Below are 288358 nucleotides of genomic sequence, written 5' to 3' on the forward strand. Positions count from 1 at the left end.
GCTGATGGTCCTGATTTCAGGGGTTCTGCTCAAACCACTTGTTCCCAGAGATGGGTGCAGTGGGTCGTATTCCCCCGGCCCGCAGCATGACGAGGATATTGAGCTCCGGCAACGCAACAGCTCAAAGAGGGAGGCAGAGGGGAAAAAACAACTCTCAGCAGAAGGCCACATATCTGCCGAGTGTTTAGAGAGAAATTCTCCTACGTCACACTCAGCAAAGAACAGTGCTTCAGATGTCTTTGCTTCACAGTGGAGGTGTCTCAGAGCAGGGTGACGATGGCATTGCCAGTGGCTGTGAAGGTGAGCTTGGCCACGAACCTTAATGCATCAGGCTCCTTCCTGGCTGGAGCAGGCAATATTTGCAACATCTCCATCTCCCAGTTTGCAGACAAGGGCCTCGAGCTTTTGTGCAACATTGCACGGCAAAGAAAGCACAGAGTTTCCTGCCAGACCATCAATGTTCTCAGCCGGCAGAGGATACCCTCTCTGTCTTTTCCCTGCACTACTGGAAGGAAGAAAGCAGTTGGCCTGTGTTGAGTTCCCAATAGCAAACTACAGCAACGCTTCTGCATTAATATTTCAGAGAATGAGAGGTTAAACCCCACTGTGGAAATTTTAAGATTGATTTTTTTTAAAAATCTGGACATTTTAGAAGAGTTGGTATTACTGGAAGTGATGGATTGTCAAAAAAATTGATTACCTAAGCTTTTAGGGAAGGAAACATATCATTCCTTACCCAGCCTGATCTATATGTGACTTCATCCAGGGATGGATAATAAATGCTGGCCATGTTGCCAATACCCACAAGAATAAACACAATTCTCAATTACCTATCTTTTTCTTTGTATGTTAACATTGTGTCAAAAGTGAAAAGCTTACACCTTACTAATGTTGCGTTGTGACCAACTCCTGGTACATCTGAACTACCACTGCTGCATGAAAGCAGCACATCCTAGTGATCGATCTAAATGTGTTATTGTGATTTCATCAGTGAGATCATTGTACTTTATTCTTCCATTCCCCAAAACAGGACTTTGTAGACCTCACCAGAAGGAAGCGACTGTAAGATTATAGAGGCAAATGTTGATGCTTTAAATGTTGCTGCCCAGAAAGCTTGACTTTTAGTCCTGAATTTCAAAATAGTGAAACATCCTCCCTTACCAAAGCTTTGCCTTAAGGTGCTTTCGAATTTCATCTGACTGTTCATTTTCCCTTCCATTGAACCAGTTGCTATTTTGTTTTGTGAACCTAAACTGAATTATACAAATGCCACCCTGCTCCCAGTCTATTTCAAACCTAAGTAGTGAGGGTCATGACTCAAATTCAGTTAAAACCCGCACTCCAATCCAATTGGTTAGCAAAAGCAGACTGAAATTTGCAAAAGTATTCCTTACCCTGCCAAACGTAATGTAAATACCTTATCGCAAGCCCAGAGGTTGAATACAAAAAACCTCTGTGGATTTTGAGCTCAATGGTTATGTCACATGTGCTCATGTGATCTTCCTTGATTTCAGAAGACAGTTGAGTAAAGGTTTCATTAGACTGTAGCATCAACTATAAGCTACTAAACAGGCTTGTTAAATAGTAAATGGATAAGTGACCAGAAACAATGGAGCACTGGAGATTTGAAATAATCATTAGCTCACTATAAGATAGAAAATTGCATTGTACACATCTACTGTGCTAAACTACAATATAAATGGGTTTGGAGACGATGGGCAGAATCTTACTGGTCCCATCAAGATGGTTTAGACAGGGAGGAAGGTAGGATGCAAACTCTTTCCACTTTTCACGTCATCTTGGTTGATTTGCCAATCAACTTAAATCTGAGACCTCTGGTTAGCATTCCTTCAGCCACTGGAAACAGTTCCTCTTTATTTGCTCCATCTAAACCCTTCATAATTTTAAATACCTCTATCAAATCTCCTCTTAAATGTCTCTGCTTTAAGGAGAACCCCAACTTCTCCAGTATATCCATGCGATTCTAATTCCTGGGTCACTGCAGAGTCTGCATATTGTCTGTGCGGGTTTCCTTTCACAGTTCGAAAGACGTGCTGGTTAGGTGCATTAGCCATGCTAAATTCTCTCTATACCCGAACAGGTGGCGGCGGAGTGTGCTGACTAGGGGATTTTCACAGTAACAATTGCAGTGTTAATGTAAGTCTACTTGTGACTAATAAATAAACTTTAAACTTTCATTCCTGGAGCCAATCTATTGAATCTCCTCTGTAACCTTGCCAAAATATTTCCATCTTTCCTGAAGTACAGTGCCCAGAACTGAACACTAAACTCCAGCTGGGGACAAAGTGGGGTTTAGTATAGCCTCCTGGCTTTGTACTCTATGCCTCTATTTATAAAACCCAGGATCCCATATGCTTTATTAATTGCTTTGTTAATCTGCGTTGCCACCTTCAAAGATTTGTGCATAAACACACATAAACACAGGTCTCTCTCTCTCTCTCTCTTGTGGTCCCTCTTAAATTGTACCATTTAGGATGTGTTGTCTCTCAGAGAATGCATCACCTCACTTTTCTGTGTTGGAATTTATCTGACATGTGTCATACCAGTCCAACTATGTACATCCTCTTGAAGTATTTTGCTATCTTTCTCCATGTTTACCACACTTTCAACTTTTGTGGCATCTGCACATCTTGAAATGGTGTCTGAAGAACGAAGAAAATTACAGCACAGGAACAGGCCCTTCGATGTGTGGTGCCACCAAATCCAAGTCAGTATGTGAAACAGCAGTGGTTCTGGTACTGAACCTTGGGAGCTTCACTGTATATCTCCCTACAGTCTAAAAAACATCAGTCATTGACCTCAACTTTCTGTTTACTATCCCATAGCCAATGTTGTACCTGGATTACTAGTCCTCGACATTGCCACAACACCACTGCTTCCACCAAATTGGAGGAGATTCCAGAGATAGGATTAATCCTATGTTCAGATTATAGCCCACAGACTCAAAACAGCAAAATCAAATGCAAGTCAGCAAGAGTAACTTCTCCCAGAAAATATTAATAACTCACAGCTAAATCGACAATCCCTCATTTGTTAATCCCAGGAAGTCTTAAATCTGTTTATTGCTCGGTCATCATTGGGATTTGTTTAATTTATCGGAAACCATAGTCATTTCCATACGAGAAGGCCTCTAGTCTGAAAAGCATCAGTCATTCACCACAACTCTGTTTTCTATCCCATAATGTGGAGATGCTGGCGTTGGACTGGGGTAAACACAGTAAGGAGTCTAACAACACCAGGTTAAAGTCCAACAGGTTTATTTGGTAGCAAACGCCACTAGCTTTCAGAGCGCTGCTCCTTCGTCAGGTGAGTGGGAGATCTAGCAAACGGCATATAAAGAGACACACTCAATTTACAGAATAATGATATAGCCAATGTTGTACCGATGCTGCTGCTACCTCTTTTATTCCATGGACTTCTAGTTTGCTAACAAGCTTAATATATGTCCTTTATCAAACATCTTTTCAAAGTCCACATACACAACATCAATGGCAATCAAACACAATTTGTCCTAAATCTGTGCTGGCTCTTGGTCTATATCAGTCCATGCCTGTTCAGGATGTGGCTATTTTTTCCTGTTGTTTCTAAAAGTGTCCCCATCATTGATTTATTTTGCTTGGAAAAACAAGGCGCTGAATGTATTATGTCCAGTCTTCCTTGGAGGAGTCAAATGGATGCATTCACCCAAAAGAGAGGACTTCCTTTTCAGACTTTGACTAAAACAGGATCACTCACAGGTGTCGGGCCAAAAACAGTGGCAGAATAATTTAATAAATAAAAGCAGATTACTGCAGATGCTGGAATCTGAAACCAAAAGAGAAAATGCTGGAAAATCTCAGCAGGTCTGGCAGCATCTGTAAGGAGAGAAAAGAGCTGATGTTTCGAGTCCAGATGACTCTTTGTCAAAGCTGAGACTGCTCACGTAAATGGGCAGAATAATGTATCCTTATCACCAGGTGTAAGGATGCACTTTAACAGAGTTCATTAGTGAACACAAAAATTCTCTTGGCTGTAGCACATATTTAAGTTAATTGCCCCTCTATTTAGTAAGTAGTAAGCAGTAGTAAGGTCCTCCCACCACAGTTAACCCTTCTGTACAGAAATCACCCTTACAATTTCTGATAAATGAAACAAGTCCCCATGATGACTCAGCAATAAACAGATTTAAGAATTGCTGGGGTTTCTATATGAGGAATTGTTGGTTTGCTATTTGGGCTCTAACTGTGAGTTATTGTTTCTAGGAGCAGTTGCTGTAGCTGGATTACATACGATTTTACTGTTTTGAGGCTATGACCTGAACATACAATTAATCCTATCTCTGTAACCTCCTCCAACTTGGTGGGAACGGTGGTGTTGTGGCAATGTCACTGGCTACTACTCTGGGGCCTTGGGTTCAAATCCCATCATGGCGACTGGTAGAATTTAAAATTCAATTCATAAATCTGGAACATAGAGTTAGTCTCAGTAATGGTGACCAGAGGGCAACCCTTCCAAACCTCCTCTACCATCTAGAAGGACAATGGCAGCAAATGCACAGGAATGTCACCACCTGCAACTTGCTCAACGTTCTGACTTGGAAATGAATTGCCGTTCCTTCACTGTGGCTGGGTGAAAATCCTGGAACTCCCTAACAGCACTGTGGTTGTACCTACACCACATAGATTGCAGCGGTTTAAGAAGGCAGCTCACCACTACCTTTTCAAGGTCAGTTAGGGATGGGTTATAAAAATGCTGGCCTAGCCAGTGAGCCTGCATCCTGTTAAATAATTTTTTAAAAAACTCATAATCAATTGTTTTAAAAACCTACCTCCTTCACTAATGTCCTTCCGGGAAGGAAATCTGACATTCTTACCTGGCCTGGCCATAAGGACAATTCGGGATAGGCAACAATGCTGGCCTTGCCAATGTTGTCTACACCACATGAAAAAATAAAGCTTCAAGATATATTTAGTACATTTGATAATTATTTGATTTGATTTGATTTATTGTTGTCACATATTGGGATACAATGAAAAGTATTGTTTCGAGCACGCTATACAGACAAAACATACAGTTCATAAAGTCCATAGGGGAGAAGGAAAGGAGAGGGTGCAGAATGTAGTGTTACAGTCATGGCTAGGGTATAGAGAAAGATCAACTTAATGTAAGGCCCATTTAATACTCTGAAGAAGCTGTTCTTCAGTCAGTTGGTGCATGATCTCACACTTTGTATCTTTTTCTTGACAGAAGAAGGTGGGAGAGTATGTCTGGGGTGCGTGGGGTCCTTGATTATGATGGCTGCTTTTCTGAGATAACGGGAAGTGTAGATAGAGTCAATGGATGGGAGGCTGGTTTGTGTGATATGGCATTAGGCTTATTGCACAAAGGTTCTGCTTCTGACCATAACTAATGTGTAACTATAAAGTAACCCTGGTACTACTCCTCCTCTCGTCATCTGTCTTCAAGATTGACACAAAGAATAGTTTTAAAATGTAGCACCCCGAGCTTCAAGAGAATGGACAATGAGATTTTTTAAATTCTATTTTCGAAACTGCCCAGTGAAGCAGTTGAGACTACCCCATTGAATGTTTTTAAGGCAAGAATAGACAATTTTTTGAACAGTAAAGGAACGAAGAGTTATGGTGAGCGGGCGGGTAAGTGGAGCTGAATCCACGAAAGATCAGCCATGATCTTATCGAATGGTGGAGCAGGCTCAAGGGGCCAGATGGCCTATTCTTCTCCTAGATCTTATGAAACAACTTGTATTTTGCCTTTACTATAGTAAAGCATCCCGAGTTACCTCGCAGATGTGTTATCAGACAGAATTCGTCACATAAGGAGATGAGGACAGATGGCCAAAGGTTTGACTGGAGGGAGGTTTTAAGGAGCATCAGTGGAAGACAGGGAGGTAGAGTGATGGAAAGGAATTTCAGAGTTCAGGATCTAGAGAACTGAAGGCACAGCCACCAGTGGTGGGTTGGAAGAAGTTGAGGATGCACAACATGTCAGAATTGGTGGGACACAGAGAACCTGGAGGAGGGTACGGGTTGAGGAGCTTACAGAGGCGAGCGGTGAAGCCCTGGAAGGATTTGTACACAGTGATGGGAGTTTTCTACCATTTATTCAAAATATCACAAATATTTTTTGGCCAAATTAAGGAAGCTTTTTCAAAACGTAATTATTTCAGCTTCTTAAAGAAGGAATTTGTATGTGTAAAAACAGAATGAAATTATAATTTGCCATTTTTGTTGGAACTGTATTGTCACCAACTGATCATTGATTTTGCTATCGGAATGATGAATGACAGTGGTCTAGAAATCATGCTATCATTGTTTTATTCTCTCCTTTTATAGTTAGGGGTCCTCACGTTGGCCATTATTCCCCATCTTCAAAACAAACATCCAGACAACTTGGCTGCTATCAATGCTGCTCCGTAACTGAATGCAAAGAGGTGCCCAAGAGAGTCTCGGCTGCCAACTTTCCCTCTGTTCCAGTGAGAAAGTGCCTGTTTTTGTTCCATGTTTTCACTGAAAGCCCTATTGGGACCAAAAACCAGCATAGGGAATTGCAGGCAGGAAGACATGTTTCAACAATTCATGTTGCAACGGTTTGGTGTATGAACTTTGTGCCATTTGTTCTGTGGATCTTTGCCTGTCACTGGTATTGATCCTGCCAGCAACAAATATGCAAATGTTGTTTAACACAGATCAGTTTCAGCTTACAGCACAGAAAGTTATCAACTAGCCCATCTTTGCTGCCTGAAATAATCCGAAGTTAAGCCCACTACCCTCCTCTCTACCGATAGCTTCGTGACTTTCAGAATTTTGAATATTTAATCAATTTTTACAGTATTGTTACAGCACAGCAGGGGGCCAGTCAGCCCATTGTGTCTATATTGGCTCTCCAAAGGAACTATTTACCTATTGCCACTCCCTGCCTTCTCCCTGTGGCCCTGCACATTCTTTTCAGATAATAATCCAATTTCCATTTAAATGCCTCGATTGAGCCTGGCTCCACCACACGCACAGGCAGATCTTAACCACTCGCTGCATGAAAATGTTTTACCTCATGTCTCCATTGCTTCTTTTTGCTCTTATTCTCGATCCTTCCACAATGGGAACAACCTTCTCCTGTCCACTCTTATGATTTTGAATACCTCCATCAAAACTCTTCTCAACCTTCTCTTCTCCAAGACAAATCAGTCCTGGCCTCTCCAATATATCTACATAACTGAAGTTCCTCAACCCTGGATGCATTTTCATAGATCTTTTCTGCGGTCTCTCTAATGCTTGCCTAGATTATGGTACCAAGAGGACTTTAACCTGGTGTTGTTAAAACTCTTACCAAGAGGAGAGGCAGTGGTGTAGTGGTATTGTCACTGGACTAGTAATCCAGAGATCCAGGGTAATGCTCTGGGACCTGGGTTTGAATCCCACCACGGCAGATAGAGAAATGTGAATTCAATAAAAATCTGGAATTAAAGTCTAATGATGACCATGGAACCATTGTTGATTGTCAGAAAAACCATCTGGTTCACTAATGTCCTTTAGGGAAGGAAATATGCCGTCCTTATCTGGTCTGGCCTACATGTGACTCCAGACCCACAGCAATGTGGTTGACTCTTAAAAAGCCCTCTGAAATGGCGGGACAAACTGCTCAGTTCAAAGGCAATTATGCATGGGCATTAAATGCTGGGCAAGTGGTGACCATGCCCCATGCATAAATTACAAAAAAGAATGAACACAATACTCCAGTAAGGTTGAATGATGTTTAACGTAACCTTGTTGCTTTTGTAATCTGTGGCCATATTAATAAAGCCCAGGATGCCGTATGTTTTATTAGCTATGCTCTCAACCAGTCCTACCATTTTCAATGATTTATCCACATATCCACCCAGGTCCCTCTGTCATTGTACACCCTTTAGAATTTTACTCTTTATTTTATATTGTTTCTCTGCATTTTTTCCATCAATATGACTCACTTCACACTTTTTTGCATTAAATGTCATTTGCCACTTGTCCACCTCATCCACCAGCCTGTCTGTGTCCTTTTGAAGTTCTAAACTATCCTTCTCACAGTTAACAATGCTTCCAAGTTTTCTATCATCTACAAATGTTGAAACGATGCCCTGTACATCAAAGTCTAGGTCACTAATATATATCTGGAAGCACAAGGATACTAACATTGACCCTTGGGGAACTCTACTACAAACCTTCCTCTAGCCTGAAAAATATCCATTAAGTACTACTCTCTGCTGTCACTCAGCCAATTTAATATCCTTGTTCCTACTTTTATTTTGTGAGTTATAACTTTCTCACAAGTTTGTTGTGTGCCATAGTGATTAGCACTGCTGCCTCACAGTAGCAGGGCCCTGGCTTCGATTCCCGCCTTAGGCGACTGACTCTGTGGAGTTTTCACATTCTCCCCGTGTCGGCGTGGGTTTCCTCCAGTGCTCCGGTTTCCTCCCACAGTCCAAGGTTGTGTAGGTTATGTAGATTTGACATGGTAAATTTGCAGAGTTACGGGGATAGGGCAGAGGGCTGAGCCTAGGTAGAGTGCTCTTTCAGAGGGTTGGTGCAGACCCGATGGGCCGAATGGCCACCTTCTGCACTCCACTGATTCCATGGATTCTGAATTTATCAAATGCCTTTGGAAGTCCATGTACAATACATACAGCATCACCCTCATCAAACCTCTCTGTTACCTCTTCAAAAAATTCCAGCAAGTTAGTTAAACATGATTCCCCCTTAACAAATCCATGCTGGCTTTCCTTAATTAACCTGCATTCACCCAAGTGACCATTAATTTCATTGTAAATTATAATTTCTAGAAGCTTCTCCACCACTAAGGTTGGCCTGTAATTGCTGGGCTTACCTTTACACTGTTTTTGAAAAAGGATATAACATTTGCAATTCTGCAATCATTTATTCCACCCATAAGTCTAAGGAAGACTTAAAAATTATGGCCAGTGCCTCCACAATTGCCACTCTCACTTCCCTCAGTATCCTTAGATGCATCTCATCCGGTCCTGGTGCCTTATCGACTTTAAGTACAGACAGCCTATCCAATATCACCTCATCGATTTTAAACAGTGCAAGTGTCTCAAGTACCCCCTTTTTCACCAAGACCTGAGCAGTATCTTCTTCCTTGGTAAAGACAGATGCAAAATGTTCATCTGATACCTCAGCTATGCCTCTGCCTCAGGTGTAAAATCCAATTTTGGTCCCTAATCAGCCCCAGTCCTCCTTTTGCCACCTTTTTACTATTTTATTTGCTTACAGAAAGAAGCCTTTTGGATTCCCTTTTATGTTAGCTGCCAGTCCCTTTTCATTCTCTCTCTTTGCTTCTCCTTTTTGCTTTTTTACTTCCCCTCTGAATATTCTATATTCATCCTGGTTCTTGGGTGTATTATTCACCTAACATCTGTCATAAACCCATTCGTAGGAGCAGGATGAATGGCTTCCTTATGCTCCTATCTTCTATGTTTCCCTGCTTCTATGTACTCATGTCCTTGCAGAATAATGTATCTGCATTTGAATTGCTAGGTGTCTATTCATCTGCACATTTCAGTGTCTGTCCAGTGCATACACATTTCCATTCACTGTAACTTCTTCCCCCAACATGCAGTACTTCACTTGTATCCAAATCGCGATTCACTTAATCTGCCTCCCTGGTCTTGAACATGTTTAGGACGATTTTTAATGAAGTCGACGGGCGGTCTTGCCTATGGCAGGACAGCCGGCAAGAACCCAGTGCCATCTCTTTTAAGAAACGTCCGCTGAATGAAGTGCCACTCAGGTACGTAACTGGGCAGTGGCAGGCCCTCCCCGGGATCAAGGACCCCAAGGACTGAAGGAGTCCCGGTGCTGCTGGGAAGGAGGGGGGCAGGCTCTGCTGCTGATTAAACACCTACCCAAGGCCAAGGATCATTGCTGGATCTCAGGCCAGAGGTGAGTAATTATTATTTTTGAGGTCTGATATTGAGATTAATAAGAGACCACGAGGTAAGTGGTAGTAAATTAACTGGAACAGTTTATTAACACGTCCTTATCCAAGCGCAGTCAGCATAAGCTATAAGTCAGCAGTCAGCACAAGCTCCACCAAGGGTGGAACTTGAATCCTGGGTCACTTCACCCGTTCTCTTAAAGAGGCATACTCCCACATACATAACTGTGATGATGGGGCGGTGGGGGTTTAGTGACAGTCACAGGGTCAGTGGGTGGGGGGTCGCAGGGAACGGGTGAAGGGGGGTTGGCAGGGAGGTGGTTCCGGTTCCCAGTGTGTACCCCCTCTCTTTGCCATTGCTGGGTCCCTTGATCAGGCACTCAATGGAGAACACAATGGAGAAGGCCATCCACAAATTTAATTGGTGTGGAGGCAGGAAGGCAGCTGGGTCCACATTCATTACTCCCCTGCCCAATTTAATACCATCCCTTCCACCAAACTCACCATGGTGGGGGGCAGTAAATTCTACTCTTAAAGACCTGCTCAGTTTGTAAATTTCCTTTATTTCTTTGATTCTGAGTTATCTAATTGAAGAACAAATATTATAGAAAACCCATTATTTTAATTAAGGGTGTTCCATGTATTGCAGTTAGTGTGTGTGCAATGATATTGATATTGGTCAATGCCAAATGATTGCCTTGCGTACTGATTAAGCACATGTTCAGCTATTCTGCATTAACAGATCACATTGGTTCCTTCTCCATTTTTTATGGACTCACCTACAAAGAACTTCATGGCAAAACTTGTTAAATTATATATTTATAGGCTGCACAATGGCACAGCGGTTAGCACTGCTGCCTCAAAGCACCAGGGACCTGGGTTCAATTCCAGGTGACTGTGTGGAGTTTGCACATTCTCCCCGTGTCTGCGTGGGTTTCCTCCGGTTCTCCGGTTTCCTCTCACATGCCAAAGATTTGATTTGATTTATTATTGTCACATGTATTGGTATATAGTGAAAAGTATTGTTTCTTGCATGTTATACAAACAAAGCATACCATTCATAGAGAAGAAAAGGAGAGAGTGCTGAATGTAGTGTTACAGTCATAGCAATGCTGTGGAGAAAGATCAACTTAGTGCGAGGTAGGTCCATTCAAAAGTCTGACAGCAGCAGGGAAGAAGCTGTTCTTGAGTTTGTTGGTACGTGACCTCAGACTTTTGTATCTTTTTCACGATGAACGAAGGTGGAAGAGAGAAGGTTCGGGGTGCATGGGGTCCTTAACTATGCTGGCTGCTTTGCCGAGGTGGGGGGAAGTGTAGGCAGAGTCAATGGATGGGAGCCTGGTGTGCGGGTTAGATTGATTGACCATGCTAAATTGCCCCTTAGTGTCAGGGAGTTTAACAAGGTAAGTACATGGGGTTACGGGAATAGGGTCTGGGTGGGATTGTTGTCAGTGCAGGTTCGATGGGCCAAATAGCCTCCTCCTGCATGTAGGGATACTACGATTCTATTCTATGACACCAAGTTTCAGTAGCTCTGATACAACACTTCATGTGGAGCTCTGACCAGGAGCTGCATTTTCATAACCCCTGAAGTTGGGATGGAGGAGCAGCATTCCCAATAATATCTTCAAGATGCCGTTCCCTGCACAGGGTTAATCACCAAGGTGGGGAGAGGGTGGGTCTGGAATCCTTCCAATTGGAATTAATTAAAGATGTTGTAAAGCTTGTGGTGGTGCTGGGGGCTGGAGGGGGAAGGGAGGTTAAAAACAAAAGTGTGATCTTATGGGTTGCCTCCAATGGGCACAGGGGATGCCCAATGGAGGTCCCGCTACCCCCGGCCCCACCTCTACACAAGCCTGCCCAGCTAAAGCAGCTTGGTTACCCACCCTGCATGAGAATTCCAGTGCTATTGGCGACTTAAGGGACTCAATAACTTGAATCCTCCACCACCCCCCATGAGATTTCATACAGGTCGGGATAGATGGGTAGACAGCAGGAAGGCCATGCGCTGAGACTACCCTTACTGACCTTAAAATCCACTGGCAAGCAAACATTAGATGCAGCTCCAGTAATCGAGAGGGCATGGGAGAGGAAAGAGGGGCAGGAAGGCCAAATCATCTATGTAAATCGTAAACCATTGTGGTCCCAACAATGATCCGTGAGGCACATCACTAGTCACTGATCGCCAACCAGAAAAACACCCACTTACTTCCACTCTATGCTTTCTGTTAGTTAACCAATCCTCTATCCATGCTAATACATTACCCGTAACACCTTTATCTTATGTAGCAGTCTTTGGTGCGGCACCTTGCCAAATGCCTTCTGGAAATCCAGATACACCACATCCACAGGTTCCCCATTGTCCACTGCACATGTAATGTTCCCAAAGAAATGGACAAGACTTGGCCATCATAAACAACAACAATGGGCCTCGTCCGGGATTTGAACCCGGGACCTCTCGCAAAACCAAACTATGCATGACATGCCACTGAAAACAGGGATACCTGGAGATGATTAAGAGCCCAAGGTAGGGCAATCTGTAACTGTCCAGGCAAGTGATCACAAAGATCCTTATTCTTAATGAAGATTGAGAAAACCACAAGCCACGCAGCAATGGTGCCCTGGCAATCCGTGGCAAAGCCAATGAGGCCTGAACCTCCTCGCTTCCAAGGATCATCTGTGGACATTCATGCCATCTCAGAAACGCCAGCACTGCGCTGTATCTGGCTGGCCACTGATGCCCCCTGTGCCACAGCTGGACAACACATTCATTTAATGTGTTGTCCAGCGGCTCATTGGTCTAGGGGTATGATTCTCGCTTTGGGTGCGAGAGGTCCCGGGTTCAAATCCCGGACGAGGCCCATTGTTGTTGTTTATGGTGGCCAAGTCTTGTTCATTTCTTTGAGAACATTACATGTGCAGTGGACAATGGGGAACCTGAATGTGGTGTATCTGGATTTCCAGAAGGCATTTGGCAAGGTACCGCACCAAAGATTGCTACATAAGATAAAGGTGTTATGGGTAATGTATTAGCATGGATAGAGGATTGGTTAACTAACAGAAAGCATAGAGTGGGGGTAAATGGGTGTTTTTCTGGTTGGCGATCAGTGACTAGTGATGTGCCTCAGGGATCATTGTTGGGACCGCAATGGTTTACGATTTACATAGATGATTTGGAGTTGGGGACCAAGTGTAGTGTGTCAAAATTCGCAGATGACACTAAGATAGGTGGCAGAGCAAAGTGTGCAGAGGACGCTGAAAGTCTGCAAAGGGATATAGATAGTCTAAGTGAGTGGGCGAGGGCCTGGCAGATGGAGTACAATGTTGGTAAATGTGAGTTCATCCATTTTGGGAGGAATAACAGCAAAATGGACTATTATTTAAATGGTAAAAAATTGCTGCATGCTGCTGTGCAGAGGGACCTGGGTGTCCTTGTGCAGGAATCTCAAGGAGTTGGTTTGCAGGTGCAGCAGGTAATTAAGAAGGCAAATGGAATTTTGTCCTTCATTGCTAGAGTGATGGAGTTTAAAAACAGTGAGGTTATGTTGCAGCTGTATAAGGTGCTGGTGAGGCCACACCTGGAGTACTGTGTACAGTTTTGGTCCCGTTACTTGAGAAAGGATATACTGGCACTGGAGGGGGTGCGGAGGAGATTCACTAGGTTGATTCCGGAGTTGAGAGGGTTGGCTTATGATGAGAGACTGAGTAGACTGAGACTATACTCATTGGAATTCAGAAGAATGAGGGGAGATCTTATAGAAACATATAAGATTATGAAGGGAATAGATAAGATAGAAGCAGGGAAGTTGTTTCCACTGGCGGGTGAAACTAGAACTAGGGGGCATAGCCTCAAAATAAGGGGAAGCAGATTTAGGACTGAGTTGAGGAGGAACTTCTTCACACAAAGGGTTGTGAATCTGTGGAATTCCCTGCCCAGTGAAGCAGTTGAGGCTACCTCATTGAATGTTTTTAAGGCAAGGATAGATACATTTTTGAACAGTAAAGGAATTAAGGATTATGGTGAGTGGGCGGGTAAGTGGAGCTGAGTCCACAAAAAGATCAGCCATGATCTTATTGAATGGTGGAGCAGGCTTGAGGGGCCAGATGGCCTACTCCTGCTCCTAGTTCTTATGTTCTTTATGTTCTGTATGTTCTTATGTTCTTAATAACAGACTGACCGCACAGGGGCAGTGGGCATTAGGTTTCGCCTCAAGTGCAATTAGGGATGGACAATGAATGTCAGCCTAGTCAGCAACGCTCAGCTCCCATGAATGAATAACAAAAAAATGTGGACATAGATGTTGGCCCTAACACCATCCTTATTACAGTCCAATCGTATTGTTGTGCTCTTCCTCTTAGCATTGATCCTTTTATATGAAAGTGCTTGAAAATCTTTGCCAATCTGATATCACTCTTTCCGCTCAAATATCAGCACCATAAAGCATCTGGAGCATGGTTCCACCATTGTTTAGCTCAACTGACATTTCCTTAAAATCGAGCTGTTTCTGAGCCAGCGCATCCCACAATATTTAGAATATTACCTTGGAAGAAACATAGAAAATAGGTGCTGAAGTAGGCCATTCGGCCCTCCGAGCCTGCACCACCATTCAATATGATCATGGCTGATCATGCACTTTCGGTATCCCACTCCTGCTTTCGCTCCATACCCCTTGATCCCTTTAGCCGCAAGGGCCACGTCCAGCTCCCTCTTGAACATATCTAACGAACTGGACCCAACAGCTTTCTGAGGTAGCGAATTCCACAGGTTCACAACTCTCTGAGTGAAGAAGTTCTTCCTCATCTCAGTCCTGAATGGCTTACCCCTTATTCTTAGACTGTGACCCCCTAGTTCTAGGCTTCCCCAACATCAGGAATATTCTTCCCGCATCTACCCTGTCCAGTCCCATCAGGATTATATATGTTTCTATGAGATCCCCTCTCAATCTTCTAAATTCCAGTGAGTCCAAGCCCAGTCGATCCAGTCTCTCTCCATATGTCAGTCCTGCCATAGTCCAGGTGAGGTTGTAACCAGGGTTCAGCGATCTAGAACAGTAGGCTACGCAAAACAAATGGACCAAGAAATATTCTGAATTAGGAAACAGTGAAGCTTCTTTGTAAAACTTTAAGGCATGCATTATATTTTAATTATTGAGGAATACTGTTGTGGGAAGTCAGCCAAGGTGGTTGTAGAGGAGACTTAATCATGGCTTTTTTCAATTTCTTTGTTCCCACGCCATTTAGCCTATGGCTGTCAGCTGCTAATACATATTCAAAATATTAGAATGAAAGTTGCTAGGTACAGATCAAAATAACCATGCGAACTGGAAATAGCAGCTATTTTGCTTGGTTGAAATAAGGAGAAAAGAAAAATTGTTGCCAACATCACATTTTGGGAATTATCTCCAGATTTTAGTTTTCCATGCAGTGAACTTTTAGCACTGCAGTTTTAGAAGCAGCAAAATATTTTGGACTGCTTTCAGCTGCAAACTCAATAACTTACGGGCTGAAGGTATGGGGTTATGAATTGACTGCTCCCTCTGAAAATGGGCGCAGGGAATACAATCCATGATTAACCACCCCCTCGCCCGCCTGCCCGCCCGTCTGCCCCTTTCATTTGGAAAGCAGACAGCACACCAACTGCCTGCTAATCACAATGATCGCTGCCTGCTGCCAGAGCTTTTCATTGGCTGCACACATCAGCATGAGGCCCAATGTCCTCGGACTACTTAAAGCTAGCGGCATCTCTTAAAGGGGAGGTGCACTGTGACTGAAATAGTTGCTGGGAGTCATTTTACAACTAAATCTGATTTGATTTGATTTATTATTGTCACATGTATCAGTATACAGTGAAAAGTATTTCTTGCGTGCTGTACAGACAAAACACACCGTACATAGAGAAGGAAAGGAGAGGGTGCAGAATGTAATGTTACAGTCAAATCTAAGGTGTAGAGAGCATTGTTAGAGAATTTATAAGAGTTAGAGTAGAGTTTTAAAAGCATAGAACGAGAGTAAAAGATAGAATTAGAGGGTATGCTGGAGACAGCTCACAAGAAGTCATCACGCTCCGGTGCCATCTTGATCAACAGACCCACATCTTATGACTTGCGCACACTACCAGCTGGTCAACCAGGACAGTTACATCACAAACAGTACACATCATTCACTCACACACTTACCTCTCTTTTCCAGGACAAGGGAACATACAACCAGAGGCAGTAAAAGCTAACCAGAGGGCGAGGTAGACTTGCATGCTCTAAACTCCATGGGGAATGGTGTGGGCCATTGTAGGAAGGTCTATTGCTGGGGCTGTGGCCATTGGAAGTGCTGAATCCAGTAAAGAGAACAGTGTCCTCATATTCTCCTTCTCACATCCCACCTCTCCCCTATCCCTGACTCTCTTCTGATTTAGAACCTGCAGATTGTATAAATATGCATTTCATGCTTTCTCCACTCTCCGCATCATAACCTAACCCTTGCCCATTTTACATATCAGGCACACAAAGCGTCAATCTAACCAGGCATTTGTGGAAGTGTGGGAAGACTGTGAAGGTGAAGAAACAGTGTCATTCCACTTTACACTGTCAGCCGCCACCTCAGACACTGATTCTGAGCATAATTTATAGGATAGCAGACAGGTTGGATCTGCACGTGGTGAGACATTGCCAATAAGTGCCTTGCAGGCAGGCTGGCAGGTAAGGATAGAGCAGCTAAGTGCCAGCTTGTTGGAGGGTGAGATCAGACACTAGTTCTGCTACAGAGGACTCAGACGAGGATTTGGATGGCCTGATGGACAAAGGCTGATGGATGAACATACTCACATGACTGGAGTATTGGGAAGTCTGTTACAATTTGCGTTCAATGTCATATAGCACAGAGGATCTGGTAGCAACTTGGCACAGAGTTTGTGTGGAGTATGGAGACCACTTTTACCAGAATGGAACTAGCAGGCAACCCCATCAACACACTTCTGGAACCAACCATGTTGCCGCCTCCGATGTCTCACCAACAGAAGCCACTCAATGTCTGAGTGCTGCAGTGAAAGTTCAGACTTGTGGTCATTGTGGCTATGGATATCAGCGAGGATTAGGAATTTCAGGATCTCCAACAAGGATTGCTGAGCCGCCACTCCGCATGGAGCACAAACCTGTTGCCCTCTCTCGGGATGACAGAATTCCTGCTCGCACCCCTGCCACTCTGGAACCTTAAAGAGCCTCCTGGCCCAAAAACAGGTGCTATTGAGCCCAACTTCATGCCGAAGATCTTTGCCTAAAGCATATGTAAGATGCACGATTGAAAAGGGTACTTCGGTACTTAAGCGTAACGGTAATCACCAGACTCACAGGTGGCACGGTGGCACAGTGGTTAGCACTGTTGCTGCACAGTGCCAGGGACCCAGGTTTGATTGCCGGCTTGGATCGTGGTCTGGTGTGGAGTTTGCACATTCTCCCTGTGTTGGCGTGGATTTCCTCCGGGTGCTCTGATTTCCTCCCACAGTCTGAAAGGTGTGCTGGTTAGGTGCTAAATTCTCCCTCAGTGTACCCTAACAGGTGCCGGAGTGTGGCAACTAGGGGATTTTCACAGTAACTTCTTGCAGTATTAATGTGTGCCTACTTGTAACATGAATAAATAAACTTTAAAACTCCCAGCGATTTATAACCAAATGAAATGAAGTGTGGAGTCACCATTTTCACAGATCAGATAGAATATTTCATCATCTTTTCTATTTATTTCAAGTGTGACTCATCTGCTTCATAGCACAGCAATTCCAAAACTCAACCAATATCTGTCCAGAAGCAAAATACTGTGGGCGCTAGAAATCTGAAATAAAAACAGAGGCCGGAAATTTACCAGCACGCCCGCCTCAGAATTAGGGCGGGTGAGGCTCACAGAATGGCATTCTCTGTTGGCAGGATCTTACCCGCCTCGGGTGGACGAGGCGATAAAATTCCGGCAAGAATCTTTGTCCATATTCCTCTGCGAAATGGAGGTAATTAAAATATGCTTCTATAAGAAAGGACTGATAAGTGCTGTTGTCTTTGAATACAAAACACCTAACATGGCGCTAGCTCACCAAAATGAACAACAAATAGAGTTTCCTGAAGCTTTGATGCCTGCAGTGAGCTGCACAGCTATAGGGATCTATTAAAGACTGTTGTACCTGTTAATTCTCAGATACTTTCAACCAGTTTACTTACTCCAAGGTTTTACCCCGGTGCCCTTATTTGCAAGGTGGACAAAGGACAAACACAAGTAAACGTTCAACAAGTTTATTAAATAACACTATTAACCCTTAAATTACCCACATAAAACAAGAGGATACCCCAGATTCAAGTATACTACCCGTAAAGATGGCTTGGTTAAACTGCAGGCCCGATTCTCTGAGTCCCTCTGGTCTGTCGTCACGAAGGTGAGTCTCAATGGCCACTTCTTCCTTCCTTCCTTCTCTGGTCAGTCTTCTGAATGGTCACGGCTGTCTCCCCTGTCGAGTCTTCGCTCCAGTGCCTCTGAGTGTGTCCCTTTATCCCCAGCCTGCTTGCCTTTCCAGAAACTTCTCTGGCTTCTGGCCAATGAGGTCCCAGGAGGGGGTTCCAATACCCAGTGGGTTTCTTGATGTCTGCCTGACAGGACACCAGGGTCCGCCCCCCAGGTGTCCATCTCCATGTTGTTGAACTTGTTATCAGGTAAGGTTTCTACAGGATCTCTTGGTGACAGAAAGTCTGGCCTGATCTGGGCTTCTAACAATAGACCGATGCATTTCAATGAGGTGCCATGATCTCCTGCTAAGTCTCAAGTAGAGTGTAACGACCTTTGATGGGTGGTTGATGGGTCAGGCCCAGACACATTTGTGTATTGTACAATTGGCCTGCCTGAGGTGTGACTGTGTTTGATTTCAAAATGCTCAATTCTTTAATTTAGGATATCCAATTTTATCAACCTTAAAACTAGGCCCTGTTTATATCACCACAAGACAAACTGGGACAGGCATGAAAGTGAGGGCCGATTGAGATAGACTTAATTTTATCCTAAATTTCACAGACACAGGATTGCCCTTCCATTATCTGCACAGAATACTCCATTAGGAAGAACCGTACACGGTTTACCAGCTAATGAGAAAGAGCTAACTCATGCATGATGTTACTACTTGTGAGGTATTGGGTTTACCTCAACAAACAATCACCAAACAGACTGTGTACTTTGCTCGTTTCTCATGATATCCAGGATTCAGTCTTTTTCATCACTTCTGGATGTTTCTTTGTCACATCTAAGCTGAGTGAAGTATACATGTTTTTCTAGTCAGCAAAAGGATTTACCTTCAAGTCCTGCATTTGATCTTTCTCCATGAATATCTAGCTCCCTGTCACTTCAATCGGTTGGACATTCTACTGATGAGATTTCTGTTTAAACGGGTTATTGGCTCAGTCACCACTTAATTACCTGTACAAGTTTAGACTTGGTGTTTGCATTATAGGCACAAATCTCAATTAGAATTGCTATTACAGCACTGACTGTAATGTAATGGCTGCATTCTCATGGTACAGTGGTTAGCACTGCTACCTCACAGCACCAGGGACTCAGGTTCAATTCATGGCTTTAGTCACTGTCTGTGTGGAGTCTGCACATACTCCCCGTGTCTGCGTGGGTTTCCCCCGGGGTGCCCCGGTTTCCTCCCACGGTCCGAAAGACGTGCTGGTTAGGTGCTTTGGCTATGCTAAATTCTCCCCCAGTGTACCCGAACAGGTGCCGGAGTGTGGCGACTAGGGGATTTTCACAGTAACTTCATTACGGTGTTAATATAAGCCTACTTGTGACACTAATAAATAAACTTATAACTTAAACAACTTTCTAGAGAATAGCAAAATTTCTAACCTCTGTTCGTTCTTGGTAATAGTTTTTAATTGATGGTCTGTTCACTGATTCTCCAAATAAAGCAAATAATCTTCCTCTATTCAATCTATAAAAACGCAGAGTGGAATTAGTTCTGGTATCTCTAATAGCTATAATTTCCCAGCCCTGCATCATTCTCATAATTCTGCACTGTATGTTCTCAATAGCTTTAGTTCCCTTCTACAGTTCTGATCAGTGTTTTGTACAAATTCATCTGTTATGAACCTCAAAATGCTGTTTTGGCCTTTTTGTGGCTTTATTTATCTACAATCACTTTCCACCAATTGTCTATTTGAACCGGAGTCCATTTTCTGTTCATAGAACATAGAACATAGAAAAAGTACAGCACAAACAGGCCCTTCGGCCCACAAGTTGCGCCGGTCATGTCCCTACCTACCTCGGCTTTCTATAGGCTTACCTATAACCCTCAATCCTATTAAGTCCCATGTACTCATCCAGAAGTCTCTTAAAAGACCCTATCGAGTTTGCCTCCACCACCACTGACGGCAGCCGATTCCACTCACCCACCACCCTCTGAGTGCAAAAATTACCCCTGGCATCTCCTCTGTACCTACTCCCCAGACCTTAAACCTGTGTCCTCTCGTAGCAGCCATTTCAGCCCTGGGAAAAAGCCTCCGAGAATCCACCCAATCTATACCTCTCAACATCTTGTACACCTCTATCAGGTCACCTCTCATCCTTCGTGTCTCCAAGGAGAAAAGACCGAGCTCCCTCAACCTATCCTCATAAGGCATGCCAACCAATCCAGGCAACATCCTTGTAAATCTTCTCTGCACCCTTTCAATAATTTCCACATCCCTCTTGTAATGAGGCAACCAGAACTGAACACAGTACTCTAAGTGGGGTCTGACGAGGGTCTTATAAAGCTGCATCGTTATCTCCTGACTCCTAAACTCAATCCCTCGATTGATGAAGGCCAGAACACCATACGCCTTCTTAACCACCTCCTCTACCTGCGAGGCCGATTTAAGAGTCCTATAGACCTGGACCCCAAGGTAGTAGATGCATTGTTTTTGATCTTCCAGAATCTTTTCGATTCTAGAACAGTTCACAAGGACTGGAAGGTAGGAAACATAATCCTGGATGGAGGGAAAGAGCAAACATGAGTCTAGCGTTAGGGGCAGGCACAATGTGCAAATCTATCATGAGGGAGCTGGTAACTGGCCACTTTGAAAATCCAAAGATCAAGCTGAGTGAACAGAGGATGGTGGAAGAGAAATTGTGTTTGACAGAACTGGTTCAGTTTTCTTAGGATGTAAACTGTAAAAGCATACAGTATTTTTCCATTGACTCTGTGGCCTCCTTTCCTGTTCTTGCTCCATATGGTGCATTCTTGGAAATTGGAGTTGGTTTCCTCTTATTTTCTCTGAGCCGGTAAGGCCATTAAAACTTTTCTTAGACTAAAGGTTGATGTGTAGAACAGTTGAGGTCATGCTCAGTGTGCTGGCCACCTTGCTCAGGCTGGTTTGGTATTTGCCAGTTGCGTCAGAAAATCTCGAGTCTGCTGCTGAGTTGATCAACACTTTTTCCACTCTGCACCAAGCCTAATTCTGAAGTTACCTTCCCTTTAAGCTGCAGTTGCTCTTTAAATCCTGCAGCATGATGCTCGTTCCTGCCACTGAAACATGAACGACCCCAATCAGAGCCACTTCTGACACTTGAAGCTTTCGGGAGATGCTGTATGTAGGCTAACCCCAGAAATGCCAATGGTGTTAGGGCACATGAACTCTGTGGAAGTCATTCAAGCTCTGTCCTGTTTATAATTGCGACTCATTAGAAAATCCAGGCTAATGTGGAGACTTTTATCGATTCATCAATGTTTACAGCACAGAAGGAGTCCATTTGGCCCATCATGTCCATACTGGTTAGAAAACTTCTGACTACACTAATCCCATTTTATAGTGCTTGGCCCATCGCCCTGGAGGTTATGGCAGCATAAGTGAATATCTAAATACTTCTTAAATGTTATGACAGTTTCTGACTCAACCACTCTTTCAGACAGTGAGTTCGAGATTCACTCTCTGGGTGAAAACATACATAGAAACACAGAAACTAGAAGCAAGAATAGGTCATTCAGTCTTTCCAGCCTGCTCTGTCATTCATTATGATCATGGCTGATCATCAAATTCAATATCCTGATCCCACCTTCCCCTCATATCCCTTAATCCCTTTAGTCCCAAGAGCTATATCTAATTTCTTCTTGAAATCACACAAACTTTTGGCCTCAACTATTTTCTGTGGAAGTGAATTCCACAGATTTACCTCTCTCTGGGTAAAGAAATTTCTCCTCACCTCAGGGTTCACCCCTTATCCTCAAACTATGACACCTAAAATGTTTCCTCTCAACTCCCTTCTTAGCTTTTGACTTCGTACCTTAAATCCCTCTGGTTATTGACGCTTCTACTAATGGAAACCGTGTCTGCCTATCCACCCTATCTATGCCCCTCATAATCTTATACACCTCTATAGTTCCGTCTCAACCTTTGCTGCTCCAAGGAAAATAGCCCCAGTCTATCCAATCTCTCCTCCTAGCTCAGACGCTCCAGCCCAGGCAGTGTCCTGGTAAATCTCCTCTGCACCATCTCCAGTGTCATCAGATCCTTCCTGCCATACCGTCATTGTCACAACCAGTTCATCTAAATAGTTCTGTTTAGAATGTAGTTTGTTTGGTGAAAATGGATGGGAAAGGATTGCTATAATGTTATTAGAAAAACAGCTGGCTACTTCAGTAATTTATCACTTTTCTAGATTTAAATCAAACTGCCCTCAATAGACGGTGACAGCTATCCACGCATGGGGTGATGGTGTCCACTTTCCCTCCACCATTCCTTGGCATCCGGGTGGAATATAGCTTGCTGGTTCAGAATTGATGGTAGGCACAGGAACTAACTGCCTGTCCATTAGCTAGTGTAATTACATAAAACAAAAGTCATTGTCAACATCTGCCACTTCTAGTATGTATGCATTGATTTACAGCTCTTGGAAGGGAACTGAGTGTACGTTAGTTAGTCATTCTCTGTTGTAATGGTATACAGTACTGGTATCAAAACTTCACTTATTCCATAACCTCTTCCAGATCTACCGGCTTCCCTTGTATCCCGACCAGCATGCTGGTTTAATATTTTAAACCTGTTAATGTCCAGGCATTATACAAACTGTACAAGTTATGATACACCCTACTCCTGCTCTGCCATTCAATCAGATCATGGCTGATCTCTTCCTGGTCTCAAATCCACCTCCCCACTTGTTCCCCACATCCCTTTAACTTTTTTTTTTGTATCAGAAATATATTTATCGCCTTCTTGAAACCACTTAATGATTCAGACTCCACCACGCTATGGGGCAGCGAGTTCCCAAGTGTTATATCTAACTTCTTATTGAAAACATACATAATTTTGGCTTCAACTACTTTGTGGTAATGAATCCTCCTCCATGGCTCATATCATTTCCCTTCAGACATTTTTTCTTTACATTAAGGAAAATTATAAGGCTTAACTTTTGTCTGAACTTGTGAATCAGGTTGTGCTATATCTTCACACAAATCAATTGAATTTTTTTAAGGCAATACCCTCCTCTTTAAAATGTTAGGGCCCTGGACCAGAATTATATTATGAAGCCAGACTAAACTCCCAAGAGTTTTTCTATTTTGGCATAAATATGGGGATAGGATGTTTCGCTCCAGGAGTGAATCCGCTGACAAATTAGGGATCTGTTAAAGCAAAACAAACTTTATTTAATAACACAGCTTAACTATAACTCGAACATAGGAACTAGTATCAGGAGGAGGCCATTCAGTCAAAGAACAAAGAACAATACAGCACAGGAACAGGCCCTTCGGCCCTCCAAGCCCGCGCCGCTCCCCAGTCCAGGATTGAATCCTGAATCCAGGATCCCCGCCCAATTTTCCAGCCTATCTACATCCTAATATCCTATCCACCAAGCTGTCCCTCACAGCTACGATGCTTTGTTCATCACAACCTATTAACTCACCCCCACCCCCCCATTCCAGACGGGGCATAGAGTATAAAAGTTGGGGTCTGATGTTGCAGATGTATAGAACGTTGGTTCGGCCGCATTTGGAATACTGCGTCCAGTTCTGGTCGCCACACTACCAGAAGGACGTGGAGGCTTTGGAGAGAGTACAGAGGAGGTTTACCAGGATGTTGCCTGGTATGGAGGGGCTTGGTTATGAGGAGAGATTGGGGAAACTGGGGTTGTTCTCCTTGGAAAGACGGAGGATGAGGGGAGACTTAATAGAGGTGTATAAAATTATGAAAGGCATAGATAGGGTGAACGGTGGGAAGCTTTTCCCCGGGTCGGTGGTGACGTTCACGAGGGGTCATAGGTTCAAGGTGAAGGGGGGGGGGGGAGGTTTAACACAGATATCAGAAGGACATATTTTACACAGAGGGTCGTGGGGGCCTGGAATGTGTTGCCGGGCAAGGTGGTGGAGGCGGACACACTGGGAACGTTTAAGACTTATCTAGACAGCTATATGAACGGAGTGGGAATGGAGGGATACAAAAGAGTGGTCTAGTTTGGACCAGGGAGCGGCGCGGGCTAATTGTTCTTTGTTTCTCGTTTCAAGGCTTCATTCTATGATCATCTTGCTGGTGCCAGTACAGAGCGAGACTGCGGATAGTTGGGAACCTGTCTCGGGGGCAGGGAATTCATATGGTGTTCGTGGAAGTGGAAATGAATAGGGTTGGGAAGCATTTTCCGATCAGGGCCAGTGTGATCTCCTAGACTCGTTTCGATCGCCTCAGGGGGTCGGAGAGGAATTTCCCAGATTTTTTTTTCCCCATATTGGCCCTGGGGTTTTCACTCTGGGTTTTCGCCTCTCCCTGGAGATCACATGGTCTGGAATGGGGGGGTAGGGGTGAGTTAATAGGTTGTGATGAACAAAGCATCATAGCTGTGAGGGACAGCTCGGGGATAGGATATTAGTATGTAGATAGGCTGGAAAATTGGGCAGGGATCCTGGATTCAGGATTCAATCCTGGACCGGGGAGCGGCGTGGGCTTGGAGGGCCGAAGGGCCTGTTCCTGTGCTGTATTGTTCTTTGTCCAAATCACACTGAAGGATCTCTGCATCCTCCTCACAGCTCATCTGCAAATGTGGAGATATTACATTTAGTTTCCTCATCTAAGTCATATAATGTATAGCTGGAGTCCCAGCACTGATCCCTGCAGTACCCCACTAGTCACTGCCTGCCATTTAGAAAAATACTTATTTATTCCTACTCATTGTTTCCTGTCTGCCAACTAGTTTTCTATCCATTTCAATACATTACCCCCAGTCCCATGTGCTATAATTTTACATGCTAATCTCCTATGCGGTACTTTGTTGAAAGCCTTCTGAAAGTCCAAATAAACCACATCAACTGGCTCCCCCTCATCAATTCTGCTAATTACATCCTCAAAGAATTCCAGTAGATTTGTCAAGCATGATTTCCCTTTCATAAATCCATGCTGACTCTATCCGAAACAGACTCTGTTCGAAACGCTGTAACAAATGAAGCAGCTACTACCCGTTGAACAACATTTAAACATGAAAAGAAACAACTCTAAATTTCTAACTTATCACTGTTTCAGTTTCATGCAGAAGGGCCCTAAAGAAGCCTGTCTCTTCATACTGTTGGTGATCTGCTTGGAAAGAAACGCAGGCAGCAGGAGATTTTGATGATAGGCAGCATATGTCATTCCGAGCAGACAACAAATGGGCGATGACAGAATCTGTAAACAAAAACATTCCAGATGTGCCTTTCAAAGGGTGGAGGATGCAGGTGAGGTTATGAGGGAGGTCCATTTGAAGGCAGAAATATAAACAGGTTTGTGGATACTTGGACACATGTTGTGCTGTACCGACACCAGGGTGCACAGTGCGAGTGAGAAGTGAAAAAATAACACACATAGTTGAGCAGCATATTTTTGTAAGCTGTGGTGAACGTGGGTACTTACTTTTAACATGATAAGTTTTATAAGGTGACTATATTTCTTCCAGCACTGAAATGCTGTCAAGGGACTGGAACAGGGGGAGGGTGGCAAAGCTGCAGAGATGGCAACTTTCCACCACTGTGTTGCAGACACTTGGCTTAACAGTCTCCAGCCCTGCACATCAAACAGGCTTGTTTCTTCTGTTTCATTTCCTTACTGGTAAATCTGCTACCATCTGAGCCAAAAGCAACCTTACAGACTTACTTCTCGACTCCTTTTCCATAATTGCTGCCTGGTCCTTTAAGTTACTGCAGAATCTTGAGCCCTAGAGGATTCCATTTGGGAATAGTGTATCAAAATTGAGTTAACTTGACCAACATGTGGCAAGGTGGCACAGTGGTTAGCACTGCTGCCTCACAGCATCAGGGACACTGGTTCGATTCCCAGCTTGGGTCACTGTTTATGCGGAGTCTGCTTGTTCTCCCCATGTCTGCGTGGGTTTCCTTCGGCTGCTCCAGTTTCCTCCCACAGTCTGAAAGACGTGCTAGTTAGGTGCATTGGCCATGCTAAATTCTTCCTCAGTGTACCCGAACAGGCACCGGACTATGGCGACTCGGGGACTTTCATAGTAACTTCATTGCAGTGTAATGCAAGTCTACTTGTGACACTAATAAATAAACTTTAACAACACCCATTAGGGTCAACAAACGTCCAGGTCCAGTGGGCAGAATCTTCACCTAGCATATCAAGTAGGTCAATGGCTACTAAAAACAGAAAATATTTGGCCCAACAAGCAAGAGAGAAAGAGTTAACACTTCAGGGCAATGATCTTTTCTCAGAACTGGAAAGAGTTAGAGATGTAGCACCTTTTAAGCAAGTACAGTGGCAGGGAAAGGAGGGAGGGGATACAAGAACTAAAGGGAAAGTCTGCGATAGGATGAAACTCGGAAGAGATTAAATGATCAAAGTGATGATAGCGCAAGGTCACGGGTCAAGAAACACAAAGATGAGCTGGGGGGGTAGGTGTAAATAACAACAGCAGAATCATTACCAACACATCACCCAAAAGAAATGGGAGCGGTGGTTAGGATCTGAAATTATTGAACTCAATGTAAAGTGCGTAATCATGGAATCCCTACAGTGCAGGAGGAGGCCGTTCGGCCCATCACATCTGCTCTGACTCTGACAGACCATCTTACCCAGGCTCATCTCCCTGCCCTATCCCCGTCACCCCGCACATTTACCTCGCTAATAGCCCTAACCCACACATCTTTGGACACACTAAGGGGCAATTTAGCACGGCCAATCCACTTAACCTGCACATCTTTGGACTGTGGGAGGAAACCGGAGCACCCGGAGGAAACCCACGCAGACAAAGGGAAAACTTGCAAACTCCACACAGACACAGTGAGCCAAGCCAGGAATCGAACCCAGGTTCCTGGTGCTGTGAGGCAGCAGTGCTAACCACTGTGCCACCGTGCCGTCCCTTTCACACAGGATTCTGCCATCTGTGTAGAGTAAAATAAAATCAAGTAATTTCAAACTGTCGGTAATGATTGATTAGAGTAATAAATAAAACCATGGCTGGACACAGTTACTGGGCCTGGTGGCAACATGCGCATTATGAATCAATGGCAATGGGCAGCACAGTGGCTAGCACTGCTGCCTCACAGTGCCAGGGACCTGGGTTTGATTCCTGGTTTGGACCACTGTTGGTGTGCAGTCTGCATGTTTCCTCCGGATGCTCCGGTTTCCTCCCACAGTCCGAAAGACATGCTGGTTAGGTGCTTTGGCTATGCTAAATTCTCCCTCAGCGTTGTGGATGTAGTTTATATGGACTTCAGTAAGGCATTTGACAAGGTCCCACATGGCAGACTGGTACAAAAACTAAAACATGGGATTTGGGGTGGGCTGGCTGGATGGATAGAGAACCGCCTTGGTCATAGAAGACAGAGAGTAGCAGCAGAAGGGTGTTTTTCAGAATGGAGATCTGTAGCTAGTGGTGTTCCACAGGAATCAGTGCTGGGACCTCTGTTGTTTGTAGTTTATAATAAATGATCTGAGGAAAATGTGGGTGGCCTGATTAGTAGGTAAGCCACAGCAATGCAATTGAGACTCAACTGCTCTCCAAGGGCAACTAAATAAATACTGGCCAACCAGTGATGCCCATGTCCCACGAATGAATTAAAAAAAAGGTATTCTGGCTTTCATTTTACACAGAGGAAAGCGAAGCAACAGTTATTGGTCCACGTACTACAAATTCACTTTTTATACCCGCGGAATTAAATGTTGAAACAAGTCTAATAGTGTGAAGACTATTACGTCATTTTTAATTGTGTAAAAGACAGCAAGTGTTGCATGCAGCTTACACCAGTATGTACACAATGAAGACGCGTCAGGCATAAAGAATCGCAGGACAGGAAACAGACTTCAACTCAGTACAAAAGAGCATTTAAATGGAAGTGAAGTTAGTAGTTCAAATGATAAACCTCATATTTAATTAAAATTCCTGACCATGTAAACTCCTGGCTTGCACAGAACCAGATTAAAACAAAACACTTTTGCTTTGGAACAACAGTCAAAATTGATCGGAGATAGTGGAATAGACATTCTTTTCAAAGAGCTTGAAGCAACAAGAGAGTTCATGTTTGAGCTGTGTGGGTTAAATGAAGGATTCACACCCATACTAGTCTGTAAATAAATAAACAGAACTCAAATATATATAACAGCATTTGGTTTAGGATTATTGCTATTATCGCTAATATTTTGATGATAATCTCCAGAGTTGTGTTCTGGATGAGAGGGCCAAGACATTTGCACATTTTCGACTTCAGAAAGGTATTCGGAGATATTTATTTATTAAACAGCAAAATGTTTCTTAATTAAGCTGAACACCATAATGCAAATCACAGAATCCTTGACCTCCACCAGGCTGGTTGTTATTCAACCTCAGGATTATAAAAAGTGCTGGAAAGAGCTCTTGCATTAGTTCTTCAACTTGCCAACGAGCATCAAACATCTTCCTTTTAGGTTACACAGCTGCTTTTCAGAAGCTTTCATCATCACTCATATCCCAGATCTGAAAATAGAAAAGGAATTTTTACCTCGAGTGTTAATGGAAAAACATAACCATTGAGCCTTTGCATTGAGATCCAAAGCCTGGGACAATTGAATGAGGCCCCTCCAGCACATCCCTCCATTAACACATAGTACCCCTGTCCCAGCATCTACCTTGAATAATATCTACCAGGAATTTGTATTTTACTAGCTTGTCCTGCAGCCAAAGTTTACCTCGAACTATCTCTTCAGATTTACCTTCTCCAGTCCAATTACTACCCTGCATACGTAATTTCTCTTCACGAGTGAAGACTCAGCATTTTTTCTCTAATCTTTTCCCACACCTCAGTCCTTTGATGTGAGCATCAGCTTTTCAACCTCTTCTGCGTCACTTCAAGGCTTTGAATGCCTCTCTTGTGGCCAGTGACCAGAACTAAAAACGATTCGGGGTGCAAATTGATCAGAGCATTATTTAACTTCAGCAATAACTGCCTCTGACCTTAACTACAACTTTAGCAATGTAGCCCACTATTCCATTTCTTTTTGACTGCAAACCAGTAATGACCAGTCACTTGTGTCGCAGTTCTTCCAATGCGCAACAATTTACATTTCTCTGCACTGAATTTCATAGAATCCCTACAAGCACAGAAGGAGGCCGTTCAGCCCATCCAGCCTGCACCGACAACAATCCCACCCAGGCCCCATCTCTGTACCCCATGTATTTACCCTGTTAATCCCCCCAACACTACGGGGCAAGTTCGCACGGCCAATCCACCTAACCCACATGTCTTTGGACTGTGGGAGGAAACTGGATCACCGGAGGAAACCCACACAGGCACAAGGAGAATGTGCAAACTCCACACAGACAGGCTGGAATCGAACCCGGGTCCCTGGTACTGTGAGAAAACAGAGCTAACGACGGTGCCACTTACAAGTTTGTCCAGGCCCTTCTGTCATTCTTTGGCTTTCATGAACCTTCACCCTCTGTTTAGTCCTATTTGCGAATGTAACTACCCCAAGTTCTCTAGCACTTAATACCAAATGAGACACCATTTTCTCTTGTTTGGTAAATGGATTGAGAGAGAGAATTTTACAGCACTTATTATTGGCACAAAAATCAACATTAGTTTTGCAAAAATATCAATCGAACACAAACAACAGGACACAAAGGTATTAATTCCTTGGTCTGAAAGACTGGAATCAGATTCAATTGACATCTGTGAGATCAGTCAAATAACATTCAAAACAAGAAATAAATTAGCTTGCAAATAATTCATAAGAACATAAGAAATAGGAGGAGTAGGCCATCTAGCCCCTCGAGCCTGCCCCGCCATTCAATAAGATCATGGCTGATCTGAAGTGGATCAGTTCCACTTACCCGCCTGATCTCTATAACCCCTAATTCCCTTACCGATCAGGAATCCATCTATCCGTGATTTAAACATATTCAACGAGGTAGCCTCCACCACTTCAGTGGGCAGAGAATTCCAGAGATTCACTACCCTCTGAGACAAGAAGTTCCTCCTCAACTCTGTTCTAAACTGACCCCCCTTTATTTTGAGGCTGTGCCCTCTAGTTCCCTTTCTAAGTGGAAAGAATCTCTCACCTCTACCCTATCCAGCCTCTTCATTATCTTATAGGTCTCTATAAGATCCCCCCTCAGCCTTCCAAATTCCAACGAGTACAAACCCAATCTGCTCAGTCTCTCCTCATAATCAACACCCCTCATCTCTGGTATCAACCTGGTGAACCTTCTCTGCACTCCCTCCAAGGCCAATATATCCTTCCGCAAATAAGGGGACCAATACTGCGCACAGTATTCCAGCTGCGGCCTCACCAATGCCCTGTACAGATGTAGCAAGACAATTCAAGACGAACAAATCATTCACAGTCTGCTTTCCTGTCAAAAGTCAAAAAGAGTAATCTACAGCCGTTTTCAAATAGAGGAATATACAACGAGCATCATTCCACCTCAAACAGGGAAGAAAAATTCAAATAAGGGATTAATGAAAGGTGTTTTTTGCCTCTTGAAAAGGAGGGAAATGGCGATGGGGACAGGTTGTTCGAATGTGATGCATCCTCACGGTAAGCGGTTGTCATCGCATAACATTATGTGAATGTTCACTGGACCGTTACAGCATGGAGGAAGGCCATTCGGCCCATTCTACCTGCACCCGCTCTCCAAATGAACAATTAATTTGGTGCCATTGTCCTGCCTTCTCCCCATAACCCTGCACATTCTTCCATTCAGGTAACAATATAATTCCCTGTTAAATGCTTTGATTGAACCTGCCTCTCAGGCCTTAATCACTCACTACATGAAAGTTTTTCTCATGTTGTTTCTGCTTCTTTTGCTAAGAGTCCCCTTGAGGTGATGACATAGTGATATTGTTGCTGGACTAGTAATCCAGAGATCCAATACTCTGACCCGGGTTCGAAAAATCTGGAATTGAAAGCCTAATGATGATCATGAAACGTTTGCTGAACCCACCTGGTTCACTAATGCTCTTTAGGGACGGAAATCTGCCACCCTTTGTGGTCTGGCCTGCATGTGACTGCAGAGCCAAAGCAATGTGGTTGACTTTTAAATGCTCTGAAACGGCCTAGCAAGTCGCTTAATTCAACAGCAATAAATGCCAGTGACAGTCACATCCCCTGAATGAAAAGAAATACATTAAATTTGTGCCCTCCTATTCTCGATCCTTTCAGGAGTGGTAACAGTTCCTTCCCATCTACTCTGTCTAGACCTCTCATGAGGGTTTAAAGACTTCCGTCAAGTCTCCCCTCAGCCTTTTTCTTTCCAAGAAAACATTGCCAATTTTTCCAATCTATCTTCATAACTGAAGTACTTCATCCCTGGAACCATTCTCGTGAATCTTTTCTGTACTTCCTCCAAAGTCTTCTCATCCTTCCTAAAGCACGGCACCTAAAACCTGGCGCAATATTCTGGCTGAGACCAAACTAGTATCTTGTACAAGTTCAACATGACCTCCTTGCTCTTGCAATCTATGCTCCTTTTGATAAAGCCTTTGATACTGTGTGCTTTATTAAACGCACTCAACTTGTCCTGTCACCTTCAGTGTCTTATGTATATACACCCCATGTTCCTCTTCTCCTCCATCCACTTTAGAGTTGTGCCCTACATTTTATATTAGCCCTGCGCATTCTTCCTACCAAAATGAATCACTTCATAGAATCCCTACAGTACCGACCACATCCCACCCAGACCCCATTCCCACAACCCCACACACTTAAGCTGTTAATCCTCCTAACACTAGGGTCAATTTAGCATCGCCAATCAACCTAACCCGCACATCTTTGGACTGTGGGAGGAAACCGGAGCACCCGGAGGAAACCCATGCAGACACTGGGAAAAAGTGCAAAGTCCACACAGACTGTGACCCGAGGCTGGAATTGAACCCAGGTCCCCGGCGCTGTGAGGCAGCAGTGCTAACCACTGTGCCACCCACTCATCTGCATTAAATTTCATCTAGCACCTATCTGCCTATTCCACCTCTGAAGGAAATATATGAATAAATAGGTAGAATTCACATACACTTAGGAAATTATACTTTAGAATTGAGAAAGTGGACACATATTTAAGTATTGCCAGTTTTACCCAGAAGCCTTTAAGTTTATACATGGCCTGCACTTGCTGACAGCTTTGGTTTTAACAGGTGTTAAATAGACCTCATCTGTGCCATGCACACTTTCTAGTTCTCTTCATACTAAGCAAAGATAAACAAAAGCTTTAAAACCATTTTCAAAGGAACTCTAAAAGCGTTTATGGTGGTATTATCTGTCCTTATTTACACATGAGTCATTCTTAGGTCTTACCACAGCAAATTAGACAAACAGATTTAAAAAAATCTATTCTATAAAATCCCTTCAACAGAAACAATTGGAATCGGAAAGATATTAAGGGCATATTATAGAACATGGTGACCACATACAGACTCTCAGCCATTTTAGCAACTAAATAATAGCGAATAATGAGGATGCATCTAAGGGGAAAGAGTTAATTAAAGGGGTAAAGAATGATGTAATCTAGATTAGAAAGATACAACTGATCCAGTTTCCTTTCAGAACAGCAGAGACAGTGTCGAAGGGTACTGGGAGAACCCCTTCAATGTTGTTGAGGAGTTGGATATCGCAAAGCGGACAGCTTTTCAGATCAATTGCCCCAACAACTGATTCACTCGGGATTTAGTTGAAGTGTTACTTTGAATATTGACAGCCATTCTTCAATTGATATTAGCTCTGACATTGTATTCTTAAAGTTTTATTGGATTCGGTATTAGAACTATTTTTTAAAAATCACTTTATAGTCATTACTGTTGCAATGTACTTATCCTTTTTAAAGTGTATCGCATGGTAAATAGCTCTGTAATCAACTTGTAAACAAGTTGGTGAAAGTATAATGTCTCCTGTAATCTTCAGCACGCAGTATAAAAACTCACCACTCTGGTATTTTCTGCAAGTGGGAATATACAATTTTTGAAGACAGGCCCAAAGACCCTTATAATACCTAGGCAGCTATAACTTACCCAACAAATTATTTCATCGACTATCTGGAAAAAGGTAAGATCTCTTAACAGTCGCTTTGCTTGGGGGAGATGTGGTTTACTTTCTCAGACCCAAAATAAGTGATTATGCGAGGTAACTGTCTTGAACTCAGGTGAAGGTGTTTGTTGAGAGAATGCTCCCACTATAAGATAGTCTATATTTGGGGCTCAAGTTATAATCCACTCCACATCAACCTATGCCCTTTTGATGTTCCATGTTATTCTCCTGAGTTTACAATTATTCTACCTTTCATATAATTTGCAAATTTTACCCTGTGCACCAAGGTCTATGTCATTAATATATCCCAGGAAAAGCAAGGGTCCCAACACACTGGCCCCTGGGGAACTCCACTACAAAATCTTTCTCAGGCCGAGAAACATCCATTAACCACCACTCTGCTTCCTGTCACTCAGCCAATTTCCTATACATGTTGCTCCTGTTCCTTTTATTCCATGAACCATAACTTTGTTCATAATTCTGTTGGGCAGCACCGTACCAAATTCTTTTTGGAAGTCCGTGTACACCACATCAACATCATTGCCCTCATCAACCCTCTCAAATTACTCTTCCAAAAACTCCAGCAAGTTAGTTAAAATACAATTTTCCCTTAAGGAATCCATGCTGACTTTCCTTAACTAATTTACAATTGTCTATGTGACTATAAATTTTGCAGGGTGTGTGTACCTACACCACATGGACTGCAGCAGCTCACCACCATCTTCTGAGGGCAATTAAAGATGGGCAAAAAAAAACGATGACTTGGCTAGTGACACTCATACATCTTGAAGACCTTTGACTGTGGGGCCAAATTCCCCTCCAAGTCGATTTTCAAGTTTGCTAATGACGCCACTGTAGTGGGTTGGATCTCAAACAATGAGAAGACAGAGTTCAGGAATGAGATAGAGAATCTGGTGAACTGGTGTGACAACAACAATCTCTCCCTCAATGTCAACAAAACGAAGAAGATTGTCATCGACTTCAGGAGGCGTGGTGGAAAACATGCCCCTGTCTACATCAATGGGGACGGAGTAGAAATGGTCGAGAGCTTCAAGTTTTTAGGTGTCCAGATCCCCAACAGCCTATCCTGGTCCCTCCATGCCAACACTATACTTAAGAAAGCCACCACCGCCTCTCAGAAGACTAAGGAAATTTGGCATGTCAGCTACGACTCTCACCAACTTTCACAGATGCACCATATAAAACAATTATTTCTGGTTGTATCACAGCTTGGTATGGCTCCTGCTCTGTCCAAGACTGCAAGAAACTACAAAGGATCGTGAATGAAGCCCAGTACATCACACAAACTAGCCTTCCATCCATTGACTCTGTCTACACTTCCCGCTGCCTCGGAAAAGCAGCCAGCATAATGAAGGACCCCACACACCCTGGACATACCCTCTTCCACCTTCTTCCGTCGGGAAAAAGATACAAAAGTTTGAGGTCACGTACCAACCGACTCAAGAACAGCTTCTTCGCTGCTGCCATCAGACTTTTGAATGGACCTACCTCGCACTAAGTTGATCTTTCTCTACACCTTAGCTATGACTGTAACACCACATTCTGCACTCTCTCCTTTCCTTCTCAAGAACGGTATGCCTTGTTTGTATTGCGTGCAAGAAACAATACTTTTCACTGTGTACTAATACATGTGACAATAATAAATCTATGACTGAAATCATGTCCCGAGAAAGTATTTTTAAAAAATCATATGGGAGATGGTGATGATGTGATAATGTGGCTGGATGTAATCCAGAGGCCCAGGCTAATGCTGCGGGAACACAGGTCCAATTCCCACCATGACACCTGGTGGACTTTGCATTCAATTAATAAATCTGGAATATAAAGCTACTCTCAGTAAGGTGACCACAAAACTATCGATTGTTGTAAAAATCCATCTAGTTCACTAATGCTTTTTAGGGTTGGAAATCTGCCGTCCTTACCTGGTCTGGCCTACATGTGACTCCAGAGCCACAGCAATGTGATTGACTCTTATCTGCTCTCTGAAATGGCATCGCAAGCCACTCAGTTCAAAGGCAATTAAGGGTGGGCAACAAATGGTGGCCTTGCCAACGACACCCAGGATAAGTTCATAGGAGAGTTGGTCTGTTTATGAGAACTGTCTTTTTTGCTTAGAAACAGGATGTGTGGAGAAAGCCTGAATCATTAAACTCAGAGGTGACGTAGGTGTTCACGTTAGTTTGCACTGGTGGGATTAACAAAAACAGCAGTAGTTTGTGCCTTTCAAATAAAATCAATCCAACCTTTTTTGGGGGTTCAGTGTTGGTAGCGGAGGATGGAGATTTTGGATTTTAAAATCACAAGCAGACTTAATTAAATGTAGCTTGTGTACTGTGTATGGTTGCAGGCTGCGCACTGATACAACGGCTGTCAGTAACAGATTACTGGAAATATTCTGAGTTCTTACTGAAACAAAAGTGAACAGCAAGATAACAAAGAACCTTTAAAATCTGAAGTTACTGAGAATCTACTCAACAACATTTCTCCAGTTTTCCAGTCTTCAGCTTTTTGTTTAAGTTTTATTTATTAATGTCAGAAGTAGGCGTACATTAACACTGCAATGAAGTTACTGTGAAAATCCCCTAGTCGCCACATTAGCACCTAACCAGCACGACTTTCGGACTGTGGGAGGAAACCAGAGCACATGGAGGAAACCCATGCAGACACTGGGAGAACGCGCAGACTCCGCACAGTCACCCAAGCCGGGAATTGAACCAGCGTCCCTGGCACTGAGGCAGTGGTATTAACCACTGTGCCATCCTATTATTTGTTATTTATTAATATGATACTTAGGAAATGAACTGTGACAATTTCTAATAAAACAGTGGCCTTATATTTGGCACTGAGCAAACAGCAGATATCACCAAAGGCGTGGAACATTCTGTGGTTGTTCCAGACAAACCTTTCAAGCAACATCAACAATCTGTGGTTATTTTATATTTTTAAAAACCTGCAAATGTTATGGAGATGAGCCTGACAGCAAGCTCTTTAGAAGGTAAACGGTTGTTGGATGAAGGCTAGACTAAGGCTCAACAGATGCAGGTGGCATCAAAGCAGCTTAGACTTAAGGAAGAGAATTAACTCTTTTGTTCGAGAACGCACCTGGGGACACACACTTTGTTTTGCTGCAGGTAATGACAGGCGGGAGTTCAATGAGATTTGTAAATGCAGGAACATTGCTACCGATAATGAAGACATGACGCGTACACACAACTCAGAATAGCAGCACACAGCTGCCACTAGCTTTGAAGATACTAAGACTTTGTTTGGATATGTTGTTATTTCAGGTTAAATATCGAGTGATCGCAAGAGAGAAAAAAAACACCGGCAGTCCAAAGATGTATAGGTTAGGTGGAATGGCCATGCTAAATCGTCTCTTAGTATCCAAAGATGTGCAGGTTAGGCGATTTAGCCATAGTACAATGTGCGAGGTTACAGGGATAGATTACAGGGGAGAGTCTGGTTGGGATGTTCTTTCAGATTCGATGGGCTGAATGGCCTCTTTGCGCAGGGTAGTGATTCTTTGGTTTCTGAACCAAAATGTAACTTATTTTGACCTGTACAAAACCATGTTATTGACCTTTCCATTGGATTTCATAAAACAATGGTTGTCATTTTATGACATGCGGTTGCACAAAAACAATGGAGTTTTTGGTTGCAGGATCGAACCTCTTTCAATATATCTCAAATAAAGGCAAGGGCTTTGATGGTAGTCCGAGAACAACAGGAGTTGCTTGCACAATATTGCACTGTTAGGTGCAATAAAGTGGCCACTGAACGAAGGGCAGAGGGACTAAGAGGGGTGATCCAAAATAGAGACAGAGGGAGTGATGGTCACCAAGGTGATTTTTGCATCAACTAATTCACTGATGTTACTGATGTCCTTTAGGGAAGGAAATCTGCCATCCTTACCTGGTCTGGCCTACATGTGATTCCAGAGCCACAGCAATGTGGTGAACTCTCAACTGCCCTTCAAGGGAACCAGGATGGGCAATAAATGCTGGCCAACCAGCGACACCCATGTCTCACGAATGAATTTTTAAAAATAACAAGGATATGGGGTAGAAAATGAACTCGGTTGAAATACAGTGCTGAGGTTGTGGACAGTCTACATCGCTCAGACTATTGCTGGAAAAGTAGAGGCGGCAGAGGGACTTCACTGGAGCATTCTGGGAGAAGTCGGCGCAGCAACATCGACTGACAAGTGGGAAGCAGAAGATCTGGTGTCAATGAGCGGTTTTCTAAATGGGGAAAGGCTTTGGATATCTGAAGCACAAAGGGACTTGGGAATTCTGGTTCAAGACTCTCTTAGGCAAATTCAATATTAGCATTCATTTCTAGAGGGCTAGAATACAAAAGCAGGGATGTACTGCTGAGGCTGCATAAGGCTCTGATCAGACACTACTTGGAATATTGTGAGCCGTTTTGGGCCCCATGCCTGATGGGGATGTGCTGGCCCCATACCTGGAGGGGGTCACTGGGTGCCACAGTGGCACAGTGGATAGCACTGCTGCCTCACACCAGGGTCCCGGGTTCGATTCCCAGCTTGGGTCACTGTCTGTGTGGAACATAGAACATAGAACAGTACAGCACAGAACAGGCCCTTCGGCCCACGATGTTGTGCCGAGCTTGGTCTGAAACCCAGATCAAGCTATTTCCTCCCTATCATCCCAAAGTACTCCATGTGCCTATCCAATAGCTTCTTAAATGTTCCTAAAGTTTCTGACTCCACTATCCCTGCAGGCAGTCCATTCCACACCCGAACCACTCTGAGTAAAAAACCCACCTCGGACATCCTTCCTATATCTCCCACCATGAACCCTATAGTTATGCCCCCTAGTTACCGCTCCATTCACCCGAGGGAATAGTCTTTGAACGTTCACTCTATCTATCCCCCTCACCATCTTATAAACCTCTATTAAGTCTCCTCTCAACCTCCTCCGCTCCAAAAAGAAAAGCCCAAGTTCCCTCAACCTTTCCTCATAAGACCTACCCTCCAAACCAGGCAGCATCCTGGTAAATCTCCTTTGCACTCTTTTCAGTGTCTCCACATCCTTCTTGTAGTGAGGTGACCAGAACTGCACACAATATTCCAAATGTGGTCTCACCAAGGTCCTGTACAGTTGCAGCATAACCCCACGGCTCTTAAACTCAAACCCCCTGTTAATGAACGCCAACACACTATAGGCCTTCTTCACGGCTCTATCCATTTGAGTGGCAACCTTCAGAGATCTATGGATATGAACCCCAAGATCTCTCTGTTCCTCCACTTTCTTCAGAACCCTACCGTTGACCCTGTAATCCACATTTAAATTTGTCCTACCAAAATGAATCACCTCACATTTGTCAGGGTTAAACTCCATTTGCCATTTTTCAGCCCAGCTCTGCATCCTATCTATATCTCTTTGCAGCCTACAACAGCCCTCCACCTCATCCACTACTCCACCAATCTTGGTGTCATCAGCAAATTTACTGATCCACCCTTCAGCCCCCTCCTCCAAGTCATTTATAAAAATTACAAATAGCATAGGACCAAGCACTGATCCCTGTGGCACTCCGCTGGTAACCGGTTTCCAGTCCGAAAATTTTCCATCCACCACAACCCACTGTCTTCTGTTAGATAGCCAGTTACCTATCCAATCAGCCAAACTTCCCTCTATCCCACACATCCTTACTTTCTTCATAAGCCGACCGTGGGGGATTTTATCAAACGCCTTACTAAAATCCATGTATATGACATCAACTGCACTACCTTCATCTACACACTTAGTTGCCTCCTCAAAAAATTCTATCAAATTTGTGAGGCAAGACTTGCCCTTCACAAATCTGTGCTGACTATCCGGATTAAGCTGCATCTTTCTAAATGGTCGTAAATCCTATCCCTAAGGACCTTTTCCATCAACTTACCGACCACCGAAGTAAGACTAACTGGCTTATAATTACCAGGGTCATTTCTATTCCCTTTCTTAAACAGAGGAACCACATTCGCCACTCTCCAGTCCTCTGGCACCACCCCCGTGGACAGTGAGGACGCAAAGATCAAAGCCGGAGTTTGCACATTCTCCCCGTGTCTGCGTGGGTTTCCTCCGGGTGCTCCGGTTACCTCCCACATCTGAAAGACGTGCTGGTTAGGTGCATTGATCCAAACAGGCGCCAGAGTGTGGCGACTAGGGGAATTTCACAGTAACTTCATTGCAGTGTTAATGTAAGCCTTACTTGTGACTAATAAATAAACTTTACTTTTAGGAGGTTCACAAGAATGATCCCAGGAATGACGGGTTTGTCACATGAGGAGCGGGTGAGGAGTCTTGGTCTATACTCGATGGAGTTTAAAAGGATTGGGGGGATCTAATTGAAATTTACAGAATACTGGGAGGCCTAGATGTCCTAATCCAAAGATGTGCGGATTAGGTTGATTGGCTATGCTAAAATTGCCCCTCAGTGTCCTGAGATGTGTAGGTTAGAGGGATTAGTGGGTAAATATGTAGGGATGTGGGGGTAGGGCTTGGGGGGGATTGTGGTCAGTGCAGACTTGATGGGCCAAATAGCCTCTTTCTGCACTGTAGGGTTTCTATGATTCTTGATAGAGTGGACGTGGAGAGGATGTTTCCAGTAGTGGGAGAGACTAAACTTGAGTGTCTTTAAGACAGAGATAGACAGGTTCTTGATCAATAAGGGGATTAAGGGTTACGGGAGAAGGCAGGAGAATGGGAATGAGAATCATATCAGCCACGATTGAATGGTGGAGCAGACCCGTTGGGCCGAATGGCCTAATTCTGCTCCTATATCTTATGGTCTTATGGAAAGGTGGATGGAGTTGGTGGTGAGGGTTGAAGGCAATGGCTTCTGTCTTCTCAGTATTCAGTTCAAGGAAATTATTATTCATAAAAGTGGATGTTAGACAAACAGTCCAACAGCACAGAAGGCAATGAAAAGGGTGGACAGGTAAATTTAGGAGTCATCAGCATGTGTGTGAAAGCTGACCCCATGATAATATTGCCAAAGATTCTGGATGTAATAAAGGAAGAGGAGTGAGGTCAAGAGTGGATTCTTTGGAGGAAATTATTTTGGAGTTAAGTATTTGAGTGTGAGAAGAGATGTTAGTATTCAAAATTCACTGGCTATACCTGAGTAAATAAGAAAGCAAACAAGGATTGTCGCATGGAGCTGAACCTGGATCAGTGGCATTGGGAAGGATGGTGCCATTGATGTGTTGAACGCTACAGAACAGTCAAAGAGGAAAAGGAGGAATGTGCAGCAAGATCACAGTTACAGAGAATGCCATTAATGACTTTGGCTAGGATTATTTTAGTGCCATGTGAGAAGCAGAAGTTTGATTGGTGTTATTTAACAGGAAAATACGAGAGAGATGGATATGGGTCTGGAAAGCAACACATCCAAGGATCATGGAGGAAAGGGCGGTTGGAGATGGTGCGGTCGTTAGTGGAAACAGTGGGGCCAAGGGTAGGTTGATTTGAGGATGGTGGTCTGAAAGATAGAGAGGCAGTTCCAGGGAGAAGTCATTTACAATACTAACTAAAATCCAGGCCAGTATTGGAAACTGGGTGGCTGGAAGGTTATTGGACATTAGGCAAAGCAGCAAGAGATAGGTGTCATGATGAGACGTTTGAGGGGACAGAGAGGGTATGGAGGGAAAATTTGGAATGAGACAAGGGTTCAGTGTTAGGATAGGGTGTGGCTCGATTTAATGGGCAAGGTTGAACAGCAAATAAGATGATGAATGGACGGTCTCTCTGTTGGAGACAAAAGTCAAAATGTAAAGTGGTTCAAAACAGATTGGTGTGTGCTCGGTAAGAGAGGCACTGACAATCAGTATTAGGACTCAATGGATATCGGAGGGTTACCATTTGATCGGAACAAATTGCCAGTGAAAATGCTGAGAGCTAAGTATGCTCATTGTGGATAAACTTTAGAATAGGCCAGAAATTGGCTGAAGGGTCGGAATCACGGAGTTAAATCAGAGTTGGCAGAAATAATGGGGTGGCTATTGAGTGGGAAACCTCGGGGGTCAGTGCAACTATTGTGTCTAACTCGCATAAATGACATGGATTGAAAAATTCAGAAACTCAAGGCAAAGTGGTCAACTTTGTAAATGATAGCAAATTGAGAGATTAAGTGGAACAAAAGAGGAAGTTCAGAAATTACAGAATGAGATGGGAAATTAAATAAGTGCATAGAACAATGGCAGATGGAATTTTAATAAAATTGCAAAGTACTGCACGTACAAAGAAATCGTAGACAAGACACAAAACGCCATGAAGGATAAAGTGAAAAGAAACTCTCAATGTTGATCATCGATCCAATCAATGCAGAGCAGCAATCAACAAAACTAATGAAGGTTGATGGTTAAAACTGATAAATATATCAGAGGAGATAACAAAAGAAGTTGTGGTGTTCTGGTCAAATCGTACCTCAAATACTGCATCCAGTTTTGATTGCCAAGAATCAAGAGAGGTATTCAAGCTCTTGGAGTCAGTGCAAAGAGGAACCAAGAGACTGATCTCTAATATCAGGTAGATTGGATTAAGAGCAAAAACTCAAGAAATTTGGCAAGTTTCAGCCCAGTAAGGAGGCACCTGAGCAAATGTTCCTCGGGGCATATCAAAATAAACCCAAGATATTACTTTTAATTAATTTGCAGGTAGGACAAAAGGACACCCATTCAATTTAGTAAAGGTATTTTTATGACTGATGTCTGAGAATTCTTCACCGGTGTCTAATCATAGATTTCCAGGTAAAATAATGAAGATTGAAGCCTTGGAATTATGGGGTAATTAAGAGCTAAATTAAGCTGGCCTGAATGGTCTTCCTCATCTGTGATCATCCTGTAAACTGGTGAAAAACAGGACGCATTATATGTACCCCTTATATAGGCTGCACAACCTCATGATTGACCACTCCAGACCATATGCTTCTCAACATATTTATAATTCCACGTACTTCCCAACTGAAGGACAACAAAAACAAAGACAACATGACGTGTAGGAAGATCAACAGTTAGCACGATTGGAGTGCTTGCCAATGAAATCTGATTTTAAGTTTATTAAGTTTAAGATTATTTATTAGTATCACAAGTAGGCTTACTGCAATGAAGTTACTGTGAAAATCCCCGAGTTGTCACACTCCGGTGCCTGTTCGAGTACACTGAGGGAGAACTTAGCATGGCCAATCCACCTTACCAGCATGTATTTCGGACTGTGGGAGGAAACCGGAACACCTGGAGTAAACCCACGCAGACACGGGGAGAACGTGCAGATTCCACACAGATAGTGACCCAAGCCAGGAATCGAACCCAGGCCCAGGTCCCTGGCGTTGTGAGGCAGCAGTGCTAACCACTGTGCCATCATGCCGTCCAATGGTTGTGTAGGATAGAGAATAGCAATAGATTAGAGCAGCCATTTGAAACAGCATTTCATGAAAATAAATTGATATTGAATTTCTGCACCAATCCAAGATCTGGGTTGCAGAGGCTATTCAAATCATTTTGAAACCTGTTTTTTTTCATCCACATTCAAAATACCCAATACAATCAATGCATCGCCATTTCATTCCCATCTACTTAAATAAGTTACAGCCCGATTCTTCACATTTCCCTATCATATTTGGGACTGAGGTCAGATGCATGATGGCTGCAACACTAATCTGGAGCATCTTGCCCACTCAGCCTCTTCAGATAGAAATGACTCATAGAATAGGAGACATGGAATCCCTACAGTGCAGGAGGCAGCCATTTGGCCCAGCTAGTCTGCACTGAATCTCTGGCAGAGTATCCCATACCATCTCCGTAACTCCACGTATTTACCCCGTTAATTCCCCCAACCTATACACCACCGGACAATTTAGCAAGGCCAATCAACCTAAGCTGCACATCTTTGGACTGTGGGATGAAACTGGAGCACCCGGAGGAAACCCACACGGGGAGAACGTGCAGACTCCGCACAGTCACCCAAGGCCGGAATTGAACCCAGTAGAAATGGCAGAGGTGCTCAATGAGTATTTTGTCTCGGTTTTCACAGAGGAGAAAGACCTGGGTGGATGTACTGCGGGCGTGCGGTGGACTGAAAGGATTGAGTATGTGGACTTTAAGAGGTTGTGCTGGAATCTTTGAATGGCATCAAGATAGATAAGTCGCCGGGTCTGGATGGGATGTACCCCAGGTTACTGTGGGAGGCGAGGGAAGAGATTGCAGAGCCTCTGGCGATGATCTTTACGTCATCGATGGAGACGGGAGAGGTGCCGGGGGATTGGAGGATTGCGGATGTGGTTCCTATTTTCAAGAAGGGGAATAGGGATAGCCCAGGTAATTATCGACCGGTGAGTCTAAACTCAGTGGTTGGTAAACTGATGGAGAAGATCCTGAGGGTCAGGATATATGAGCATTTGGAGAGGTTTAGTATGCTCAAGAATACTCAGCATGGCTTTGGCAAGGGCAGATTGTGCCTTACGAGCCTGGTGGAGTTCTTCGAAAATGTGACTAAACACATTGACGAAGGGAAGGCGGTAGATGTGGTTTATATGGATTTTAGCAAGGCGTTCAATAAGGTCCCCCATGCAAGGCTTCTGAAAAAAGTGAGAGGGCATGGGATCCAAGGGGCTGCTGCCCGGTGGATCCAGAACTGGCTTGCCCAAAGGAGGCAGAGAGTGTGTATAGATGGGTCTTTTTCTAAATGGAGGTCGGTCACCAGTGGTGTGCCCCAGGGATCTGTTCTGGGACCCTTGCTGTTTGTCATTTTCATAAATGACCTGGACGAGGAAGCAGAGGGATGGGTTGGTAAGTTTGCCGACGACACGAAGGTTGGTGGGGTTGTGGATAGTCTGGAGGGATGTCAGAAGTTACAGAGGGACATAGATAGGGTGCAAGACTGGGCGGAGAAGTGGCAGATGGGACTTCAACCCAGATAAATGCGTCGTGGTCCATTTTGGTAGGTCAAATGGGATGAAGGAGTACAATATAAAGGGAAAGACTCTTAGTATTGTAGAGGATCAGAAGGACCTTGGGGTCCGGGTCCATAGGACTCTAAAATTGGCCCCGCAGGTGGAGGAGGTGGTTAAGAAGGCATATGGTGTGCTGGCCTTTATCAATCGAGGGATTGAGTTTAGGAGTCCGGGGTAATGATGCAGCTATATAAAGACCCTCGTCAGACCCCACTTGGAGTACTGTGCTCAGTTCTGGTCACCTCACTATAGGAAGGATGTGGAGAAGATTGAAAGGGTGCAGAGGAGATTTACAAGGATGTTGCCTGGATTGAGTGGCATGCCTTATGAGGATAGGCTGAGGGAGCTCGGTCTTTTCTCCTTGGAGAGACGAAAGATGAGAGGAGACCTAATAGAGGTGTATAACATGTTGAGAGGCATAGATCGGGTGGACTCTCAGAGGCTTTTTCCCAGGGTGGAAATGTCTGCTACGAGAGGACACAGGTTTAAGGTGCTGGGGGGTAGGTACAGGGGAGATGTTAGGGGTAGGTTTTTCACACAGAGGGTGGTGGGCGAGTGGAATCGGCTGCCGTCAGTGGTGGTGGAGGCGAACTCAATCGGGTCTTTTAAGAGACTCCTGGATGAGTACATGGAGCTTAATAGGATGGAGGGTTATAGGTAGGTCTAGAAGGTAGGGATGTGTTCGGCACAACTTGTGGGCCGAAGAGCCTGTTTGTGCTGTAGTTTTTCTATGTTCTATGTCTCTGGTGCTACGAGGTAGCAGTATTAACCATTGTGCCACCCCTCAATCAACACCAAGCTCAGAGACCCATTCCAGATGCAGAAATCGCCCTGTAGAGAACAGGGAGCATGGAATCCCCGTCAACCCATAAAGTACAGGGTCAACCAACTCACCCTTTATTTTGTTTTAAAAGGCTTTTTTTTTCTCTCATCCACCATTCCTCTTTTCTGTTCAAGTAAAATTAATAACATATTTTATGGCTGGAATGAGCTTCCCTGCCTTTCTCCCCCCCTGCTAATGCAGTTTGGCACAGCGAAGGACTTTATAGCAAGGATAAAAATGTAAATATTCAGTACAATTGTGCAAATAATTGTAGGTGATAAAATTACAACACCCCTACATTAGAGAGGGATCAATCTCACTATTTGGAAGATGGTAAAGATGCTTCTATTATTATTGGCTGCATGTTTCTATTTCTTTGTCCTATAATTAGAGAATCCTGAGGCAAATGTGTTCTATGAGCAGAATTCTCTGTACAACAAGGTCTAAAAGTTGGGATTACTGAAGGCTGTTTGGACTTGTCTCAGTAGAATGACAGTGTTTATAAATCTGAGTTGGATGATCTTCAATGCAGCCATTATGTAGACCTTCTGAAAATAAATAATGTAATGTGGCTCTGATTATAGAGCACTTTTATGTTTTGGAATGATATGATATTTAAGTGCGAGGGAAGGTATGTGTTACTGCATCTCAGTTGCACTACAGTATTTAAGTCTAACAATAGGAATTGACCCTTTGATGCTAAGAATGCGGATCGTGGGAGTGAAGTTGATCTGGGAAGGTAGCACAAAATGGCCAACCAGGTCCTCACTTCAGCAGAAACGTAACAAAAACAGAAAATAATGGAGAAACTCAGCAGGTCTGACAGCATCTGTGGAGAGAGAATTGCGCCAACGTTTCGATTCTGGAAGACTGAAAACATCGGCTCTATTCTCTCTCCACAGACGCTGTCAGACCTGCTGGGTTTCTCCAATATTTTCGGTTTTTGTTTCAGATTCCAACATCCGCAGTATTTTGTCTTTATCAGCAGAAACGTTGCATGCAGTCCGAAATGTATTCACTATTCACCGATTCACTATTATCTCCACCAGTAAGGCTTAAATTCCCCAGTTAAGGTCTCAACAACTGTCTCAAAACCTTCAGCTGCCCATAGACTTAGTTTTGCTATTTTTACATTAGGTTTGCCCTCTGATGAGGGCACTAACTACGCTCAGCTACATGTCCCATAGTCCTGGTTCAAGTGGCCATTGTGTCCGTGTGTCTAGGTCACGAGATTGCAACAGTGACTGGCAATCCTGGCTAAACTCCCCCTATCTGTTCAAGGGCAATAAAATTGGCAGCAGCTCCTGAAACTTCTGTCAGCTGAAGTCAATTCAACAAACACTGTGTTAAATGGGGCCTCAAATCTGGGTTCCTGGTACATATGGTTTAGCAATAAAATAGGTGGTACCTTTGTTCACTAAGCCATAAAGAAACATTTTCTTTCATTCCTATTTGTGTGTTTAACATTTAACATATGTTCAACCTGCTTCACAGCTAAGAATCTTGGTACCTGTGGTCTCCATAGCGGTGATGATTAGTCTCTCTGTATGCAAATGTTCTCCAAAAATCAAACGGTGAATTGGCACCGAGAAGAAAGGTAGGTATCAAGGAAGATACAAGGTGACGAGTTCTATAAACTGGCGTCTCTAAAATACTGGCAGCCATTATAGCAGAAATACACAATAAATGGGAATATACTAAAAAGGGTAGATGAAGTGAAAGATCTTGGTGTACAAGTACACAGGTCCCTAAAGGCAGCAGTTCAAGTAGACAAGGTTAGAGTCAGAGGTTTACAGCATGGAAACAGGCCCTTCTGCCCAACTTGTCCATGCTGCCCTTTTTTAAAAACTCCTAAACTAATCCCAATTGCCCACATTTGGCCCATATCCCTCTATACCCACCTTACCCACGTAACTATCTAAATGCTTTTTAAAAGGCAAAATTGTACCCGCCTCTACTACTACCTCTGGTAGCTTGTTCCAGACACTCACCACTCTGAAAAAATTGCCCCTCTGGACACTTTTGTATCTCTCCCCTCTCACCTTAAACCTATACCCTCTAGTTTTAGACTCCCCTACCTTTGGGGGGACGAAGTAGAAATGGTTGAGAGCTTCAAGTTTTTAGGTGTCCAGATCACTAACAACCTGTCCTGGTCCCCCCAAGCCAACACTATAGTCAAGAAAGCCCACCAACGCCTCTACTTTCTCAGAAGACTAAGTAGATCTGGCATGTCAGCTACAATTCTCACCAACTTTTACAGATGCACCATAGAAAGCATTCTTTCTGGTAGTATCACAGCTTGGTATGGCTCCTGCTCTGTCCAAGATCACAAGGAACTACAAGGATGGTGAATGCAGCCCAGTCCATTACTCAAACCAGTCTCCCATCCATTGACTCTGTCTACACTTCCTGCTGCCTCAGTTGTAAATAAGGTTGTAAAGAAGGCATATGGAATGCTCTCCTTTATTGGCAGAAGTATAGAATATAAAAGAAAGAGTATAATGTTGGAATTGTATAAAACACTGGCGAGGCCACAACTGGAGTAGTGTGTGCAGTTCTGGTCACCTTATTCCAGGAAGCACATAATTGCTCTGGAGAGAGAGTGCAGAGGAGGTTTCCAAGAATGCTGCCAGAGCTAGAAAAGTGTAGCTATGAGGAGAGGTTGGGATTATTTTTCTTGGAACAAAGGTGGCTGAGGGATCTCTCAATAGAGGTGCACAAACTTATGAGGGGAAGAGATAGGGTGGACAAGATTAAAAAACAAGTTCAACATGGCAGAGAATTCTAGAACCTGGGGACATAGATTCTAGATAAGTGGCAGCAGGTGTGGAGGGGACAGGAGGAAGAGCATTTTTTATGTAGAGGATAGTGGGTGTCTGGAATTCGCTGCCTCCACCACCAACTCAGATAGAGACCCCAAACTCTTTTAAAAAGTACTTGGATCTGACCTTAAGTGCTGTAAACTACAGGGCTATGGGTCAGGTGTAGGAAGGTGGGATTAGAAGGGGCACCTGGGTATCCTCGGGCTGACATGGACAAGATGGGCTGTGTGGCCTCTTTTTGTGCTGTAGCCTATTGTTCTATGGATTCAAACTTCAAATTTCTCCACAGTTTCATTGCTCCTTTTCACTTTTCCCCTCACTTCCACAATTTCTTCCTGTGTTCTGTCTTTGTACCTATTCTCCACTCCCCTACAACATATCCAATTATTCATGTCTCACACCCTCCATTCCATTATAGGCTGCTCCTGTAAGCACTATGGAACTTGTCCCTCTGGAACTGCCTAGTTCAATCTCACCTCCTTACACTTCAATAGGTTCTGAATAATCTTACCTGTCGACCATACTTCCCTGGTTGTTGACCCTCTTTCCCTTCCTTCCTCTGGCTTGGCATTCCTATATTAGCCAACACCATATAATATTCTCCCAGTTGTCTCTTTGTACACAGAGTGCTATATAAACACGAGTGTTTATTTGTGGGTTGTTAATTATCTACAACCACTGCTACCCAATTGAACATGGGGAGAAATATACTTTGACAGGAACTACTTGTATTAAACTTCAATGTCAAAGAGAACCAGAACTTTTGTGTCTGAGCCGAGTGCCTGAAAAGGAGAGAAACCCGTTTTGTTCTGAAGTCTCAAAGGTAGGCATTTGAGAAACGTATTTGTCTGCTATAGAGTGACACTCTTCCTGCAGGGGCCAGTTCTACTTACCCAAGATGAGGAAATTCAGGCATATGTTGGTACAGCCAAAGTTTTGGGACTCCCAGTGTGCAGAGGAAGGGTGTTGAGGTTTAACTGGATGAAGTCATGCAGCTTAACGATACAGAATATCGGTAAGTTTCCTGTTGCTTGTCCAACTACGATCACCCATCCTCCGAGTCTTTGATTTGCAGGGATATAGAATCATAGAATCCTACAGTGCAGAAGGAGGCCATTTGGCCCATCAAGTCTGCACCGACCACAATCCCACCCAGACCCTATCCCCATAACCACATGCCTTTACCCTAGCTAGTCCCCCTGACACTAAGGGGCAATTTAGCACAGCCAATCCACCTAACCCGCACATCTTTGGACTGTGGGAGGAAACCTGAGCACCCGGAGGAAACCCACACAGACATGGGGAGAACGTGCAAACTCCACACAGACAGTGACCCAAGCTGGGAATCGAACCCGGGTCCCTGGCGCTGAGAGGCAGCAGTGCTAACCACTGTGCCACCCCATTATCTAGAGCAGCATAGGTAGCTGACCAGCTCTCATTAGCAGCTTCGTCTCACCCACTGAGTACTAAATCCAGACCAATATTATCACACTGGTCTTCAATCAATTCATTCTGTGGCATGCAATCCAGAACAAAGAGTGTCTTGTTGTTATACTGGGGTTTGAAAGAAATTAGAAGCAAGGACCATTTCTTTGAGTATGCAATTGGTTATACATCATTCAGTCAATGCCAGAACCACTCTTGTTACTTTGCTAAACAAGCATATTGGGTGAAAGCACATCACCTTCTCCAGGATTGGTTCAATGTCCACTTACATGTTCTTTAAATAGGGTTACAGGTCACTGGTGCGAACACTTGTAAACTTTTCAGTCTACAGCCCCAGGCCAACCGAAGCCAAGCATGACTACCAAGCCACACAATCTAATTTTTATGAGCATGTTATGTTACCAACGGCTCTATTTCAATTCTTGCTGAGGGGAATTCAATTGTTTTTCCACTCATGTTCTTCGGTACCATTCAGATCAACTATATGTTCTGTTATCTTAAATGAAATGAACACACTCATTAAAATTGGGATAAATACTTCCACTAGCAACAGGAAGAGAAGACAGTGGCTCCCCTTTCAAAATAAAGCGTTCTAAACTAAACCCCAACATGGATGACAACACATTAAGAAGTGTCTACTGTATCTTGGCAATCCTGTTCCGGGAATTCATAGATTAGAGGTCACTGCAACATTTGATCATTTCGGAATCAATTCTTTTCTGTTGAGTCTCACCCAATGCAGATCAGTCCAGTCCTAATAGTTTAAGGAATGGTGAAAGTTCAGTTAATGTATCACAATCCTCCATGAATAGAGTAAGCAAACCTTCCCACAACTATTAAACCTGCGAGGGGTTGAAAAACGGAATGTAGTTAATTTTTACCCACCCTGCAAGTACTTCATGCAGCATTAACTGATCATGATGACTGGAGCCAAAACATTTCTTCTTGGAAAACAATTACATTGCTCAAGATGATGCAGGCAACCACATTCTTAAAATTAATTATATGCCATTCTCTCTTAGTTGGAGCACAATATCATTTGACTGGTTTATAATAAGACAGCACACAACATAATGAAGAAGTTTCCACCATTCCAAAGACCACAGCAACATGACATGCGAGATACTTTAAACACAGAGTTTAGGCCTGCTTTACAACCATCCATTTCTTCTGCAGCAAAGCTTCTGTTTTACAAATTTTTCCTTCCTCTTCTGAGCAAACTGGTTCTTGGTGCATTATCATTTCAGATTAAGCTCCGGTGGCTAGCTGAGACGACCATGCTTCACCCGACACCAGGGTGGCATGGTGGTTAGCACTGCTGCCTCACGGCACCAGGGACCTGGGTTCAATTCCAGCCTTGGGCATCTGTCCGTGTGGAGTTTGCACGTTCTCCCTGTGTCTGCGTTGGTTTCCTCCGGGTGCTCCCATTTCCTCCCACACTCCAAAGATGTGCAGGTTAGGTTGATTGTCCATGCTAAATTTCCCCTCAGTGTTCCAGTTTGTGTAGCGGATTAGTGGGGTAAATATGTGGGATTATGATGATAGAGCCTGGGTTAGATGCTCTGTTTGACTCAACGGGCTGAATGGTCTTCTGCACAGGGATTCTATGAGCCTGGATATTAGAAGTCTAAAATGGCCCTCAGTTGAATATCTGCACGTGTTCACTTTCCCTGCAGTTGGTTAGTGACCAGATGCAGAAAACCTGGTTATTTTCCTCGCCGCTAGCCCCAGGACACTAAAGTCAATTGTTATGCCCTGCACTATTGCTCCAGCTCAGAGCAACCGTCTCAGGCACAGGACCGTAGATGTAATATTCTAAAACTTGAGGTCAGTAGATCAATTAAAAATAAGTTATTTCAAGAGGATGGCAATGGAAGCTGACGCATCTCTCTACGTAGGTTGCTTTGGGTTGACATGTAAAGAGCAAACCTCATCAGCCCACTTTTAAATTGCATCCAGTAGTGCTGTTTCCTTTGAAATACAGTGATAATTGCCCTGGTATAATGTGCATCCCCCCTCACCCCACTCCATGGGGCACAGCAGGTACCAACATCGTAATTCACAAAAACGCATATTGACTAAAATAAGAGCTGCCATAGGCCCAGCTTCAAAAAGGTTTAGGCCATAGCAACTTTTGACTCTTACGTTTGCCCTTTGTGGTCATTATCATCTGCTGGATGGTTTCCCAAAAGGCACAAACCTTCATTAAACACTGTATGGGAACTGACTGCAAGGATTTCAATAAAATGAGTCTCTATGGGCCCAAGCCAAGAGGAAATAAATTCTTCACCTGTCTCTGCAAACTGAAAGATTGCATTGTTCCCACTGGTAAACAGATGTAATAAACTTTAACAACAATTAAGCAGAATGGCTCTGCAAATATTGCAACTTGAGAGCTCTGTGAAAGTGTTTTGAATATACAGCCGGTCTGCCAGCGTGTAGTATAGCGAGCCAAATAGTTTCGCCATGGAATGTTAAAAAGAACAATCAAATATCTGTAACAGTATTTTGCTATGATAGCAAGAGAAAGGAAATACAAATGAGATGCACATGGCAACACGGGCTTTAGAAATTGCCTCAATGCTGCACTGGTGATGGGCCGGCATGGTGGCACACTGGTTAGCACTGCTGCCTCACAGGGCCAGGGACCCGGGTTGAATTCCTAGCTTGGGTCACTGTCTGCACATGTCAGAATCTGCACATTCTCCCAGTGCCTGCGTGCGTTTCCTCCAGTTTCCTCCCACAGTCCGAAAGAATTGCGGGTCGGTGCTTTGGCCATGCTAAATTCTCTCAGTGTACCCGAACTGGCGCCGGAGTGTGGCGACTCAGGAATTTTCACAGTAACTTCATTGCAGTGTGAATGTAAGCCTACTTGTGACACTAATAAATAAACTAAAACTTTACTTGACTTTTATGTGGGTAGTACAATCTTTACTTCACCTCACACTAATCAACTTGGCACGAATGTCTTTGTGTAAGAAAACCTGTTGATGGTATGAAAACTGCTAATTGGTTGCAACACCTAAAAGGTAAATATTGTGTATAAAAATGTTTGTATAATTGAATGTTTTGAATAGTTCTTACTTATCCCACTCCTATTAAAGAAATTCCTGGATATCAAGCATTAACAAAGCCATAGTTTGGTCCATGGCGTGTTTCAAACATAAATGTATGCCAGTCACCCATGACATTCAATGGCATTACCATCGCTGAATTCCCCACCATCCTGGAGGTTACCATTGACCAAAAACTGAACTGAACTAGCCATATTAATGCTGTGGCTACCAGAACACGTCAAAGGCTAGGAAACCTACGGTAGGTAATTCATCCCCTGACTCCCCAAAGTCTGTCCACCAGGGATGTGGATAGAATACGTTCCACTTGTTTGGATGAGTGTAGCTCCAACAACACTCAAGAACTTCAACACCATCCAGGAGCAGCTCACTTGATTGCCATTCCTTCCACAAACATTCAATTTCTCCGCCACCGACAAACAGCAGCAGCAGTGCGTACCACTGCTGATAGTGGTTCGTACCGTAGGAACTCAACAAGGTTCCTTCAGCAGCACTTTTCAAACCCACAACCACTGCCATCTAGAAGGACAAGGGGATCAGATGCCTGCGAATACCATCACCTGGCGGTTGCCCTCTAAATCCTGACTTGGAAATATATCACCATTTCTTCACTGTCAGTTGGTCACAATCCTGGAATTCCTGCCCTAACAGTACTGTAGGTGTACCTACACCTCAAGGACTGCAGCGTTTCAAGAAGGCAGCTCACCAGCACCTTCTCAAGGGCAACTAGGTACAGGCAATAAATGCCGGCCTAGCCAGCGACACCCACATCCCGCAAGTGAATTAAAAGAACACAATTCTTCTGACAATCTCATTGGTTTGCAGGGAAGTCTGACATTCTGTCCTACCTGGGAGGTTATTGGGGCTAGATCAAAGCTCATTGGGAGTAAGCGGAGTATGGAGTTGAGACCTCAATCAGATCAACCACGATCTTGTTGAATGGCGGAGCAGGCGAGAGGGGCCGAATGGCCTACTCCTGCTCTTAATTCACATGTATATTTGTATGTATGGCCTGGCTACAGCACTTCATTGCACCCCCACCAGATTAAGGAGCGGTTGGTTTGAAAATGCCATTCTATAACACATAATACTTGTGGTAAGCCACTGTAGTGAGTCAGATGGGTTGCATTTTTATTTGTTAAAAAGATTTTTTTATTAAATTAATGCAATGAGGAGTATTCCAATTTCACTACTTAGACCAGACATTTTGAATTTGTGCCATTTAGGACACCATAAAATGATAAAAAGCTGCATTTATGTAGCACCTTTTACAATCTCAAGACACCACAACACTTTCAAATGAGCTAAGTTAGAAATATAATCTCTTGTGAAAATTTGGAATCAATTTGCACCTAGCAAGCTCCCACAGAAATTATTTCAAGACAATCACAGGAACCATCAGATTCTCCCACTGCCAATTCCATCAGTAATCTCAGGATCAATCCCGAGCGGATTAATGCATATCGCATTATCTATTGTGTGGCAATACCAGCGTTGGACTGGGGTGGGCACAGTAAGGAGTCACACAACACCAGGTTAAAGTCCAACAGGTTTATTTGGCATCACAGGCTTTCGGAGCGCTGCTCCTTCATCAGGCGAGTCGTCCTGGTATCACTGATCATCACCACCTGAAGAAGGAGCAGCACTCCAAAAGCTTGTGATACCAAATAAACCTGTTGGACTTTAGTCTGGTGTTGTGAGACTTCTCACTGCATTATCTATCATGATACCTATCATGCATACAACTCAATTTAAAGGAGAAAAAAAAGTGACAGAATGAGCTAACACATGTCGGCAATATCCTCACAGGTAGACCCATTGGGGCGGCACGGTGGCTAGCACTGCTGTCTCACAGTGCCAGGGACCCGGGTTCAATTCCGGCCTCGGGTAACTGTGTGTGGAGTTTGTGCGTTCTCCGTGTCTGCGTGGGTTTCCTCCGGGTGCTCCGGTTTCCTCCCACAGTCCAAAGATGTGCGGGTTAGGTTGATTGGCCATGCTAAATTGCCCCTTCGTGTCAGGGGGACTAGCTAGGGTAAATACATGGGGTTATGGGGATAGGGCCTGATAGTGACATTCAAGTGAAAATCTCTTCCCCAAAGAGACATTTCAGAAAGGCGGTTGTCATCTATGTTCACGAGAAGGCTGGAAGGATGAAGCTGGTTACAAGAAATAAATCGAAGGAGTGTGGAATTTGATACCAGGAGCAATGCACAAAGGAAAATGTTTGCTCAAATCCCACCTCATCAACAAGGTAGTCAGCGATGTAGGATCAATGTTCCCGGGATCGCTGAGATGTTGTTCAGCCCTCAGATACGGCTGCCAAGAAACTTCTCAAGGATAGTATCTGAAAGATGTGGAACGTTCGCATAGAATCCTTAGTGCAGGAGACCATTCGACCCATTGAGTCTGCACCGACCACAATCCCACCCAGACCCCATTCCCATCACCCTCTTGATCCACTAACACTAGGGTCAATTTAGCATGGCCAATCCACCCAACCTGCACATCTTTGGGAGTGAGAGAGGAAACCCCCGCATACATGAGGAGAATGTGCAAACTCCATACAGTGACCCGAGGCCGGAATTGAACCTGGGTCCCTGGTGCTGTGCGGCAGCAGTGTGCTAACCACTGCGCCGCCCCACGATGGAAGGCGTAAAAAATACGCTAAAGGCGGAGACACACGAGCGCTCTCACTTGCAACATCGTGTCAATGGATCAGAGACGCATCAAACGGAATTCAATCCCAATACTACCAAAAAATAATTGTTAAAATGTGTAATGCTGAATGTGCTCGACAATACAACGACAATTACTTGTAGAATGAAGCAGCAGCAGACAGGAAAGATCCAGATACATAATGTAATACAATGAGACGATTGGGACGAATTATTCAGTCATCCAGAAGGTGATCGGAGTTGATTTCAAAGGATTTCTGATATGAAGTGTTGCAGTTAAGTGTTGCAGGAAAAAGGGTGGTGGGGTATCACTGTTAATAAGAGATGAAACAAGGTCAGTTGTGATGATATAGAGTCCATTTGGGTGGAAGCAAAAAACAGCAAGGGAAAGTAGTAATTTGTAAGAGTAGTGTATAGACACCCAAACAGTCACCACATTGTAGGAAAGGGTATAAATCAGCAAATAATAGGAACATGTAAAAATTATAGAGCAATAATAATGGGCGACTTTAATCTTCATGTTGATTGGGTTAATCAAGTTGGAAAGCGTAGCTACTACAACAAATTCATAGAGTGCGTTAGGGATAGTTTCCTACAGCAATATGTTATGCAGCCAACCAGGGAACAGGCCTCTTAGATCTGATAACCAGGCAGGTTTAATAAATGACCTCAGAATGAAAGATCCCCTGGGAAGTAGTGATTATTACAGGATAGAAATTAATATTGAGTTTGAGTGCAAGAAACTTGGTTCAGAAACAACGGTCTTTGAATTAAATAAAGGGAATTACAATGAAAAGAGGATAAAGTTAGCTAAAGTGGGCTGGGCAGACAAATTAGCAGCAAATACAGGACGCAAGCAGTGGCAGCGTATAAGGAGGTAATTCATGACTCTGAGCAAAAATATATCCCAGTAAGGAGGAAAGATTCTGAGAGAGAGATAAACCAACCGTGGCTAATGAAGGGGGTTAAGGAGAGTATTAAGTTGAATGAAAAAGCATATAAGGAAGCAAAAGTTATGATATCCCCAAAGACTGGGATAACTTTAGCATCCAGCAACGGAGGAGTAAAAAGATAATAAAGAGAGAAAAACCCACCAGGGCAAACTAGCAAAGAATATAAGAACTGACAGTGAGAGCTTCATTAAATATATAAAAAGGAAGAGAGAGGTCAAAATGAACATAGGGCCCTTAGAAAATAAATCTGGGGAGATAGTTATGGGAACAAGGAAATGGCAGAGGAGTTAAACAGATATCTTGCATCAGTCTTTATGGTGAAAGATACTTCGAACATCCCATTAATAGTGAATAATATGGGGAGGAATTAAGCACCATCACTAAAGAAGTAGTATTAGACAAACTAATAGGGTTCAAGGCAGTTCAAGCCCCCTGGTCCTGATGACTTGCATCCTAGGATACTCAAAGAAGTAGCTACAGAGATAGTGGATGCATTGGCGGTAATTTTCCAAAAGTCCTTGGATTCTGGAGAAGTATCGGAGAATTGGAAAACTGCCAATGTGACACCCCTATTCAAAAAGCAGATGACTATAAGCTGATTAGCCTAATACTTATTGTTGGAAAAATGATGGAATCAATTATTAAGAAAGTAACAGCAGCACATCTGGAAAATCATAATCTAAACAAGCAGACTGTGTGGAGTTTGCATGTTCTCCCAGTGTCTGCGTGGGTTTCCTCCTGGCGCTCCGGTTTCCTCCCACAGTCCAAAGATGTACAGGTTAGGTGGATTAACCATGATCAGTGCGTCAGGATATGAGGATAGGGCAGGGGAATGGGCATAGGTAAAGTGCTCTTTTGGAGGGTTGGGGTAGATAGATTGGTTGAATGGTCTCCTTCTGCACTGTAGGGATTTTATGATATGCAAGTTTAAAACTCAGTGTCATTGTCTCAGAACAAAGGGTTAGCTACTTGGGTCTGAGATGAGGAGGAATTTCTTCAATTAAAGGGTTGTGAAACTTTGTAATTTTCTGCCCATCGAGCCGTGGATGCAGAGTCATTGAGTGCATCAAAGCGGCAATCAACAGATTTTAGATACAAAGGAAATCAAGACATTTGGGATAGAGAATGGTGCAGCTCAAGTAGAAGAACTTCCATTGTATTCTTCAGTTGTACTGCAGGCTCGAAGGGCTGAATGCACTACTCCTGTTGCTAATGCTTAGCTTTCTACGTTCACACACTGACAAACCAGAAAGGTTAGAGCACTGGTTGAATAAAGACGTTTCTTTATGGATTGGGGAAAGTTAATGAAATGAGGTGCAAAGTAATATGCTCAGGAAAGTTCAAGACAATTCCATTTCCAAGCTTCATTTACCCACTGATCTCCATCACCGAGCAAAATACTTAGCGAGGCAATATTCCAATTGCAATTCTCTTCCCGCAGCTCAAGGTCCATTAAGGCAGGCTTGTGTCTGCTTCCATAGCTAGTAATTCCTAGAACAGGTCACTAATGTGCCACCAGAGGGTTATAGCCCGAGGGGTGGCACTCCACATAGAGTGCGGCTAAGAGTCTCTCCCACTCTTACCGCTAACCACTGGTGTGTTTGGAAGGATTTGCAGGCTGACATACTCAATTAGTAATGAACACATCGAAAGTTTTAAAGTTTATTTATTGGTGTCACAAGCAGGCTTACATTAACACTGCATTGAAGTTATTGTGAAAATCCCTTAGTTGCCACTAGGGTACGCTGAGGGAGAATTTAACATGACCATTGCACCTAACCAGCATGTCGTGTGGACTGTGGGAGGAAACCAACGCTGGCACAGGGAGAACGTGCAGACTCCACACAGGCAATGACCCAAGCCGGGAATTGAACCTGGGTCCCTGGCGCTCAGAGGAAGCAGTGCTAACCACTCTGTCACCGTGCCGCATCTTCCTTGACCATCAAGTCCTGGGGTGGGACTCGAACCTGGGAGGCTCTGGCTCAGAGGCAGGGATGCTACCCCACTGCGATCTGGGCAATATATTGTTGCAATACATTTTTATTTTAACGCTGAATTGAGTACTAAAGTTGGAGAATATGCCCTCCAGGTGACAATCTGATTTCGGATTGCTCTGGGGGTTCTGGAGATATTGAGAGATTGAACAGGAAACTGCAATGGAGATCCAAGGGCGTGGTCTTATTGAATAGAGCCGTACCACCTAGTTTCTTATATCCTACCTGGAGACAGTGCCTTGTGACAACAATTAAATTGCTGAATTCGAAGAAATGACTTACACTCATGCAAAGCATCAATAACTAAAGATACCAGTGCCAAGAACTTGCATCAATCTAATCTTTTGCCCAGTGTAAAGTATATTTTTAGAGCAACATGGACAAATATGGCACTAACACTATAAAAAAATCATTTATGAGAAATTAAGCTTTATTTTAGTTGGCATTGTACTACTTCATTTAAATAAACAGTTTCTGATTAATAGCCAGAACTGGTTTCTTAGCAAGGCTGCTAGTTAATTATTAAATGAGGCATCATTTTTAAAAGTTCCTGCTTACTGTTCTCTAGCCACCAACACCACACAATCAATGAAAGTCCGCATTCCCTGTGATCTCACCTAGTTTGGTTTCATTCTGCTGCACACGTGCATCATTTTTAAAAATACAGTGCAGACTCATAGAATCATGGAATCTTACCGTGCAGAAGGTGGTCATTCGGCCCATCGAGTCTGCACCAATCACAATCCCGCTCAGGCCCTATCCCCATAACCCCATGCATTTACCCTAACGAGTCCCCCCCCCCTGACACCAAGGGGCAATTTAGCATGGCCAATCCACCTAACTCACACATACCCGGGAGGAAACCGGAGCACCCGGAGGAAATCCACGCAGACACGGGGAGAACGTGCAAACGCCACACAGGCAGTGACCCAAGCCAAGACTCGAACCCAGGTCGCTTGGCGCTGAGAGGCCCCAATTGTGCCGCCCCAAAAGATAAAAGGTTAAATAAAATTTTCAAATTAGCTCATGTTGCGTCACCGTTGTGAACTAATACATCAAAAAAAATTAGCTTGGAAGTAAAGAAACATTATCCTCCATGTTGCTGTGAGGAGATGTTCCACCTAAAATCTTACATTTTCCACCTCTGTGGCGATGGACCTGCTGTACATTTCAAATTTTTGCTTCAGGATTTTCCTCTCTACTTCCCACTTCTCTCAACAGTTTAGTTAGGGAATAACGGAGGAGCATATTAATCACTGACAAGCCAGAACAATACTGCTCACCTATAATCTAGAACAGAATATAAAACATTAATTCAAAAGAAAGATAGGCCTGCAAACAATTGCACTTTTCTTAACCAAGATCCTTTTCTAAGAATCCACAAGCTGCCCTATCGTCTCTAGTTAAATCAATTTGTGAAAAGCATTGCACTACATCAACAGTCATAGAGATATACAGCACGGCAACAGGCCCTTCGGCCCAACACGTCCCTGCCGACCAGGTTACCTAAACTGAATTAGTCCCATTTGCCCGAGTTTGGCCCGTATCCCTCTAAACCTTTACAACATTTAAAAGATATTTGGACAGTTGCATAAATGGGAATTATACACGCCTCTGCCACCTCCTCTGGCAGCTCATTCCATATATTCATCACCCTCTGTTGCTCCTCAGGTTCCTTTTAAATCTTTCCCCTCTCACCTTAAACCTATGCCCTCTAGTTTTGGACTCCCCTACTCTGGGGAAAAAACCTTGTCTATTCAACTTATCTATGCCCCTCATTATTTCATAAACCTCTATGAGGTCACCCTTCATCCTCCTACGCTCCAGGGATCCTTTGCAGGATCTCCTTATAATTCAAACCTTCAAGTCCTGGTAACCTCCTTGTAAATCTTTTTTGCACCCTTTCCAGTTTAAAAACATCCTTTCTATAGCAGGGTGACCAGAATTATGCTGCAAATATGGCCTTACCAATGTCTTGTACAGTTGTAACATAATGTCCCAAGTCCTAGACTCAAATGCTTTGACCGATGAAGGCAAGTGTGCCAAACACGTTCTTCACCACCCTGTCTGTGAGGCCACTTTCATGGAACTTTGTACCTGTACCCCTAGATCTCTCTGTTCGACAACACTCCCCAGGGCCCTACTATTAACTGAGTAAGCCCTGCCCCAGTTTGTCTGACTCAATCTCCAGTGATATTATTTACACAATGACCTGCATGTATAGAGGGCCTTTAAGGTTCCATGGAATTTCACAAATAGGTGCAAGGAAAATGGACACATTGTTATCACAGGAGAGACTCAAAGAGATGGATTTTGATGAAAGCAAAATACTGTGGATGCTAGTGATCTGAAATGATTTTCACAGTAACTTCATTGCAATGTTAATGTACACCTAATAAATAAACTTAAAAACAGAAAGTGCTGGAAAAACTCAGCAGGTCCAGCAGCATCTGCGGAGAGACAGAGTTAATGTTTTGGGTCCAACATGACTTCTTTGGAGATGGTTTTTGAGAAACATTTTTTAAAATGAGAAAAAGAGAGAAAGCCGGAGAAATAGACTTGGGAGGTGGATAGTTATGGACGCCAAGGTTTAGGAAAGGAATTTCACATCAGAGATCCCAGCACTGCCACAAATCATGCGCGCAGGGTAGAGCATGCACACGAGTGAGAATGAATGGAATCAAGTATGAGGAGTAAAGATGGATACAAGTAAAGAAAATGATTTTACACTGACTGTAAACAAGGAATAAATTGTAGATTGGCAATGGTGAGAAGAACCCAAAGCAGGGCAGAATATACACAGCAGCGATTTGTACATGTTAGACTTAAATCACAAAGATAGGATGCTACCAAAGACCGTATTGGTGTACTGGTGCCTGGAGCAAAGAATGGCACATACAAAAGTGGATGGGGTAGGAGCAGAGATGGGAAGTATTGTTTGTACTCATTAACATGGGAATAAGAGTGGTCAGCTTTAAGAAACACTGAAGATGTAGGGGACGTCAGGTGATGGATGGGAAGGGAAGAAGCCACTGCTGAAGATGCTCAGGCATGGGTTGGTAAGTTTGCTGACGACACCAAGGTAGGTGGTGTTGTGGATAGTTTGGAGGGATGTCAGAAGTTGCAGCGAGACATAGATAGAATGCAAGACTGGGCGGAGAAGTGGCAGATGGACTTCAACCCGGATAAGTGTGTAGTGATCCATTTTGGCAGATCCAATGGGATGGAGCAGCAGTATAAAATGAAGGGTACCATTCTTAGCAGTGTAGAGGATCAGAAGGACCTTGGGGTCCGGGTCCATAGGACTCTTAAATCGGCCTCGCAGGTGGAGGATGCGGTCAAGAAGGCGTATGGCGTACTAGCCTTCATTAATCGAGGGATTGAGTTTAGGAGTCGGGAGATAATGCTGCAGCTTTATAGGACCCTGGTTAGACCCCACTTGGAGTACTGCGCGCAGTTCTGGTCACCTCATTACAGGAAAGATGTTGAAGCCATTGAAAGGGTGCAGAGGAGATTTACAAGGATGTTGCCTGGATTGGGGGGCATGCCTTATGAGGATAGGTTGAGGGAGCTTGGTCTCTTCTCCCTGGAGAGACGAAGGATGAGAGGTGACCTGATAGAGGTTTACAAGATGTTGAGGGGTCTGGATAGGGTGGACTCTCAGAGGCTATTTCCAAGGGCTGAAATGGTTGCTACGAGAGGACACAGGTTTAAGGTGCTGGGGGGTAGGTACAGGGGGGATGTCAGGGGTAAGTTTTTCACTCAGAGGGTGGTGGGTGAGTGGAATCGGCTGACGTCGGTGGTGGTGGAGGCAAACTCGTTGGGGTCTTTTAAGAGACTTCTGGATGAGTACATGGGATTTAATGGGATTGAGGGCTATAGATAGGCCTAGAGGTGGGGATGTGATCGGCGCAACTTGTGGGCCGAAGGGCCTGTTTGTGCTGTGGCTTTCTATGTTCTAATATCAAGTCTGGTTAAATCTAGAAATGCATGGGTTTTTTTATTCTTTAATGGGATGTTGGCATCGTTGGCAAGGCCAACATGTTTTGCCCAACCCTAATTAGCCTGGAGTTTAGGGTATTAGTTTAGGTTAAGTGTCATTGTTTTTGTAAAGCCAGCTGCAGAAAACGCAGTTTCTGAACATGTCACCAGTCTGACATTTCCTTTCAACAGCAGTTATCTTCACGGACTGAATGATAGATCAGCTTCGTGCCAACTCACACACAGTTTGTGTGGTGGATTTGTGCCTGCCAGGAACTGGCTTGAGGCTGCCCAGAATCATCTCACAAAGGACGCCTATGTAGTCTTCAAAGGCTGAGGGACTTTCACCATCATCATTTTGCGGTGGATTTGAGCCCAGGTCCAGAGGTGCAAAGATACTGCCCAACCCACTGATAATTAAATAAAAACAAGCTTGTGTGGTTACTCACTACTTTGCAGTCCACATTCACCAAGTTCACCAACGTGGGCAGTTATATGCCTCCTAGAATGCTGCTAACTTCATTGGCAACCTGTGATGTGGTGCCTGTGTTATTTCAAATTTCTGAGTTTGGTTACATTAGAAAGTTGGGACAATATTTGCACAGTTTCTTTTAATGATAGGTGGCTCATTAGAACATGGAGATGAGTTATTATAAATGTACAGCTTGTTCTCGATTGATTGAGTCAATTGTTTAACATCTCACTGACAGCACTCAGAATGCACTGGGTGCCATTTTCAGTATAGCCTGCAGGCAGAACCACCATTAGTTAGCATTAAACAATGAGGCAATCACATACTCCTTGGAAAATATTCAAATGGGGTAGGGTGAGAGAGGAATCCTGGGGTATAGATACACGGATCATTAAACAGAGCGACACATATTAATAAGGTCACAAGAAAAAAAAAGCAAGAAAGGACTCAGATTAACTTCTACAGGGATAGAATCGAAAAGCAGAGAAGTTATGCTAAACTGGTTTAGAACCTTGCTAAAGACCATGTTTGGAGTCCTAGGCCGAAATTTTACCGCTCTCGCAGAACGGCATTCTCTGTTGGTCTTGGGCGGGATCTTACGAGCCTCGGGCAGGCGAGGCGGTAAAATTCCGCCACTAGTCTCCACGTTATAAAAAGGACATAGAGGCACAGAGAGATAATGCAAACTAAATTGATGAAACAATACCGTAACTGAGAGGCCATAGCTATCATTAAAGATTGATAAAATGGAGGCTTATTATTCTGGAAAAAAGAGAAGGCTGCGGAGTGACTGAAATCGAGATTATGAATGTGTTAGTCAGAGCTGATGTCGAAAAGGTGTTTCCACTTGCGGGGGAGGGGTTAAAATCAGAACGATGGGTATAATTATCAGATAGTCACTAATAAGTCCAATAGGAAAATCAGAAAATAAAAACCTTCTAACCCAGAGAGCGGTTAGAACTCATTACCCTCAAAGCATAGTTGAGGTGAATACCATAAAGTTTAAAGTTTATTGATTAGTGTCACAAGTAGGCTTACATTGACACTGCTATGAAGTTACTGTGAAAATCTCCTAGTCGCCACACTCCAGCGCCTGTTCGGTACACTGAGGGAGAATTTAGCATGCCCAATGCGCCTAACCAGAATGTCTTTCGGACTGTGGGAGGAAACCGGAGCGCCCAGAGGAAACTCATGCAGGCACAGGGAGAACGTGCAGACTCCGCACAGAGAGTGACCCAAGCCAGGAATCAAACCATGGATGCATTTAAAGGGAAGCTAGATTAGTAGAAAAGAGGGGAAAAGAATTAGAGGATATGTAGATGTTGGATAGATGAAGGAAGGTGGGAGGAGGTTAACATTGATCTGCTGGACCAAACGGCCTGTAAATATTTGGTAATAATTTGTGCATGAAAACATTTTAAAAATAAAAATTTTAGCAAGATGCTACAACCAACTTCATTTGTGAAGCTGACTGGCAGAACCTATTGACCAATATGGATTATAGAATCATTTTCAAGATGAGACAGAACATCATAAGTCAATAACTTATTATGCATAGGGAATACTGTAATCCACTGTTCCCCTACTTGGAGCCTCTATTTGCACAGTGTAATGAAAGAGCTACTAAGTCGCAAACAGATTTGTGTGTTTATTTGTGCTAAGACAGTTCCTGTTTGGAACTGGCAAAATTTTGACTCTTCAAGATTTTACATCCATTCAATGCATCCTCCTGTGTGGTATATATCAGCACCAGGAGAAGTTTGTAAAACTTGCAGTTTAGCATACAGTAATCAAATGCTTTTTGAGCCAACATTAGCTGCTGCTCCACATGATTAAGCGGTTGCTTAATCACGAGTGGGGCAGAGTTAAAATCACCCATCAAAAAAATTATCCATTTTGGAAAGTCAACCATTTTCAACTCCAATACTTAACACAGCGAAGGCAAGTTGTGCATACTTAAGGACAGTAAGAGGTCTCACAACACCAGGTTAAAGTCCAACACGTTTATTTGGTATCACGAGCTTTCGGAGTGCTGCACCCTCATCCTTCCCACTTACCTGATGAAGGAGCAGCACTCCGAAAGCTCGTGATTCCAAATAAACCTGTTAGACTTTAACCTGGTGTTGTGAGACTTCTTACTGTGCCCACCCCAGTCCAACGCCGGCACCTCCACATCAAACTTAAAAGAGGAATGGGCAGCCTCGGTCCACACTGATGTTATTTGGCATCACGGGTCACAGAAAAAAAACTATTACTGCACAAATTTATAAAGGAGGGAGGAACAGTTTACAACAAAGGTGGCAGAACACGGGGATGACTTATAAGAACATAAGAACATAAGAAATAGGAGCAGGAGTAGGCCATCTAGCCCCTCGAGCCTGCCCCGCCATTCAATAAGATCATGGCTGATCTGACGTGGATCAGTACCACTTACCCGCCTGATCCCCATAACCCTTAATTCCCTTACCGATCAGGAATCCATCCATCCGCGCTTTAAACATATTCAGCGAGGTAGCCTCCACCACCTCAGTGGGCAGAGAATTCCAGAGATTCACCACCCTCTGGGAGAAGAAGTTCCTCCTCAACTCTGTCTTAAACCGACCCCCCTTTATTTTGAGGCTGTGTCCTCTAGTTTTAACTTCCTTACTAAGTGGAAAGAATCTCTCCGCCTCCACCCTATCCAGCCCCCGCATTATCTTATAAGTCTCCATAAGATCCCCCCTCATCCTTCTAAACTCCAACGAGTACAAACCCAATCTCCTCAGCCTCTCCTCATAATCCAAACCCCTCATCTCCGGTATCAACCTGGTGAACCTTCTCTGCACTCCCTCCAATGCCAATATATCCTTCCTCATATAAGGGGACCAATACTGCACACAGTATTCCAGCTGCGGCCTCACCAATGCCCTGTACAGGTGCATCAAGACATCCCTGCTTTTATATTCTATCCCCTTCGCAATATAGGCCAACATCCCATTTGCCTTCTTGATCACCTGTTGTACCTGCAGACTGGGCTTTTGCATCTCATGCACAAGGACCCCCAGGTCCCTTTGCACGGTAGCATGTTTTAATTTGTTTCCATTGAGATAGTAATCCCATTTGTTATTATTTCCTCCAAAGTGTATAACCTCGCATTTCTCAACGTTATACTCCATTTGCCATATCCTCGCCCACTCACTCAGCCTGTCCAAATCTCTCTGCAGATCTTCTCCGTCCTCCACACGATTCACTTTTCCACTTATCTTTGTGTCGTCTGCAAACTTCGTTACCCTACACTCCGTCCCCTCCTCCAGATCATCTATATAAATGGTAAATAGTTGCGGCCCGAGTACCGATCCCTGCGGCACGCCACTAGTTACCTTCCTCCAACCGGAAAAACACCCATTTATTCTGACTCTTTGCTTCCTGTCGGATAGCCAGTCCCCAATCCACTTTAACACACTACCCCCAACTCCATGTGCCCTAATCTTCTTCAGTAGCCTTTTATGGGGCACCTTATCAAACGCCTTTTGGAAATCCAAAAACACCGCATCCACCGGTTCTCCTCCATCAACCGCCCTAGTCACATCTTCATAAAAATCCAACATGTTCGTCAAGCACGACTTTCCCCTCATGAATCCATGCTGCGTCTGATTGATCGAACCATTTCTATCCAGACGCCCTGCTATCTCCTCTTTTATAATGGATTCCAGCATTTTCCCTACTACAGACGTTAAGCTGACCGGCCTATAGTTACCCGCCTTTTGTCTCCTTCCTTTTTTAAACAGCGGCGTAACATTAGCCGTTTTCCAATCAACCGACTTCTTTCTGCCCCATGCACGAGCAAGTCTTTCATCAAACAGGCTATTACTAAACATGCCACGTTCAATTCATCCATTTCATTGGACATCAGATTGAAATCTTTACCTTGGTTCACAATCCATTAATCCGCAGTAATAAAATCAGATTTTACTGCCTCTGATGCTAATTGCAAAAAGCTACTTATCGCACTTTGGGTTAAATGTATATTTTCCGATGCATGGACAGCGAAGAACTGCCTGGATTACAAACTTGCCCTTGTTTTTTTTTAAGCAAGATCCAATCAATTCAAGTTTCTCCATTTTAATAGCTAGCTTTTCATTGCTGACAAAACTATTGATAAGTTTTAGTCCCATCACTTAAAACGAACCTTAAAAAAGAACCGCTCAAAAACCCTTCTTGGAAATATTACAAAAATAAACAAATGAAAACAAGTTACTTATTGAGTCAAAAGAATTGAAAGATTTGTAAATGCCTTCCATTTCTGAAACGAAAACCTCAAAATCACCGCAGAGACCAGGAGCGTCAGCGACAGAACTGATGTTTGGCCAGTTACCGCTGCTGTGTGTCTCTCGATTGGAGGTGGTGCCCCCTGAATAAAAACGCTGACTTACACTGCCAGTTTTAAATTGCTGTTTGGTCAGGCACACAGACCTTGGTACGTGCTTTTGGGCATGCATGCACAGTGCCCTGCTCACCAGCATACAAATACTATCTCGGTCTTATTTTCTCGACGAAACACTGGCAGAATTGAGAATTTGCTGAAGGCTACAAACTTAAAGATGAAGCTCTCAGGGCAGTTTAACAAGCCAGGTTGGATCTCCGGAATGTTTGATTTGGCAGACACGGTGATAAGTGCCGAGCTCCCCCTTTTTCAGGTGGTTTTATGTCTCTTGCCAGAATTTGATGCACTGAGTTCAGCTCCTTCAGTATTTTCATCAAGTAATTAGTCAATTTAAAATTCAATTTTCCAACCATATTTACGAACCAAGTTCATAAAGAAATGGAACACAACGAAAATAATAGATACAGTAAAAGCGGAACAAATACATTAAAAGGCAACTAAATATAAGGAGCAAAGTTTCCATCTTTTCTTCAAAAGGAGAACAACTTGCACAACAATGTATATCAGATTGAAATCTTTACTTTTATAGAATCCCTACAGTGCAGGAGGAGGCCATTCTGCCCACTGTGTCTGCACCGATTCTCCAACAGAGCATCCCATCAGTACCTATTCCCGCAATCCCACATATTTACCCCACTCACCCCCCCCCCCCTAATATATACATCCCAGGACACTAGGGGATAATTTAGCATGGCCAATCAACCTAACCGGCACATCTTTGGACTGTGGGAGGAAAATGGAGCACCCGGAGGAAATCCGGGGAGAACGTGCAAACCCCACGCAGGCAAACACCACGCAGACAGCCACCCAAGGCCGGAATTGAACCTGGGTCCCTGGCGCTGTGGGGCAGCAGTGCTAACCACTGTGTCACTGGCCCTCATGGGGCAATCTACAGTAATAGAATCAGATTTTGCTGCCTCTGATGCTAATTGCAGGAAGCTACTTATCACACTTTGGGTTAATGTATATTTCCCTATGCAAGAGAGTTAAGAACTGTCTGGGTTACAAACTCGCTGTTGATTTAGCAAGATTCAACTATTTCATCAAATTCAAGTTTCTCCATTTTAATAGTATCAGTTTTATTGCTGACAAAAATTTTGGAAAGTTTCAGTCCGTCACTTAAACAAGCATTAAAAAACCCTTCTTGGAAACATTACTGTGAAACAAAAATACACAAATTCAAATAAGTTCCTTATTAAATCAAATTGCTGAAGCAGGCTCAGTCTTATTCCAGTAGATTGACAATTAGGATTAGCTAATTGCTCTCCCCCTGGTACACTCGAGCAGAGCATGCAATTATTAATCCTCGCTTAGCAATGCTTTTCCCTCAAGTCTGAACACAAGAGATGGTTTCTTTGGAAGGAAATTGGAACCTGGTCCATGGACAACTCTGTCTCACACTGCATGGCATGAGGGTCAAGAAAGTCCGTAGCTGATGAGCTTAATATGCTGGAACTAAAGCCATTACACCAGCTGTTCTCCATGTGAGAACTATTAATGCATGTGATGCCACAGGTTCAAACAGGAGACATACATCTTATGAAATTTGAGATCCAGATCCTACATTGAATCAATGGGAGTGTGGAGAATTGAGGGATGTGGAAACATGAGATTTTCACGCTCCTTTTACAAAGCACAATATGAAAGGATGTTCCTTCAACAAACGAACCAAATACAGGAGCGAGAAATGCAATAACGCTCGGCTCAATGTCTTTAAAAAACAACTAGGTTTAACTTGCTTGGTTTTACTGTCTGGGGTCTGTCAGAGAACCCCTATTTCTCTGGGGTTAAGCAAATCCCACCACTGAAGGGACCGAATTGTTAAACAGAAATCCTTTCAGCTGGTCATGTATATCTTGCTGAGCAAAAGGTTCACTAGTTCAGGATTCTGGGTGGCACATTGGTCCTTTTACCCCAGGGTGGATTTGAACCCATGGCCCAATGTTGATCAGATAGAAAACTCCCTCTCCCCCTTTATATAAAAGTTATGCAAGTAGAGAGAGTTTAGGATAGTGTGACTTTAGTTCTCAGTAGGTATGGACAAAGCACATAGATACCAATAATTTGGCACAAATTAGCATTAAATCAACTGGTTGTAGGATGACTGGTGTGGGAAATAAAAGTGGCAAAATAGTGACAGGTTAGAAAGTGTTTTATTATTTTGTTGTGCATTAACTGGGAGACTAATTTTTTCATTCAGAGTGGTGAGTGTCTGGAACGAGCTGCTAGAGGTAGTAGTAGAGGCGGGTACAATTTTGTCTTTTAAAAAGCATTTAGACAGTTACATGGGTAAGATGGATATAGAGGGATATGGGCCAAATGTAGGCAATTGGGACTAGCTTAATGGTAAAAACTGGGCAGCATGGACAAGTTGGGCTAAAGGGCCTGTTTCTGTGCAGTAAACCTCTATGACTATGACTCTAATGCTGACAGTAGAGATAGTATCGTAGAATCCCTACAGTGCAGAAAGAGGCCATTTGGCCCATCAAACCTGCATTGACAACAATTCCATCCAGACCCTTTCCCCGTAGCCCCATGCATTTACCCCACTAATCCCACTGACACTAAAGGGCAATTTAGCATGGCCAATCCACCTAACCCACGCACCTTTGGAGTGTGGGAGGAAACCCACACAGGCACGGGGGAAAGTGTAAACTCCACACAGACAGTCACCCCTCAGGCTGGAATTGAACCCGGATCCCTGGCGTTGTGAGGCAGCAGTGCTAACCACTGTGCCATCATGCCGCCTCAAAAATGGGAAATGTTCCATTATCGAATTCTCGCCTTCTTTCTCCCCACACTGAGTATTAGAATCCCCCTGCAAGCATTAAAGCCCAAAGCATTCATATCAGAGACACATTGGAGAAGTGCGGGGGGTGGGGGAGGGTGGTGCGGGGCGGGGGAGGGTGGTGCGGGGCCTTTCCACATTAAGCCTCCGTTGGTACAAATTCTCGTTCTCTCAAAACCATTCTACCCCCTATCATAGGTATCTATCGCCCTCGCAAAATCTCTTTAAATCGCAGAGCTGAAAGAGATGAGTGCAGGTCATCACCACGCTTGCTCATGTGGTTCAAAAACCCCAAAGTCAGACACAAATGCTGTGGTTGGGTTAAAAAAAGCCACTGACAAACATGCTGCTGAAGCGTCTAGGTTCCTGATCTTCTGTCAGCAACCATCACCCCCACCCTCTGCGTGAGCAGTGCTGAAAGTTAAAATCTAACACTTGATACCCGCCATTTGCATGTACTTTCCAGAAAAGATCACTTGACGTTGATCATGAGTAAGAAGCCTGGCTTGTTTTTCCCCTTCAAAGGTCAAGCATTGCTGAGGCCAATTGTAGGATTACTTTTGTCAGCTGACAGAGCACAGACCAAAAACTGGACGCAAGACTCTGTATGGCTAACAGTCTTTAAACGTGAGCGAATGAGAGAGATGGAATCTCCTCTCGCGAATATGTTGGCTCCTTGCTGAAACACAAGTAAATTCACAGAAAGCCACTCTCTGGTTGTTCACCCAAGTAACCCATTTGGTCAGCCCTGGGTGCTGGCAATTTATTCCAGCAAAGAGGGCATCACATTTGATTCTATGATTCTATGCTAAGTTGACCCTAGTGTCAGGGTAAATGTGTAGGGTTACGGGAATAAGATTTGGGTGGGATTGTGGTCGGTATAGACTCGATGGGCTGAATGGTCTCCTGTACTGTAGGAATTCTATGATCACAAGTCTGATTGTATCTATGCCCAAGCTCCAAAGTCACCCATTTCTAGAAACAGCTGGATGGCGGTCAGAAGTAGGAATCCCTGGCTATTTTTCCTCCACAACTGGGAATACTGACAGTAATTCTACTGGCTCCCCCACTGCCTCAACTAAAGTCAATTAACACACCACAGCTTAAACATCCAACTGGTGAGCTTATGATCTCTATAATGGATCACTCATTGTCTAGAGCAATGTCCTTTAGGGAAGGAGACTTGCCATCCTTACCTGGTCTGGCCTACATGTGACTCCAGACCACAGTAATGTGGTTGACTCTTAGAGTCAGAGGATTACAGCATGGAAACTGGCCCTGCGGCCCAACTTGTCCATGCCGCCCAGTTTTTAACCACTGAGCTAGTCCCAGTTGCCTGCGTTTGGCCCATCTTACCCATGTAACTGTCTAAATGCTTTTTGAAAGTCAGAATTGTACCAGCCTCTGCTACTACCTCTGGCAGCTTGTTCCAGACACTCACTACCCTGTGTGTGAAAAAATTGTTCCTCTGAACCCTTTTGTCTCTCTCTCTCCTCTCACCTTAAACCTATGGCCACTCTTAAATGCCCTCAGGGCTGGGCAATAAATGCTGGCTCAGCCAGTGATGCCCACATCTCATGAATGAATAAATTTAAAAACATGTTGGCTATTGAGAGTTTCTAACCTCCAAAATCTAGTGATAGTATTTCAAGTGAGGTATTCTTTGGAAAACGGTTTAAAACATAGAAACATAGAAACCCTACAGTGCAGAAGGAGGCCATTCGGCCCATCGAGTCTGCACCGACCACAATCCCACCCAGGCCCTCCCCCCACATATTTTACCCGCTAATTCCTCTAACCTACGCATCCCAGGACTCTAAGGGACAATTTTTAACCTGGCCAATCAACCTAACCCGCACATCTTTGGACTGTGGGAGGAAACCGGAGCACCCGGAGGAAACCCACGCAGACACGAGGAGAATGTGCAAACTCCACACAGACAGTGACCCGAGCATCGAACCCGGGACCCTGGAGCTGTGAAGCAGCAGTGCTAACCACTGTGCTACCGTGCCGCCCCAACTCAAATTTACTCAAATTCAAGTGCATTTTCCCTCCCAAGAAGATGATATGCTTACTAACTGGGAGCATTTGGAAAAGATAATGTAATCTTACCATTTATATGCACTTTCGTCATTACACGGAACCATCTACAAATCAAGCTGGTGTTTAAGAAGTATTGATAATGATCTCAGACAGAGGATTTTAAAGGAAACCATTCTCTTTCAAAAAGGGTGTGTTAAATAGTCAGAACACATCTAATTGTACAACTAACAATGTAGCAGTGTGCTTTTTAATTGGATTTTCCTCAGTACATTTGTACATCACAGCAGCGTTAGTAAATAATTCCAGCAAATTAAACTTTCAAGACTGGAGATTGATAGAGTTTAGTTGGTTAAGAGTGTCAAGGGATGTTGAACAAATGCAAGTAAATGAAGCTCGAGGTACAGATTACCTAGCCGAACGGTGGAACAGCTTCGAGGTGCTGAATTGACAACTTCCTTTGCGATGTTCCTGGGCTCATTGAAGAAACAACTACATAACGCGACAGGGGAAATGCATGTCGCTTGCTTGCATGGATGAGCTTGGATGAGCCAAATGACCTTCCCCATCACTATCCACCTTGTGACTGCGTAGATCAGTGAAATAATAGAATCAAGATTGCAAATACCTCCCCCTTTGGGAAAAGTTTACAGTTGCCGTATTCTTTAATCACCGGTAGTGTGTAAATTGTGCTGCATGCAATTTGCTGGCTTACTGGTGCTCACCACTTATTGCTGCCACATACAACAAATAATTCACATGTAAACAGATCCAAATCAAACACAAGCTTGGAACATTTGCACTCACATCTGTCCCCATTCAATTTGTGCACTGAGGGATATTAGATTACCAGCCCAGTTTCATGTACACAACTGTGGCTTCCCTCAAGATGCAGCTAACGATTCAGTTTGACCCGTTTACATCTGCTTGCTTCACATCAAATGGATCCATAGATAAAACTTAAATAGACGGAAATTATAAGATGAACCAAACCTTTTTTTTAAAATCAAACTGTTTGCTTGCTGAAACGTAGGCATCCTTATCCTATATCTAGAATGTCCCAGTTTACAGGTCGGTGTCATAGAATCCCTATAGCGCAGAAGGAGGCCCCTCGGCCCATCGAGTCTGCACCGACTCTCTGACAGGCCGTCTTACCCTCTCCCCGCCCTATCCCTGTAACCCCCCACGTATTTACCATGGCTAATCTATCTCAGTTTCATACCTTGGGATGCTAAAGGACAATTTAGTACGGGCCAATCCATCTAATTTGCACATCTTTGTACTGTGGGAGGAAATTGGAGCACCCGGAGGAAACCCACGCAGATACAAGGAGAATGTGCAAATTCCACGCAGATAGTTACCCGAGACCAGAATCAAACCTGGGTCCCTGGCGCTGTGAGGCAGCAGTGCTAACCACTGTGCTGCCCGTGTGGAACACTGCCAAACAAATTTCATTTTCACACAATCATCAATAAACCCCTGCCCTCAGTTCCGGAGGTACAGATTTAAGATAATTAAAGGGGCTCCCAGGACTTTTAACCATGTTGGGTCTATTACTAGCTTTCTTTAAAAGATTGGCGCTATGGACAGGACAAAGAATGCTGCACTTGCTGAAAAGTCAAGGTCTCAAAAAGTTCCACAAAATTTAGCAATCCAAATCAAGATCAGATACAAGTAAGGCAGCTTCAGGAATGCAATCCTGTAAAAAGCTAATGAAGCCAATGGCAGGTTCCTGTGGTCATTTATAGTCATGATGTGGAGATGCTGGCGTTGGACTGGGGTAAACACAGTAAGAGTTTTAACAACACCAGGTTAAAGTCCAACAGGTTTATTTGGTAGCAAACGCCATTTATACATCATTTATAGTGCCATAGATGTTTATAGTCCTGAAGGCAATGACTTGGCCCAATGTGTCTGTGGTGATTCTATGGCAAAGCAATGGAAAGTCAATCCCACTACCCTGCTCAATCTCTATGGTCCTGTAACATCATCTAAATATTTATCCATCCGCTTCAGATAAGATCAACACGATAGCTCAGGTACTTTGAATCTGGCTGTTAATTGTTGGTTTACCTGCACAATCATAGAATCCTTACAATGCAGAAGGAGGAGGCCATTCAGCCCATCAGGGCTTCACCGACTCTGCAACAGAGCATCTCACCCAGGCCCTATCCCCGTAACCTCACATATTACCCCATGAATCCCGGGACACCAAGGGGCAATTCAACATGGCCAATCAACCTAATCTGCACATCTTTGGACTGTGGGAGGAAACCCACGCAGACATCAGGAGAACGTACAAACTCCACACAGTCACCCAAGGTGGGAATTGAACCCGGGTCCCTGGCTCTGAGAGGCAGCAGTGCTAACTACTGTGCCACCGTGCCGCCCTTAGAAGGATTCAACAAGAATGACTGAACATTAAAAAAAACGACATAAGAACTGGGAGCAGGAATAGACCACAGGGCCCACTGAGCCTGCTCCACCATTCAATACGACCAGGGCCAATCTTGAGCTTCAACTCCATTTTTCCCTTAATTCCCTGACACACCAAATGTCTGTCTATCCCAGCCTTAAATATATTCAACAATGGAGCATCCAGAACATTCTGGGATAGAAAATTCCAAAGATTCACAACTCCTCGAGGGGAGAAATTTCTCCTCATCTCAGCTCTACACAATTTGCCCTTTCTCTCGAGACTGTGCCCCTGTTTCAGATTTCTTGAATAAGGAAAACAATCTCTCAGTATCCATCCTATCTAGCCCCTTCAGAATTTTGTCGGTTGCAGTGAGATTGCTTCTCATTCTCCTAAACTCCAGAGAATATAAGGCTAATTTATCAGCATCTTATTATAGGATAACTCCCTTACTCCAGAGACTAACTTAGTGAACCTTTGCTGTTACCGTCTCCAATGTCCTTTTTTAAATGTGGAGACCAAAACTGCACCCAGTGTGCCGGATGCAATCTCACCAACACAGTGCTCAATTGTAGCAAGGTTCTTAATTCTTGTACTCTAATCCCCTTGTACTCAAGGCCAACACGCTATTTGCCTTCCTAATTGCTTGCTGCACCTGCATGCTAACTTCCTGCGTGCCTTGAGAGATCACACCCCAGCCACTTTGAACATCAACACTTACAACGCTCACACTTTAAAAATATTCTGCTTTTTAATCTTACAACCAATGTGAATAAATTCACACTTCCCTATATTATACTCCATCAGCCATCTTGTTGCCCATTCACCTAACCTGGTGATATCTCTTTGCAGCCTCTGTGTACTCCCCACAGCTTACCTTTCCACCGAGTTTGATGTCATCAGCAAACTTCGATACATAACTCTGACTCTTTGTCAAAGTCATTAATATGGAGTGTTAATAGCGGAGGCCCCAGCACTCCACTATTCACAGCATGCCAATCTGAAAAAGCTCCATTTATGCCCACGCTGTTTACCAATCCCCTATTCATGCGTGTTAACCTTTCGTGCGGCATCTTATCAAATGTCTTTTGGAAATCCAGGTAAACTACATCTACTCAATTAAATCATTGATAAATGAAAGAAATGAATCATCGGACCCTGTTTTACCATTTTGATTCTAACTGCTGGGTGGACTTGAAACTGGGAGTGTTTCAGATCCAACTTTTAAACCTGTTCTCAGGTTATACGCACTCTGCCTGCAAAAATATCAGCGATTCTGAATCGCGCTGCAGAAGCCTGTGGGCGGGGCTTAACGCGCCCAACACCCTGCAGCTCCGATTGGTGCCTCCAACTGCACATGCGCAGAAAAAAAATGATAGAATGCGGCTCCCCTGCCACATCCCTCCCGGGCCGGATAATGCCTCCCCTGGCCCCCACAGACATTGCCCCACCCCCCAATATTACTGACCCCCTTATCCCCCCCACCCAAACTGATCGTGGCCCCCCCTCCCCCCCCCCCCCAATTGATCTCAGGCAGAGTGGCAGCAGATCCTACCCACCCCCCCACCAATCTCAGGCAGAGTGGCAGCAGACCCCCCTTTCCCTCCACTGATCACAGGCAACGGACCCACTTACCCTCCCCCTCCCCACTGATCTCAAGCAGAGAACAGTCAGATACTAGGACTTACCTCCTCACTAACTGAAGCGCCCGAATTGGACTTCTATGGAGCATGTCTGTTTCGCGGCGATTCTGGATGGGCAAACATGGTGGTAAAGAGGGAAGTGTCGGTAAGTTGGGCGTACAGCCCATGAAGTCAATTTAAATGCATGCATTTTGGGCGCAGTCCCGGTCGCGGTCATTTTTGGGCCTTGGTAAAGGGGGAACCGGCGCGGAGGCAGGCGCGGATCACCTGACTTTACTAAGTTTTCGCACCTGAAAACAGGCACAACGCGATGGTAAAATCGGGCCCTTAGACTTCGATAATTGCAAACCAGTGAGAACTACCAACACAAAAGATACTAAGGTCTGAGGTCACGTACCAATTGACTCAAGAACAACTTTTTCCCTGCCATCAGACTTTTGAACGGACCTACCTTATATTAAGTTGATCTTTCGCTACACCCAAGCTATGACTATACCACTACATTCTGCACCCTCTTTCTTTCTCCCCTATATACCCTATGAACGGTATGGTTTCTCTGTATAGCACACAAGAAACAATACTTTTCACGGTAAACCAATACATGTGACAACAATAAATCAAATCAAAAAAGGATTTATGTAGAATGTTGATGAATAAGAAGTTGTTACCACAGGTCAAAAGCAACCTGCTTTCTGGACACCAATTTAACTTTATAGCTAAATTCAGTCAACTCATTGCACGGGTTAAAAAATGAGAAATGCTCAATTGTCTAGACACCAGGGTAGTTATTCTTAGTTTCCTGGAAGGCCTTGTGTATGTTTGCAAAGCAATTGAATTAGAAATGTATTTAGTCAGAAGGATGCACCACCCAAACCCACAAGGTAAGTAGAGGCATATGATAACACCACCCTCCAGGTTCCCCTCCAAATCATGAATTTTTCAAGGAAGTGACGAAAATGATTGATGAGGGTAGGACAGTGGATGTTGTCTACATGGACTTCAGTAAGGCCTTTGACAAGGTCCTTCATGGCAGACTGCTGCAGAAGATGAAGTCGCATGGGATCAGAGGTGAGCTGGCAAGGTGGATGCAGAACTGGCTCGGTCATAGAATGATGTGGAGATGCCGGCGTTGGACTGGGGTAAACACAGTAAGAAGTTTAACAACACGAGGTTAAAGTCCAACAGGTTTATTTGCTACCAAATGCTTTTGCTACCAAATAAACCTGTTGGACTTTAACCTGGTGTTGTTAAACTTCTTACTCGGTCATAGAAGACAGAGTAGCAATGGAAGGGTGCGTTTCTGAATGGAGGGCTGTGACAAATGGCGTTCCTCAGGGATCAGTGCTGGGATCTTTGCTGTTGATTTGGAGGAAAGTGTAACTGGTTTGATCAGTAAATTTGCAGACGACACAAAGGTTGGTGGATTTGCGGGTAGTGACGAGGACCATCAGAGGATACAGCAGGATATAGATCGGTTGCAGACTTGGGCGGAGAGATGGCAGATGGAGTTTAATCTAGACAAATGAGGGGTAATGCATTTTGGAAGATCTAATACAGATAGGAATGTACAGTAAATGGTAGAACCCTTAAGAGTATTGATAGGCAGAGGGATTTGGGTGAACAGGTTCACAGGTCACTGAAAGTGTCAACACAGGTGGGGAAGGTAGTCAAGAAGGCATACGGCATGCTTGTCTTCATCGGCCGGGGTATTGAGTTCAAAAATTGGCAAGCCATGTTGCAGCTTTATAGAACCTTAGTTAGGCTGCACTTGGAATATAGCGTTCAATTCTGGTCGCCACACTACCAGAAGGATGTGGAGGCTTTGGCGAGGGTACAGAAAAGATTTACCAGGATGTTGCCTGGCATGGAGGGCATTAGCTATGAGGAGAGCTTGGAGAAACTTGGTTTGTTCTCACTGGAAGGGCAGAGGTTGAGGGGCGACCTGATAGACGTCTACAAGATTATGAGGGGCATGGAGAGAGTGGATAGAAGCTTTTTCCCAGGGTGGAAGAGTCAATTACTAGGGGGCATAGATTTAAGATGCGAGGGGCAAGGTTTAAAGGAGATGTACAAGGCAAGTTTCTTTTTAACACAGAGGATGGTGGGTGCCTGGAAATCACTGCCGGGGGAGACAGTGGGAGCAGATACGATAGGTGACTTTTGAGGGGCGTCTTGACAAATACATGAACAGGATGGGAATAGAGGGATATGGTCCCCAGAAGGATAGGGGGCTTTAGTTCAGTCGGGCAGCATGGATGGTGCAGACCTGGAGGGCCGAAGGGCCTGTTCCTGTGCTGTAATTTTCTTTGTTCTGTTCTTTGTACACACACAGAATCTACAGCACAGAGACAGGCCCTGCAGCCCAAACTGGTCCATGCCGACCAAAATGCCCATCTAAACAAACCCCATTTGCCTGAATTTGGTCCATATCCCTCTTAAACCTTTCCTATCTATGTATCTGTCCAAATGTCTTTTACATGTTGTCAATGACCCTGCCTCAACCACTTCCTCTGGCAGCTCATTCCACATATGTATCATCCTCTGTGTAAAGTTGCTCCTCAGGTTCCCATTAATTCTTTCCCCTCTTAACTTAAACCTATGCCCTCTAGTTCTCGATTTCCCAAAAAAACTGGAGTGCATTTACTCTATCCATACCTCGCATGATCTTATACACCTCTATAAGATCACCTCTCAGTCTCCTACGCTCCAAAGAAAAAAGTCCTAGCCTGTCCAATCTCTCCCTATAACTCAGTCCCTTGAGTCCTGGCAACATCCTTGTAAATCTCTTCTGCACTCTCTCCAGTTTAATAACATCTTTCCTATAGCAAGGCAACCAAAACTGAACATAATACTCCAGGTGCGGCCTCACCAACGTTCTGTATAACTGCAACAAAACTTCCCAACTTCTATACTCAATGCCCTAACCGATGAAGGCCAGCATGTCAAAAGCCTTCTTCACTGTCCTATCTACCTGCGATTCCACCTTTAGAAAACCGTGCACCTGAAATCTAAGGTCCCTCTGTTCCACGATGCTCCCGAAGGTCCTACCATTCACTGTGAAAGTCCTACCTGAATTTGACTTTCCAAAATGCAACACCTCACACTTCTGTATTGAACTCTATTTGGCATTTCTTGACCCACTACCCCAGCTGATCAAGATCCCGCTGCAATTTTTGATAGCCTTACTCATTGTCCACAATACTGTCTATTTTAGTGTCATCTGCAAACTTACTGATCATGCCTTGTACATTCTCATCCCAAATAGTTGATATTGATAACAAACAGCAGTGGGCCCAGCACTGACCCCTGAGGCACATCACTAGTAACAGGCCTCCAGTCCAACAAGCATCCTTCCCCCTTTACCCTCTGCTTCCTACCATCAAGCCAATTGTATATCTAATTTGCCAGCTCTCCCTGGATTCCATGTGATCTAACTTCCCAGAGCAGCCTATCATGTGGGAGACAATTGTACATCATGCGGACTTGGAACTAAATCACTTTTCTTTCAACGTCACTGGCTCAATATCTTGAAACCCACTCCTTGACAGCAGTGAGAGAGTTCCTTCACCATACAGACTGCGGTGCTGAAAAATATCCCCGTGTAAGAAACTTTACGGGGAGAATTTTATGCTGGTGGAGGTGGGACTGTAAAATGCAGCGAGTCATTCAAAAGTCCACCGACTCCAGCGGGACTGGAAAATCCTGCCGGCGGGAAAGAGCCGCAAAATTTTGCCGTGTATATGGAGTTATTCATCTCCTTTGTAAACTCCGTTTTTTTTAAAGCTGGTTATCAGACAATCTTAGACAGTTATATGAGTAAGATGGCTATCGAGGGATATGGGCCAAATGCAGGCAATTGGGACTAGCTTAGTTGTTAAAAACAAAAAGGGCGGCATGGGCAAGTTAGGCTAAAGGGCTGTAAACCTCTATGACTCTAACCAGAATCGAGAAGCGCACTCAACATGCCAGTTTGGTGATCAAATTCTGAATCCGAATGGGTCCATTTGGAACTGGAGTGGGTTCGGTAGATTCCAAACAAACATCAGGTGCAGCAACATTAATTTAGAAATCATAGAAACCCTACAGTGCAGAAGGAGGGCATTCAGCCCATCGAGTCTGCACCGACCACAATCCCACCCAGGCCATATCCCCACATATTTACCCACTAATCCCTCTAACCTACACATCTCAGGACTCTAAGGGGCAATTTTTAACCTGGCCAATCAACCTAACCTGCACATCTTTGGACTGTGGGAGGAAACCAGAGCACCCGGAGGAAACCCATGCAGACACGAGGAGAATGTGCAAACTCCACACAGACAGTGACCCGAGCCAGGAATTGAACCCGGGACCCTGGAGCTGTGAAGCAGCAGTGCTAACCACTGTGCTACCGTGCCGCCCTACTGTGCTACCGTGCCGTTTTAAAAAGGGTGTATAAAGCGGAACCATTTATACACACATACCGATTATAAAAAGTGTGTGTGCGCGCAGTTAAACACGAAAACTTTCAATGCCACCCCTGTGATTTGAGGTGTGTCTTAAAGTATGCTGCAACTTGTAACTAACAATCGCTCAGGTGAGCATTCGCTCAATGCTTTTTTTCATGGTGACTGGATCAAACTCTACAATATTCTCTTACTGTGCTCCGGGTGATAAAAATCAAAGCAATTGGGAGACCTTTATATCTTTAACGAGGGGGAATCCTCCAGTACGAACAGGACACGGCTTGCGGGGTTGTGGCTAAACACTTGAAAAGATCAGCAGCTTTTATATTTTGCAAGCTCGAACAACATCCTCGTTTTCCATCGGCATTTTAATAACAGCGACATTGGCACAGTAATTAAAGACTGGAGAAGTTAAGGTCGGGTTACTTGCATTATGCATCTTTTGTATGATAATAAATAAACCTTTTGTTAATCTTCTGAAGTACTTTCAACAGGATCCAGCATGCAATCATACGAGGCCGAATTGTATTTTCCTCCCCCAATTTCACTGCAGCACTCATGAAGTTGGGCGGGAGGAGGGGGACGGGATACAAATCCACTGGGTCAGGTACTCACTAGTATCCTGCACAAGTGGCAATGCCCACATGATCGTATAACGCTTCTACTTTCTCAGAAGACTATGGAAATTTGGCATGACAGCTACGACTCTCACCAACCTTTACAGATGCACCATAGAAAGCATTCTTTCTGGTTGTATCACAGCTTGGTATGGCTCCTGCTCTGCCCAAGACCGCAAAGAACTACAAAAGGTCGTGAACGTAGCCCAATCCATCACACAAACCAGCTTCCCATCCATTGACTCTGTCTACACTTCCCGCTGCCTCGGAAAAGCAGCCAGCATAATTAAGGATCCCATGCACCCCGGACATTCTCTCTTCCACCGGGAAGAAGATACAAAAGTCTGAGGTCACCTACCAACCGACTCAAGAACAGCTTCTTCCCTGCTGCTGTCAGACTTTTGAATGGACCTACCTTGCATTAAGTTGATCTTTCTCTACACCCTAGCTATGACTGTAACACTACATTCTGTACTCTCTCCTTTCCTTCTCTATGAACAGTATGCTTTGAATGAATAGCGCGTAAGAAACAATACTTTTCACTGTATGTTAATACATGTGACAATAATAAATCAAATCAAATCAAAACATGCAGCAATGGGGAAACTATTGGAGAGAAGTTTGAAGGAGGGAATTACCCTCCACTTGCAGAGGCAAGGTTTGATCAAGGATAGTCAGCATGGCTTTGTCAGAGGCAGGTTGTGCCTATGAGAATGTCGAGGGGGTGGAGGGGGGGAATGATAAGTAAGTTCGTAGATGACACGAAGATTGGCAGGGCAGTTAATCGTGAGGAAGAAGCTCTTAGGTTGCAGGAAGGTATAGACGGGTTGGTCAGATGGGCAGATCAGTGGCAGGTGGAATCTAACCTTGAAAAGTGCGAGGGTGATGCACTTTAGGAAGAGTAACAAGACAAGGGAGTACTCGACAAATGGCAGGACACTAGGAAGCGCAGAGAGAAAGAGGGATCTTGGGGTGCTTGTCCACAGATCCCCGAAGGCAGCAGGACAGATTAATAGGGTAGTTAAGATGGCATACGGGACACTTGCCTTTATCAGTCGTGACATAGATTATAAGATCAGAGATTATGTTGGAGCTGTACAAAACTTTGGTTAGGCCACAACTGGTGTACCGTGTGCAGTTTTGGTGGGCAGCAGGGTGGCACAGTGGTTAGCACTGCTGCCTCACAGCGCCAGGGACCCGGGTTCGATTACCGGCTTGGGTCACTGTCTGTGCAGAGTCTGCATGTTCTCCCCGTGTCTGCGTGGGTTTCCTCCGGGTGCTCCGGTTTCCTCCCACAGTCCAAAGATGTGCAGGTTAGGTGAAATGGCCTTGCCAAATTCTCCCTCAGTGCACTCGAACAGGCACTTTTTTTTGGACAAGGGGGTTTTCCGCAGTAACTTCGTTTGCAGTGTTGATGTAAGACTATTTGTGACTAATAAAATAAAAACTTAAAGTTAAAGTGATTGCACTGGAGAGGGTGCAGAGGAGATTCACCAGGATGTTGACTGGAATGGAGTTTTTGAGACATGGAGAGGCTGGATAGGCTTGGGTTGTTTTTCTTAAGAGCAGTGAAGTCTGGGAGGGGGGGATGTGGAGATGGTGTCCTGATTGAGAGGTATAGGATTATGAGGGGTATGGACAGGGTGAATAGGAAGCACCTTAGTTAATGGGTTAATAACAAGGGGGCATAAATTTAAAGGTGAAGAGCAGGAGGTTTAGAGTTTCTCTAAAGAGAAAGTTTTTTCACTTAGAGGGTGATGTGAGTGTAGAATGCATTGCCTGGGAGGGTAGTTGAGGCAGGAAATCTTGAAAGTGCACATAAGCGAGCACTTGAAATGTCACAACATTCAAGGTTATGACCCAAGTGCTGGAAAGTGGGATGAGTGTAGATTTACTGTAGTTTGGTTAGTGCAGACTCAATGTACCGAAGGGCTTCTTCTGTACTGTATGACTGAGACAATTGAGCAATTCTGGAAACCAATCTCAATTACAATTGATTTCACTGCAAAGAAATGAATAGATTTCAGAATCCCCATGAAAGGGCAGGTGCACACATCTCCCAAAGCACTTTCTTAAATGTACTGCAAAATGTCAGCTCTGATTTGGATTTCATTAGATGGCTTAAATAACCAGACGTGAGACATTTCTTCGAAAGATGAAGAAAAATAATGTCCTGAATATATCAGGAAATTAATGAATCAAAATCTGTGGGGAAATAATCAGGCCGACAACATTGTGTTGAGTATAGGTCGTTATGTCTGGGAAAGAACAGTACAGCACAGGAAACAGGCCCTTCGGCCCTCCAAGCCTGTGCTGCTCCTTGGTCCAACTAGACCAATCGTTTGTATCCCTCCATTCCCAGGCTGCTCATGTGACTATCCAGGTAAGTCTTAAACAATGTCAGCGTGTCTGCCTCCACCACCCTACTTGGCAGCGCATTCCAGGCCCCCACCACCCTCTGTGTAAAAAACATCCCTCTAATATCTGAGTTATACTTCGCCCCTCTCACCATGAGCCCGTGACCCCTCGTGATCGTCACTTCTGATCTGGGAAAAAGCTTCCCACCGTTCACCCTATCTATCCCCTTCATAATCTTGTACACCTCTATTAGATCTCCCCTCATTCTCCATCTTTCCAGGGAGAACAACCCCAGTTTACCCAATCTCTCCTCATAGCTAAGACCCTCCATACCAGGCAACATCTTGGTAAACCTTCTCTGCACTCTCTCTAACGCCTCCACGTCCTTCTGGCAGTGCGGCGACCAGAACTGGACGCAGTACTCCAAATGTGGCCTAACCAGCGTTCTATACAGCTGCATCATCAGACTCCAGCTTTTATACTCTATACCCCATCCTATAAAGGCAAGCATACCATATGCCTTCTTCACCACCTTCTCCTGGGTCAAAACTGGGTCAAACCCTCACTCATACCCATTTCTTTCATTTTAATCCAGATGTCGGTGAGGTCAAAACAAGTGCCGTGGAGGAGGGCAGAATGGGCTACCTCAACTTCCTGCGCCATTGTGCGTGAAGTTGCTGGGCAACTCACCAAAGCAATGGGAGGGAGTGTTGACAGATTTACCATCATCACCGAGAGAGATTGAACAGTTTAGGCCTATAATCTCTGGAATTTAGAAGAATGAGGCGAGATCAATTTGAGGTATACAAGTTGATAAAAGGTATGGATAAAGTAGACGTGGAGCAGATGCTTCTTCTTGTGGGGCATTCTAAGATGAGAGGTCATAGTCTTGGGATAAGGGGTAGCAAATTTAAAACAGAGTTGAGGAGAAACTACTACTCTTAAAGGGTTGTGAATCTGTGGAATTCGCTGCCCCAAAGTGCGATGGATGCTGGGGCAGTGAGTAAATTTGAGGTGTTAGACAGATTTTTAGTTGGTAATGCGGATGGGGAGAAGGCAGGAAAATGGGGATGGCGGAGTGGACTTGATGGGCAGAATGGCCTAATTTCTGCTCCTATATCTCATCACCGGTGAGGCAAAATCCAGTCCAGTATGCTTAACTCAAAGAGTTGCACAATGTACAAAAAGTCTGTCCACATGCAATGTGTCTTGGTTCATCAAAGAGTGCATTTACACTCCAGCCGTCATTTTAGTACACAGTAATTTCATATCGTCACTGCAGCTTCATTGTAAAATGAGCGTAGCCCGACTCTGGTGTCAGAACCAAACTTGACAATGGAGCAAGGCGGAGTTAAACTGCCTGTGGGAGGCGATCTCGCTGCACATCACTCGGTTTCTAGCTTGGTTCATTACACCCAAATTACACCCCAAGTTTAACATTTTGGCTTTGAACTGATGCCAAATTTGAATACACTGTAAAATAAGAGAAGCCATACCTAATGTGCACATTACCTATTTAAATATGGGAAGTAACCTGGAAGCCTAAACAATTATGGCACTCAAGTCACTGTGCCCTTATTAATGAGATTGAAATCTTCCACCCGACTTCCATATCAGAGAAAGTGTAAAGTCTATTACAACAATTACATTTTACATAGTTTGATTTATTTGAATGGCCCAACCCTCCTCACTGCATACTGCATGAAATGCTGCTATGAAAAAAATGTATTAATTAGTATCACAAATAGGCTTATATTAACACTGCAATGAAGTTACTGTGAAGATCCCCTGATCATCACACTCCAGCACCTGTTTGGGTACAGTGAGGGAGAATTTAGCATGGCCAATTCACCTAACCAGCACATCTTTGGATTGCGGAAGGAAACCAGAGCACCCGGAGGAATCCCACGCAGACACGGGGAGAATGTGCAGACTCCGCACAGACAGTGACCCAATCCAGGAATCAAACTCAGGTCCCTGGGCACTGAGGCAGCAGTGCTAACCACTGTGCCATCGTGCTACCCTAATGAGCATCTGATATTAAACTAGAAAAGCAGCAGACTCAATAATCATGCAATATTCTTGCTGAAGTGAAGTTCGCAGTTGCGGGAGTTAGACAGGTCTCGGTCAGTGCGACATTGTGCAATAGTGAGGCAAATAAAAACCAATGGACCTCCTGCCCTCATTGGAATTCTGTCACTTTATCACCAAGCCACACTGCTGATGGTTAGAGAGATGTCTGCAAACCCCCAGAGCATCTTTGACCCTCTGCGGTTCTACGCAGTTGGTGATGGCTATAAACCTTACGTTTACTCGGGTTGTCATTCCTTGCCATGATACTTTGATAAACCAACATTCTTTTCATTTCTTGATGAATAAGTAGGAATTCTGATGTTGAGCAACAACTATGAAGAAAATATTTCTTCTGTTGACCAAAAACAAATTAGGTTTTCAAACTGAATGGGATACTGCTTTAAAAAGTTCATCTTCCCACATATTTGAATGTTTATAGTGAATTAGTAAACGAAGCGAGGTTGAAATCTTCTACCATGGGGCGGCACAGTGGTTAGCACTGCTGCTTCACAGCGCCGGGGACCCGGGTTCAATTCCGGCCTCAGGTGACTGTGTGGAGTCTGCATGTTCTCCCTGTGTCTGCGTGGGTTTCCTCCAGATGCTCCGGTTTCCTCCCACATTCCAAAGTTGTGCGGGTTTGGTTGATTGGCCATGCTAAATTGCCCCATAGTGTCAGGGGGACTAGCAGGGTAAATACATGGGGTTGCGGCGATAGGGCTTGCTATTGTCAGTGTCGATGGGCCGAATGGCCTTCTTCTGCACTGAAGGATTCTATGACTATGAAAATGGCGCAATTGAACATTTCTCAGTGGTTCTGTAAAATTGGCAAAGTTCGTACTATTTTAACATTTTAGACAAAAAACACAGAGACTGCAAACTCATGGAATTTTAAGCTCTGTTATTATCAATTACTTTCTTCAGAAAAACATTTTGGTTCCAAAAGAAATGTTGCTCAAGACTATAAAGATCCAGATTTGAATAATTGTTGAACGATGCAAAAAAGATGGAAACCAGAAACTCTGCTGATAAAGCAATAAAGCGGGCAGCTCGGTGGCACAGTGGTTAGCACTGCTGCCGCACAGCTCCAGGGTCCCGGGTTTAAATCCCGGCTTGGGTCACTGTCTGTATGCAGTTTGCACACTCTCCGTGTCTGCGTGGGTTTCCTCCGAGTGCTCCGGTTTCCTCCCACGGTCCGAAAGACGTGCTGGTTAGATGCATTGGCTATGCTAAATTCTCCCTCAGTGTACCCGAGTAGGCGCCGGAGTGTGGTGACTAGGGGAATTTCACAGTAACTTCATTGCAGTGTTAATGTAAGCCTATTTCTGACACTAATAAATAAACTTTAAAACTAAAAACTAAAAAACTATTAAGGTTTCTGAGGTACTTTTTGAATTTGTTTCTCTTTATCAAAGTTCAGATTACTTAAGTTTGAAGTTTACAGAGCAGAGCTTTCTATCCATTAGTCCACCAAAAATGCACATGATACCCAGCGATTAGCAATATCTAGCTGACAGCAACTGATAATTTGAGGGTAGACAGACAGAGCAACAGTTCTGCTGAAGGTTTTGGATGAAGCCACGGAGGTGGACCACAAGAGGTCATTGGGTCACATTGCAGTACGGACAGATCACCTACTGAAATATAAACAGAAAACGCTGGATAAACTCAGCAGGTCTGGCAGCATCTGTGGAGAGAGAAACAGAGTTAATGTTTCTCCCCACGTCTGCATTGGTTTCCTCCTGGTGCTCCTGTTTCCTCCCACACTCCAAAGATGTGCAGGCGGTGGCAGACTGGCCATGGTATATTTAGTGTCCCCAAGATGTGTAGGTTAGATGGATCAGCCATGGTAAATGTGTCGGGTTACGGGCAAAGGGCAGGGAGGGGGCCTGAGTGACATGCTCTGTCAGAGAGTCGGTGCAGACTCGATGGGCTGAATGGCCCCCTTCTGCATCGTAGGGATTCTATGATTCAAAGAGTTTGCAAAGGGATGCAAGTAGATTAAATTAATGGGCAAAAAGTTGGCTGATGGAGCATAATGTGGGAAAGTGTGTGGTTGTCCACTTTGATAGGAAGAGAAGAAAAGCAGATCACTTAAATAGAAAGACACTGCAGAAGGGTGCAGTACAGAAGGATCTGGGTGTCCTTGTACATGAATCACAAAAAGGTAGCATGCAAGTAATTAGGGAGGCAAGTGGAATATTGGCATTTAATGCAAGGGAGATGTGGAGTATAAAAGTAGGGAAATCTTGCTCCAATTGTACATTAGACTGGTGAGACTGCATCTAAAGGATTGTGCACAGTTTTGGTCTTCTTACATAAGGAGGGAAAGACTTGCATTGGAAGCAGTTCAGAGAAGGTTTGATTGGTTGATTCCTGGGATGAAAGGGTTGTCTTATGAGGAAGGATTGAGCAGGTTGACCCTATACTCATTGGCATTTAAAAGAATGAGAGGTGATCTTAATAAAGCACATCAGATTCTGAAGGGTTAGACATTGTAGATGATGAGAGGATGTTTCCTCTCATGAGATCCAGAACTGTTTAAAAATAAGGGGTCTCACGTTTAAGACGGAGATGAGGAGGAATTTCTACCCTCAGAGGATCCTTAGTCTTTGGAGTTCTCTTTCACAAAGAGTGGAGGCTGTGTCATTGGATATATTCAAGGCTTCAGTGGGCAGATTTTTGATCAACAAGGGAGTCAAGGGTTATGGGGAGCAGGTAGGCAAGTGGAACCACAATCAGATCAGCCATGGTCTTACTGAACGGCGGAGTAGGCTCATTAGGCCGAATGACCTACTCCTGCTCCTATTTCCTATGATCTGATGAATAGGTGTGGGGCTGGGGGCAGAGACCGCCACATAATACAGCAATGTAAGGAGCCTCTCTTGTCCTTCATCAGTTAAATTAATTCTACTGCTTTGTAGTGCCAGTACTGCAAGGAAGAGCTTATAAATAGGATTGTTTAGTTAAGTGTTCTGTTTTTTTTTAAGAAAGCTAATGAGCAGGCACTGACCAAGAATAATACAATTTTTGTAACTCCTAATGATTCGGCTTACAATGAAGTCGCCTCAGAAAAAATAAAGCATTTGATAAATAGCACCAACTACACGATATCATAGAGCAGCACTTTATTAAAAAAAAAACAAGAGTTGTGAGAAACTGGGGCCAAATGTGAAAAATGTGTTGCAGTCGACTCTTGGAGAATAAAATATCTGTAACAATACTTTTTGTTTCACTTGTAGGAAAAAGTGGAAATGGAATGTTTGAATTGCAGAGAATTACTTGAAAAGCATATCTATGAATATCTGAATAAATCGTATCATAATGTAGTAACGAATACAATTGTCAAACCATGCATGCCATAGTTTAATATATATCAACTGTGGTTACAGGAGTCATCATTTCCACGCGGGCAACTTAAGTGATTTCCTGGAATATTTGGATAAGCAAATGCATAATTTTAAATAAAGACAAAATGCTGGAAAAAAAAAACTCAGCAGGGTCTGCCAGCATCTGTGGAGAGAGAAACAGACTTAACATCGAGTTTACATGACTCTTCTTCAAAGAGAGGGAGAAATGTGATGGATTATCTGCTGAATAAGAGGGGGGCGGGGGGAAGGGGTGGAATAGGTGCAAAGTAGAAGGTCAGTGATAGGTGGGAGCCAGGGGAGATTTCGACTGAGATGTGCAGGGCACAAGACAGAGGAACAGTTCATGGCAGTGTGAAGGAGAGTGGCATTAAGGTAAGATAGCAGAATGTATTCATGAGAGGACAAAGCTCAGTGCTCAGTGAATAATTTGGTTGGTTGACATCAAAAATGCTAGCATTACGTTCAAATTTAGCTCAAGTCCTTTTTGGGATCTGTGCACAATTTAAGTTTTAATACAGAACATCTGAGCCATCTGCTTTTGTTTTTCCAATGGTGACTCAACTATGAGTAAACATTTACGCTAAATAACAGCCCAATAACTGGCTCTGCAATCAGCTGATAATATTGCTGGATAATCAAGCAAAATACATCAAAACAAAATCAATTTGGACGCAAGAATCTGTGCAACATTGGGGATCAAATTCTACTATCACGGGTTTCAGCGCAAAAGTAAATTACGGAAAAGAACGAAACAGCATTTCACCACTTTGCGTTTGCATTACTTTTTAGTTGGCTAAAACAAACATCGACCCACTGAACTGTCAATAGGGAAGCAATCTGTCTGGGAGAATGATTTCCCTAACACACCACATGCCACAAAAAGGACGATCCTGTTTGGAACCAACAATATCGGATTTTGTGACACAGTGTAAATAAATGTTTCCTCTGTCAAAATACTGGATGGATTATTTTTCATGGCTATTTTTCTGGTTGCCTCAAATTATGTCCCAGATTTTGTTTTGCTATTCATAGAATCCCTACAGTGCAGAAGGAGATTATTTGGCCCATTGAGCCTGCACCGCCAACAATCCCACCCAGGCCCTATCCCATAACCCCACATATTTACCCTGCTAATCCCCCTGACACCAGAGCACCCGGAGAAAACCCAAGCAGACACGGGGAGAACATGCAAACTACACAGTCAGCAGAGGCTGGAACTGAACCCAGGTCCCTGGCACTGTGAGGCAGCAGTGCTAACCATTGTGCCACCGTGCCGTCATTCGTGGGACCATGGGCATTGCTGGCTGATCAGCATTTATTGCCTATCCCTAGTTGCCCGAGGGCAGTTGAGAGTCAACCACATTGCTGTGGCGCTGGATTACATGTAGGCCAGACCGGGTAAGGACAGCAGATTTCCTTCCCTAAAGGGCATTTGTGAGCCAGATGGGTTTTTCCCGACAATCGACAATGGTTTCATGGTCATCAGTAGATTCTTAATTCCAGATTTTTTTGTTGAATTCAAATTCCACCATCTGCTGTGGCGGGATTCGAGCCAAAGCACGCGAAGCAAACCCACACAGACACGGAGAACGTACAAACTCCACAATGACCGTCACTCCGAGGCCTGAATTGAACCTGGGTCCCTGGTGCAGCAGTGCTAACCACTGTGCCACCCCAATATAATTGGTGCACTAAACTGCAATCATGGAAATCAATCTAATGAAAGTCAACTTCCACCCGTTTCACTGTAAAAGCTCTTGAAAACAAATGAGGTGTAACTGGGTTTTTAAACAGCTTACTAACTTCATAATCACTGCTGAACACCATCAAAGGCCCAGAGGAGCTATTTTTATATTGTGGAATATCAAATTTCTCAATTAATGATAAAACGTTGCATATCTTTTTGTTAATGTCTGTTTACCTTCATTTGAACTTCTATGTTTATTCAAACATCATTTACTTCATCTAAAATTTCAAATTAAAAGTGAACCGTACTAACTGCTTTTAACTTCTGGGTTTGCTATCCACGAATACTTCACTATCATAGAATCCCTGCAGTGCAGGAAGAGGCCATTCGGCCCATCGAGCCTGCGCCGACAACAATCACATCCAGGCCCTATCCCCGTAACCCCACGTATTTACCCTGCTAATCCCCCTGACACCAAGGGGTAATTTAGCATGGCCAATCCACCTAACCCGCATCTCCTTGGAGTGGGGGAGGAAACCGGAGTGCCCGGAGGAAACTCACGCAGACACGGGGAGAATGTGCAAACTCCGCACAGATAGTGACCCGAAGCCAGAATTGAACCCAGGTCCCTGGCACTGTGAGGCAGCAGTGCTAACCACTGTGCCACCCCAATATGACTGGCTACTTACCTGCTTGCGGACGTCAATGCTGCTGCATGATTTGACGCCAGATTTTAAGCTGCTTTAGGGAAAAGAAAAGCTGAACCACGGAGATCACTAGATTTTTGTGGGCAACTTTCTTCCATACCAACAGCGAGCACCGTCGCTTCGACTTTGATTACAAAATCCGCACCAGTTTACACAGACCACGGGTGACTCTTCATTTTTACTTCAAAGCAATTATGTAGAATAATGCTTATGCTTTCAATGTTGAACAATTAGAAGGACTTCACTATACCCAAATCGAACAGCAACTTCAAAACTGTCGCTGAAGTTCACCACTGCTGTGCAGTTTTGACTTTCTTACATCAGAGGCTCCTCAAAGGAACGTGACCAGGACAATTCCAGACTTTGGGAGAATCAAGTTAAGAAGAAATGCTTCTGACCTAAAGCTTAATTCCCCTCAATCTTTTTCCAGGGAAACTATTAGATTGGTTGTCAACACAATAAAAAATAGCATAGATAAGCACGAGGGTACACACACGAACCACACACCCACAGCAAAGGAAGATTCATGTATAAATCCAGTACAGTTTCTAAGAATTAACATTTTTTCATAGAGTCATAGAGGTTTACAGCATGGAAACAGGCCCTTCAGCCCAACTTGTCCATGCCGCCCTTTTTTTAAACCCCTAAACTAATCCCAATTGCCCGCATTTTGCCCACATCCCTCTATACCCATCGTACCCATGTAACTATCTAAATGCTTTTTAAAAGATAAAATTGTACCCGCCTCTACTACTACCTCTGGCAGCTTGTTCAGGACACTCACCACCCTCTGTGGAAAACATTGCCCCCCTGGACACTTTTGTATCTCTCCCCCTCATTCAGTGATGCATTGACGATAGTTGAGCTAGTCTAGTTGAATGCGGAATTTTGGCTTTGAAACTAATTTGAGAGGGGAACTCATGGCAGAAGTAGGTCTTCAAACAATCTCTGAAAGTTCAGCTCAAATACAATGACATTAGTCAACAGGAAAAGTTCATGATGCAACAAACAATGCATGTGTCGCAATATAAATGTATTGAGCGCAGCTTTCACATTTGAATATTTGTTTATACTGCGGCCAATAATGGCAAATGCCTAACACAAAATCTCCGCATCATTTACTGTGCTCCTCTGTATTCCTCCACAGAGCAGGGCATTCTCCCTTCGAAAATTCTTTGTCATTTTGACAATGCCCCTTTAACATTACAAAACTGTGAGGTTACATGCGGGGTTTTTTTTGCAGCAGCAGCAGCTGACTACTTGTGCGTTATAGCTAAAACAATGAACACCCCACCCCCCCTCCCCCCCACCCCACCCCCCATCACAAACTGGGTCAGAGTGGCTAACAGAGAAATTCCCAGAGTCTCTGCGGCGAAAATAAAGCAGCAAATGGGACTCCCATAGCAAACGCTCGGCAGCACCATCTGTTAAATTACTATGTGAAGGCAGCAGCTGCGAGCGATACAGATGCAGTTTCTGGACAGTTTGCGGTTTGCAATATTTGGACGCCAATCGGGCCGGCTCCCTTTGGCCAACGGGACCGTTCATAGGTGGCCAAGATGCTTTAATCTTTTATTACTACGTCCCGCATCTAAAATTACCTCTCAAGTTTAGAAGTCAATAAGTTACAAATGCTTCTGATTATTTGCTCTCGGGGTCAAAACATTAAATTCAGAGGCAGGGAAAACAAGTCTAGACTGCTTTAAAAAAAAATTGGACTGCCCAGTCGAACGCCAGACATCAATAAGATTCACGTAATAGGCTTGTAAACACATTTACATTTGGTTGACTTTATAAAGCTATAATTCACTTCATATTCATTTATAGTGCTGCATTTAAGCTATTTTGAAAGGAAATATAAAACTGAAATCCCTTTTTAAAAAAGAAATACTGTTTAGATTGCATGTTCATGCTATACAAGCATTCAAGCATAATTATAACAAAACAAAATTTGTTCGTGATTTTTTTTGATGAATCTTACATATACTTGTACCAAAGCAAACCTGCAGTTAGTTTAAAAATACCAACACTGTTCTCCATGTTTACTATTAATTTACAATTTTGCTAATTAGAGTAACACTTGTACCCACTAATTGACATGTTTTCTGCCAATTAGTATATAGTCTGTGCTATGTTTAACGTGACACAAATTGGCATAATAGGAGGTCTATACTGCAGTTCCTTTTAGTCAGGCCGGCGTGGAAGAGGTCACGGGCCTCCCTTGGATGGGAGTGGGACATTTTTGGCTGTTCTTGTGCATTTCCTGATGGCTTTTCTACAATAATTCCTGGAGGCTCGGGAGAAATTTGCCTTTCTGACCCCATGGTAGAGAAACTGGGAAAGGGGAGACCACTGAAATACAGATAGTAAAATAAAAGACACACCATCAGAGTGAGAGCAAGCACTCTCCTATTGACTCAGCAAATGAATCCAGTCAGTAACTGACCACAAAGGGCCCAGGTTATCTTGAACCAAGTTAGAGAGATGCTTGAGTCATCCAGACACAAGATGTTGGCTCTATTCTCTCTCCACAGATGCTGTCGGACCTGCTGAGTTTCTGCAGCATTTTCTGTTTTTGTTTCAGATTCCAGCAACCGCAGTATTTTGCCTTTATCGAAGATGCCTCATGGATTTCACTCAGAACCTAGATGTGCCGTATGTGGCCCCTGGCCACAGGTTGCTCACCACTGCTCTTGCCCAAGACTCCCAACTTGCTCTCCAAACCTTGGAAGGCTTTCTTCACCCCATTCCCCCGCTTATGCATGTTCGCAGTTTGCATGCTTTCCCGTGGTTTCAGTTATCTATCTGCAAAATTCTCTTTCTCTATTCACATTTCTCCTCTCTCCCTCCCTACACCTTATGCACTGAGACACAGAGTTAGATCCAAATAGACAATTTCCATAACCTAACCACACTCCGGGCACACTGTTGCAGATACTCTCCATAATTTATTCAAAGCACTCTTTTTCTCTCAGCATCCGCAGTAATTTGCTTTTACCATCTGTTGGAAGTTAACTGAGAGCGCAACTCAGGCGAGGAAGTTGAATAAAAGAAGAACAAAGAAAATTACAGCACAGGAACAGGCCCTTCGGCCCGCCAAGCCTGCACCGACCATGCTGCCCGACTTAACTAAAACCCCCTACCCTTCCGGGGACCATATCCCTCTATTCCCATCCTATTCATGTACTTGTCAAGACGCCCCTTAAAAGTCACTATTGTATCCGCTTCCACTACCTCCCCCAGCAACGAGTTCCAGGCACCCACTACCCTCTGTGTAAAAAATCTGCCTTGTACATCTCCTTTAAACTTTGCCCCTTAAACCTATGCCCCCTAGTAATGGACTCTTCCACCCTGGGAAAAAGCTTCTGACTATCCACTCTGTCCATGCCTCTCATAATCTTGTAGACTTCTATCAGGTCTCCCCTCAACCTCCGTCGCTCCAGTGAGAACAAACCAAGTTTCTCCAACCTCTCCTCATAGCTAATGCCCTCCATACCAGGCAACATCCTGGTAAATCTTTTCTGCACCCTCTCCAAAGCCTCCACATCCTTCTGGTAGTGTGGTGACCAGAATTGAATACTATATTCCAAGTGCGGCCTAAGGTTTTATAAAGCGTCGACATGACTTGCCAATTTTTAAACTCAATACCCCGGCCGATGAAGGCAAGCATGCCGTATGCCTTCTGACTACCTTCTCCACCTGCATTGCCACTTTCAGTGACCTGTGTACCTGTACACCCAGATCCCTTTGCCTATCAATACTCCTAAGGGTTCTGCCATTTACTGTATATTTCCTATCTGTATTAGACCTTCCAAAATGCATTACTCACATTTGTCCGGATTAAACTCCCTCTGTCACCTCTCCGCACAAGTCTCCAACCGATCTATATCCTGCTGTATCCTCTGATGGTCCTCATCGCTATCCGCAAATCCACCAATAGAGGCATAACGACCTCCATATTCAAACAGAATGTCAATACTCTCTTTTCAAGGCTTGCACATAAAGAGAACAGCATTTTCAGCTTTTCCTGTCCCATTTTATATTTTCTATATTTGACTTATTATTGTCACATGTATTAGTACAGTGAAAAGTATTGGTTCTTGCGCGCTATACAGCCGAAGTATACCGTTCATAGAGAAGGAAACGAGAGAGTACAGGATGTAGTGTTACAGTCATCTGACAGCAGCAGGGAAGAAGCTGTTCTTGAGTCGGTTGGTACGTGACCTCAGACTTTTGTATCTTTTTCCCGACGGAAGAAGGTGGAAGAGAGAAATGTCCGGGATGCGTGGGGTCCTTGATTATGCTGGCTGCTTTGCCGAGGCAGTGGGAAGTGTAGACAGAATCAATGGGCGGGAGGCTGGTTTGTGTGATGGACTGGGCTACATTCACAACCTTTCTATACTCAATTAACATAGAATGAGAGACAGGCTCTGCTCCTTTCACTATCCTCATCCCTTGGAATGTGTGCACCTCTAACTTCCATAGATTCTGCTGCTTTCCGTCGCTCAACAAGAAGAAATTGGCTCTGCTGTATGTCGATTTCGAGATTCACCTTTTTGGACACAGGTCATCAAATTATTCTACTCCTTGGACCCATTTTGTACCCAACTTTCAGCTCCGTGCACTCCTTCAGCCATTCTGCTCCCAGTCCATGCCCCAAACAGTGCACGTCATGGGAGATCGTTCAGTAATGAAAAGGATTGAATTCACGTTGTTACCAGTCGGCACATTTTGCTATTCTCCGGCAATGATAAAATAACCACAAATGATCTTCACAGCAAAATGCCAATTAATTAATTATATATGCTTTAGCATTCCTGTAGCAATGGGTGCAAATACTTTTCAAATGCAGCCCGACAATGTTTGTACCCCCATATAGTTCAAGATGTAAGCTCAGTGCCATTTCACATTAAAATGGAAACGACAGAGTTTTGGGTTACTCAATAACTCACACCTGTCCCCTGCACTCTTTGTACTATACCTTGTTTCGCTCTGCAACTTGATACCTCCCCATTACAAAATAACCTAACCAATGCCCACACAGTACCTTGTAATTAAAAAACAATAATAATGATATTAGGGCACCTCGGTCTCAGAATGATTTGTGCCAGAGAAACATGCGCATCGCGAGTCGAAAACTGTGGAATGTCAGCACAAATATTTCATTAATTCATGAATGAATCGCCTCACAGTTCAAAAGTCTGCAGCGACCATGAGGTCAGCTAAGCCAGCACTGCCTGCTGGCTGTAACAGTGTATGCATGGAGGAATGAGAGGCTCATAGTGTACATACCTAATGCATTATTCAGTATGCTATATTTGAGAGAAATGAGAGAGTACCCTACTACTATGGCTCAGCCACCAGACACGGTGATTACAAAGCATTTCCTTTCTAATTTTAAATGACCGTGGTAGTCTCTCTGTCCAGCTGCTAGATGCAAAAGCATAAAGTAATTGTGTTCCGAAACTGAACTGTAATTAAGCAGATTTCATGGTAATAGTAAATTAAGCTTATACGCAACACAGCTAAAGTTCACTAGTCTATCACTCCTAAATATTTATATTGCGCGCACAAATTTAATCCACAAGATGACAACATCTATATTTAGTAGACATTTATAACCGTCAAGCAAATGTCACCCGGAATACCCCTCTGAAAGCGTGTATTAATAGATGACCTGATCGACGTGAGCATCACCAATTCAGTTCTATTCAAAGAAATGAAGTCATTGCACTGTGTTATAGCATAAAGCACACATGTCCAAACTGAGAACCGGGATCAGATTCATCTTGGATGTACTAAAAAAAAAAGGCAACGACAGCCCAGAGACAAAATTACCGTACATATAATAACAACGTAACTGAGCAACGAAAGAAACATACTTTAATTGATTACATTAGATCATTTTCTAAACAGAATTAACAGATTACAACTACCACGTTCCAGGATATTTTGACCATTTCGCCACAAAGGATTAGAGATAAGAGTTTATTTATTAGTGCCACAAGTGGGCTTACGTTAACACTGCAATGAAGTTACTGTGAAAACCCCCGAGTCGCCACACTCCGGCACCTGTTCGGGTACACGGAGGGAGAATTTAGCACGGCCAATTCACCCAACCAGCACATCTTTCGGACTGTGGAAGGAAACTGAAGCACCCCGAGGAAACCCATGCAGACACGGGGAGAACATGCAGAGTCCGCACAGACAGTGACCCAAACTGGGAATTGAACCCGGGTCCCTGGCGCTGAGGGGCAGCAGTGCTGACCACTGTGCCAGCCTCCAGTTGCTTTAAATGTTCTGCATCAGAGCAAATTAAGGGAAAAAAAGGGGTCAGAGATAATAAACATTCAAGCTACTAACAAACTAATTTGATGTTAGTTCACCATGGACTGTAAATAATACTCACCTGATGAAGGAGCAGTGCTCTGAAAGCTCGTGATTCCAAATAAACCTGCTGGACTGGTGTTGTGAAACTTCTTAATGTGCCCACCCCAGTCCAATGCCGGCATCTCCACATCATGTCAATAATAAACAGTTTGTTATTTAGTCTTGGTCACTGATCAACTCTACACACCCATTATGCCGGCGAGGTGCCACTCAGAGGTGTTCAGATGTGGCACATGTTTGCGTTGTGTTCAGCAAATGATGCCATACAGGTATGGAGATTTTTCTTAAACAGGAAAGCTGCAAAGGCTAATAGCAAAATACCGCGGATGCTGGAATCTGTAACAAAAACAGAAAAATGCTGGAAAATCTCAGCAGGTCTGACAGCATCTGCGGAGAGAGAAGCTCACCCAGACTCAAAACCTTGGCACTGAAGCTGTAAGGCTGTTTGTTAAAGATGCAGTTGCAGGGGTTTGCACAGATCAAGAGGTTAGAAATCCTGGAGGTCAGTTAGAAGCCATTTCATTGAAGTTAAACTAAGAAAACCCAATCACGGAGAAGCGTTTTCGTTTACTCAGGCTTCTTGGGCTGTCTTATGGTGCTTAGGATTGGCACGATAGCACAGTGGTTAGCACTGCAGCCTTACAGTACCAGGGATTCAGATTTGATTGCAACCTTGGGTGACTGACTGTGTGGAGTTTGCACATTCCTTCCAGTGTCCGCGTGGGTTTCTTCCAGGTGCTCCGGTTTCCGCCCACACTCCAAAGATGTACAGATTAGGTGGTTTAGAACATAGAAAATAGAAAAACTACAGCACAATACAGGCCCTTCAGCCCACAAAGTTGTGCTGAACATGTCCCTACCTTAGCGATTACTAGGTTTACCTATAACCCTCTATCTTACTAAGTTCCATGTACTTATCTAAAAGTGTCTTAAAAGACCCTATTGAATCCGCCTCCACCACCGTTGCTGGCAGCCCATTCCACGCACCCACCACCCTCAGTGAAAAACTTACCCCTGACACCTCCTCTGTACCTACTCCCAGGCACCTTTAAACCTGTGTCCTCTTGTGGCAATCATTTCAGCCCTGGGAAAAAGCCTCTGACTATTGGCCATGTTAAATTGTCCCCTTAAGGAAAGGATGTGTAGGTTACAGGAGATTAGCAGGGTAAATACGTGGGGTCACGGGGAATGCTCTGTCGGAGAGTCAGTGCAAACTCGATGGGCTGAATGGCCTCCTTCAGCACTTTTATGATTGTGTGGTAACAACAAAAGCAGTGTTCGCCGCTAACAAGATATTGCCATAAATCCCAAAAGACCTTCTGTCGATTGCACAAATGAGTGATGTGGTGTGTGAATTTCAGTGCTTGGTTTGGTGGCCCAAAGACTACCGGTAGTCTTGTTTCAAACACCATGTTCCTTTCGGGTGTTCGCAATAGGCAAAGTACTATCCGTAACCAACCAGCCCATGCTTACAAAGCTTAAAACACAGTGTCCAACGTTAGGTGTGATTCCACAATTGGACAACATTTGGTAAACAATTCTGAGTGTGCTAAGAATTATGCTGACAACCAAGTTAAGATGATCAGTCGGGCTCGCTGTGAGGTGCACTTAAATGTGCTAGGAGCTACATATTAATACTATATTAATACACAGGGTCCTATTCTTTGCAGACAGAAAGAACACGTAAACACATTGCATCTGTTTCACCTAATCAAAATAGGCAACAACCATTCTCCGGTTCATTCCCAAGGGCATGCCTTGACCAGAGTGAACCTACCTGGTTTGAATTTAACAAAGTTTTACAGTTAACTGTTAGTCATCAGTAAACTGGTGTATTGTCCATGGCAACATTTCTACCAGAGTCCACTTGCCAACCAATCAACACTCTTCTTATGAAGTACTAATTTTGTTCGTTTGCCATTTCGTCCTGATGAATGCAAGATGAAAAGCTTTGACAACATATGACTAGGTAATTAAGAATGGAACAAGATGAAAGGAGTCCCACCCAGCTGGATGAGCGTGGAAAGGCATTGGAGGAGTGTGGTGTGGTCAATCACGTTAAAAGCTGCAGACAGATCAAGAAGAATGAGGAGGGATACCATTGTCATAGTCACATAGGATGCGTCTCAGAACTGTGGCAAGGCGAGAAACTTAATTGGAGGGATTCAAACACATAACTCCCCGAAATGCGGGAATGGATTTAGGAGATAACACATTCAAAGAGTTGGAAAGGGAGATGGGGCGGTATTTTGAAAGGATGGTAGGGCCGAGGGTTGCTTTTTTTTTCAAGAGAGAGGTGATGACAGCAGATTTACAAGGAGAGAGAACCATTAACAACATTGCCTAAAATGGGGACCAGGTGGAAACTGGGTAGTTAGCCATTTAATGGGAATAGGGTCGAAGGAGCAGATAAGCCTTGTGGACAAGATCAACTCAAAGAGGGCATGAGTCAAGGTGTGAGAAAAATTGGAGAATAGTGCGTGTTCGGGGCTAAGGCAGAGGGTGATTCTGAAGAAGTTTGGCCCAGTGAGCCAATGGAAGGAAGGAATGCAGCAGAGGCAGTGAATCGATGATCTCGATCTTAGTGACAAAGAACTCCATGAGCTCTTCGCGCTTGTTGTTGGAGGTGAGATTGGAGGGGACAACGGAGAAAGGTTTCTGGTGATGGTTTGCAGCAGAATCTTTCAGGACTCAGCCAGCTGTAGTGCTACCAAGTCATTCCTAGCGAGGGACACTGTAATCCCCGATCCATAGCATATTCTGTGCACTTGCTACCCTCAGTGCTTCATTCAAGTGATGTTCAGCATGGATGAGTACTATTTCATCAGTTGAGGCAGTACATTAGGTGGTAATTAGCAAGAAATTTCCGGGTGGCATGCTGGCACAGTGGATATCTGTCTATGCGGAGGCTGCACATTCTCCCCGTGTCTGCATGGGTTTCCTCCGGGTGCTTCGGTTTCCTCCCACAGTCCGAAGGACGTGCTGGTTAGGGGTATTGGCCATGCTAAAATTCTCCCTCAGTGTACCCAAACAGGCGCTGGAGTGTGGCGACTAGGGGATTTTCACAGTAACTTCATTGCTGTGTTAATGTAAACCTACTTGTGACACTAATAAGTAAACTTTAAAAATCTTTTAAACTTTATAAACAAACTTCCCTACCAGTGTTTGACCTGTGGTACATTTTTAATTTATAGTAGTATTCCATGAAGATTAGTTGCACAAGTGCATTTGGTCTTGATTGTTGTTCTGTTTGCTCGGTTTACTGAAGCTTAATGAACCATATCTGGCTTTGTCTCACAAAACGTATGTTTGATCTACCAGTGCAAAGGCACAATTATCCAGTTCAGCTCACAAGAGTATTGCTCTGACATCCTAAGTTACATTGTCAAGCAAGCAGATCTAGGGCAGTGCAGGTCAACACTTCGAAAAGTGAGACTGAAAGATAGTATGGGTGGCACAGTGGTTAGCACTGCTGCCTCACAGCGCCAGGGACCTGGATTTGATTCCCGGCTTGGGTCACTGTGTGGAGTTTGCACGTTCTCCCCGTGTCTGCGTGGCTTTCCTCCGGTTTCCTCCCACAATCTGAAAAACGTGCTGGTTAGGTGCATTGACCCGAACAGGTGCCAGACTGTGGCGACACGGGGAATTTCGTAGAACTTCATTGCAGTATTCATTGCAGCCTTACTTGTGACTAATAAATAAACTTTAACTTAAAAGAAAATTCCAGTTCCACAGAAGCAAAAGTAATGCAGTGTTCGTTACAAGTATTACATCAAATATATATTCCTGCATGCAATTCATCATAAATTCTTGTGTCTGTAGAACTATCTTGACACGTTAAACATAAATTGCTGACCTGATATCAGTTTGGCAAGTTGCATTGCTCTCCAAAATGCCAATTACATTGGAGCAAAACCTCAAGGCTCAATAAGCTTCATCTGTTGACTGGCTTCAGAGGACAGGAGAACACCAGGAAGAAAGCAAGACTGTGAACATGGTGTGCATTCCAAGGTCATAACACTGAATTTCAAGTGCACTGCTGCAAAAAGGTTTTGGGCAGTTGGGTTTAGAGTAGAATATTAAACCGCTCTTGTGAAATATGGCACAATAAAAATTGTGTTGGTGAAATTGCTGGTCTACAATGGGAAAGCTGATCGCTGGCAGTTAAAGAGCAACGACATTTGCCTTCAGCTAAGACAACTGGAAAATGCACTCCTTATTGTTGTCCAGTGACCTCTGCTTTAGCAGAACGCGAATGTGAACTGAGAACAGGTTCAGATGGGGGCGGCACGGTGGCACAGTGGTTGGCACTGCTGCCTCACCGCGCCAGGGACCCAGTTTCAATTCCGGCCTCAGGTCACTACCAGTGTGAAGTTTGCACATTCTCTGTGTCTGTGTGGGTTTCCTTTGGGTGTTCGGGTTTCCTCCCACAGTCCAAAGATGTGCGGGTTAGGTGGATTGGCCATGCTAAATTGAACCTAGTGTCAGGGGATCAGCAGGGTAAATACATGGGGTTACGCGAATAGGACCCGAGTGGGATTGTAGTCGGTGCAGACTCGATGGGCCGAATGGCCTCCTCCTGCACTGTCGGGATTCTATGAGATGTAAATGGTTGAATGATCGACTAACATTTCATATCCACCCCCAATTATGATGAAAAGCCACTTTGATGAATTACTGAAAAGTAAAAATGATTGCACGCTTAGATTGACTGATCTCTCTAGGGACACTCAAGCCATCGGAGAAATGGAACACAACTCGGATCAACGGGACTTATGTAGTTTGCGCATTGGCCAACTCCGAGCTGCAGGAACACATCAAACCTGCATTTCTTTTGTGAAGTAAAACAGCTACTTTCATGTCACACTCACATATTTGAATACCAAATACAGCACATTCTCTTAATCAAACCAGCTCACGGACGAATTATTTTACCAAGCTTAGGGGATGAAAAAGAAAACAATGGCTGTACTCTGGGAGGTCAGCAATTATATATCTCAATTCAAGTCAAACAGAGAAAGACTGTAAATCTGAACAGTGTAAGCAGCCGAATGAAAATCCCGAACATAATTTTGCATGTCAATTCTCTGCTAAAATTGGAAACTTTTTTTTTTACTGTACTTAAAAGACTATTCAGATTTTAATTAATTCTGGCTGAACAAGGCTTTTTCAGTTAGAAAACACAACTTTGGCTCAGTCATAATAGAAATCTTAATACAGTGAAAATGTTGTCATAGCAACCAAGATGTCACTATGGAACCGTTCTGGAATATTCAACCTAACGATGCACATCTTCCACCATGACAACATTTTACAAAGACGTTTAACTAGGTTTCCAACGAAGCAGCAAAAAGATAACAAATAGTCTACAATTCATGATTTCTATAAAGTAAATTTCTCACTAATTAATATGCATTAAATTCATTTTCTCCAAATATTATGTGCCAATATAAATGTTAAATGCTTTTTCAAAGAACTAAAATTCAATGTATTCTTTGATACATTAAACTAAAAGTAGCACTAGGTTTTTCTTTTTTTATTATACATTTTGAAGGGTGAAACCAGTGAAACAGAATAAAGAACCAAAGTACTTATAAATAGAGCAGCACGGTGGCACTGCTACCTCACAGCACCAGGGATCCGGGTTCAATTCCAGCCTTGGGTTACTGTGGAGTTTGCATGTTCTCCTTCTGCCTGCGTGGGTTTCCTCCGGGTGCTCCGGTTTCATCCCACAGTCCAAAGATGTGCAGGTTAGGTTGATTGGCCATGCTACATTGAGCATTAGTGTCAGGGAGATTAGCAGGGTAAATACATGGGGTTACGGGAATAGGACATGGGGTGGGATTGTTGTCGGTGCAGGCTCGATGGGCCAAATGGCCTCTTTCTGCACTGTAGGGATTCTATGACTCTACTTGACTTCAGAGTTTTTGTTGGGTGTGCACAGTTTCAAACATCTACGCATCCGTTGGTCGGGAAATTACATCCATTATGTGAAAGGGTCACTAATATTTTCCATGAATCACATGATCAGCCGTTTGAGTGTGTTACAATTACCTTAAATATACAAATGGCACCTTAAGTATGAAAAAAAGGCTAACTGCTAAACTTACTGGAAACTTACATCTGGATATAATTTAACAGCAATGAACAACTTGTTTCTAGACAACAGAAAACCTACAGGGCCCCATTTACACTACAACTGCTCATTATTAATCAAGCACGTATTGTACTGTTTCATGTCTCCATTATTAAAATGAAACCCCTTTGAGCATTGGAATACAGCTTGCCAAGTGATGTCCAAACATGCATATTGTGCAACGTAATAAAAAGTACAAGGTAGCTCTGTCAGATGCCTTAAGCAGAAACTAAAATCTGTAGGCAAATCTCAATTGCTCCAGAATTCAGAACAAACAAATGAACAAACTAATTACACTAATTACAAACTAATTTCCTAATTACACTCAACAATTAAGTCATACTCTGCAAGAGATGGATTCTTTGGGATCAATAATTAAGTTGTATCAATGTAAAACTACAAGAACCTTGGGCTCCTATTTGACCTGGAAGTGGATACAAAGAAAAAACATATTAGACCATCATTTGCAACCAAAAACTAGAGAACTGTGCTCGCTGCCCTTAAGTGCAAATGCTACAAGAAACTTCAGATGAAAGCAGATGTGTTGTTGAACGCAGCATTCCAAAGGTTTCTGTCAGAGATGCACTGTTCTGCAGGTAACATTGTAAAAATGGCATCTTGTTGTCCAAAGGACATTGCATGGCGGGAATTTCCTATAGTAGAGCTGAACTGAACTTATTACAGGAAGCTTCTGTCCTGCCCATTTCAGTCTAAATACCCTTTCGATGATATGATGCGCCTTAATTACTGCAAAACAACTTTTCTGGTTTTGGAAGTTGACTATTCCAAGCGTGGATTCTCATTTCCTCAGGTTTTAATTGTTGCCAGAGATTTCACAAATGTTAAATTTATTTTTTTAAGCTCAAAGAAGAAAATTACAGCACAGGAACAGGCCCTTCGGCCCTCCAAACCTGCTCTGACCATGCTGCTGGACTGAACTAAAGCCCCCTACCCTTCTGGGGACCGTATCCTTCTATTTCCATCCTATTCATGTATTTGTCAAGACACCCCTTCGAAGTCACTATCGTATCCGCTTCCACTACCTCCTTTGACTACTTTTTTCTCTCTCTTAATCCAATATTTCAGTTCCTCTAAAACTCTTTCTGTACCCTATACGGCATTGATGTCACGTCCTTTGCAGCCTTCATACTGTTAATTTTACAATCCCTCAGTTTGTTTGAGTTAAATAGTTGCCAGTTAACTCAAGCCCCAGATGCCCTTCACTAACATTTTTTGCTTGCACTTTCAGCAGCCAAAGCACAAAGTATTATTATTAAAGGGGAAAGGGCAAGTCTAACTGTTTGCTGCCCTGAAAAATATGGTCCATTGTTTCCACCAGTCAAAGCAACTGATGCATAGCAATGTTCACACTGAGCACTGAGGAAATCCCTGGGATTTCCACATTATTTGTCTAGATATCAGTTTAACTGGGCAGAATCAAATCAAAAGGCTCATAAAATCATTAAAATTTCAAGGATTGGTGAGTTACGCCCATGACTACTTTGCATTCAAATACCCGCTCCCTTTAATGTTTATTCTACAGTCCCTTCACCTGAAACCCTCCCTGCCCATAAAACTAGAGTTTCTGCCGATTCCACTTGCTTGAGGTTTATCGCCCCGTGTGAGCTGTAAACTGGGGTTGGAAAAGCACACAAAAGTCGAAACATTTTCTGGCATTGTGTTCGTAAGCATCCACATCAAGTGTGTACACGCATGGGAGTACAGGGTGTGGGGGTCTGGGTGTACACATTTGGATATAGAAATGCAGAATGTGTGGGTCTGGGTGTACACTTGGGAATGGAAATGCAGGATGTGTGGGACTGTGTACACATTTGGATATAGAAATGCAGGATGTGTGTGTGTACACATGGAAATGCAGGGTGTGTGTGTGTGTGTGTGTACATATGGAAATGCAGTATGTGTGTGTGTGTGTGTACACATGTGGATATGGAACTGCAGGATGTATGGGTCTGTGTGCACATATGGAAATGGAAATGCAGGGTGTGTGGGTCTGTGTACACATATGGAAATGGATATGCAGGGTAGAGAGGTCTGTGTATATATGGATATGGAAATGCATGATGAACAGTCGACTTTACTAAAGTATAAGTAGGTATTTAGCAACTTCTTTGCGTAATGGATTGTATAATTGCTATTATGACATTGTGTTATAGAAGGAGCTGTTTCCCAAAAGTCTTACACTGGCCCCAGTGATGTATGACACAGATCAAGTTAAATCAGTCTACTGAAACTTGATGAAGCTGTAAACCAGCCTCTAACATTTGTCTAAAATGCATAAGTTGTTCCTCTCGGAGTCAATTAAAACCAGATGTGGCTCAGAGTGTAAAGTCAGTCCAGCTTAGTGAGCAATTCTAACTTGAGCAAAAAAAAATCTTTTTAAAGAAGATGATGTTACTTATTACATGAAGCCAAACAGTAACATCGGAGACAAGCTGACTCTAAATACATTTAACCTGTGGTCTGCACTGTGCCACTGTATCATTCGACTCTTTCTCACTGCCCCCATTTCTTTCCACCCATACTCAGTCTCTCCAGCCCAGTGACGTGCAGTGAGTGGGCTGCATGAGTGGCCCCTCCTTCATCTCCATTGTTTCAAGATTGAAATTGGGATTATTCACTAACCATGATCCAGTGAATTAGATTAAATACACTTCATACACGCCAAATGCTTCATGACAAGGTATTGAAAATGCTGAATCATTCGTATATTAAGATGGTGAAACCAAAGGAAATATTTACAGTTTGGATGCAGAGGGAACGCACGGCTCTCTCAGCCAATTGTGTGCGCGATAGCATGATCCTCACTTCACTTGCCCTTGCTTTGCACGCTTGTGTCATACCGGAAGGAAAAAAGTTACGCAGATGGAAATCAGTGGAATGTGGCAACCCTGCGCATGGGCAAGAGTCAAGATGTCTCGTGGGCCTCACTCAGAACCCAGATGGGTTGCACGTAGCCCCTGGCCGTAGGTTACCCACCATTGCCCAAGTCTATGATTCCCAACTTGCTCTCCAACCTTGGAAGACTTTCTTCACCCCGTTCCCCCCACTTACTCATGTTCTTAATTTGCGTGCTTTGCCTCGGTTTCGGTTATCTATCCGCAGTTTATCATTCTCTATTCACATTTCTCCTCTCTCCCTCCCCAGACACATTCCTCACCACATCAAACGCACTGAGACATTGACAGATAAATCCAAACAGACCATTTCTCTGCCCTTCCCACACTCCAGGCACACTGTTGCAGATACTCTCTCTCGACCACAGACACAAAGCAGGTCGCCGATACATCAAAATATTTTCCCATTTTATCAGGAGAATTCTGGGCATCCAAGAATCCAAGAAACTACAAAGGATTGTGAATGTAGCCCAGTCCATCGCACAAACCAGCCTCCCCTCCATTGGCTCCATCTACACTTCCCGCTGCCTCGGAAAAGCAGCCAGCATAATCAAGGACCCACACATGCCCCAGACATACTTCCTTCCAGCTTCTTCCGTTGGGAAAAAGATTCACAAGTCTGCAATCACGTACTGACTCAAGAACAGCTTCTTCCCTGCTGGCATCAGACTTTTGAATGGACCTGCCTTATATTAAGCTGCTCCTTCTCTATACCCTAGCTATGACTGTAACACTATATTCTGCATCCTCTCCTTTCCTCCCCCCCCTATGTACTCTATGAATGCTGTGTTTTGTCTGTATAGCCCGCAAGAAACAATACTCTTCACTGTATCTCATGTATGTCTGGGGCATGTGACAATAAATCAAACAGATCCAGAGATTGACATTCTCATTACAGACAACTCACTTTGTAAATGAACTGTGACTTGACACATATGAAGATATGACATATTGCAATACCAGGTGTTTTGAGTGCTTTGTTTGGGATTAACATTTTAACTGGCACAGCAAAATCTAGCCTGCTCAGTCTTTATGCAAGAATATGCATAAAGTTTGTGCGGAGTTTGCACATTCTCCTCGTGTCTGCGTGGGTTTCCTCCGGGTGCTCCGGTTTCCTCCCACAGTCCAAAGATATGCGGGTTAGGTTGATTAGCCGTGTCAAAATTGCCCCTTAGTGTCCTGAGATGCGTAGGTTAGAGGGATTAGCAGGTAAATATGTAGGGATATGGGGTTAGGGCCTGGGTGGGATTGTGGTCGGTGCAGACTCGATGGGCCAAATGGCCTTTTTCTGCACTATAGGGTTTCTATGATTCCTATGATTTATGCAATAGTAAGGCAAGTTCCAGCTTGTGTAAGAGATGTCAAGATGACCTGGTGCTCAACTTCTGTTTTTAAAATGTCAAATTATCGTTTTCTAAACATAAACGCTAAGGGTATTGTTATTTTGGAATATGCTACAAAGATGGGTTCTTCTGGTTGAAAGTTAAGGTAGTTCTTGAGCAGTGTGCAACGTTGGGAAAAATCGAAAAACCTATCAGCAAGAAGCCACTTGACAGCAGCAAAGCAAATTGAAACCTTTCTGCTGCAAATTCTTAAATTATACAATTTACCAAAATGAGCCAGAAAAATTATGGTTCTCCACATAAAGGAAGGAGCACATCAAGAACATGGTGAAAGCAATTACCTCAGCAGCCTGCGTCTCTTGATGCAGAAGAGTCAGCCCTGTAAGATCTTCCAGGAAAGAATGAGAGGAGTTGAATACATTAGCTAGGAACTGAAAACCATCCTTTTCAAAGTGATCAAGGACCTGCAAAAATACAAAGATTACAAAAGAAAATTAGCAGAATAGGAGAACGCACAATGCGAGAATATAAATATTAAAAACCTTTGTCGAGGAGAACCGGCAAAACTATAGCAACAGGAGAGAGCAGAATGCTCCAAAACTCTCCAACCTAGCACCTCTAGCCATCTGCTTCTTTGTTTTCCCTGCAAAGTATCAGCTAACAATCTTCTGAAACCGCATGCACAATGTTCCCTCAAACACGTACAGCCTCGTCAATACAAATGTATTAAATGTCCAAGGTTTGACTATCAAATACACAGCTACTCTTTTGTTGCCCGGGTGAAACACTGCAGTGGGAAACATTTATTTTGGGCTGGATTATTCAAAATGTCTACCATTTCTCTAACTTGGCTCTCAAAATTCATAGTTAAGCGTTTCAAAGAGATATGGACCCTGGTCTCTAATTGTATTCTGCATCCTCAGAAGGCCATGCTCACAGTGTGACATGAGAGCGGCACGATAGCACAGTGGTTAGCACTGTTGCCTCACAGTACCAGGGACCTGGGTTCAATTCCGGCCTCGGGTCACCGTCTGTGTGCAGTTTGCACATTCTCCGTGTCTGCGTGGGTTTTTTCCGGGTGCTCCGTCTCCTCCCCCCAGTCTAAAGATGTGCGGGTTAGTTTGATTGGCCATGCTAAATCGACCCTAGTGTTAGGGGGATTAGTAGAGTAAATATGTGAGGTTACAGAAATAGGGTCTGGGTGGGATTGTGGTTGGTGCAGACTCGATGGGTCGGATGGCCTCCTTCTGCACTGTAGGTATTTTATTCTATGAGAGCACTGTCTACAGCAAGCAGCAAATCATCTCCAATATCTTAGTTGAGGATTTCAAGCACGTCAGGTTGAAGAGATTGCCATCTGTTCTGAATTGGATGCATGTTCCGTCAACATCCATGAGTTATAAACTAAACGCAAGTGTCAGTCCTGGCAGTGATTCATTCGGCTATTAATGGCATCTACCTACAGGACCAGATTCCTAACATTTCAGGAATGTGGATTTACAAAAATGTTTCTTTCACAGGAATTCACCAAGTTGACAAAGGTGAAGAATATGCAGTAGAGTGGCATCGTGAGGAAAGATGTAATCTACAAGGGAAACAATGGTCTTTGATTATTTTAGATGCCGAAGCGTCTAAATGACATCCGCCATCTCAAAATGATGAAATAACTCTTCAAACTGAACTACAAGCACATCACTATTTCAAAGATAGGTTCATACAGTTACATATTTGTCTGAACAAGCATCAGGTCTCATTTTATTGTAAAAGAATATAACAATTTAGTGAAGGTTGGATCTGGTGGTATGAATCATAGAATCCCTACAGGGCAGGAGGCCGCCTTTGGCCTATCGAGTTTACACTGACCACAATCCCACCAGGCCCTATCCCCTTAACCCCATGTATTTACCTGCTAGTCCCCCTGACACAATGGGGCAATTTACCATGGCCAATCAATCTAATCTGCACATCTTTGGACTGTGGGAGGAAACTGGAGCACCCGGAGGAAACCCACGCAGACACGGGGAATGTGCAAACTCCACACAGACAGTTACCCGAGGCCAGAGTTGAACCCGGGTCCCTGGCACTGTGAGGCAGCAGTGCTAACCACTGTGCCACCGTGCCTCCCAATATGTGTGGCATGGTGGCACATATGGTTAGTACTGCTGCCTCACAATGCCAGGGACCCGGATTCTATTCCAGCCTCGGGTGACTGTCTATGTGGAGTCTGCACGTTCTTCCCGTGTCTGCGTGGGTTGCCTCTGGGTGCTCCGGTTTTCTCCCACACTTCAAATATATGCGGATTAGGTTGATTGGTCACGCTCAATTGCCCCTTAGTGTCAGGGGGATTAGCAGGGTAAATACATGGGGTTGCACGATTGGACCTGGGTGGGATTGTTGTCGGTGCAGGCTCGATGGGCCGAATGGCCTCCTTCCGCACTGTAGGAATTCTATGATTATTTTGACTGCTAAAGCCAGTTCTGTCATTCAAATTTTAAAGAAATCTCATGAATGTATCAGTTCCCACTGGACTTATTACACATTTGTACAAGTCCAGTTTCATCAATTAGCTCGTGCTCTGCTGAGCAATAGATTACATTTTCAAATGGATGAGTGGTAAAATGTAGCAACATCAGCCAGGTGAATAAAGAAAAAGTGATTTAAGTAGCAATTGAGTGATCCCAAAGTAATGTTTTAACGCCTGAGGAATTTAGGAAAAAGAAAAAGGCTGAGACAGGGTAATGAGTTCCACAGTTTTAAGATGAATTAGGAGTTTATACAATGTACAGATTTTAAGAAAATTATTTTCCCTGCATCTTCTTGATCACAATAATTTATAGATCTGATTGGCTAAAATCCCAATGAGGCAGTGGGATCGTGTTATTGTCACTGGACAATAATCCAGACACTCAGAGTAATATTCTGGGATCTGGGTTCAAATCTCACCACAGCAGATTTGGCTTCAATAAAAATCTGGAATTAAACGCCAAAGGACGACCATGGAACCATTGTCAATTGTCGTCAAAAACCCATCTGGTTCATGAATGTCCTTTAGGGAAGGAAATCTGCCATCCTGACCTGATCTGGCCTACATGTGACTCCAGACCCACAGTAATGTGGTTGACTCTTAACTGCCCTCCGAAATGGCCTAACAAACCACTCAGTTCAAGGGCAATTAGGAATGGGTAACAAATGCTGACCTTGCTAACAACGCCCACAATCTAGGAAAGAATTTTTAAAAAAGTCTATTTTCCCATTTCCTATTCTTAGAGGTGTAAGATGTCTAGCCAATAAGTTTAATTAACTGTTCCAGTAGGGTTAAATACTAGCTGCGCTGCAAAAATCGGGCTGGTGGGCTGTTAAAAACAGGCGGGTAACTCGGCCACTTAAACCTCGACCCTTTCGTGTCATTTCTTATTTTAACCCGTTGGATTCATGCAGACAGATGAAGAGCATTCGTAAAACATGAGGTGGCTTCCGATCAGTTTACATAAGCCAAGGTCCTATTATGTCAAAGATACCACAATCACATTTTTAACGGGGACCTGACTGAGGAAGCCGCCTTGGCTCTCTGACCGGGCTGAACTAAGTCTACAGACAGAAGAGATCCTCCTTCAAAACATTCCTTTGTGAGGCAGAGGCAGTCAGAATGAATGTTCCTCTGTGCCCCACAAGAAATGTCATGGTCACCCTTGCTCCAAAAGACACACCCACACACACCCTCCCCTAGTGCTGGCCAATGATTTCCAGTTATCCAAAACTTCCTCTCCCGCCCACCAACCAGGCTCTTACTTTCTTCCCGTTGTGGCTGAACGGAGTAGCAGCACACAGCTGAAGCCTTTACGTTCAAATATCCCGGCTGCAACTTTAGGCTAGCGAGTGGGTTTCGCACTCAAGACACCCCCTTGACCTGCACCTGCCTGAAACCCACAACATGGAAACCTGCCTGAATTAAATATTCACAGAAATGCTATAAATGTTACCAGTGCGGTGCAACCCTCGCTCAGTGCTGCAGTGCTCAGAGTGCCAGCTGCAGTTATGTGGTGATGTCATTGGAGTGGGATGTGCAGTCTCAATCTCTGACTGGAACGGTACCATTGACACGGAGGATAGAATCATAGGGGCTTCCAGCATGGAAACAGACCCTTCGGCCCAACTTGTCCATGCTGCCCAGTTTTTAACCACAAAGCTAGTCCCAATTGCCCGCATTTGGCCCATATCCCTCTATACCCATCTTACCCATGTAACTATCTTTTTTAAAAGACAAAATTGTACCCGCCTCTACTACTAACGTTGGCAGCTCATTCCAAGCACTCACCATCCTCTGTGAAATAATTGCCCCTCTGGACCCATTTGTATCTCTCCCCTCTCACCTTAAACCTATGCCTCTAGTTTTAGACTCCCCTACCTTTGGGAAAAGATGTTGACTCTCTACCTTATCTATGCCTCTCATTATTTTATAGACCTCCATAAGATGACCCTTAAGCCTCCTAAGGGGGAAAAAAGTCCCGTCTATCCAACCTCTCCTTATAAACTCAAACCAGTAGCATCCTAGTAAATCTTTTCTGCACTTTTACTAGTTTAATAATATTCTTTCTATAATAGGATGACCATAATAGAATGAGGATTAAATCCCACACTTAAAAAACTAACGACCAAGAACCATTAGTCAATTTGCTCAAATTACACACCACACAACAGTGATCCCAGTAAAGCGATGTACACGAAATGCTGAATGCAACAGAAAACTCTGCAAAGTCTGGTTAAGGAGGGCCCATTCTCTTGATCCATTTTTTTTCCCCCCATGGTGTGTCAGGAGGGTGGTGAATCATGTTTAGCTATCGTTCCAAAGGCACAGTCCAGCAAAACATTCAACATGCCATTGTTTAAGCGAATCCAGTCAGTGCATGTCAGCTGCAGTCAACAGCCACAGCACAGGCTGCAACTTCCCACAATTAAAAGCCCAACAAGTTTTTTTTTTAAATGGGTAACCTTCTGTATTATGTTATAAACTACAACAATATAACTAAAAGACAACAGCTTACTGAAGAGCAAGTGATGCAAGTTGGCAGATTTTATATAAATACATTTATGATAACAACTTATCACTCATCATAGAATCCCTACAGTACAGGAGACGGCCATTCGGCCCATTGAGTCTGTACCGACCACATCATACCCAGGCCCTATTCCCGTAACCCCACACATTTACCCAGCTGATCCACCTGGCACTAGAGTTAATGTAGCATGGCTAATCAACCTAACCCGCACATCTTTGGAGTGTGGGAGGAAACCGGAGCACCCAGAGGAAACCCACGCAGACACGGGGAGAAGGTGCAAGCTCCACAAGGCGGTTACCCAAGACCGGAATTGAACCCGGATCCCTGTGCGCTGTGAGGCAGCAGTGCTAACCACTGTGTCACCATGCCGCCCCATAACCTATACTTGTGGCAACGCCATAAAATATCATAAGGCGTTTCACAGAGCGATTATGAAACAGAATAAAACACCGCGCCACATAAGGAGATAAAAGGTTAGATAACCAAACACTTAGTCAAAGAGGTGAATTTTAAGGAGGGTGCTAAAGGGAGAAAGTGAGGCAAAGAGGTCGAGGGAGGGAATTCTAGAACTTGGGGCTCAGGAAAGGGAGGGCGCGATTAAAATCAGGGAGCTCAAGAGGCCAGAATTAATGTGCAGAATTAGTGAGAGAGATGTGGCCATTTTATTAGCTCATAACATTCGGGTGGTGAATAAGTTCAGCAATGGATTTTTATAAAAAAGATTTATTTTCATAGAGCCTTGTTCACCTTGATGAAGTGAGTTTCTGCTGCAGTCACCCAGACAGGGAACAGCCTGCAGTCCAATATCAGAGGAATTGAACTTATACCTCGGACAAACCCACTATTGGAAATCGCATCTGACACAGATTATGTGGATTTAGTAATTCTGAGGCACAAGCACTGCGACTCAGTCTGACACTTAACCTAACACTACCCCCCCCCCCCAAAGCTTATTTGGTCTCAAGTTTCTGGAACTTTTACAACCTATCCAGCACGCCAATGTTAATTATAATTATTACCAGATAGTTGTGTCTCTCAGCTGAAAAATACCAATCTAATCACACTTGCTAAAGTCCACATTTGGATAAACTTCAATTGAAATACCGTGTTGGCTCAGCTGCCGAATGCTCTGTTTAAGACGGCGTGGACTCATGTTGTGGTGACTTTTGTACATGGTCTCCAAATTGGCAGCAGCTGGATGCAATACGAATAGTAACGCGCACAAGCAGAGAGCCGAGGATGAATTTCCGGGTTCAGCTTCAGGAGAGGTGACGGCCTAGTGGTATTATCGCTAGACTATTAATCCAGAAACACAGCTCATGTTCTGGGGACCCGGGTTCGAATCCCGCCACGGCAGATGGTGGAATTTGAATTCAATAAAAAAAATCTGGAATTAAGAATCTACTGACGACCATGAAACCATTGTCGGAAAAACCCATCTGGTTCACTAATGTCCTTTAGGGAAGGAAATCTGCCGTCCTTACCTGCTCATAGAATCATAGAAACCCTACAGTGCAGAAAGAGGCCATTTGGCCCATCGAGTCTACACCGACCACAATCCCACCCAGGCCCTACCCCCATATCCCTACATATTTACCCGCTAATCCCTCTAACCTACACATCTCAGGATACTAAAGGGCAATTTTAGCATGGCCAATCAACCTAACCCGCACATCTTTGGACTGTGGGAGGAAACCGGACCCGGAGGAAACCCACGCAGACACGAGGAGAATGTGCAAACTCCACACAGACAGTGACCCAAGCCGGGAATCGAACCCAGGTCTCTGGCGCTGTGAAGCAGCAGTGCTAACCACTGTGCTACCGTGCTGCTCTGGCCTACATGTGACCCCAGTGCCACAGCAATGTGGTTGACTCTCAATTGCCCTCTGAAATGGCCCAGCAAGCCACTCAGTTCAAGGGCAACTAGGGATGGGCAATACTGGCAATAAATAATGCCCATGTCCCATGAATGAATACAAATTAGCGCACGCTGGCTGAATTGCAGGTGTGTGTAATGCCTGGGATTGGGAGCTCATCTGTTAAGAATAAGTAATTAATGCTACAGGTCTCAAAGGCCTGCAGTTCTCTTTTTCAGGTCATGGGGAGAAAACCACTCTCAGGAGCCTCCTCAACACATCTCTCAAGCAGTCGAGGAGGTAACAGAATGCTTTAGTGTCCTGACAAGATTTGTCACTGTGTCACTGTCCATTATTTACCCCTGCTAGTCTTCCAACGGGAGCACAATACTTGAAAGGGAGAAAACCTGCATTTTTTCTTTCTTCATTCGTGGGACATAGGCATCGTTGGCTAGCCAGCATTTATAGCCCATCCCTAGTTGCCCTTGGAGGGCAGTTGAGAGTCAACCACATTGCTGTGGATCTGGAGTCACATGTAGGCCAGACCAGGTAAAGATGGCAGATTTCCTTCCCCAAAAGGACATTAGTGAACCACAGAGGAGTTTTTCCGACAATTGACAATGGTTTCATGGTCATCAGTAGATTCTTAATTCAAGACTTTTTAAAAAAAAACTGGATTCAAATTCCACCATCTGCCGTGGCAGGATTCAAACCCAGGTCCCTAGAACTTTAGCTGAGTTTCTGGATTATTAGTCTAGTGATAACACCACTAGGCCATCGCCTCCCCTCTATGTATGCTTCCATCCTTTTCAGAGCGATAGCCCAAGCAATCCACAGCAGGCACAATACGGAGGAAACAGCAGGCCCGAGCTGAGGGTACGTGGATAAACTTTTCCCAACTTGGATTTTCACAACCCACTCCTTCGCTTTCCACTTTAATCGCTATGACCACAAAAGTGGGCGCCAACTTCTTCTGTCATTGAGGGAACTGGACCCAACATGCCACTGCTGCCAAAAAGATATTTTAGTCCTTGTCCCACTCGTCTCTCTCCAGGTCTGTCAAGTGATTCAGAATGGAGCTCCACACAGAAAGCCCAGAGGAAGATGTGATGATTCATTCTTACGGTACCAAACATCATCTCTGTAATGTCCATTAAACACTGCAGATGGCGACTTTGAGAGTAGCAAGTCTTGGAGAACTTTTGTAAAAATTCATTTTACGGGATCTGAGCGTCGTTGGCCATGCCAGCATTTATTGCCCTTCCCTAACTGCCCTCCATTTCAGAGGGCAGTTGAGAGTCAACCACATTGCTGCGACTCTGGAGTCACATGTACGCCAGCCCGGGTAAGGACGGCAGATTTCCTTCCCTAAAAGGGACATTAGTGAACCAGATGGGTTTTTACCACAACTGACAATGGTCATCATTTAACTTTTAATTCCAGATTCTTACTGAATTCAAATATCACCATCTACCAAGGTGGGATTCGAACCAGTGCCCCAAGATGTTGGGTCTCTGGATTACTAGTCCAGTAACAATACCACTACACCAGTGCCTTCCCAGATTAGCAGAAGCTGGTGTTGGTGGCTTAGGGGGAAGAGGAATAAACTCATTCAAGGGCCAGCTCATATCCAAGGGGAGAAGATCAGGGTCCAGCTTTAGCAAAAGTTATTTACTGGGCCTGATAGCTGAAGGCACGGGGCAGTTTGTTGCTGCTGCTACAGAGGTAGGGTTGCAGTGAAATGTCGAGGAGCTTTTCACCTCTGCCCACCCCAGATCGGCCAAAGAATGGCAACGTGGTGAGAAAGGAAACTGGATCCCCGGGGTTTATTGGAGTGTTCTGCTGATAAAGGGGACTTCTGAAACAAAATATAATCAATTCGGTAAAGCTGAACTTACAAACTAAAAAACTATTGTTTTACTGAAACATATAAGTAGCATGTGGTCCATTTCTCCAATAACATGATCTATTTTAAAATATCTCTGCAGCAAATATAAATGTTTACAATTGTACAAAGCATTAATCATTCAAACAGGCTGACGTGGTGCGAATGGCCAATTTACAACTGGGTCCCATGCTCAAGACTGGATTAAAACACATTATTTATTCTCTGGACTGTCGCCTACAAAAATAAAACACAACTCATGTTTTAATGTGGTGTTAAGTAACAGCTTGATACAAGTGCTACAGCAGCAGAGGGCTTTGGTGACTGGTTATAGTGACCTAGGAGAAGACCTCGCATTCACTCAACTCAAACATGATGCCTTGGGAGGGCCTGAGAATTAGAGAAGAAAGATAAACAACACGAAGGAACAATACTTTTCACAAAATGGGCGGCCACAGTAGTTAACACTGCTGCCTCTCAGCGCCAGGGGCCCGGGTTCGATCCCCAGCTTGGGTCAGTGTATGTGTGGAGTTTGCACATTCTCCCCGTGTCTGCATGGGTTTCCTCCGGGCACTCCGGTTTCCTCCCACACTCCAAAGATGTGCAAGTTAGGTGGATTGACCATAATAAATTGCCCATTAGTGTCAGGGGGATGAGCAGGGTGAATATATGTGGTTACAGGGATAGGGTCTGGGCGGGATTGTTGTCAGTGCAGACTCAATGGGCCGAATGGCCTCCTTCATTCGACCCACTGTCAGAATGGCCACCGTGCGGCCCATTTTGTGAAAAGTATTGTTCCTTCGTGTTGTTTATTTTTCTTCTCTGCTTCTTAGGCCCTCCCAAGGCATCATATTTGAGCTGAGTTAATGGAGGGATGCTATGATTCGATGATAACAGTGAAATCCTGTCCGCCTGCAACCCAGATACGACAGTGACACGATCAAAGGAGAACTTCAAAACACGTGAGCTGGCTTCAAAATGAGCAGCATTTATTTTGAAGATGATTATGAGGGGCTTTGCAGAAATAAACTCAGTTTTGAAACTTTTTCGCCACAAGTCTAACTCTGAAGAAACTTACCACTGGTGAGCATGCTGTGCACTTGTCAAACGCCAAACTTGCTGGAAGGACATTGTCAAACCTCGACAAGAAGCCACGGATCTAAAAAGAATGGGGAATGCAAAATTGATCACAGTTCTGTAACGGGTAGCTAACTGTGGGGTCCTTAGCCACAGGTAATGATCTAAACATTAGAGATCAACGTGATCAGTGATGGGATGGTTTCTCCATGAGCCAGCTAATCTAATCCCACCTTTCTCCTTGCTCCCCATATACCTGAACATTCCTGCTTTTAAAGATGACGTGGAGATGCCGGCGTCGGACTGAGGTGGGCACAGTAAGAAGTCTCACAACACCAGGTTAAAGTCCAGTCACCTGATAAAGGAGCAGCACTCCGAAAGCTCATGATTCCAAATAAACCTGGTGCTATGAGACTTCTGACTGTGCTTTTAAAGAGCTTCTTTTTTTCCAATCTAAAAATTGTTACTGCTCATTATCATCTTACTGACGATTGGAAATGGAAACAATTGACCACAGAAAAAAAAAACTTTAGATATTAAAGTCAGAAGCGACATGATTGAGTGGGTGGGTGGGGGGGTTCTTTTCTTTTGCAGTGCGTGGTTAGGATCTGGATTGCACTGCCCGGGAGTGTGGCAGAGGGAGATTCAATTTGAGCTTGCTGAAGGGGATTGCATAATTCTCTGAAAAGAATTGCAGGGGGAAAAAGGCAAGGGAGTGGGACATACTAAACAACACCTACAGGGCCAGCATAAGCACAACAGGCTGAATGGCCTCCTTCTGCGCTGTGACCATTCCATGATCCCACTGACCTCATCATCATGTCGATTTTATGTTTAAAAAAACTGTAACGCTCAATTCCCTCTTCAGAATTGTAACCCTCCCTCTCTAGTCACATCCGAGTGAATTCACAACCATGCGATTTCTAATCTTCCTGTAATCAAGTATCCAAAACCATGCACAATAAACTAACAGCCCAATTATGGGGCTGAACAAGCTCAACATCACTTCTATGGTTTTGTATCCTTTTTCTTCAAAAACAAATGTAAGGATGGTGGTAATGACCTTTGCACAGACGGACATAGGAACAAGTTTAGACCATTTAGTCCCCCCAGCCTGTTCTGCAATTCAGTGAGATCATAGCTGATCCTCAACATATCTCCGTACATCTATATTTGGCCAATGCTCCTTAATAACTTTGATGAACAAAGATCTAAAATCTCAGTTTTAAAATTAACAGTTAATGCAGCACCAATTGCCATTTGCAGACAGGTGTTTCAAACTTTACCAATCTGTGCACAGAAGTGTTTCTAAATTCTACTCCGGAGCGGCGGAGGCTGAGGGGAGACCTGTTGGAAGTCTATAAAATGAGGGGCACAGATAGGGCTGACAGTCCGAATCTTTCCTCCCAGAGTTGAAATGTCTAACACCGGGGGGGGCGTGCACTTGTGAGGAGAAGGGGAAAGTTTAAAGGAGATGTGAGGGGCAAGTTTTTTTTTAAAACACAGAGGTCCCTATTTTACCATTTTGATTCTAAATGCTGGGTGGACTTGAAACTGGGAGTGTTTCAAATCCGACTTTTAGACCCGTTCTCCGGCGCCCTCATACGCACTCTGCCTGCAAAAATATCAGCGATTCCGAATCATGCTGCACAAGCCTGTGGGTGGGGCTTAACGTGCCCAAAACCCTGCAGCTCCGATCAGCGCCTCCAACTGTGCATGTCACATCCCTCCCGGGTCGGATAATGCCTCCCCCTGGCTCCCACAGACATTACCCCACCCTCACAACATTACCTTATCCCCCCCATCCCCTTCCACCCAGACCGATTGTGGCCCCCTCGCCCCCTTTCTCCCACCGATCTCAGGCACAGAGACAGCGGACCCCCCCCTTCACCTCCACTGATCTCAAGCAGAGTGGCAGCGGGCCCACCATCCCGCCCGCCTCCCCCCCCCACCCGATCTCCCCGCACCCCCACCGATCTCAAGCAGAGCACCGTCGGATGCTCAGCACTTACCTCCTCACTAAGTCTCACCAACTCTCAGCCCGAATTGGACTTATATGGAGCATGTCTGTTTTGTGCCGATTCCCGATTGGCGAACGCGGTGGTAAAGGGGGAAGTACCGGTGAAGTTGAGCATGCAGCCCATTAAGTTAATTTAAATGCATGCAAATGCATTTAAATCGCCGTGGCGTCCGTTTCGGGTGCAGTCCCGATCGCGGCCATTGTCGGGCCTTGGTAAAGGGGGGACTGGCGTGGATTGCGCTTCTCGTCTCATGCCCGACTTTATGGGTGCAATGCATGATAAAGTCAGGCGCACAGAGTGGTCGGTGTCTGGAACGTGCTGCCTGGGATGGGGGAGCAGACAGGAGGGGCTTTTAGCTAAGCACATGAATATGCAAGAAATAGAGGGATATGGACCAAGGGCAGGCAGAAAGGATTCATTTAATTTGACGTCATGCTTGGCACAATATCATGGGCGGAAGGGCCTATTCCTGTGTCACACTGTTCTATGTTCCATGTATTCCTGAAAGTCTAAAAAAGACCAGTCGTCCTGTCTTCCCAACTAGATAAACTGTTTCTCTCTCTTGACCTGAACATTTTCAAACCATCTAATTTCAGGGACTACAATCATAGTTTGTGTAATTCCTCCTTGTGGCTTTATCATCAAGAGTCCAGGGATCATTCTGGTAAGCCTACACTGCACCCCCCCTCAAGTTCAACATATCCTTCAATATGAACTGCTCACAGTACTTCTTATTTTTCAGGTTGGCAAGTTGTTACTAGTGGAGTACCACAGGGGTCAGTGCTGGAGCATCAATTACTTGCAATCCAGATCAGTGACTTGAATGAGGCAACACAGTGGCACGCATGGTGGTTAGCACTGCTGCCTCACAGTGCCAGGGACCCGGGTTCGATTCCCAGCTTGGGTCACGGTCTGTGTGGAGTCTGCACATTCTCCCGTGTCTGCGTGGGTTTCCTCCGGGTGCTCCAGTTTCCTCCCATAGTCCAAAAGACGTGCTGGTTAGAGGCATTAGCCATGCTAAATTCTCCCTCAGTGTACCTGAACAGGTGCCAGAGTAACTTCATTGCAATGTTAATCTCAGCCTACTTGTGACACTAACAAATAAACTAGAATGAAGACACTGAATGTATGATAGCTAAATTTGTCAATTATACCTAGATCGGTATAGGTTTAAGTCATCAAGAGGGGGTAGAGAGCCTAGAAAGGGGTATCCAGGTTAAATGAATGGGCAAATAATATAGCAGCTGTGGGAAAATGTGAACTTGTCCAATTTGGCAAAAAGAATAGAAAAGCAGCATTGTATTTAACCGGAGAGAGACTGCAGAGTTCGACAGTACAGAGGGATCAGGATGTCCTGGTACATGAATCATAAAACGTTAATGTGCAGGTACAGCAAATGATCAGGAATGCAAATTGAGTGTTAGTGTTTATCGCAAAAGGAATGGAATACAAAAGAGGGAAGTTTTACTGCAGCCGTACAGGGCCTTGCAGAGACCACACCCGAGAATACTGTGTACAGCTTATTTGAAAAAGGATATAGTTGTATTGGAAGCAGTTCAGAGAAAACTCACTCGACTTACCCATGGGATGAAGGGGTTGCCTTATGAAGAAAGGTTGAACAGGTTGGCATATACCCATTGGCGTTTAGAAGACACTAACAAATTTCATCGTAACTGTGGGTTTCACAGCAAGCCTTACTCGTGACTAATAAGTAAATAAACTTAAAGAACGAGAGGTGATGTTATTGAAACATAAAACTCTGACGGGACCGTGAAAGGGCAGCTATGGGGGACTATGGGGTTAAGGATTATGGGGGACAGACAGGAAAGTGGAGTTGAGACTACAACTAGATCAGCAATGAGCTTATCAAATGTCTAAGCATATTCCAAGGACCACTGGCCGTCTCCTGTTCCTAAGTGTTATGTTTCTACGAACTCCATGCCTTGAATAGGTGGAGCATGATTTCAGCGTGCTGTCGATATATAGGTCAGCATTCCAGTAGACATTTCGATTATTTTCTGCCCCTGTTCATGACATTTTATTGATCTATTCACTTCATCCATCTATATCCCTTTGAAATTTTAATTTCAAGTTTATCTATTAGTGTCACAAGTAGGCTGACATTAACACTGCAGTGAAGTTACTGTGAAAACCCCCTAGTCACCACACTCTGGCATCTGTTTGGGTACACTGAGGGAGAATTTAGCATGGCCAATGTACTTAACCAGCACATCTTTCAGACTGTAGGAGGAAAGCGGAGCACAACCCATGCAGACACGAGGAGAATGGGCAGACTCCGCGCACACAGTGACCCAAGTCGGGAATCGAACCTGCTGTGAGGCAACAGTGCTAACCACCGTGCCGTGGTGAAGCATGTTCCAAAGACCAATGGTCTATTCCTGCTCCTAAATGTTATGTTTCTATGTACTCCGTGTTTTGAATAGCTGGAGCATGACTTCTGCGTGCTGTATTCAAGTCCTCTAAATATACATGTCAGCATTTGATTATTTCCGTCCTGTTCATGATATTTTAATGATCTATTCACTTCATCTATCTATATCTCTGTCATTTTATGCTTCTATTGACACTGCTTCATTCCCACCTATCCTGGTGTCATTGGCAAAAATTTGGATTTGGAGCTTTCTATTCCATCATCTAAATTAGTAACAATCACCATTAATAGTTGAGGCCCCAACATGGATCCATGTGGAACATCTCTAGTCACTTCCTGCCAATTAAGACTGCCTGCCCTTTGTCCCTCCTCTGTCTCTTGCTGCTGAACAAATTTTTGAACCAGGTCAATGATTTGCCTTCAATTCAATGAGCTTCAACTTAAGCTAAGAGTCTCTTATGAGGGACTCCATCAAGGGCCTTTGGGAGTTTACATAAACGACATCCTTTATATTCCCATGCCCATTATTTCAGTCACCCTTTTAAAAAAAATGTAATCATTGCACCAGGCATGACCTATCTTTTACAAATCCATGCTGACTGTCTACAATCAGCTGAACCTTTTCAAGGCTTTCAGTTGCCCCATCCTTAATTGTAGACTCCAATCGTTTCAAGTTGCACAGTGGTTAGCACTGCTGCCTCACAGTGTCAGGGACATGGGTTCACTTCCTGGCTTGGGTCACCGTCTGTGTGGAGATTGCACGTTCTCCCCATGTCGGCGTGGGTTTCCTCCAGGTGCTCCGGTTTCTTCCCCAAGCCTACTTGTGACACTAATAAATAAAATTTACTTTAGGCCAACTGGACTATAGTTCTCTAGTTTTACTCTCCCACCTTCTTAAATAGTGGAGGAGCAGCCGGTGAAATTTTCCAATCTAAAGGTTCATGAATTGAGACAATTTTGAAAGATTATAATTAGGGCATCTGCAATGTTCTTACTAAATGCATTTAAGTTTAAAGTTTATTCATTAGTGTCACAAGTAGGCTTACATTCACACTGTAATGAAGTTACTGTGAAAAGCCCCTAGTCACCACACTCCGGCGCCTGTTTGGGTACACAGGGGGAGAGTTTAGCATGGCCAATGCACCTAACCAGATGTCTTTCGGTGTGGGGGAGGAAACCGGAGCACCCGGAGGAAACCCACGCAGACACGGGGAGAACATGCAGACTCCGCGCCAACAGTGACCCAAGCCAGGAATCGAACCCGGGTCCCTGGCGCTGAGAGGCAGCAGTGCTAACCACTGCTGTGTGCACCAAAAGGCTGCTGGTTTCTACTCCAATTCATATCTATTTCAGGTGTCTTTACCTACCCTGTACTTTATTTCCAAAACATAATGTAGCACTTTTTTTTTGTACACTGTACTGAGTCTGCCACCTATCTGCTCATATGGGAATAGCCGGTGCAGATGTCTGCAAGCAAGTTTGTTCAGAGTCTGGCGGGCAGCGTGAGATTTATATCCTCACAGTCTAGTTCTAATTTTGCACTTACCTCAGTAATGATGGCGGTGCATAATTCAAGCCCAAAAATCAATTTCTAAACTTGGAGAAGCTGTGATAAATGCACTGAATGAAACCATTTTTGTTTCCTCAGGGGACTAATCCTGCCTGCGCCAAACAGATCTCTTTGATTATGGCACCACCTAGAGTCACGAGCCATTACTGCCATCCCAGGCATCAGACCCAATCCTACTTGCCCCCGCCCCCTCCCCCCAACAATCTTCAATGCTGTCTAAACACATAAGAGCCTCATACTGATCTAACAAAATTAAATGCGTCATGGCAAAATAACATTTATTACTGCCAAGGATCATTTCCATCTAACCGCAAATCGACAACAAAGGGAGGGAGGCGGGCAGCCTCATAGTAAGAGCATCGACAATGCTGGATTTATCCGTGGATTATTTTCTTCCTTGACTTTTAGTTCTGGTCACACCTGGCTTGAAGGGCTTCTATCCGGCACAGCAAGTTCTGTCGCCAACACACTGTGCCACAGAGCAGAGAGAGCTGGGCACGCGCCCACAATTGTACACATGGCGAGCTTCCAATTTCAACCAGGTTGCCATAGAGACACAGCGGCAGACAATTGCTTCCCAGACGAGAGAAGGTTGAAAGGACGAATCGCCTCTGAACACTAGGGTGCATTTTGTGGTGTCAGGGTTATATTGACAGAAGCCTGCCCATCCATCACGTTCCTTGGTCATCATGGTTCAGTGCGTGAATAGATCATTCAGAAAGCAGGCAGTAAAAAAGACGCCTTTTTTAAATGGTGACGTCCCACCATTATAAAACCTGTATGAAACCAAAATCCTAGATATGTTTCTGTCCTCCACCCACTTCCCCCCCCCCCCCCCTCACCTTGTGTCAGAACCTCCATCTCTTTTAACTATATTTAATCTGTTAAACATAGGATTCTTCCAAGTATATATTATTGACTGTCAAGCAGCCATGTCAGGAATATAGGCCAGATTATACAGTTTGGGCCCCCCCCCCCCCATCTCAGTAAAGCCCCTCAGGCTGCAAAATACAGATGTTATAATGGGGGGAATTTTACCATTTTGAGTCTAAGTGCCGGATCTGGGCATCAAATAGATCCGTGCCTGGGATCCTCTTTCCAGCACACTCATACGTGTTTTGCCGGCTCCGGCCCGATCCGCGCTGTGGGCGGGGCTTAGCGCTGGCGGACCGATCGGAGCTCTGAACTGTGCATGTGCAGTTCGAAAAAAATCTGACAGAGCATGCCCGGGCGCGAAAAAAAAAAAGCAGAAAGCGGAGACAGCAGAGGGGGTGTGACGTCTCATCCTCTGGTCGGGGGGGGGTTCCGCTGCCTGTCTGTAGCCGATCCCTCCTGGCACCATCACTGGGACACTACCAGCCACAGATTACTCTTCCCTGCGGGTGCGAGAGAGCGGGAGAGATGGCTGTGGCTGGTAGTGTACCAGTGATGGTGCCAGGAGGGATCGGCCGCAGACACGCAGCGGAACCCCCCCGACCAGAGGATGAGACGTCACACCCCCTCTCCTCCAACCCCCGCCCCCCCTCCCCCCCAGGGGATGAGGCGTCACACCCCCTCTCCTCCTCCCACCCCCCACCCCCTGACCAGAGGATGGCCTGGGTCAGAGAGCCGTTGCAGTCTCTGACCCCGCTCTTCGGAGGCTGCAGCGGCGACTTCAGACTTTTATTTTGCAGGTCGGTAACAGCGCGGACGCAGATCGGGCCAGGAGACGGTAAAGTGGGATTTGGCGGTAGAGTTGGGCGTGCGGTTCATTAAGTCGACTTAAATGCATGCAAATGCATTTGAATTGTCAGGCCGCCCGATTCAGGCGCGCGCTGGACCTGCGCCCGAATCGGGTGTCGGTAAAGCCACGATCTGCTCGGATTCGGGTGCAGATCGCGTTGAAGGCCCGACGCCCAACTTAACCACGATTTTGCGCCGTTTTGGTAAAATCAGACCCATTGTCTCCTCATTTGGGTATGACCTTGGTAAAATACTGCTGCATCCCATCCATGGCTTTGACAAATCTCCCAAAGTCGGGCTCCCAAAAGTGGGGCAGAAAAAACTGCAAAAACTTCCAGAATCAGGAGGAGGAATACCCAAAGTTATTATTCATATTTTCCTTTGAATAATTAAAACACTGGGAAAGTGGTATCTAAAAGACAGAGAATCACTAACGAGATACTGGACAGTATAGAATGCTGCTGAAACGCAATTCTACTCCTGTTTATTACAGGCCCGCTGATTCAACAAGAGGATGTCATGGGATCTAGCAACAGAGAGTGTGACCGAGCATTTGGAAAGTGAGCACAGTCACGATGGGCCAAATGGCCACCTTCTGTACTGTAACCAGCCTGCGATTCTATGAAGTACTACCTGATCAAAGAGAACATGGACTTCTGAAGGGAGGGAATGTCTTACTAATCTAGTTGACATTTCTGAGGATGTCTCCAATAAGATTGGACTTCCAGAAGACATTTGATACAAAAGATTAACAAAGAGAATGCATGGAATTGGAGGTGATTTTTGTGACACAGGTTGATAATTAGTTGCGAGGATGAGGACAGAGAATAGGAATAAACAGGTTGTGCTCAGAACATCAGCAGTAGTGTTCCCGGTATTTGGATGGGAGCTACAGTGTTTTATCTTCATAGTGGGAGGATGAGAGTTTGGCCTTCATAACGAGGGGATTTGATTATAGGGATAGGGATGTTTTGCTACAATTTTATAGAGCGTTGATGAGGCCACACCTGGAGTACTGCGTGCAGTTTTGGTGTCCTTATCTGAGGAAGGATGTCCTTCCTATAGTGGGAGTACAGAGAAGGTTTACCAGGCTGATTCCTGGGATGGTATGCCTCTCATACAAGGAGAAACTAAGTCGGTTAGAGTTAGATTCACTGGAGTTTAGAAGAGAGGGAACCTCATAGAAACTTATAAAATTCTAACAGGGTAGATTCAGAATGTTCCCAACGGTGGGGGAGTCCAGAACCAGGGGTCATAGTTTGAGGATAAGGGGTAAACCTTTTAGAACTGAGGTGAGGAGAAATTTCTTCACCTAGAGAATGATGAATGTGTGGAATTCACTGACACTTCTAGTTTCTATGTATGAAAAGCTTGGATGAATATCGTTCTATCCCCCCACACTAACCAAGGAACTTGTGCCAAGGGATGAAGACATCGCTTGTCGCCTCAGTGACTTGCTAGGGAAAGAGATGAGAATATTTAACACAACTCCATGAGTGGTTCCTGGTCTTGATTGAGGAACCAATCCCCCATTTGCATCATTGTTCCTTTGGGAAAATCGCTTTTGGCTTACAACGTGTTTTTTTAGGAATCAACTGTGTCCCAAGTCTGAGGACTGCTTCATAGAATAGAATCATAGATTCCTACAGTGCAGAAGGAGGCCATTTGGCCCATCGAGTCTGCACCGCCACAGCCCTATCTCCATAACCCCATGTATTTACCCTACTAGTCCCCCTTGCAGGAGGAAATGATGCTTCAGTTGCAAAGAACCTTGGTTATACTCCATCCAGATTGCTTTGGCCAGCCCCAGCATGCGTTCATCAGCGCTTAGAGTTAAATTATGAAAACTGGTTAGATAAATTATTTCCTCTAATAGGGGAATCTAGAACAAGAGGGTGTAATCTTACAATTAGAGCTAGGGTGTTCAGGAATAAAATCAGGGAGCACACTTTTTCACATGCACGAAGGCTCATGGGAAATCTGGAACTGGTCCTCTGAAAAGACTTGAGCCAACTGAAGTTTACAAGAGCGAGACTTTTATTCAGAAGGGGTACTAAGGGGTATAGATCAAAAGTGGATAAATGGAGTTCAGGTGCAGATCAGCCCTGACCGAACTGAACAATGGAACATGCTTAAGGGACTGAATTGTCTACTCCTCAACCTATTAATTAACCAGGATGTTGCCTGGTCTGGAGGGTATTAGCTGCGAGGGGAGGTTGGATAAACTCGGTTTGTTCTCACTGGAACGGCGGAGGTTGAGGGGTGACCTGATAGAGGTTTACAAGATTTTGAGTGGCAAGGATAGAGTGGATAGTCAGAAGGGTAGGGTTGAAAAGTCAAGCAGTAGGGGACATAGTTTTAAGGTGCATGGAGAAAAGTTTAGAGGAGATGTGCAAGGCAAGTTTTTTTTTACACAGAGGATGGTGAATGTCTGGAACGCGCTGCTTGGGGAGGTGGTGGGAGCAGGTATGATAGCAGCATTTAAGGGGTATCTAGACGATTATATGAATAGGATGGGAATGGAAGGATACAGACTTCATAAATGCATACGGTTTTAGCTTAGGCAGGCATCATGATCGGCGCTGGCTTGGAGGCCGAAGGGCCTGTTCCTGCGTTGTACTTTTCTTTGTTCTTTTGCTCAACTAAATCCAGATCGATCCAGCAAGCCAACGCTGTGTATTCTTTACTCTGTGACACCATTGGTGGTGGCGGAGTAGGCAGCAGCCGGGACAGAAATGAAGGAAAACTAACTCCAATGATCTCTTCAGTCAGGAATTTAGGATTTAGCTTTTTGTTCTAGACAAGGTTCAGTGCTCTGACCTGTTAACACAGTAAGAAGCCTAACAACACCAGGTTAAAGTCCAACAGGTTGGACTTTAACCTGGTGTTGTCAGACTTCTTACTGTGTTTACCCCAGTCCAACGCTGGCATCTCCACATCATGACTGACCTGTTAACCCAGGCCTCTACACAAATGTTGTGGGGTCTGCTCATTCTGTCCAACATTTTTCCATTCACAGTTTATTCTTTCTGTATGTTGCTCTTTTTCTTGTTTCATTGTTGGATAATTCCTTCTTCAAGCAATTTGAGTGCAGACACAGACCAATGACAAATCCACAGCATAAGGTGTACAATGTTGTGGGATGTTTTACAGGCTGGAATAGCATTAGTCTACGCCACAGCTAGTCCCTGTGGGCCCCGTTTGTATTCTGATTCCTTATCTCTACGACTGCAGCTCTCCATTTATTTTGATGATAATGCCACATCAATTTATAATGGCATTTTTATAACTTAAAAATATCCCCAACACAAGCCAAGTTGGGAAGGGCAAAATCCATCTGTGCTTTCCACCATATGTGTGGACAAGTGTGCATGTGCAGACAGGCATCAGCGGCCATCTTAGGTTGGCACTGGTTCAGCAATTGGACTTAAAACGGACGCTATATCTGACAACTCTTTTGCGTCATCAAGATACACCCCGAAAAAGGAAACTGCTTTTAAAAAAAATCTACAGGAAGTTCCCACAAAACCCTTTTATTGAAAAAGATAGAACAAAACACCTGTCCCTAACAGAGCGCGTTAAAACGGTAGATTGCAAGATTACTCACCTGATGAGGGACAAGTCCAAGAGATGTTGGAGGTTCATTCAGCCGGTCATCACTGCTGCTGGCCACTGCATACCCACTGCAAAGCCAATAAATGGTACTGATAAGACTATTAACCATAAGTTTTCTCATGTAGGAAAAAATAAGCAACAAATATGAAAATTGTGGATTTAATCTAACTGCATGGCTCTGGAAACTTTGCAGGAAGCTAATGGAAATTAATACAGTAACTGAGGGAACAAACAGAGGGTATGAGATAGAGAATCTGGTGAACTAGTGCAACGACAATAATCTCTCCCTTAATGTCAACAAAACGAAGGAGAATGTCATCGACTTTACGAAGCGTAGTGGACAACATGTCCCTGTCTACATCAATAGAGACGCAATAGAAATGATCCAGAGCTTCAGGATTTTAGGCGTCCAGATCAGCAACAACCTGTCCTGGTCCCCTCCATGCCAACACTAGTGAAGAAAGCCCACCAATGCCTCTATTTTCCCAGAAGACGAAGGGAATTTAGCATGTTAGTTACGACTCTCACCAACTTTTACAGATGCACCATAGAAAGCATTTTTTCTGGTTGTATCACAGCTTGGTGTGGCTCCTGTTTTGCCCAAGACCGCAAGAAACTACAAAAGGGCTTGAATGTAGCCCAATCCATCATGCAAACCAGCTCCCCATTCATTGACTGTGTTTACACTTCCCGCTGCCACAGAAAAGCAGCCAACATAATTAAGGACCCAATGCACTGACATACTCTCTTCCACCGGGGAAAGGATATGAAAGTCTGAGGTCACGTACCAACCAATTCAAGAACAGCTTCTTCCCTGCTGCCACCAGCCTTTTGAATGGACCTACCTCGCACTAAGTTGATCTTTCTCTACACCCTAGCTATAACTGTAACACTACATTCTGCACTCTCTCCTTTCCTTCTCTATGAAGGGTACAGCGCGTGAGAAACAATACTTTTCATTGTACACTAATACATGGGACAATAATAAATCAAATCAAGTTCAAATCAAACAAAGTTGTGATGCAAGAGTAAGGATCAGGAAAGTGTCCTTAAGGCTAGGTAGCAGACAGACCCAGACACACAGGTACATAAATGTAGCAGCAACAGTGGGGACAATCATAAAAAAAGGAACAGGTTGCTTAGTTTGGCATCTTGAGACAGCGAATGCAAAAGAGAGGAAGTAATGTTGAACCAGTAAAAGTTCTTTGTTGCATCACAGTCAGAGCATTGTGCAGTTTTGAGACCTCCATTACAAGAGGATATAAAAGCAATGGCAAAGCCCACAGCATATATATACTGGCTGGGGTGGCACAGGGTTAGCACTGCTGCCTCACAGTGCCAGGGACCCGGGTTCGATTCCCAGCTTGGGTCACCATCTGTGTGGAGTTTGCACATTCTCCCCGTGTCGGTGTGGGTTTCCACTGGGCGCTCCAGTTTCCTCCCACAGTCCAAAGATGTGTGGGATAGGTGCATTGGCCATGCTAAATTGCCCCATAGTGTCAGGGGGACTAGCTAGGGTAAATGCATGGGGTTATAGGGACAGGGTCTGGGTGGGATTGCGGTTGGTGCAGACCCGATGGGCCAAATGGCCTCCTTCTGCACTGTCTGATTCCATGATCCTTCAGGGAATTACCAGGAACATGGGATTACAACTACGGAGAGAGTCTTGAATAGCTGGGCTGTTTTCACTGGAGTGGAGTTGAGCGGTGACCTGGCGTTGACCTCCGAGATTATGAAGGGTTATAACAAGGTAAATGGTGATGGACTGTTTCCATTGGTCGGTGAGAAGGGAATGAAAAAGCACAAAGTTAGGATAACGATCAGGAGAATGGAAGGAGAGATTTAAAAATAACGGTTCTTTCCCACAAGTTGCAGCTGAAGCAGTTTTTGGAAAGTTTAAAAAGAGAAATAAAGGGTGCAGAGTGCACATAAGAGCGAGGTTAGGTACCTCATGCAGAAAAACAGTGGGTTAGACTTAACTTGCAGGCAACACTTGTTTGTGCAACATTGATAAAAACTGAACAAAATAACTCAAAGTTGACTAGAAAACAATCTGGGGCCTTCAGTGACATTTATGGCTATCCCTCAACTAATGCAAGAAGCTGTAACCAGCTGTAATCACACATTTTAACTGAATCATCTGCATCTCAGCTCAACAATTAATACCAGGAGAAACAGATATCAGGTGTAATGCGGCGGAATTCTCGGATTTCTCTGCAAGCAAGCACATGAAATCACATATTTCCATGTCGTTAGTCCTAGCTTATCAATTACAACACACTTTGTTAAAAATGAAATATCCCAGCTTACCCCTCAGCATGTTGCAGAATAGAAACCATCAACTCAACAGCAAGCGCTCCAGCGATCATGGCCAACCCAGGACGACTCACTGTGCACTGCTGGTCCAGGGTACGGTCTCTGGTTGACTGACAGAAAATACAGTAAATCATTCCTCTCTGTCAAAACTCAATGTTTGCTTATGAATAACCAATTTCACCTCACAAGAGCACCAAGATTTTATACTAACTCCCCTTTGCTCCAGTCCTGTTCTTTTTTTTATTGTTTCATGGGACATGGGTGTCTCTGGCTGGCCCATCCCCAGTTGCTCTTGGAGGGGAGTTGAGAGTCAACCACATTGCTTTGGCTCTGGAGTCACATGTAGGCCAGACCAGTAAGGACGGCAGATTTCCTTCTCTAAAAGGATATTTAGTGAACCAGTTTTTCTGACAATTGACAATGGTTTCACGGTCATCAGTAGATTCTTAATTCCAAATTTTTTTAAAAATTGAATTCAAATTCCACCATCTACCGTGGCAGGATTCGAACCCGGGTCCCCAGAACATTAACTGAGTTTTTGAATTAATAGTCTGGCGATAATACCACCAGGCCATCGTCTCCCCAGTGTTCTCCAGGGGGTAGAACATTCACCAGTTACTCTCCTGCTGACTCTGGGGAAGTGTCACAGAGAGACTGAGCATCGCCACTAACCTCTTCTTTGTTGGTACCTCCTGGGACTTCCCTCCCAGCGATCTGTCCGAGATGGGAAACTGTTTGCTTGGCCACAGGCACAAAGCAACATCTTACCTTCCGATGGTACGTACACCAGATTCTCAATATGCTGTACCATTGATGCCGATTTATTTTCAAAGACCTGACCAGGTCAACAGGTCACTGAATAATTTCTCTTGGAGAGCTGAAACTGAGCTTGTAGTTTCCTACATGATGCCTTTAAATGTGATATGTGGTCTCGCTCAGCTGGTTAAACTGTGAACTGAATGGTCAAGGCAGACCATGATTAAACTGCTCCATTTTGCTCCACACTGTTGCATAGTTTACACCATTTAGGTTCATTCATACTTAATGGATATAACCAATCTTGTCAAGATCAGGATCGTTACGTAAAAGGGGGAGGGGGTGGTGGGTGTGTGGAGGGAGAGAGAACAGGGAATGGAGTGAAATGTTTTGGTCAAGAAACCTCGACGTTCCAGTTTCCTCACAATCTGCGGTGTTCTGATTCCACACGAAGCATGCCAGGATCCACGCCTCAAAGTCAGCCGAAGTGACGGGTTTGCTTTCCTCGCAGGAGGCCACAGTTCCAAGTGACAGGCCTGCCGCTGTTAATGTGAACCTGGATGGGGAAGGGTCAAGCCAACGGGGTCTTTGTATTGGTGGTGGGTTAGAGGTGGGAATTGATTGGGTTGGTGGCAGGGCAGGGGGCAGGATTTGATCCCAGAGCAACACCATATTGTTCGGGAGGAGGTTTGTGTCAGTGTTTGTGCGTGCACACGCGTGTATATACTGTGAGAATTCATCACAATGTTCTGAAATGAAATGTTGCCATTTTGAGTCTAGGGAACTAGTATAAAAAGGGTAGAAATTATGCTGCAACTATTCAACCCCCTGGTTAGTACACACCTGGAGTACTATGAGCAGCTCCGGACACTGCACCGTACACCCACAGTCCAAAGATATGCAGATTAGGTTGACTGGTCATGTTACATTGCCCCTTGGTGTCGTGGGAAAGTGTAATTTAGGGGGATTAGTGGGGTAAATATGTGGGGTTACGGGGATTGGACCTGGGTAGGATGCTCTGTTGGACAGTCAGACAGACCCGATAGGCTGAATGACCTCCTTCTGCACTACAGGGATTCAGTGATTCCATGAAAATGCACAAGGTTCCAATCCTCATATTCATCAGTTACCTCAATCATAGAATCAGTACAGTGCAGAACAAGGCCATTCGACCCATCGAGACTGCACCAGCCACAATCCCACCCAGCCCCTATTCCCATAACCCCACATATTTACCCTGCTAATCCCTCTGACACTAGGGTCAATTTAGCATGGCCAATCAACCTGACCTGCATATTTTTGGACTGTGGGAGGAAACCGGAGCGACTGGAGGAAACCCACGCAGACATGGGAAGAATGTGCAAACTCCGCGCTGACAGTGACCCGAGGCCGGAATTGAACACGGGTCCCTGGCGCTGTGAGGCAACACTGTTAACCACTGTGCCGCCTCTCAACATTACATAGTTTGACTTATGCATTTTTACATGACACAAACTTTCTTTTCAGCACAAACAAGAATCCGTATCATAACCTAGTTCCAATTTCGAGGTGAAGGAGATCTACCTTCAATGATTTGCTCTCAAAGAACAAGATCTCATAACAAGCTATCCAAACAGTGTAGTGTCGATTAAAACATCGCACATTATTTTAGCTTTTACAGTTTTGCAATTCAATCAAAAGTGTGACAAAAAGCTACAATGGACGATGAACAAATCAGGATTCTAAGATGCAAGGAGCTCAGAGCAGAACAGTTGCAGTTTCAATTTTCAAATCGCACTCTTCCTTCTTGGGCCCTACTATGGCCGCGATAATTTTTCACACACAACTTACATCTCCTGGTGCGACAACATCATTACAGAAGTAGCAGCCGAGCTTGTGGCCAGGAATGTTTGAGAAGAGCGAAGACCCTGCCGAGGTAGAATTGATGGCGGCAGCAGCCGCAGCCGGTTCTCCAGCCTCCTGTTTCGGCTTTTTCAGGCCATGTCTCATCACGACAAAGGTATCAAAGCCCAAAGCGGCATTAATAACCAACTGCAAGCAAAGAAAAATACCATTTACGTTCATGTTTAAGGCCCTTTTCTCCCAAGTATTTCAAGCCCTTTTTTGCCACTCCTTTGTCCAGTGTGGATTCTTACAAAAACTAAACTTTTGAATGCTTTACGAAGTACCTTTTAACTTTAGCAGATTCTGGTGGGTGCATTGACTCTTTATTCCTGACATCCAGTCTGCACATACATCACCCGAACTTCTGCAGGAGCAGTGCTGATTTATAAGATAGGCCCCAATATTTTTACTTAATGTGCAAAGAAGTGCAGAGAACACAGAAATAGACGTACTGGGCCAAAGTTGGCGAACATGAGCAAAGTCCTGATTACATTTACTCCTCCTATTCCTCCAATTCTCACCACCTCCCCCTCCTTTTCTTCATTCAGCTAATCTAATCTAATCTTGAATGTTGACAGAGTCATGCTTCAACCACTAACCAATGAGGTGAATTCCACAGTCCCCCAACTCTCAGAATAAAATGTTCCCTCTTCTCTCAATCTCTTACAAATCATCAATGACGCAGAACACTCTTATTTCTACTCTGCCCCAGATGTTCATTATTTTCAACATTTCTACACTTGTCACCTGAAATCAGCTCAAATTTTGATGGCAGGAAGCCTTTATCTGTACAAAGGCAAGATAAATTTCCATTACTGAATCAGTGGGTGAGGACATTACCACCAAAAGAAAGAGTTGATATGTTATTGACAGGTATCACTCATGAATGCCAAGGTATGGCCATTTCCAATAACAGAAATCAGATTTGCCCTTGATTGTAAACAGCATACCAGCACAAAGTTCTTTTTAATTCATTCATGGTAGGCGAGGCCAGCATTTATTGCCCATCACTCATTGCCTTTGAGATAGTGGTGAGCTGTCTTCTTGAATCGCTGCTATCCATGTGGTGGATGTATACCCACAGTGCTGTTAGGGAGAGAATACCATGATTTTGACCCAGTGACAGTGAAGGAACAGTGCTATATTTCCAACTCAGGACGGTGAATGGCTTGGGGCCGGGATCTTCCAGATGGTGTTTCCAGGTATCTGCTGCTCTTGTTCTTCTAGATGGTAGCGGTCGTGAGTTTGAAAGGTGCTGCCTAAGGAACTTTGGTGAGTTCCCACAGTGTCTCTTATAGATGGTGCACACTTCTGTACATCGTTGGTGAAGGGAGTGAATGTTTGTGGAAGGGGTGCCAATCAAGCGGGTTGCTTTGTCCTGAATGGTGTCACTCATGACTTGTACCTTGTAGATGGTGGACAGGCTTTGGGAAGTCAGGAGGTGAATTGCTCACAGCAGGGTCCTAGCCTCTGACCTACCATTGTAGTCACAGTATTTATATGGCTACTCCAGCTCAGTTTCTGGTCATTAGTAACCCCCGGCATGTTGATAGTAGGAGAATCAGTAATGGTAATGTCATTGAATCTCTCTTGTTGAAGATGGTCATTGCCTGGCACCTGTGCGGTGCAAATGTTACTTGCCACTTGTCAGCCCAAGTCTGGATATTGTCCAGGTCTTGCTGCATTTGGACATGGATTGCTCCAGTATCTGAGGAGTTGCAAATGATGAACGCTGGAGAAACTCAGCAGGTCTGTCAGCATCTGCGGAGAGAGAATAGAATCAATGTTTCAAGTCTGGATGACCCTTCGTCAGAGCGGGTCCAATGAAGGGTCATCCAGACTCAAAACTTTGGCTCTATTCTCTCTCCACAGATGTCGTCAGACCTGCTGAGATTTTGCAGCATTTTCTGTTTTTGTTTCAGATTCCAGCATCCACAGTATTTATCGAGTTACAAATGGTGCTGAACATTGTGCAGTCATCAGCGAACATCCTCACTTCTGACTTTACGACGGAAGGTCACTGATGAAGCAGCCGAAGATGGTTGGACCGAAGGTACTACCCTGAGGGACTGCCGCAGTATTGTCCTGGAACTGAGATTGACCTTCAGTAACCACAATCATCCTGTCTTTTGTGCTAGGTGTGATTCCAACCAGCAAGGAGTCTTTCTGAAATTCTGCAATGACTCCTTGGTGCCACAGTCAAATGTGACCTTGATCTCAACAGCAGTCACTCTCGTTTCACCTCCAGCGTTCAGCTCTTTTACCCATGTTCAAACCAAGGCTGTAATGATGTCAGGAGCTGAGTAGTCCTGGTGCAATCCAAAATGAGCATCAGTGAGCAATATATTACTAAGCAAATGCCCTTGATGACCCCTTCCATCATTTTACTGATGATCGGGAGTAGATTGATGGGGTGTTAATTGGTCAGGTGGATTTGTCCAGCTTTTTGCGTACAGGAAATAAGAACAAAGAACAAAGAACAGTACAGCACAGGAAACAGGCACTTCGGCCCTCCAAGCCTGTGCCGCTCCTTGGTCCAACTAGACCAATCGTTTGTATCCCTCCATTCCCAGGCTGCTCATGTGACTATCCAGGTAAGTCTTAAACGATGTCAGCGTGCCTGCCTCCACCACCCTACTTGGCAGCACATTCCAGGCCCCCACCACCCTCTGTGTAAAAAACGTCCCTCTGATGTCTGAGTTATACTTCGCCCCTCTCAGCTTGAGCCCGTGACCCCTCGTGATCGTCACCTCCGACCTGGGAAAAAGCTTCCCACTGTTCACCCTATCTATACCCTTCATAATCTTGTATACCTCTATTAGATCTCCCCTCATTCTCCGTCTTTCCAAGGAGAACAACCCCGGTCTACCCAATCTCTCCTCATAGCTAAGACCCTCCATACCAGGCAACATCCTGGTAAACCTTCTCTGCACTCTCTCCAATGCCTCCACGTCCTTCTGGTAGTGCGGCGACCAGAACTGGACGCAGTACTCCAAATGTGGCCTAACCAGCGTTCTATACAGCTGCATCATCAGACTCCAGCTTTTATACTCTATACCCCGTCCTATAAAGGCAAGCATACCATATGCCTTCTTCACCACCTTCTCCACCTGTGTTGCCACCTTCAAGGATTTGTGGACTTGCACACCTAGGTCCCTCTGTGTTTCTATACTCCTGATGACTCTGCCATTTATTGTATAACTCCTCCCTACATTATTTCTTCCAAAATGCATCACTTCGCATTTATCCGGATTAAATTCCATCTGCCACCTCTCCGCCCACAAATACCTAGGCAATTGCCCACATTGCTGGGTAGATGCCAATATTGTAGTTGTACTAGAACAGTTTGTCTAGGGGTTCAGCAAGTCTTGGAGTACAGGTCTTCAGGACTATGGCTGGAATATTGTCAGAACCCATAGCCTTTACACGTCTCCCAGTGCCTTTTAGCCATTTCTTGATATCACGTTGAGTGAATTGAATTGGCTGAAGACAGACATCTGAGATGCTGGGAACCTCCTGAGGAGGCCATATGGGTCACCCACTTGGTACTTCTGACTGATGATTGTTGCAAATGCCTGGATGGAGGCAGCAACAACAACACTCATGATGTTTGACACCCACTGGACAGTTCACTTGGTCAGTGCCTCTGTCACTGGAGTCATTATCTAGCCTCTCCACTGTTGCAGCAATAACGCAGAGTCTACAAAACACACAACAGCAACTCATCAGGGTTACTTCAACAGCATCTGCCCTCCCTGTGACTTCTATCTGAATCGCTGGGCCTCTGACGCAAATCTTTGTCTCGTCACTGGACATAGGTGAGGTCCCAGAGGATTGGAGGATAGCTAATGTGGTCCCGTTATTTAAGAAGGGTAGGAAGGATAACCCGGGTAATTATAGGCCGGTGAGCTTGACGTCCGTGGTGGGGAAGTTGTTGGAGAAGATTCTTAGAGATAGGATGTATGCGCATTTAGAAAGGAATAAACTCATTAACGATAGTCAGCATGGTTTTATGAGAGGGAGGTCAAGCCTCACTAACCTGGTGGAGTTTTTTGAAGAAGTGACCAGAATGGTTGACGAGGGAAGGGCCGTGGATGTCGTCTATCTGGACTTTAGTAAAGCGTTTGACAAAGTCCCTCATGGTAGGTTGGTGCAACAGGTTGGATCTCATGGGATAAAGGGGGAGGTGGCTAGATGGGTGGAGAACTGGCTTGGTCACAGAAGACAGAGGGTGGTAGTGGAAGGGTCTTTTTCCGGCTGGAGGCCTGTGACTAGTGGTGTTCCGCAGGGCTCTGTATTGGGACCTCTGCTGTTTGTGATTTATATAAACGATCTGGAAGAAGGTGTAACTGGGGTGGTCAGTAAGTTTGCGGACGACACAAAATTGGCAGGACTTGCAGACAGTGAGGAGCATTGTCAGAGGCTACAGCAGGATATAGATAGGCTGGAAATTTGGGCAAAGAAATGGCAGATGGAGTTCAATCCTGATAAATGCGAAGTGATGCATTTTGGTAGAAATAATGTAGGGAGGAGCTATACGATAAATGGCAGAACCATAAAGGGTGTAGATACGCAGAGGGACCTGGGTGTGCAAGTCCACAGATCCTTGAAGGCGACGTCACAGGTGGAGAAGGTGGTGAAGGAGGCATATGGCATGCTTGCCTTTATAGGACGTGGCATAGGGTATAAAAGTTGGGGTCTGATGTTGCAGATGTATAGGACGTTGGTTCGGCCGCATTTGGAATACTGCGTCCAGTTCTGGTCGCCACACTACCAGAAGGACATGGAGGCTTTGGAGAGAGTACAGAGGAGGTTTACCAGGATGTTGCCTGGTATGGAGGGGCTTAGTTATGAGGAGAGATTGGGTAAACTGGGGTTGTTCTCCCTGGAAAGACGGAGGATGAGGGGAGACTTAATAGAGGTGTATAAAATTATGAAAGGCATAGATAGGGTGAACGGTGGGAAGCTTTTCCCCAGGTCGGTGGTGACGTTCACGAGGGGTCATAGGTTCAAGGTGAAGGGGGGGAGGTTTAACACAGATATCAGAAGGACATATTTTACACAGAGGGTGGTGGGGGCCTGGAATGCGCTGCCAGGCAAGGTGGTGGAGGCGGACACACTGGGAACGTTTAAGACTTATCGAGATAGCCACATGAACGGAGTGGGAATGGATGGATACAAAAGAATGGTCTAGTTTGGACCAGGGAGCGGCACGGGCTTGGAGGGCCGAAGGGCCTGTTCCTGTGCTGTATTGTTCTTTGTTCCACCAGGAAGCACAGGAACAGCAATGTCATGGGAACACCAATATAGCACAAAGTTCCTTTCCAAGTCGTGCACCATATTAGTGACTCCAGCTCCAAAGTACGTGTTAAACTTTGCGAGGAGAGAAAAAAAGGCGTGGCCCTCATGTCATTCCCACAGTGGGCCAGCCTGACGATGCTAACTAATTTGATTCAAGCGTGAAAAATGGACTCCTGAGTGAGGTAGCGCAAAACTGTGGCACCACGCCCCCATATCAGTCAACAACTTCAGGATAGATTGAACAGGAGAAATATGCTTTTAAGTCTGGAGTATTTTTGTGACAGTTTTGTGTATTTTTTACTTTTTAAACTTGCAAATGAAAGCAGAAAACTGGTCAGTTAAAAGAACGATCTGCCCAACGTCAAAAGATTTAACTCCGATCATTCATTACTGGTCTTTCCCCCATCAGCAGAACCTGCCACCGAGCCATTGCTGGTAGACAAGGAATTGAGGTGCAAACAATATTGTACCCAGGAGGCGTTACCTTCCGCTGACTGGCTGCGATGACTGTGGGTAACCAGCGACTCTCCCGAGTGTCCATCAGCAGGAAGATTACATCATGCGAGCAGATGAGTGCCTCCAGCTGTTCCACATCCTTCTGAGCCTGCTGCATAGTCACTGCGGAAAAATCTACCGGGTGACCTGGCATCGGTATGCTGAGGTTAAATCCTTCCACCTTCTGTAACGAGGGAAAAAAGGTCAGTCGTGAGTCATCTTTACAAAGGTGTACAGCTTGTGGAAGAGCTGAACAGTATTGCAATGTATGATATTTGCAAAGTGCCCTTGGTATTGCTTAGGGAAGGTGCTGAACGTAAGCTTCTGACATGTTAAGATGGCAACATGGTTGGGAAGGAGGCTGCAGAAACCAACTCCACAAAGCTACTTTCTCTCTGGAATCTACAACCATCACCACCTGACATGGGCATTGAATAGAAAAATTGAATTTTGATACAATGTTTAAAGGAAAATATGACAACAGGAAGGATGGTTTGTGAACCCGAAGTCTGTGTTTTTGGAAGATTTTTAATAAGAACCATCCTGCATTTATATAGCACCATTCACATCACCATATTACAACATAGCTGATAAATCAGTTAATTATTTTTGAAGCATTTTGCAGACAAACTTGGCAGCCAATTAACACTCATCTAGGGCTTACAACAAGCAATCACATACATGGCCATTTAATCTATTTATGTAAATATTGATTGAAGGATAATTTTAGATCGAGAGAAATCATTGTTCATGCTTCAATAGCATCACAAGATCTTGTATAGATCCTCTACCTGGTGATGCAGTGCTGGTCAAACGGGCGGCACGGTGACACAATGGTTAGCACTGCTGCCTCACAGCGCCAGGGATTCAGGTTCGAGCCCCGGCTTGGGTCACTGTCTGTGTAGAGTCTGCACATTCTCCCAGTGTCTGCGTGGGTTTCCTCCGGGTGCGCCGGTTTCCTCCCACAGTCCAAAGATGTGTGGGTTAGGTGGATTGGCCATGCTAAATTGCCCCTTAGTGTCAGGGGGACTAGCTAGGGTAAATGCATGGGGTTACAGGGGAGGGGGCCTGGGTGGGATTGTAGTCGGTGCAGACTCGATGGGCCAAATGGCCTCCTTCTGCACTGTAGGATTCTATGAAACTCTTCAATATTCCAAAGCAAGAGGCTATTGTTAACATGCGAGACTGGGTGCCAAGAACAGCAGACTACGGAGGTGCCAGCTTGGTCCAGTGGTAGCACTCTCTTGCATCGGAGTCAGAAAGAGAGGGTTCAAGATCTACTGAAGGGTTGATGCTTCAGTGTAGTACTGCGATAAGTGCTATCTTTCAGATGCGACAGTAAACCTTGACTGTTCACAACTGCCTGTTCAGGTACATCAAAACATTCCTTGGTACTGCAGTATAAGAAAATGAAGGTGGTGTTTCCACAGGTGTTTCCACAGGTGTTGCTCTTGGGGTTAAAGGGATCAAGGTATATTGGGACGGGAGGGCAAGATCAGGATATTGAATTTTATGATCAGCCATGATCAAAATGAACGGTGGAGCAGGTTCAAAGGGTCGAATGGCCTACTCCTATTTTCTGTGTCTATGTTTCTATGTTTCTAGTCCTGATGAACATGCCAACACATCAGAAGTAGTTGAACTCATCGTGATCTCACCCGCTGTTGCATTTGATATTGGCGGTGTAGCACGCTGGGACATCCTGACGATGCGAACGTTGCTATCTAAATGCAGGCTGTATCCTAGCTTCTGCTTTGTTTGAGTGCCATCAGTGAACAGGAGCCGGGGCCCACCCCATCCTCAAACCCTCCCCCATTCCAACCCAGTTTGCTGACAGCAGTTTCTTCTAATAGTAGACATGCTCTCGCGTACCTAACTAAACTGAGCCCTTCAAATACAGCATCAGTTTGAAGAAGAATTCTTTATGATCAATTCATCACTTCATTAATTACTTGACAGCTTTCTTCATATCGTAACATTTACAAGGAGCCTGCAACAGATCAGTAATTTAACATGCTGGTGCAGTCTCAGCCATTCTGCCTGCAGTACGAGTATCCTTTTACACTCGGTCTTTACCGTACGCATTTACAAAATGAAAAATAGATAGAAAACATGCAACTCCAAGTGCATGGGAGAGAGTTTTAGCATGCGACAATATTCAATGTACCACCCAAGATAAGTTTTTAAAAGAAATTACGAAACGTATATTTTTAAAAATTCCCTTCAGAGGATAAACATCATTCTGGTCACTTTCTAAATTGCTAATGCATTCTAGAGAAAGCAGAGCTCTCAGCCAGCGCTGAAGGTCACAGGTCTGTATATAAAATTCCACACAGATACGCAAGGCAGCAGAAGCTCCTCCTCACCGGGAACAGACACTTACAAGCACAAATGGTAACCAAGCAAGCTGCTGATGAATAAGTCATCCATCCATTTCACAATTCTTTTACACTTCGAGCCGCCTTTGCGCTATTAACTGAGGGGGGGGGGGGCGGTCATTTAGGTTTTTGTTTTGCGAATAATCATCGCAATCAGCAGAACATAGGCGGCATTCAGACAGAAATAGAATGAATTACATTTCAGGTATGCTCAAAATCTGCCATTATACATTGGCAATCTATCAATGTAACACTCGAGGACAGTGTTCAAAGGACTCAGTCCACTTTTCTTTAATGCCAGAAGCAATAGATTTTTCAAACTGACAAAGTAATGAAGGGGGCAGGCTAAAAGCAACGTTTTAAGTAAGAAAGGAAGGGAAACTAGTATTTTGGTATTCATCCATCATTAATAATTCCAGGCTGTGAAATACACTCCCTTGCTGCTTATTCCCAGTGCAGACTCCAGCTACACAACTATCAGCGCAAGTCATTATTCCTCTTCATTTGTTAGCTCCAGGCTTGAGATGATGAAATGAAATAAGGATTGCTTTTGCAATCTTAAACATCCTGATCATTAGCAACAATCCAATTTCAGAATACAGGAATAACCAACTCTTTTGTTTGGTCGGTGTAGCATTTTCTTTTTTTTTGTTTAAAATGCCCTAAACCGAGTGCATTAAAGACACTGACTCACACTGGTACAGTTCCACTGGAACCAGCAGTGCTCTAATACCTCGTACAAGAAATCAACCTTCAAGGGGTCATCTGCACAGAGTGCTATTCAGCTGGGTGAGAAATTGCTTAAACAAATCCTAAACTGGCTGTCCTCAAAAAAGAAATGTTTGATTTGTTTTTACTGTTGGGAAACAGCCATTTTTGTAATTGGTGTTAACAGTGACCAATCTCATTCCTACCTTATGTATAGTGCCCTTTAAAGTTTATTTATTAGTGTCACAAGTAGGCTCACAACACTGCAACAAAGTTACTGTGAAAATCCCCTAGTTGCCACACTGTGGCGCCTGTTCAGGTACATTGAGGGAGAATTTGGCATGGCCAATGCACCTAACCAGCATGTCTTTTAGACTGTGGGGGGAAACCTGAGCACCCGAAGGAAACCCGTGCAGACTCCGCACAGACAGTGACCCAAGCCGGGAATCGAACCCGGGTCCCTGGCGCTGTGAGACAGCAGTGCTAACCACTCTCATCATTGGTGAAAGAACCGGTGTCAGAAAGAGACTTTGGAATTAAGCTTTTGCTTCAATGGAAGCAAATACTTTGGTGGCTTGCTCATTGCCAGTCTTTGAACTGACACCCGTGTCTGGATTATGAACTTGCTGCCTGCAAATACTCATGTCCCACTAAAACTTCCTAAACTAGACACTAGGGTGAGCTATGGTGGGAGGGCAAGCTACGCTGGTGGGGTGGGGCAGAGCGGCCAGGGGTGGGGGAGGGCCATCAGGTCAGAGCAGCCGGGGCGGGGGGGGTAGTTACGTCAGTTGGATGGGTCACAGACGGCGGGCGGGTGAGTTAAAGTCAACTTAGGGATTGAAAGAAAAATAAGGATATAGGAAGAAAGGCAAGACTGGCAAAGAAAGAAAAAAGGCGGCACAAAGGAAAGTCCATTTTTGAAAAACCATATTTTTAAACTTTTCAACAACCATTTTGGCAAGGCTGGAATGAGATTGAAGAATTTAAATAGTTCCCTTTTGGGGTTAGAGAAGTTGCCTGGCATTACATTAACAGCCATCACATCATTAATATGGCACTTATGCTATTAAATTCCAGCCCAAACTTTGAGGTAAGGCTAACAGCCAATTTATGGGCAAATTCCACAAATTCTTAAAAGTAACGGATAGAGGGGCACCTTAAGCATGAAGAAAATAGTGGAGTGACATAAACTAACCAGTAAATTCTGGACATGTGCAACTCATGGCGAATCTCTTAATCCTCCATGTTTACTAGCCAATTTGCGGATTATTAACAGCACGTTATTAAGAGGTGACCTTATTGAGTAGTGTAAAATTATGAACAATGTTGACAGGGTAAAGAAGAATATTCTATTTCCACTAGCTGGTATGTCAGTGACTCGTGGTTACAAATTTCAAGATGGTCAGCAAGAGAGCTAGGAGTGAGGTGAAGAGTAATTTCTTTACACAGATTTGTTGGGATTCGGAATGCGTTGCTTGTGGTGGACGCGGATTCCATTGGGAGTTTCAAAAGAAAGCTGGATACATATTTGAAAGTGCTGAATTTAGAAGGCTATGGAGATAGGGCTGGAGAATAGGACTAGCTGGGTAGCTCTTTCCGGAGCCGGTGCAGACCTGATGGGCCAAACGGCCTCCTTCCGTGCTGTGAAATTCTATGATTCTATGTATGGTTAACATTCTTGCAGCAATACCCTGCCCATGACATGTTTGCTGCTGAGAATTGCAGACAGTAATAAGCACTCACTCAATTAGTTGGTCCCTTGTTCTCTTTTGAGTGCCTGGTGGAAGTTACATCGATAGGAGGAATAAAACCTCATCTTCAAATTAGGCACTTTAGAGCCTTTTGGACTCAACATTGAGCCCAACAACTTTCTCCTCCATCTTGACCCATTTTTATACGTTTTGTGTCTAGTGTAATCCTTCCCTTACCCACAGGGCCATCTGTCACTTGTTCATAAGTTTTGCTTTGACTTTGATCTCCTGTTAACAAAGTTATCTTACCTTAATTCCACTATCAGCACCTTATATAGTCCTTAACACTGCCATTAACACTTTCTTTGTCTTATGCCCTACACATCTTTGTGCTCTCTCTCCTAGTTCACACCTATCCTGATCATCCCTTTTGCTCCACCTCCCTCTTCTGGTATAAAATCCATCACATTCCTCCCTCTCTTTAGCTCTGAAAACCTAAAAGGGCTCGAAACGTCTGTTTTTCTCTCCACAGATGCTGCCAGACCTGCGAAGTTTATCCAGTACTTTTTGCTTTCATTACATAAACAATAATAGGTGAGCTCACAAAGTCCATGAGAATAAGATTTTAAATCAGAGTGGCTGAGGGAATGTTTTCCCAAGTATTTAGGGAAACAATTTAAATTATTAGCAACATCCCACAGTGTTGCGGGCCACCCAATGGCAACTGAGGATCAGCAATGCAGGTAGAGATAGTCAGGGATTACCATATCCAAGAATGCATAATAATAATAATAATAATAATAAGGGTCTTATATAAGCAGGAGAGTTAAACCATGCAAATATTGTTTTAATTCTTGTCTCTGCTTCTTTCCCACCCTATCACATTCTTTTCCTCTAAGGTTGTCAATTTTCAATCTGGTGCAAGCAACTTTCCATATGCGTCCAATTAATTTTCTCATTCTCTCTCTCTCGCACTCTTTTTGCAACAATTTCCTTCTCTTATTCTGCTCTACTGTAGATCTCCCTGGGATCTCTGTATGGTATTTAACACACGTTCTTTCATTGATGTATTTTATTTCTGACTCTCAACTCTGTTAAAGAATAAGACGTTCAGCAGAACAGCAGCCACCCTCAACGGTTGGAGGTGGGTACCGGAATCGAGTGAGGGCAAGGAAAGGCAAGAGAAAAACTGGTGAACTAGGGACTGACAGCTCTTGAGGTAGTTGGAGAGGGGGAAGGGATTGGCTGCTTTTAAAGCACTAGAGTTGGTGATGATGGGGGAAGGGGCCAGCTCCATTCAAGAAGAGCTTGACTGGGGTTTAGTGGGGGGAGGGCACGGTGGCACAGTGGTTAGCACTGCTGCCTCAAAGCTCCAGGGACCCAGGTTCAATTCCGGTCTTGGGTGACTGTCTGTGTGGAGTTTGCACATTCTCCCCGTGTCTGCGTGGGTTTCCTCTGGGCGTTCCAGTTTCCTCCCACAGTCCAAAGATGTGCAGGTTAGGTAGATTAGCCATGCTAAATGGCCCCTTAATGTTCCGGGGTTAGGGGGATTAGTGGGGTAAATACATAGGGTTACAGGGATAGGGCCTGGTTGGGTTACGCTGGCGGAGAGTAGGTGCAGACTCGATGGGCCAAATGGCTTCCCTCTGCACTGTAGGGATAGGATGGATTATAAAGCTGGGTTCTTACACTTGCAAGAACTGATAACTGGACACTAGGATCACGAATTATGTAACGGAGGGGGGAGGGGGGGGGGAATGTTGAATCTAGTAGCGTCAGTGGAACGATGTTGAAAATTGGTTTAAATTGAGAGCTCTGATCAGGATTGGGCAGGGTGACTGGAATCTACCAGGACCCAGGAGAGCGAGAGGGGTCTGCCTATATTGTGATTTTGTGTCCTACTTCCCCAACCTCTCTGTTCCCCCGTCCACGACACCTCCACATTTGGGTTATTCTGCAAGCAGGAACACTCCAGTAGTTTGTGCGGGTTCAATTCTTTTTTGGCAGCGGAAATTTCCAGAATGAAAACTAAGCTGTGCAAACGCCTGATTTTCCACCGGCGAAATAAGATTGTAAAATTTTGCCAGGCGTCAAATGGCAGTCTGTTAATTGTCACAGATTGAAAAGGAACAGGCTGGAAACAGTTCCAGCATACTCTGTGTCTGGGAAACATCAGTCGAAGAGTCCAGGAAAACAGTGCAAGCTCTGGAAATAGACTAGAACCTCAGGCCCAAGAGAAAAGGCCAAGAGCCAGTATTTAAAGATTGCAACTAAGATTGGTGCGTTGAGATATGTTTACTATGCGATATAAATTATATTTTGAGAGATCCATGTGAGCACCCAAATAATCATCAAAAATTCTTAATACTTTTACTGTGGCAATGGAATCTGCGTGGAAATGTAAATGAGTTTTTCTCAGTTAACTTTGGTAATTCAGTTAAATTTGATGAGTCCACTACGACTCTCACCAACTTTTACAGGTGCACCATAGAAAGCATTCTTTCTGGTTGTAACACAGCTTGGTATGGCTCCTGCTCTGTCCATGACCGCAAGGAACTACAAAAAGTCGTGAAAAGCCCAGTCCATCACTCAATCCAGCCTCCCAATCGTTGACTCCGTCTACACTTCCTGCTGCCTCGGAAAAGCAGCCAGCATAATCAAGGACCCCATGCACCCCGGACATTCTCTCTTCCACCTTCTTCCATCGGGAAAAAGATACAAAAGTCTGAGGTCACGTACCAACCGACCCAAGAACAGCTTCTTCCCTGCCGCCATCAGACTTTTGAATGGACCTACCTCGCATTAAGTCGATCTTTCTCTACACCCTAGCTATGACTGTAACACTACATTCTGCACTCTCTCCTTTCCTTCTCTATGAACGGTATGCTTTGTCCGTATAGTGCACAAGAAACAATGCTTTTCACTGTGTACCAATACGTGACAATAATAAATCAAATCAAAACTTTCTGCCACAGTTTCTCAAAAACTTTGAGATTTCTCAAGAAATATTATCAAAGAAAATAAGTAATATTATTTATCAACCTGATTTTTATGTATACAGGTCGCACCACAGACTAACTAAAATAACAACATAACGGAACATCCACATTGCTCCAGTTCATGATCGGTTGGTTAAAATGGAGGAAAAAGTAAAATCAGCAGTCTTGGACAATGTGACACTAAAGGATCTTATAGAATACAAAACTAAATATTATTATATGTGGCCACAAGGAAAATCTACTGCTGTTCCTTGGCTGAATTTATAGTTGTGAGACTGAAGTTAAACAGAATTTGGCAGTACATTCAGCAAGGATTCATTGTGACCAATATTTTTTTGTAGAAACTGTTTTCAAAGTCTTTGAAAACAAAAAGGGTACAGAATCCAAGCAAGGATAAAGAGGATTGCAACAAGTAAACTGCACCCATTGCATTGAAAATCAAGCGCAGTTTACCAAAGTCAATCATTTTTCAGCGTATGCATAAATAATTATGAAGCGCTGCCACTAAAAATGAATGCAGTCCAGCCAGCTGGCTTGCATTTATTTCCAAGATTAAAATCTATTATATCTCACTGTGTCAACCAGTTTTATTTACTTAAATAAAATTAACTCTGCTCACTTTCAAATATCACAAATGTTAAAAGTGGCACAATAAAAACATTACGTACTAGTTATTGAATGATCAAATGCTAAAGTGTCTCCCAGCCTTGCTAAACTCAATGCTTTTAAAACGGCAAGGTTTTGTCTATTTCCTTTAAAGCCCTTGCCCTTCTCATGCCACACAACAATCAACCAAAACAACACAAGATCTTTCCCCCAGGCCTCAAAGTTGTTCATCATACTGTGCCACTTTCCAATGACTGTGTTACCCTATTAGTTATCAACTTAGTGAGCAATAAAGTAGTCTGTGAAAATCTGACTGACAATATAATCTCACAATTTTATTTATTTTGTCACAAGTAGGCTTACATTAACACTGCAATGAAGTTACTGTGAAATTCCCCTGGTCGTCACACTCCGGCGCCTGTCCGGGTCACACTGGAGGGAGAATTTAGCATGGCCAATGCACCCTAACCAGCACGTCTTTCGGATTGTGGGAGGAAACCGGAGCATTCGGAGGAAACCCATGCTGACACGGGGAGGACGTGCAGAGTCTGCACAGCGATCCAAGCTGGGAATTGAACCGGGGTCCCTGGCGCTGTGAGGCAGCAGTGCTAACCACTGTGCCACAATCTGTGATAGACTTCCTATTTTATCTGCACAACCACTAATTGCCTAAACACAATTACATGTCTTAGAAGGGAGGAAGGTCTAACTTTATCCGTCTTTACGACAGGCAAAAAGAAACCTCCCCCAGCCCCCCTCCCCCAAACCAGACATTTAAAGTTCAGTAGAAATGATTGTAGAAATAGTCGTGATGGAATGTAACCACGCAGAAATAGATATGGTTAGAAATATAAACTTCATTTAATAGCTTGTCAATGAAAGGTTCAATATTGTCGTGTGTATTCCAATGCATTAATGAGGCACAGTTTAATTAATTTATTAGTGTCACAAGAACGCTTACATTAGCACTGCAAAGAAGTTAGTGAAAATTGTTGATCCAGAAGGAACTCGTCCAGTGTAGGCAATAAAAAAAAAATCAAAACTTACTCCAACTTATAAATCAAAGAAAAGGTTCAATAAAGAAACTTTATTACTCCAAACTCAAGACCTCACGCTGGGCCTTTCCAAGTAACCTTACAATTCCCAACAGGTTCTTATTTATACTGAGTCAGCTGACCATCACATCACTGTCATTGGCTACATAGTTTACTGGGTCAGCTGACCCTTGTAGCTTGTTACCAATGGACACATTACAACAGATGCAATGTTATCACCGGTTACATTCTAACGAAAATTCCCCAACATTCAAGGTTACGTACACAAGAGCACAAGAAAGAGGAGGAGTAGATCATATGGCTCGTCGAGCCCGCTCTGCCATTCAATGAGATCACGGCTGATCTCTGGCTTCAGCTCCATTTACTTTCCCCTTCCCTTCCACCTATGATAATGTATTAATTGAAAATCTACATTATTCAATTGTTACTTTTGACCCTAGGTTCACATTATAGACTATACCGAATTTGGAGCTACATTTGAAAACTCTCAATGATGCCCATAGAACTGGTATGAAAATAGCACGTGGAGATGCCGGCGTTGGACTGGGGTAAGCACAGTAAGAAGTCTCACAACACCAGGTTAAAGTCCAACAGGTTTATTTGGTAGCGCAAGCTTTCGGAGCGTTGCTCCACCAGGTGAGTGGAGAATTGGGTTCACATACAGGGCGTATATAGACACACACTCAATTGCAAGGTAATGGTTGGAATGCGAGTTTTAACAGGTAATCAAGTCTTTACAGGTACAGAAAACGCGAGTGGAGAGAGGGCTAAGCACAGGTTAAAGAGGTGTGAATTGTCTCAAGCCAGGACAGTTGGTGAGATTTTGCAAGCCCAGGCAAATTGTGGGGGTTACAGATAGTGCGACATGAACCCAAGATTCCGGTCTGAAAACAGGATGAGGAAATCACACTGATATAGCCAAGACACTCTTCTGAAGTTGGGATCAAAGCATATTATGATTGAACAGTGGACATTTTACCCTAAATCTGGCCAATCTGTACTCAAGCTGGAGCCCTTGGTACTAAATCTGAGTGTAAAAAATGTAAATTTGCCCCTACCCCCGTGTCAGCATCCCTCACAATTTGCACAAGTATTCACCAAAAGACTTTGAAAGAAAATCTGTGTGCGCATTTATGGTTCCTGTAATCCAAGGAAATTAATTCCAAAATAAACTTTCTGGACAAGTTTGAAAAGTAGCCACGCTGTAACCCCTCTCCCCAACGTAGAAAATCCTCAAACGTGACAAGTCTCACGGAGCTTTAATAACTGCATCTAAGGTTTAACGATAAACATGGGAATCTCCAGTGGCCTTGCTCACTAATATTCAGCAGACATGGCCTATATCAGTTGTGTTTGCTGCAAGAGGCTGAGATATTTCAGCATCAGCACTGGACAAAACAAGAAAAACAGATGTTCTTTAAGCTGCAGCCTCCAAGGAAAATAAGATCAAGATCATTATAGCATGACCTACTGAATTCAATGGAGTAGGGCCATCTCATAATGCCAACAGACTGGGATTTTTACAGCATTGCTCCTTGATGTAAATGTATCATTTCATAAAATCACTACAATGCAGAAGAGGCTATTTGGTCCATCAAGTCTGCACCGACTCTTTCCCCCACTCTATAACCCCACACATTTATCATGGCTAATCCATCTAACCTACACATCTCGGGACACCAAGGGACAATTTAGCATAGCCAATCGACCTATCCCACACGTTTTGGACTATGGGAGGAAATCGGAGCACCCAGACGAAACCCACACATACATGGGGAGAATGTGCAAACTCCACGCAGACAGCCACCCAAGGCCAGAACCGAACCCGGGCCCCTGGAGCCGTGAAGCAGCAGCAGTGCTAATCACTGTGCCACCGAGCCGCCCCCATTTGTGACAATCCACAAGGTCTTTTATGCAAAAATGAACAATGGATTTTCCTTTTAGTTGATGAGGAAGTAACATGATTATGGGGGTGGAGATGAAAAGGAATTACGTAAAGCACAACTGGTACCATGCACACAATAAAAAAGGTTCAACAAACAATAGAAATAATTCCTGGGTCAATCATTACTTTAAAATGTGGATCTTAACTGGTTGGTACAAGAATTGGTTGTTTGGTCTTTCTCCTTGAACCCACTTCTACTCTATGCAGGTGACATGTGCTGTGTACTTACAATTTAAAAGGGACCTCTGCAAAGACTGGGGCTTTTAACAGCTTTATACGGCTAGACAGAAAAATACGTACTTTTCTTGATTGGATTCATTATCACATGCATTGGGTTACAGTGAAAAGTATTGCTTCTTGGGTTCAATTAGACAAAAACATACCATTCATAAAGTACACAGGGGAGAAGGAAAGGAGAGGGTGCAGAATATAGTGTTGCAGTTACAGATAGGTTGCAGAGAAAGGTCAGCTTAATATATAATAGGTCCATTCAAAAGTCTGATGGCAGCAGGGAAGAAGCTGTTCTCAAGTCGGCTGGTACATGATCTCAGAATTTTGCATCTTTTTCATGACGGAAGAAGGTGGAAGAGAGTGTGTCCAGGGTGCGTGGGGTCCTTGATTATGCTGGCTGCTTTTCCGAGGCAGTGGGAAGTGTAGATAAAATCAATGGATGGGAGATTGTTTCGCGTGATGGACTGGGCTCTGTTCAGAACTCTTTGTAGTTTCTTGCGGTCTTGGTCAGAGCAGGAGCCACACCAAGCTGTGATACATTCGGAAAGCTGAGAGTCGTAGAGGACATGGGCGGCACGGTGGCACAGTGGCTAGCACTGCTGCCTCAGCACCAGGGACCCGGGTTAAATTCCGGCCTTGGGTGACTGTGTGTGTGGAGTCTGCACGTTCTCATGTCTGCGTGGGTTTCCTCCGGATGCTCTGGTTTCCTCCCACGGTCCAAAAGACATGCTGGTTAGGTGCATTGGCCATGCTAAATTCTCCCTCAGCGTACCCGAACAGGTGCCGGAGTGTGGCGACTAGGGAATTTTCACTGTAATTTCATTGCAATGTGAATGTAAGCCTACTTGTGACACTAATAAATAAACAAACTTTAAACATGCGGAATTTCCTTAGCCTCCTGAGAAAACAGAGACATTGTTGGGCTTTCTTAACTATAGCGAACGCGTGGAGGGACCAGGACAGGTTGTTGGTGACCTGAACACCTAGAAACTTGAAGCTCTTTTCATTCATGGATGCTTTCTAAGTTAACTCTTCTTATCCCTGTGACTAAGAGTTTCCATTTTAACTCAGTGATTAGAATCTTCTATGGAACAAGAGGAGTTAATGAGAAAGATTAAGCAAGAACAATCCACAACCGATGGTTCCAGCTGGCAGCCTACATCAGCTGTGGCTGACTGCCAATGACGCCATTAACAAGGCTGTAATATAAACATAATCCACTGCCGATGGATTTAAAATATAAAATATCTCCAGCCACATGGAACACTTGTTTCTCAGATTTGCTTTTCCTCCTTCTTTAAATTCTGCGCTTGCCACTCTGAAGGGAGACCGTTAAATGCAATTTGCACTGTGAGCGATTAGATTCTGCAGCCAACGACTGAGGTACGGTACGAGGTTCTTTCCTTCACCCTCATTACCCCTTCCCTTGTGGAAGAAATGACCCCTTCTCGATATCATCATTGGAATTTCATCGGAACGCAATGGGGAAAGTGTGAGACTCCAAAGATGTGTAGGTTAGGTGGATTGGCCATGCTAAATTGCCCCTTAGTGTCAGGGGGACTAGCAGGACAAATACGTGGGGTTACGGGGATAGGACCTGGGTGGGATTGTTGTTGGTGCAGTCTCGATGGACCGAATGGTCATCTTCTGCACTGTAGGGATTCTATAATTCTTGCCCATTTTCTTGATTAATTTGTGTAATGTAGACAATGCTGAGAAGGCCAGAATTTATTGACCATCCTGAATTGCCCTTGAAAAGGTAGTGAGCCATCTTCTTTACAACCGACAGGCAGAATGGAAAAGGAGTAGGGGTAGCCCTAATAGTCAAGGGTGACGAAAGGACATCGGTGAGAAAGGATCTTGGCTCAGAAGACCAGGAAGTAGAATCAGCGTGGGGAGAAGATTAGGAAGAGTCTGAAAATGCTGAGGGAAGCAGTTGATAGGTCCATCTAACACAGTGATACAACTGGAAAGAACACTAAACAAGAAATTATTGGAGCTTGCGACGAAGGTAATGTTATAACTGAGGGTGCCTTTGAATATTCTAAAGTTGCACAGAATTCAGACTTTGTGTCACTTACCAAAATAATCTGAAGCGGTAAAATACGATAAAGCAGGAACCACTGCAGCAAATGCAAAACAACTCCAGCATCACAACTGAATCCTCCCCCAAAACAATTTGACCATTTTCTGGATTTGTTTTAATCAAACCAACTGGATAGCGTACACAAATTCTAATGAATCAACCAATCTGCACCAGAAAAGTTAGGGAAATAAGATTGTCAAATTGGCTATTGCTCTACTTTGATAAAGATTTTAATCCAAAATAAATCTAATATGGTGGATATTTTATGCTGGAAGCTTCTTAAAGCTATCCAACATAAACCTCTCTCCTGGGTCATATATACAATCAGCGCTGTGTTTAAATGCAAAATGACATTTGAAAATTTCCCGCCCCAAATCCCAAAAACATATTTTAAGCCATTATAAAATATTTAAGCGCTTTTTGTGCTGGTCCTCAAACAATGTTGCCCATCAGGCACCAGTATAAACAACTATGAGGCCGACATTTTGGGTGGGATTTTCCAGCCACGCTCGCCCCAAAACCGGAAAATCCCACCCAAGGTCAATGGACCTTTGCATGGTCCCTCCTGCCTCCCCCCTCCATGGTGGGCGGAATGGGAAAATTCCTCCCTCCCCCTCCCCGAGTGTTTTTATTCATTCACTGATGTGGGCGTCGCTGGCTGGCCAGCATTTATTGCCAGCCCCTGACTGCCCTCCATTTCAGAGGACATTTGAGAATCACCCACTTTGATGAGTGTCTGGAATCACATGCAGGCCAGGCCAGGCCAGGCCACGATAGCAGATTTCCTTCCCTAAAGTAAACCACATGTTTTTTTTTCCAATCAATCGACAATAGTTTCATGATTATTAGGCTTTTAATTCCAGGTTTTTATTGAATTCAAATTTCACCATCTGCCACAGCGTGATTCGAACCCGGGTCTCTGGATTATTAGTCCAGTGACAACACCATTTTGCCACTGCCTCACTCATGGGTGTCGTGCAGTTTCCGCTGTAACATGGGAAAAAGGAAGAATAGGCAATTTAGCCCAGTGAACCTTAATGCCAGGGATTTAGGTTCATTTACAGCCATGGGTTGCCGTCTATGCGGAGTTTGCACATAGTCCTCCGGTTTCCTCCCACAGTCTAAAGATGTGTAGGTTAGGTGAATCAGCCAAGATAAATTGCCCCTTGGTATCCAAAGATGTGTAGTTTAGGTGGATTAGCGATGATAAATGCACGGGGCGGACCGAGGTAAGATGCTCTTTTGGAGAGTCAATGCAGAGTCAATGGGCCGAACAGCCTCTTCTGAACTCAAGGGATTCAATGGAAAGCATTTCTCTGCCTTTATGATCCCTATCCCTTGATACCTTCACCTAACAAAAATCCATCTGCTTAAAAATTACAATTAGCCCAATATCCGTGGAAGTGTCCCAGATTTACACCGCCCTTTATGTGAAGTTTCCCGCTTCACTCCTGAACAAGATCCAGCTTCAGTTTTAAGATCATGGTCCTCTGTTATCCATCATCCTGTCAAAGGAGATCATTTCTGTATCTACCGCATCAAATCCCTTTATTGGTTTAACAGTCTTGATGGGCATGTTATCATAATTTTGTTCTTCTTGCGAATCTGCATCATACCCCTTTCCACGGCCTGTATATATTTCCTGCAGTTCAGTGACCAAAACTGAGCACAGTACTGGAGATGGCGTCTGAATAAAGTTTTCTTTAACTAAACTGGGGCAGCACGGTGACACAGTGGTTAGCACTGCTGCCTCACAGCGCCAGGGACCTGTGTCCGATTCCCAGCTTGGGTCACTGTCTGTTGCGGAGTTTGCACATTCTCCCCGTGTGTGTGTGTGAGTTTCCTCCGGGTGCTCCGGTTTGCTCCCACAGTCCAAAGATGTGCAGGTTAGGTGGATTGGCCATGCTAAATTGTCCCTTAGTGTCAGGGGGACTAGTTAGGGTAAGTGGCAAGAGGGTAGGGCCTGGGTGGGATTGTGGTCGGTGCAGACTCGATGGGCCGAATGGCCTCCTTCTGCACTGTAGGGTTTCTATGATTCTAAATAATTTATACTGTCATGAGGTGTGGGCATCACTGGCACCAACTGCCCTCTGAAATGGCCCAGCAAGCCACTGAGTTCAAGGGCAACTAGGGATGGGCAATAAACGCTGGCCAGCCAGCGATGCCCATGTCCCATGAATGAATTTAAAAAAAGAATTTTAAAAAACTTGTGGACAACGCGTGCTCAATTAATGCTTCAAGCACCACATATTTTGATCACTGGCTGTAAAGAGGGTTTGTCGCAATATGCCAACACCCTCTGTTGGCTGAAACCAAGTACTGCAATAGTGGAGCGATGAATAATCAGATATTTTTCATTGATGACATAAAAGGTAAAATCATGAACAACTAAATTGATGCATCATCAACCTGGCACTGGTGCCTGCAGACAGCACAGGGAAATTGTACTGACAACACTTGTTACAACCCGGTTAGGGACCAGTAATATTTTATTTAAAGTAGACAAAATTTGAAATCCCAGGTATTTACTAAGAGAATAAAGCCACAAGACTACTAAGTTTACAAGAAGTAGAAGAAAGTTTGATATACAAGAGTCAACAAAGCAAACAGTCAATACTACCTATCGTGTACTCTTTAAATAAAAACAAAGTCAACATTAATTAACTGGTAACCTGCGGTCAAACACACCACAACACTCAAGAAGCTGGACTTCATCCAGGGCAAAACAACCTGCTTAATTGGTACCCCCTACACCAACATTAACGCTCTCCACCAATGACACACAGCGGCAGAAAAACAAAGAGAAAGGCATACTGAAAAACTGAAGTGAGGTTATCGAACGGCTGGGCTGAATGGTCTGTTTCCATGCAGGACATTTCATGTAATCCTATATAACCTTTAAAATAAAGTTCGCTGTATCCTTGAAAAGGACAACTTTTCAGAAAACGAGGAAAGAACAGGAGAATGGGATTAATTGCTTAGCTATTTCAAAGATGGCACAACTATTATACTTCCATGATGAATAAACCACAGATTTCCCACAGTCTAATGCATGCTTCTACAGCGCTGGTCTAGTACACAATAAAATTCTCTGAGTGCAGAGTTTCCACAGTACCATTTAACAAATAGTCAGGAAGGGACAATCCAGCTGTATTTCTCAGATTGCAGAAAGTATACTTTGGGAGGAAATAGGCCATTCTAAAATCAAACACAGGAGCCTGCCTGACGGCAAAATGTACTGCTTCCAGCACAAAGGGATGGACTTCTTTGTGATGCACCAAACAGAACTGGATTTTTATGAAGGAGAAATACAGGAAGGTTGGATCATCAAACTGAGGGCGGAACGGTGGCACAGTGGTTAGCCACTGGGCGTGTGGCGACTGAAGTTTATTTATTAGTCACAAGTTGGCTTACATTAACACTGCAATGAAGTCACTGTGAAAATCCCCTAGTCGCCACACTCCAGCGCCTATTCGGGTACACGGAGGGAGAATTTAAGCCCATCGAGCCTGTACGGACAACAATCCCAACCATGCCCCTATCCCCGTATGTTAGAATGTAACCGGTGACAACTTTGTATTGGATGTAATGTGACTAATGGGAACAAGATGCAAGGGTCAGCTGACCTAGTAAACCATGGAACCAATTACAGAATGATGTAATAGCTGACCAACTGATTCACTATAAATAAGGAACTATGTAGAATTATGGAGAGTTTGGATTGGCCCATGGCGAGGCCCCAAGGTTGGAGTAATGATGTGTCTTTATTAAGCCCTTTCCTTGATTTATAAGTTGGAGTAAGTTTTGTTGTATTTTCATTAGCCACAATGGTACATAGTTCCTTATTTATAGTGAATCAGTTGGTCAGCTGACTATTACATCACTGTAATTGGTTCCATGGTTTACTGGGTCAGCTGATCCTTACATCTTGTTCCCATTGGTCACATTACATCCAATACAAAGTTGTCACCGGTTACATTCTAACAGATTCCCTTTGTTTTTTTTAATTTTTTCAAAATAATTTAAGACAACCATCCTCCAGTGTTCTTAATAACTTTCCAGTACCTGCACCCCTTTTTGTAAAACAGTCGGATTCCTGTAGATTTGCACCAACCCAGTTAAGTTTGGAAACTTCCTTGTTTTCCAGCATTTGCTTAATGCTGGCCAAATCAATTCTTAATCTTTTCTCCGCTACACACTTTGTTGAGTGAACATTGTCCACATAACACTCAATTGGTACTTTCTTACCCGATGTGCCCATAAAAAATAATTCTGTTAATGTGTCAGACAAATATATCCCTATAACCAACGGCTCCACTAACGCTAGGGTTTCAGCCGCCAATGTGCTTTTGACTACCCTTTTTATTTTCTTTCCTTCCCAGGCCAAGGGGCAACATTTGCCTTCCTTACCTACCAGCAACATTATGAATCCGGCACCGCTTGAATGTCCATCTGGTAGATTAGCATGTGAAGCATCACTAAACACAACCAATTTCATATCTTCCGGTTCCCCTAGTGCTGGGAATTTAATTACACACCGTAACCCCATGTGTTTGCCCTGCTCGTCCCCCTGACATTAACGGGCATTTTACCATGGCCAATGCACCTAACCAGTACGTAGTTCGAACTGTGGGAGGAAACCGGAGCACCCAGAGGAAACCCACGCTGACATGGGGAGGACGTGCAGACTCCGCACAGACAGTGACCCAAGCTGGGAATCGAACCCGGGTCCCCGGCATTGTGAGGCAGCAGTGCTAACCACTGTGCCACCCAGGATTTCCACAGCAACTTCATTGCAGTGTTAATGTAAGTCTACTTGTGACGCTAATAAGTAAACTTTAAACTGAAGAAGCAGATACATAGGCCAGGTTTTTGAGAGGATTTCCAATGTCCCATTCATTTATCCATTCATTCACACTGGTTGGCTCAGTTTTAATTGAGGACAGCAAGCAACAATGACCAACTTATTCAACAATTATTCGGTTAAATTTCAAGCAGAAAAAGCAACAAATCAGTCTGTCTGCTTTTCAATCCATTCAGCGCTGCACATCTCAGCATCAATTGAACACAACGTACAAACGGGGCTTCGCAGGTCTTGAAAAGCCCTATGAAAATGTTCAAGTCTAAAAGGCTTTGAAGATGAATCAAACGTGAGTGAACACAATTGTAAAAAAAGGCTCTCATGCCGAATATATGCAAGATCAGTGAATCGTGATAAAAGAAACCTTTTTGCTCCTCTCCCCCTCGAATGCACTGAAAAATAATAAATTCTCAAAAGCTGAAATTAATACCATTTTAAATACTCTAATTACACTTGCATTAAAACAAGTTCCTGGAGATAGAATAGAATCCCTACAGTGGAAAGGAGGCCATTCAGCCCATCGAGTCTGCACCGACCACAATACCACCCCAGGCCCTATCCCCATGCTTCTACCCTAGCTAGCCCCCCTGATACTAAGGGGCAATTTAGCATGGCCAATGCACCTAACCTGCACATCTTTGGACTGTGGGAGGAAACCGGAGCACCCGGAGGAAACCCACGCAGACACGGGGAGAGCGTGCAACTTCCATGCAGACAGTGACCCGAGGCTGGGAATTGAACCCGAGTTTCTATGATTTCCTGGCGCTGTGAAGCAGCAGTGCTAACCACTGTGCCACAGTGACGCCCGTGTTTTTAATAAAGAGCAAGTTGTGTTTGCATTGTTGGAAATGGAAATAGAAAGGTGGGGTGCAATATACGCGGAGCTGGGAAAACCAAACGCTCGTGAGATCACGCCCGAATCTCCAGGTGTGATTTTTTTCTCCCAGCAGCTTTAATGCACTCCTGGCCCAGTAGAATGACTGTGCTGGACATTTAAGGTCAGGTAGTTAGTGGTAAGCTTGTCAAAACACTGATCTGTTTCTAATTAAGTGACCAGGTCAGTCTTTTGAGTTCACTCCTCATTTACAACATTGAGTCTCACCCCCTGACATGGACCACAAAGTGCCCCGTCTCAGCTAGTTGCACTCTCACAGAATCCCATCTGTGCAGGAGGTGGCCATTTGGCCCATCGAACCTGCAACGACAACAATCTTATGCAGGCCCTAGATACCCCCGTAACCCCACGTATTTACCCTGCCAATCCCCCTGACATTAAGGAGTAATTTACCAAGGTCATTCAACCTAACCCAAGCATCTTTGGACTGTGGGAGGTAACCGGAGCACCCGGAGGAAACCCATGCCGACACGGAAAGAATATTGGAATCTGTTGGTTCAAATAAAGACTTGAACACAAAGATCTAGGTTGTCATTCCAGTGCAGCAGTGAGGGAGTGCTGCACTGTTGGAGGTGTCATATTTGACTTTAAGCAGGCACAATTCCAGCAAGAACTTTCAGCAGGCATTCAACAAAGCTCCAAATAAGAGGTTGTTAACAAAAGAAAGAATGCATTGAATTGCAGCCAACATAGAATCCCTACAGTACAGAAGGAGGCCATTTAGCCCATCGGGTCTGCACCGACCACAATCCCACTCAGGCTCTATCCCCATAACCCCACATATATACCCTAGCTAGTCCCCCAGAGGGGCAATTTAGCATGGCCAATCAACCTAACCCGCACATCTTTGGACTGTGGGAAGAAACCGGAGCACCGGAGGAAACCCACGCAGACATGGGGAAAACATGCAAACTCCACACAGTCACCCAAGCCAGCAATCGAACCCGGGTCCCTGGCGCTGTGAGGCAGCAGTGCTAATCACCATGCCGCCCCCATGTTGACTTGGATAGGGAATTGACAATGAATAGTGGAGCCCCAGGGATTTGTACTGGGGCAATAGCTTTTCATTACATTTATAAATGGCTTGGACTCAGGAAGCCCATTTGGCCCTTCGAGCCTGCTCTACCATTCAGCATGATCATGGCTGAACTTCTATCTCAACACCATACTCCAGCGCTCTCCCCATATCCCTTCGCACCATTAAGTTAAAGTAGTACAGTAAATGGAAGCAACATGTTTCAAAGGGATATTGATGTATTAGTTAAATGGGCAAAACTGTGTTCATCCAACACTTTCTCTTTTTATCTCAAATTTCCAGCATCCGCAGCATTTTGCTTTTATTAAGAGATTTTTGTTAGATAAGGGTAATAGAAACAAAGTGTAAAGATGAAGTACATACCAACCATGATCCGATTTAGCAAATGGAGATTGGAGGAGCTGAATAGCCTACACCTGTTCCTATGCATAATAGGCTGCCTTATAAACAGGACAGAGGAATTCAAAACACAACACCTTCAACTCATCAAGCTAAACAGTACATGCATTCAACCCCAGAAGAAAATTAGAAAGGAGAATTTGCCATCCAATATCTTTCTGTGCTGGGAACAAACGTACAGAGAAGACAGAAAGGATACAAAACAATACCAAGCTTATCCTTGCGCTAACAAAGATCCAACACGTCTCAAAACGTATAGTAAATAAAGGGTGGATTCCATTATGGAAATAGTTTTCTCATCAGCTTTGGGAACAATGTCAGAACAAAAGTCATCTTTTCATGTAGGCTAAAAGTATGTAAGGGCACTTTAACACTCAATAGAACAGTCGGCCTCCCCTCATCACAACTGCAATCTCAAGGATTTAAAAATTAAAATGCATTCTGCTATTTCCAACTATTGCTAGTTTGGTGAATCACAGAGATGGATGTGGATAGAGTCATAGAGGTTTACAGCAAGGAAACAGGCCCTTCGACCCAACTTGTCCATGCTGTCTTTTTTTTTTTAAAACCACTAAGCTAATCCCAATTGCCCACGTTTGGCCCATATCCCTTAACCCATCTTACCCATGTAACTGTCAAAATGCTTTTTAAAAAGACAAAATTGTACCCGCCCTATACTACCTCTGGCACGAATACTCCCATCTCACTGGCAAAGCAATTGCATCAACAAATTTACTACCTGATGTGGAGAGAGAGATGTTTCAATTGAAGACTACTTGGAGACCAATACAGATGTAAAATACCTGCATATGATGGATTTACAAAGCAGCCAGAGAGGGATAAGCAACTTCAAGCATGACCTCACATAACATTATAGATCTGTCACACGACAATGTGGTACTTACTTCTCCAACAAAACTTGTCAAAGCACTTACATAAAATCATCTTTACAAACAGCATTAATTGCTGAAATCTCACTGCGGTGCCATCTTACTTTATACAGCATTTACTTTTTTTCTTTAAAACTGCCAAAAACATCTCCATCATCATCTATGATTTAACAGGGCAGTACAGTGATGAGTTGGCACTGAAACAGTTCAAAGCTAAAGTTAGCCTTGCTCTTGATACAGCACAGATAACAATAATGTGTAAAGAGTGTAAAACTACTGCTCACCACGCCCGGGAAGATTTTTTTGAGTTTTTCCACAGCGGCTAATGCTTTAGGTTTCCCACCGTCCAGACAATCTTCAAACTCATACAATGACTGACGCACGGGGTTAGAATAGGACACCTTTGCATTATCTACAAAGGTGATCTGCCTTACTCCCCAACCCTAAAAAAAGAATGAGGACAAGTTATTTCAGAAGCAACTCAATCTAGTCCTGGAATTTATTTTTTTTACACACCTGGAGCTTTTGATTATTGGTACTATAGCACTGAGTGTACTAACATCACATCGACTGCCAAGAGGGCCAAGAAGCCAGCTCACATCACCTTCTCAAGCGCAATTAGGAATGGGTGATAAAGTTTATTGATTCGTCACAAGTAGCTGAATGAATGAACGCAATGAAGTTACTGTGAAAATCCCCCTAGTCACCACACTCCGGTGCCTGTTCGGGTACACGGAGGGAGAATTTAGCCTGGCCAATGCGCCTAACCAGCACGCCTTTCAGACTGTGGGAGGAAACCGGAGCACCCGGAGGAAACCCGCACGGACACGGGGAGAACGTGCAGACTCCAAACAAACAGTGACCCAAACCGGGAATCGAACCCGGGTCCCTGGTGCTGTGAGGCAGCAGTGCTGACCACGTGTTGAGAATAATGAACATTTGGAACAGGTTGTTATTCCATGTGCTAAATACTAATTCCACTGAAGCATTCAAAAGGGAGCACATCTATTTCTGCTCAACCAGTTAGTAAAAGGATCAGGAAAAAAGAAATCAGCTGGTTAGGCTAAATAGTTTCCTCCATTGTTACATGCTTCTCACTGTGGATTTTGATGAAATGTATTTACTTTCTGCCCATACATTGTAAGGACATTGGGGGGAATCTTATCAAAATGTCTCCTTCAGGCTCAGACAGAAAGCCGGTGTGAAGCTCCCCAGCTCCACAGACCAGTTTTCTCTCCAGATTTTGAGCCTTTTAGTCCAACTATAATGAGTGGGTGTGGTCTATGTTATCACTCTGGCGAGGCGGAGCCTCAAAGAGCCAGCAAGACTGACCCCGGGGAGATCGGGGCATCCATTCAAAAGGAAAATGATTACCACTGCATCCACTATTTCTAGGGCCTACTCTGGGATGCAGAGCATCAGGCCCTGGGGACTTATCAGCCCCAATCAGAACAAAAGGTAACTGCCCCACACCCCAACGGAGGTATCGGAGGCTCCTCGATAATTATTATAATAATAATAATTCGATATCCTAATCCTGCCTTCCCCCCCGCTCATATCCCTTGGTCTCTTTAGCCCCAAATTTCAACTTGTAATTGCAACAAATGCAGTTTGTGCTGAAACATGTGCTCTTTAAAAAAAAAAATTCAAACGGGATAAGAAAACTCCCTTACCATTAGGGTCCGGGCTACATTGCAGCCCAGTGTCCCAGCTCCAAGCAGCAAGCACCGAGTAGTCACAACATTTTCCAGGCCAAGGGTTGGTACCAGACGCCAACGCATTAATTTAAGATTGAGATCAACTGATGACTCAGCCAGTCTTCAATAGAAGAGAAAAACAATAATATATCTGCCGAATTCAGAAAAAAAATCTTACTGAAGCAATGCAACCTACTTCTTATGAATAGTCATGCATATTTATCAAAAAGCATAAGTCCTACTTTTTTGTTTTAAATATTGACATGCACATAAAGAATTGTTCCCCCCCCTCCCCCACAATAACATCCCTAATGTGCAGTGAGATAAAGATTACTCATTAATCTCCTCGCTGTCCTTGTCCATTGATGTGATATTTTAAATAAACCTTTTATTTTCAGGATTATGTAACTCAAGACAGTTTCCCTGACAACATTTCAGAATCATAGAATCCCCACAGTGCAGAAAGAGGCCATTCGGCCCACTGTGCCTGCACTGACAGCAATCCCACCCAGGCCCTATTCGCCGTAATCCATGTATTTACCCTCCTAATCCCCCTGACACTAAAGGGCAATTTAGCATGGTCAATCCACCTAACCCGCACAGTGGGAGGAAATGGGAGCACCCGCGGGAAGTCCACGCAGAGACGGGGAGAACGTGCAAACTCCACACAGACAGTGATCCAAGACCGGAATTGGACCTGGGCCCCTGGCGCTGAGGCAGCAGTGCTAACCACTGTGCCACCTCCTATTTTGGTAAGAGATATACAATGTGTACAATTTTCCAACAACATTCAGGGAAGTAAAGTCTAATTTTACTCCAATTTAAATGGTGTCAAAATAAGTTAATTTGATCACGGATAGTCTGCCATTCATCGCTTTTGGGTGTTGGCAAAAAGGGTGGCCAAAAATTGAATAAAATCACAAGAAATTCCGACTTGTACAAGTTAGCAAGAGTGCATTGGAAAGGCGTTATACAATGTGTATGTGGAGAGCAAAAAGGATCAATGTTGGGGCTGCAACTATTAATGATCAGTGTTAGTGACTTGGATGAAGTATTTTGTAGTCAAATTTGCTGATGATACAAAGATAGGTAGGAAAACAAGCCGAGAGGAGGATACAAAGAGTGTGCAAAGGGACTTGGATAGGGTACGTGAGTGGGCAAAGAAAATTGGCAGATGGGAGTCCAATTTAAAGCTTATTTATTAGTGTCACAAGTAGGCTTACATTAATATGGAATTGAGGATCAATTTAGCATGGTCAATGCACCTAACCAGCATGTTTTTCAGACTGCGGGAAGAAACCGGAGCACCCGGAGGAAACCCACGCAGTCTCGGGGAGAACGTGCAGATTCCACACAGACAGTAACCCAAGCCGGGAATCCAACCCGGTCCTTGGCACTGTGAGGCAGCAGTGCTAACCACTGTACCACCGTGCCGCCCCAATATGGGAAACTGAAGTTGTCCACTTTGACGAGAATAGAAAAACGGAACATTATTTAAATGGTGAGACTGCAGAATGTTGCGGTACAGGGTGATCTGGGTGTCTCCGTACATGAATCTCAATGTTAGCCTGCAGTTAAAATAATTAGGAAGGCAAATTGAAATGTTGGCCTTTATTGCAAGATTGATGGGAATCTAAAAGTAAGGCAGTCTTGCTACAATTGTACAAGGCATTCATGAGACTGCGTCCAGAGTACTGTATACAATTTTTGTCTGCTTACTTAAGGAAGGATAAACTTGCAATGGAAGCAGTTCAGAGAAACTTCACTGGGCTGATTCTTGGGACAAAGGGTTGTCTTATGAGGAAAGGTTGAGCAGGCTGCGCCCATACTCACTGGAGTTTGGAAGAATGAGAGGTGATCTTAATAGAACACATAGGCCGGAATCTTATCAGCCATCATGCCAGCAGGATTTTCCCATCCCGCTGCAGTGAACGGAGATATTGCTGGGCACCAAATTCTGAGGGAGCTTGGCAAGGGTAGATGCTGAGAAGATGTTTCTCCTTGTGCCGGAATCTAGGATGAGGTGGCATGATTTAAAAAGTAAGAGCTGCCCATTTCAGATGGAGATGAGGAATTTCTTTTCTTGGAGGATCATTAATTTTTGGAATTCTCTTCCCTGGACAGCAGTGAAAGCTGGGTCGTTGAACATATACAAGGCCAAAATTAGACAGATTTTTGATCTAAGGGAGTCCAGAATTGTGAAGGGGCAGGAGGAAAAGTGGGGTTAAGGCCACAATCAGATCAGCCTTGATCTTATTGACTAGGGAGCGGGATCAAGAAGCCACTATTGTATCTATTTCTTCTGATCACTTCTAACATTTTAGAGTACTTAACATGAGGGTTTCTCATAGAAATCATAGAAACCCTACAGTACAGAAAGAGGCCATTCGGCCCATCGAGACTGCACCGACCACAATCCCACCCAGGCCCTACCCCCATATCCCTACATCTTTTTTATCCACTAATCCCTCTAACCTACACATCTCAGGCCACGAAGGGGCAATTTAAGATGGCCAATCAACCTAACCCGCACATCTTTGGACTGTGGGAGGAAACCGGAGCACCCGGAGGAAACCCACGCAGACACGAGGAGAATGTGCAAACTCCACACATTCTGATTAAAGTCCATGCCCTGAACATGCCTAACATCAAGGATTTGACTGGATGAAAGATGCTAATTTACCTCTTTGGGTCCATACATTCACTGAGATTGACCATCCTTGGACCCAGGCTTCCTTTCTGGTTTTTCTCCCAGCCAACACACTTTGGGCAATCTGCAAATTCATTTTAAGAAGTTAGGATTGCTTCTCGTCCACTATGCATCATTTTGAAACATTGGAAATAAAAGCAAGGGCGTAATTGGACAGCAAGTCAATCGGCTTTGGCAGAATGAAACTAAATTTAACATCGTGGGGAGGGGACCATTACCTATATAGTACAAAGAAATGGTCCCACCCGAGTCGCAAACTTTGTCTTTAGCCGACTCATCAGATCTGGCATTATCCATTTTCATGTCAAATGTACTAACATTCTCCTTTGTTCTCTTGGGAAAACAGATGCGCTTTTCCTCAAAAAAATAAAGGACTATTTTTTAAACTGATCATGAAGAAACAGTCCAAGTGTCTAACAATTCGCAACGGTTTCCAACTGCTGCATTTCATCCTCATACAATTCACTGTGATTACATGAATCTGGAAATACTTTAGTATCCTAAATATCCTTGGTCAAATACAAAAATGAATCCTGTCAATCTTTATAATGGCAAATGTCCTGGTGCTTGATGTGGATACATGCTCCAAGACTTGTGTTTTCACCCTTTCTGAGCTCATAGCGATTTTGTCTTTTAAGTATTGTACTTGCAAATGCATTGCTGTGCCTCACTGTGCCAACCTATCAAGAAAATTGGCTCTTAGTTTGACGGATATCCCACGTTATCTCCAGGAGTACAACAATTCGAGGGAACTCTGAGCTTTTTATCCCATACGCGGCATATTCAAGAGTGCAGGTATTAGAACACAGGAGTGTCTGTTTATGGCAACTTCCTTTGTGCCAAGCATTTAAGAAAAGCCTGATCAGTAATAGTAATTTCCAGAAATAGTGCATCAAGCATGTTATTGAGTAAGAGGCAGAATCTTTACTCCAGCCGTCTAGAATCTTTATTTCTAGAGGGCTAGAATACAAGAGCAGGGGTGTACCGCTGAGACTGTATAAGGCCTCTGGTCAGACCCTATTTGGAATATTGTGAGCGGTTTTGGGCCCCATACCTAAGGAAGGATGTGTTGGCCTTGGAGAGGGTCCAGAGGAGGTTCACAAGAATGATCCCAGGAATGAAGTGTTTGTCATATGAGGAGCGTTTGAGGAGCCTGGGTCTATACTCGATGGAATTTAGAAGGATGAGCGGGGACCGAATTGAAACCTACAGAATACTGAGAGGCCTAGATAGAGTGGACGTGGAGAGGATGTTTCCACTAGTGGGAGAAACTAGAACTCGAGGGCATAACCTCAGAGTGAAGGGACGCTCCTTTAAAACTGAGATGAGGAGGAATTCCTTCAGCCAGAGGGTGGTGAATCTGTGGAATTCATTGCCACGGAAGGCTGTGGAGACCAGATCATTGAGTGTCTTTAAGACAGAGAGAGATAGCTTCTTGATCAAATCAGGGGATCAAGGGTTATGGGGAGAAGGCAGGAGAAAGGGAATGAGAATCATATCAGCCATGATTGAATGGCGGAGCAGACTCAATGGGCCGAATAGCGTAATTCTGCTCCTATATATTATGGTCTTCTTTTCACTTAATAGGTCTGGATTTTGCCTTGAAGAAAGCCACCCATAAAGATTGAGTAATCTTGTGGTTTCCCCTTCTCCCGATGGCAATTTAAACATGGAACCAATGCCTTGACATGCAGTAGCAGTGATTTCAGCAATTAGGTAGCTAGCCAATCACATTGTTGCAATCATACTTAATTGACCAGGAAGTTAACAGCATTAAGACGAACATATGAATTAGGAGTAGGTCACCTTTTGAGTCTGCTCCACCATTCAGTAAGGTTATAGCTGATCTCAGTTTAACCTCAGCTCCTGCTCATCCCTGATAATATTTCACCCCCTCATTTATCTACTTCTGCCTTAAAGATACTCAAAGACTGGATAACATTAATACATGAGGAAGAGAATTCCAAAGTGTCTCAATTCTCAGAGAAAAGAAATTTCCTCGTCTCTGCCTTAAACAGGCAACCAACCCCTTTTTTTTTTTGAATAGTGACCCCTTTTTCTAGATTTCCCCACAAGAGAAACATCCTTTCCACTTCCACCCTGTCAATATCCCTCAGGATCTTTGGTGCTTCAATTAAGTCACCTCTTAACTCTTCTAAACTTCAGTGGATACAAGACTAGCTAATTCAGCCTTTCCTCATAAGATAGCCGGCCTGTTCCAGATAATAATTCAGTAAACCTTCTCTGAACTGCTTCTAACACATTGACATATTTCCTTAAATAAATAAAAAGACCAATACTGTATACAATGCTCCAAATGTGGCCTCACCAAAGCCATGTATAACTGAAGCATAACCTTCTTACGCTTGTATTCAATTCTCCTTAAAATAAGCAATAACATTCTAGTAGCTTTGCTAGTTACTTGCTGCACCTACATACTAACCTTTTGTGATTCATGTACTAGGATACCCAGATGCTGCTGCAATCTGTCACCATTTAGATAATATGCTTATTTCTTATTCCTCCTGCCAAAATGGCCAACTTCAAATTTTCCTATATTACACTTCTTATGTCCTCTTCATAACTTACTTTCCTATCTTTGTGTCATCAGCAAATTTGGCAACCATACTATTGGTTCCTTCGTCCAAATCATTTTTGTAAATGTTGAGGCCCCAGCACTGATCCTATGGCACACTCTCATTACATCCTACCGACCAGAATAAGATACATCTATGCCTATTCTCTGTTTCTCTCTGTTAGCTGCACTGAGGACTTGAGAGATGCAGATTAGCCTAGTAATAGGATGAAAAAGATACTTTTTTTAAGCAAAGCAGATACTAACGGTCTAGGGAAGTAGATCATAGCCACACCCAATTACAAAGCAGAATTCGCTCACAGAACCAAGCTGTAATGCAGAAACGAAAGCAACAGAAGTCTGTCTGCATCAAACCCCATGAGTTCTACTCTAAACTGTAAAAAAAGGTCTCTAAAAGAAACTAGAGGTCCTGTGTGGGAATTATTTGCCTGATTTGGCTCAAAGCGTTAAACCTATGGGATGTTGTATTCTCAGAATTTAGGAAAGTTCATAGATTTGGATTGGAGGGCGATTTAAGCTTACTGTCTGGGTAACCATCATTGTAGTTAGTCGTAAATATATTTTTTTTACTTTTGTCTTTCATGTTGTGTGTTTTTAAGTTTAATAAACATTTTATTTGAATAATTTACAAAAAGACAGGCCCCTTTCCTCATTGGGTTACACCTCCTTCTCATTTTTTCAAAATCGCAAAAATTAATAGTTAAGAACCTGCATTCCAAGTTTCCCTTCCGAGATTTGTAGGTCCTTACATTGAACATCAGTTGGGTTCATAACATAACATTCACTTTAACACTTTTTAGAAAATATCTATAGAAGCTTTTATGATCTGTATTTATATTTCTAGTCTTTCTCTCATAGTCTATTTTTTCCCTCTTTATTAATCTTTTAGTCATTTTTGCATTTGTTTAACATTCTGTCCAATCTTCTGACCTGCCACCCATCTTTGCAATGATATGCTTTTTCTTCAATTTTGATATTATCTTTAAGTTTTCTTTAGTTAACCACAGATGGTGAGTACCATCCTTCACTTTTACTGTAAATTTTCAGATGGTCAAATAAATGATTGCCACTAGATTGAAACAAATACTAAATTAAAGATAAACAATATGCGATGTCCCACAAATATTAGCTTTTCAGGACCAGTGAATGTATTTAGCGATAACTTGTTAATATGGAGTTAAAAATCCAGTTACACCTGATTCAACACGGCGCCACTTTTCAATAGCAAGGCTTAACCAGCGCAGAAGGTGACGATCTCACTAATGCATCATTGCAATGGAGGAGGGTAGACCTGTAACTTCCAGATTTCCGTGTTATTCTGCACATTTGCAGACTCCTTCAACTCCTGTCAGTTTAAGTACAGTAACGAAGGTGAATGTTGACAGTTTCGCTATCATTATCACAGAAATATTTCTATTGTGCAGAAAGAAACCTTCCGCAAATTCTTTGATAGTACTGTTCTTTGATTACCTGCAACTGATGCTATCTGTGGAAGCTTTACTTCAAAGATGATGCTGTGCTGGGTGTCCCTAACTCCTTGCATAGTTCGGTCTCTGAAGCAGAGAACTTCGAGTGTGTCCAGAAAGCTGCCCCTATCATCCCAAAGAGAAAACATTGAAATAACTGAATTGCTTCCAAAAAGAAACAAGAGTTTGCTTTATATAGCATCTCAGGATGCTCTAATGTACTTTACACCCAATGTAGTAATTTTGAAGTGTAGCCACAGTAGGAAAGATGAATTATAAATATTAGCCGAGGCACCAAGGAGAAATTCTTTGGCCTAAATCTTCGGGTCCCACCCGCTGCAGGAATCGTCGCGGGTGGGACGACAGTAGACGGACCAGCGAAAAGCCCATTGACCTCGAGACAGGAATTTTTGGTCCTGGGGTCAGCAGGACTGGAAAGTTCCGCCCTTTGTTCTTCTTCAAAATAGTGCCATCGGATCTTTTATCCTCACCTATGAATGCGGATAGAGTCTTGGTTTAACACCTTATCTGAAAGTCTCTGTGATGGGCCTTAAGAAGAAAGTTATCTCTGATTGCAACAGGATCTTGATCAATTGGGCCAGTGGGCTGACGAATGGCAGATGGAGTTTAATTTAGATAAATGCAAGGTGATGCATTTTGGTAGATTGAACCAGGGCAGGACTTACTCAGTTAATGGGAGGGTGTTGGGCAGAGTTACAGAACAAAGAGATCTAGAGGTACATGTTCATAGCTCCTTGAAAGTGGAGTCAAAGGTGGACAGAGTGGTAAAGAAGGCATTCAGCATGTTTGGTTTCATTGGTCAGAACATTGAATACAGGAGTTGGGACATCTTGTTGAAGTTGTACAAGACATTGGTAAGGCCACACTTGGAATACTGTGTACAGTTCTGGTCACTATTATAGAAAAAATAAACTAGAAAGAGTGCAGAAAAGATTTACTAGGATGCTACCGGGACTTGATGGCTTGAGTTATAAGGAGAGGTTAGATAGACTGGGACTTTTTTTTCTGGAGCGTAGAAGACTGAGGGGTGATCTTATAGAGGTTTATAAAATAATGAGGGGCACAGATCAGCTAGATAGTCAATATCTTTCCCCAAAGACAGGGGAGTCTAAAACTAGAGGGCATAGGTTTAAGGTGAGAGGGGAGATACACAGAAGTGTCCAGGGGGCAATTTTTTCACACAGAGGGTGCTGAGTGTCTGGAACAAGCTGCCAGAGGTAGTAGCGGAGGCGGGTACAATTTTGTCTTTTAAAAAGCATTTAAACAGTTACATGGATAAGATGGGTATAGAGGGATATGGGCCAAATGCGGGCAATTGGGATTAGTTTAGGGGCTTAAAAAAAAAGGGTGGCATGATCAAATTGGGCTGAAGGGCCTGTTTCCATGCTGTAAATCTTTATGACTATGACTCCATGACCCTTAAGCCCACAACATTCTGACTCAGAGGTGAGAGCGATCACCAAGCCAGGGCTGACACTCAACACTCAAAACAGTAAGGAAAGCCTAATGATATCACCTATAGGATTAGTGGCAATTTAACAGAAAGTGACGTTTATGCAAGAATGCAGGGCCATCACATTTTTTAGAATTAAAAAAGCATCCCAGGCCTACAACATCAAAACATCATACTATCCCAATTCTTTGCTGCGTGGGGAGTAACTCATTGACAAGTAAGAACAAATAGGCAATTTTTACTATCAGCACCATAAGCACAACTGCCAAAAGTGCTGCATCTTTCTTTTTTTCAAAATTAAGCAGCACCAAGTAAAATCATTTCCTCTCTAGATTCAAGGTAGGCAACACTTTTTTTATTCATTCATGGGACATGGGCGTCACTGGCTGGCCAGCATTTATTGTCCGTCCCTGGTTGCCCGAGGACAGTTGAGAGTCCACCACATTGCTGTGGCTCTGGAGTCACATGTTGGCCAGACTGGGTAATGACGGCAGATTTCTTTCTCTAAAGGACATCAGTGAACCAGATGGGTTTTTCTGACAATCGACAATGGTTTTGACGGCATCAGATTCTTAATTCCAGTTTTTTTTTTAATTGCAATCCCGTGGCGGGATTCGAACTCGGGTATTCAGAACATTAGTTGAGTTTCAGGATTAATAGTCTAGCGATAAAACCACTAGGCCATTGCCTCCTTTCGTCACTGGAAAAACTGGAAGGGAGCAATAGAAGGTTTGGAGTGGGAAGAAGGGTGGGCAGAACTGCTCATTGAAACAAACTAAATGATTTACTTTCCACAGAGATAGTGGGTAAAATCGGACCAATAAAGAGCGTTATGTATCAGACAAACCACAGCAGAGGCAGCACTATTAGTCTCTATCATACAGCAAGTTAAATCTTCTATCTTGTAAATTACTTTCTGAATGTGCCATAGTTTTTGCTTTAAATAATCTATAGGTCACAAATGCAGCAATCCCTTTACTGAACAACAAAAAAAATTTTACAAAAATATATTAAACCAGGACAATAAAAATGAGAAAACAATTACCAGTTGTATGCTATAAGGATCAGGAAGTTTCGCAGAGGCCACCCTGGATACTGGGATAATGTGCAAGGATCATAAACGCCAACTGTAAACTGCAGAAGAGAATTGCCTTTTTACAGAAAGCGGCTGCCAAAACATTGACATAAAACAAAAACACAAGACTAACAGCATAAAGGTCGAGTATCCTTTATCCACAAATCCAAAAACTGAACGCATCTAAAATCCACACATCTTTTGAACCTCATCAATCTTTAGCACAGCTAAGTCTAGTTGTTTGTCTGTACTGTTTACCGTGCGATTTTTATGGTGAAGATATCAAAAAGAAAATTATAGGTACCCTATATTTATTATTCAGTGACACAACTTATTTTTAGAGCCATTTTATTGACTTGACTATAACTAGCCTCGGCTTAGTTTATGTGCAGTTATAAATTTACATGCAATATTCAAAAATCAAAATGATCTGCATCTGAAATCCAAAATGCAGTTAGCCCCGGAAACGGCATGATGGCACAGTTAGCACTGCTGCCTCACAGCACCAGAGACCCGGGTTCAATTCCAGCCTCGGGTCACTATCTGCGTGGAGTTTGCATGTTCTCCCCGTGTCTGCATGGGTTTCTTCCATGTGCTCCAATTTCCTCTCAGTCCAAAGATGTGCGGGTTAGGTTGACTGGCCATGCTAAATTGCCCCTTAGTGTCAGAGGATTAGCAGGGTAAATATGTGGGGTTACGGGAATAGGACCTAAGTGGGATTGTGGTCGGTGCAGACTCAATGGGCCGAATGATCTCCTTCTGCACTGTAGGGTTTCTATGAAAAGATACTCAGACCTGTAATTTAGTCCATTACAGGCCCATATTGTAAAATGTTTACATTTCATTACACTACTGTAACCAGAAGATAATTGGATATTTTACCTTCAAATTGTTTGACAGGATTCCCAAAGTAATGAATTCTCAGCAGCGGCCCATGTCTCTGCCCCTAATTTAGGCACGAGTTGATTATTAGTTTATCCCTTTACTGGTTGATTGTGCTCCCTTGCTATGGGCAAGTCTTCTGACATCTTTGGTAAAGAGTTCAAAAGACTGGTGAGAGTAAGTATGCAGGCGGGTGATGACTTTTCTATGTCCAGACATAGAACTGATGAGCTTTGCTTGGGGGGAGTAAAATGGCGATGGTAACTTCACAAAGTATAGAACACTGACCAAAAATTTGGAACAAAACAAGAGGAGGAGTAAAATACTTGCACTCAAGACCTTAAAAACTCTTTCCATACATTTCTCTTCAAACCTTCTTTGCAAAGTGGTGCCAGAGTGTAGCGACTTCTTGCAAGCTGCACCCAGCATGCCCTCAAATTCTATCTTTTATTCTCGTTTTATGCTTTTAAAACTGTACTCTAATTAAGCTGATCTTTCTCTACACCCTAGCTGTGACTGTAACACTACATTCTGCACTCTCTTGTTTCCTTCTCCCCTATGTGCTCTATGAACGGTATGCTGTGTCTGCATAGCGCGCAAGAAACAATACTTTTCACTGTATACCAATGTGTGAGACAATAATAAATCAAATTCTGAATTCCATAAATTGACAAATAACATTTTGGCATATATAAGCGCAAGTGTATGTGATTTTATTTCTGGTTGAACAAGCTGCATTTAACCAAGCAGGCAGCTCTGCTTCCGATTAAGTGATTGCCTCATTTCTGTCCAGCAGCAGAAACAGGGCAGACAGATCACTGGCTTCAGCAAGATGAAACTGAATGTCATCTAGAGAGTTAAACTGGGTCACGCCCAGTATGAATGAGCCAGCTGGTGATCATGTTTCAAGCAACTTAATTTCGAACTGCCTTCAATCACTCACCCAGTCATTTGTTTGCTATATATCTATTCCTTGGGTTTAATTTTGTACCTTGGTCTGACCTTTGAAAAATTCATTCCAGTTTCTCAAAGACGCCAGCGAAATGGAATCTTCGGTGTACTTGACCAGAAAATAAGGAACTGCTGTAACTTCTTCCTTTTGGCAAAGTTCATTGTAAGCATCTTGTAATGTATGGATCTGTTTAAGATAAATTTTTAAATGGTCAGCAACAATCTGTGCAGTTTTGCTTTAAAGTTTACCCAGGTGGAATTTGGACAGCATCATTGCGGGAGTTCCTGAGGACAGTGCCCTCAGCTGCTCCATCACTGAGCTTCCCTCCATCAGGTGGTCTGAAGTAGGGATGTTTGTTAATGACTGCAGAACGTTCAGTTCCATTTGCAACTCCTCAGACACTGAAACAGTCTGTGCCTACCAAAGCAGCAAGAACCGGACAACTTTCAGGCTTAATGGAAAGTAACATTTCATAGAATCGTAGAATGCTTACATTCATCTGGTCTTCTCCGCACCATCTCTCTGTAACATCAACTCAGCTAATCCCACGTCCTACCCCTGTAGCTCTGCAAATGTTCTCTCTCCAGATACTTATGCAATCCCAAATTGTATCAGACAAGCACGAGGCAATGACCATTTTCAGCAAGAGATAATCTAAGCGGGAGGCAATGGCCTAGTGGTATTAGGGCCTGAGGATTTATCCACTTTTAAGGCTGCTAAACCCTCTGGCACCTCCTCTCCCTCTTACGATAATTTACTCTAACATTAATTTCCTCTAAGGGGAGGAAATGGCCCAGTGGTATTATCGCTAGACTATCAATCCAGAAACTCAGCGATTGTTCTGGGGACCTGGGTTCGAATCCCGCCACGGGCAGATGGTGCAATTTGAATTCAATAAAAAGAAATCTGGAATCAGGAATCTACTGATGACCATGAAACCATTGTTGATTGTTGGAAAAACCCATCTGGTTCAGTAATGTCCTTTAGGGAAGGAAATCTGCCATCCTTACCTGGTCTGGGCCAACATATGACTCCAGAGCCACAGCAATGTGGTTGACTCTCAACTGCCCTCAAGCAATTTGAAATGGGCAATAAATGCTGGCCAGCCAGCAATGCCCATGACCCATGAATGAATAAAAGAAACATGGCCCAGTTCTCCACCCTGATGTCCACAGCTGCGTCGTCCTTTTCCACCGTCAAGATCGACACAAAGTGTTTATTGAGAGCTATACCCATGTCTTCCAGGTCCCCACACAAATTACCTACATGGTCCACAATTAGCCCTACTCTTTCCCAGTTATTCTCTTTCTCTTTATATATTTTAAAAAATCCTCGTGTTTTCCTTTATTCTACCCGCCAAATCTTTTCATGCACTCCCATAGCTTTCCTAATTTCCTTTTTAAATTCTCCCTTACACTTTTTATCCTCCCCTAGGAACTCTGCCGTATTGAGCCCTGCCAAAAGCTTCTCTATTTTTCTTAATGCTGACCTTTATGTCCCTTGAGGTCCAGGATTCTCTGATATTGGTCCCACACTTTGTCTTTATGGGAACATATTCGCCCTGTACTTTCACTATCTCTTCCCTGAAGGCCTGCCACTGCTCCAACAGTTTTATTTGCGAGTTGCTGCTCCCAGTCCACTTGGGCCAAATTGTATCTTACCTTAGTAAAATTAGCCTTTCCCCAGTTCAGAACTTTTATTCCCAGCCCATTCTTATCCTTTCGCATAACTATCTTAAATCTAACCGAATTGTCGTCACCATCTCCAAAATGCTTGCCTACTGATTGGCCTGCCACCAGCCCAGACTCATTTCCGAATATTAGATCCAGAATTGCCCGTTTCCTTAATATAACCGCAAAATTCTGCTGATGCTGGAATCTGAAACAAATGCTGGAAATTTTCAACAGACCTGTCAGCATCCGTGGAGTGTAGAGTCAGCGTTTTGGGTCTAGATGACCCTTCGTCAGAGTGTCATCTGGACTTGAAACATTGGTTCTATTCTCTCTCCACAGATGCTGACAGATCTGCTGAGATTTTCCAGCATTTTTCTGTTTTTGCCCGCTGACTTGCTGGGCTTTCCATGTACTGGCTAAAAAAAGTTCGCCTGGATGCAATTTAAGAATTTTACTCCCTTCTTACCTTGTACGGTAGAACAATCCCAGTGAATATTTGGGTAGTTAAAATCCCATACTATTACTGCCTTATTCCATACATTTCTGAAATTCGATCCCATATTTGATCCTCTAGGCCCCAAACAGTCAGGGAGAGATATGGTACACACCCAACAATGTGTTTGTCCCTTTTGCATTGCATATAGCCTCATTCAACGATCCTTCCAGGATTTCATTCCCGCTACCATCCTCACCGCTATAATGGATTCCTTAATCAGTCTTGTAACATCTCCCCTCCTCTTCTATCCCCCCTGAATACCCTGTAACCCAGAGATGTTGAGCTGCCAATTCTGCCTATCTTCAGACAGGTCTCGGTCATAGCTATGATATCAGACTCCCACATGCCTATCTATGCCCTCAGCTCATCCGTCTTTTCTTCAGGCTCCATGCATTAAAATATATTCCATTCAGCCTTGCTAGATTCATTTCTCTCTTATCTAGCCCATGTTTCCCCTGCCTTTCAGGCTCACTTCTGATTCAATCTCAGCTTCTCTCCCCACTGAACTACTTGTCAGGATCCCTCCCAATCCCCCCGCCAATTTAGTTTCAATCCGCCCCACCAGCACTCAAACCTCCCCGCAGCGATGCTGGTCCCGTTTCTGTTCAGATGTAACCAGTCTAACTTGTACAGGTTCCACCTTCCCTCAGAAACAGTCCCAATGCCCCAGAAATCTAAAGTCCTCCCTCCTGCACCATCTCCAGAGCCTAGCATTCATTTGCTTTATCCTTCTGTTATTCTACACACTTTTGTGTGGCATCAGGAATAATCCAGACAGAGATTACAGCCTTTGAAGTTCTACTACTCAATTTCCTATCCAATTCCCTAAAATCGTAAAATTGCTACAGTGCAGGGGACCATTCAGCCCATCAAGCTTGTACCGACAACAATTCCACCCAGGCCCTATCCCCGAGACCCCACACATTTACCTTGCTAATCCCCCGGCACTCAGGGGCAATTTAGCATGGCCAATCAACCTAACCCATACATCTTTGGACTGTTGGAGGAAACTGGAGCACCCGGAGGAAACTCACGCAGACACAGGGAGAACGTGCAGACTCCTCACAGTGACCTGAGGCGGGAATTGAATCCCGGGTCCCTGCCGGTGTGAGGCAGCGGTGCGAACCACTGTGCCGCCCCTGTCTGTTTGCAGCATCTCATTTCTCGTTCTTCCTACGTCATTGGTCCCAACATGGACCACAAGCTCTGGCTGTTCACTCTCCCTCTTTAGAATGTCCGGCAGCAGTTCCATGACATCCATGACCCTGGCACCCAGGTCACTTCCTCACCCTCCCTCACCCGCTCCCTTCTGCTCCATCTCACTTCCTCACCCTCTTTCTTCCCCCTTTATCTCTACCTCCATCCCTTGCCAATGGGTCTGTTTTCCCCCCCCAACCGCCACCCCATCAGTCACTGCTCCAATCCCACCATCCCCACCCTCAGTCTGCCCTCCTCTACACGATCTCCTTTCTCCGCACCCTTGTTCTCGCCCCATTCCTAGCCACCTTCAGTCTTCAACCCGTACTCCCCTCCCTACCCTTGGCCTCAAAGCATTCCAGCCCTCCTCCATTCACTGTCTCTACTCCTTCCTCACGCCTACCCTCCTGTCTCCCATCTCCATGGGTGACCTCCTGGTTCCTAGAATTTGCCACACGACAGATGCTGGCATGAGATCACATGCAAAAACACTCAAATAGAGGGGTGGCACGGTGGTTAGCACTGCTGCCTCACAGCGCCAGGGACCCGGGTTCAATTCCGGCCTTGGGTCACTGTCTGAGTGGAGTTTGCACTTTCTCCCAGTATCTGCATGGGTTACCTCCGGGTGCTCCGGTTTCCTCCCACAGTCCAAAGATGTGCGGGTTAGGTTGATTGGCCATGCAAAATTGACCCAAGTGTCAGGGGATTAACAGGGTAAATATGTTGGTTACAGGAATAGAGCCTGTGTGGGATTATGGTTGGTGCAGACTTGATGGGCCGAATGGCCTCCTTCTGCACTGTAGGGATTCTATAATTCTAGAGGGGGCTCAACCGTGACAAGGTAAATGCATTAACAAGGATCCAAAAGCATTAGATGAGAAGGAAAAGAAAGTTGGCATGAATGTTTCGGCAAAAAGCATATCAATAAAACTAATTATTTTTCACAGAGTACATTTAACTTCCAGAAACAGTTTTCTAAATGACTAAATTGGACTCTGCTTTCTAGACTCATCACCACAAGCTCGCCATTCTGAAGGAATGAAAGCAAGAAGTTATACGGTTGCCTTAACTTAACTCGAGTTTTGAATAATATTTTTTTTAAAAGGTGCAATCTTTTCTCACGATGGTAACAAAAATGGTCTACATTGTGAAGGCTGAATGTTATTAAAAGGGAATGGGCAGACTCAAAGACCGTGATTTTCCAGCCGCGCTTGCCCAAGGTTGGAAAATCCCATCCGAGGTCAACGGACCTTTGCACGGTCCGTGCCCTGCCCGCTACAATTCCCGTGGCAGGCAGGAAGGGAAAATTCCGCAGTATGTTTCTGGTGTTTCTTCAGAAGGAAATCTTCAAAATGCAGCTAATGAAAACACAACAAAACTTACTCCAACTTATAAATCAAAGAGGGGGTTTAAATAAAGAAACATCATTACTCCAACCTTGGGGCCTCGCCCTGGGCCACTCCAAGATCTCCACAATTCTACATAGTTCCTTATTTATAGTGAATCAGCTGGTCAGCTGACTGGGGGGCGGCACGGTAGCACAGTGGTTAGCACTGCTGCTTCACAGCTCCAGGGTCCCGGGTTCAATTCCCGGCTCGGGTCACTGTCTGTGTGGAGTTTGCACATTCGCCTCGTGTCTGCGTGGGTTTCCTCCGGGTGCACCGGTTTCCTCCCACAGTCCAAAGATGTGCGGGTTAGGTTGATTGGCCAGGTTAAAAATTGCCCCTTAGAGTCCTGAGATGCGTAGATTAGCGGGATTAGCGGGTAAATATGTGGGGATAGAGCCTGGGTGGGATTGTGGTCGGTGCAGACTCGATGGGCCGAATGGCCTCCTTCTGCACTGTAGGGTTTCTATGATTTCTATTACATCCCTCTGTAATTTGGTCAGCTGATCCTTACATCTTGTTCCCATTAGTCACATTACATCCAATACAAAGTTGTCACTAGTTACATTCTAACATTTGGTATCTTTTTTGGGGGGGGGGACAGAAAATATTACCAAAACTCTTAAAGTGTTTTATAAAACCAGGGACCCACACTATGGGAGGGTTCTATTCTTTAATACCTGACGTGTGGAGAACTTTTCTGCCAAGCCGACTGGCTGCTGGACTATGAGTATTCCTTCACTGAAGCACATTGCTGGAAACGCAAACCAGTAGAAGAAGTGATACTTCTTTAAATCCTGCAAAACATCATTTCAATTAAACAAGTGAGCTCTCAAGAATAACAATTTTAGAAGTCAACACCAATTAAAAAGGAATGTGAAACCTTTTCCAATTTCAGGGGACATTTGCACATTTAATCAATACAAGGGGTGGCACAGTGACAAGCACTGCAGCCTCACAGCAACAGGGACCCGGGCTCGATTCCGGCCTTGGGTGACTGTCTGTGTGGAGTTTGCACATTCTCCCCGTGTCCGCATGGGTTTCCTCCGGTTTCCTCCAAAGATATGCAGGTTAGGTGGATTGACCATGCTAAATTGCCCCTGAGTGTCAGTGGGATTAGCAGGATAACTACATGGGGTTATGGGGGATAGGGCCTGGGTGCGATTGTTGTCGGTACGCAGACTCGATGGGCCGAATGGTGTCCTTCTGTACTGTAGGGATTCTAAGTAGAGCTGGCATTTGTTCATGGAACACGGAGGAGAGTGAAAAGTGAACTATTCAACTGCAAAGGCCATCATAAAAGATCCACGCACTTGTCACCACCAGGCATCCTTACGTATATGCTTCCAGCAAAATCACTAGACAACAGAGGGTGTTGAAACCTATTTTAGAGTCCCTGTCACAACCCGAGTGAAGATCAGCTAACAGCACAGGTTAGGAGTCAAACCTCAGACATTCCCGGTTTACACAGCTCAGCGACCCACTCCCACATTTTTTCCCTCAAAAAAATCAAAAGAAAATAATGCTTCCAAAGCACGTGTGTGTAAATATTTAGTCAAACTTCACATAACCTGGCACATAACACTGGAGTTTGGTGTAAGGGATGAAGTGAGTTAACTCGATTCTGTAAGCAATGCTCATATTAATCCCTTTGAAAGAAAGCGGATAGTCAGAGACTATTATTGTAGCAAATGGTATTTTCTCAGAGTCTCAGCAGTCTTGTTTATAATGAAGTTGACAACTGGTGCCGACACCACACTCATATTTGCAACCAATCCCATGATAGTGCATTGTGAAGGGCGGTAAAGGGAGAATATCACAACTCAAAAAGCTTAGCTAAAGTCTTGGATGTTTTGAAAATGAGTCCTTCTATTTATGAAAGTTTTCAATAGCGCAACAAGAGTGTTAGCTCCTAGTGTAAATTGTTATTTTTTGAGAGGGCATTATTCATCTATTTGTTTGGGGCTAATCTAAAGCACCAAGTTGCTAGCCTTTGCTAATATTTGTAACAGAAACATGACACTTATCTCTTTTAAAGACAATTAATTATTCTGAGGCAGATTAGAAGCCTCTCAGCTGGCATTTCACTCGACAACATAAGCACTCACTTTTCTCAAAGCGACTTTAGTTACATCTTCGTCCCTTGGTATCCCTTGTACATATCATTGGCATGTCGTGTAAACAGCTAGATTTAAGTAATTCAGAGCCTACTGCCACCTCAACTATGTACAAGATCAAAATAATCCCCAAATTGTCAGCAGCGGCTGCATGTCAAAAAGTAAATGCTCCTGAGTTTAAGACATTTAACTTGAGCTCAGTTTCACATCTGAGCTGTGAAAGTGGAAGGCAGCATTTGAGGGAGGATTCAAGGGTGCCAGAAGGGGAGGACGGGAGACCGAGGACAGTTTGGTACGTACTCTGCACTCTGTGCATAGAGGTCTGAAAAATTAATACTGGAAGGGAAAGCCTGGCTGAACAAGGCAAAGTCCAGGAAAGAAGCAAAGCTTAAATCCCAGGCCCCTGAGCGAAGGTGGACTTCCTGGGAGAACCTGACTGAATAGCATTCCAACAAAACACAAGTTTAGGTACGTTTTGAAATAAATTATTTATATTTTGTTCGTTAGAGCTATGTTAATAACTGATGAACAACATGATGCAAGACATTGGGGGGAAAACACTGTTGATTAGTTCCTGGTTCCAAATCAGGTAGTTTTGAACAGTTTGATTGTTTGGTTTCATGCAAGTCTTCTCATTTGTAATGTCAATTTTCCTACCTATCTGCTGAAAATTAGCACAGTTAACTACATAGCTAATGGTTATTTAAGCCCATTATTAAAATCTAACAACAGCTGAAATTGTTAATTTTTCAAACCTCGCCCCTGCTAGGGTTGAAATCAAGTCCAATGGGTGTGACATCAAATAAATTCAATTCCTTGACTTGTTTAGGTGGGGAGACCTATATTCTTGCTTTCATCTTGATCACAGGTAATAGATGTGGCTCCAATTAGAGTGTGGTGATCAAGTCCGCTCCCAGGTTTGAGTACAATTAAGGGCCAACACTGCAGGGTGGTGATCTAAGAGTGTTACATATCAGAGAGGCTGTCCATTAGCTAAACAGAGGTCCTGCCTGTGCCAATCGTTCAGGTAGACTTTAGAGATCCCGTAACAAGAATATCAGGCAAGATAACAAGAACATCACTGAGATAAACAGACACCAGACGAGACAAAAACAGAAAATGCTGGAAAATCTCAGCAGGGCAGCATCTGTGGAGAGAGAATAAAGCCAACGTTTCAAGTCTGGATGACCCTTCATCGGAGCTGGTAAGATAGAAGCAAAATACTGCGAATGTTTCAATATTTTGCTTTTAGACCCCATACGAGTACCAGCTTGGCTCAGTATTCTTGCCTATGAGGTAAAAGATCACGGGTTCAAACTCAGCTCCTAAGATTTGAGCAAAATATCTGGGCTTACAGTTCAGCCCAATATCAAAGGGGTGCTTTATTGTCATGGGTGCCCTTTCAAGTGAGACATTACTGCAAACTCGTCTGCCTATACAGGTGGGTAAGAAATTCCAAGCCACCATTTGAAGAGCATGATTCTTCCAGGGTTTAAGCCAACATTCTTCCCTCACTCAAAAACTCCCAAAGCAGACACACTGGTCACTGAACATTTATGGGACCTTAGCCATTGCATTTGCCCTCATGACAATAGTGACTATGTTAAAAGTAATTAGCTGGCTGTGAAGCACTCTCAGTGTGCAATTCCCTGAGAACAGGCAGGCTTGACAGAAATGTTATTTATATTTAACAGTGCCCAGGTAAACATTTCTTCTTCAACCAATACCTCGGAAAACAAATTAACTGATTGTGTGCCTCATTACTAAAGAAACATTCAACATTTACCCAAAAAAGTCACTGCATTTCAAAAACAATAAAGTGCACTTGAATCAGTTTGAGACAGAGAAAGCAACTAGATAAATGCTGCTCCACTGGGTTACAACACCATTTATAACATTATTTTAAGAACACAGATCCTCTGCAGTGTGAATGATCGGAATTAATGAATCATTAATAACTGAAATAAATTTTGGGTGGCTCGGTGGCACAGTGGTTAGCACTGCCGCCTCACAGCACCAGGGACCCAGGTTCAATTCCGGCCTTGGGTGACTGTCTGTGTTGAGTTTGCACATTCTCCCCGTGTCTGTATAGGTTTCTTCTGGGTGCTCCGGTTTCCTCCCACACTCCAAAGATTGGGTTGGGTTAATTGGCCATGCCAAATTGCCCCTCAGTGTCGGGGAGATTAGCAGGGTAAATACACAGGGGTTACAGGGATATGGCCTGGGTGGGATTGTGTTGGTGCAGGTTCAATGGGCCAAATGGCCTCTCTTTCTGCACTGCAGGGATTCTATGGTTCTAATTTAAAATTTGTTTAATTCAACCTTTCTGATAATCTCACTATATAGAACTCGATGAAAATATAACATTTCCAGTACTTTTTTTCTAAATACTTACTGCGAAAGTCAGCAAAAGAAAAGTGTTCAGCAAAGAAGGATCTTCAATTGCTCTGCCAGATTTTATGGTGTCCCAAATCTACAGGAGAGATAATTACATTTGACTTGGAGCAGGTCAAACAGGAGTCAAATCGATTCTTAAATCGATCAAACGTGGCCAAGAATAGAGTTCAAATTGGATGAATTTACGACATCCAAACATGCAGACACATACTTGATGAGCCAAATGGGCTGCTTCTATGTTGTATTAGTATAGGTGAAAATACATCACAGCTTTTGTACCAAGGTTCAAATATACACATGCAGAAGAACAAGGCATTGCAATAAGTTATGTAGACCTCATGCACTTTTATTTACCGCGTCCAATAATCGAGGAACTGCTCGGTTTATCTCCAATTCTACAGTTACTCTGTTGCAGTATGCACAGCGACTATGAAAGAATCACTTCAAACAAATGCTAATTCTGGTCACATCAGATTCAATGGTGGAATCAGAAAACTGAATTTGTAGGAAGCTGAAGTTCTGCAAGACGTGCAGTTGAGCTACCTTAGCTCCTAATTAATTTCAGATTATATTTAATATCAATTCAGCAAATCCAGAGTTCATACTAGACCATCAGACCACATTCTAATACGTACAACACATCCTTCTATATAATCTAAGTGTGGGTAAAACTATCACCACTTCTTGTGGTCCAGATCAGGCTGCTCACCACATGAGTTAAGTGAGAATAGTTCATGTGGATCAGCTAACCCAAACCAGTGACTGTAAAGGGGTTTACAAGGCATCAAGGATTCCATTTCAGCCACTCTCCCCAAACAATACTGCAGTAAACAGATCATTTTTTAAAACACTGACATGCGCTAAACTTTCTGCATTGTACAAGCCACACATGCCCAATTCCCTCCATGAGCAAAGAAAGCTCCTTTTTGCCACTCACCTTCTTGCCCACTTGCTCCAACAAAGCCTTCTTATCGGTGGATTTAAACAATTGTAAGGTATTGGTATTATACAGAGTGCCAAAAGCAGGGCAACACCGAGGTGGGGTCACGGCATTCCTAAGTGAGCAAAATAAATTCCTTTGAGCAGTAGAACAGAAAGGAGAATACTAATCATGCTTTAGTAATTTTCGGTGTATGATATTTAGCCTGGACTCAACATTTGTTTATTCTTTCACAGGATGTGGGCACTGCAAGCAAAACCCTCATTTGCTGCCCATCCTTAGTTGCTCTTGAACTGAGTGGCTTGCGAGGCCATTTCAGAGGGCAGTTGAGAGTCAACCACATTGCTGTGGCTCTGGAGTTACAATGTGGAGTTGCCAGCGTTGGACTGGGGTAAACACAGTAAGAAGTCTCTCAACACCAGGTTTCTTCAACCTTTCCACCAAAAGAGACTTTCGGAAGTACAGTGGGGAGAGAGATGGTGGTAATATCACTGGAATAGTAATTAGATTTCGAGACTATCCCTCTGACGTCATGGGTTTGACACCAGGAATTACATGCAGACCAGACCAAGTAAAGACAGCAGATTTCCTTCCAAAGGACATTAGCGAACCAGATTTTTTTTTAAAAAAAGATCAATGATAGTTCACCATTACTGAAACTAGTTTTATATCCCAGATTTATTACTTGAAGTTAAATCGCACCAACTGTCATGGTGTCAAAGCCATGACGTCAGAGGGATAAGTCTCAAAATCTAATTACTATTCCAGTGACATTACCACCATCTCTCTCCCTACTGTACTTCCAAAAGTCTCTTTCGGTGGAAAGGTTGAAGAAACCCACAAGATCATTAACTATACACCAACGACTGGCTTTTTGACAATAAAATGAAGCTTATGAGGGCCTGCTGGTGGATTTTGCTTTTCTGAAAATGACCTGTTGCTAGTTGACAGGTGCCATTAAATGTCCCAAGTATATTTCATACCAGAGTAACAAATATATCAAATTTGAATGCATAGAACCATAGAAAATTACAGCTCAGAAACAGGCCTTTTGGCCCTTCTTGTCTGTGCCGAACCATTTTATGCCTAGTCCCACTGATCTGCACTTGGACCATATCCCTCCACACCCCTCATGTACTCAATGCCAGAGCAAATGGACAAGCTGACAGGATGCGTTAAGATCAGTACTGAGTTATGTTTTCTTTAGCAAAGGAGAGCAGGCTCCCCAATGGTTAAGCTTACCCAGGGTGTGATTGAGGGGTTTACACCATAATGGTCCCAAATTCCATCCCTGGCGAGAGCTGGGCTGGCAGCAGAACCACAGGATCCCTGGCACAGGGAGGGAAAGCCTGGCCAAAAAGCACATCAGGAAGGGCGGTGACTTCCACCCTCACTAAAATAGTCCAATGGCACTGGTAGTCAAAGCTCACAAACAGCACGCTGGCCAAACTACTGGGGGGCATCCCAAAAAATTGTATTTAACAAGGATTTCACATCTTTAAGAGTGGAGATGAGAGAATGGTTTGTGGTTCCTGCCATATACATATGAAAAGTGGCTCAGATCTCAGCCACAGTTCCTTCATGCTGAGTCAACGGTCATAGCGATAAAAGAGCAGGGCTGCTCCACATTATAATAGATTGAAATGGCAGGGACTTTAAAACAAATCCCCTCACCATTAGTCGAACCACATGGTTTGCAATTCAGAACAGCCAATAGTAATGAGGGAAATAAAGAATTAAGAACGAAAAAAAGATTGATTTAATGTGAAAATTACATTCCTGAATTAACAATTTGTAGACGGATTAGTCGAAATCAGCTAAGTTATATGATCAGTTATGGCTCACAAAATAATTGCTTTCAATGCTGAAACCTCTCAAACTACATCCAATGAATGGAATTCAAAATGTTGGAGGTTGTTATTTTCACATTATAGTCAGCTAAGATTCTTGAACAAAGTTTGGAATTTGAAAATTATAACAAGTCATGTTGCGATGTTCAGATTTCAAATTTAAGTTTTAATTTAAGTAACGCTGATATTTGATGGGTTAAAACGGATATAATTACAATGGGAATGTTTGCTTCTTTTGTGCTGCTGCCAAACCATTTTCACTGTCATCATCATCATCTTTCTCTTCCTGTGCCTAGTTGTGCACTGCTAGCCACTGCCAATCAAGGCAGACTTTATTTGTTTCCATAGCTAGTTATTCCTGGGACATGTCGCCAGTCTGTCACCAGAGGCTTATCACAGCTCGAGAGGCATCACTCCTCATCAAGCATTGCTGACCAGGAGTTGCTCCCACTCTTATCGCCAGCCACTGTTGTGTTGGAAGGATTTACAAGTTGTCACTCAACCTGTTTGGCCATGTTATAAACACACCTTCCTTGGTCATCAAATCCTGGGGTGCAACTCGAACCCGAGTTTCTGACTCAAGAGGAGTGGACGCTACCCACTGCGCCATTAGACCTCCTTGTTTTTACTGTGGGATGGTGTAAACAAGATGCAACTGCACATACAGTTCTATTCACAAAGTCACGTGCACAATGGCATATGTGGAAAGTGGTCTGGTCAAGGGCCTTCAGTAATAGCATTCTGACCAGTGATGCTATTAGAAGATGCACAGATAGGCAACCAGGTTAGCTCATGGGCAGCACAGTGGCAAGCACTACTGTCTCAGAGAGCACCAGGGAACCGGGTTCAATTCTGGCCTTGAGTAGCTGTGTGGAGTTGGCACATTCTCCCCGTGTCTGCATGGGTTTCCTCCCACAGTGCAAAAGACATGTTGGTTAGGTGCATTGGCCATACTAAATTCTCCCTCAGTGTATCTGAACAGGCACCGGAGTGCGACGACTAGGGGATTTTCACAGTAACTTCATTGCAGTGTTAATGTAAGCCTACTTGTGACACTAATAAATAAGCTTTGGCAGTGATTTACCGATATGAAAACCATCAGAAACAATCAAAACTGACATCTACTAAGACTCAATTTGAAATTGATGACAGCTAAGAAGCACCACGGTGATCGAAGAGTAGAATCGAAACAGCCCTTTAAATGCTGACAAAATAATTTACCGATGATCCCACAGAACATTTACTCACACATCAAATGCACTGAACTCCAAAGTTAGTCGAGTTGGCAGTCCAGCAGGATCACCTTTCGAATAAGAAAATACAGTTTATTTTTGCTGCATGCTGTTTTAAAATAAGTTTTCAGTAAAAAGCCAGTAATAATGCAGAGGCAGGGAGGGAGGGAGAGGTATTTGCAAATGAAACCCAGGGCACTGCTTTCCCCCCTCCGCGATGGTACCGTTATAGTAATAGCCGCGTATGTTGCGGGGGCTCTGGTCCAGCCGGTAATCATTGAGCTTCCTCTGGGTGAGCTCATGCCAGAAGCCGGCGTCCAGGGCGCTGCTGAAGGGGGCGAACTGCAGCAGCGAAGGAGGCGGCGGCCTCCCGGGGCCAGTGCTCTCCATCCCGGCCACTTCCGCATTCAGCCCACCGCGGCGCACACATACAGCGTCAGCCAGCCCGGCGCAGACTGAGGACGTCACCGGGCAGAAAGCCCCGCCCCCATTCTCATCAAGGGGGGAGGAGGAGGTGTGGGGAGGAGGAGGTGTGGGGGAGGATAAGTTTAAAAGTTTAAAGTTTATTTATCAGTGTCACAAGTGGGCTTACATTAACACTGCAATTAAGTTACTGTGAAAATCCCCCCGTCGCCACACTCCGGCGCCTGTTCGGGTACACTGAGGGAGAATTTAGCATAGCCAATGCACCTAACCAGCACGTCTTTCGCACTATGGGAGGAAACCGGAGCACCCGGAGGAAACCCACGCAGACACGGGGAGAACGTGCAGACTCCACACAGACAGTGACCAAATCCGGGAATCAAACCCGGGTCCCTGGCGCTATGAGGTAGCAGTGCTAACCAGAAAGATTGAATAAGAGGCAGACTGCACCCTCACTCTCCAAAACAAAAACACTTTTACATTGATACAACATGCTTTCACAACTCTATAGGGAAGGAAAATAAATCCTTTCCCACACTCAATATTTACAATAATACAGGAGAGGGGGGAGAGAGAGCAGGTGTGGAGGAGGAAAGATTGAGTAAGAAAGTTTATTGATTTTATTAGTGCGACAAGTAGCCTTACATTAACACTGCAATGAAGTTACTGTGAAAATCCCCTAGTCGCCACATTCCAGCACCTGTGCGGGTACACTGAGGGAGAATTTAGCATGGCCAATGCACCTAACCAGCACGTCTTTTGGACTGTGGAAGGAAACCCACACAGACACAAGGAGAACGTGCAGACTCCACCTAGACAGTGAACCAAACTGGGAATCGAACCCAGGTCCTTGGCACTGTGAGGCAGCAGTGCTAACAACTGTGCCACCATAAGAGGTACGTTGCAAACCCCTCCACCCCCTCAAAAAAAAACACTTTTACATTGATATAACATCCTTCCACAACTTTATAGGACAGCAAAATAAAATAAATCCTTTCCCACACTCAATATTTACAATAATCCAAGAGAGAAGGGGAGAGAGAGCAGGTTTGGAAGAGGAAAGATTGAACAAGGGGCATACTGCAAGCACCCCCACGCGCCAAAAAAACACTTACATAGAACATCCTTCCACAACTCCTTGGAAAGTAAAAGAAAATAAATGCTTTCCCACACTCAATAATTGGGGAGGCAATGGACTAGTGGTATCATAAGACAATAAGATATGGGAGCTGAATTAGGCCTAATTTGGCACGTGGGGGTGCTTGCAGTATGCCTCTTGTTCAATCTTTCCTCTTCCAATCCTCTCTCTCCCACTGAGTCTGCTCCGCCATCTGATCATGGCTGATATGTTTCTCAATCCCATTCTCCTGCCATTCAACAAGTATTAGGAAACATTTTCTTTGCTCACATTGTGTTCATAGAATAGAATCATAGAATCTACAGTGCAGAAGGAGGCCATTCGGCCCATCGAGTCTGCACTGACTACAAACACTGATCACAACAGGCCCTATCCCCATAACCCCGTGCATTTACCCTAGCTAGTCCCCCTGACACTAAGGGCTAATTTAGCATGGCCAATCCACCCAACCCGTACATTTTTGGACTGTGGGAGGAAACCGGAGCACCTGGAGGAAACCCATAAAGATACAGGGAGAATGTGCAGACTCTGCGCAGACAATGACTCAAGCTGGGAACCGAACCCGGGTCCCTGGTGCTGTGAGGCAGCAGTGCTAACCACCTTGCCACCGTGCTGCCCCATGCCATATTAGTGTTCATGTCATTATTAGTCTTTTCTGCTGTTCCTATTTATAGCAATTTGCTAAATATATTATTCTAATAAATATTTTGCATAATATCTCTCTGTTAAAATATGAATGTATTTTAGTTCATAATTTTTTTAAAAATAATTTATGGGATATGAGCATCGCTGGCTAGGATTTATTTTCCTTCCCTAGTTGCCCTTCAGTAGGTAATGGTGAGCTGCCTTCTTGAACTGCTGCAGTCCCTGAAGTGTAGGTACATTCACGGTGCTGTTAGGGAGAGAATTCTAGGATTTTGACCCAGTGACAGTGAATGAACTGCGATATATTTCCAAATCAGGACGGTGAGTGACTTGGAGGTGAACCTCCAGGTGGTGATGTCTCCAGGTATTCTGCTGCTCTTGTTCTTTAGATGATATTATTTTACCAACAATGTTTTTCATTTATATTAATATAGAAAGAAGTCACAAGGCAGAAAGGCTTGGATTTATATCATGTCTGTCACAACCTCAGAAGATGTCAGGGAACAGAGCAACAAATGTGTGCACAGCACACAAACAGCAATGTGATAATAACCTCCCGATGCGGTGGGGGTCTTAATTAGGATCTTGTGGAGCCTTAGGCAAAGCAACTGCCCATTTCCATGGTTCAACTAGGCAGCCAATCCGACCCCTGGCCTGTGTCTTGCCCACCACCGGAAAACATCCCCAATGGTGGGACTGCATCAGCGAACAGTCCTGACATGGCTGCCCGCTATTTTACCAGCCCCTCCGCCCCCCTCCATCCCTGCCACCGGGAGCCAGCAGAGGTCAGACCAGATTGTCAACCTAATGGCCTCCTTCTGCACTGTAGGGACTCTATGATTCTATGTAACAGGTTTCAAACAAGTACAGAGGCAGAAAGTTGTGGAGACACAAGTAGAGAAAAAAAGAAGTGAAAGAGGATGTTCGAAATTAAATTGGAAGGCAGGAATGATGAAATTATACTCATGTGCACATAGCAGTTGCTAGACAATAATGGCAGAATCTTTAGTGGGTTAATTTGGGTAAATTTTTATCTTCACTGTATTGGCGGTTATTTACCACTCAATGAAATTGGACCAGGCAATTTGATTCTATCAGATGATCAACCATGTTGTCAAGATGAAAACTTTACCCCATCAGGTCTGGAACCTAAAAATAAATTTTGGACCAATGTACGATTTATTGGACTCAATATTTGGTAGAACTCTCAAGAAGACTGCAAGCACTGTGTGGGCTTTTGATCAATTCTGATGTCGCTAAAGCAAGATTGACAATTCTGAAAATATCAACTGTGTATCCAAAAGTTATACGTGCTGCCTTGTTTACTCCTTTCTAGTTCTTCATAAGAGCAATGAATTTGGCTGCAGCTCAGAAATTTGACACCAAGTTGCATATATGAAACTGAAAAGTAGCCAGGCTGCAGTTTTCCTCAAATGAATAGTTTAGTCCAAAAAGATGGATCTTGCATGATCTGCTTTTCTTTGATTGAGGATGGTCCAAAAAACATGAGTATAATTTCATCATTCCTGCCTTCCAATTTAATTTCGAACATCCTCTTTCACTTTTTTTCTCTACTGGTGATTCTCCCGGCAGCGCAGTGGGCAGGGAGACATCAGCGGAGGTCATTCCGCGGTCATTAATCCAGAAACGCTCTGGGGACCCGACTTCGAATCCCGCCACGGCAGATGGTGGAATTTGAATTCAATAAAATAAAAAAACTGGAATTAAGAATCCACTGATGACCATGAAACCATTGTCAATTGTTGGAAAAAACTATTTGGTTCACTGATGTCCTTTGGGAAAGGAAATCTGCCGTCCTCACCTGGTCTGTCCTACAAGTGACTCCAAAGCCACAGCAATGTGGTTGACTCTCAACTGCCCTCTGAAATGGGCTTGCAAGCCACTCAGTTTCAAGGGCAACAAGGGGACAATAAATGCTGGCCAGCCAGCGACGCCCATGTCCCACGAAGGAATTTTTTAAAAACTGGATTAGGTTGCAAAATGAGAGAGATACCCTGCTTTCCAGGCAATGGTTTCAAATGGACATAAATCCAGTCAACCCTGCCATTTGATGCAGAGCTTGTGGATTATTTTTCCATCAATGTGGCGCTGTCTGTGGTTTCTCCTGTAGAATTTTACCAGTACCCAGCCAAACAGCTGCTTCCTAATTCAATTCTTTTGGTTGAAATATTGACGTGACTCATAAAGACATGATAAAAGCATTCATTAAATCACATAAGTGGCCCAAAATGATGTTGTATTTTCCAAGTACGTATGCAATGCCTCCATTATAATAACAATGTCATGCAGTAGAATGTAGTGATGAGAAGAATTCTGGATTATTAATATTTCCCTTGTCAATAACAGGCTTATGAGAATCTTTAAACCTCAATCTGTGAACAGAGTGAGGACAACCACAGGGAATTAATTTGTTTGCCAATCTAGCAGTGTTTGACTTTGGTTCTGTGGTAAGTTTTTGAGTGTTTTTGTCATTAGAATATAATTAAAGAGATAATCTTCATATAGTTGCCAGCTGAGGGGCAGTGCTTCTTGCTGCTATTGTCTCATGAAATCTCCAAATCACGGAGTTTGAAAAGTTCTGCTTAAAGATAAATTGAATTGAGATGAAGGAGAGAAATATATAGTAAAGGAAAATCAAGAGCTGCTGGGTGGAATTTTCCCGTCTCGCCCGCCCCGAGAATTGTTGTGGGGGGATTGGGGGGGAGGACCATGCTCGTTGACATGAGATGGGATTTTCCAGCGTAGGGACGAGCACAGCCAGAAAATCTTTGAGGCATCCATTTTCTTCTCTCTTTCATGAAGCCTTCACCAAAATCCTTTTACCCCACCTTTACATATATAGCACACAAGAAACAATACTTTTCACTGCATCCCAACACATGTGACAATAATGAGTCAAGTCTAAAAACATAGATGATGCATTCCCCTTCATTGCCATCAATTTCCTCCTTCGATGACTTCAATTTTCCTTTATTATTGCCATTTATTCTCTTTTTATTTATATCCATTTGCTCTACATTGCCATCTCTCTCCTTTGTCAATGCCACTGATTAGTAGTTTTATGTTTATTTATTCATGTCACAAATAGGTTACTTTAACACTTCAATGAAATTACTGTGAAAATCCCCTAGTAATCCCTTATTTGCTTCTATCCCGACGCCCCATGCCCTGTTGGAGTCCAGCTGCTAATGGGTTCTTTTCAAGACCATTCCTACTGCTAATGGTTACGGTTGTAGCCAATGTCTACTATGTATGATGGTCAGAGTGACTGCCATGACACCACGTTGAGTAGAAAGAAAGATCCTATTTCATCCATCAGTAGGTGCACTCGATCAGTGTGTTGGGGAGGGGACAGCAATGGTGGATGGAGGATGTGGAGAAGGGAGAAACGGCAGAGAGGGAAGAAGTTCACACCAATCATAAGGTCTACAAACCACCAGACATGATTAAAAAATCATCAAGCCTGTTTAAGATTTATGACTGCCAGTGTACCTTTCCACTTCCGACATGACCCCCCCCCAACCCAAACCCCCCCCCAACCCAAACCCCCCACTCCAACCTGCCGCCCACCCCCTGTAATGACTTCAATCAGGGCATTTAGGTTGGCCTATTGGAGTATGAACTCCCTGATTAAGGATCCACTTGATGGGTCAATCAAGGAGTCTTTTCCTTGTAGTTAACCGGAGGTAGACTGCTGACTGCTAGCACTCTGTGTACTGAGTTAGAGTTTGTAGGTGAAGAGACTTCTGCCTCCGAAGACATATTACAACCCCCCCATCCCCCAAGGAGTAGACCAAGGAACTTGAGGATCAGCAAGTGCACCGTAAGTAGAAAGAGTTAGCATATTTATTTCATCTTTTTAATTTAAAAAACATTATTTTAACAGTGATTTCATTTACTAATATAGGAATTTATGAATGTGCAGTATTTTCCTACTGGATAAAATATTTTAATGCTTTTTTTCTGATTGAGAAAGTTCCTACAAAAGCTAGCCACCTTTATGGCTTTTACCTTGGTTGCAACACTTAACATCATTTCATTTGAAGTTTCACTTTTCAGGAATGCAACTGCAATATTGATGTAGTCCAGAGGAATGCTCTTGTTTGGGAGGTAGAGCTAAATCAGTTTAAAAGCTTTCAGTAAAACCTGAAAGGTTATAAAACCCATTTACTTCATCAGATCATAGAAAAGATTGTAAATGAGGGGTAATTAATCTAAATGTCAGTTTGAGGTCAACACAGTAAGGAGTCTAACAACACCAGGTTAAAGTCCAACAGGTTTATTTGGTAGCAAACGCCACTTTGGTAGCAAACGCCACTTTGGTAGCAAACGCCACTTTGGTAGCAAACGCAAACGCCAACGCCATCGACACAGCTTGAGGTCAACCCAGAGAAGGCTATGTCATCATAATCTGGAGCTTCAGAGGTTTTCTGGTTTTGATTAATATGCTTAGACATCTAGGCCGCGATTCTCCCATTGCGACCTGCAACTTTTCTGGCGGGTCGCGGTGGGAGATGTGCGTCGCCGGCTTTTTACCAGGATTTGCGCATGCGCCAGGAACACATGCGCATCTCCCAGAGCTGGCGAACAGTCGCCGGTCAGACCACGCTGGAAACCGGCGGTAAGACAGGGAAGTAATTTGAATCTGTTTTAAATATATTTTAAATATGTTTAGCAGTTCATTACCAGGAACTTTCAGGTCCCGATTGAATCTCCCACCCCGCCAGGAGTACCTCATTCCGGCGGGGTTTACACTAGCTCTCTACGTTCGGGGAACTAGCAGGAGACCCTGCCGAAGTAAAGGGAGAGGCAATTGGGGCCCTCCAGGGGGTCGGGAGCTGGGGGGTGGTGCCCTTGGGCATGGGCACCCTGGCAGTACCAGCCTGAGTCCCCTGGCGCTGCCCAAGGAGCAAAGTGTCCATGCCCAAGGGAATTGGTGGGGGTGAGGGAACCCGCTGCTACTCTGCAGACAGGATAGGTCTGGGATGGAGGGGGAGGGGTGGTCTGCTGGTGAGGGGGCCTGCCTCCCGGGGGAGGGGTCTTCCGGGGTGAGGGGGGATTGCCACTTCTGGAGGGGTGGGCTGTGCATTGGGGCGCTCTGGGACGGGGGAGGAGGGGGGGTCAGGGCTGGCCCGGGAATTGTTGTGGGGGCAGTGATCGGGCCGTGGGGGGGAGCTGGAAGGATAGCACTTTGGGTCCCGGGCTAGCCAGCGATCGAGCTGGCCAGCAAATGGGGAGACTGACAGATTGGGGCCACTGCGCATGCGCAGAGTTCCAGAACTGTCAGACTCCAGTGTGAATAGGCCCCGTCCCCTGGGTTTTTAATGATATTCACAACTGGGCCCTCTGCAGTGCACAGAGTGCGGAGATTCGAGTGAGAAGCTGAACTGACAAAACAATCGGGATTCAGAACTGTTTTCCCACCAACTCAGCACTTTTGGGAGAATCGCAGCCCTAGTTGCTGTTTGGGCCTGATGTGGTTTGCAACTCACCAAGAGAGGTTACCCAAGATAAATAAATGACACTTCAATAGTGGCACAGTGGTTAGCACTGCTGCCTCACTGAACCAGGGACCCAGGTTCTATTCTGGTCTTGGGTAATTGTCTATGTGGAGTTTGCACATTCTCCCCGTGTCTGCGTGGAATTTCCTCCGGGTGCTCTGGTTTCCTCCTACAGTCCAAAGATATACAGGTTAGGTTGATTGGCCTTGTTAAATTGCCCCTTAGTGTCAGGGAGATTAGCAGGGTAAATACATGGGGTTACGGGGCTAAGTGGGATTGTTGTGGTCGCAGACTCAATGGGCTGAATGGCCTCTTTCTGCACTGTAGGGATTCTATGATTCTAGCCTGCACTGCAAGCAGAGTGAACCACTAACCTCATCATTAACTGTGCAGAAAGCAGGTGAGGCTTAATCTCAATTTGAACCTCATGAAGGAACAGGGGCTGGAAGATTGTCTAGTTTGACATTAATGGGAGACTCTGCAATGAGCCTCATGGTACCTAATTGCAAAATAAAGTAATGGCTGAATTAGCTTGGAAGTATTGGAAAAGTTACCAAAAAAAAAAGGATTAAGGCAGACAGTCAAGTGATAGTAAATGAAAGTTTTACCTCTGAGAATTGCTGGAGCTGGGGTGCCTTCTCCAGGGGACTGTGACATACTTATGGATACTTCTTACAAAAGTAAATAACTTTAAGATTGATGTAACTTAAAGAGAATTATTGAGGGAAATAACAAGTACATTGAGAACACAGTTATAAGGTGTATTAAGTTAATGGTTCTTGTTTCGTTTATGTTCTCAGGAAAAACAAACTTCGTTTCATTTGAAAAAAAGTGAAATCTAGTAATGTTGTTTAATTGTTTAAATTGTCAGATATAACTGAGGTAAAGCATCTAATTTGGAATCTGAAGAAGAAAAGCCAGCTAGAATGCAGCTTGAGTTGGCTAGAATTCAATTGCTGAAGAAGCAGATTGAGACAGAAAAAGAAATTCAAGGACTTGAACTTGAAAAAGAGAGGTGTAAAAGCTTGAGATTGAGTTCCAAGGAGAGAAGTTAGCAAAGGGCGAAAGAGAGTGGGAGAGTTTTAAATAGAAAGGAAAGAGAGACAGTTTTCTCAGGAAAGAGAAAAGCTTAAGTTACCTGGTGAGAGTGGAGAATAAACCATATATAAAATAATGGAGAACAGGAAGGAAAGAGCAGATTTTCTCCATAATGGTCAAGATGATAGTGTAGAAGATGAGGGCGAGTCAAAGCAACCAACATCTTCTTACACTCATAAAATTGGACATGTGAAAGCAAGCTGTTGGAGGTTACAGTCTAAATCAGTAGCACCAGTATAAAGAGAGGACATTTCCACAGAGTAACCTGCCCCAGAAAGAGATACCTGTGAGAAACCAATTGCCTCTAATGTTTTTAAGGTTAGAGTAGATAGCCTAGTGAAGGATTCTAAGGAGATTTATATTTGAATTGGAAGTCACTTAATTTTTGTCCAAGGACGGACCTCAAAAGACCGCTATTCTACTGGATACTGATTCAGCTCAAAGCAAAGATTTAAGGCAGAATTTTCCCATTCCGTCCATCACAGGAATTGGAGCGGTGGGACACGGACCATGCAAAGGTCCATTGACCTCGGGTAGGGTTTTTGGCTTTGGGTGACCACACCGGAAAATCCTGCTCTTAGACTACACAAACAAGTTGCTGAATAAAGATGTATTAATAAGGGGTATTGGTGGAAAATGTGTGCTTATCCCATTGTGTAGAATGAATTCAAATTGTGCTCTAATAAAAGGGATTGCTTGCTGTTGGCATTGTTTCAAAATTACCCATCAAAGTGTAGATTATATATTGGGGAATGATATAGTGGGAGAAGTTGTTTTTCTACAATACAGAAGAGTATGTCACAGTTCGGGAATGCATCCTACGAGTACAAACTTTTCACTGCTCTGTAATCCAGTTGAGCAACAATCTGATGCAAGGAAGAATACTAATGGAATAACTCTGCTAATGAACAGTACAGAGGCCACAAAAAATTGTCACAGAAAGACCAAAGACCTCAGAGTGACCCTAAAGGGTTAATGGCAATTATTGCTAAATAAAGTAGTCCTTTCAGCACTGAGACAGTAGTGTCACGGTGGCACAGTGGTTAGCACTGTTGCCTCATAGCGACAGGACCTGGGTTCGATTCCTGGTTGGGGTCATTGTGTGAACTCCACACAGACATTCTCCCAGTGTCTGCGTGGGTTTCCTCCGGGCGCTCCGGTTTCCTCCCACAGTCTAAAAGACATGATGGTTAAGTGTATTGGTCATGCTAAATTCTCCCTCAGTGTGCCCGAACAGGCGCCAGAGTTTAGCGCAAAGGGGACTTTCACAGTAACTTCATTGCAGCATGAATGTAAGCCACTAATGTGTGACACTAATAAATAAACTTAAAGTGACCACAGCTGATGGTGTTGAGATACAGATTACAGCTGCAAAAAATCTAGGCAACTGGACTGAGTTCAAAAGACCACTTAAAACCGCAAGATGCTTGTAATTATTAAGAAGTTTCAAAGTATTAGAAATAAGCTTGAAATTGAAAAATGATGAAGCTGTTGTTATTGCATAGAAATAATAAAATAAAATTCTCTGAATGGGAACAGGTTGAAACAAAAAGATTACAAGCTGTTTAAAGAGCAGTCCAGATAAGAATACTAAACCTTTCTGCTTGAACAGAAAAAAAATCTGAATGATATTCTCAAAGTGGCTGAGGATTAAGTTATGAGCTGCTTCTGCAAAAAGAAGCAATTTTCTACCTGTTTCCACAAAAAAGAGAATGATTGAGTCTGAAAATTAACTTAGAAATGATAATTAATACAGGTTAAAAAAAAATCAGACAATTTAACCATGGACTTCACTGAAACAATAGCCGCGATTCTCCCATTGCGACCTGCAACTTTTCTGGCAGGTCAAGGTGGGAGATGCGCGTCGCCGGCCTTGTACCGGGATTTGTGCATGTGCCGGGAACTCATGCATACCTCCCGGAGCCGGAGAACAGTCGCCAGTCAGACCACGCTGGAAACCGGCGGGAAGGCAGGTAAGTAATTTGAATCTTTTAAAAATGTATTTTAAATATGTTTACCAGGTCATTATCAGGAACTTTCAGGTCCCGATCGAATCTCCCACCCTACCAGGAGTACTTCATTCGGGTGGGGTTCAGACTAGCTCCCCACGTTCGGGGAACTAGCAGGAAACCACACCAGAATGAAGGGGGGGCAAATGGGGCCCCTCAGGGGGGTCGGGCGGTGGGAGGGTGGTGCCCCCTGAGCATGGGCACCCTGGCAGTGCCAGCCTGTGCCCCTGGCATTGCCCAAGGGGCAAAGTGCCCATACCCAGGGGGCACCTTGGCATTGCCCATCGGGCATTGGGCAGTGCCAAGGGGGCAGGGCCTATTGTGGGTGGGGCCTGAGGGGCAATCGGTGGGGGTGTCCTGCTGCCACTCGACAGACTGGATTGGTCTGTGATGGAGGGAGGGCAGCGATTGCGGGGGGGAGGGGCTGTGCATTGGGGTGCTCCGGGACGGGGCAGGAGGGGTCAGGGCTGGCCTGGGAATTGCTTTGGGGGCCGCAATTGGGCCGTGAGGAGGGTGCTGGAGGTCAGCGTTGCGGGGCTCCCGAGCTGGCCAGCGATCGGGCAGGGCAGCAAACAGGGAGACTGACAGATTGGGACCACTGTGCATGTGTAGAGTTCCAGAATTGTTAAACTCTGGCGTGAATAGGCCCCACCCCCCTGGGTTTTTCATGATATTCATGACTGGGATCTCTGCAGTGCACAGAGTGCAGAGATTCAGTTGTGAAACTGAACTGACAAAACAGTCGGGATTTAGAACAGTTTTCCTGCCATTTCAGCACTTTTGGGAGAATCGCGGCCAATATTTGTGATGTTAAAAGATGAGAAACCAACAGTCAAGGAAGAGAATAATATTGGAAACTGATATCTAACCAAACTGCACGGTGGCACAGTGGTTAGCACTGCTGCCTCACAGCGCCAGGGACCTGGGTTCAATTCCCAGCTTGGGTCACTGTCTGTGTGGAGTCTGCACGTTCTCCCCATGTCTGCATGGGTTTCCTCCGGGCGCTCTGGTTTCCTCCCACAGCCCGAAAGACGTGCTGGTTAAGATGGATTGGCCATGCTAAATTCTCCTTCAGTGTACCCCAACAGGCGCCAAAGCGGGGCAACTAGGGGATTTTCACAATAACTTCATTGCAGTGTTAATGTAAGCCTATTTGTGACTAATAAATAAAACAAAACAATGAGGAATCTTCTTTTGCACGTGAATCTTTGGACTATAATTGTAAGAAGGAAACATTCAGAAAAAATAATTAAAATACTTTTAATTTTAATCTGGACCTGGAATTCAGCACAGGAGTGATGGATTAATGAATTTCATTGGGCAAATTGTTAGTGGTGGGGTGGGGATGATAATTGTGTATAATGCATGCTTAGCATAATTGTTAATATATATGAAATGCACGTTGTTATACTCTAAATAGTTAATGAAAACGCATCACATTGGTGACGCATTTCAGTATTTTCTGGTGGGGAATATACCTTTATGTTTTAGAATATAACCTTTAGTTTTAAGAGGGGGCAGAAGGGGGGGACGGGCGGGGGGGAGGTGAGGGGGGGGAGAAGCGGGGGGGAGGAGCGGGGGGGGAGAAGCGGGGGGGAGGAGCGGGGGGGGAGGGGGGGAGGAGCGGGGGGGGGAGGGGGTGAAGAGGGGGAGAGGGGGGGATGAGGGGGGGAGGAGGGGGTGGATGAGGGGTGGAGGAGGGGGTGAAGGGGGGGAGGAGGGGGTGAAGGGGGGGAGGAGGGGGTGAAGGGGGGGAGGAGGGGGTGAAGGGGGGGAGGAGGGGGTGAAGGGGGGGATGAGGAGGAGGGGGGAGGGGGGGAGGGTGAGGGGGGAGGGTGAGGGGGGAGGGTGAGGGGGGAGGGTGAGGGGGGAGGGTGAGGGGGGAGGGGGGGGAGGGTGAGGGGGGAGGGGGGGGAGGGTGAGGGGGGGAGGGTGAGGGGGGGGAGGGGGAAGGGGGGAGGGAGGGGGGGAGGGGGGCAGGGGGGGGAGGGGATGGGGGGAGGGGGGCAGGGGGGGAGGGGGGAGTAGAGGGGGAGAGGGGAGGGGGGTGTGGAGGGGAGGGGGGGGTGAGGGGGGGAGGAGGGGGGTGAGGGGGGGAGGAGGGGTGGCGAGGGGGGGGAGGAGGGGGGAGGAGCGGGAGGGGGGGGTCGAAAGCAGCCATATTGTGTTTCAAGGTGGGCGGGGGGCTGTGTGCGTGCTGGGGAGTGGGGGGGGGGGGCGGCGGGGGGGCAAGGTGTCACTCCATAGGGTCCGACCTCGGGTCTTAGCACTGACCTCAGGTCCTAGCGCTGCCAGCATCCAGCAATGGTCGGGGTGCATCCTGGGTGGTCTAATCTCTGCCCCCCTCCCCTTACAGACAAGAAACAGATTTTGCTTTTTTTGGTCTAAGTGCGTAAGATTTGGACTCTGACAAAAAGCAGGTCAGAAACTCTCCCGCTTTCATGCTTGTCCTGGACTTCGAATTATTTTTGTAAGATTGTTCGCGTAGGGCTTTTACCAATTTCTAAATGTTCCAAAGAAAGTTCTCCATTATACCTGACAAGAAAAATATTTGCTTTTTATTAAAAGCTACACCATTTAATAAATAGGAAAATCATTTTTATAATAGCCCTGCTTCAGTTACAAGCTTATTTGTCAGCATTTTTTGGAACTTAAGCATAAGATATTGCCATGTCGATCAACCATTTCACAAACGTGATAAAGTGCACACAATACAGTGGTAAGGTATAAACAGAATCTGTGAGTTTTTTCTTTTTCTTGTATTTATCTCTCAATCTTTCACATTGATGTTGAAAAGTCGCCACCAGCAGTGTTTATATTTTATGGCTCCAGCCATCACTTGGATTTATTTTGTAGGTTAACTAAATGGCACTGTGACATTCTTCAAACTATATAGTTCCAAACGGTACCTGCTTCATCTTACACTAATGCATTGTTGAAATGGTGACAAATATTTTTAATTTACTTCTAACCAATTGATCTTTCTGAATCGCTAGATCAATCGATAAGAATTTATAAAGTCAATTTTTAAAAATTCATTTATGGGACATGGGTGTCACTGGCTGGTCAGCATTTATTGCCCCTCTTGTGTTGCCCTTGAGAAGGTGGTGAACTGAGTGGCTGCTAGGCCATTTCAGAGGGCAGTTAAGAGTCAACCACATTGCTCTGGCTCTGGAGTCACAAGTAGGCCAGACCAGGTAAGGACAGCAGATTTCTTTCCCTAAAGGACATTAGTGAACCAGATGGTTTTTCCGGGCAATTGACAATGGTTTCACGGTCATCAGTAGATTCTTAATTCCAGATATTTTTTATTGAATTCAAATTCCACCATCTGCAGATGTGGGATTCGATCCCCAGAACATTAGCTGAGTTTCTGGATTAATGGTCTAGTGATAATACCACTAGGCCATCACCTCCCCTTAATGATCGTTCTTCAATTCAGGTTTCCATGGTTTGAAAATGAAACCAGAGAGGGGATCTTGTTCCAAAGCAATGTTGGGCTCACATCCACAAATTATAAATTAAGTTTAAATGTGAAGAATGGCCTTGAAGGTTTTCTTAAAGTTCTTGTTACAGAGAGGGTAGATGAATGGGTTCAGTGTCGAATTAATGTAACCCAGCCAAATTGTGAACATATGTAAATTGTGATCGACACACGTATCACAGAAAGCCATCACGGTGAATGTCACCATGTAGGGGATCCAGCACACCAAAAACCCCGTCATTATGAAACCCAATTGCTTGATGGCTTTTCTCTCTTTAACTATGAGAATGCGTCGTGCGTACTGCACAGACCGCGAGTAAAACTTATGCCATGATTGCTTGAACTGATTCACGCTCTCTATTGTGTCTCCAGACTCATGAACCCAAGGTGTTGCTCCTGGATGTGGACAAGACATGGAGCCAAGTTTACACAGCACCTTATTGAATGTTTGTTCATCGGACATATCTGATGGTTCGCACTTCTCATCAACCGAACTCTCTGCAACCATTTTATGTTCTTCTATGGTCATGTATGCTTGTTGAATGTCACTACCTCTTTGTTTGTACCGAACACCTATAGGAAAGCACTTTTGCTTTGCAACAGGACTATCCAGGGTAATATTTTCCCTCAAGTTTGCAATATAATTTGATCTGTAGTCTGGTTCCACATGCTGATTTTGTGACCTATTGAGAGACAATGACCTATGGTGAAAGTCAGTTGAAATTTGTTGCACTGATGTCGAAATTGAAAGGGCACCAACGTTTTGGTTATTTTCAGTTGGGATGTTCTGGTTAACTCCGAAAGAATACGGCCTTTTGATTTGTTTGAAGTCAGAACAATTAAAAGTGCACTGTGAAAGTTTGCACGCATCTTTGACTTCTGCATCTGGGCGTTCAAAATGTACATTTTCACCTTGCTGGTTCTGGCTAGTTCCAAGTTTGTGCGCTGCTAGTTTCACATTCTCTTGAAAAACTTTTCTGTCTGTACCCGAGCATGCATGTCCCCTGATAGTGTCTCGTTGTCGGCAGTGCTTTCTTACAACCCTGTAAATTTCTGTGTAATACCACAGCATTAGTATAGAGGGGACATAAAAGTTCAGCATGGCAGTGAGAATCTTGAACCAAGTGACATAACGAAATTCAGTGTCACACGTATTGTTTGCCACGGTCCTGATACCTCCATTGGCGAAGATGTGCCACCCTAGGATGGGGATGATCCAAGTCAGCGAAAGAAGCCAGGCTCCCGCAATCATTGCAACAGCCCTGGTTTTGGTTCGATACTTCAAATATCTCAATGGCTGACGGACTGAGTGATAACGGTCCACACACAGGATAAAAAGACTAAAAATTGAAGCCGTGCTGGCTATATAATCCATAGAGAGCCAAAACTGGCAGATCACTCTTCCCAGTTTCCATTTGTTTTCTAGTATGTACATAATATTAAGGGGCATGACTGTCGTACCAACTATCAGATCGGCAACAGATAGACTAACGATGTACATGTTTGCAACAGTGTGCAGTTTTCTTTCGCTTCTCACCGCATGTAGCACCAAAATGTTCATGATTACAGTGAGTAAAGATAAAAATGCTAAGGCCAGGCCAAGTAAAATTTTCTTGGCAGGAGGCTGCAGGAGGAGATCTTCCTTTGTGTAGTTTTCTGTCGTAAACACTGTATAGTTTGTGACCTGTCTAATTAATGTTGCAGTAATATTCATCATGGATGAGGCATGTAACTCTGTCGGAGTTGATACCCCTGATTGGCATGTTAGAGAATGTGTCTGAAAAACAAAAGTACGTGAGTCAGTACTTGGCACATGCAACAGCAATCAAAATGAAAACATGATGTGGAGATGCTGGCACTGGACTAGGGTGGGCACAGTAAGAAGTCTCACAACACCAGGTTAAAGCCCAACAGGTTTATTTGGTAGCACGAGCTTTCAGAGCATTGCCCCTTCATCAGGCGAGTGGAGAGTTGGGTTCACAAACACTGCATATATAGACAAAGACTCAATTATAAGGTAATGGTTGGAATGCGAGTCTTAACAGGTAATCAAGTCTTTACAGGTACAGACAATGATACCAAATAAACCTGTTGGACTTTAACCTGCTGTTGTGAAAATTAAAGCAGTTAGCTTAAGAGTCGTCTAAGTAGATACACTGGCCAGAATTTTCCAGCTGCCTCACTGCACCACCGTCCATGGGGCAGCATGGTGGCATAGTGGGTAGCATTGCTGCCTCATAGCGCAAGGGACCTGGGTTCAATTCTGGCCTTGGGTCACTTTGTGTGGAGTTTGCATGTTCTCCCCATGTCTGCGTGGGTTCCCTCTGGGTGGCCCGGTTTCCTCCCACACTCAAAAGATGTGCGGGTTAGGTTGATTACCCCTTTGTGTCAGGGGGACTAGCTAGGGTAAATAGGTGAGGTTGAGGGGGTGTGGCCTGGGTGGGATGGTGGTCGATGCAGACTCGATGGGCCAAATAGCCTCCTCTGCACTGACGGGATTCTATGTCCCCCTCCCCCCACTTGTCCTGTGGTGGGGTCAGCGAGCTCTGCAATTGCCATTCACATCAGCGGGACTGGAAGATCCTACCAGCATGAAGGACTGGAAAATTCTGGCCACTCTTTTTAAAAGTGAAACTATTGAAGTACTTGGTTCTATGGTACTGCTTTAGTTAAACTTGTGGATTCATAAAATGTGCATTTTCCATTAAAATTGATTCCTAGGATGCACGGCCAGCATTTAGTGCTCAACCTGAATTGTCCTTAAGTGATGCTGTGTGGTCTTCATGAACTTCTGCAGTCCATGTGGTGTAGGTACAGCCAGAGTGTTTTTAGGGACGAAGTTCCAGGACTTTTCCCAGTGACAGTGGATGAATTGTGATATAATTCCAAGAGAAAGTGGTGTGGGGAATTTTATAGAGCCAGGCAACAGAAGGTTTTAAGTAACAACGTATGTTGACTGTATTCCAATTCTATTCCTGCACCTAGTGGTGCACTAAGGCAGACTTTTGTCTGTTTCCATAGCTAGTTATTCCTGGAACAAGTTGCCAGTCTGTTGCCAGAGGCCTAATTTTAGTTTGAAGGGTGCCACTCCACTGACTGGGAGTGTCTCCCGCTCTTACCGCCAGCCTTTGGTGTGTTTGGAAGGATTTGCAGGTTGACACTCAACCTATTTGGCCATGTTATGAACCCACCTTCCTTGGCCAACGAGTCGTGGGGTGAGACTCGAACCCAGAGCCTCTGGCTACCCACTGCACAACAAGACTTCCACTGATGACTGTATGCATATAGCTACATCACAGCTGAGCTGGAATGTCAGCCAGAATGTTATTGAATGGCAAAGCAAGTGACCTAGTCTTGCTCTTATTTATTCTGCTTTCATGTTAAATCAACTTGAAATCACTTAGCGGCAATGTCAACACTGCCTATTTGGCAATATTCAGAACTTGCATTAAAAGCATTTTGGAGGAATAACACACATGATTGGTGCAGAAAATGCATCTGTCAATTCATCTATCTTTTTTTCTGCAGTAACTGTTGCTCAAAAATTGCTGTTTTCTTGCTTAAATTTTTGGAAAAATTGTAACAGAGAAGAAGCCTGGCTCTTTGTGCATGTGCCCATCCTTGTTCTACATCAGAGCTCCCACATATTCATATTAAATCCCTTCCTTTTCCCTCTTTGTAACTTTTCCGGCATTTCCCCTCCATCCTTCCCCAAAGCACTTTGTCTCCTGACACTGGCCTCTTGTGCTAACTGATCAAAAATGTGACTCTGGTTCTCCTGTGCAATAATTCTTGTTCACTAGTTAAGGGAAAAAAGAACAACATGTTTATTTACAAGTTTCTTTTTAAATTCATTCGTGGGACATGGGTGTCACTGCCTGGCCAGCATTTATTGCCCATCCCTAGTTGCCTTTGGGAGGGCAGTTGAGAATCAACCACAATGCTGTGGCTCTGAAGCCAGACCAGATAAGGGCAGCTGATTTCCTTCCTCAAAAGGACATTAATGAATCAGATGGGTTTTTCTGACAATCGACAAAGGTTTCATGGTCATCGGTAGATTCTTAATTCCAGATTTAAAAAAATCAAATTCCACCATCTGCCATGGCGGGATTCAAACCTGGGTCCCCAGAACATTAACTGAGTTTCTGGATTAATAGTCCAGCGATAATACCACTGGGCCATTACCCCACCCCACCCCACCTCACCCCAAAAGTTATACAGAGGCTTGCAGCCACTTGGCTCCTGGAACAGAAACACCAGCTCACCAGGGTGATCCCCAACCCTGCTTCCTGATTGGTTCCCCAGATCATGTGACCCTTACTCTGCAGATTGATTCTTAACAGGACAGTCACGACACCCTGCCTGGTGGTGCCCTTTGCTGTTTCAGATCTTCTTGTTTTTATCTAAATGTATCTTTGCAAAATGAGTTCAATAAAAATAAATTCAAACCACTTTCCTAGATTATTGTTTCCCCTGGATGAAGGACAACTGAGGAAAGGTCCTTTTGAATGTTGCAGAGAAAGAGCTGAGTTTTCATATGTATATGAAAAGATGCACATTGGCATCATAAAATGTCAAACACATATGAAACCTGCATTTCTGCATAAAATCTAGTCACAACTTTATAAAATTATACATTATTTCATTAATTCGTTAGTGTCACAAGTAGACTTACATTAACACTGCAAAGAAGTTACTGTGAAAATCCCTCAGTCATCACACTACAGTGCCTGTTCGGGTGAGGGAGAACTTTGCATAGCCAATGCACCTAATCAGCACATCTTTTGGACTGTGGGAGGAAACCCACGCAGACACAGGGAGAACGTGCAGACTCCGCACAGACAGTGACCCAAGCCGGGAATCAAACCCGGGTCCCTGGCACTGTGAGGCAGCAGTGCTAATACAAACTGTGCAGTTTTAAAAGTAAACGTGCCTATTTTTCCAGAATTGATAAAGCATCCATTTTATCATGACGTTTAACACAAGCTGTTTGTTACCCACTACTTCTTAGTCTTGACACTGTGAACAAAATGGAAAACTTTACCATTGTCCACCTTATACAGCATTGGGTCGGCATTCCCCAGTCCCAACAACAAGAAGTTTAATAGCAGGTTAGGGGTACAATGCAGCAGGAGCTGAAAAATTGGTTTCCCATCTGCGTTAAATTATGGCAGGAACATAGTCTCCCACATGTCATGGCAGGTCACTATTCCTGCCAGGGACCAGCAAGAAGCCGTTTTGCATTCTTTTAATGGGATGCAGTTGAAGGCCTGACTGGAATTGTTCTCCTGTGTCCAATTATCCACACTACCAGCAGGGTATCAGATCAGTCCGGAGCACTTTTGGCAGGGATATGCCCGGACTCATCTGGAAGAAATTCTGGAGCAACTCATGGAGATCAAAAGATGGAGCTTGCAGCAACCGTGGGCTCTGGAACACTATATGCAGCAGTGGAAGGGTGGAGCATCACATTGCAGGAAATTCCGGGATGTGGATCCTCACACTGCAGGAGATTCTGGGATGTGGATCTTCACACAGCAGGAGATTCCGGGGTGTGGATCCTCACACTGCAGGAGATTTCAGGATGTGGATCTATTCACTGCAGGAGATTCCAGGATGCGGATCTATTCACTGCAGGAGATTCCGGGATGTGGATCCTCACACTGCAGGAGATTCCAGGATGTGGATCCTCACACTGCAGGAGATTCCAGGATGTGGATCCTCACACTGCAGGAGATTCCGGGATGTAGATCCTCACACTGCAGGAGATTCCGGGATGTGGATCCTCACACTGCAGGAGATTCCAGGATGTGGATCCTCACACTGCAGGAGATTCCGGGATGTAGATCCTCACACCGCAGGAGATTTCGGGATGTGGATCCTCACACTGCAGGAGATTCCGGGATGTGGATCCTCACACTGCAGGAGATTCCCAGATGTGGATCCTGTCATTGCATCTGGACTCTCACATGAGGTACTGTTGGGCAGCGGTAGTCTGTCCTGGGGTGCCGATTAGAGGTGGAGAGGAATGAAGGAATGAGGTGGGAAGGGAGACCTAGTGAGGGGAAGGTTAGGGCAAAAGTGAGTTACTGCAGGGGTAATGGAATAAGTGAGGTGGTATGGAGTGGGAGGGTAGGAAGAGATGTGGTGGAGCGCAGGCAGTGTAGGCAGGGCTGGGGGGGCGTGCAGGTGTGAACGAGCGTGGGTAGAAGAAAGGAAAGTGGTTCAGAATGAGGTGGCAGTGGTGCCAACTGATGAATCCGGGGGGACATACTGAGGGAATTGTTGATGGGAAGGAGGGTGAGGGTTCAAGTGGGTGGTGAGAGCTGATAGGGTGGGAGGGTGAGGGTTCCGTGATGATGGATGAAGGTATGCTGAGGGTTGTTAGGAGGGGGCACGGAAGCAAAATCCAATTCTGGGGTAAGCATTGACTGTTCATCTGGTTGATGTTCCTTGTCTGGAGAGTGTCACCCCTGTGGCACTCATTGCTGTGGTAACTGTTATTCCATTGCTGTTGTTGGAGAACGTGGACTTTTGGGATTGATGGTAGTTCCATACTCAGTCCAGCTGGTGGGATCCCTTCTCTATGATCAGTCAACTAAGGCGAAGGAACAGCTTTGCTAGTTGCTCCGATATCCCATTGGTTGCGCTGGATATTTTGTGGTTCGCTTCCACTGCGTAAGATCAAGGTGACAATTCACCGACATGTGTAAAAGTTGCCATGTGGCCTGACTCCAGTTGAGAGCTTTGAAAGTTTGCATCCTGACTGGTTCTCCAGTTCTCTGTTCTGGCAATGGTTTGGTTGTCTCGTCAAAATGAAATTTGGCTTTCTGCTGTTTCACCTTGATTTTTTTGACTCATTTACGGCATCGCTCATCCCAAAACCGTAAAATCCTGCCGAGGTCAATGGCTCTGTCCACAGCCTGTCCGTCGCCCACTCCAACTCCCGTGGTGGGCAGGGCGATAATATTCCCTCCATACTCTCAATGCTTCCGGTTTTAGTGGCTCTTTGCTTTGGGAAGAATCGTTTGTGTGTGGTGGTACATTAGTCTTTGGACTGGACTACTTCCCATGCCTTCAGTTGGCGTGTTTCTCTACTCAATGATTGCTTTGTATACATCTGTGCTAATTTTGCTTGATTTCTTGATAATTCCTTTGGTGATTTTCACTGCCACCTCAGCCGTTCCTTTCAAGTGGGGATAGTGCGGAGATGATGTATGGTGTTGAATTTCCCAATCCTTATTGAAGCGGCTGAATTCTTCATTCATGAACTGAGGGCCATTGTCACTCATGACACTGTCTGGAATGCTGTACCAACTGAAATGTGCTTTCATGCATTCTACCATTTCTCCTGTCGTCGTTGAAGTCTAACTCCCAGTATTCAGAATATGTCTACTGTGACAACTCCCAATATTCAGAATTGTCTTCTGTGACAACTTAGTCAGTTCCTGCTATAATGAAGAGGTCTACTCCCAGCTTCATCCATATTCTGTCTGGAATGTCATGCATGGTCATTGGCTTGCTAGCGTGTTTAGCTTAGTAATTGTTACAAGCACTGCCCTAACCAATGTGGTCTTTATTTTCATTGCTCATGTTTGGCCAGTAGAGCAATTCTCTTGCCTTTCTCAGAGACTCGATTCAATTCCATGATGGCTTGCCTGGACGTGCTTCAGTGTCACTCCTCTCATGTCCATTGTACTAGATGGCAACTTGGGCATTAATTCACCTCAGTGTGCCCAATACGCACTTGTGACCACAGCTATGTCCATGATGCTCTCAGGCCATCCTTTCACCATTACTTGTTGTAACACCTGCAGAGAAGCATCTTATTGGATAGTTTGCTTGATTTGAGTAAGGCGCTTGTCTGTCAGGTTCAATGTCTCTGCTGGGTTGATGATTTCCAGATCATGTCTGGCTGCTGCTTGAATCTGGAAGGTGCCTCATTCTGTTGCAGCATCCTCAACTTTCTTCATGGGGAGCACTACCCTCGACAGCATGGCTGCAATGTTTTCCTGGCTTGTCCAAATGATATGTCTGTGAACAAAGTAATATTCTTTGCAGATGCTTTGGAACAGATGAGCGTATCAAGGGCAAAGGCTCAGTAGGGAGATTCTTTCACATGGACCGCAAGAGCCCTGACAACGATCCTTGTCTCCCTCTTGCACATGCATGATTCCGGAGACATAGACTCAGCCTGGGGTGTCCCCCTGAAGGTGAGAGGTGCACACAGGCTTAAGGTCTATGATTCACACAGAAACCACATCAAACTTCATTAAAGTGCAAGCGCACAGTGGCTAGCACTGCTATCTCATGATGTCAGGGACCCGGGTTCAATTCCAGCCTCGGGTGACTGCGTGGAGTTTGCACGTTCTCCCCATGTCTGCATGGGTTTCCTCCGGGTAATCTGGTTTCCTCCCACAACCCAAAGGTGCGCGGGTTAGGTTGATCGGCCATGATGAATTGCCCCTTAGTGTCAGAGAGATTAACAGAGTAAATATGTGGGGTTGTGGGGATAGGGCCTGGGTGGGATTGTTGTTGGTGCAAGCTTGATGGGCCAAACAGCCTCTTTCTGCACTGTAAGGATTCTATGATTCTAGGTAGTCCATTTGAAAAAGTGTAAGAGCATTAACAATCATAGTGCATCTATGCAATCACATGCTTCTTAATCTTTTGTTCCCTACCACTTCATTGAGGTGCTCCCTCGACATCCACAGAAGGGGTAGGTGCAACCTCACGACCAATTTGCCTTGGATGGCTTTGATGGGCATCCTCTGGAGACAGCTTTGATTGGCTGTTCTGCTGTGGGGCAGCTGTTCCCCCCACAGTCACAGAGGACAAAGCTGAAGGAGTCACAAGCAAGGAGGACTCCAAGACACCTTCAAGAGCGTCCTGAGTGGAGGTCTCGGGGGTGGTCATATGGCTTAATCTCCTCCAACCATCCTCAGGGTTAGAGGACAGAGCTTCTGGCATCCACTGCATGGGGCAGCATATTGTTGAATTGGAGGGCCAGTGCTTTCTGGGATCGATGGGCCCATCTCCTGCTTCCATGGTAGGTTTCCAACAAAGAAGTTAAAGTCCAGGCGTCTTTTAAATATGGCGGCAGGGAAGACTACGGGGTATGTGTCATCCAGCCCACCCTGCCATGCAATATATCCAACTGCATAATTAATTAGGCCAGCGTTACACGATTTGGTGTAAATTCCCACTGGCTTCTGCAGCAGAAAATGCTCCCCATTCCCAACGCGCCATGGGACTTAAGCCCGAAATGGAAATTCCTGGCCCTGATTTTTCAATCCGAAAACACATCAAGAGAAAAAGCACAGTTAACTTACCAAGATCATGAGGTTTGAAGATTCTCCCATGAGTGTAAAGGCCTGGAGAACTGCATTTATTGCTGGATTCTTTGGTTTTCACAGGTAAAAATTCCAACTGCATTTAATAGCCTTGAGTAAACTGCTCTGGGGAAATCTCTTTGGTGATAATAAATGATGCCTGCAACACAAAACATTTTGAAACTTTAGTTTGTTATCCTTCATTTGCCTACAGATCATAATGTTTAGCACAGGTGAAGTCATTCTGTAAGTCCCTGGAGTAATTTCACCAAAGGGCAGTATGGTGGCGCAGTGGTTAGCACTGCTGTCTCATAGCACCAGGGATCTCGGTTCGATTCCTGGCTTGGGTCACTGTCTGCATGGAGTCTGCATGTTCTCTCCATGTCAGTGTGGGTTTCCTCTGAGTGCTCTGGTTTCCTCCCACAGTCTGAAAGACATGCTGGTTAGGTGAATTGGCCATGCTAAATTCTCCCTCAGTGTACCCGAACAGGCGCTGCAGGTGAGTAGGGGATTTTCACAGTAACTTCATTGCAGTGTTAATCTAAGTCTACTTGTGACACTAGTAAATGAACTTTACATTGGCAAGAGTCAATGTCATTTCAAATCGTAGATTGTACTTTTATAGTTTGAGTTCGGACTGACTCTGGATTGATTTTCAGAAAAGTTTCATTTCAGTTTCAAATCTACTCGTGTTAATATTTTAATTACAACCACTCCTCCTCGTACCATGCCCTAAGAAGGCATTGGCAACCATGAACTTCCATTGCATTGGTCCATGATTGGCAATGTACTGCAGTGGTTTGCCATTAACCCTCTGAAATACAGCTGACCAGGAAACTCTCCTGTTCTTACAGCCTGGCATCAGGCATGTTGGAAGGGTTTACAGGCTGAGAATCAACCTGTTGGGCCCTGTTATGATCTCACCTTCCATGGACATAAAAAAAGTTTATTTATTATTGTTACAAGTCGGCTTACATCAACATTGCAATGAAGTTACTGTGAAAATCCCCTGGTCGCCACACACCGGCGCCTGTTCAGGTACACTGAGGGAGAATTTAGCATGGCCAATGCACCTGACCAGCAAGTCCTTTAGGCTCTGGGAGGACACCAGAGCACCCAGAGGAAACCCACGCAGACACAGGGAGAACGTGCAGACTCCACACTGACAGTGACCCAAGCTGGGAATCGAACCCGAGTCCCTGGTGCTGTGAGGCAGCAGAGCTCACCATTTTGGCACCGTGCCACCAAGTCCTGAAGTGGGACTTAAACTTGGAGGCTTCTGTCTCAGAGGTAGGGATGCTACCACACAGCCACAAGGTCTCTCAATCACAGCATCATTAACGAAAATTGTCCTTATTCTGGAGGGCAAGAGTTAAACTAAGACTGTTTAATTATATTTGGAACTCGTTTGGATTGTTGTTATAAAGGAGCAATGTTTCTCCATCATTGAATAACATTTTAAAGTTCAATCTATGGTGGGCTGCACAGTGTGTGTGGGTGGTTGTTTTTTTTGTGTCTGGTGCTACAAGATTTGAATCACAACTAAACTAAACAAGCCAGTTAAAAATCACACTGATTCGTGACTGCAGTCCAATTCTAACAAATGCAACAGGTCAGGACAGACATTCGCCAGAATTTTACCAGCCCGCTCGCCACGGGAATCGGAGTGGGTGAGAGACGGACAACGGGAAGGTCTATTGACCTCGGCGGGATTTTACAGTTCCCTGACAAGCGAGGCTGTAAGATCCCACCCATTGTGTTGAAACCAGACTTTTATATAATAGTAATAAGAACAATAGAACAAAGAACAATACAGCACAGGAACAGGCCCTTCGGCCCTCCAAGCCCGCGCCGCTCCCCGGTCCAGGATTGAATCCTGAATCCAGGATCCCCACCCAATTTTCCAGCCTATCTACATACCAATATCCTATCCACCGAGCTGTCCCTCACAGCTACGATGCTTTGTTCATTACAACCTATTAACTTACCCCCACCCCCCCATTCCAGACCATGTGATCTCCAGGGAGAGGCGAAAACCCAGAGTGAAAAACCCCAGGGCCAATATGGGGAAAAAAAAATCTGGGAAATTCCTCTCCGACCCCCTGAGGCGATCGAAACGAGTCCAGGAGATCACAATGGCCCCGATCGGAAAATGCTTCCCAACCCTAGTCATTTCCACTCCCACGAACACCATATGAATCCCCTGCCCCCGAGACAGGTTCCCAACTATCCGCAGTCTCACTCTGTACTGGCACCAGCAAGATGATCGTAGAATGAAGCCTTGAAACGAGAAACCAGGAACAATTAGCCCGCGCCGCTCCCTGGTCCAAACTAGATCACTCTTTTGTATCCCTCCATTCCCACTCCGTTCATATAGCTGTCTAGATAAGTCTTAAACGTTCCCAGTGTGTCCGCCTCCACCACCTTGCCCGGCAACACATTCCAGGCCCCCACGACCCTCTGTGTGAAATATGTCCTTCTGATATCTGTGTTAAACCTCCCCCCCTTCACCTTGAACCTATGACCCCTCGTGAACGTCACCACCGACCCGGGGAAAAGCTTCCCACCGTTCACCCTATCTATGCCTTTCATAATTTTATACACCTCTATTAAGTCTCCCCTCATCCTCCGTCTTTCCAAGGAGAACAACCCCAGTTTCCCCAATCTCTCCTCATAACCAAGCCCCTCCATACCAGGCAACATCCTGGTAAACCTCCTCTGTACTCTCTCCAAAGCCTCCACGTCCTTCTGGTAGTGTGGCGACCAGAACTGGACGCAGTATTCCAAATGCGGCCGAACCAACGTTCTATACATCTGCAACATCAGACCCCAACTTTTATACTCTATGCCCCGTCCTATAAAGGCAAGCATGCCATATGCCTTCTTCACCACCTTCTCCACCTGTGACGTCACCTTCAAAGATCTGTGGACTTGCACACCCAGGTCCCTCTGCGTCTCTACACCCTTTATGGTTCTTCCATTTATCGTGTAGATATGAATACTTCTGAGTCAAGAAATAATGGGAAAGGATTTAATGAAATATTGCTCCAGCCATCCATTTAAAGTGTGAAAATTGACTCCTGCCTCACAGCGCCAGGGACCTGGGTTCAATTCCAGCCTCGGGTGACTGTCTGTGTGGAGTTTGCACATTCTCCCCGTGTCTGCGTGGGTTTCCTTTGGGTGCTCCAGTTTCCTCCCGCAGTCCAAAATTTTACGGATTTTGGCCATGTTAAATTGCCCCTTAGTGTCAGGACGATTAGCAGGGTAAATACACTGGGGTTAAGGGTATAGGACCTGGGTGGGATTTGTTGGTGGTGCAGGCTCGATGGGCCGAATGGCCTCCTTCTGCACTGTAGGGATTCAATGATTACTCCTCGCAGAACATGACAACTGCAACCCAGCTGGCTTTAAAAGCTGTAAGAAGCAGCTAGGAAGCAGTTGCATTGGAAAAATGAATGAGCTTATTTCCTAATTAGACGCAGCTCGGGACACAGCATAGATAGTCAGCCCGAACACAATAGTATGTGGCTGTGCATTATCCAAAAGCTCCATTTCAAACATAACCTTGAATGGGCGGCACAGGGACCTGAGTTCAATTCCCGGCTTGGTCACTGTCTGTGTGGAGTTTGCACGTTCTCCCTGTGTCTGCGTGGGTTTCCTCCGGGTGCTCCGGTTTCCTTCCACAGTCCAAAGATGTGCAGGATAGGTGGATTGGTCACACTAAATTGCCCCTTAGTGTCAGGGGGATTAAATAGGGTAAATGCATAGGGTTATGGGGATAGGGCCTGGGTGGGATTGTGGTCGGTACAGTCTCGATGGGTCGAATGGCCTCCTTCTGCATTGTCAGATTCTATGATTCTATGACATTTTAATAAGGTAAAGAGGAAAACCATCTTTTGGAGGGAATGTCAGATCACCACATTAAATATCTGCCTACTAAGTTGGATGCAATAGATCCCAAAGCACTACTTGAAGAACAGCAAAGTGTCTCAGTGTCCTACCAGTACTTACCCCTCCACCCACACCACCAAACTGAAGATTCCAGCCACTTCTCTCAGTTTTTGTTTGTGATACCTTGCTGTATGCAAATTGATGGGGGACTGGGCAATTGATGGGGGACTGGGCAATTGATGGGGGACTGGGCAATTGATGGGGGACTGGGCAATTGATGGGGGACTGGGCACACAATGCAATAAGGATTGCTGGAGAAGGAGCTGCAGTCTACATTGGCAGGACATACACATGAAATGAGAAGCACAGACGGCACATTTCTGACCTGGGATCATATTTTGGGGGAGCTGGCGAGGAAGTGGAGTCAAGGCAGAAAATCAGCTATGGGCAAAGATTTTACAGCCCCTCCTGGCCGGTGGGATATTATGGTCCCCACCCAACTGAATGGAGATTTAAATGGCTTGCCGCATCTGCAGTGGGGAGACATGCAGGACAATAGAACTCTGGCCATGATCTTACTAAATGGCAGAATAGGCTGGAGGAGCTGTATGCTCCTATTTCTTATGATCTGATGAGTGCTGTATTTGCCAAAGGAACTACAGTGACTGACCTTTAAAAAAGTAATTCTAATATTGGCGGCAAGGTGGCTAGCACTGCTGCCTCATAGCGCCAGGGACTCGGGTTCAATTCCTGGTTTGAGTCACTGTCTGTGCGGATTCTGCACATTCTCTCCGTGTCTGCATGGGTTTCCTCCGGGTGCTCCAGTTTCCTCCCACAGTCCGAAAGACAAGCTGGTCAGGTGCATTGGCCATGCTAAATTCTCCCTCAGTGTACCCGAACAGGCGCCGGAGTGTGGCGACTAGGGGATTGCCACAGTAACTTCATTACAGTGTAAGCCAGCTTGTGACATTAATAAATAAACTTTAAACTAATTCATTGGGTTACGAAGTGTTTTAGGGCATGGTGAATAAAAGGTGCTCTTTCTTTCTCTGAACTTCGTAATAGTCAGGAATATTTGCAGCAGTAATAACTTGGATCAACTTGGTTCCTCTGTGATCCAAAAAAGTAGGTGACAAATGGGATTTGAAGTAAATGTTTTTCTGCAGTATATCACAGAAAACATGCTGAGGTCACTCAGTCATGTTATATGCTGAAAGGCTGGAAACAAAAACAGGAAATGTCAGTCTTAAATAGATTGAGATGTTTTCGTTCGGGAAGCTGAAATAACCAAAACATTCAAATACATGATTGAAATACCAAACATTTAAGCTTGAGTTTGTGTCATAAAAACCACATTAAGAAAGTGTTACTCCCACCGAGTTGTTAAGGTTCATCACTGCATAATGTTAGAGGTTAAAAGTTCGGCATTTAAACTGCAGCAACATATTGGATACATATATGGCTCTCACAGAATGCTTTATACAGTGATTAGATTATGGCTGCATTATAAGATGGTACCAACATTTGGATTTTTCATTGCTTTTATTACCTTGGAGTTAAGAACAAACTGGCCAGAAGAGAGGCGTGAGAATTGTGAGGGGAAGATTACCCTTTAGTTACAGAACTTGCTTGATTTCCATTCCATTAATTTAAATGGAGGCAAAGTCAGGTGTATTCTGTCCTTGTCTGTTCTCGTCTCTGCGACCTCTCCCCTATTCCCAGCTCCACCCAGAGACAAAACTGAATGTCTACGTGATGCAGATGAAAATGTAACTCTTGATTTCATTGTGTGTTAATATGAATTAACACACAATTAACAATTCTGTTAGCTTTAGGATAGTGATGGAAAAGGATGAGTGATGTCCCAAGGGTAAGGTGTTGGATTGGGGGAAGGCTAACTTTAGTGGGATTAGGCAGAAATTGGCAGCTCTTGATTAGGAGAGGCTGTTTGAGGGTAAATCCACATCTGGCATGTGGGAGTCTTTTAAGGAACAGTTGTTAGGGCTACAGGACAGGCATGTGCCTGTAAAAAAGATGGATAGGAAGGGTAGGATTCGAGAACCGTGGATAACCAGGGAAATTGAGGGACTGGTCAAAAAGAAAAGAGAGGCGTATGTTAGGTCCAGGCAGCTAAAAACGGAGGGAGCTCTGGAGGAGTACAAAGAAAGTAGGAAAGAACTCAAACGGGGAATTAGAAGAGCAAAAAGGGGTCATGAAATGTTCTTGGCAGACAGGATTAAGGAGAATCCCAAGGCATTTTATTCATACGTTAGGAACAAAAGGGTTGTCAGGGAAAAAATCGGACCTCTCAGGGACAAAAGTGGGGAATTATGCTTGGAGCCCAAAGAAGTAGGGGAGATCCTAAATGAATACTTTGCGTCGGTATTCACAAAGGAGAGGGATGTGTTGACTGGGAGTGTCTCGGAGGGGAGTGTTGAACCGTTGGAGAAAATCTCCATTACAAAGGAGGAAGTGTTAGGTTTGTTAGAGAATATAAAGACTGACAAATCCCCAGGGCCTGATGGAATCTATCCAAGGCTGCTCAGGGAGACGAGAGATGAAATCGCTGGGCCTCTGACGCAAATCTTTGTCTCGTTACTGGGCGCAGGTGAGGTCCCAGAGGATTGGAGGATAGCTAATGTGGTCCCGTTATTTAAGAAGGGTAGGAAGGATAACCCGGGTAATTATAGGCCGGTGAGCTTGACGTCCGTGGTAGGGAAGTTGTTGGAGAGGATTCTTAGAGATAGGATGTATGTGCATTTAGAAAGGAATAAACTCATTAACGATAGTCAGCTTGGTTTTGTGAGAGGGAGGTCATGCCTCACTAACCTGGTGGAGTTTTTTGAAGAAGTGACCAGAATGGTTGACGAGGGAAGGGCCGTGGATGTCGTCTATATGGACTTTAGTAAAGCGTTTGACAAAGTCCCTCATGGTAGGCTGGTGAAAAAGGTTGGATCACATGGGATAAAGGGGGAGGTGGCTAGATGGGTGGAGAACTGGCTTGGTCACAGAAGACAGAGGGTGGTAGTGGAAGGGTCTTTTTCCGGCTGGAGGCCTGTGACTACGGTGTTCCGTAGGGCTCTGTATTGGGACCTCTGCTGTTTGTGATTTATATAAATGGTCTGGAAGAAGGTGTAACTGGGGTGATCAGTAAATTTGCGGACGACACAAAATTGGCAGGACTTGCAGATAGTGAGGAACATAGATAGGCTGGAATAGGATATAGATAGGCTGGAAATTTGGGCAAAGAAATGGCAGATGGAGTTCAATCCTGATAAATGAGAAGTGATGCATTTTGGTAGAAATAATGTAGGGAGGAGCTATACGATAAATGGCAGAACCATAAAGGGTGTAGATACGCAGAGGGACCTGGGTGTGCAAGTCCACAGATCCTTGAAGGTGACGTCACAGGTGGAGAAGGTGGTGAAGAAGGCATATGGCATGCTTACCTTTATAGGACGGTGCATAGAGTATAAAAGTTGGGGTCTGATGTTGCAGATGTATAGAACGTTGGTTCGGCCGCATTTGGAATACTGCGTCCAGTTCTGGTCGCCACACTACCAGAAGGACGTGGAGGCTTTGGAGAGAGTACAGAGGAGGTTTACCAGGATGTTGCCTGGTACGGAGGGGCTTAGTTATGAGGAGAGATTGGGTAAACTGGTGTTGTTCTCCCTGGAAAGACGGAGAATGAGGGGAGACTTAATAGAGGTGTATAAAATTATGAAAGGCATAGATAGGGTGAACGGTGGGAAGCTTTTCCCCAGGTCGGTGGTGACGTTCACGAGGGATCATAGGTTCAAGGTGAAGGGGGGGAGGTTTAACACAGATATCAGAAGGACATATTTTACACAGAGGGTGGTGGGGGCCTGGAATGCGCTGCCAGGCAAGGTGGTGGAGGCGGACACACTGGGAACGTTTAAGACTTATCTAGACAGCCATATGAACGGAGTGGGAATGGAGAGATACAAAAGAATGGTCTAGTTTGGACCAGGGAGCGGCGCGGGCTTGGAGGGCCGAAGGGCCTGTTCCTGTGCTGTATTGTTCTTTGTTGTCTTTGTTCTGTGAATATTCTATGGAAATATTCTTTGAACTCCAGATCTGTGGCGACCAGAACTGCGTCCAGTTCTGGTCACCACACTACCAGAAGGACGTGAAGGCTTTAGAGAGAGTGCAGAGGAGGTTTACCAGGATGTTGCCTGGTATGGAAGGGCTTAGTTATGAGGAGAGATTGGGGAAACTGGGGTTGTTCTCACTGGAAAGACGGAGGATGAGGGGAGACCTAATAGAGGTGTATAAACTTATGAAAGGCATAGATAGGGTGAACGGTGGGAAGCTTTTTCCCAGGTCGGTGGTGACGTTCACGAGGGGTCATAGGGGGTTCAAGGTGAGTGGGGAGGGAGGCTTAACACGGATATCAGAAGGACATATTTTACACAGAGGGTGGTGGGAGCCTGGAATGCGCTGCCAGGCAAGGTGGTGGAGGCGGGCACACTGGGAACATTTAAGACTTATCTAGATCGCCACATGAACGGAGTGGGAATGGAGGGATACAAAAGAATGGTCTTGTTTGGATCAGGGAGCGGCGTGGGCTTGGAGGGCCGAAGGGCCTGTTCCTGTGCTGTATTGTTCTTTGTTCAATTAAACATTAAAGCATTGTGGTTTTTAAAATGTATTGCTTTTAAATAACAGTATAATTTAGTGTTTACCTTTCTGAGGTTCCCCTTAGAGCTTTTACAGTATTGTTTATATCTTCAGATACTATAATTAAGCTGCGCAATTATGATTGTCAATTTTAATCTCAGAAACTTTATGTCACACGGGATATGAACCAAGGCAGGTAGATGGAATCATGATAGAGGCTAGCCATGATTTAATTGAATGATTAATTTGATTAAATTTAGGAGATGGATATCTTACTAATGTCCTTGTGTTTTACATGGCAGTTTTTTTTTCAATATAATTATGCCAAATCAAGGAGAGGGTTGACTGCAAGGGAGTTTTACAGAAAAGTTTCTGTTTCACAGGAATACTACACACCCATGAACTTGAAAATGTATTGTGACCAAACTTTATTATGAGTTCCCACCAGAGCTGGTGGAAAACAGGATTCAATGGCTTAGTCATGCAAAGTAACTATTGCTTTGCAACACGGTGGCACAGTGGTTAGCACTGCTGCCTCACAGCGCTAATGACCCAGGTTCAATCCCCTGCTGGGTCACTGTCTGTGTGGAGTTTGCACATTCTCCCTGTGTCTGCGTGGATGTCCTCCGGGTGCTCTGGTTTCCTCCCACACTTCAGAGATGTGCAGGTTGGGTGGATTGTCCACGCTAAATTCTCCCTCAGTGTACCCAACAGGCGCCGGGTGTGGTGACTAGGGGATTTTCACAGTAACTTCATTGCAGTGTTAATGTAAGCCTACTTGTGACAATAATAAATAAACTTTTAAACTTTACAAGTGAAGTTTGAAGGTTAGGTTAAAAATGATGGTCATTCTATTTGCATAAGGCCATAGAATGGGGTAATTTTCTGATGACTGCTGGACGTATGGAACCTGATCTATCAGTGTTGTATATTTGATTTATTATTGTCACATGTATTAGTATACAGTGAAAAGTATTGTTTCTTGCGCGTTACACAGACAAAGCATACCATTCATAGAGAAGGAAACGAGAGAGTGCAGAATGTAGTGTTAGTCATAGCTTGGGTGTATAGAAAAATCAACTTAATGCAAGGTAAGTCCATTCAAAAGTCTGACAGCAGCAGGGAAGAAGCTGTTCTTGAGTCGGTTGGTATGTGAGCTCAGACTTTTGTATCTTTTTTCTGACGGAAGGAAGGTGGAAGAGAGAATGTCTGGGGTGTGTGGGGTTCCTAATTATGCTGGCTGCTTTGCCGAGCAGCGGGGAGTGTAGACAGAGTCAATAGATGGCAGGCTGGCTTGCGTGATGGATTGGGCTATATTCACGACCTTTTGTAATTCCTTGCGATCTTGGGCAGGGCAGGAGCCATACCAAGCTGTGATACAACCAGAAAGAATGCTTTCTATGGTGCATCTGTAAAAGTTGATGAGAGTCGTAGCTGACATGCCAAATTTCCTTAGTCTCCTGAGAAAGTAGAGGCATTGGTGGGCTTTCTTAACTATAGTGTCGGCATGGGGGGACCAGGATAGGTTGTTGGTGATCTGGACACCTAAAAACTTGAAGCTCTCAACCCTTTCTACTTTGTCCCCATTGGTGTAGACAGGGGCAAGTTCTCCTTTACGCTTCCTGAAGTCGATGACAATATCCTTCGTCTTGTTGACATTGAGGGAGAGATTATTGTTGCCGCATCAGTTCACCAACTTCTCTATCTCATTTCTGTACTCTGTCTCATCATTGTTTGAGATCCAACCCACTATGGTGGTGTCAGATCAGGTAACAGTGGGTGCGATGCCCACAGTTTTTCAAAACTGTTAGTCAGTGAGCTTCACCAGTGCCAGCCTGCTTGTGGATCATTTAGCTTACTAGGTGATCTTGTTGGGAATTTGAGACGAAGTTTATCAGGTGACAGTTGAACAACCTACAGTCGGCACCTCAAAGCACTGGAGAAGTACTGAGAGCAGTACCTTCGCAAGAATCTCCAGATCTGGTGGCAAGAAAGGCACTCCAACAGCAGCGTCCTCTCCCAAACCAATATGCCCAGCATCGGGACATTAATTGCTCAAAACCAGCTTTGCTGGGCTGGATGTGTTACTCATACGGCCAACTCCACACTCCAAAAGCAATTGCTCTACTTAGAACTAAGTCCTGGCAGGAGACTCCCAGGAGGACAGCGGAAACACTTTAGGGATGTTCTTAAAGCATCTCCGAAGAGATCAAACAAGGGGCAGCATGGTGGCATAGTGGTTAGCACTGCTGACTCACACCACCAGAGACCTGGGTTTGATTCCTGGCTTGGGTCACCGTCTATGTGGAGTTTGCACATTCTCCCTGTGTCTGTGTGGATTTCCTCTGAGTGCTCCGGTTTCCTCCCACATTCTAAAGATGTGCAGGTTAGGTGGATTGGCCATACTAAATTGCCCCTTAGTTTCAGGGTAAATCCATTGGGATGGGGCCTAGGTGGGATTGTGATCAGTGCAGACTTGATGGGCCAAATGGCCTCCTTCTGCACTGTAAGATTCCATGATTCTATTATGAAATATTCGGCGTGTATTAAATGTATATGATCCTTGCTGACCCATACGAATCCCTGGCTTGTGACTGAACAAAATGGAGAATGTATGTTCAGGAAGGCACCAAACATGGAGATGACATTGGAAGCACGCAGAGGCGAAGTCAAGATGTCGGAGAGAGCACACAACCTCTGAACAACTCATCTACCAACCCCTCGATGCACCACCTGCCCCACATCTGGCAGAGCCAACAGGTCATGCAGTGGACTTTTCAGCTGTCTCAGAACCTATCGAATAGAATGGGAAGCAAATCATTCTCGACCTCAAGGGACTGCCTAAGAAGAAGATGGAATCGGCAATTGACAAGAAGAAAATATTTACAAGTTGCAGGTGGTTCATTTTACAATCCAAGACTCATCTCTCATCATCAAATTCCTCCATTTGTGTATAACTCTATCTTTGATCCAAGTCTGACCATCTTTCTCATGTGTAGTAAGTCACATACCCAGACGAATACTTATTTTCCTGCAATATTTTCACGCAAATGTGCGTGATATTTGTTCTAGGGTGTTGGTTATAGTTTGGTCACCCTGACCAGACCTTCATAATCAAACAGGTTAACTATAAGTCTTTCATGACTCTTAGAATTATTTACAAATATACAGTAAAAGGTACAAGCTGGGAGCTTGCTCGCTCCATGCTGGTTGGCACACACGGCTCTGTCCAACACTCAACTGATACTAGGTGTGGATCATGTGATCTGCTAAATCACTGTATGGGTGGTGGTGTATTCAGTCCCACATTAACCCTATCTGTGCCAGACCCTTACACTACAATGTTTTACTCTAAGTATTCCATATTCTGGATAGAAACATTAAAACATTTACCTTGCTACTCATCTCTGAACTGCATCCCTTTTCATGTTTCCATCAATTGCACCCTAGTTACAGACAACATGGCATCACTATTTTGAAAAATACTGCCTCTTTCTGTCACATAGGACACAAGGAACAGAAGTGGGACATTCACTTCCCCAAGTCTGTTTGGTCAGACAGACTGAATTGTATAAAAACAACAGTAAACAGCAATGCTTCAATAAATACAGAGTTCTGTGCCATGTTGCTCCTTCCAGTTTCAGACCAAAAAACCAAGACTGCAAATATTTAGATTTGTAAAACTCAATGCAATTGCGACATAACCACTTCAAAAGCATGGTAACCATTTTATTTGGAGGCTTTATCTGTAGCCAAGGTGACAAAATGGACATAATTATGGAATATAATTACCAGAACATGAGGAACAATCCTGGGAAACTAAGCATTTCAAATGTAATTAAAGTGCAATGTAGCACAGCCACCACAAACCAATGGGTCTAATTAGAAGCAGCCGGAATTGCGGAATGTGACACCCAGAGCAATATACCAATCCTGAAATCTCGTTTAATGAAACACTTATTCGGTCATAGTAAGTATAGAAGATAGGAGCAGGAGGAGGCCATTTGGCCCTTCAAGCCTGCTCCGCCATTCATCGCGATCATGGCCGATCGTCCAACTCAATAGCCTAATCCTGCTTTCTCCCCATAATCTTTGATCTCATTCACCCAAGTGCTGTATCCAGCCGCCTCTTGAATATATTCAATGTTTTGGCATCAACTACTTCCTGTGGTAATGAATTCCACAGGTTCACCACTCTTTGGGTGAAGAAATGTCTCCTCATCTCCGTCCTAAATGGTCTACCGCGAACCCTCAGATTCTACCCCTGGTTCTGGACTTCCCCAACATTGGGAACATCCTCTCTGCATCTACCCCATTAGAATTTTATAAGTCTCTATGAGATCACCCCTCATTCGACAGTAAACTAGTGGACTTGCTTCTGGCCAAAATCCATTGACCCATTAATTTCCTTATCCAATGATTCTGAATCACTTGCGTCTCAGGTCCACATTCCATTTTAGTAACCAATCCACATTTTGATTTGGATGAAATAATTACCCATTGTATAGCATACTTGTTGAGACCCACACAACAAGTTGGAGTTCAAAATGCAATGAGGTCTTTGGAATCAGACTGTATGGCCAAGTGCATTATTGAAGTAGTGGTGATGACCTACATAAGGGCTGATCTGCTACTCATTAGTCACTTCATAGTTTTGCACTTTCCTTTTCAGTAGCTCGTTTCAGCCTCCCATTTTCAAATCCAAAATCTCTAACATCATCATTCTCTTTCTCCCTCATAGGGTGGGATTTTCTGGGTCCCTGCAGCATGTTTTCCTGTGGCAGAGGGGGCTAACCAGTGGCCACTGGCGGGATCCTCTAGTTCCGCCGATGTCTATGATGTTTTGCTTGGCTGACCTATCCCGTCCCTGGGAAATCCGTCACAGGGGGTCGCCTTCAACAGGACCAACTGATTCCGCCAGTGGGAAGGGCTGGAAAATCCTGTCCTTAGTCTACATCCCTCTAATCTTCCTTCAATGATCTCTCTTAACAAGTTCTCTTGCCGTAGAATAATAATTATTATAATGGAAATGGCAGCATTTGTACCTGTTACATCTGTAAGTGTCACTGTTGTAGCTTTTCAATGCTAAATATGGCATAATTTAGTCATTTTATAGTAATATATGCTGTATCATCTGTTAAGTGTTAATAATAAAAACTGGTCAAACCTGCATGTCACTGAGAGTCGCTGTGAAGCAACCTAGGGTTTTAAGTCAACTGCATTGGTGGTATAGGAGATCAGTATTAAATTTTATCATTAAAGCTTTGGCCTATTCCCCAGTCCCCTCACCCTACGTCTCTTTATCCTTTCATGGGATGTGAGCGTTGTCAGCAATTGTTGCCCATCCCTAATTGCCCTCAAACTGAGTGAAAGTTACGAGTCAACCACATTGCTGTGGATCTGTTTATAAGTGTCACAAGTAGGCTTACATTAACACTGTAATGAAGTTACTGTGACAATCCCCTAGTTGTTGCACTCCGGCGCCTGTTCGGGTGCACTGAGGGAGAATTTAGCATGGCCAATGCACCTAATCAGCACGGCTTTTGGACTGTGGGAGGAAACCGGAGCACCTGGAGGAAACCCACGCAGACACGGGGAGAACGTGCAGACTCCGCACAGACAGTGATCCAAGCCAGGAATCGAACCCAGGTCCGAGTTAACCTGATGTGCTTTTACAACAATTGGCAATGGTTTCATGGTTATCATATTAGACTTGTAATTTCAGATTTTTACTGAATTCAAATTTTACCATCTAATATGGTGGGATTCGAACTCTGGGCCTTCAGTGCATTACCCTGGATCTCTGGATTACTAGTCCAGTGATAATACCATTACGCCACAACCTCCCCGTGGTAGTCTTCCCTCAATGGTACTCAGTGCTAAAGGGGCAATCATCTGTCACCTCTGCCATCCTAAGGATGACATGACAAACATACCCATCAAAGCATGACAAACTAATTTGCTTGCCATGTTTCTTAATACCCAAAATAAAAACAGCAAATGCTGGAAAAACCCAGGCAGTCTGGCAGCATTTGTGGCTACAGAAACAGAGTTAACATTTTGAATCCAAGATGACCTCTACTACCTCAAAGAACAAGGGCCCAGAGCACATGGGAAACGTCATAGCCTGCAAGTAACCTCCAAGTCACACACCACCTTGACTTGGTGATGTATCATTGTTCTCTCATTATGGCAGCATCAAAATCCTGGAAGTCCCTCCCTAACAGCACTGTGGGTCTACTTGCACCACATGGACTGCATCAGTCCAAGAAGATGGCTCATCATGCCCTGGTGTGCAGGAGCAATAAATGCTGGTCTCACCCACATTGCACAAACAAATAAAGAAAAAAAATGAACATTGATACTTTCTGGATTGTCAGAGACTGTACATCTAACCAACGTTGGGTCCCTGTGGATATTCTGACGTACAAATCTACATGGAAACTGCCCAGGAAGTTTCACCTTCCAATGGGCAATTATCTTGTTCCCCTGGACTTTCTTTAGAAGTCTCTCCGGAGTCTCTGTGGCACTTACCCAAGAGATGTTAGGGAAAAAAATCTAGTCTAACATGTGGGTATTTACGCAACTGACCTACACCGCAGACCCCCTCCCCCCCACCAAATAACATCCCCCCAACGACCCACCACCCAATCATGTCTTCGATCCAGCCTATCACCCATGTTACCCACCACACTCACTGCCCCCTAACCCCAACCGTTCACTAACATTCAAACTGGATGTTTAAATTTACCATATGGCAAACATGTTCTTTCTTCCTGACACTGCTCTGATGGAGTTCCCCCAGTGATGCTGCAATGCACATTCTCTGTGAAAGCTGGGTTCAGAAGGTCTCGGAAGAAATGTACAGCAGCAACATAAAGTCAGGGGCATCTTCGAGTGAAGGGGCAGCCCCATAATCATGGCTGCTGCTCAGCAACGTATCGTAATTTCCCCTGGGTACATATTCAACATGGTTCATCGTACAAAAAGGATGAGCAGAAAGTAATCCAATCATTGTTTACTATTAGCATTACTGGAGATTTGTAGGCATGGTGATTTTTCATTCAAAATAGCTGCATCTCACAGTGTGATAAAGAGATAGCGGCCTGGAACCTGCTGAATAGTTGTGCCCAGAGACATTCGCTGTTCTGGCATCAATCAAATGTAAAATTAAAATTTGTGGAAATTTGGGCATAAGTGAGTTTGTAGGATCGCAGAATGGGTAAAGCACAGAAGGAGGCCATTTGGCCTGTGCTGTCCATGCTGACCCTCTGAAAGAGCCATTCACCGAGTGCTACTCCCTCGCCTTCTTCCCGTAGCCCTGTAAAATCTTCCTTTCAGATAATAATGCAATTCCCTCTTAAAACCCACATTGGGACCTACCTCTACCACACGCTCAGGCTGTGCATTCAGAATCCTAACCACTTACTGCGTGAAAAAGTTTACTCCTCATGTCTCCAATGTTTATTTTACCAATTGCCTTAAATCAGTGCCTTCTGGTTCTCAATCGTTTCTACAATGCTTCTCCCTATCTGCTCTGTCCAGATCCTTCAGGATTTTGAATGCCTGTATCAAATCTCCTCTTGGCCTTCTCTTTTCCAAGTAGAATAGTCCCAACCTTTCCAATCTATGTAGAATCATAAAATCCTACAGTACAGAAGGAGGCCATTCGGCCCATTGAGTCCGCACCGACCACGATCCCACCCATGTCCCATCCCCATAACCCCATGCATTTACCCTAACTAGTCTTCCGGACACTAAGGAGCAATTTAGCATGGCCAATCCACCTAACGCACACATCTTTGGACTGTGGGAGGAAACCGGAGCACCTGGAGGAAACCCACAGGGAGAATGTGTAAACTCCACACAGACAGTGACCCAAACCGGGAACCGAACCCGGGTCCCTGCCGCTGTGAGGCAGCAATGCTAATCACTGTGCCGCTCCTGAAACTGAAGTTCCTCATCACTGGAATCATTCTCATGAATCTTTTCTGCACTCTCTCTAATGTCTTCACATCCTTCCTAAAGCATAGTGTCCAGAACTGGACGCAATACTTCCAGTTGAGGCCAAACTAGTGTTTTATACAGGTTTAATGTAACCTCTATAACCCTATTGTTAAAGCCACGGATAGCATTTGCGTTATTAACTGCTCTCTCCACCTGTCCTGCTATCTTCAATGATTTCTGCACATTTGAACCCGGGTTCCTCTGCCCCTTCATTCCCTTCAGAACTGTATCCTTTGTTTTAGCAACTCTGATGAAGGACTACCCAGAGTCAAAACATTAGCTCTGTTCTCTCTCCCCAATGCTGTCAGACCTGCTGAGACTTTACAACATTCTTGTTTCAGGTTCCAGCATAGGCAGTAATCTGTTTTTATCCTTAATTTTATATTGTCTCTCTACATTCTTTTTACCAACATGAAACACTTCACAATCCTCTGCATTAAATTTCATCTTTTTAAAAAAAGTTTATTTATTTTCGTCACAAGTAGGTTCACATTAACACTGCAATGAAGTTACTGTGAAAATCCCCTAGTCGCGACACTCCGGCGCCTGTTCAGGTACAATGAGGGAGAATTTAGCACGGCCAATACACCTAACCAGCATGTCTTTCGGACTGTGGGAGGAAACTGGAACACCCGAAGGAAACTCACACAGACACGGGGAGAATGTGCAGACTCCACACAGACAGTGACTCAAGTGGGAATCAACCCCGGATCCCTGGTGCTGTGAGGTGGCAGTGCTAACCACTGTGCCACCGTGCTACCCTTCTGCCCATTCCACTAAACTGTATTTTCCTTTTGAAGTTCTATACTATCCACCTCACAGTTCACAATGCTTCAAAGTTTTGTATCATCAGCAAATGTTGAAATTGTGTCACCAAGTTTTAGGTCATTAATATAGATCAGGAAGTTCCAACACTGACCCCTGGGGAACCCCATGGTAACCCTTTCTCCAGTCAAAAACAAGTGTTAACCGTTACTTTTTCCTATCATTTAGCCAGTTTCATATCCATGTTGTTGGCGTCCCTTTTATTCCATGAGTTACACACACAGATGCCGTAGTCTCAAATCTCTTTGATTCTTGAAAATCATTTATCGATCCTTCCACCTGAACACATCTTCCCCATAATAAAGGCCTGCTCCAAGCTACAGAGCCATGTGTGTGTACTTCCTGTAATTTCATTTACACAGAGGTTTCCCTTCAAATTATGAACAGATTTTTGGGAGCAGCAGGAAACAAATTCATTCCTTCCAGGTCTTCGTTGCTCACAATGCAGTCTCCTCTACACTGGAGAGACCAAATGCAGGACTGGGTGACCACTTTGCAAAACACCTCTGTTCAGTTCACAAGCAGGACCCTGATCTTGCAGTTGCTTGCCATTTCAATTCGCCGTCTTACTCTCACGATGCATATTTCTGCCCTCGGCCTGCTGCAGTGTTCCAGTGAAGCCCAGTGCAAAACCTCCAGTCTCTGGATTATCAGAGACCATGCGTATAACCAAGGTTGGGTCCTTGTGGAAATCCTGACGTGCAAATCTACATGGGAACTGCCCAAGAACTTTCAACTTCCAATGGGCAATTATCTTGCTCCCCTGGACTTCCCGTGGAAGTCTCTCCAAAGTCTCTGTGGCACTTATCCAGGAGATGTTAGAAATAAAATCTCGCCTAAATGTGGGTAATTACGCAACTGACCCACACCGCAGCCCCCCCGCCAAATAACATCCCCCTAACTATTCACCACCCAATCATGTTTTTGATCCACCCATCACCTCTGTTATCCACCACACCCGACTGCCCCCTACCCAACTGTTCTGGAGGAACAGCACCTCATCTTCCGATTAGACCAGTCACAGGAGGTGTAACCCCTGCCCTTTTACCTCCTCTCTCCTCACTGTCCAAGGCTCCAACCACTCTTTCCAGGTGAAGCTTTGCTCAACTCATTCTACCACAGTCACTGTTCACAGTGCGGTTTCCTCCACACTGCAGAGACCAAATGCAGACTGGATGACCACTTTGCAAAACACCTCCGTTCAGTTCACAAGTGTGACCCTAACCTTCCTGTTGCTTGCCATTTCAATTCACCACCTTGCTCTCACGCTCACATCTCTGTCCTCAGCCTGCTGCAGTGTTCTGAAGACACCCAACCCAAACTTAAGGAACAGCACCTCATCTTCAATTGGGCACTTTACAGCTTCTGGATTCAACACTGATTATAACAACTTCAGACCATGAACTTTGTCTTCTATTTTGTTTTTTGCCCTTGAAGCCAGTCTGTATCTTGTCCTCTTGCTTTACTTTCAGACAGTGCTTCTGATCCCTTTCCTGCTATTAACACCTACTCTGAACCAATGCTTTGTTCCTTTGCAACTACCATTCCTATACTGCCTCTAATCTACCCCTGACCTCTTTTCCTTCACCTAACACCCTCCCCCAAACCCTTTTTTAACAACATAAAACCCATCACATCCCTACCTATCCAGTTCTCAAGTAGTCATACTGGACTCAAAAAAATTAAATCCGTTTCTCATTTCATTGATACTATGAGACGTGCAGAGTTTTCCCAGCAATTTTCTGTTTTTTTAATCATTTCCCTGGCACTCTTCTGCACATTGAGTGCTTTTTAGTGAATCCTTGCTAAGACCTGCTCCATAGTTTTTTTGATCCTTCGAATGCATTCTTATGGAATGCAAAAATCTCATCAAAAATTGGAAAAGCTTTCCCCAGGAGCGGCACGGTGGCAGTGGTTAGCATTGCTGTCTCACAGTGCCAGGGGTTCAATTCTGGCCTCGGGTCACTGTCTGTGTGGAGTTTGCATGTTCTCCCCGTGTCTGCGTGGATTTCCTCCGGGTGCTCCAGTTTCCTCCCACAATCTAAAGATGTGCAGGTCAGGTTGGTTGGCTATGGTAAAATGTCCATTAGTGTCAGGGGGATTAGCAGGGCAAATACATGCGGTTATGGGGATAGGGCCTGGGTGGGATTGTTGTCGGTGCAGACTCAATGGGCTGAATGGCTTCCTCCTGCACTGTAGGATTCTATGATTGCCGGTTCCTGACATGCACAACTGGTCATTAAACTCATTGAAACTTTATCAGCATGTGAGTTTGTCCTTTTCCTTGGACCTTGCCCTGGTCTGACACCTCGGTGTATTCTAACGAGGTTGCCAGGAAATTTTAAGCAACTTATCTGTGGAATTGGGCCAGTTCCGCATCTTGCGCCCGACTCGCGCCGGAAAGAATTCCAGCTCTGACGACGGGTCATCCAGACTCGAAACATTTGCCGGGATTTTACCGCCTCACCCACCCGAGACTCGTAAGATCCCACCCCGGACCAACGGAGAATCCTGTTATGCGAGCCTCGCCCAACCCGATTCTGGGGCAGGTGAGGCGGTAAAATTCCAGCCGTTGCCTCTATTCTCTCTCGACGTGGAGATGCCAGCGTTGGATTGGGATAGGCACAGTATGAAGTCTCACAACACCAGGTTAAAGTCCAACTGGTTTATTTGGTATCACGAGCTTTCAGAGTGCTGCTCCTTCCTCAGGTGTTGTGAGACTTCTTATTGTTCTACTCTGTCTCCGCAGAGGCCATCAGAGCTGATGAGACTTTCCAGCATTTTCTGTTTTTGTTTCAGATTCCAGCATCCGCAGTATTTTGCCTTTATATGAGAAAGAAATCTAGTCTTGTGTGAGTTGGCATGAAAAACAAAATTACCCAATTTAATTTTAATAAATTGACCAAAAATAGAAGAAAGTCCATTTTAACGAGCTTTTAAGTAATAATAAACAGAACGCCATATTACAACACAAAAACGATATCCACTCTCTTGGCTACCAAGGAGTTGACTTTTGTTATGTTAAAGGGAAGTTGGAGATGTGAAATCTCTGCAGAAATGGAGTTGTCACTTTTGGACACATTCAGAACCTAAAACCTTAGCCAACAACATCGCTGCTTCTTGACACATCAACTTCATCCATTACTTTACTTATTTGGCTGCAGTTCATTTTCTAAATGTTACCCTGAAAGCATTTCATCTTCAAGATTCGCAGTAGTTCTATTCATCTCATTTCCTCGTTAATATCTGTTTTTAAAAAATAACTTCAATTCTCTTTTTAATCAGCGCTTTCCACAGAACAAAGAGTTTGGGACTTCTTCCTCCATCCAAATCTGTTTTAAACAGTCTACAATTCACAGTTTGGAGTAAGTGTGCTAGCTAGTACATTGTAAACCATTCCCACCTTTTTCATTCTATCAAAATTGTTTTGCGACCGAACTTTTTTTTAATTCGGTACTTCACACAACGAATTTAAAATTCCGTTTTAACACTACACACCGGATTCGCAAGTGATCATTCTGTCCATTACAGGCAATGATGTTCACCGTATTACTAGTAATTCTGCCTATTTTCTTTCCAGCTCATTTGTTTTAGAGTTAATAACTAGGAAACATTGTAAATTGTGTACCTGTTGAACAATCGACTCAAGGGTCCCTCCGAAATGGCCTGCGGATTAAACTGAAGGTGCACCGATTTCTGATCACTTTCCAGTAAGATTTCCCCTCGGAAATCCCTTCCATCCATTCAAAGCAACTCCTGTCTGTTCAGGGCAGGCGGCAGAACAAGTCTGTACCGTATTTCCCTTTGCCGTAAGTCCTCGAATGAAAACCCGATATAACGCCTGTCATGTGCCGCAGCATTCGCTCTTTTTCTCCCCATTTTAACCAAATCAACGCACACAGAAGATAACACCAGTCCTAACCTCTTTGGCAATGCATGGATTTTAATATTTCACTGGGTTGCTAAAATTTGCTCTGGATATGATATCTAAAGTGTGTGTGTGTGTTGGGAGGGTGGGGGATGTTCAAAGCAGCCAATGGGGAGGTGGCACACTGATGTCCTCTTTTAAGTTTATCAGTGTCACAAGTACATTAATGAAGTTACTGTGAAAATCCCCTAGTCGCCACAATCTGGCGCCTGTTGGGGTACACTGAGGGAGAATTTAGCATGGCCAATGCATCTAACCAGCACATCTTTTGGATTGTGGGAGGAAACCGGAGCACCCAGAGGAAACCCACGCAGATACGTGCAAACTCCACACAGTCACCCAAGCTGGGAATCGAACCCAGGTCCCTGGCACTGTGAGGCAGCAGTGCTAACCACTGTGCCATCGTGTTTACAAGTAGCCCGTGAATATTTAGAAAGTGACACAATGGAAATGTGTACATTTGATTAATTTGCGCAAATGCACTGTTTACATTCATGGAATAATAAAACCTCCACAGTTAACGTGGATTAACTCCATAACATCGCTAAATTTAATTTTATAAGTTTATTTATTAGTCACAAATAGGCTTAGCAATGAAGTTACTGTCAAAATCCCCTAGTCGCCACACTCTGGCGTCGGTTCGGTTACACTGAGGGAGAATTTAGCATGGCCAACGCACCTAACCGGCGTGTCCATTGGACTGTGAAAGGAAACCAGAGCACTCAGAGGAGACCCACGCAGACACGGGGTGGGATTTTATGGCCTCGCTCGAGCGAGACCAGAAATTCCCACCCGAGGTCAACGGATATTTCCATTGTGCGTCATTCGCCCGCTCTGATTCCGTGGCGGTAGAATTCTGGTGAGAGAGTGGATTAACTGTGACCATTCCCTTCTGCCTCCACATGTATAGGGCAAATCTTGAAATACTTGAGATACCTTGACCTAGAGCTACAGGCTGACGACGTTGATGAAAGAAAATAAACAGAGGTGGAGGAATCAGTGTTAGAAAATCGACCAGAAATATTCATTGAGCAGCTAAGAAACTTAACATATTGAACATTCCAGGGAGCATAACACATGGAGTCCCAAACAATCTTTCAATTATATGCCATTTTGATAAACTTCCAAATACATAATTCATGGCCTTGTATATGCCAAATACGGTTTACAGTGGACTGGTTGGGCCTAATGCCTTATTTCTGTGTGATAATAAATAAGACAAACTAAATATGAATTGTATTAACTTGGTGTGGAGTTCTTATGGTGCCATGGGTGGTGACCCTCCTTCTGAGTCAGAAGCTCCAGGTTCAAGTGCCACTTCAGGACTTCATGGCTACGATAGGGGTATATACAGGTTAATAATCTGACTAACTCCTTCTGATATGTCTAATGGCAGGTGGTAAGATGGGGAGAGTTTCCAGGTCAGTAAAGTGTCCAAAGATGTGCGGGTTAGGTTGATTGGCAATGCTAAATTGTCCATAGTGTCCTGGGATGTGTAGGTTAGAGGGATGAGCAGGATAAATGTGTGGGTAAAAGCAAATTATTGCGGATGTTGGAATCTGAAACTAAAAGAGAAAATGCTGGAAAATCTCAGCAGGTCTAGCAACATCTGTAAGGAGCGCAAGAGCTGATGTTTCGAGTCCAGATGATCTTTTGTCAAAGGGTGGGGTTGTGGGGACTGGGCCTGGTTTATTTGTAAGTTACAAGTAAGGCTTACATTAACACTGCAATGAAGTTACTGTGAAATTCTCCTAGTTGCCACACTCCGGTGCCTGTTCAGGTCAACGCACCAATGGGACGGGATTGTTGTCAGTGCAGACTCAATGGGCCGAATGGCCTCCTTCTGCACTGTAGGGTTTCTATAAATTATGCATAAGATAATGGAAAACCATTGCAATACTTTGCCAAACATAATCACGGATGAATCCAATCGAAGTCCATGGTTGCCAATGCACTCATATGGCCTGGTACCAGAAGGAGAAGGATTAACTTGGTGGAAAACAATTAGAATCACATGAACTGTTTTTAATTGCTTTGGTTTTGTTTAAAAGTACTTACCTTCCAATCAATCGTTACAATTTTAGGCTTCATAATATTTCTCTCGCTCTCGGAGACAAAGACCAGTCCAGCAAGTAAACCAGCAGTTCCCATAAACCAGAGCATGACGTTATACCCCATATATCATAACACAACATTGCCTGTGGTCAAAACAAAACATTTTTGGAACAGATACAAGGACCAGAATCTTATCACTGTTCACGCCGGCAGGATTTTCCAATCCCAGTGGTAGTGAACTGAGACTTGGCTGGCCGTCAAATTCTCCGACCTCGCTGCAGCAGGAGCGTGGCATGAATGGCAGATAAGATCGTTGCCCAAGGTCTTTCATACTTTCATTGGTTTAATGGTTTGATTCTATGTTGTAACATCTTGGAGGTGGTCAGCAATTCGCCCCTGATGGACCACACTCTAACATTCAGATGAACTAGGATGAGATAGGAGAGGCACCGGTATCAAAGAAAAAATGTTAGTAGAGGAAAATATAGGCCCATAACTTTTGTGAGTGGCAACAAGCGTTGGATTGTCCTGTGGGGTGGGTTGGAGGGGTGGTGGAAGTCCCGTAGGAAGAGTCAGGGTGGGGTGGTCAGTACTATAGTTACCCAAAAGTTAAAAGTGGTTTTAATTGTTCTAAATTTTTCTTGGCAACTATCACTAAGACAGTTGGAACCATCCAAAGTTTGTGATTTATATCATACTTTTGGATGGTTCCCATTGCAGGCCAATTGCCCAATGGAAGTCTAAACTACCCGGGCAATTGGCAGGCAGTCCTTATCTGGGGACCTCCCAGGCGTGGTGAGGTCCTAGCTTATTTCTGAAACTTGGAAGTTACAGATTGTGCTATAAGACCAGTGAAATCTATATATATTTCCTTTTTTCGTAAAGGGAGATCAAATGAGTGCAAGGAACTACATATCAGTTATCTTACTGACAATGGTAGGAAGGATTCTGGAAACATACTAAAGAGTCAAATAACAAAACATCTATTGATGGATAATATAATTAAAAATAGTCAGCCTGGATTTCTAAAATGAAATAATGTTTAGCCAATCTTATTGAATTATTTAAAGAAATAACAGGAAGACTATTCAAGGACAATGAACTCATGGAGATGGAGTTTCAGAAAAGTTTGATAAGGTTCCACATAAGAATATAATTTAGGGTCAGGGCCTGTACAATGAGTGATCAGGTAGCTGAATAGACTGACAGCTTACAACCAAACAAAAAAAAACACAGTACAAGAGGGGACTGTCAAAAGATAGAAAGTAGAGTCCTGTAGCAACCCATGCTAGAATCATGAGGAGTCAGAGTGACTGGCCTTTACACCAAGGCTGCACTTGAATCTAGTATCAAGGAATTCTAATAATGTTAAAATCAATGGGAATCAGGGGGATAGATCTCTACTGGCTGGAGACAAACCCAGCACTAAGGAAGAGGGTTTGATTCTTGGAGGCCAATCATCTCAGCCCCAAGACACTACTGCAGGAGTTCCTCAGGGAACAGAGGAAGGGGAACAGGCTTTCCTTTTGTAAATGTTGTCAGTCACTGAACCTATGAAAATCTCAAGGTTTCAGCATACAAATCAGATTTTCTTCCACCCATTTCCTGGTGGAATTCGGGCCAAGATGGACATGTTTTACTGGTCTTATTTCCTTGCTCTGAATCCCTTTGAAATATGTCCATCCTCAAATAGGGGCAGATGATTTTCAGGAGTCCCTGGTGCATGCCCAAAACATCAGGTCACTTCTATTTCTGTTTTAGAATTCCTTCCTTCCCTTGTAGAAATGCAGTTTAACTTTTGTTGGTGGCTGTTTGTTATTTTTTTTTTAAACAAATCGTGAACAGAGACTGGATAAACAAGAAAGTTCCTCTTGGCGCCACTGTACTCCTAAGGAGCACCATGCTGACTTGGAACTATATCACTGTTCCTTTGCTGCAACTGGGTCTAAATCCCTGACACCATTCCTCACAGCACTGTTGGTGTGCGTGCATCAGATGGATTGTCTTGGCTCATCAAGGCGGCACGTCATCACCTTCGAGGGCAATCGGGGAGAGGCAAAAAATGCTTGCCTTACAAGTGACATCCACATCCCATAAAAGAATAAAACGCAGCAATTGCATTCCTCCCATTTTACTTTCCCTGCCGTCGAGAGGCTTGTCTCAGGGGCACCACTGGTGGCTCAAAGTGAACAGTTGGAAATGTGTGAGCTGTCTTTGGAGACCCAATAGGCACCAACAGCTGGCCAAGTCTATTACAATAAGCAAAGGCCTGATTCTGTTTGCTGGCAGCTAAATGCCCGAAAATAGGAGAACCTATTTCAAACCCACCTTTCCTGGGCTGCGCTTGTTACTTGCTGATGCAGCTTACATGCCCATGACTACAGAATGAAGAAGCAGAGAATAAAATCTAAATACCACAGTGTATCCCTTCCCTCCTCTAACTTTCATCCGTTAATACAACAGCAACTTTATAAATATCACACCTTAATTAAACTCTTATAGAATAGCAATATGTGTTATAAACTTGTACATTATTCAGAATGATCTATTTCCAAAATGAGTGGTAATTCATTGAGGTGGCACAATGGTTAGCACTGCTGCCTCACAGCGCGAGGGACCCGGGTTCAATTCTGGTCTCGGGTCACTGTCTGTGTGGAGTTTGCACATTCTCCCTGTGTCTATGTGGGTTTCCTCTGGTTTCCTCCCACACGACAAAGATATGTGGGTTAGGTTGATTGGTCATGCTAAATTGACCATTAGTGTCAGGGGAATTAGCAGGGTAAATACATTGGGTTGCAGGGATGGGGGCCTGGGTGGGATTCTTGTCGGTGCAGATTCGAATGGCCTCTTTCTGCACTGTAGTGATTCAATAAATTGGTAAACATAGATTTGAGCTAGCTTTCCAAGAGAGATTCCATTTCAATTGAATGAATGAAATACATTCCCTAGTAAAAGAGAATTCACTTTGTTGTTTGAAAACCGCATTTAAGGTATTATTATCTTTGTGGAAAATAATAAGAATCACATTTGTTTCTCCCCCTCGTCTCACTTTTGTTTGAAAGTTTCCTCCTTCACTCCATTCTTGTGTTTTAAGAGTCACTCAGCTGCATCCTTTAGCTACAGTACTGAAGATATTGTCCTGTAAGTGAACCATCAATCCCTATAAACTGAGCTTGACTTTATATTCCATGTCTGGTAATGTAGAATTGACTATAATCTGAAAACCTCATTACCGTAATGTCTTTCTGGAATTGACTCAATCTCTCTCATCAGAGACTCTTTCGGCACAGAAGGAGGCCATTCAGCCCATCATGCCAGTGCAGGCTCTTTCAAAGTACCATCTATCACATCCCCACTTTTCCCACATACCCTGTAACTTGTCCTCTGCAAGTCCACATCCAATTGCCTTTTAAAAGTTCTATGGAATCTAATCCCATCACCTTTTTGGTGAGTGCATTCCAGATTTTAACAATGAATTTTGTGAGGAAAGTCTTTCTCATTTCCTTTCTAGTTCTTTTACCCCATCTTTTAAATCTGTGACCTTTTGGTTACACATGCACTTTCCAGAGGTAATGAGTGTTACAATCCCAGCTGATGTCACCACAGAACAAGTCAGATCCTAGAGTGAAACCTGGCTTGATAGATCCAACTTTGTTTTGAATTTGTAAAGGAAAGATACTGAAAAAATTTACAGGAATCCACTGTTGAACTTTTAATACATTGAATAAAATATTTATTAAATAAGAAAACTGATCTATATTACACAAGACAGAAAAGTCAGAAAGTTCTCAATACAAAAGATTTCAAATTTACATTATTTCTTTATCTCAGCAATATCTTTACAGACACATAACCCAATGAAAAGTTACCATTAGCTTGACACAAAGTCTTCTTGCTTTGGATGGATAATGGTTGCAAGTGGTTTTCTCCTGGTGAATTGCTAAGTGTTCACTTTTGGGTCTCACCAAACTCCTGGAGATCCACAAAATTTATATCCTAAACTCATTGTTTCTTCAACTACAGAGCAAACAAAATGAGTTCCGCAAGGGGAGGCAATGGCCTAGTGGTATTATCACTAGACTATTAATCCAGAAACTCAGCTAATGTTCTGGGGACCCGGGTTTGAATCGTGCCGCGACAGATGGTGAAATCTGAATTTTTAAAAATCTGTAATTAAGAATCTACTGATGGCCAGGAAACCATTGCCGATTGTCGGAAAAACCCATCGGGTTCATTAATATCCTTTAAAGAATTATATCTGCCGTCCTTACCCGATCTGGCCTACATGTGACTCCAGTGCCACAGCAATGTGGTTGACTCTCAACTGCCCTTGGGCAGCAAGGGATGAGCAATTAATGCTGGACAGCCAACGAAGCCCATGTCCCACGACTGAATATAAAAAAAAGCTCCTTCTTCCTAAAGCACCTCTGCTCAACTGCTCATTTATGGAGTCTGATAACTGATCAGTCAGTTAATTACTGTTGCAACAGCTTTACAGTATTTACTTTTCAGAGAGCTTAGAATTCATGTCCTCTCTCTTTGACAAACATTAAACTCCCTCCTCTGTCTTTTCTCCTGTTTTTTTGTGTTTGTATCCCCAGACCACTGTTGCTAGGCAACAGGAAACTTTTTCTCTCTTTTTCTCTCCACAATCATCAAACTTTGAATCCCATCTCTTTAACCTCAGGGGTTGTAAAACCCCATTAAAAATGTATGCATACAACCAAACTCAAAAGACCTGACCTTTAACTAGGAGTCTAATGAGACTCCTTGGCACCGAAGCTCACAAACGGCCTAAACTAAACTGAAGCAATTCTCTCCTTTGCAACAAAACAAATATACTTAGGCCCATCTCAGAAATTTTATATTCTTCATAACATGAGAATCTATCAAAAATCCTCAATTTTAAATGTTTCTATTTTGTCTCACTGTAACTTTTCCTGCTCTGAAGAGAACAATCTCAGCTCCTGCAATAGACTATTAATCCAGAAACTCAGCTAAATGTTCTGCGGACTCGGGTTCGAATCCCGCCAAGGCAGCTGGTGAAATTTGAATTCAATTTTAAAAATCTGGAATTAAAAATCTACTGATGACCATAAAACCGTTGTCGATTGTTGGAAAAACCCATCTGGTTCACTAATGTCCTTTAGGGAAGGAAATCTGCCGTCCTTACCTGGTCTGGCCTCCAGAGCCACAGCAAGGTGGTTGACTCCCAACTGCTCTCAGGCAACTAGGGATGGGCAATAAATGCTGGCCAGCCAGTGATACCCATGTCCCACGAATGAATATAATTTTTTTTCCCATATAACTGATGTTCCTCACTCCAGATATTGCGGCGATAAAATACCTCTGTATGATCTCCAAGAACATGACAACCTTCCTAAAGTGTGCCAAGAATTGGTGAGGGATAGTACTGGAGCCAGTATCTTTACCCAGTCTTGTATATATTTACTGTGTAAAAGGTTATAAGCACAAACCTCCTAACTCAACTGAACCCCAATTTTGGTGAGTACCTCTTTATATCTGTACAAATGAAACCCCAATAAATTCCCCCCACCTGCAAACAATTAAAGTGAACAATTTCTTCTTTAATGGGAGATAGATGTTGCTGGCTGGGCCAGCATTTGTTGCCCATCCCTAATTGTCCCTTGAACTGAGTGGCTTGCCCATTTAAGAGTCAACCACATTGCTGTGGATCTGGAGTCACATGTAGGCCAGACCGGGTAAGGACGGCAGATTTCCTTCCCTAAAGGACATTAGTGAACTAGATGGACTTTTACGACAATTGACAACGGTTCCATGATCATCATTAGACATTTAATTCCCGATTTTTTGTTGAATTCAATTCAAAAAGTCTGGGATCAAATTTCAATTGACTTTTTAATGAATTTAAATCTCACCATTTGCTGTGGTGGGATTTGAACCCGGATACACCAGAGCATTACCCTGAGCCTCTGGATTACACGTCCAGCAACAATACCTCTACACCACTGCCTCCCCTATTGCAAAATGCCCTTTGGCTCCAAAAACAAATTTCCTTTTCTATCTTAACGTGATCCCACCTTCCTTTTACTCCTTGCAAGTTTATAAAAAATGTAGGTTGTTGATATATCCTACCTGCTGATATTTTCTCACACTCTCTCTTTGTCCTTTTTGTATCATTTAAAAATTCCCTCCAGCACACACTGCACTCGTCAGTATTGTATTCTCTATGAAAAGTTTTCTATTTTATTTTCACCTTTACTTTCTTTGCTGTTCATGGAACTCTAGCTTTGTTGTCCCATTCTTCCTCCTTATGGGAATATGTTTTGTGTGTAGCTAAATTATCTGTGCTTTGAATGTTTGTTATTGCTTATTTGCTGTTTTCTTGGGCAATCCTTCCTCTAATCCATCAAATCAGGGAAACTGTCTCTCTTCCAGTTGGATATTTTCACCTTTGATTTATTTTTATTTCTTTCATGTTCTCCTTGCATAGTGACAGAATAAACCCATATAAGGCAATGTGATTTCAGTTAGAATTTGCAAATCAGCTTAATTTAGAATGTATTTGTAACAGCAGAAAGCCAGCATAGTACATTTCCCCTGATTATAGAATTGTTAGCTTAAAACCTCTCAAATGTATAAAATTAAATGCCTAACAATAAAAATAACAGATACAAATGACAAGTAGCACTTCACAAACTGTCTTAATATCTGGACCAATATCTGTAAAGTTTTAAAAATGTATTTATTAGTGCCACAAGTAGGCTTACATTAACACTGCAATGAAGTTACTGTGAAAATGCCCTAGTCGCCACATTCCGGCGCCTGTCCAGGTACACTGAGGGAGAATTTAGTCTGGCCAATGCACCTAACCAGCAGATCTTTCAAACTGTGGGAGGAAACCAGTGCACCCAGAGGAAACCCTTGCAGACATGGTGAGAATGTGCAGACTCTGCACAGACAGTGACCCAAGCCTGGAATTGAACCTGGGTCCCTGGTGCTGTGAGACAGCAGTGCTAACCACTGTAAAGCTTTTATGTGAGATTTGTTTTCTTACCACTGTGCAATCTCTTTATCCCTTTATTCTACTTTCACACTGGTTGAAATGCAAAGATACAAGATGAACTAATAAATCATTCAGAACCAGTAACTTGTGGCTGAAGGGTTGCAACGTACAGTTGGAGGGAAAAAGATAGTCAACTGCAGACATTGGAAAGGGAGACCCAACAGCCTTATCCTGGCATCAATTGAAGGAGAACAAAGAAAATGACAGCACAGGAACAGGCCCTTCAGCTCTCCAAACCTGCACCAACCATGCTGCCCGACTTAACTATCTCAACCTAAAGAGTCCAAGTTACCGAGCTAAAGTAATGAGGCACATCTAATGAATAAATATTAAATATAGAGACATCTTTATAATTTGAAATTGTGACAGAACCATTATTGGTCACACATAGCACTTCTTGGACAGTAAGAACTCCACAATAAAGAACCAAATAACTTTAGCAGTGAAGGAAATTATTTGGGTAATACATTGACAGGTTCATTTTGGTATATTATGGGTGGGATTTTACAGCCTCTCTTGAGTGAGACCGGAAATTCCCACCCGAGGTCAACAGACATTTCCGTTGTCCGCCTCTCGCCTGCTCCAATTCCATGGTGGGCAAGGTGGTAGAATTCTGGTATATTATTTCTAAATGCTTGAATTCATTTGCTATGTTAGCTACCACAGTCTAGCTTTACAAGAACAGGTGTATCCACAGTATTGTTCTCTGGTTCATATCAATACAGTGTGACTCCAGTATCAATGGTTCATCACGGATGATATAACTTTACAATGTCAATTGTCAATGCTAATTCTGATTTTGCTTAAAAATGCATGCCTTTCATTAAGTGATAATTTACAAATAAATTATTTTTTGTAATTTTATATGTCCAATAATTATTTTTTTCAAAGTTTTAACTCCATTCTTAAAATTACAAAACCAATGCTCAGAATGGGCTGGGCAAACCCAAATCCATCCCTGGCTTGCTCCAAAAACCAAATTCAAAATCAAATTCCAGGTCCCCACAAGAGAGACAAGCAAGATCCAAGCTGACAAGACAAGACATTACACCCCATCTTGGCCAAAAGGCTGAGAAGTGATGCCCAATTTTTTTTTGTTTATATCCAATCAAAATCCAATCAAAATCCAACTCAAAGTCTCAGCATGTGAGACATTCCAGATCCAAGCTGACAAGACAGGCTCACCACTTCCTGTCTTGGGCTTGATCTACACGATCCAAGCTGATTGGCGCAGGCACTGCACCTTGTCCAAGGCTTGATCTCATTTGCATCTTAGCCAAAAGGCTGAGATGCCGCTTTAAAAAATTGCTTCAAATGAAGCCTCAGTGTAACCTCATGACTTCAATCAAGTGCAGGACAACAAAACTACACTTGATTTTAGTCAAAAGGCCGAGAAGCAATGTCCAATAATTTTTTTCCCCCATTTATATCCAATTCAATGTCTCAGCAAGTGAGGTATTCCAGATCCAAGCTGACAAGACAGGCTCACCACTTCCTGTCTTGGGCTTGATCTACATGATCCAAGCTGATTGGAGCAGGCACTGCACCTTGTCCAGGGCTTGATCTTATTTGCATCTTAGCCAAAAGGTCGAGAAGCTGCTTTCAAAAATTGCTTCAAATGAAGCCTCAGTGTAACTTCAACCAAGTGCAGGACAACAAAACTACACTAGATCTTAGCCAAAAGGCTGAGAAGTGATTACACTTACAATTTTACGTTAGAATGAGATTTAATTCACTGCATTGTAAAAAGGTTAGAGCAGCCAGAGAAACCACGTTCTGATGTTACTGAGCAAAACTGAAAAGATTGATCTAAGACTTTCTGCCAAGCATCCAGCAAAAATTTATTTAATCCACTTTACCAAGAGATTATTTTATATAAGTCCTTCCCAATTTTGTCACTTAGTTTAGCATAGTTTCTGAATTTGCATTTTCAGATGTTTAGAATTATTTATGCACCACATAAAAATTCATATGCATAAATGTTTTAAAGTTGAAGTTTATTTATTAATGTCACAAGTAGGCTTACATTGACACTGCAGTGATGTTACTGTGAAACTTCCCTAGTCGCTACACTCCAGAGCCTGTTCGGGGACACGGAGGGAGAATTTAGCATGGCCAATGCATGTCTTTTGGACTGTGGGAGGAAGCCGGAGCACCTGAAGGAAATCCACGCCGACATGGGGAGAATGTGCAGATTCTGCACAGACAGTGACCAAAGCTGGGAATCAAACCCAGGTCCCTGGTGCTGTGAGGGAACTGCCTTCCAGGTTTGATTTCATTTGGTCACCTTTCATTCAACAAAAAAAAACTGCTTGAATTAAATCATAGAAAAGGATAATAGCTAATATTTTCTAAATTTCTGCCATGCCTTTTTGAAAAAACTGCCTTGCCATAACCGTTACTGCCAAGTAAGAAGTCTCACAACATCAGGTTAAAGTCCAACAGGTTTATTTGGAATCACAAGCTTTCAGAGCGCTGCTCCTTCCTCAGGTGAGTGAGGAAGGAGCAGCACTCACCCACTCATCTGAGGAAGGAGCAGCGCTCTGGAAGCTCGTGATACTAAATAAACCTGTTGGACTTTAACTTGGTGTTGTGAGACTTCTTACTGTGCCCACTCCAATCCAACACCGGCATCTCCACATCATCATTACTGCCAATGACTTACTTTGGCAGAATTGAGAATTTATTCTGCAAGTGAGGGCATCACAAACTGCTCAATGCATTCCTAATGTGAATAGTAAATAACAGAGGGGGAGCAATGTAATTCACCCCAGACTGCAAAACCAGTGCAAAAAATTGAGCAATTTCAAAGGCAAATTATTTCCACTGTAAATCAAGTTTCCATATTTTTGCATGTTGGTTTAAAAGATATTGGGTTGGAATTTTGCCACCAAGTGGTTCAAGTCTGGAAAGTTCTGCACTTGGCATTTTTAGAAACCTCTATTTTAAAACCTTTCAGCTGCTTCTCAGCCTCTTCCTTCCTTTGAATAAATTATTCAGCTTGTGTACTTCATTGTGGTTTGCTTGGGTACTGTCTCCCTTGCCCTGGGGTCTCCATGCCATTTTTGTGCTTTATTGGGGTATCCTACACCTTTTTAAAACTCTGAAATCACCGCAACTTTGGAGTTTAAAATACTAGTCAAAGGCTTTTAATGCCTCATCAAAGAACATAAGAACATAAAGAACCAGGAGCAGGAGTAGGCCATCTAGCCCCTCGAGCCTGCTCCACCATTCAATAAGATCATGGCTGATCTTTGTGGACTCAGCTCCACTTACCTGCCCGCTCACCATAACCCTTAATTCCTTTACTGTTCAAAAATTTATCTATCCTTGCCTTAAAAACATTCAATGAGGTAGCCTCAACTGCTTCACTGGGCAGGGAATTCCACAGATTCACAACCCTTTGTGTGAAGAAGTTCCTCCTCAACTCAGTCCTAAATCTGCTTCCCCTTATTTTGAGGCTATGCCCCCTAGTTCTAGTTTCACCCGCCAGTGGGAACAACTTCCCTGCTTCTATCTTATCTATTCCTTTCACAATCTTATATGTTTCTATCAGATCTCCCCTCATTCTTCTGAATTCCAATGAGTATAGCCCCAGTCTACTCAGTCTCTCCTCATAATCCAACCCTCTCAACTCTGGAATCAACCTAATGAATCTCCTCTGCACCCCCTCCAGTGCCAGTATATCCTTTCTCAAGTAAGGAGACCAAAACTGTACACAGTACTCCAGGTGTGGCCTACCAGCACCTTATACAGCTGCAACATAATCTCGCTGTTTTAAACTCCATCCCTCAAGCAATGAAGGACAAAATTCCATTTGCTTTCTTAATTACCTGCTGCACCTGCAAACCAACTCCTTGAGATTCCTGCACAAGGACACCCATGTCCCTCTGCACAGCAACATGCTGCAATTTTTTACCAATTAAATATCCCTACCTGCTGTTATTCCTACCAAAATGGATGACCTCACATTTACCAACATTGCACTCCACCTGCCAGACCCTCGCCCACTCACTTAGACTATCAATATCCCTTTGCAGACTTTCAGCGTCCTCTGCACACTTTGCTCTTCCACCCATCTTAGTGTCATCTACGAATTTTGACACACTACACTTGGTCCCCAACTCCAAAACATCTATGTAAATCGTAAACAATTGCGGTCCCAACACTGATCCCTGAGGCACACCACTAGTCACTAACTGCCAACCAGAAAAACACCCATTTACCCCCACTCTTTGCTTTCTGTTAGTTAACCAATCTAATCCATGCTAATACATTACCCGTAACACCGTGCACCTTTATCTTATGTAGCAGTCTTTGGTGCGGCACCTTGTCAAATGCCTTCTGGAAATCCAGATACACCACATCCACAAGTTCCCCATTGTCCACTGCACATGTAATGTTCTCAAAGAATTCCACCAAATTAGTCAAACATGACCTGCCCTTCATGAACCCACGCTACGTCTTACCAATGGGATAATTTATATCCAGATGTCTCGCTATTTCTTCCTTGATGATAGATTCAAGCATTTTCTCTACTACAGAAGTTAAGCTAACTGGCCTATAGTTACTTGCCTTTTGTCTACCTCCTTTTTTAAACAGTAGCGTCAGATTTGCTGATTTCCAATTTGCGGGAACCACCCCAGAGTCCAGCGAATTTTGGTAAATTACCACTAGTGCATTTGCTATTTCTCCCGCCATCTCTTTTAGTACCCTGGGATGCATTCCATCAGGACCACGAGACTTGTTTACCTTTAGCCCCATTAACTTGCCCAAAACTACCTCTTTTGTGATAATGATAGTTTCTAGGTTCTTACCTGCCATAGTTCTTCCTGTCATTAATTTTTGGCAAGTTATTTGTGTCTTGCACTGTGAAGACCGACACTAAATACCTGTTCAATGCCTCAGCCATTTCCTCATTTCCAGTTATTACATCCCCCTTCTTGTCCTCTAAAGGACCAATGTTTACTTTCGCCATTCTTTTTCGTTTTATGGATTTGTAGAAACTTTTGCTATCTGTTTTTAAATTCTGAGCTAGTTTACTCTCATAATCCATTTTACCTTTCTTTATAGCTTTTTTTTTATGGCTTTCTGCTGATCTTTAAAGATTTCCCAATCCTCTAAGTTCCCACTAATCTTTGCCACTTTGTATGCATTTTCTTTCAATTTGATATCCTCCTTTATTTCCTTAGATATCCATGGCTGATTATCTCTTTTTCTACAGTCCTTCCTTATCACTGGTACATACTTTTGCTGAGCACTGTGAAAGATCGCTTTGAAAGTCCTCCACTATTCCTCAATTGTCCCACCATAAAGTTTTTGCTCCCAGTCTACCTTAGCCAACTCCTCCCTCATCCCTTTATAGTCTCCTTTGTTTAAGCACAAGACACTGGTATTGGATTTCACCTTCTCACGCTCCATCTGTATTTTAAATTCAACCATACTGTGATCGCTTCTTCCAAGAGGATCCCTAACTGAAAGATCATTAATTATTCCCGTCTCATTACACATCAAAGCTGGCTAAGGATTCATCAGTGCCTTGTATTATGTTTACTGCACCAGAAAGTACACCAAACAAGTATAAAAATGTATTAACTTGCACTTCTTCCAATTTCCGACTTAACCCTGATAGCTCTGTAATCTAAAAATTTTATTTTCCATGCTGATCACTTTTGCTTCTGGTTTAGCTCTTGTAAGAGCTCAAATTGGTCTGGTATTTTTAATCTACTATCCATGGCTATTTTTCATAACAGGAGCACAACTTTAAATGTATTTATTTATTGGCTGTAGAGATGGCTGTAGAGATTTGCATTCTAATTAGTATTCTGTAACTTGATTTCTGTGTCTGTGCACTGTTGGAGAACAGATATCCACTCCATCTGACGAAGGAGCTGTGCTCTGAAAGCTTATGGTATTTGCTACCAAATAAACCTGTTGGACTTTAACCTGGTGTTGTGAGACTTCTTACTTTATTTATTGCACCATAGCAGCCATTTTTCTCTTTCCATGCTTATCGGGTCCTGTTGGGTTCCTGCTGCGACTATTGTCTTGACTTCATTGGGAGTTATTTTCTGCAGTGATTCATTGATTCAATGATTTGGGACCTTACCCATGATTTTGGAACGTATAATCATCAATTCCCAGTTTTGGTTGGGGTTTTTAAACCTTCTGCATCTTTTTTTTCCTTTTAATCTAGCTCGGTTGCCATGTGGTTTATTACCGATTCGAAGCCCGGGTGTGCTGTGGTGATTTCAGAAATGGGCTGCTCTGACTTTTCTTTTTAAAGCTGAAGAGTTTCAAAGCTGGTTGTATTTTAGAACTAAAATTTTGCTCATCTTTGCTCGGTTGTTTGATCCTGCAATCAATGGGTACTCATAATAGACCCCCATGTACTGTGGCGGAGTCCTTAATGCAGTGTGGAAGTTTTTCATCTGCCCTTCAGCCTCCTTTCTTTTTTTTTGGAATTTTGCTTAGCCTTTTGTGATCTGGCTCGGTCCTATGACTCCGTGTTCAATCTGGTCTAGCAATGGAGTTTTTTTAGGCTACCTCCACATTTGTCTTTGACTTAGGTGCATTTCTCACAGATCTGACTGCAGGTTCTTTACTTTTTTCATGGTTTAAGATTGTGGAGTCCTTCATCTTTGAGGTTGTGGGTTCATTCATTCACTACCACCATGTTGTAAGTATTTGTTCTGTGTCTTGCTAAGACGTTTGGAGGCTTGTGTGGTTCAATATCAAGTATTTATTGATAACACATAACTATATACACCTCCAAGTGGTATCCCTGACTCAGTACTATCTCCATGATGGCTTCTACTAGACTACTAGTGTAGCCAGTCTATTATCATGTTACTGTCTATATCATAATGTGGGCAGACTATTTCCCCAGTCCCGCATTAACTCTTGTTAATACCTTTTTACTATGAATGGTCCATCTCTGAGAGTTGCCAGCCAATCAGAGACTGACAACCCCTCAATACCAGCAGCGCCACTGAAAGCAGTGGCTGCTGCCAGTACTGCAGTGTGGTCTACACCACGGATCGACATTGGAGCTTCAGGGAACTGGAATGGGGCAGGTTTTCCTAGACCAGAAAGGGACTTTGATTACTTCCCTGAAATGGGAAAGTAATGATATAAAGTAAACTGTCCTGAAATCAATAAAAGGGCCTATAAACTATTGTTTCAATTCTAGACAAAGTTTGCATATTTTTTGAAAGTTAAAAATCTTTAAGCAGAGAAAGACAATTGATGACTTCATTATTTAAGATCAGAATAAGAACTAATCAAATCTCCTGCAATTGATTTCATGAAGGATTTCAATTGTCTTCATGAATTTTTCCTCACTGATTTACCAGAAAATAATTTGAACTAGGTCAGCGTTGGATTAAACTGTAAATTAATCTTTTTGTGATTAGACTAATTGAATATTCATTGCATCTTTGTTGAGGTATTATCTTATACTGTAACCGTGGTGATTTTGATAATACATTGAAGAACAGTGCAGAAACTACAAAGGGTCGTGAATGAAGCCCAGTCCATCACTCAAACCAGCCTCCCACCCGTTGACTCTGTCTATAGTTCCCGCTGCCTCGGAAAAACAGCCAGCATAATTAAGGATCCCACGCACCCCAGACATATTTTCTTCCATCTTCTTCTGTTGGGAAAAGGATACAAAAGTCAAAACTCAAGAACAGCTTCTTCCCTGCTGCCATCAGACGTCTGAATGGACCTACCTTGCATTAAATTGATCTTTCTCTACGTCCTAGCTATGACTGTAACACTATATTCTGCACCCTCTCCTTCTCTATGAAAGGTATGCTTTGTCTGTATTGCGCGCAAGAAACAATACTTTTCACTGTATACTAATACATGTAACAATAATATATCAAATCACAATCATGATGAAATCACAATGAATAAGAGTTGATGGGGAAGATTATATGAATACTCTCAAATCTGAAATACCTCTATTCTCCTTTGTGTTATTGCTACTGCTTCTCCATCCTTTAATGAGTTTGGTGATTATTCAGGTTCTCACCAATATTTTGGAGAATACTAGTATCGTGTCCTTGGCCACAACGTATTCATGCCAATATTTTTGTTCCCATTGCAAATTCTTCTCGATGTTTTGGTTAATTGTTTTTGCTATCCTAGTTTATTCATCATATCAAACTTAGCTATTTAATTTATAGTTATCATTCAGAGAACCACACACAAAGTTTCTCATGCCAAAATGATTTCAAGATTTTGGAAAGGTAGTTCTCAAGTGATGAAAGAAAAAGCAACCCGTATTTCTGTAATTTTTAAAGCAATGATATGTTCATTAAATCACCTTTTCAAGTGGCTTCCAAGCAGTAATGGTTCAGTAAATCATGGCTATGATTGCATGGAGAAGAGACATTGGAGGAGGATGACGTTGTCGACTGTGTTGAATTCTCGACTGGAGGCTAAGGAAATTCAACATATCTGCTACGACTCTTGCCAATTTTTACAGATGCACCATGGAAAGCTTCCTTTCAAGATGTAGCACAGATTGGAATGGTTCTTGCTCTGTCCAAGAAACTACAAATCATTGTGAACATAGCCCAGTCCATCATGCAAACTAACCTCCCATTCATCGACCGCGTCTACACTTCCCGCTGCCTCGGGAAAAGCAGCCAGCATAATCAAGGACCCCATGCACCCTGGACATTCTCTCTTCCACCTTCTTCCATCAGGAAAAGATACAAAAGTCTGAGCTCACATACCAACCGACTTAAGAACAGCTTCTTCTTTGCTACCATTAGGTTTTTGAATGGACCTCAACTCCCTAGCTATGACTGTAGCACTACATTCTGCACTCTCTTCTTTCCTTCTCTATGAACTGTATGCTTTGTCTGTATAGCACGCAAGAAACAATACTTACCACTGTTACCCAATACATGTGGCAATAATAAAGCAAATCAAAAGTCTTGGTCACATCAAGAAGGATAGATTACCACATTTACGTTAAGCATAATGCCATTGATGACTTTGCTAAGGTCTGTTTGGATTGGAAGGAACCAAATATGGAATTACTAGAAAGATGGGCAGAAACACCTTTGAGGGCTTTAGAAACGAAAGGGATGTTAGAAATACAGCAGTAGCTTGCAAGGACAGAGGGTTCAAGTGTTTTTTTTTCAGAAGTGTGATGACAGCAGATTTAAAGGAGAGAGGGATAGTAACTGAGGAAAGGGAACAGTTATCAACATCAGCTAACATGAAAATGGGGTGATCAGCAATTTAGTGGGAAGAGGGTCAAGAGGAGGAGGTGGATCTCATGAACAAGAGGAGCCAATTGCATCTGACCAATTTGAGCACACATCTATTTTTCCTGATTCTTCATCCCCCATCTCCTAACCAATTCTCTATCCAAGCCAATAAATCAATTCTAATTTAATGCGCTCTCATTTTTTAAATGGCCTTTCATGTGGAATTTTGTCTAATGCCTTCTCCAAATCCAAATAAATAACATTCATAGTCACTCACTTTTCTACCATATTAGCTATCTCCTCAAATAAAACTCAATTTTGATTGTTATACTTGACCTATTCTTGACAAGTCCATGCTGGCTCTCTCTAAGCAACTCATGTGTTCTGGATGAGTTGGGCTGAAGGGCCTTTTTCCATGCTGTATATCTCTATGACTCTAAATGCTCAGTCATTCAGTTCCTAACAATAGGCTCTATCAAGTTCCCCACAACTAATGTTAAACTAATAAACTTAAAATTGTAGCTCTGACAAATGGTCATCGAGACTCCAAACGTTGTCTCTATTCTCTCTCCACAGATGCTGTCAGACCTGGTGAAATTTTCCAGCATTTTCTATTTTGTTTCAGATTCCAGCATCCTGCAGTATTTTGCCTTAAACTTGAAATTGTCCCTGTTTATTTCTCCAACCTTTCCTAAATAAGACAGTGACATTGGTAGGTTCCAACCAAAGGGGATAATTCCTGAATTGAGAGTATTTTGGAAGATCAACAATTTCTTCATCTAATTTTTTGACTACCCTGGTGTGAGTCAGATAGTCACATGGCATAATAGGTTGGTAAATAAGATAGCTGAAATAGAGATTCCCAAAACAGATATATATGCAGATGTAATGGGCCGCTGAAACAGATATATAATCTAATGAGTTACCAAAATAGACAGTTATGTGACTTTAAAAGGTTACTAAAACAAATATTCATGTAGTTGAAGTGGGCAAGTAAAACAGAAAGTCATTGAGCTGTAATATTATGGGACTCGCAAAAGCAAAAAAACTTTGATTAATCACTGACACCTTGGTCGTGAATAAATGGTTCTGCCGATGGCATTGATGTGGTTTTCAGGCTCTGATAAAATTGGAAATAGTGTTAACATTGTTTTGTTCATCTATCACATGTGAAGCTTAGTTTGAGCTATGCATAGGTGTGTCAGCCAGTGCTAGTTTATGTAGTGTCCGTGGAGATTTTTTTTTGTTCTGAAGCCAGATTCAGATAGTATAAAACCAAATGGATTTGTTGTAGCAGTTCACCAAATTGCATCTATTATTATTATAATAGATGCCTGGCTGTCAGGTCCTGTAGGAAACATGCCTGTAATCTCCTAGCATGCAGCAAGCACCAATGTATCTGAAATTTACGAGGGGGTATAATGACTGTCGGCACTTTGTCATTTAGCTTCAAAAGCTATCTCACTGACCTACCTTTCTTTACTATTTGGAGCAAGCACATTTTTCAAAGCATTACCTTCAAATAACCATTAAATATTTTTTAATTAATTGAATTTGGCACGGTGGCACAGTGGTTAGCATGGCCGCCTCACAACACCAGGGACCCAAGTTCAATTCCCAGCTTGGCTCACTGTGCAGAGTTTGCACATTCTCCCCGTGTCTGCATGGGTTTCCTCCAAGTCTTCTGCTTTCCTCCCACAGGCTGAAAGACACTGGTTATGTATATTGGCCATGCTAAATTCTCCCTCAGTGTACCTGAACAGGCGCTGGAGTGTGGGGACTAGGGGATTTTCACAGTAACTTCATTGCAGTGTTAATGTAAGTCTACTTGTGACAATAATAAATAAACTTTAGATTCTTTAAACCTTGCAAGCATGTGAAATCGCATCAGAAGACGTTGGGTGCAAGTCCTGACATCACCGTGCTCGTGTGCAACATTATAGTTGGCAGGCGTGTCCGGGAGTCTGGTCCCGAATGTCCATGCTGGATCCAGACTAAATGGCTCTGATAAAATGGAAGGAACTAATAGACACATTCAGCACAGAAACATGAATTAAAGTACATTTAATAAAGGCACAGTATTGTTACACATCATTCTGAGCATTGGGCTTATGAAGAATTATTTGTTTTTCTCAAGACTTAAGATGGTAGTGTTGTCTAGGCAGGAAATGATCAAGTCTGCAATGATTGTTTGAAGCTGCTTTCTATCACATGTGTACTCTGATGATAATTAGCATGTAATTCAAAATTGAAATTGTGCTCTATGATATTTGTAATGAACTTTCTAGTGCCTATTAAAAACAGTAGACAAAGGAATTTGATGGAACACATTACTATTTACTATATGATTACAGGAATAACCATTTAAACCTATTATAATATTGCCATCCAAATTGCTGCCACATAATCTGGAAGTTTTGTGACATTTATACACGTGATTTTCCTGGAGTTAGCCCTTAGCAATATGGCCCTTGAACCTAATTATTTTAGATTATTAACCTAAGTAATCTAATTATTTTTATATATTTCTTGTTTATTGTTTTGCCCATTTTAAGTTTTGAGGATAAAGACCCGGGACAGACTCATGTTATTAATGCTGCTTAATTGGCGTCGAGCTGTGGCACAGTGGTTAGCACTGCTGCCTCATGGTTCGATTCCCAGCTTGGGTCTGTGTGGAGTCTGCATGTTCTCCCCATATCTATGTGGGTTGACTCCAGGTTCGCCGGTTTCCTCCCACAGTTTGAATGACCTGCTGGTTAGGTGCATTGGCCATGCTAAATTCTCCCTCAGTGTTACCCGAACAGGCATTGGAGTGTGGCGAATAGGGGATTTTCACAGTAACTTCATTACAGTCTTAATGTAAGCCTACTTGTGACACTGATAAATACACATTAAATCTCTTCGTATTGTAGCTGAAGATGCAAGCAAATTATTGAAAACACAATTTAATCTTTATATCCAGTCCATGCTGGATGCGTATGTGACCATGAAGAAAAAAACGTTTGCAATCTTAATTTACTTCAGTAAATCATTGTCCAATGCAGAGAGCAGTATCTTTGAGAGAAATATTTGCAACCTTAAAGACTAGCGAGAGCCCATGTATGCCGTGTGAGGAAGAAATCTCATTAGGTCCTTCGCAGTGAAACATAGGAGGCCCATTTTGAAATGAAGAAGGTTAATCAGATTTTAAATTGATGCCGTGAACAGTATCTGTAAGGGGCTGCCATGGAAAATCATCTGAATGATTACCCAGTGTAAGCAATAAAAAATAAATTAGAACTGCCTGCTAATGAATAATGCAAACATTAATGACCAAGCTTCAAAATGTTTCCATGGTAACTTGGGCCTGCATTAATATTTGTTGCACCAATATTTGGTAGAGGGAGGGGAGCAATCTAACAGCATCAGCTGTTAGTTAGACCTGCCCTTACATGTCTCGCCTTTTACATTTCTCAGGGTGGCATGTTGCTGACGCTTGCTGCAGTCAGGGAAAAATGGACATTTGGGACCAGCACAAACAACTGCGCATTCTCCTCAATCAGTCAGATTGAAGGATTATGAAATGAACAGCACAGTGACTGAGAAGGAAGTTTACGATTCAATGTCAATTGAGGCACAGAAAGAGAAATAAAAAGAGAGGGAAAGCAATCAAAGCGGGATGCTCTAATCACGTGGGGATTTTTAGACACCTCGTTTCCAGGTTTTCACTGAATTTCACAAACACAATGGCACAGTGGTTAGCATTGCTACCTCACAGTGCCAGGGACCTGGGTTCAATTCCCGGCTTGGGTTATTGTGCGAACTCCACACAGACAGACATTCTCCCTGTGTCTGCGTGGGTTTCCACCACGTGCTCCAGCTTCCTCCCACAGTCTGAAAGACGTGCTGGTTAGGGTGCATTGGCCATGCTAAATTCTCCCTCAGTGTACCCGAACAGGTGCCAGCGTGTGGCGACTAGGGGATTTTCACAGTAACTTCATTGCAGTGTTAATGTAAGCCTACTTGTGACACTGATAAATAAACTTTAAAATAGTTGAGAAATTAAAGAAAGATGCAGAACTGCAGTGTTGGAGTTTGCAGAATGCTTTTGGCTAATGGAGTGCACCCTCTTGTGGCAGAACATTGCCTTGCTTCACTTGATTTGCAATCAGAAACCACTCGATGTTGGATTATTTTACTGCTTTGCGTTAATTATTATATCATGGTGTTCTATTTTTTCTTGATAATTTCCTCTCAGAAAGATGTTGAGGGTTGATTTTGCCCTTTGGGTGACTGGCCTTCTCCAGTGGCAAAGAGGTATTTGCAGTGTGAAGGCACCATTCTTATTTGAGCTTGGCAGGCAAGCTGTAGATACCAAACAAACATAAAAATGTGCAAGAATGTGCTTCAATGGCAGGGGAAGGGGGAAATGTCATGGAACATGGGCAGCATGGTGGCACAGTGGTTAGCACTGCTGCTTCACAGTGCCAGGGACCTAGGTTTAATTCCAGCCTTGGGTCACTGTCTGTGTGGAGTTTGCACATTCTCCCTGTGTCTGCGTGAGTTCCTCCCACAGTCCAAAGGTGTGCGGGTTAGGTTGATTGGCCATGCTATATTAACCCTAATGCCAGGTGGATTAGCAGGGTAAATGTGAGGGGTTACGGGAATAGGGACTGGGTGGGATTGTGGTTGGTGCAGACTCAATGGGCTGAATGGCCTCCTTCTGCACTGTAGAGATTCTATGATAATACTGGGGCAGCCTAGAGCAGCAGTGGCATACAACGATACAGGAGGAATTCTCTGATTCCCGCTCTCATGAACAAAAAAAACTGGTAGACATTTCTCTAGCCATTTCCTGAGTGGAAAACAAGTATACCTGGCTGGATCAATCACATTATAAACATTGCCCAGGTGGCCCCCACAATTGCTTTTATAACTACATTATTTGGACCCTGATCTTCATTTGTAAGAAACCCACAGCTTGCACCAAGCAGGCACTTTAGCTGCCTAGCAATAGGCCCCTGGGAAAAATACAATGGACCAATCATTAGCCTTAAAGCTACTTATCCTACTTTTAGACTCTTATAAACCTGTCAACATTGATTTGTTTTTCCTCTGTGAAGATCAGCCCTGTTAGTTCCTTGACTGGGGTGCAGTTCCACAAACACCAACGGTGTTGGCATCCAACGGTACTTGGCTGAATGGCCATTATTATTGTGTGAGCCTGATCATGTGTAGGGCCATCCATCAAAACCAAATCCAATCAGAGACTGCATTCCATCATCACTGAAAATGCTGTTAACAATGTAGGGTGCTGGTTACAGTTCAGGAGGTCTGAAGAAGTCTTTGTAGTCATCTGTAGGCTAACTAAGTCTTTATTGACTCATAACTATTTAGAAATATACTGTATAGGTAAAAGCTACGAGCTACTTTCATGCTTGCTGCTACACACTGCTCTGTCCAACTCTTGACTGACCCTGGGTGCAGGGCCTGTGCCCCTTACATTACACTATGGGTGGTACTTTACTCAGTCCCACATTAACCCCATATGAGCTATACCCTTATACTACACCTCCCCCTCCAAATCTTCACCCAATGCTTTTTAAGTGATTATACTTTGCCTTACTTCTTACATTGTTGTTACTGTCAGACATTTACAATGTCATTACCACATTATCACTCCCTCCCCCCCCCATTTCAAGTCCTTGAACTCAAAGATGCAAGTGGTCCGGAGGCCTTATAACCCTTCCATACCTTGCTAAAACTACTGTTTGAGCAGATGCAGGCTCTGTCAGTGCTGGTTCTCTCAGTTGGTTTGGAGGTTGTTCTGGCACCTGGGTATCATTCTATCCTCTTCTTCCATATTGAACTGCTTTTGGTCTGTCTGAATGTCATGCTGGTTGGTGGTGACTACTCGCATTTCTTGCGGGGTGGATGAATATTGTACTCGTCCCCTTGTCGTTGCAACATACGTAGGGGTTCAGATCTCAAAAATACTCAGATTTTTGAATAATTCCTTCTTTTACAGCTTCTGAATCTTTCCATCCAGCTCAGCAATTACTCGGGTGAGTTGAATTGTCTTACTTTGAGTTATCTGCAGAAGTCATCTGTAAGTTGACAATTTAGCCTGGACATTCAGTTCTTTGGCTGAAATTCTCCTATCTTGCCCACCGCAGGGTGTTGTAGCGGGAGAAACAGAAAATTTGGTGGACCATTTTAAAGTCCGTTGAGCTTGGGTGGGAATTTCTGGTCTTGGGGAACGGGCCGTCAGAGAATCCCACCCATTCTTCCATGGTCACTCACTGCTCCTTGGATTCTTTCAATTCACACATTAGATGGTTAATCTTTTCTGCAGAATTTCTCTCATCTGTTTTAAAAGTCTGTATTTCCTCTTCCATATTCCGTTTCTCAACATTCATATTGTCCAGATTGGACCAAAGTTCATCAATTCTGGTTGTTAATTCTACTTTCAAACAACTGCTCTGATGTATCACCAATTCCTTCTCCTCTTCCAGGTATTTTGTATAATGCTTACGTGAGAGGTTTATTGCCGGAGGTTTTGAGTACAGGAGCAGGGATGTGTTTTGCAATTATACAGGGCTTGGTGAGGCCACACCTAGAGTATTGTGTGCAGTTTTGGTCTCCTTTTCTGAGGAAGGATGTTCTTGCTCTTGAGGGAGTGCTGTGAAGGTTTACCAGGCTGATTCCGGGGATGGCGGGACTGATGTAGAAGGAGAGATTGACTAGGTTAGGATTATTTTCGCTGGAGTTCAGACAATGAGGGTGGATCTCATTGAGGCATAAAGACAGATGAAAGGTGCAGATATTGTGCTTCTGTATTCACTACAGAGGGTACAAGAAATATTCCAGTGATAGTTGTAAATCAGGAGGTGGAGGGGAGAGAAGAATTTGGTGAAATTACAATCTCTAGGGAAGAGGTACTGAACAAACTGATGGAGCTGCAGGTTGACACATCTGAATCCTGATGGACTTCACACTAGGGTTTTAAAAAAGGTGACTAATCAGGTGTTTGGTATTGATCCTCTAGTTTCTGGAAAAGATCCATGAGACTGAAAAGTAGCTAATATAACTCCTGTATTCAGGAAGGGAGGCAGAAAATGGGGAAATTTAAGCTAGTTAGTTTGACAACTTGAGGGAGTGCAGTGAAGGTTTACCAGGCTGATTCCGGGGATGGTGGGGCTGATGTATGAGGAGAGATTGACTAGGTTAGGATTGTTTTCACTGGAGTTCAGACGAATGAGTGGGGATCTCAGAGACATATAAAATTCTAACAGGTTTAGGGTAGATGCAGGGAGGATGTTCCCGATGGTGGGGGAGTCCAGAACCAGGGTCACAGTCTGAGGATTCAGGGTAGACCATTTAGGACGGAGGTGAGGAGACATTTCTTCACCCAAAGAGTGGTGAGCCTGTGGAATTCATTACCACAGGAAGTAGTTGATGTCAAAACATTGAATGTATTGAAGAGGCGGCTGGATATAGCACTTGGGTGAATGAGATCAAAGGGTATGGGGAGAAAGCAGGATTAGGCTATTGAATTGGACAGTCAGCCATGATCGTAATGAATAGCAGAGCAGGCTTGAAGAGCCAAATTGCTTCCTCCCGCTCCTATCTTCTATGAAATTTCTGATGCTTGAAATTCATCCACTTTCAATTGAAGATTTATCATCGATGTATTTGCTTCTACAAGTTTGTCATTTAAGCTTTTCGAATCCTCTTTCAAGTGTTATACTCCCTGTGAGCCTGTGAGTGGGCGGCACGGTAGCACAGTGGTTAGCACTGCTGCTTCACAGCTCCAGGGACCTGGGTTCGATTCCCGGCTTGGGTCACTGTCTGTGTGGAGTTTGCACATTCTCCTCGTGTCTGCGTGGGTTTCCTCCGGGTGCTCCGGTTTCCTCCCACAGTCCAAAGATGTGCGGGTTAGGTTGATTGGCAATGCTAAAATTGCCCCTTAGTGTCCTCCTGATGTGTAGATTAGAGGGATTAGCGGGTAAAATATGTAGGGATATGGGGGTAGGGCCTGGGTGGGATTGTGGTTGGTGCAGACTCGATGGGCCAAATGGCCTCTTTCTGTACTGTAGGGTTTCTATGATTTCTATGAGCGACATTCCAATCTTCTCCATTTCCCTTTACAAACACATATTTTGGATGTGAAAGATGATCCTCTACACTACATGGGTTGAAAACTGGATGTCAGACAGAAAACAGAGAGTTGGAATAAATAGGTCCTTTTCAAAGTGGAAAGATGTAACGAGTGGAGTGCAGCAGGGACCAGTCCTTGGCCTGCAACTGTTCACTCTTTACATTAATGACCTGGAGGAAGAAACACAATGCAAGGTTTTCAAATCTGCCAATGGTACCAAGATAGGTGATGAGGATATTGTGATTCTGCAAAGGGATATAGATAGATTGTGTGCCCCAACGAAAACCTAACAAATGGGCTCTGATTTTAACAGCATGCGGGCGAGACTCGCAGAATGGCATTCTCTGTTGGTCTCGGGCATGATCCTATGAGCCTCAGGTGGGTGTCTGGTAAAATTCCAGCCATGGAGTTTAATGTGGGGAAGTGTGAGGTCATGCACTTAGAGGAATCAAGAGGCAGAGAGTGGAATTTTATGAAACAATGTACTTTTCTTTATTCTTTGAAGTTTTTCATGCAGGGATTGATGGGTGCCTGAAACGTGCTGTCAGAGGAAGTGGTGGAAGCTGACACATTAGCAATATTTAAGAGGCATCTGGATGGGTACGTGAATAGGGAGGGAATAAAGGGATATGGACTGAGTAAGGGCTGAAGGTTTTTTAAGTTTAGTTGGGGAACACAGGTCGGCATAGGCGTGGAGGGCTGAAGGGTCTGTTCCTGTGCTGTACTTTTCTTTGTTCTTTGAAAGTAAGTGCTGAACAAGTGTGAAAATGGGAGAGAATTGCGCTGAGTTTTTGGGCGAGCTCCCAGTCACAATTGTATGGCATTTAGTTTAAAAAAAATGCCAGGATGCAATTTTCACCAGCAGAGGGTGGGAGGGGTGGGTGGCAGAGCCTAACCTCACTGATGAAGCCGGCTGCTGAACTCTTGGGGCACCATTGCGCAGGCACCCCGCTCTTCCAGACTACTGGGAGATCTCCTGTCACCCCCCTGCGCCCCCTCCCCCCCCCCCCCCCCCGCCCCCAGATATTGGGACCCACCGTCGATCGTTCCCTGTGCCGATCCCACGCTTGCTGGTTTTGGTAGACTCCACCACAATGATGATCTCGCTTAGTTTGAAGAAAACCTTTTCAACAATGACTACCTTGATTGAGCAACAGAGATCTCCAGCCAGCCAATGTTTTACTTTAAGTCTCAAATGTGTTGACTCATGGCTTTTGCTTATATACAACTGAGTTTGGAAGTTGCACTTCTTCTGAAGTTTTCTCTTTTGGGCTGAGTGAGCATGGAATGTTCACTCATTGACCCAGCGATTGGGCTTTAGTGATATATTTCCTGCACTAATGACTCTGAATTATTTAATGATTTCTCAGGACTTTCTGTAGCCAGGAATTTTAAAAGATTGAGCTCATCCCAGCTTGGACTGCTGACATTGCACGCTAGGATTCGAAGCTCAATTTCCAAAGGAGATTCAAGGGACTATTCTGCTGCAGTAAGGAATCTTAAACTTCTGCCTTCAGCTTCCAAGCCTTTCTTTGGACATTTTCTTGCTGATTTTTCCTCTGTGCCTCTGCTTCTGGAGCTTTTGTCAGAATGCTTTGTTAATTTTATTCCCAGTCTTCCAGCATTTTAATTTTTTTTTGTCATTCGCTGCAAATTCTTGGGTCTTTTCAAGCTGCCACCATGTTGTATGGAGTTGACTACAGTTAGTTAAATCTGAAGAATTTTTTTGTCATCCATAGATTAACAGTATGTCTTTATTGCCTGTTATAACTATTTCAAAATATACATTAAAGGGTAAAAGCTAGGAGCTGTCCCCATGCTTGCTGATACACACTGCTCTGTCCAATACTTGACTGATCCTGGGTGCAGGTCATATGCCTCTGACAAAGTATGGAAGCTACTGTATGCAGTCCCACATTAACCCTGTATGTATCAGATCCTTCTGCTACATAACCCTCGCTGTATGTATTGATGAAGGCTCACATCTATATTGTTAGCATAGCTTTCTCTACTGTGCATTTTCAACCGTCTCTGTACAATTATGTTTTCCTCTCATCAATGACTGAAAGCTCATTTAAGAAAAGTTTCTCTCTCTTTTCTTTGGCCCTTGAATTTGCATAAAGGATCTACAATGTTTTTCTATTCACTTAATTGTACAGGACATCTTAAACTGTTTTTTTCCCCACCCCCTCCCTGAGAATAACCTTCTCTCAGACTGCTGACAGCAGGGTTATGACAATCTGTGTCATTCTAGCTATAGGGCTTTTGATCTATGCAGAAATTACATTCTCAGCTGGCTGCCATAGACAGAGTACATGTCTATGCTAAGAAAATAATAATGTAGTTTTGATTAGTCGAGAAATACTCTCTTGGCTGTGAGGCATAATTATAGAGCTCTGGCATAGAGCAGTCTCGAAAATGCATGTATCTGCTTGTGTATTGAATACCTTATTTATAATGGGCAATTATATCCTGATTTTCTTTTTAAATGACTTGCATTTTAAATAATCTTTGGATTACTTAGAACTCAGCTTGCTTGCCAACGCATAATGTATGGACGCAGACATGAATAAGACATGACATGGATATTTGGGCAAGTTTCTGAGGGTGCCCAATATCTGTGCCCAGCAAAGAAGTTGATGCCTGTAGGAAGGGAGGAGGAGAAGATGAATTTGGTATTCATGTTAACACTTCTGACTCATTATAAACCCATTCAGAACCCTGAATTCAGTTCAATTGAACCCAACTTTGTGAAACCAAGAGGACTCAATGCTCTATAGTTTAACATCGCAATATCAACAGAGAGCCTTAAATACATGCATTGGAGTAAATATTCATTATTATTACTAAAGCTTACCTCTTTGACCAAGACTTTGGTCATTCTTAAAAGAATCATTCATACAATGTGGGCTTCACTGTTGGCTGGACCTGCATTTATTGCCCACCCTTAATTGCCCTGGAGAAAGTGCTGCCTTCTTGAACTGCTGCAGTTTATGCAATGTAGGTACACCCACTGTGCAGTTAGGGAGGGAGTTTCAGGATTTTGACTCAGCGACAGTGAAGGAATGGCGATATACTTTCAAGTTAGGATGGTGCATTTGGTAAGCTTGTCATTCTGGTGGTGGTTGTGGGGTTGGAAGCTGCTGTCTAAAGAGTCTTGGTGAGATCCTTCAGTGCATCCTGTAGATGATACACACTGCACCAATTATGCATCAGTGATGGAGGAAGTGAATGTTTGTGGAAAGGACATCAATCAAGAAGGCTGCTTTGCCCTGGATGGTGCCGAGTTTCTTGAGTGTTGATGGAGCACTTATCCAGGCAAGTGGAAAGTATTCTATCACACGCCTGTGCTTTGTAGATTGCGGACAGGCTCCGGGAGTCAGGAGGTGAATGACTTGCTGCAGGATTTCTAGCCTCTGAACTGCTCTTGCAGGCACCGTATTAATCATCTGGCCTAATGTCATGGATCTTCAGTAGCAGTAGCTGCAAATGTTGAGATGTTTGCTGCTGTATTGTGTCGCTATCCTGAGGAACACTCGAGCTGCGCACAAGTGCGGTATGTAACCGAAAATGTAAAAGCACTGGTGGGTAGAACGACATTATCTGAGACTGTCCCTGGCGCTGACTTACTGAGATACTTACCCCATCCTTCTTCTGAAGTTAATTGCTGCTACAGAATAGCGATTAACAACAGGGGCTATATTAGGAAAAACTAAAAGAATATCCATCTCTCTTACCTGCGACAAAACTCACTAACCAGCCACACCCACAACAGTACTCACCTCCCCCCCACAAAAATACTCAACCCTTCCACACCCACAACAATACTCAACCCCGCACACATACTCTTGCTCCCCCCACACATACATCCCCAACAATACTCATCCTCCCAAACATCCCCAACAATACTTACCCGACCCCGCACACCTCAACAATACTCAACCCCCAAAAACATTCAACAATATTCACCCCCCACAGCAATACTCACCCTCCCACCCACACCAATATTCACTCCCTCCTCACCCATACCAACACTCACTTCCCCCACACCCACAGTAATACTCACTCCCTCCATACCCACAGTAATAATCACTCTCCTCTTGTGCTGACAATGCTCACCTCCCCAAGCCTACCCTCCAACACCCAACCACAAGATTTCCTCACAAACGTATAACAATTAAATGTCTTAGATATCTAAATTATTAAAAATAACTTCAGAACTTTAAAAAAATTACACTTACACTGTAAGCATGCTGATTCAAAAGGGAGTTACCAGCGTTGGTGACATCAGAAGGGGGGTGGGGTTGTCATGGCACAGTGTTGCCCCATTCTGGGTTAATCTGGATTCCTTTATAGCGGAGCTACTTCAGCGCAGCTGCTTTGATCATTGCTTACAGATGTGAAGATCTTGCACCTTCTTCTCAGTAAAAAAACCTGGGCTCCCCTTTAATAACCAAGCCACCCAAGCTTGTTGTCAGATAGAATTCAGAACAGGTCACATGACCCCATTCATTCCTCCATTTTACACTCAATTACAGAGACAGTCCCAAGTAAAAAAATCTTACAAACTCCTTCCCACCAAAAGATGAAAGGTCTCCAACAAGTCATCATCCAGAATGATGAGTTTTCAAAAGACACCATCCTAAATATAAAATATAAAACGTTCTACACATTTTTACAACTAACGTAATACACACACAATATTTCTCAACCTCTTCTCTTTTATCTCATCTCCCCAGTGAAATGAAAGTCACCAGAGTCCCAGATGACCATAGGCTGCTCTCCCTGTTGAGGGGGAGAGCTGGCTGCTGCTGATTTAACCTGAGGATCACCACACTTCAGGCGAGGGGCAAGGTTGAGAAGATGCGACCTTCATGAATAACCTCAGCCGTTACGGGAATTGAACCTACGCTGTTGGCGTTGCTCCACATCACAAACAAGATGTCCGGCTAACTGTACACAATCAACATGCTTACACAGATTTGATTTGATTTATTATTGTCACATGTATTGGTATACAGTGAAAAGTATTGTTTCTTGCGCACTATACAGACAAAACATACCGTTCATAGAGTTCATTTTTACTTCTACGGATGTACCATAGAAAGCATTTTTCCTGGTTGTATCACAGCTTGGTATGGCTCCTGCTCTGCCCAAGACCGCAAGAGACTACAAAAGGTTGTGAACATAGCCCTGTCCATCATGCAAACCAGCCTCCCATCCATTGACTCTGTCTACACTTCCCGTTGCCTCAGCAAAGCAGCCAGCATAATTAAGGACCCTACACACCCCAGACGTACTCTCTTCCACCTTCTTCTGTCGGGAAAAAGATACATAAGTCTGAGGTCACGTACCAACCGACTCAAGAACAGCTTCTTCCCTGCTTCCATCAGACTTTTGAATGGACCTACCTCGTATTAAGTTGATCTCTCTCTACATCCTATCTGTGACGGTAACTCTACATTCTGCACTCTCTCCTTTCCTTCTCTATGGATGGTATGCTTTGTCTGTATAGCACACAAGAAAGAATACTTTTCACTGTCTACTAATACCTGTGACAATAATAAATCAAATCAAATCACATAGGGGAGAAGGAAAGGAGAGGGTGCAGAATGTAGTGGTACAGTCATAGCTAGTGTGTAGGGAAAGATCAACTTAATATCAGGTAGGTCCATTCAAAAGTCTGATGGCAGCAGGGAAGAAGCTGTTCTTGAGTCGTTTGGCACATGACCTCAGACTTTTGTATCTTTTTCCTGGCGGAAGAAGGTAGAAGAGAGAATGTCCGGGGTACGTGGGGCAGCAATCCATCAGCTCCAATCACATGTAACAGTTCGGATATAAAGACCAACTTATGTGAGTCATTCAAATTCTTTCTCCATAAAGATGAGAATTTGCTTCATTGCTGGTGGATTTGCCTCCTGGCAGGCATCAGAGAATATCAGCCTTTTCATTTTGCATAGGTTATGCATTTTTTTAGTGTTCCCGATTGATGCGATGGCACAATTAGTTCAGCTTGGGTGACTTTGTCAAGAAACACACTGTTACTTGCTGGCAATCCCTGTGATTTTTGACGTCTGTTAGGTGTAAAAGCAGTAAATCAAGATGAAATCTATTGCCACAACTGCTCTTCTCATGTGGCTGATGGAGGTTGTTCTGATTTTCTTTAGAATCAGACGTTACATTTTCTAGCCATCACATGTTATTTCAACTCTTCCTCACTTGCTACTAACTTTCCTCAATTCTTCCCCCACAAGAACAATCGATTCATTATTCTGAAGTCTTGGTTCGCGTTCCAGAACTCAAATTCGTTCTTATAGTTCCACAGAATCCATGATGTGGAGATGCCAGCGTTGGACTGGGGTAAGCACAGTAAGAAGTCTCACAACACCAGGTTAAAGTCCAACAGGTTTATTTGGAATCACGAGTTTTCGGAGCGCTGCCCCTTCATCAGGTACGGTTCTACAGTATCAGTATTAGTTACAGCCAAATCATTTTGCTTTAAAGCACAATCTTCTTTTATTTCTCCAACAACCTGGAGCACTGCTATTTTATTCTGCTTAATGTCTGTCTGCCTGCTTAATTCAGGCAATTTCAATTGTTTCCATGTGTCTTTTTTGTCAGTATGAGGTTTCAGTGTCTTTTTTATCTTCAAAATCAGAGCTTTTGACTCTGTGGACATCTTTTGAGTCAAGGCATTGTTTATGACAGATTCAAAGACAGGTATATGTTTCTCCAATATCTTGCTGTTCCACCCGTTTCTTTAACAACATTGTCTCCAGCGAGATTGTTCCCGAAGACAAGATCACCATCAGTAACAGGCAAATTTGACACAACTCCCACAATAACAGAACCACTTATGAAGGCACAATTTGAATTTACTCTACATAATTGAACAGGCAACAATTTCCATCAATGTACTGTGGCAATACTCTTTTATTTAACAAACTAACTGGGGAGAAATTCACATCTTTTGTTAACATTATGGGTTGAGCCAAACAAATGTCCATAAGAATAATAATCTTTTTGATTCCTTCATCAGACAAAAATGGAGTTACTTCATCCTCAGATTCCATAATCTTATATGGCCTGATTTACGCCCACTGCAAATATATTAGATGGTACTGGCTTGTCAAAAGCTGCACTCACTGATACAGCATTTCTTGGACAAACATTAGATACACCTACAAATGCCACCGGGTTTATCTTTAAATTTCCTGCTTTTACATGCCTTGCCTTATGGCAATAGTAGCATGTTGGGCCCTTAAAATTATACTTACCTCCCACAGTCATTTTACTACTCTGAGCAGCATCTGTCTTCTCATTTCTGCTCTCCCCTTCACTGTAATTAATATCCTCTTCATGATCATTTCTCTTAACTCTCCAGTTTCTGTGTGAGTTTGCAAAGCAAGATTTGCCGCCATGTGTTAGTCATAGAGTCATAGAGGTTTACAGCATGGAAACAGTCCCTTCGGCCCAACTTGTCCATGCAGTCCTTTTTTTTAAACCCCTAAGTTCTGGGGATAATTTGTATTGATCAGCTATGACAGCAGCTTCTCTTATTCTAGAAACTTTACAGTCTTCCAGATGGGATCTTATTCTGTTTCTAAATTCTGCCATTGACTTTACCTCTCTACTGCTGCTGCTTGTAGCTATTCCCACGTGGAGTTGTGGTGTGTCATGGCCTGTCATGCTGACATCTCGAAGGTTTTCAGAATCTTGCTCAAGCTTCAAAGCTCTGTACAATCTGTCAAATACAATTTCATTTTCTCTAGCAAATTCCTCAGAAAATCTGATTCTGTCTCTCCCTCAAATTTCTAAATGTTTGCCTGTTAGCTCTGGAACTAACTCATATGCAGTAAGCACAGCAATCTTAACATTATCATAATCTGCAACCTGTCCATAAAATCATGGAATCCCTACGGCGCAGAAAGAGGCCGTTCGGCCCATCGAGCTGCACCGACACCAATCCCACCCAGGCTCTATCCCCGTAACTCCATTTTTTACCCTGCTAATCCCCCTGACACTAAGGGAGAATTCAGCATGGCCAATCAACCTAACCTGCACATTTTTGGAGTGTGGGAGGAAACCGGACCACCAGAAGAAATCCCTCGGAGACATGGGGAGAACTTACAAACTCCACACGGCCAGTTACCCGAGGCCAGAATTGAAAGCAGGTCCCTGGCGCTGTGAGGCAGCTGTGGTAACCAATCTGCCACCATGCCACCCTCTGAAAGGATCAATAAACAGCCAATGCATTCCTGAACAAAGAATTTTGTAACAGAATTGACCAAATTTCTCTTGGCTATGGTATCTTTATAGCAATTTTCTGAAACAATACAGAATAGATTACAACTCCTTCCTCCCTGAGTTAAGTTCTGAGTGAATATTCCTTGTCAAATCAAAACCAATTGGAAAAGCTACTTCCTACTCATGTAATCAAAGTCTTTCTCTGTCAAGTTCAAATTTTATGGCTTCCATCTCTTTCCTTTGCAAAGATTTCCTTTCTTCTTATACTTTGAAATTCTAATTTAAGTTTTTGAATTTTCCCTTTGTTATTCTTTTTCATCTCTTTTGAATTGAGTTTTTATTTTATTTTCCTATCTCTTTCTCTTTATTTCTTGAATTCCATTTGCTTAATTTGAAACTAAACCTTGGCCAACTCAACCTGCGTTTTATTTGGCTTAGTCTCTTCTTCAAAGTTCAAATGTTGGACCAATACCTCAACAATTTCTGCTTTTTTAACTCCTATTTTTAGGTCTATCTCCAACTTCACTGCTGACGTCTTCAGATTAACCTTTGTTGCCTGTTGTAATTCACCCTAAAACAAGTCCTCTCTTGCGTGGAACAATTTGCAATAGACATCGTCATTTCAACTTTTCAATGGATATAACAAAATTCACTGTGAAACTCTTGTTCACTTAAACTCCGACAAATCGCAGCCTATGAATTCAAATTCCCACAAGAGCTCCCAATTTATTATGAGCCCCATTGAGACTGATGATTTTTAGAAAGATACTCGAGTTTAAAGTGGCTGACTGGAAGCATCATTCAAAAGGATTGAAAGTTGTAAGACTATTATTGTGTTACGACTTGTCCCCAGGTGAGTTTCCTCAAATTTGTTAACCTGGGGGAAATCCTTCAATTTGTTTCCATCCAGCTTGTTATGTCTTGGGTGAGCAGGGATAGACTGGCTCCCATTTTTTACTCAATCCCCTCTGGTGGTGGCAAAAAGATTAATCTAAAAAAGGTCTTTCCCTGTCACGCATACCTTTTCCCCAATCCTGGTATTTATGTTTTAAAATAAATCCAATTTAACCAGACCCTAGCTATGACTGTAACATTACATTCTGCACCCTTTCCTTTCCTTCTCGCCTATGTACTCCATGAATGGTATGCTTTGTCTATAGCACACTAGAAACAATACTTTATGCTGTATACCAATACATGTGACAATAATAAACCAAATCAAGATGAAACGTCAGCTCCATTGTACCTTGAAATTAGATAGACAGCTTAAAGTATAACCATTTACAAAACCTAAAAATCCTAATATCCCCTGGGTCTTGGACAGTAATAACTCTCAGCACAATTACTCTAGTCAATTTTTATAAATGTATATATCTTGAACCTTCTTTCCATTCAGACAACCTGCCCCTCCCCTTTAACCATTAACAACCAAGTCACCAAGTTTATTTTCGAGCAAAATTCAGAACATTTAACACAACCCCCGTCATTCCTCGGTTTTCCCCTAAGTTAAAGAATCAGGTGTAAAACATAACAATCTCCCAGGTTTCATATTTTTAGAAGTTCAAATAATGACAAGATGACAATTGGACCTGAAATGTCAGTAGTCTATTTTTTGAATGAGTTTCCTCAGTCCTCATTCAGAGCGTGGCACATTGGCACAGCGTTTAGCGCTGCTGCCTCACAGCGCCAGGGATCAGGGTTCAATTCCCTGCTTAGGTCACTGTCTGTGTGGAATCAGTATGTTCTCCCCGTGTCTGAGTGGGTTTCCTTCAGGTGCTCTGGTTTGCTCCCACAGTCCGAAAGACATACTGGTTAGGTACATTGGCCATGCTAAATTCTCTCTCAGTGTACCCGAACAGATGCCGGAGTGTGGCGACTAGGAGATTCTAACAGTAACTTCATTGCAGTGTTAATGTACTTGTGACACTAATAAATAAACTTTAAACTTTCAGTTTGCTCAGATGCTGGGATGACCACTGGATGATCAGCTCTGGTAACAGTCTCACCTCTGAGTCACAGGACTGTGGGTTCAAAACCCACTCCAGAGACTTGTGCGCAAATATCTACCTTAACCATTCGAGCGCCGCACTGTTGGAGGCTTTTGAATGAGATGCGCTGAAGTGGATGGAAAAGACACTATGGCACAGCATTGAAAAGAGCAGGTGAATTATACTCAGTGCCCTGGCTAATATCTGCCTCTCAATCAACTTCACCACACACTAACTGCTCATTATCACATTGCGGTTTGTGGAAATGGATCTGGAAATTGGCTGTTGTGTTTTCTACATCACCACTGTGACCATTCTTTATAAATGTCTTGTTGGTCGTGGTGTTTTTGGGATGGTCTGAGATTGCGAAAAGTGCTCTATAAACAGCCATTTCTTTCTTGCTCACATCACACCCAGTACCATGAAGCAGGGAGGAAATATCCATGGATTAGCTGAATAACAATAGTTGATTTTGGTGGGGCGTTGAGCCCGCACTCACTGTGCGTGAGACTGCCAGCAGGGGGCCCAATATCTGGCGACACCCGGATACAATGAATCTGGCTGGCAAGATTCTTTCTGGTTGTATCACAGTTTGGTATGGCTACTGTTCTGCCCAAGTCCGCAAGAAACTACAAAGGGTCGTGAATGAAGCCCAGCCTCCCATCCATTGACTCCTTCTACACTTCCCGCTGCCTCGGCAAACTAGTCAGCATAATTAAGGACCCCACGCACTCTGGACATTCTCTCTTCTATCTTCTTCCGTAGTGAAAATGATACAAAAGTCTGAGGTCACGTACCAACTGACTCAAGAACAGCTTCTTCCCTTCTGCCTTCAGACTTTTGAATGGACCTACCTCGCATTAATGCTGATCTTTCTCTTCACCCTAGCTATGACTCTAATGCTACATTCTGCACTGTCTCCTTTCTTCTCTATGAACGGTATGCTTTGTCCTTATACGGTGCAAGAAACAATACTTCTCACTGTATGTTAATACATGTGACAATAATAAATCAAATCAAATCTGCTCGTGATTTCTGATTTTTGTCACCCCCTTGCCAGCAACATACCAGGTTTGCACCCATAATGGGCGAGAACTTGACTTGCATTCATTTTAATAAACTTTAGGATAACTAAACACCATCCTCACCAGATCTTCCCCCCCATTACATTTTCAAACCTAGCCAACGTCACCCTGATGTGAACTCGCTGAGGGGATTACCACAGAGGCTCAAAGGTCACCATAGCACCCTTGGGGGGAGAGGGACATGGCCAGACTGTCTCCTGGCACTGCTCCCTGACACTGGCAGTGCCAACCATTGCCAGGGGAGTGCCAGAGGTGGACCCCAGGGGGAGCCTCACCTGGGGGGACTCATTTATTTGTGGTAGTGGGAGTGGCGGACATGTAAGCAAAGAGGATGCCAATGATGTTAGGGGGAATGGAAGTGGGGGGTGGTGCTTGGATGATCGGGGGGCGGAAGGGAGCCAAAGCCAGGGATGATCAGGTGTGGGAAGGAAGGAAGGAAGGGGGCCAATAGCAGGATGATTGGGGGAAGGGGGGGCTGATGCCGGGATAATCGGAGGAGCGGGGGTGGGATGTTGACAATGAACAGGGTGGGTGTGATACCGGGATGATCGCATGAGATTCGGGGGTGGGAGGAGGATACAGATAGCTCCATGATGGAGGGTGTGAGGGGGTGTTGGGGGAAGATTAAATTTTTTCTAGTGGTCAGGGTGCCTGGGTCTCAGTGGAGACTTTTCCCAGCTCTAAGAGTTCCTTCCTTGCCAGAGTGACAGCAGAAACCTTGCCCGCTCTTTTTTTTTTAAGAGTTAAAGTCACAAAATCCGGAGAGAAAACTGGCCAGCGAAATTGGACAGTTCCACGCCAGTTTTCTCACCAGAACTGACACTCTGCCAAATTGTGGTAAGATTCCACCCATTATGAGACCACATTCACACCGAGTAGGGATGAAGCTATCTCCCCAACGTTACTAGCAGTGAAAGCCTGAGCCAACCCTAACATGGAGTGAGGACAGTGTACTCCCTCCACCAGGGATTTTCACGCCATCTTACCCCAGTATCAGGTTAGGCCCCCACGCAGGCATTAAGCTGCATAATGACAACACTGGTGGAGCCAGATAGCTTTGAACTTTTGAACACATTCGTGGTACACTCTAACTCAACCATGAGGTAAACAGCTTTTATTAAATGAAAGTTAATAAATTCTCGTTTGTCCGGCACTCGGCTTAACTGTGTTTTACAAGGTATCTCAATGTTTGCTCTTACTTTAGAGTACTTAGCTTGTTTAGTCATCTGCATTAGTAATGGAAGATACAGGATAAATACAGCATGTTACTGGCAAGGCTACAAACAAGGATTTGAAATGATTAATCCAGGACATCACTTCTCGCAGTTACTCATTTCTGTTGGAAATAATGAAGACCTTAGTCTTCTTTGTTGATAGAACAGATTCCAACTGTCAGCACCTCAGCATCCACCGAGTGTGAAATGTGCACAGGCTTCATTTGTTCAATCGGAATTTATAAACAACAATGGATTGTCAGAATACAAGATCATTTTCATTACTTCTTCCAATTTCTCTCATCCTTTCCAGTCCAAACTGTTTATCTCCTGTGACAATAATGAACTGTGTGAGCTACATTTGCTTTCACTAGGCTGAGAGTTTTGACTCATTTAAATAATACCCTACCAGCGACTGATCCAGACTGTTATTACATTACACTGCAGCAAACCTGCCTCAGTTTACATGAAGCAAGGTTTTCTCCATTTTGTTTTTAACGTGCTGTTTTCTATTGTGATAAAAGGAAACTACACCTACTTACGAACTTCAAGATTGTGCTTAAGTTTTATCTTTATTTATTAGTGTCACAAATAGGCTTACATTAATTAAGACTGCAATTAAGTTACTGTGAAAATCCCCTAGTCACCACACACAGACGCCTGTTCGGGTACACTGAGAGAGAAGTTAGCATGGCCAATGCACCTAATCAGCACATCTTTCGGACTGTGGGAGGAAACCGGAGCATCTGGAGGAAACCCATGCATACATGGGGAGAATGTGCAAACTCCGCACAGACGATGACCCAAGCCAAGAATCGAAGCCGGGTCCCAGGCACTGTGAGGCAGCAGTGCTAACCGCTGGGTCACCGTGCCGCCCCTTTAAGAGGAGATTTGAGGTATTAATGGGGTAGTAGTGTCCAAAGAATGACAATTTATGACTTATTGCCCTATTTACACTGATAATGGGGTTGAAGCTTTTTTCCTAAACCTATTGCTGCACAGCCAGAGCACCTGCCTGAGTCAACAGTAGGCCCTTGTAATATGACAGTTCTGGCTCGATTGTTTACAAGGATCTTGAGATACTAACAGCTTCAGAATGAGTTAAGTGGCTTGAGGATTTTAATTACTTACTCATAGAGCAGGTAAGATTGCCTTTGTAATGATTTCAACAAGTCCCATTAGTTGGGCCTCTTGGAGTATGAGCTCCCTGATTAAGGTAATGATTACCTGCCCAATCAGAGAGTCTCACCTGTATATTGAGGAGTGTCAGTGCTACTGACACTCTGGATTCTGACTTTGTACCTGAGGCACTCTTAGGAGTGGGATTGAGTTTGTAAATAAAGGGAATCTTGTGAAGGGACATTAACCTCTGAGGAGTTATTTCAGCTGCCTTGTCTGTGATATGATCATGTTAATTTTAGACACAATATAATTCTGGGCCTCAAAATTAAATAAGCAGGTGTAAGAGTTGGTTCCAGTCTTTTGGTGGCCAAATAGTTTGGATTGGGTTCCTATTTTGAAGATGGATTGTTTGTGCTCGAAGGCCCTTTAGTCTAATTTTCTTTTTAAAGAGTGAGGAACAATGGGAATAATTAGGGACAATCTTTTTCTGGAAGTTGAGGACATGATTGACATACTGAACAAATACTTTGCATCCATCTTCCCAAAAGAAGAGGATAGGTCAATGGTGCAATAGAGGAGGTGTGGGTGAGATATTGGACAGGATAAAAAGAGATACAAAGGAGATGCTAAACAGATTGGCATCATTCAAAGTTAACACATCAGATAGAGTACATACTGGGATGCTGAGCTGACACCCAGTCAAAGATCGTCACCGAGGATGAGCCCCCTGTAGTGGCTCTTCGATGGTCTTCACGGAAGAGGCATTCACCGATCCATTACGTGCCCCCTAATGAGACCCTACAGGTGATGGAGATGAGGCCATGGGCAAAGAGATGGAGGAGGCCCCAACGTTATGGGAGGGGGAACCCTCAGACTGGGGAGGGGTATAATACCACCCACAAAGTCCATGGGGAATCACTGACTGATCTCCCTGTGGAGCTCGTTGAGTATGAGTTCCCCTGGTAACAGGCAGTGGCCTGGCCAGCTGGAACTCATTTACCTGAGCCTTTTTATAAGGCAAGCCCAGGACTGGGCCTGCTGAACTGTAGTCCCAGGCAAAGACTAGTGTGGGCACACCACGGTAATGGTTTTACTTTGTATTCTGTAATAAACAATGTTCCTTTCCAGTTGGGCTTCCTGAGCAATACAGATAGATAACGTTCTGGGAAGTACAAATAAAATGCTACAAAAACAATCTGAAGCTCTCCTTGAAGCACAGTAGCATTCAACTTGATGACTGAGAGGAGATTGTTATCAATCACTCAAAATGGTGACAACCTGTCCATCAAGTTCCATCATGCTTCAAGTCCCAACACCTAATGATGAGTGATGGCAGAGAAGGAGGCAAAACCTGCACTCCAGATCCCATTACCTCCTGGGACATCCAGCCCCATGTGCCTAAAGATCTGTGAGCTGAGAATGGGTCTGTTCAGTTTGAATGGTACGCTCATTGTATTATCAGGGGTTAGGACACACAGGTGAAGGGTGCACAGATTGAGCATATAAGAAAGGAAGGTTTGGTAGCTAGCTGTGTCTCAGTGGGTAGCACATTTTCCCCTGTTTCAGACAACTGTGGGTTCAGGTCTCACACCACAGGCTTGAGTCCAAGAATCCAGGCCGGCACTCCCAGTGCAATACTGAGAGGGTGCTACACTGTCAGCGCTGCCATCTTTCATTAGAGACATTAAATAGAGGCCACGGCTATGGGCATAAAATACATTTCCTTTTGCACCTAAGGTGAGAGGGGGAAAATTCAAAGGAGATGTGAGGGGCAAGTTTATTATGCAGAGAGTGGTAGGTGGCTGGAACGCGCTGCCAGGGGTGGTGGTGCAGGCAGATATGATAGGGGCGTTTAAGGAGCTTTTAGATAAGCACATGACTATGCTAGGAAAAGGGGGATATGGACCAAGGGTAGGTAGAGGGGACTAGTTTAATTTGGCGTCATGTTTGACACAACATCGTGGGCCAAAGGACCTGTTTCTGTGCTGTATGTTGCTGTATGTTCTATGATTGGATGCCACAAGAGCTGGAATGTATCATCAACCCCAGGCACATTAATTTAAGTTGATCATTTTCCTTTGCAAATTTTGTTTTAGTTGCGGTGCCCCTTCAAGGGGTGTTAATTAGCTAACTTGTACATTTGTCTCCTGATTCCTCAAAAGAGTATAAAGAAAGCCCTCGGGGACACTGGGGGTGGGACTTTATGGCCTCACTCATCCCCAAACCGTAAAATCCCACCCGAGATCAATGGACCTTCCCATGCTCCGCCCCTCGCCTGCTCCGATTCCCGTGGCGGGCGAGCTGATAAAATTCCGGCCTGGGTGTTGGTCGGTAGGAGACAGACTTGTGTATTACTGCATACTGTAAATAAACCAACTATCAAGGAAAGGATTTGCATCTAGTTTTGTTGTACTATTTATCCTGGGATCCAATTAACACTCAGTCTCATGTAGATCCATGGCAGAAACTCATGACTATGGATAGATCTCATCCTCGGATTGAGGGACAACTGATGATGACAACAGGACACACACACAAGGAGAATATATTTCAAAACTTGTGCTACTACTAAACCTCTTAACTGACATTTCTGAGTTGGCTATAGATATTATTAGGCTCAACTAACAATAAACTGAATTCAATCCAATTGAACTGTGTGCAATAAATGTGGCTTTTCAAAGAAATTCCTTCCGGAGTCTTTCTTCCTAAAAGAAGAATATAATACTTTTGGGATGTTCTGCCATTGTGAAAGGTGCTATATGAAGCTAATTATTTCTTTCTTTCTCATATCACATCCAGCATCAATTGACCTTTATAAAACAGGGAGGAAATATTCATGGATTAACTTAATAGCAATAGATTTTTTTTTGACACCGCATTCACACTGACAATAGGGCTGAAGCTAACTTCCCAAAGGTTTATTCCCAGAATGAATTGTTGAAATGACAGCCATTAGAATTTTATAGCAGTGAGAATTCTTTTTAGCAATTTTCTTTTGTTTAAGTTTCAAGAGATGACAGGAACTGTAACAATGTAAATTGGAAGCATTGGGCAGAATTTTATGCTCTCTGTGGTGATGGGTTTGGAAATGAGAAAAACACTCACTCGGATGGGATAGTCACATACTGAAACTCCCCCATCCTTTGGCCTCCACCAGAATTTAGTTCTGGGTGGGAAGGCACATGGCCGATCTTCCTGCCCCACTGCCCACTGGGACCCTTAAGTGTCCAATTTTTGATCACTCAAGCGCCTCTTCCTGCCACCACTAGGATTAACCAATCTGCAAGTTGGCCTGTTGCATGCGCTATACACAGCAGGTAAAACTGTATGGGCTGCTTGTCACCTTCTTGGTGGTGGTCATTCCTCGATCAAAGGAAATCTGTGCCTAATTGGGGTTCTGGACATTGGGAAGCTGGGGGAGGGGTGGGGGGGGGGTGTGGTTGGTGGGAGGGAGAGGATGGATCAGGGAACACGGCATTGAATGCCGGACTCTTGCCCTTTGCTTCTGGCCCCCTTGCCTCCTCTCCCTGCAGCCTCCATCCCGTGAACCGCATTCCCCCATTCCACCCCTCCCCCCACATTACTAACAATAGCCTGTGTCCTCTGCGATCCTGGGACTCTGGGGAGGGCTGTGGGGTGGGGCTGGGGATGTCCTACCGACAGCAGCATGGTCTCCTCAGGGCACTGCTGAGCGCAAGAATTGCTGGCCTTTAATTGGCTGGCAGCTCTCCCTAAGCAATATTCCACCCCCTCCTCCCCACCCACACACTTGGGTCTTGATACAAGGGGAAGGCCCACTGCTGGCCTTGACACTGCCTGATTGGCTTGTGACTCGGTGGGCCTTCTTGAAAAGAGCCAGTGTGGATTTCCTGCTGGCACTCAAGGCCAGCTGGCGAGAATGTCCGATGCCAGAACAACATTCCACCCACGATTTCAAACTGGTAGCTTTGCACCGTGATGCGCTATCAATAAGGCGAAAGACTACCGGTGTGCCAATACAAGGCTTTTATTCACAACAGAATCAGGAGCAGATCCCAACAAATAACCGACCTGGACTGAACAAGGGGGAGGAGACAGCCACCTTTATACTAGGTGCCGAGTGGAGGAACCAAACCGCAAGGGGGTGTGTCCAGGTATGACAAACACACACAACGGTGGTCCATATAGGACAAAGGCACAACTGATGTCCACCACACACCGCTGACGAGATTCTGAAGGAGATTGGTCGTGTAGATATAATTGTTTCCCCTGGCTGGGGAATTTGGAACATGTGGCCAAGGTCACCCAGTAAGTAAACATTAACATACGACTGAGATGAGGAGAAGTTGCTTCTCACAGAAGGCTGTGAATCTTTGGAATTCTTTACCCCAGAGACTTGTGGATGCTCCAATATTGAGTACATCCAATGCTGGGATGGAGAGATTTCTGATCTCTAAGACAATATGGGGGGCTGGAGAGGGGTGGGCAGATGGAAAGGATTGAGGTAGAAGATTAGCCATGAAGATCAATGAAGAGTTCAGGAGAGAATGCCAGGAGCCATATCAAGCATATCTAAAAATGAGGTGTAAATGTGACGAAGCTACAATACAAGGCTACTCGCATGCCAAACCGCAGAGACAGCAGGCGATGGACAAAGCTAAGGATTGTGCAACCAATGGGTCAGATCTAAACTCTGTAGTCCTGCCACATCCAGACATAAATGATGGTGAACAATTAAACAATGAGGATGAGGAGGCTCCACAAATATCCCCAGCCTCAATGATGGAGAAGCCCAGCACATCAATGCAAAAGATAAGGCTGAAGCATTCACAACAATCTTTAGCCAGAAGTACCAAGTGGATGATTCACTTTGGCCTCTTCCCGAGGTCCCCAGTATCACAGATTCTATTCTTCAGCCAATTTGATTCACTTCACCTGATATCAAGAAACAGCTGAAGGCACTGAATATTTCAAAGGCTACGGGTCCTGACAATATTCCGGCAATAATCCTGAAGACTTGTGCTCCAGAACTTGCTACACCCCCTAGCCAAGTTGTCCAGTACAATATTGAGTACAATAGACACTGGCATCTACCGAGCAATGTGTAAAATTGCCCAGGTATGTCCTGTACACAAGAAACAGGACAAATCCAACCCTGCCAATTACTGCCCCGTTAGTCTATTCTTAGCCATTAGTATGACAATGGAAAGGGTAATCAAAAGTCTTAAAATTGGGTACCTGCTTAGCAATAACCTGCTCACTGACACTCAGTTTGGGTTCCACGAGGGTCACACAGCTCCTGACCTCACCATAGCTTTGGATTAAAAAGACAAAAGAGCTGAACTCCAGAGGTGAGGCAAGAGTGACTGCCCTTGACAAGAAGGCAGGATTTGATCAAATATATCATCAAGGAACCCTAGCAAAACTGGAGTCAATGGGAATCAGGGGGAAAACTCTCTGCTGGTTTGAGTCATACCTGGCACATAGGAAGATGTTGTGGTGGTTGGAAGTCAATCATCTCAGCTCCAGGACACCACTGCAGGAATTCCTCGGTAGTGTCCTAGGCCCAATCATCTTCAGCTGCTTCTTCTTTGACCTTCCTTCCATCATAAGGTCAGAAGAGGCTTGACACCATCCAGGACAAAACAGCCCACTTGATTGGCAGCCCTCCCACAAACATCCACCCTCTCTTTCGTTGACGCACAGTGGAAGCAGTGTGTATAATCGAGAAGATGCATTGCAGCAACTCACCTTCGACAGCACCCTCCAAACCGAGGCCACTACCATCTAGAACCACTACCGTCAAGACCAGCAGATTCATGGGCAACACCACCAACTGCAAATTCCCTTCCAAGCCACTCACCATCCTGACTTAGAAATAGATCTCCGTTCCTTCACTGTTGCTAGGTCAAAATCCTGGAACTCCCTCCCTAACAGCACTGTGGGTTTACCTACACTTCAGGGACTGCAGTGGTTCAAGAAGGCAGTTCACCACCACCTTCTCAAGGGCAATTAGGGATGGATAATAAATGCTAGGCTAGTCAGCGACGCCCACACCCCAAGAATGATGAAAAGAAATGATAGTACTGAATGGTAGAGGAGGTCTGACAGATCGTGTGGTCTACCCCTACTCCCATTTCTTACATTTTAATGAACTATATCAAATGAACAACCTAACCTCATCCCATATTATCTTCTGTCATCTGCATATTCCACACCTCAGAACCTTCTCTGCCTTTACCATTTATCTCGGGCCCAGTCCTGGCCTGAGATTGCATCTTCCATTTGTGCCTCGTCCAAATGTCAGCCACTGAACACCTTCCTGATCTAACCGAACCCCAGAGGAGTTCCTCCCCCCCGCCACCTGTCGTGGGAAAATCACCACTCGGAGTCAGATTTAAAGATTCAACATGCAGTTTATTGGACAAAGCTTTGGGAGAAGCGCTGGGCTCTTCGCAGTGCAGACAGTCACCTTCTCAACTTTAAAATGGCAGCTGAGCTTCTTTTATACATTTTCAAATCGTGGACAAGTACGGACATTAGCAGTTAGCACATCGTTATACATTTCGGAGAATAGACAATCATAGAAATCAATCATAGAAACCCTACAGTGCAGAAGGAGGCCGTTCGGCCCATCGAGTCTGCATCGACCACAATCCCACCCAGGCCGTACCCCCACATATTTACCTGCTAATCCCTCTAACCTACGCATCTCAGGACTCTTAAGGGGCAATTTTTAACCTGGCCAATCAACCTAACCCGCACATCTTTGGACAAGTACGGACATTAGCAGTTATCACATCGTTATACATTTATGCCCCTCTTTCAATGACTGATCTTGTTAACAAAACTCATTGTTTTGGTTCTGCCTTATCTCAAGCTAAGGTGATCATCTGGGCCTCAAGGTCTGATTTATTTCCTGTAGTAATTAGACACTAACAGGATTTAACTCATTGTGCAATGTCTGTGCCTAAGTCAGCACATCTTAATGTCTTTTCACAGAGTCCATTTTGTGCTAGGTAACCATCTTGTATCTTTTAATTTCGAGTTTACTCCAACGCACCCAACTTCTATATTTTCTCTCTACCCCCTGATTTTACATTCCTCGTTACTTTTGTGATGATTGTGTATTTGTTTGCCTTTTGTAACATCTCATTTCCTCTTCCTTTCCAAGTGTTTCCCAACCTTTTCCACCTTTTCCATCAAAGCAGAGGGTTTGGAAGCAAAAACAAATCCATACAGCCTCCAGGGCAATCTAAAACCATGACACATATTTGAAATAACTCCTCAGAGGGTGGTGTCCCTTCACCAGATTCCCTTTATTTACAAACTCAATTCCAGTCCGAGAATGCTTCCAGTACACAGTCAGAATCTGGAGTGCCAGAAGATCTGACACTCCTATTTTTATATACAGATGAGATTCCCTGATTGGGCAGGCCTCAATCAGGGATCTCATACTTCAAGAGGCCAACCTCATGTACCTCGTTGAAGTCATCCCAATATTCTTGACTGTATATTTCAGCATTGTGGTGATGATAGATCCTAATGGGCCCAACTGGAGGGGCCACAAATTATTGACTTTTAGAATTCCTAGTAGTCTACAAACAAATGTGGACGGTCTTCTATTTGATTGACTCCAGAGCCCCATATGGTGAAGCCACTATTCAGTCAGATCCCTAAATATCTCCCTGCCCGAACCAAATCTCAGGGTGCAGACACCATGGGCCAAATGGCCTTTTTCTGCATCATAACAATTCTGTGAGTTGGCAACGTTTCTTGCACAGTTCTCAGTCTGTACTCAACTGTGGTAAAGCAAGCACCATGTACCAGCATAACGCCACTGTAAGAACTGTGTGCCTAAAGAGTACGGTGACATCACTGTGTTCTTGAATCTGAACGATAAAAATAACTACAATATTTTCTGTGCCATTATTTAACTGGCATTCTAACTGATAGGAGTTTTCTTTGAAGATTATCTCCTCAGTCCTAATTAGATTCTGCCAGAAATCAATTGCTGTACAATGGAAATACTATTACCCTAATCAAAATTTCGAAGAATCCCTCTATCACCCTTTGATTAAAACATAATTTAAATAATTTACATAATAATTTCTTGAGTTAATGTAGATTTTTGAGACTTGTTTCACACTGAAGTTCAAAAACAGTTGCCTACAAAAGGAAGATGATTGACATGAATAATTCTACTGGGCAGGTTAATAGTTAACGGAACAAACTTGAAAACAGACAACAACTGTGTGATCCTACATTTAAATTCAGTAAAGCTACACTGCACAGTGCAGTTTTCCCTTTCTAATTACCTACGTAATGAGGATTATTATAAATAGGTTGAAATTCACTATTAAAAAGTACTCTGCTAACATATTAAATGTATAATAAATCAGTCTGTCCACTAATGGCTCACTAGATTATTATCAATCCAACTTCTGGAAGAAAGAAGCAGCACATCACATGGTACATGTGATGCACTTCATATTACAAAGGGTTTTTCATTGTTAAGATTCCAGGGTCATATCGGATTTTGGCTACCAAGTCATAAGGAATCCAAGACCTGCTTACTGGAGGGGAAGTGATGGCCTAGTGGTATTATCACTGGACAATTAATCCAAAAACTCAGCTAATGTTCTGGGGACCCGCGTTCAAATCCCGCCATGTCAGATGGTGGAATTTGAATTCAATAAAAAATATCTGGAATTAAGAATCTACTAATGACCATGAAACCATTGTCAATTGTCGGAAAAATCCATCTGGTTCACTTGAGAGAAGGAAATCTCCTATCCTGACCTGGTCTGGTCTTACATGTGACTCCAGAGCCACAGCAATGTGGTTGACTCTCAACTGCTCTCCAAGGGCAACTAGGAATGGGCAATAAATGCTGGCCAATCAGTGACGCCCATGTCCCATGAATGAACAAAAAAAAGAGTAATATTGAATGTGAGAGAAAAATCTCATGCAGACATGAACAAATCCATCTACAAAAGCCCACTTCAGTGGCCTTTTGTTGGCAACTCACTCCACAGCTGTACTGTCATTTGGTTTTATAAGTTGCTCTTGACTTCCCTTTGTTCAAATGTCACCACATTTTTATTATACAGTGTTACTAAAAAAAATTGGCTGATATTTTATTGTTCAACTTTAATATCTGTACTTTGTTGGCCCTGGTTTGTAATGTGTAAAGGAGGCTTATACCAATTGTCTGATTCATGAACTGAGCAGTTTACAGGTGCAGAGCTCCACTGAATAATGAAATAAAAGGTGGAAAGTTAGTGTGTGAGAAAAGATTAATGGGCAACATTAAAGGGAACACTGAAATATTTTAGAAGGCTCATCAAAGGAAGGTTAAGACTGAGTAGGAACCATAAAATCCTCTTGCCAGAGCAAGAAGAGATTGAGGTACTGAATGAATGCTTTGCATCTGCTTTCATATAGGATGCTGCCGATGTCACAGCAAAGAAGGAAAGTGCAGAGAAATTGTAAAGGATAAAAATAGATAAAGCAAAGGTGGTTAAAAGGCTGGAATCATTTAAAGTAGATACGTTAATCTGGTTGGAATGGGATGTATGGTAAATTGCTGAGGGAAGCGAGTGTGGAAATGATGGAAGTTCTGGTCAAACTCTTCCTATCATCTTTGGATATAGAACAAAAGAACAAAGAAAATTACAGCACAGGAGCAGGCCCTTCGGCCCTCCAACCCTGACCATGCTGCCCGTCTGAACTAAAATCCTCTACCCTTCTGGTGACTATATCCCTCTATTCCCATCCTATTCATATATTGTCAAGACATCCCTTAAAAGTCACTATCGTACCTGCGTCTGTTACCTCCCCACCAGCAGCGAGTTCCAGGCACCCACAATCCTCTGTGTAAAAAATTTGCCTCCTACACCTCCTTTAAACCTTGCCCCTTGCAACTTAAACCTATGACCCCTAGTAATTGACTCTTCCACCCCTGGGAAAAAGCTTCTGACTATCCACTCTGTCCATGCCCCTCATAATCTATAGACTTCTATCAGGTCACCCCTCAACCTCCGTCGTTCCAGTGAGAACAAACCAAGTTTCTCCAACCTCCCCTCATAGCTAATATCACCAGCCTCTCCTCATTGATATGAGAGTGGTGTCAGAGGGTTGCAAATGTTGCAGCCCTGTTCAAAAAAACAGTGGAGAGGGATAGGCCTGTTAACCGCAGGCCTGTCGCTTGGAAAAGGGTTACTTAAAGACAGGCAGCATGGATTTGTTATGTACATGACAAACTTTGTTGGGTCGTTTGATGAAAGAATGGAGGTAGTTGATGAAGGTAGCAGAGTTGTTGTTGTGTTCATGTACTTTCAAAAGGCATTTAATAAAGTACAGATTAGCAAAAATATGGGAATGTGACTGCGAGCTAAAGTTCAGAAAGTGGAGGCAAGTATACAGTGTTGGCACCCCCAGGAGTCAGTATGAGGACCTCTGTCCTTTTTAGTATATCTTAATCAGTTGGATGTGGGTAAAGACTGCAGGTGACACAAAATTCACTGTTGTAGTAAATGGTGAATAGGATGGATACAGTGGTCAGGAGGACTGATAACCTCAGGAGGTGAACTTTAATGTAGGGAAGTATGAAGTGAGGAATTTTAGACAGGAGGAGTGGGAAGAGGAAATAAATATAAGCCATGTGATACAGTTTTAAAGGGGCTACAGGAACAGAGAGACCTGGAGCTAGATATTCCTAATGGAGGTGGGATTTGGGAAAGGGGAATTTTCCCAATGTTGCAATGACACCTACATTCTGGTAGCGGAGCATGGTGGGATTTTCATCCCCGGGTAGTGGGGTGGCCTAGAGATGGGTCTGCCACTGGGCGGAGATGGAGGTGGGCTGGCGGTGAGGGGGACCAGGTTAAAAGGCCCGCCTCCATTCACAAAAACATTGCCCGGTTCTTTGGATCCATAAAAAAGTCACCTCACCCAGCGACCTCACTCTTACCCAGAACAAGGGTTACCTTGACAAAGGGTCATCCAGACTCCAAACGCCGGCTCTATTCTCTCTCCACAGATGCTGTCAGACCTGCTGAGATTTTCCAGCATTTTCTGTTTTTGCTTCAGATTCCACCATCTGCAATATTTTACCTTTATCTGGGGGAATTAATTGATTGATTTACATTATATTGGGCTTGGCTGTTCCCATATTTTAATCAAATTCAATCACTGGCTATTTCTCGGTATCTTACACAGAACAGGTGCTTGCTTTCAGTTTGTATTAGCCTCTCAACATGTAATTTGTGATCTAATTTATTTTGTTGCCTGTGGTTAAATGGAAAGTTGGTGCATTACTTCTTAGTGCCTGGGTACTGTTGGATGTACTGCACAGCCATGGTAAAAGAATATCATATTCAAACCGGGGAATGTCTCTGGATCAAATGCAATGTTCCCATGATCCTGCGTAACCTTCATCTCATTCAAAACTCTCATGCCTTTATCTTATACCACACCAAATTGTACTCACCCATTCTCACTGATCTATATTGGTTACAAGGTTGTGAGCGTAGCCCAATCCATCACACAAACCAGCCTCTCATCCATTGACTCTGTCTACTTCCTGCTGCCTCTGGAAAGCAGCCAGCATAATCAAGGACCCCACACACCCCAGACATACTCTCTTCCACTTTCTCCCATTGGGAAGAAGGTACAAAAGTCTGAGATCATGTACTGACCGACACAAGAACAGTTTCTTCCCTGCCGCCATCAGATTTTTGAATGGACCTACCTTATATTAAGCTGATCTTTCTCTACGCCAGTCGTTCCCAAAGAGTGCGGCGCGCCACACTGGTGCGGCGAGAGAGGATGGCAAGTGTGGCGGGAAGATTAAAGGACAATCAAAGAAACATTTAAACACGGTTTAAACAAGCATTGTTTTATACTTTCTGGATGTCCCATGATCCTATTATAAAGTAGTTGTGTTCTATGTTATGAATCAAGCACTGCTAGGAGTTGTTTTTTTTGTTTTTGAATGTATTTCTTATCAATAAAAAATTCGGTGTAGCGCGAGCAAATTTTTATTCCGAAAGTGCAGCCCAGTGAAAAACGTTTGGGAACCACTGCTCTACACCCTAGCTATGACTGTAACACTATATCCTGCACCCTCTCTTTTCTTTCTCCCCTCTGTACTCTATGAATAGTAAGAAGTCTCACAACACCAGGTTAAAGTCCAACAGGTTTATTTGGAATCATGAGCTTTTGGAGCGCTGCTCCTTCATCAGGTGAGTGATGAAGGAGCAGCATTCCAAAAGCTCGTGATTCCAAATAAACCTGTTGGATTTTAACCTAGTGTTGTGAGACGTCTTACTGTGCCCACCCCAGTCCAACGCCGGCATCTCCACATCATACTCTATGAACAGTATGCTTTGTCTATATAGTGTGCAAGAAACAATACTTTTCACTGTACCCCAATATATGTGACAATAATAAATCAAATCAAAAAAGTCACCCAACATCTCTAATTTAAAATTCTCACCTTCGTACCATCATCCCTCCATAACTCTTAAGCTTTCATCGGTGTTGTAAATTTCCAGGAGGTTTTTCTGGCTCTGCTTTCTGATACCTTCACTCAAACATTGGCAGCCGTGCCTTCAGACTTTTGCACTCCATACTTTGATATTTCGTCTCGAAACTGCTCTACATTGTAGCTACATGTAGCTACAATCCCCCTTTAGATTTACCTGACCAAACCTTTAGTCACCTTAGAATCCTCATAGAATCCCTATAGTGCAGAAGGAGGCCATTTGGCCCATCGAGTCTGCACTGACAACAATCCCACACAGACCCTATCCCCATAACCCCATGCATTTACCCTGCTAGTCCCCCTGACACTAAGGGGTAATTTAGCATTGCCAATCTGCCTGATCCGCACATCTTCAGACTGTGGGAGGAAACCAGAGCACCCGGAGGAAACCCACGCAGACATGGGGAGAATGTGTAAACTCCACGCTGACAGTGACCCGAGGCCGGAATCAAACCCGGGTTCCTGGCACTGTGAGGCAGCAGCGTTAACCATTGTGCCACCCTGCCTTTCCTGATCTCTTTCCTGTTTGTTTGATAACCATGTTTTCCCTTACATCTCTCTGAAACGCCCTTCTATTTTAAGGGCACTAGATAAATGATGTCATTGACCTTAAAGTTTACTAAGCTGTATTAAAACACAAAAAAGCATCAATGTGACCTCAGATTTTAACGAAAGAATTGAACTGATCAGGAAGCACAGTTGGAGAGTCAGGTGTTCAACTATCAGTTTTGAAAGGATGACATCTTGAAGAAATTTCATTTCCCTTAGAATCCCTACAGTGTAGAAGGAGGCCTTTTGGCCCATCGAGCCTGCACTGACAACAATCCCACCTAGGCCCTATCCCCACGTAACCCCACGTATTTACCCTGCTAATCCCCTGACATTAAGGGCCAATTTAGCATGGATAATCAATGACTCGCACATCGCTGGACGGTGAGCGCTGAAGGCTGGCGGGAAACTGATCTTGCATTATTTTTTTAAACAGAGTGAGATAAGATTCCATTTTTTATTCACCCAAAAAAAGCACAATTCTCTCTCGTTTTCACGCTCGTTCAGTGTTTAGAATTATTTTGGTAAGATCGCCCTCATTATTTTTACTCTTTATGTTTTTCTACCAAGTTAGCAGTTTGTGAAAATCAGTGGTCAAATCTCTACTGCCTGTTCTCCAGAACTACAACCTGCTTATTTTAAATTTGCCCATGTTCTCTCCTCCCGGAAGACATTAGCCGTAATTTTACTGCCCCGTCCATCACAGAATCGGAGAAGGCAAGGGGCGGATCATGGAAAGGTCCGTGGACCCCTGCTGGGTTTATGGTTTTGGGCCGAGCAAGGCCGTAAAATCCCACCCAGTGTCTTCTTGCTGGGGTAGAGTTGCAATGGTACTTGGAACTCCCTCTCTAACAACACTGTCGGTGTGCTTGGGCTGTAGCAGTTCAAGAAGGTCGCTCACCACCACCTTCTCAAGGGCAACTAGGGATGGGAAATAAATGCTGGCCTAGCAATTCCCACATCCCTTGAGGAAGTTCGTTGAATTCATAGAATCCCTACAGTGCAGAAGTAGGCCATTCAGCCCATTGAGCCTGCACCCACAACAATCCCTCATAGCCCCATCCCTGCAATACCACACATTCACCCTGATTGTCCCCCTGACACTAAGGGGCAATTTAGCATGGCCAATCAATCTAACCCACACCCAATCTTTGGACTGTGGGAGGAAACCGGAGCACCCGGAGGAAACCCACGCAGACGCGGGAAGAACTTGCAGATTCTGTACAGTGACCAGAGGCCGGAATTGAACCCAGTTCCTCGGCGCTGTGAGGCAGCAGTGCTAACCACTGTGCCACCGTGCCGCCTTGAACATGAGAAAAATGCATGATAAAGCCCTCGCTGATTTTTCTCCCAGGTAACTTGAGGTTGTGTCCAAGAGGTTCAACCTTAATTCCTGGAGATTGTTCCAAGACTGGGTAACTATCCTGTGATGAGAGTATTTTATTGTTAAAAGCTAATTTTCTCAAAGGGAGGAGGGAAGTGAATTTTGGGCCCCGATTCTCCCATTGCGACCCGCAACTTTTCAGTCGGGTCGCGGTGGGAGACGCACGTCTGTGGCCTTGAACAGGGATTTGTGCATGTGCCGGGAACGCATGGTGAACGGTCGCTGCTCAGATCACGCTGGAAAGCGGCGGGAAGACAGGTAAGTCATTTAAATCTGGTTTTAATCTGTTTTAAATATGCATATTAGTTAATTATCAGGAACCTTCGGATCCCGATTGAATCTCCGACCCCGCCAGGAGTACTTCATTCCGGCGGGATTCAGACCAGCTCGGGGAGTTAGCGGGAGACCCCGCCAGAGTGAAGTGGGGCAATCGGCGACCCCCCAGGGGGTTGGGCGGTAGGGGTGGTGCCTCCTGGGCATGGGCACCCTGGCAGAGCCAGCCTGTGCCCCCAGCACTGCCCAAGGGGCAAAGTGCCCAGGGAGCACCTTAGCACTGCCCACTGGGCATCGGGTAGTGCCAAGGGGGTGGGGCCTATTGTGGATGGGGTCTAAGGGTGATCGGTGGGGGTGGGGGTCCTGCTGCCACTCTACATTGGGATGGAGGGAGGGCAGTGTTTGGGGTGGGCTGTGGGGGGTGGGGGGGAATGGTCTGCCAGGAGGGGGGGAGGCCTGCCTCCTGGGGGGTCTGACCCTGGGGGAGGGGTCAGCGAGGGGGGGGTTCTGCCAGAGTGAGTGGGGTGGGGGAATCGCCACTGCTGGGGGTGGGGTCTGGACAGCGGGGCGCTCTGGGACAGGGGGGTGAGTCCGGGCTGGCCCGGGAATTGCTGTGGGGGCCGCGATCGGGCCGTGAGGGGGGCTGGAGGGGCAGCACTGCGGGGGTCCCGAGCTGGCCAGCAAACGGGAGGGTCTGACAGATCGGGGCCAC

At 43.9% G+C, this 288358-nt stretch overlaps 2 protein-coding genes and 1 non-coding gene across 3 annotated transcripts; 1 reads left to right on the top strand and 2 right to left on the bottom strand.

Moving 5' to 3' along the window:
* The first annotated feature begins 12734 nt into the window (after window positions 1-12734).
* On the top strand, window positions 12735-12808 carry trnap-ugg (transfer RNA proline (anticodon UGG)). The gene has a single exon. It is a non-coding gene; the product is annotated as a tRNA-Pro (tRNA).
* Window positions 12809-28088: 15280 nt separating this feature from the next.
* atg7 (ATG7 autophagy related 7 homolog (S. cerevisiae)) lies at window positions 28089-188285 on the bottom strand. Its single transcript, XM_078209731.1, has 18 exons — window positions 188064-188285; window positions 187856-187910; window positions 184755-184872; window positions 183816-183893; window positions 179984-180100; window positions 174592-174738; window positions 172689-172777; window positions 170174-170295; window positions 166081-166171; window positions 163374-163518; window positions 161985-162143; window positions 139910-140104; window positions 134071-134271; window positions 131479-131594; window positions 129161-129236; window positions 117850-117930; window positions 108315-108437; window positions 28089-28866 (listed from the first exon to the last, which is right to left on the bottom strand). The coding sequence occupies exons 1-18, from the start codon at window positions 188227-188229 to the stop codon at window positions 28834-28836; spliced, it is 2112 nt and encodes a 703-aa protein (XP_078065857.1). The 5' UTR covers window positions 188230-188285; the 3' UTR covers window positions 28089-28833.
* A 13916-nt stretch (window positions 188286-202201) lies between these two features.
* Window positions 202202-203875, bottom strand: hrh1 (histamine receptor H1). Its single transcript, XM_078203315.1, has one exon. It carries the CDS (start codon window positions 203873-203875, stop codon window positions 202202-202204), a length of 1674 nt encoding a protein of 557 aa, XP_078059441.1.
* Window positions 203876-288358: the final 84483 nt, after the last annotated feature.

This window comes from Mustelus asterias, chromosome 3 (assembly GCF_964213995.1).
Source record: "Mustelus asterias chromosome 3, sMusAst1.hap1.1, whole genome shotgun sequence".
Taxonomy (NCBI): Eukaryota; Metazoa; Chordata; class Chondrichthyes; order Carcharhiniformes; family Triakidae; genus Mustelus; species Mustelus asterias.

Coding starts and splice junctions, on each gene's coding strand:
- atg7 (XM_078209731.1), bottom strand. CDS start 188,229: ATGGAGAGCACTGGCCCCGGGAGGCCGCCGCCTCCTTCGCTGCTGCAG. Junction 140,105..161,984: donor AAAAAATCTTCCCGGGCGTG/GTGAGCAGTAGT, acceptor CCCTCGTTACAG/AAGGTGGAAGGATTTAACCT. Junction 28,867..108,314: donor AAGAGACGCAGGCTGCTGAG/GTAATTGCTTTC, acceptor TTCTATTTTCAG/ATCTGGGATATGAGTGATGA.
- hrh1 (XM_078203315.1), bottom strand. CDS start 203,875: ATGATGAATATTACTGCAACATTAATTAGACAGGTCACAAACTATACA.